Source organism: Argopecten irradians, chromosome 1 (assembly GCF_041381155.1).
Source record: "Argopecten irradians isolate NY chromosome 1, Ai_NY, whole genome shotgun sequence".
NCBI classification, from domain to species: Eukaryota; Metazoa; Mollusca; class Bivalvia; order Pectinida; family Pectinidae; genus Argopecten; species Argopecten irradians.
Window position 1 is genome coordinate 45,395,888 of NC_091134.1, and position 205,585 is coordinate 45,601,472.

The window sequence follows — 205,585 nt, forward strand, 5'->3', positions numbered from 1 at the left end:
TCCTATATAGAAAGTGTATGTCACATTATTATAAAATATGCATTGGTGATGACAACATCACCGGGACATCATTGCTTATAATTTTACACAAATGACATGAAATACTACTTAATAACATTAGACTTGCTGCAAACATTTGTTCTGTCCATTTAAGATTCGTCAGTAATAACAAGGGCCAAGGGATTTAAATTTACATTATGCTAAGAGTTAAAGCTAGCAATGCAAGTTAAAACCGTTTTTATGTCAACATAAAAGTTTCTAAAATGAATTGTGAACTTGACTTTACGTTGTGTAAGAGTGAAGTATGTTTTGGGAGGCTGTAGTATATTCTTGTTACGTCTACTTATAAAAGTACACCCGACCAGGTCACGTTATCCTAACATACGTAGTATTGTTAATTAGTGTATGCAATATTTCGCTTCTATGTCAATTCCAACATGTCCGCGAAGACATAAACTCCCAATTAAAGTTTCAAACTGACAATCGTACATTTATGTACGTTTTATACTCTAATTCGCGAAACATTTTAATTCATGTTATACATCTATCGAGAAATGACGCAAAAAATTGTATCTCGCGAACATTAATCAGGTAACAGTTTACAAAAGTGCTACAAAAGTTAAGATTGACCAAAATTTGAGCTGTCAAGGGGATGTTTCAATGTGTCGCATGTTCACCTATATGTATTGCAGTCTGAAATTACATTGAGCTACAGAAGAGAAGGGAAATGATTAAATCTGACAGCCCACGGGAAAAATGCAGAATCAACATGATGAACTACAATTTATCAATCTATGTAACATAGCATTGTTTGGAATTATCAGAGAGAATATTTCGGCTGTATTTTATATCTTTGTATCAATAGCAATGTATAGCACTTTTTTTACTTTTGAAATGGAGCTCCGAAGAACTCGACGTCAATAAAAAAGAATCTTCATCCTGAATCTGAGAGTAAGACCTATATATATCTTCAGATTAAAGGAATACATAATCCAGTCCAATCGGCTGGACGATTTGTCTTTCGGGGAAATCATTGAAGGCATTCTGTGAAAACCGTCTAGGATATTTCTGATAATGGTGAGCTAAGCATTAAGCAATATATGTGTATGTGTCTATACGCAAAGGTATTTGTCTGCTTGCAGTGAAAGTTCGCATCTTTGATGGTCGAATTCACGACTGGTCAGAATAGAAACTAGTATGACAAATAATCATATAAGATTGGATTTACACAAAATGTATATTTTCTTTTACCCTTTTTCAGATCTCAGTCGTCTAATCATTTAAGGTTCTGATAAAATCTCCTAAAAGGAATTCCTAAAATTTATCCGTTTTTGTTCTTTGTTTAAGCATTGATGTCACTTTTTTTAACTTCATCGGGGTATAAAAGAAATTTTGTTTGCAAACTGTGTGAATCCGCGTAGCGTATTCTCGCAAGTTTGCAAACAAATTTTTTTTCATAACCCGATGAAGTTAACAAATACTGACATTAATGCTTATAATCAATTTTTCAGACTACTTGATCGACGTCTCTATTTTGACGTCATGGTAACGTCGAATTTTCGCGCCATTCTCGGATTTTTTTCTTCATAGTATATGAAGAAAAATATCTGCCAATCAGAAAGTCGGATTTACTATGAAAACAAATAAAAATTAATTATATTCCAAAGAAGATATAAGAACCTGATCAAAATCAGTGCCTCGATTCCGTGTAACTCTTACTTTTCCATCATCTCGCATATTACGTATTCTCTAGTAAATACATAAGTTTACATACTGCTCATGAAAAAAAATATCCCCGTACAAAACTTCGATACAGGACTCGTTCATTAGTTTCCCTCCTACTTAATACAAAATAGTGAAAGAAGGAAAGGTTAAAACTATGTAGTAGTTAATTAACTTGAAGTTTAAAATTCATGTATGGCTTTCAGCAGTAACTACTTTTTTTAGTTCATTAGTGATTTTTATATGGTAAACCTTGATATTGATTCACATTTATATCATTATTACTAGTAGTAAAAAGGAAAAGTAAACACGAAAGGATATAGATTTTATTACCGGTCTCAATCAGGCCAACACAAGATATCACAGCTTGTTGTATTCTCGACGTATTAGGTCACGATAGATCTACATAAACTAGTAGCCCTAGCACCCCGTTGCCAACCTTTCTAGGAGTTCCGTGCGGGCATTCCTTTCCGTGGTACAACGTTACTGTAACATAGACGTTGTGTATACAATTCTACATAAACCTACATACTGTTTCTGAATATGTGTATATGGACTTATATCATTGGTAGAATTTTGTAACTGATTTTCTCAATATTATTGTTTCCCTGTGTTGTTTTATAGGAATGTTTTTTTCGCTCTTTTTCTGTCTTGTGCATAGTACAATTTCTAATTATTTCAACATCGCCAGCATAAAGACTTCCTGCAAAGGTACTTTTTGGTGGAATTAAATCTTAAAGAAGTTAAAGTAATGATGAATTCGCGCAGTTACCATAATGGCTATGTAAACGATAGACAGAAATAAAATTACCGTATTCACATGTTATCGCTTTCTGAGCGCTAATTTAATATCAATGCAAATATACGTGTATAGTATTCTATTTGACGTATCTATTAAAATAGAAAATAATGGTTTATTTACAGTCTAATGTTTGCCTATGTTTCTGTTGCAAACTTCCCATAGGACTTCAGCAGCCCCGGGCATAATTTCATCTGCACCTTTATATGGTTTTATTGTCCCAAATGGTGTAAATACGCGATTAATAATCCAGTTCAAAAGCAGTAAGTCAACTAACATCTGGGTCATTCGTACTTTAGAGAATTGTTGAAGTTATCAATCGATTGGCTTTTTACACTAACTTGTACCGCCTTATGTTTGAACAAACGTCTGTTGTAAACGTATTTATGTTTTCAATATCGCTAAAATGATGAATACCGACGTTAACTGCAAAACTGCAAAGCAACTCAAAGTTATATACATCCTAAAAAACATCATATTCAAAATTTCCTCTATGTAATAAGATCTCATTCCGCGCGTATCAAATATAGTCATATCGTGATATCGCCCACAAGTGGCCATCGATAACACTATATAACATCAAATGTTCGAATGTCCATTTTTTCATTTCAAAATATGTTTGTCAATAAAAATCAATCTATTATTTATACAAAAGGAAGTAGATTATATTTTAAAATTGGATTAGACAATATGCTAGGCCCATACTAGTCATTTCCACTTCCTTTTGTTTTTTTTGTGGTCTTCAAGTAATTTCGCGAATAGAAATGGCACGGGGATTACAGTGACACACTCGTAGTTTGAATAATAAAAGGTTTCTACATCACCAAAAGTTAATGTTTTACAATATATATTTGGTATTGTCAAAACTGGAGATTTTCTCCCAGATAAAACTAATGCTGATGGTCACTGATGGTCAAAGCCATGGTGGTAAGTACCCAGACATCAACTCGATTTATATTCATACCCAATAACCTTATCATAAATGACCCTCCTTTTGATAACATCTCCCTCTGTTCCGATCGATATCGTATTTGTCAGCCAATTAATGTTTATACGCGTGGTCTGTCCTGTATCAATACTAAACCAGTTTATTGCACCGGTACACCTGGTAACAAAACATTACTTGTCCTTTATAAACATGACCTTATACTATCAATCGACAATTATCACGTTATACATAATCTTAATAATTTTATCATTGACGCATATGGATGATGGAAGAGAAAAAGTATTAGTGGATATTAATTCAATTGAAAGCGCGAGTAAAGTGGCATAATAGACATATATGTATTGTTGTAGCTGTCACGGCTATCTACATTTGTAAGCAATAATAAAAGTTAGGGGTTCAAAAATATATTTGCAATTTCACATGAATTTATCGAGAGACGGTGTTGAAGACGATATATAAATATAATTATATGATATGGACGCAATAGTCAATTAAACGCAGAGGAAAGCAAAAATCCGCGGCCGTGACTGAAGCGGAGAGATATTAATTCATTATTTTGATTGTTAATGCATATGATTGCATAATTTGGAATTTCATATTCAACTGCCGAGGCATGCTTCATGAAATGATATTTTACAGCAAAAGTAACGTTGTTACTCACATACATACGGAATCTAATCTTATACCGGTAAAATAAACAAACAAATTATTGTTCAAAGGTAACGAATGTTTCATACGGGTTAATTTCTTTCAAATGTGAAATTGGACACATGCCATTAAATGTACCTCATTAACATACAATATCAGTATATAAATGTACATTTCTCCTGGAATAAGTGACTGTAATCAGTCGTTCTGTCCTGAGGAGTCATTACCGTAGAAAGCTGGTCACGTTTTCATTTTCATCTTATAAAGTCGCTTTAAGAAAACACGTTTTTCATGAAAATATCATACATATTTCCCCATTCCTGGACTGTGTATCAGTATGATGGCATGCTCCCACTACCTAGACGTTTCGTATGTGTCTACCTTGTCTGTGACGGAAATCATATTTCTATCCATGTAAATATTATGCATAAACTCCAAGACATATGTTTTAAACTCTTGTAAGTCATTTAAAATAGAAATATTGTTTGTTCGGTTAGGTGTAAATTATCGACATTTGGACCATTATATACATCTTGGAGTGCCTAAAGTTATACATTCACATATAGGCCTTATTGATTTAATGTACACAACTGTATAGAAAACAATGATCAATACCGGTATAGAGGGATATTCTAATCTTACCTGTGCACAGCTAAACGGAGAAAATCAAATATTAAAATCCAAAATATATTCTATCTTTGGAAAGAATAAGTAGCATAACTATATATTTGAGAACTACCCCGGCAGCACCTTACCTTCCGATTCCGGAGACGATCGGGTATCAGTGAGTGGAATCCCAGACTGAAGTGATCGGACATTCAGCGAGTTACTATCTCTCTGCCCAATTGGTTTTCCGGAGCTGGTTCGTTACAAGTGTAACGGCAAATGAAGCACATACCAATCAATATATCTACTGATTCCTCATTTGGCCAATAAACGTTCATTTCGGGCGGTAAATGTACATTTCTCCTGGAATAAGTGACTGTAATCAGTCGTTCTGCCCCGAGGAGTCATTACCGTAGAAAGCTGGTCACGTTTTCATTTTCATCTTATAAAGTCGCTTTAAGAAAACACGTTTTTCATGAAAAAATCTTCTACGGATAATTCCAGCAAGGTTAATGATCTGGAGCACGAAGATGCTAAAATGTTTAGCAAGCCATGATGGTGTAAGTAAATCACAAATGATAGAGGCATCCGTGTAATGATAGCAAGAGGGAAGGATACCCTGGTCTCGTAGCTTGTCTATTGATCTCAACGCGCTCCTCTATAAAATTTTTGGACCGAAATATCAGGAAAGTTGGGACCCATAAAGGTCGCGAATCAATCTTATTTTAAGCGATATAAACATCTAGCCCATCAAGCGGTTATTGCATTCCATCTTAACGAGAGGCAATCCATCAGAAATAAAATTATTGCTGCAATATATACTAAGCTGTAGGAGCAGGCGAAGTGATCAAGTGATTTTCGGTAAAATGCTATATAATGCTGGTTGTAGTCTGAATATCAAAGTCTAGACTCTAGTTTAATTCACCTGTGTCATGTGATGTCGGGCAAATTCAATACGTTTGATTTATCTCATACTTACGGCTGTAATACTGGTTTGTCCCATTTAATACAACCTTATGACGTCACTACGTCAATAAAATTACTACATTTTTTTTTTGTGTTTGTGTTGTGTAAAATGTTAACGTTATTTTCCCACACTATACTGGTTTTACTAAAGAAAACAATCAACCGGTTTTCTTGTTTCAAAATGGCGGAATATCATAATTGTAAAATTGTGATAAAAACGTCGATGTGTGAAAGAAAAATGCTCTTCCATATGTGGATTTGAAAGATACGGACTATCCTTTATATCCACATATGGAAAAGTCTTATAATATTACCTGGCCCAGCTTTGACCCAGATTTGTATGCTGGGTGTCGTTTGCTTAATCTGAGATAGATTACTTTTAATCTCTTAAAATATCATTCTTATAAGTTAACATGTATGAAATAAGCAAAATATTTGTAAAAGATACGACATTTGAGGACAAATGTTTTTTTTTCATAATGGGTATTATGTAAATGTTTTAGTATTTATTGCATTTGCTGAAGGTCGAATGTTGAGCAAAAATAATATTATTCCTTTTTGTCTATCGGACAATAGTATTACTGGTCGTATATTTAAAAAAAAAAAAAAAAAAAAAAAACATTTTACCAAACGCATGGCTTTTATGTTGTTTTTTTTACATTATTAATATACTATCTATACGAAATGATTGTCGGATAGGAAAGTTTCAAGATACATCTTTTTTAAAACTTTACCAAACAGGCTATAATCGGTATTGGTTCAGAGACATCGAAGATATAAAAAAAAACTTGAATATAAGCAATATCATCAGGTGTTCGACTTAAAGGCAAGATACGGAGGTCTAGGTTTAGAACTTGAAGAAAACAACAGTGTCGCCCCTGGAATATAGCAATATCAGAACACAGTTAATCCAATCGTCATATGTTTTCCTTTATCATCATCATATATAGTTACTGTTTGTAATTTCTTTGTGATTTTTTTTTTCATTTTTTTTATATCTAATTTGAAGACAAACCATACAAAGATGTAGCTGCTACTCAAATATGTATCAAACTTCTCGTCTGCTCACTCACCGTGCGTCTTTATTTTTTTTTTGTCAATAAAACAGCGCCGTCCATTTTCATCAGAGACCATAATGTGTCAGGAGCCTTCATTGATCACCATAAATAATTTTGACGTAATGAGAATTTCAAGAAATCAAGATGAACCAGATCAATTCGATACAGTTTATCAATTAGAGTTGTATGTTGGTATGCATACTGCATTGCACTGACAATCATAATGGGTGACTTATAAAACATACAACATGCTTGTCTTGATCAAAGTTTGGTTGGGACCTCTTTTACCGCGCCGTTTGCATTTTAACTTTTCCTTCTTTTATAAAAAAAAAATAGAGATTGAAATATGCTCATATAAAAGCAAGTTCGCATTACGAGAAAGGTGTAAATGGTATTGCATGGGCACAGGTACGACATATAATTATATCAGAGAGAGATATCAGTGTGTGTAAATGATTCACCATGATATTAATATGAAATGTTATTTGACGTGTACGAAATTTCATTTCCCTTTTGCACAGAAAGACAATTTTACTCATTTAAGCTTATTATCATCGTTTGAGAAAGATACTATTCAAACTAAATAAATATTGGATGGAGATCATGTGTCAATCATGGCAGCCAATCATGGTACATCAAATCGGATCCACCAGTCGTACAACATTTTAAATCATAATGTTGCTATAGAAAGCTAAAACCCCATTGTAAAATATTCATTTAAGAATGTTCGCTTGTGTTCTCTGCAAATATTATTCATAGCATAACATCAATTATAGATGTATACATATTTACAGATTAATATCAATCATTTGTAATACCATCAAACGCCAATGTATCACCATCAAGAGCTACTTTCCGACAAAGCAGCTCACAGGTAACTTGGGGAGTAATATCTATTTTGAAATAAACAATATGCATTCAAATTCGATCACCAACTGCACGGATATAACTCGAAACACAATCTGATCTCGCAGAAAGTTACGGGCATATGTATAGAGTATGATCTTAATATGGTGTATCCGCTTTTGTCTGTTATTACATTATTGAGTTAGGTTATTGCCCTCATTACGAAATTATGTGCTTAATTTGTGTTTTTGTGTGTGTTTTTATCTGAGTCTAACACGAGGTTGTTGCTATAAAATGAAGAAAAAACCTGAATAACATGATGCTACCATGTGAAACAGGTTACCATTGTTATCTCATCACTGTAAATAAAACTGGTGAAGCGAATGTAACTACGGGTTTGGTGAGAGTTATCGCTCTTTTAGTGAATTGAAATCGAATCAGAATGATATAGAACGAAAGCAATCAATGTTAAACACATCCAATTAAATGTTGGTTACTTTAATACGAAATATGTGTCATACCAGAATCCGTCTCTGTTATAATTTAAATTAATGAACATAAAAATAATCATTTTGCAGTTGCATATCACACCATTGGTTTGCTAAGAATGTCATCAGCTCTACAGATCATTCCAATTGTCCAAGTCAGGATATATGTAATCACGTTTATCAAAATTATGTACTGTAAATGTTAAAAACTGACTAGATTTTTGTACAATAGACAGCTATCTGTAGATCCTAGCGTCACGAAAATATTGAAATTACATTATGGAAATATAAAGTGTCTTAATTTAGACGAACAGATTCATTAGGTTTTGCGTCTAGTGGTTTTAAATTAGTCAGTAATATCCATACATATACATTGTACGTTGTAAAGTCTTTAAAGCGAAGTCAATGTTTCATTATCTGCAGATCATGTTGATTCTATATCGCACCTATAACTTATAGACTGAATTGCCTTCTTGTCTTTTCGTAGCATTTCAACATGTCATTGAATTTATACACTAGGTACAGTGTATTTATAATACTATGTTATATATTTAAAATGTGAAGAAAATTTATCGAATCCATAAATCTAATTCGTTAGATATGTAGTTTATATTCCAACATTTGAATCAATTGAATTTAATTGCTAGAAAATTTGTCTGTATCGTTGAAGAAGAGACTAAAACATAAACGGCACGATTTGTCGAACAAGAAAAAAATGTTGACATTGATGGCATTTTTAAATGTTCTTATTATACAACCGATTCTTTATACTTTGTTTATTATTATCACTATCTATTGACTTCTGGTCACCTATCTCCGTCAGATCAAACTTGATGTAGGGAAACAAATCCTCACCACATTTTAAAACAATCATTCTTGTGAGTGTAATTGTTATAAATCCGTGTAGCGTTAGTTTAGAAAATTAAGAATGCGTTACAATTTCTTCATATTCATAATGATCAGTCAAATAAATAAATAAAAATTTGTTTTGTTTGTTTGATTTATTAACGTCCTATTAACAGCTATGGTCATGTAAGGACGGCCTCCCATGTATGCGGTGTGTTGCGTGTATGTTGGGCGAGGTGAGTGTACTGGGAGACTGCGGTATGTTTGTGTTGTGACTTCTTGTATAGTGGATCTGTTGCCCTTTTTATAGTGCTATATCACTGAAGCATGCCGCCGAAGACACCAAGCAACACACCCCACCCGGTCACATTATACTGACAACGGGCGAACCAGTCGTCCCACTCCCTGTATGCTGAACGCTAAGCAGGAGCAGAAACTACCACTTTTATAGACTTTGGTGTGTCTCGGCCAGGGGACAGAACCCAGAGCCTTCCTAACAGGGGCGAACGCTCAACTCAAGGCCAAAAGTGAGGCGGTGCCAAGGGAGGCATTAGGAAAGATAAAGTCAGTTAGGAAGAAGAGAAAAGATAAGATCCTAAATTTAGTCGCCTTTTACGATCATGCAATAGGGGCAGCAGGTACAATTCTAACGCCCTACCTGCAGGGCCAAATAAATAAAAAGAAACAACTACAAATAGGATTGTTTTATAGTTTCCTTTCTGCGATTTTCTTGGTATCATATTCAGAATTCTTTGAAAATTCCATCAATGCTGAAAATTCTGAAACAAAGGATTACATTATTACCAAATGTTGTACATCTGTACTTTGACATTTTATAAATATTAAAACAACATTCGACCAACCATGTCAATATACTCCTCAGCGTCAAACTGGTAACAATTATATTTTACATATTCTTATACCGGTATTATATCAAAATAGTTTGATGAAATAAGCAATCTGATTGAAATACAGATCCTTATAACCACTCCGTTCAATAGAGGATCTGAGAAAATCCGATTAAGGGTCATGTTCGGATGACCTTTATACCACGTGTAATTCAGATTAAATGCATTTTCTGCACGTTGCTCTGTCAATTGACAACGCCATTTCGCCCCAACATATAAATACGATTAGCTTTATTGTGCTCTTTGGGCGAGATGACTACGTACACGAAAATAATTCTGACAGATTTTCAAACTATTTCGTCCCCTGAAATTCACTGTCAAAATTTTGCCAGCAGCAATTTGATTGGCCATTTACAAAGGTCACCTGGACATGACCCCTAATGGGATTTTCTCAGATCCTCTTATCTAACGTAGTATTAATAAGGATCTGTATTTTAATCAGATTGATGAAATAAGCAAACATTTTTATCAATGTAATAGAAGGTAATGGATCTAAAAGGAAATGAACAATGATGTTACTAAGAAGTGTAAGTTTGGTGTACTTATATCACTTGATAACTTACTGTTAGCCTGCGTGTGTACAGTGACAAAATCCACTGACACAGTGTGCATCGTAGATACCATAATCACAGCCAATATCCAAACAATCCACTCTGTCGACGCAAACTAGAAAATAATCAAAAATTAAAAGTCTAGCTAGTAGGTCACATAATGTATCACACAAAACAGTTTTAATTTATCTATGAAATGCATAGCAAAACACTATAATTGAGATACAGAAATTATTTTAAAAATATGAAAGGACTCAAGATTTGCATCAAGTTTCCAAAAGGAGCACAAAACAGAACGTGAACATCTTATTGCAATCATCTGTTGGCGTCCACCTTTTGAATAGAAGCGCCTTTCTTCGAATTGGATATCCCAATATTTCCACGAAGACTTGCATTTATGAAGCAGTCAGTGCAGATTTTCGTAAGTCATAACCTGAATACAATCCGAATTTAAGAAGACCAATTCAAATATAAGTCCAGTCAATCAGTGAGAATATACACCTAACTATAATAATTGAAATACAATTTCTTTTTCTTTTTGGGATTACTACTTTTACAGGGTAATGCAAGTCTCATTAGTAACACTGAGGGTAAAAAATACCTGTATGGCGAGTCTTACATGAGTATATATAGTATTGTAAACAAGAGGCCCATGGGCCTTAATGGTCATCTGACTATTAGCACAACACAATGTAGTCGTTTAAAGATTTTAGCATATTTGACCTCTGTGACCTTGAATGAAGATCAAGGTCATTCATTTGAACAAACTTGGTAGCCCTTCATCCCAGCATGTCACAGGCCCAATATCAGGTCTCTAGGCCTCCTAGTTATTCTCAAGACGTTGTTTAAAGATTTTAACCTTTTTGGCCCCTGTGACCTTGAATGGAGATCAAGGTCATTCATTTTAACAAACTTGGTAGTCCTTCATCCCAGCGTGCTGCAGGCCTAATATGAGTATCCTGGGCCTTTTGGTTCTTGAGAAGAAGTCGTTTAAAGATTTCAGCCTTTTTGACCCCTGTGACCTTCAATGAAGATCAAGGTCAATCATTTGAACAAACTTGATAACCCTTCATCCCAGCATGTCAAAGGCTCAATAACAGGTCTCTAGACCTCCTACTTATTCTATAGAAGTTGTTTAAAATATTTTAGCCAATTTGACCCCTGTGACCTTGCATGAAGGTCAAGGACATTCATTTTATCAAACTTGGTAGCCCTTTATCCAAGCATGCTGCAAGCCCAATATGAGTATCCTGGGGCTTTTCGTTCTTGAGAAGAAGTCGTTTAAAGATTTAAGCCTATTTCACCTCTGTGACCTCGAATGAAGATCAAGGTCATTCATTTGAACAAACTCTATAGCCCTTCATCCCAGCATGCTACATGCCCAATATGACTATCCTGGGTCATTTGGTTCTTGAGAAGAAGTCGTTTAAAGATTTCAGCCTTTTTGACCCCTGTGACCTTGAATGAAGATCAAGGTCAATCATTTGAACAAACTTGATAGCCCTTTATCCTAGCATGTCACAGGCCCAATAACAGGTCTCTAGGCCTCTTAGTTATTCACAAGAAGTTGTTTAAAGGATTTTAGCCTATTTGACCGTGTGACCTTGAATGAAGGTCAAGGTCATTTATTTTAACAAACTTGGTAGCCCTTCATCCCAGCGTGCTGCAGGCCTAATATGAGTATCCTGGGCCTTTTGGTTCTTGAGAAGAAGTCGTTTAAAGATTTCAGCCTTTTTGACCCCTGTGACCTTCAATGAAGATCAAGGTCAATCATTTGAACAAACTTGATAGCCCTTCATCCCAGCATGTCAAAGGCTCAATAACAGGTCTCTAGACCTCCTACTTATTCTATAGAAGTTGTTTAAGATATTTTAGCCAATTTGACCCCTGTGACCTTGCATGAAGGTCAAGGTCATTCATTTTATCAAACTTGGTAGCCCTTCATCCAAGCATGCTGCAAGCCCAATATGAGTATCCTGGGGCTTTTCGTTCTTGAGAAGAAGTCGTTTAAAGATTTAAGCCTATTTCACCTCTGTGACCTCGAATGAAGATCAAGGTCATTCATTTGAACAAACTCTATAGCCCTTCATCCCAGCATGCTACATGCCCAATATGACTATCCTGGGTCATTTGGTTCTTGAGAAGAAGTCGTTTAAAGATTTCAGCCTTTTTGACCCCTGTGACCTTGAATGAAGATCAAGGTCATTCATTTGAACAAACTTGATAGCCCTTTATCCTAGCATGTCACAGGCCCAATAACAGGTCTCTAGGCCTCTTAGTTATTCACAAGAAGTTGTTTAAAGGATTTTTAGCCTATTTGACCGTGTGACCTTGAATGAAGGTCAATGTCATTTATTTTAACAAAATTAGTAGCACTTCATCCCAGCATGCTGCAGGCCCAATATGAATATCCTGGGCCTTTCTGTTCTTGAGAAGACGTCGTTTAAAGATTTTAGCCTATTTGACCCCTGTGACCTTGAATGAAGGTCAAGGTCATTCATTTTATCAAACTTGGTAGCCCTTCATCCCAGCATACTACATGCCCGATATAAGTACCCTGGGCCTACTGGTTCTTGAGCCAAATATCAGTACCCTGAGGCTTTCGGTTATTGAGAATAAGTCGTTTGAATGAAAAGTTTACGCACGGCGCACGACGACGGACGGTGCATGATGACAATAGGTCATTCTGACCCTTCTTTTGAAATATGACATACAAAAATCACTAATGTATGACCCTATAGTAAACAGAATTATTTTGTAATTCAATTCTTTGAACATTATCTTATTGATTAATTTCATATTTTGACACATAGAACATAATTTGGACTTGTTGATCAATTGAGCACAACTTCGAAATAACCAAATTTCCCATTTTTGAAATATTTTTTTTCGGTAGTATCAATATATAGCTCGTATAATCTTTATGAAAAACCTAAAATAAATTATATTACAATTAGTTAGACCAATTTTGGACGGAAAGGACAGACAGACAAATTGAAGGTTAAACTACACTATTTTATTTTTTTACAAAGGTAACATTTTGCAAAACCAACCTCTTGAATGTCCAAAAAGATGGTGGATTACTTACAGTGACCAGTGTTCGTTAAGAAGCTGACACACACACAGTCGGAATGAGCACATTCCAATGTACTGCCGATTGGGCAACTCGTCGAATGGCATTCAGAAATCTTGCCCGAAGTACAGTGATCAGAAACAAGAAAACCTTGAACCAAAAATTATTTAAAAGAAGAAATCATCCAGTGAGATAGCACTATAAAAGGGCAAAAGTTCAAATATCACAAGGAGGCACTACACAGATATACTGCAGCCTCCCAAAACATAGATACAAAAAAAATGTATTCACAAACACAACACATTGCATACAATGTTCTGTATTTTGAAGGTCCATAAACAACAACAAAAAATAGGGTACATCTAATACAAAAAATTATTAACTTTCCCCTTATTTCACTCCAAAAATGACTCGATTTCAAAATTTTTTTTATTATTAAAAGTTCGATATCCACAGTGTTTGAATATTTATACCGAGCCATTATAAATCAACATATCCTAGTTGTTATCAATCAAGCAGTCAAGTGGGGTATCATGTGCTTCATATAGCCTTCTCCCTGGTGGTCATATATAGTCAAGGCCAAAGTTGAGCAGTTACGAAGTTCTAATTATAGGTCAACTCCCCCCCTCCCACCCTAATGTTCCATAAATCATTGACATTATAAATCATTGACATACCTGCACATATCGGTAGCACAGCTATCACTATAAGTGTCTTCATTGTTGTCCAGAGTATCAATTAATGTGGGTCAAATAGGCGTTTTTATACGAGAAACAAGGAAGTAAATACAAGATCTGGTGTTTTCACACGACATTGATAAGAACTTTTGTAATGTCTGCCTTAAATGATCAGTTTTAAATCAAACAGAAGTAGATAATAAAAGTAATTTGGTCCAAAACTATACTTCATAAAAGCAGAGATTTAGATAGTATACCTGTCTAAACTCTGATAAAAGAAAGTAAATGTTGACATTAATGGTATTTTAATAAGGGCGCGGGCACGAAGGGCACGAAGTACGAAGCACTTCTAAGGTAACAGATGCACGAAAATATAAGAAAAACACAATCTCCAAATTCAATCCTACACACTGACAGCTTCATTTTGCCATTTTTTTATAATGTGGTAGCAGACCAGAGAAGAACAGCCTGGCCCCTATATTTTTATTTAGTGGGGAGCCCCTGCTTTGAGCCATGCATAAAAAAAATAAAAATCAAATATATTCTGGAATTGGTACATCCAATATTGAGGGTTTGATTTAAGTTTCAATTTTTTCTAAAATAAACATAACAAAAATGGGTTAGAGATTACAATTCTGGGCTCCTCCGGAAGTGCGTCTTGGCCGGAAATGCTAGCTTTACTTGAAGGGAAATTCATGGCGCGGGTTTAGGCAAAAATATTGACCTATTCATAAATTAGCTTATTTTCACATTGTGATAGAAGTGCTGAATTTAAAGCAGGTCTTAAGAAAAAAATTGCGTACAATTTTCTGCAATTTTGGGCTAAAAATAATGATATTTTGCAATTTTTCAGGTATTTTTTTTGTTGTTACCATGTATTCGCATGCATGAATAAGCGCAAAATATGGCCAAATCTGTATCAAAATATCAAATTGTAATTGCAAAAGTTGTGCTGATTGATTATATATATACTTTTGTACAGGTATGTTTTACAGTTAAATGACTATATCTATATTTCTAAGTCATGCGCCTTATTTTAATATATTGTCCAAATCTACTGTTTTCTGCTACCTATGGGGAAGTTGTGCGTTGCTTCGGTACTGCGCTCCCCAGTAAATATATATTTAACTAATGCAAATGCATAACAGGAGTAAGTAAACATTTTTTAATTATTATTTTTTAAATAATAATAATAACACTTTGAAAATTAAAAGCTAGAGAATGCAGTCAAAATATCAGCCAAGGCGAAGACGAGCACAAGGAATCATGACGTCACATACAGATTGTAACGTCAAAAAATGGCGCGAAATCATAGGATCTTTGAGTTCATTTCTTTGAGTTTATGCTAGACAATGTATTTCATCATATACTTCTATAGTTTAAAGTGCGTCCTTTTATTTCTAAATTATGTTTTCTACATGAAATAGAAAATAAAATAAACAAGTAGAGCTTCGCTCTTCCTATGCCGTGCATGATTCATATTAAAACATCTGCCTTCAGTCATATTATTAATATAATTTTAGGCAAAGCCTATCTGAGAGCGCAGCAGTTAATCCATTCTTTCGTTTTTTTTAATGTTTAACTAAATAGAAATATGCCAGGTAGATCTAAATAAAGGTTTTCCAACGGCGAAAGAGTACTCTCCCCTGACCCATCAGTCTTATCGATATTGATATATGTGTTTTGTTTTTATAGCTTATTGGGTGCGCTGAATAACTGTACTGCTAGAAACCATTTATAGAATTATTAATTATTAGAATGATAGGTTTGCTGAATTACTGGCATTGAGTTTATCACAAGAAAAACAATATTGAACATAGGGCACTTCTACTTTCACTTTCTGCAAAAATACGTGACTGCGGCTACAAATTATATCTCAACGTCATTCTCCGTTGCCAGGCGGAAAATTCCGAAGCAACTGCTCACGTAAAACGGATTTTAAGTTAAGACTCAGGAAAAAATGTAATTATTAGATTCAGGTAAGAATCAATTGGAAGGTTTATCTTTTCACTAATGTTTTCATTTTGAATTTTTCCAAGCGTTACTTGTTTGTAATCACGCGAGAGTGTGATTTTGTAATCACGCGAGAGTGTGACTTTTGATACTGTGGTAGCAGTGTACAGTAGATTTGAAAAATTCAGCAAAATAATGTGCAGGCTTTAATCATGTACACACAGTTTTTTAACCTTAAACAACACCTATATAAAAGTATATATATTTTTAATCTACACAACATTTGCAATTGTCATGCAGAGTTCATTTTTGGAGAGGTCTGCATTTTGTTGTTTTGTGAGCCTGTAAAAACCATGGTAACCAAATTTTTTTCTTTGAAAAATTGCAAAAAATTGGCATTTTCAACCCAAAATTACACCCCCTCTACTAGAATTTTTTTCTTGAATACAGTTTTAAAACCAAGCATCACTGTCGTGATAGCGGAACTGAGCCTTTTTCGACATAGGTATATTATTAAACTTTTGAGCAATCTTACCTCGTACCGTGGCTATCAATTTCTGCTGCTACAGAATTGAGTTTTTCCGTCTTAGACGCACATGCGGATACCCCCTAAACCATTAATCTCGAACCCGTTTTGTTGAATTTCTTTATGCAAATGTGAAGCCTGCATATAAGTCTCTAGATTGAATTCACCAATTTTAGCACATATACATTTTTTAATTTTTCATGCATATAATAAAACAGGGGCTTTCTGCTTAATAAAAATCTCACCCATGGCCATTCGGTCTAACTGTACACTGCTACCTGTCTTGCGCGATGCTGGATCTTGTGTTGACTTCCTGTTTCCGGTTTTTGAGAAAGTTTTCCAACTCTACATATATTGAATGATTTACATAGAATAACGTTAATGAGACCAGAAACATATATACATAGAGATTGGCAACTTCGCCATTTTTACGATAGGCAGATGTACCTCTGTATGTCCCTAGGGGCTTTTAGATAAACTCTTAAATAGTTAAATACAGCAGAATAACTTTGATGTGTTATAAAAGTTAAGTAATTTTCAGATGGTTTGAGTACGATTTTGGAAAGAAAAAATAATACTTTAACTTACATATTAATAAAACAAAATGCACTTCCGGTTTTGAATGCCTGATTTTCGAAAAACCAGGTAAAATTGCTCATTTTCATACTTTCATAACTCATATTAAATAACATCAATTGGGGAAACTGATCACATCAAACCATGATATAATGTTTAAACTTTGTGTTGATGCAAAAATATCATGTTTAAAAGAATACACTTAAAAGTAGTTAGCAAAGGGAAAATGCATATAAACTGGAGGTCCCTCTGCTTGTCAACATAGACAAAGAAGGAGTTTCCAATCTCTATGTATATATGTTTCTGATGAGACACCTCATTCACAAGAGTTCGCTTCGCGAACGGGCCTTCGGCCCGTTCGCTGCGCTCTCTATTACAATACCGTAAAACGTTTCAACATGTGGTAGAAAGAATTTATTTTTTATTATTATAAAAGATCTAAATATTGAGATATTAAGCAAAACAAACTATTTTTTCAGACCGTGCGGTCGCTTTCAATTTCCAATCGATATACGAGTAGATACTCCGATATAGATATATAATTAGCCATGCCTTTGGTTTGGTGGTTATGTAATTGATTAACCTGGACCAGGATGTTGTGTTACCTGTACACTACGCCATTCATCGATTTCACATGCAATTTGCTATTCGGTGGACTATATCGGGTATTTGCTATTGTGTTTCTGTCAATCAGGTTAGGACATCCGTTAATTGGATTGTGATTTGAATTATGGAAACCCATATATCTATATACAGTACATCTATGTTCTAGGTTTTTTATTTTGTCGCCTCCATTTTTTAAAATGAAGATGTAAAAGCAAATGGAAATAAAATATCCCTGATCATACCTAGGAATATATATTACATATATACATGTACATGTATATGTGTGGTACACAGGCAAAACAATAATGGAAGTTGACTTATTCAGAAACAAAAATGGTTCTAAGACTTATTTCAACTAAAGATTTAACCTTAAAAAATATTCCAGTCTAGTACTGTAATTACGGAATCGTGGAATATAGCAATCTTCCGTAATTTCTAAGGTATTAGTAAAAATTCTAAGCATGTATTTTCATCGTTTCGAATCTACATGTATATTCATACAAGAAGGGTTACAGCATTATACACTAAATATACTTATATAAATATCACTAAGTATATTTTTGAAAAGGTGCACGATATTATATTTATTTATAATGCCTGTATACAAGTAATTTCATTTTTCATTTGAACACTATATGTGGTTACTTTTTGGATTATACGATAAATGTTCATATATCATACTATTAAATCTCGGTATGATATACAAAAGGATCGACAATGAATATACTTTTTTAAGGATTTGGTATAATTTTGGAATAATGAATTTAAATCTACACTTCTACTGTAATTTAGAAGCATATATCATAAATATCATTGAAGTATTTCTGCTTTTTTATGTAAACGTTATGGATAAAGTTTCAAAGGCAACAATATAGATATACATATTATTTTCGGTATTAGTTCGGTACTGTTACTCCAATATCACATAACTGATAACCGTCCATATTTTATTATTACTCAAAAACTGTGTCGTGTTTGCATCGTTATGGCAGAAGTTTGAAATAAAAAACACGGATTCTAGATATATTCATGCTAAATTGATACGTGTAAAATTTAATTTAAATTATTGACTGGAAATATGGTATTCAGCTTTCATTCTATATGTGACTGGTTTGAATTTACCGACGATTCAAAAGTACCGCCATTTTGAAACCAATCATGGGAGTCATTTATTTTCAGAATGATTTCTCTGACCGTCGAACTAAAATAGGTAGGTGAACTTTTCATCTTACACTGTACAAAATGGTCTAATTTTGCTCGTGAAAATATAAAATTACCATAATAACTCAATTACTAATATAACATAAACCCATTAATCTTGCACCCAAAAATATCCTTTTTATGTATGATTTTTATTAAAAAGCATACTGCTCATTCAGCAATAAAATTTGACTGTTTATCAAAAAATAAACAGTCAATATTTTCATTTTGGAAATATACTATAGATCTATCCATTTATTCCAAAACCCAAATAATCAAATTAGAAACAACGCAAATGAAATCTAATCGTAATTAATATGGTATCAAAATGGTAATCTATAACGTTAATTTATTTGTGTACTGTAAAGAATGTACATTTGTGACTGCTTTAGACTGTTTGTAGAAAAACAATGTATATTGACACCTTAAAAAGTGTTACAAGCTTAAAATTTTCATACTTTCAACTAACTCATTAAATAACATCAATGGGAAAACTGATTACATACATAACAAAATCTTGTATAATATGTAGCGATAAAAAGTTTGTTTTTGATTAAAAATAATATTTTAAGACAGTACATAATTAACTTATAAACTTTTATCAAATCTATTTATATATAACATAAATCCCCATCTTTTAAAATGTATTGACACTTTCAAAGATTTTTACAATCTCTATGTATATATGTTATCTGTCCAGTACACCTTTTTAATATTCAGAGTATCGCTTCGCATGGCTGCGACCATTTTGTTTGGTGGTTATGTAATTGATTAACCTGGACCAGGGTGTTGTGTTACCTGTACACTACGCCATTCATCGATTTCACATGCAATTTGCTATTCGGTGGACTATATCGGGTATTTGCTATTGTGTTTCTGTCAATCAGGTTAGGACATCCGTTAAAGTGAACAGTCGGGCAAGGATGGCTAAAGTCGGTAAAAATGGTGTGAATGTATCCAGTATAATTTCTTATGAAATGGAAAAATAAAATCTCTCGTCAAAATCTGTCTGCGTACGAAGAAATTAATTTAAAGTATGGAAATTCTAAAACGTCCTCCCGGCTCACTATGTCCGTGGTTACATTTCCACGCAGCCTCGCTTTCAATGCTTTCAACTTTTCTTTACTTTAATGGTCAGAACTGGGAAACTAAGCAGAACTTGGCCGTCGTATTAATATGTGAGAACTTTTGGAAGGCCAATGAACGCATTTAGACTGGTTTTCTTTGCCCGACTATTCACTTTAATTGGATTGTGATTTGAATTATGGAAACCCGTATATCTATATACATCTCTGTTCTAGGTTTTTTATTGTTACCTCCATTTTTTAAAATGAAGATGTAAAAGCAAATGGAAATAAAAGATCCCTGATCATACCTAGGAATATATATTACATATATACATGTACATGTATATGTGTGGTACACAGGCAAAACAATAATGGAAGTTGACTTATTCAGAAACAAAAATGGTTCTAAGACTTATTTCAACTAAAGATTTAACCTTGAAAAATATTCCAGTCTAGTACTGTAATAACGGAATCGTGGCATACCCGTAATTTCTAAGGTATTAGTAAAAATTCTAAGCATGTATTTTCACCGTTTCGAATCTACATGTATAGTCATACAAGAAGGGTTACGACATTATCAATCTAAATATACTTATCTAAATATCACTTAGTATATTTTATGAAAGGTACAAGATATTATATCTATTTATAAATCCTGTATAAAGGTAATTTCAATTTTCATTTGAACACTTAATGTGGTTACTTTTTGGATTATACGATAAATGTTCATATATCATACTATTAAATCTCGGTATGATATACAAAACGGTCGACAATGAATATACTATTTTAAGGATTAAGTATAATTTTGGAATAATGAATTTAAATCTACACTTCTACTGTAATTTAGAAGCATATATCATAAATATCATTGAAGTATTTCTGCTTTTTTAGTAAACGTTATGGATAAAGTTTCAAAGGCAACAATATAGATATACATATTATTTTCGGTATTAGTTCGGTACTGTTACTCCAATATCACATAACTGATAACCGTCCACATTTTATTATTACTCAAAAACTGTGCCGTGTTTGCAACGTTATGGCAGAAGTTTGAAATAAAAACACGGATTCTAGATATATTCATGCTAAATTTTGGTATTTTACTCGTAAAAAGATAGTGTTACATTATACTGTTTTTTTATTATACAAAATTTTACATAATATGCCATCTAAACCTCAGTCCAGACTGATCAGATCATTATTTTGATTTCGCTATCAAATTGGACTGATCATCTAATCTAAAGTTAAATATATGCTTGTTTGAATGTTTGAAATGGTGTAAATGGAATGTTTTGAAACTGAAAATATCAACATCATAAAGCTAGAATAACCATTTAATCGAAAAACTCAAATTGTAGATCTAACGTGTACGTGTATGTGCTGTAAAGATGTATATAGTACTAGCTATAGGCTTGCCTTGTGTAGCCGCGGACTACTGTGACATCACAAGACCACGTGACCGCCTAGCTCATTATCTCTGAACCGTACACGTAGTCGACACTACTCTCTGAACCGTACACGTAGTCGACACTACCCGTAAATCACGACCAAAACCAACCGATAGCGCTAAAAGCTAGGCGATTCGTTGGATGGGACTTAATTTTTAATTCATCCAAACCAATATCCTGACGTTTTATCAAAAAATAGTTTGACTGCACAAATCCTTTAAGAACAATCAACCCCGAAACGTTCTAATAGAACTTTACAAACAAAAGTAAACCTCTGTCCATACGATCTGTGCCGATAGACTCTAGTAGGAGATGCATGCAATAAGACTGTGATTTAACTGGCCATAATACTCTTTAAAGGTCCAACTGATTAACGCATATGGATCTGGTAATAAGTTATGTGAATATATATATATTTTTTTTTTTTTTTTAATTTTTACTTACATATGTACATGTAGCCAAGGTTTCAAGGAAGAAAGAAATCATATTCAAAGTGAGTCTACAATACAAAAAAACACTGACGTTACATATTAGGCAAACGAAAAATGTCTGTTTAGGGTTACCCGACCGACCCTATTTTTTTTTACCCCCGACCCTAATTTCCCCCCACTTTTCTACGAAAAATATCAAAAGTCGGGATTTGGATCTCAGACTCCGGTTCCGGGCATTGATTTAGAGTGAAAGACACTACAATTTTTTTTTTTTTTTAAATTTTCCCGACCTAACAACACTATTGTTTTTGCCAATGTAACCTAAACAGACATATTTTTTTTTATTTGGCCTTATCTCAAAACTGATATCATCATCACTTGGGTTTCATGAAATCAAGACGTAATTCTTACAAAAAATTACCCGAGTTTGAGATTCAATTTGATCGAATGGAAAAAATGGAAAGGCTACATGCATGAAATGTTCCCATCAGGAAATCAGCTTGCATGGCTGATTTCGTGTAACAGAATTCCGATTTTTTTAAGCTTACATGTATATATCTACTCTGTATTTTATTATTATTTTTTATTATATTTTTTCAAATATTTTATGTATGTAAGGGTCCTCTTTTATACAACATTCAGAGATAAAAATTAAATATATATATATATATATAAATAAAAAAATAATATAAAAACATCTGTTCCTATGGAGAGTCGAACCCTTTTAATACCTTTATCACGCGATAGGCACTCTTTCGTAACGTGAGGTAGAAAAGTCTTCCAAGTTCAAGGTCGATCAAGTGGCCGACTGATGCTGCTGCTTGGGAGGAAGTGACATTTATCTCGTCGATGTTGATGTAACAACAAAAACTTTACTTATTCAATGTAAGTTTAGTTATCTTGTAAATAAGTGAATCGAATGTTTACATAGTTTGTTTGCAAATATTTATTAAGGCTCAGTAGACACGGTTGCGCCTATCGTACTAGACAGTCAGCCTGTTGTTTTTGTTTACATTTTTGGGGGGAAGGTTTTGAATACAGTATACAGATATTTAGATGCGTATTTTCCAGTGCAAAGCATCATACTGCAAATCAACATTAAAACGTCATTGGTGTTGTTTCGTTATGCTTTTATAACGTTATAAAAACAGACAATTAAGTTGGAGAAATCCGTCATGCAATGATATTATGATATTCAGCTGATGATCACATGTACAGGTGCTCCCCGATAGATTGTGTAAGTTTTATGTATGTATATGGTACGTATTGATATAAAAAATATTTTTTTTTTCAATATCAATGCCAGACAGATATATAGGCTAGCCCCTCTATTAATTGATTATAAACCAACATTATTTATTATGCAATTTCAATTTTAAAAGAAATGCACAGAGATAAAAATATGAAGTTATTAGCAAAAGTAAATCGCTTGCGAAAGAAAGTGGGTTTTCAGCACCTGAGTAAGCATTTATTATGTACAAGTGAATAGATGTAATATTTGGATCGAGTCGCTTGCCAGCAACCATGCAGGTACTCATTGGTAGAGCATTCTGTTTAGTTTTTGGCTGTGCATTTTCTGCTCCTATTACATTTGATGCAATTGATCAAACCCTGCTTCAAGCATTGTTTATACGCTTATTAGCTAGAGAATATCTTAGGGGACAGTCATGCATTATCCCTACATGTATGTGTATATACATGTACATTGTAAGTGCACTGGATGTGGCCAAAAGACGTTTTCAGAGCCCTACCGTACCATATAAACTAAAGATTAATTACTGTAGAGGTCAGGACATGCAGAAGACTTCATATTTGACTCTTGGGTTTGAAGCACATGTACATGCACATATCTATTTGTCATATGTTTTCACTCTTCAGATTTCTGGGAGTTGCAATTAATGATTTGACTTCTATTTCTAGTAAAAGTCAAAGGATCTACTAGCTGGATCCTCTGACTGCACATGTATGTATGTGTTACATAATCAAATGTGTGGTTATGATTGTGGTCATATATACCCGGTACATATATATGTATCTGTAGTGTATTATCTTACAATACAAGGTTTATTTTGGTGCGAGACTTAGGAAAGCCGAGATGACGAGGCTTTGCCGAGTCATCTCGGCTTTCCGCGTCGAGCACCAAAATAAAACTTGTATTGTAAGATACTTACCGTGTATTCTGTTTATCCTGCAACCATTATGGCATTCAAAACGAAAGCAAATTGACAGTTCCTTACTTTGTTTCGCTCGAAGCGAGACGCTTCTTTGATGCGGAGGTAAAGATTCATTCACTTAACCGAATGAGAGTGTACTCCTTTTTACTGCCGTGGGAAATAAATAAGCGCATTCACAAACAGTAACCGTAATTCTATTCAGGGTGATATATCACTGAAAGGAAATGAAAATACTCAAATAACAACCAATACCCATTAAAGAATTACTTAACAATACATACCTTTGTCATGAGCCAAGAAAAAGACGACACCGCCATACGAGATTTTCGATATCGTAAAAATGACGTCATTTCGATGAATGTGACGTCACGTTTTAGCGGGACTGAATGACGTTTCATTCGCCGGAAGGTTCAAGTTCTGGGTCAAGTTAGAAAAAGTTCCGTCAGATATGGAACAAATTCACGTGATCGTATTGACGGATAAAGCATATCGTATTGACGGATAAAGCACAAGTTTATCCGGCAGTAGTTATCGGTCAGTATGTGGTCATATATACCCGGTACATATATATGTATCTGTAGTGTATTATCTGATTGGTAATATATTTGTCATTTTATACTATAGTAGAACCCATATTTGACTCTTGAGTTTGAAGTACATTTCTACTGGTATTAGTCTTAGGTTTTGACTCTTCAGATTTCTTAGAATGAATTATTTGACTCAGCTGAATCTACTAAAAGACAAAAAGTCAACTGGTTCCTCTGACTGTACATATATGTAGATATGTATTGGTCATTATATTGCCATATAATTCAAGTTCTAGCTTAATTGCATCATGTAATATTATTTTAAGTTATTTCATGGATCTTGATTAATTTGTGATTTATTTGGTTTAAAAATTTCAGAATGCATAGTGTCCAACAGAGGAAACTAGAAAATATTTAGTGTTCATAATCGTAGATCTTGTGTTGTTGCAGACTGCACTGAAAAATGTAGAGAAATATGGGTATTACCAACAATTTAGAAATTAGAAGGTCGATGATATTATTCTTACATGTATATTAAAATTTGGACAGTGTTAAGACTTATTACTGTACATATTTTTGTATTCCATACATACAAAATTAATTATATGTCATAAGGGAAATAACTCTTGTTGTAATTAATCTCAGCATAAAGTATTAATTACCTGTACTAGCATTGACCTAAATTGACCTTAGGTGTATTAAATACAGCAAAACAACATCTACCCAGTACTGTTCATATAATGTATCTGTGTGACTCACATTTGTAATATAGAAGTGTTTATCAACAAGGTCAAGGCTAACATGCCTTTAAATCCCAGATCTCCAGTCTACCTGTATGATCTCGGTTATCTCTCTGAATGCATTATCAGGACACAGTTGTCCTAATGGGAAAACATTGTGTTCATGTACCACACATATTTATAATTACGGTAGGTACTATACATACCACACATATTTATAATTATGGTAGGTCAAACACATGGTACATATTTATAATTACAGTAGGTACGTACTACACATACCACACATATTTATAATTACGGTTGGTACTACACATAAAACACATATTTATAATGGTAGGTACTAAAGAAAGCATTGCTGTTCACTATTTGTGTTTGTTATTAGCTAAAATATGTTCAATTAACAAAACCTGTATTATATGTATTTTGTGAAACAACCTGCTAAGTTTTAGATATATATATTATTGTTAGAATATTATCTTTTTTATTTTTGCATTTAAAAAAAAAAAAAAAAAATGTTTTGAATTTTAATAATATATTTGATAGAGTAAATAACAAGGTATATATATGTAAACTCAAGTTGTTAAATTTGCATTAGCCTCATCTATAAGAAATATTTTATTAAGGTACAACGTACCATATATTTCATTTGTGTGGTATATAATGATGCTTATAATTTTAGTTGCTGTAATGTATTAGACATATTTCTCCCAACTTTGGTGATAATGTGATATAAAGTTGGGGTAACATACATTTTATAAATACATGTAGGATATTAAACATTTTAAACAAATAAAGTAGCAAAGATACTGTAGCATATGTTTGTTTTGTGTTGTTCATGTGATCTATATGACACTTTTCAGTTAATCATATTATAATATGGGGTTATACATATACATGTATATACATGCATGCAGACCTGTCATAACACATACAAGTTTTGTTGTGTGTTAAATTTTTTATTGACTTTATGAATGCAGGAATCCATAAATATAAATTGAAAATACATGACCATGAGATACTGTATATCCTAGTGATTCATACTATTGGACATGCAACCATGCAAATGCATGATCATAAAAATCACTGCCATGATTCAAGCAACAAAAAGTAAACAACAACATTTTTGGCTGTACAGTAGTAATATATCAAATTCATCTCATTAAAGGTGGTTAAATCAATTAACAAGAGCAAATGTTAGCTGTTTGGTTTGTTTCATTTGAGTAAGATTTCTCTGTTATTTGTATGTTTCAGATCACATGATGAAGCCAGTACTGCTGCCACACAAGTAGGCAACACTTTGCCTCCAGTAGTTGATCAGGTCTTGAAGCCCTGATCCACATACAGGATTTGAAGTCATCCGTAGGTATGGCGTCCTTCCTGGACTTCACATACGACTGCCTTTACCACCTGAACCAGTACTTTAAGGCATCTTGGCCTGTCAGACTACTGTTTGGGGCTCATCTAAAGCCTCCCTCTCGTGAAACAGAGCTCAAAGTGCTGAGAGTGATTGACCTCCTGAAGCACAAGAAGGACCCACAGGAATCGACCATTGGCAAACTGGTCAAGGCTCTTCCAACAGATGAAAATATTCTCTGTGTTAAAGACCAATTGAATGGGTACAATCTGCTTCAACTTGCTGTCATTAATGGTCGTAAGGATATCATCGTTCTTCTCGCCAAGAGCAAGGTGATTCGTTATCATACAAAGTGTAGTCCCCCTCTTCACCTAGCTGCACACCTGGGATATGAAGGAATACTGGAGATTCTCCTGAAGAATGGAGTGGATGTGTGTGAAATTGGAGGTCTTTGTTACCCCGGCCAGCATCAGCCAGTGGAATATGCCAAATGGATGGGAATGCTGGATCGGCCCGTCTTTGCTTGCCAAAAAGAACCATCAATACCGGTGTTTAGTGCAATAGCTGAAAACAATATCTCTTGTGTGAAGCTGATCATGTCTCAGATGATAGAGCAAGGAACGCCTTTGCCACTACCGTCAGTTTTTCTCCATTTCTCCTGTCGTAAGGGTTCTGCGGATTGTATCCAGTATTTCTGTAAGAAATACCCGGATAAAGTTAATTCATTAGACAGTGAGAAGGACACTCCTCTACTGGCGGCAGTTGGTTGGGGACAGAAGTGTGTGAGGATTCTCATCGAACACGGAGCTGATGCCAGAGGTGTTTCTAGGATGGGGGAAACAGCACTTCACAGACTCTACAGGAATGATATTGATGGACTTTTCACAATCTATGAAACAACAAAATTTCTCCTGACAACAGGATTGGAGCAGATGGTGAATGAATTGAACAATGACAGCGAAACTCCACTACATGTTCTGGTTACACATGTGGGTTACATTGGCGGCCATCTTCTCCATAAGCAAGACTATGAACGCTATGTGTCCCGAGGGGAGATGCAAACGGACTACCAGGAGCAGGTCATCGGTACATTGGAAATGCTACTTCAGTTCAATGCTGACCCTCACTTTGAAAACCGTCTATACCTTACACCTATAAATAAGCTTCTACACATTGCTCTCAAATCTGCCTGCTTTCAGCCGGAAGCGGCACCCTCCTGTGTTCGAGACTCCATTGACACACAGTATACATACAAGAATGACTTTGGCTATGTGAAACAGGCAGTTGATGTTCTACTAAAGCACGGATCAAATCCGAATTCACAATGTCCTGTTGGGCACACACCTCTCATACTTCTTCTACAATGTCTGGCAGAAATGGACATTGAAGACATCTGTCTTGAGCAGAAAGGTATTCTGGAAACTATGGAGTCCCTTTTGTGTCATGGTGCTGAGACTAACTTCATGTATGGTGAACATGGTACATGTTCCACTCTGCTATCAGAGATTGCCAGTCGCTACTTTGGCGGCCAGAGATATTTACCACCGATACAAGACAACACCTTGGAATCATATGCTGGTTTTGTGAATAGTGTGCTGGAACTCTTGTTGAAATATGGGATGAATCCAAATTGTGCATTCAAAAGAAAGTGTAAGCACTTACAAGGTGGTTCAGGAAATGCATTGATTGACTTTGTTCGATTGGCACAACAGGCAAACACGACTTCGGACTTCGCTGTGATAAGACAGTGGCTGATAACCTTGTTCCAGTGGGGAGCAGATCCAGACTTGGAACCCTATGCTTCTGAACCTATCATTTGTCATTCACAAAGTTCCATATTCCTGAAACACCAAGGTACACAGGCTCTCAACCACTACATCTACGAAGTGAAGGAATTTGACAGTCTGTTTGACGATGGACATGCACAGGACCTGCTACTACTCTTCTACAACACCATGAGTCATAATGTGCTGTACAACTGTCTCAACAATGCCAGATTCATGGCCCGGTTCCATCCCCTGGGTGCCACCGGATATGACTTTGTTAGGCTGCTCACAAAACTCAGTGAAAACCCGAGAAGTCTGAGGGAAATCGCCCGCGTCTCTATCTATACTGCACTACAAAGAGACTTGGCTAGGAAAGTGTCTGAGTTACCGTTACCAAACCCAATGAAATCTTACCTGTTAGAAATCCAGTAGAAACTATAGAGAATTGATAAAATAAAAGCAGATTAAGTGCTTCTCCATTGCGTTTATGCTAATAGAAGGTCCCTTAATTACCATTTGCATTATAATTAACAAACATGGGATTGTTTATTTTGGTTAGATAACATATGGTAATATTTTACCCATCATTTATACGAATTGCCATTTTTGGTAAAACTTTTTTTACATGTTTTTATTAAGTCAGTAATGTGCTTTCATTTATTTTCCTTTCAAAGTTATTTTTTAACATCATGCACACCCATGTACAACAGTCATGTTTTCATCAATTTGTGATTTTGGAATTCAATACATTGTTTTTCTTCTTTGTATGGAATCGCTGTTTCTTCGTTGTACCTGTCAGAATTATCTGCTCTTGGGGGTATAGGTATTGATATGGTTATATTTGTACCAAAATAACGTCATTTTCTAAGTGAAATATGTCATTAAGCTCACAAGACATACATAAGACTCAATATGGATATATATATACAATCTGCAGGGGTAGATATTATATAAGCTTTGTAATGTGCAAATGCAGAATAATTTCTTTTGTACCACTAAAGATCAAGATGAAGTTAGCTACCATCTCAAGTATTGATAGTAAGCAAAGGTATAGTTATAATTGTTTGAATAAAATAATTATGATAAGTAGTAAACAAACACACAGTATGAGAGTTTATAATTAGAGAAAAATATTTTTCATGACTTTAATTATTTGTTAACTTTTTTAAGCTCCAGAATTGCCATATTGAAATGACATTCCTATATAAAAATGCTGATATGGTGATACATATTTTTATATAATACACTTTTATCAGTAGTACTCAGAGGTTTCAATATCAGGCAGTACCGGATACTTTTTGCTGGTTTAACCAAGCTGGTGGTACCGCCTGATCTGGGGCAAAATTATATTAGATAGCATAAAGATTAGTATAGAAATGTACCCCCTGAAATTGCAATTGAACCGCCTCTCCTGAAAGATAATGAAACCTCTGAGTATTTAGGATTCACTTATGCCTATAAAGAGTGTTAAGAATATTTCCTTTTTCATTTTGATGAGTTGCATGGTAGAAAGAAATCCAGATCATATACATTTATAAAGTATATTCTTGTTATGTTTGTTATAATGCATGTTAAACAAATACCCTTTGTATTACAAGTGCTGTGTGTATATTTTGTTGTACTGTCTCGCTAATTGGTATAATTAATAATGGTATAATTAATAAGGGATTAAAAACAAAATGTTCATTATTTATTTGTACATAATATTGCTACTACTGCAATTGATCTGTTTAACAGTTCAGAATGTTGATACAAAACATTCATTAAAAGCCCGAGGATTCCATGAATCACTTAATGATGTGAACATTCTAAAATAAACTATCAACCTTTTCCTGTTGTTTGATGTTTTCACTTCTTTTTCCTTGTAAAAAGAGCCATGCAGTGTTACGTCATGTGAGGTTGTGTGGCTTAGTGGTAAAGTCCTTGCTTTTCCCCAAGACCTCCTGGCCCCAAATGAGCAAGAAAAAATTATGAGCACCAGCTCAAATCATGTCCAGGAGGACTCATCCAGTATCAGCAGTAATATTAGATATAAATTGATTAATATATACATCTCTGATATAGCTACCGGTAGAGTTTTTTGACTGAAACAACATATCTCTTCTGGAAAATGTAACAGGATTCAAGAGTAACCATTGAGGGATGAACTGCAATTTAGTACTTGTAGATCATATTACATTATTTATTGATTGAATTATTCAAATGTTTTTTGTTGTTTGTTTTTTTAAACATTTTTATTACAAATTTCCTTCTTTTTAATATCGATATTATTTAATCAGTTATTAAATATTGTCTTTTTTAAATTCCATTTCTTTATCTATTCTTAAAATTGTATATACTTACCCGGGTGAATTCATATTTGGCAATCTTACAGAAATAGCAAAAAATGAAAACAACAAAAAATCAAAATGAAACTGGTTTTTAATTTTAAAAAGTAAGACATACATTCTGAACCATCTATAACAGACATATCGTAGTCATTCTTGTAACAATTTAACAAATGAAATTGCTATTCAGTTTTTGCGTATTAAAGAGTTACCTCCCTTGCAGGAATGTATTAATTGTGAGCAAATCTGGCAGCATGATTATGCCAAAAAATATTACATTACGCTCACAAACATATGATGTTGAAAATTAATACCTACCTGCAAGGGCAGATAACTCTTTAATATGCCAAGAAGGAATAGTAAAAGACATTCACAACTGATAAATGAAGGTTACACTCAAAAGGTCCTTTTAATTCAGTAATATCCTTTTGTTTGTATTTCTCTTGAATTGTGTAAAATTAATGAAAATATAAGAATTTTTAAAATTAAAGAATATACCATGATACTGTCGTTCTATGTTTATTAGGCTAAAATTCCAAAAAGCTGTAAAAATCTGTCGTGATTGTTTTGATTTATAAAGTCTATGTTATTTACAAAGCACATGAAATAGTTGAGAATTTAGCCACAAACACTGCACCACACATATGGCACATATTTGTAAAATAATGGAATGCATAAATGGAAATAAGTCAACATTAAATAAGAGTTGTCTCCCCTCTAACACTCCCTCTTCAATCAGCTTCATCAGCGTTATAGTCAATCTTAAAACAGTATCTAACATACACACCTCAATTTCATCACTGAAAAGATAACTTACACACGAATAGTATGCAGCATTCAAAGTTATATAATTATATGCCTCATTCAACCCAATAAGTACCCAACAGCAATGAGAAAGTTGAGACAGGACCAGAAAGATGTATCTTTCACAAAAATATTGCACAAAATATGTAATTCACAAAACAATTGAAAAATGGAAATATAAGTAGCAATATAGTATCCATATTTTCCCATTGTATATTTAATTTTGATTTTAAGATTGAATTCAATGTATCTTTATCCATGCATTGTATATTAATAAACTTGAGGTCTGGAAAGGGATCGAGGATTGAGTCTTGTAGGGTTGGGGGGTACTTGTTAGGTGGAATATGCGGTAATAAATTTATATGGATGTCTTCATACTTATATACTATAACATTTAATTCATGCTATCTTCTTCAGTTATTTATCAATTAGAAAATCAATACAAACAAGTAATGATTGTAATGGAGGACCATTACAGATGTCCCCCAAACGAACTGTGCAGTAGGAAATGACCACAAAGATCAGGTTGTGTGATATATGAACTAATAAGATTTTATTGCAATGAAAACTTTCGATTGCTGTCAGAGCAAATCTTTTCAAAGATAGCAGCTTAATCTTCCTGATATTCAGCTCAATCTGTAAGCTTTAAAATTTTGAGCAATCCTACGCATCCATTTCGTTACAATGGTAATTATAAAGAGCTTAGCAACACAGCTATTTAAAAATGATGCCATGTTATTCATCATAACTCATAACCATTGTGTGTTCAGCTTAACCTAACAAAATCTAATTTCAAACAATCAGATGCCTCCATTAGGTAACCATGACAGCACAGCTTTTTCAAACTGATTCCATGATGATAAGCATACCTCAAAACCTCCATGTACCAATTTTCAGCTTATTCTGACAACATCTAAATTTCGACCAATCAGAGGACTTTATTTCGTTACCATAGCAACTGAACTTTTCGAAAACGCTGCCAAGTTATTCGGCATACCCTTTAACCCCCGTGTACTAATTTTTAGCTTAATCGGACAAAATGTAAATTTCAACCAATCAGAGGCCTCAAATTAGGTAACCATGACAACACAGCTTTTCAAACCTGTTGCCATGTCGATAAGCATACCTCACAATCCCTTTGTACCAATTTTAAGCTGATTCTGACAATATCTAAATTTCTGACCAATCAGAGGCCTTTATTACCATGGCAACTGAGCTTTTCGAAAATGCTGCCATGTTATTTGGTGTCCCAAATAACCACTATATACTGATTTTTATCGAAATCCAACTCCAAAATTTCAAAACCGGAAATGGGCTCTTGCGGCCATCTTCGACTTCAGATTGGGGAAAAAAACCTTTATGCACAATCCCACACCCTAATGAGTATGTATGTGAAGTTTCGTGATAATCGGCCCAGTAGTTTTTGAGGAAAGCTGCGGAAACCCACGCGGCGGAAGAAAGTGGAAGAAATAAGAATAAAAATAATAATAATAATAAGAAACGGAGCAAAAACAATATGTCCCCCCAACTTCGTTAGGGGGACATAATGATCAAAAGAACACTGAACTTAATCAATTGCATTCTTGTATTGATGTATGTGAAACAGAATTAATAAATAATGAATACTATTCACTATTTCATAGGGTTTTTACAAAATGGAACATGATGGGTAATTAAACTTTCACTCTAAAATCCAGAAGTATCTAAATTTCTCTAGTACCATGACTCTACATTATATACATATAGACACTCTGTTATCCAAATGAACACACTCATACCTCTGACATCCAAGCACACTATACATTTGATCACAGATCCTTGATACTCTTTAGTCACATTAACAGTAAGAGAGGATACAGTGACCTACATATTGTATTTGACCTAATAAGGACGTGGGTAATTAACCATGGCAGCATCCTCAATGAGATTTATTTTTCATTATTTTAAGAAACAGGCTTTACTCTTAGGTATTTGAATTGAAGTAACCTACATTATATAATTCAAGAATCAATAATTGATGAATCTTGAACACTTTTAAGCAGCAAAAATGTTTACATGAATTTCTTCTAATGATGAATGAAGATAACTTTCATATCAGAACCCAAGATATTTTAATGGAAAAAGGTAGGAGCATGCTTTGAAGGTCATATACAATATGTAGATATAAGTTGAGAAATAATTTGGGAATATATTTTTATATCACATATAAAATCTATAAACTGAAAATTGTTTTGATGGACAATTAATTATAACAGGATACCTCATTAAATCATGAATTAATGAATGAATGACCCGGCTAGCAACAAAGAAATTGATTCATCCAACATGATTATCCCGTTAATACAATGATTGTACAGACACTAGCTATAAAACGGCGTCAAATCTTGGCTATCATGATCTCACTTTCACCTAAGTTCAACTCTTGCATAAGATGATAAGATGAACGTTTTTGATGTGTCCTAAAGTTGGGAATTGTATCCATTTCAAACTGAACATGAGGTTCCTCGTTGTTGTAGCCCTTTTTATTGTCAATAGCGGTTACAACGATTTCCTTCTCCTCCACCTCGGGGCATTTTTTATTATTAGCTATCTTTTTTGGTGTATTTTCCACTGAGCTAACAGTATTTGAAACATTATCACTTTTATTAGAATTTTCAAAGTTTTCTTTTATTATCGGATTGTCTTTGTAGTCAATATCTGTAAAAGGTTTAGAAGATACAAATGATGTTGTAAGCATGGTAGTAGAGCGACCAGGGTTCGGACTCTGTTCCAAACTTCGTATGTGCGGAGAAACCCAGTGAGTTTGTTCGTTCCTTTGAGCCTCTTTTTTCTCGATGTAGAGTTTCATGCGACGTTGTCGTTTGAAGCAATAGACAATCAGTACTATAGTAGCCACTATGAGGATACAGGGCAGGACAGCGTACATGGTGATCCACAGAACCTTACTGAGGCCTGAAACACAAATCATTGTTTACAGAGACGTCTGTTAACCTACAAACTAATCAGATGAAACATAAAGTTTGAGTGAATGCCATATATATATATATAAAAAGTCAGAGGATGACAGTTGAGTTTCCAACTCTTTCTGCACAGTGACCGTGACTTTCCCTTCGGTAATTTAATCCCTGCAAACTTCTATTCCACTGTTACACCTTGTATTATTTTAAGCACTCTCTATACATGGCTACCTTTCACAACCTTCACAAGGTCACATCTCAAACGTGACATCAGAATTTTGAAAAGGTCACCATGTTACTATACAAGCCCTCCACCTCAGGGCTGAAAGTTCAAATCCCATGTGGGGCAGTAATGCCATGTACTGTCCGCCATGCAGTTAGCGGTTTTTCTGAGGATACTATTGGCTTTCCTCCACCATCTAAACCAGGCATATGTCCTTAAATAACCTTTAAATGGACTTAACTTAAACATGCTCCACGGCTGAAAAATGGTATTTTTTCACTATCAAAAACAGGAGCAGACGATTTAGTTTTTTTCTTCAGTTACAAAAGTTATTTACTTTACACCATTTCCACCATTGAAAACTTTCAGCTTCTAATTTTACTTCAAATTGAAAATATGAAAAATAATTAATTGCATCCTGAAAAAATTCCATGGCACTATATCTTATATGGAATGAAGTAATGATTGCGCATGCACCAAAGGCGAAATGAATGATTTTATCTTATTTTTTGTGTTAATTAGGCATATATATACATGTACATGATTAAACACAAATTATTGTTCAAATGATTAATATCATTTATGTTCTGTCAGTGGTAGAGCATCTTCATAACAAAACATCCTTTTGTGAAGGTCACTGTAGTCTGCTGAGACTATCATTAATTAGAAACACTAAATCTACATAAAACGGTCCTTAATGAATGTTTATACAATTTTTTGACTATAATGAGATACGTACACTTGTCTTCGTCGCTGGTGTCCACTTCTCCACAATTAGGGTTACCATCACACCTCAGTGACTGGTCAATACAGTACTTCCTACAGGATGACCGGTCAGAACACTTGTCATTCCCAGAACACATAAACCCTGGACACTCGCCTGCTAAAATTAAATTCGAGTCAATGTCAAGTCATTGTTGTGTCAAGCTTTTGTTGTTAATAAACAATTTTGCAAAAAAACATTTAAATACAACACAATGTTTCTGATATTGATACTGGTATTTTATCTGTAATGATATCATTTAGAATCATGATTTTTTGGACATAGTCCGCTAAACCTGCCTACCGGTATATAATTAGGATCTAACAAAAAAAAAAAATCATTTTTTTTGTCTTATATAGAGACTATATATTAGGAGAATTTTTTTTCAAAAAGCCTAATAATAAAGGCAGGTTTAAATGACTAATTTGGCCAGTGGTGGCCGAGTAGTTAAGTTGTCCCGACATATTACCACAAGCCCTCCAACTTTTGGTCACAAGTTAAAATCCCATGTGAGGCAGATTCCATGTACTACGAGTGGTCAGTGATTTTTCTTGGTGCACTCCATCTTTCCTACAGCATCTAAACCTAGCTACCACATCCTTATATGACCTTGTAAATATGATGCTTTAAAACTATATAATTGAAGCAAACTTCACTATGAAAAGTCTTACACAGATGTTACCTCTAAAACAAAATATGTTGAACACATATTTTTCAAAATACATGTAAAACAGATGTAATGTAGTCCATTTTTCTTTCTAAGATCTCTTTTAAACAAAATACATTTTTTTACAGATTTAAAACATGGCTCCGGGCTGCGATTGATCATTATCTTGACTAATCTAGTTTTCGGTGTTTCTCCTATAATACAGTAGCTAATGAACTGACCTGGCTTGACTAGAGACACTGCTGTCCATACCAACTTAAACCCGGTTTTCCTTGCTGAAGCTGAAGGTCCAGACTCAAACCTAGAAATAGGTACAATGTATAACAAAACTGATATCAACCAATTCCTATATTTCAACCATTGCAGACAACCAATATCAATGGTTTGACTCTTGAATAGGGTGGTGAATGGTTAAGGTATCTGTATTCTACCTGCAGTTGCTATAGCCCTATAATACCTTTAAAGACAGGTGGCAAAAATGTTAATGAGTCGGGTATTCTGTATCTAGCCATAGTATTTATTAATTACCACCTTTGTTTTGAGGTGAATGATTGGGTAAATAACTTTGCTCTTTTTGATTTTATTAAGGAACAACACAATGGCTTTCCTCTACAAAGAAATAGCTTGTTTATGCAGAAGTGCAGTTTTCACTCACTGAAGTTTTAATAGTTAAAAAATCTGAAGAGAAATTTCTTAACAATTGTGACAGACCTACTCCCTCTGTACTTTATTGGAAAGCAAGATATTGCTGTGAAACTTCCAACACTTCCAGCAAATACTGGTACCATGTACTTCTGTTTGTAAACTGAAAGCTTCTCTAATTTGCTCAGTCAGCTTTTAAGACAAATGACACATAAAGCTTTACTTTTACAAGTTTGAATGTCGCAACACAAACTCTTAAAAACCATTTTTTTTTCATTTTCAAATCAATAAAAAGCTATACAATTAAAAAACAAACCTGCTATATAATCCTAATGCATTCACCAAAATCAGTGTCAGTAAAATGTTTACAATGGATGCTATTAATGGTAATATCAGATCTAACCGTCCTCATCTGCCATTCCGCATATTGCCTTTTTATCCAGGTTGAAGTCCTGAATTTCCATAGCAGAACATTAGGTAGACGTACAGTGCTAACCCAAAGCTTTTAGTAACCAAGGCTTACTGTCACCAACTTCTATGGCATTACTTCATAGACAACAAAAAAGGTGACAATGCAACCATTCAATCTGGTGACTACATTTTTAATAGCGTAGATAATGCTCTAAAATAAATCTGATTTCCAACTTTTATAATGGTATGAGAAAGTGGATTGTAAGGTTCCAACCATGGCCATAATATTAAACATTCACAAGTCCAATTGGTTTTTATATCAGATCTTTAACCTATGCAATTAGTCTAACATGTGTCTTTACTCAAGTCCCATAGTATTTTATAATGGTCAGTCTAACATGCATCTTTACCCGAGTCCAATAGTATTTTATAATGGTCAGTCTAACATGTGTCTTTACTCAAGTCCCATAGTATTTTATAATGGTCAGTCTAACATGCATCTTTACCCGAGTCCAATAGTATTTCATAATGGTCAGTCTAACATGGGTCCTTACCCTAGTCCCATAGTATTTTATAATGGTCAGTCTAACATGGGTCTTTACCCAAGTCCCATAGTATTTTATAATGGTCAGTCTAACATGGGTCTTTACCCAAGTCCCACAGTATTTTATAATGGTCAGTCTCTAAACATGTGTCTATATCCAAGTCCCATAGTATTTTATAATGGTCAGTCTAACATGGGTCTTTACCCAAGTCCCATAGTATTTTATATTGGCCAGTCTAACATGGCCTCCCCGGTCGTTACCCAAGTTCCATAGTATTTTATAATGGTCAGTCTAACATGGGTCCTTACCCTAGTCCCATAGTATTTTATAATGGTCAGTCTAACATGGGTCTTTACACAAGTCCCATAGTATTTCATAATGGTCAGTCTAACATGGGTCTATATCCAAGTCCCATAGTATTTTATAATGGCCAGTCTAACATGGCCTCCCGGGTCGTTTCCCAAGTCCCATAGTATTTTATAATGGTCAGTCTAACATGCATCTTTACCCGAGTCCAATAGTATTTCATAATGGTCAGTCTAACATGGATCTATATCCAAGTACCATAGTATTTTATAATGGTCAGTCAAACATGTGTCTTTACCAAAGTCCCATAGTATTTTATAATGGTCAGTCTAACATGGGTCCTTACCCTAGTCCCATAGTATTTTATAATGGTCAGTCTAACATGAGCCTTTATGCTAGGTTTACACTATGTTCCCGGTGACCACGGTAGCCCCGTTTGCCCGAAACATGGTGTGCCGTGGAATTTTGGCTATTTTTGTCTCTGTATTCAAGTTGAGCTAGGTCTTGTAAAGTTTTGCCACGGTCTTTTACAGATTACGTGGTGGATCGTGGATATAGGGGAAAGTGCTGTTCTCGGAGGTTAAAGGTACACTACGGTTTTAGCACGGTCTATCAAGGATTACCACTACGTTCTCTCTAGGCCTGTTACGATCTGATGAGGTCTGCTACGTTTTACAAGTTTTGATCAAGCTCAGATACATTTTTCACGGTCCGCCCAGGCTTACTAGGGATGAAAGTCTGATGCTGGACTTTTTAGGAGCAAATGAAACAATTAATTATTGCCGAAAATGTCATTTCAAACATGTTTTAATTAGAAAATGTGTTAAATGAGAAGAAAACCTGAACTACATGTATATTTGGTGTCGAGGTCACCACGTTTTGTCCACGGTGGCCTGAAACGGGGCTGCCGTGGCTGCCGGGAACAAAGTGTTAACCTAGCATTACCCAAGTTGCATAGTATTTTATAATGGTCGGTCTAACATGGGTCTTTACCCAAGTCCCATAGTATTTTATAATGTTCAGTCTAATATGTGTCTTTACCAAAGTCCCATAGTATTTTATAATGGTCAGTCTAACATGTATCTTTACCAAAGTCCCATAGTATTTTATAATAGTCAGTCTAGCATGGGTTTTTACCCAAGTCCCATCATATTTTATAATGATCTTCTAACATGGCCCCCTGGGTCTTTACCCAAGTCCCATAGTATTTCATAAGGGTCAGTCTAACATGTATCTTTACCAAAGTCCCATAGTATTTCATAATGGTCAGTCTAACATGTAATGTTCACCAAAGTCCCATCATATTTTATAATGGTCTTCTAACCATGCAGTACCATGAATTTTATAATTTATGCTCCCTCATTTGAGTGCTTTTTTAATTCTCACAGTGAAAATTCCCCAGAAGAGAAATATCAATTTTATATTATCATAATTAATTACAAGTAGTCAACTTGATTATGATATTATCTGGAGCCTCACCTGATCACAACCCTGGAGGAGGTTGATAGAAACTCTCGTTTAAGCACTGGTACGTTTTCCAGACTGTCACAGAACCGTTCCTCTGGGTACATTCCCGGGATGGCGAAACCATTGAAGAACAAGAGGAACGCATCGGTACAGGAACCTAGTAACAACAAATCTGTAGAGTCAATGACTGGGTTCTATCTACCACCTGTAGTTTGACACACAAGGTCAAGGTTTATAGGTGGAGGTTCGGTGAAGGTTAGGTCAAAGTTAGGTACTAATATAAAATATTTATTTCTTTATTGCTATCCACATCTTGAATAAGGTGTAATGTAACCCAACAGCTCTCAAGGTGACTTTGACTGAACGGTACCCAAAAATCTCATTTATATAATCTTGCATTATTGATATGTTGTGTAAATCATTATAGGATCATCAAACTTCTAGCATATGTAACTCGGCGATATATATGTTGGTGAACAGCACAGTAAATCAGCCACTTTAATTTAATTTTGAGAGTAATGATTTACAAAAATGTCAAGACAGCAGAGTTTTATCCTTCTCTTATTCTTTGGAGTTTCAATTAATCATATTTTGATTCATTATACCTTAGGAACGTTATCATACATGGCCTAATAAAATATATACTTGTGGGTTTTGAAGAAGTAAAATTCTGTCCCTTATGATTGAAAGAACATGAAATAACCGGCATCCAGGCAAAACTAAAAACTCTAGTTTGTGAAATATTATACACTTGAGTTCTCTCAGAGGAATTTTTCCAGACTGCTGAAATAATAATATTCAGAAACATGATCTCTTGAACAAGGGACAAAATCCTATATATACTGACATACCATATTTCCCATGGAACATCAGCACACAGAGGCACCAGGACATATATATTTAATCCACATAAATGATCCTTGAAAACCATCAAATTGGTTATTTAAATTATTATAAGTTTCTGAGAAAATTGCATTCCATGACATTGGAAAACATTACTTCATGCCAAATGATGACTGACAGAAAAAGAAAATATTTTCATATGACCTTGTAAAAAAATATCATCACTTGACATTGAAGAAACATTTTTTCATCATATCACTTTACAAATGAGAACATTTTATCACACAGTTTTGAAATCATAGATATCTTATCATATATGACTTTGGGAACAAGGATATAATTTATCACATGACCTTCGAGGACAAGGATTTATGACCTTGGGAAAGAATATTTTATCACATATGACAGTGAAAACAAGGATTCAGGATTCTTGTTTTAGGGTGCACACCACAAAAATATCATGAAGAACACAATTTACTTTTTAAAATGATTCCTAATTTAACACGTAATTTTGATAAAATGAAATTGACTATAGCGTGGTCGATCAGATTTTTTTGTCTGGAATTGTGAAAAATCCTTAATATTTGCCTATTGGGCAGTGTTTGAAAAGGTACCTATTAATCCGAAAGCAAAATTATGGCAATTGTGAAAATCTGCAAGAGTGGAAATACAATGAAGTAAGAAAATAGTGAAAACAAGAATTCCATGAAAGTGGATGTGTTGTCTGCACAGCAGCACAAAAAATAGTTATTTACAGACGAAAATATTGTTAATAATTAAGTGAAGTTATCAAGTCCCATAACTCTTGCTAATGCATAGACGGATTTTGACCAGAATCATACTCTTCTGAGATCTCATTGATATAAAGCAATATACCAAGTTTGGTTGAAATCGGACTATAAATACTTAAGTTATCGCACAGAAACCGTTTTCCAGACGCCGCAGCTACCACCAACATGGTGATACCTATATGTCACACTTGTATTGCAGGCGACACAAAAATGACCATATAAAAGCTAGTTCAAACTATAAAGCCTTGATTGTCCTTTAAATGAACTGAATATACAAGTAGTGCATCATGGAACATCATCACATTCCAGATTATAAAATAAAACTTAAGACCAGTTCTCTATTATGTGCAGATAAAAATTTCTGTCATAATCATTTTCATCTTAACGTCAGTTTCTAAGCAATCTTTGATAATGGACATGCTTTAAATTTAGAATTATTCAGGACATGCAAAAAATACCAAATAATTATAACAATAAAGGTAGTACTATAACTTGAGATTCATCATAAAGGTTTGTTTAATTTGTATTGTTTTCTAAAAAAATAAACTCTAAAAATCAATACAATACTTAATTGGTAAGTCAAACAGATATATAAACAATCTCTTAATGGTACATATTTCTATATATGATAAGTATTGCCAGAGTAACTCTCAGATTGTAATTTCTTAATTTGTCTTGATGGTTCAAGCACTATATATAAGTACAGCTAATGTACCGCAATGACATACTAACATTGACATTGAACTTAACAAGAATCCTCACGTCACATATCTTCAAATAGAACATTTTCTTTTTTAAATTGACTAAAAATTTCTAAAAATACACACAAACGCCAAAACCAGAAAAGGCATTAGCCACCAATGTCCCAAACATAAAATGTCAGGTACCAAAATGAAAAGACCAGAAGAAGCTGATAGTGTCTTTAAAGCAAGGCGACTATATGTGGTTCATTTAATTGGATTCACACAGTAATGTATTCCCCAATCATGAGGTTTAGATTTCGACACTGTAACATACGCCATGTATTAATGAAATGACACATACATGCAATAGGCGTATGGCAGCATGCGTTTCGGCATAAGCGATACGCATATTAGAACTCAGAAGCTTATAATCAACACACTTTCCCAACATTTCAAAGTGACAGAAGTTTTAAAGAGTCAGATTCAGTACACTTACTAAATGGATATGCTGAAATACAACAAAGACTCTTATTACCAGCAGATACTAAATTTGTAGTCACTTTGAGACAAATTCAGGCACCACATGCAACAATTACAGTTAACAATAGCATAAGTTCCCTATACACAATGTACTATTGCAATATATATGGTTTACATAAAAAGCCTTACTTCAGCAATGCAGAAGCACTTTAGTTACATTAAGTTTTTTGTTACCATGGCAACAATTAGCTATTTTGTCACTAAGATAAATATAGATGCTATTGTATCACATTACATTTAAGCAACATGTGCTGTAATCCTTATGTGTATATACACTTTTCATTTCATTTCATTTTAATCTACAAGTAAATTATATCAATGTTATGATGTCATCATCTTTTTAAAAGTTGAACTGCTTTTGAGTGGTTAGTTACATGGTCATGGAACGATCAATGCCAACTAAACAAAAGTCAATTTGCACTTGAGCACTTTATGTTTGCTTTGTCTATAGGATGGTCCAGTTGGCTTTCATCATCCATATTACTGTGGTTCATCATTCATAACTGCCATCTGAAAGGAGTGCAATGCTTATACTATTATTTCAATTACTGAATGTAGTTATTGTCAAGGCGAATAATATCCTTTCTAACAGCCATCTTTGAAGTGTTTGGCAGTTATGAGTTTGTGACGTAACCAACTGAATTAGGAAAGCTTTCATGGTTACATAGCGGCCCTCTGTAAAAAGGTATTGGGATTTAGGGATTTATCAGTATGCATTTTTGTATTAGTATATTAAATCCCTAGTAGCTCTTGTCAGCCTGTTGTTGGATCAACAACAGCTAACATTGATGAAGCATTATGCAAAGTAAAATAATCTGTCGAAAGAAAATAACAACACAAGTGAACCTACTACTACTGGAGATCTCCATGTCGACGATCTGGAGCAAGATCTTCTGGGTGTCCTTCACCTTGATGATCCATGAGCAGCGACTCAGAGTCGGAAAAAGTGCAGGATAGTGTGGTGAAAGGATGAGTCCTCCACTTCCTGTTAGATAGCCAGGTCCACATCCTATGGTTGAGGGGCCAAATGGCTGCCAATCTGAAACAAGGTTATATAAAGGGTTAAGGGTCCAAATCCTATGGTTGAAGGGCCGAATGGCTGCCAATCTGAAACAATGTTATATAAAGGGTTAAGGGTCCACATCCTATGGTTGAAGGGCCGAATGGCTGCCAATCTAAAACAATGTTATATAAAGGGTTAAATAGCGGGTCCACATCCTATGGTTGAAGGGCCGAATGGCTGCCAATCTGAAACAATGTTATATAAAGGGTTAAATAGTTGGGTCCACATCCTATGGTTGAGGGGCCGAATGGCTGCCAATCTGAAACAATGTTATATAAAGGGTTAAATAGCCCGGTCCACATCCTATGGTTGAGGGGCCGAATGGCTGCCAATCTGAAACAAGTTTATATATAGGGTTAAATAGTTGGGTCCATGCACATCCCATGGTTGAAGAGCCGGATGGCTGCCAATCTGAAACAAGGTTATATAAAGGGTTAAATAGCTGGGTCCACATCCCATGGTTAAAGGGCCGAATGGCTGCCAATCTGAAGCAATAGTCAAAGTCCATAGCCTGTTCAGAATCGAAAATAGAGCAGCCATCTAGTTATATATAGGTCCATTTAGTTTGAAACTTCAAAAATCTAGTTACTATGACTAAGAGCGTCTGTGAACCGTTCTAGTGTAGTGGTCAGAGACTTGTAATTTAGAATTTTGGCTAGAGTTCAGAGATCAATATCAGAGTTTTGGATTGCTCCAATGCAGTCTGAATGAAACACAGGCCCTTCTTCTCACTCAATTTTATAGAGATCTGACAACATTCCTTTAGAGGTCACATATCAGTGACCATTATGCTTTCTGCACTTACCCGAGAGTAATGCAAATGAGTATTTTACATCAACTGAAAACAACATTTTGTCAACAGCATGTTACCACATTTATGCAATTTGAGAGGAGGGGGGAGAGACAAGAGGCATGAAAACGAATCATCATACTCTGCAAATAATCTTAATAATCTTCAAGATTCTGGTTGGACAAACCTAAAGGTTGCCAGAATCTGACCTCTAATTGTATGTATAGTTAGATCCTTAAAGATGCACTGCATGCAATATGATACAAATGGTGTTCCTCTATAAATCTCCAAACTCAAAGAAGTATTATGTGTGTTCTTCTAAGAGAAAGACAAACCCAGTCAGAGGTTGAAAGTTTGTTATATGTTCGCCATAGTGCTTAAATATGGGTTGTGGTCAATATATACCAGGCTAAGTTAGACCCCTGGATATAGTGGTCAATCGGTCAGAATGAGTGCGTTGAGAGCCAAGTCATTGATCGCATCAATTTATCTCGCCCCACATCTTTTCTCCGGACGATCAACATCCAAAAGCCATTTACAAAATGGAGGTCAGTAAGGATTTCATTGAAACAACAATTACCCACCCAAGCAGAAAAAGACTTACACGGACAGCCGTTAAATTACATCGTTAACAAACAATTTTGGTAGACGTTCCTTAATCAAAACTAGTTTCTGTTGATATCCACACTGATAAACAGTACACTGTAAATTTAATCTTTTCTTTCTCTGGATGCATATGTTTGTTACTTGTAAATCTGCACTCATCCAATATCAATCTACAATTAGCTATTTTTCCCCCAAATCAATTACTTTATAGGCCTAGGTAGGGACAAACATATTTTCTTTTTTTTTCTACCATACAGTCATCAACCTTTAGATTAGGAGATTGAAGCCTTTGTGGGGAACATTCCAGGTAAAGGCAATGACCATATAGGATTATGCTTTTTTCTCAGGACTACTCTCGCCTTTCTCTATCACTAGAGTGCAGAATATAAGCATTAACCGACTTGTAAAGGCAAAGACCATCTACAACACTATTCCCCATTTGATTTTTCTGATAAAGGTGACAGATGTAGACATATTGTGTTCTCCATTTTAAAGGAATTTGATAGAAAACCAGCTGTACTTTATGCATACTTACTATCGCCAAGAAACTCATAGTGTGCAATAAAACCGTTTTGTTCCTTGGTAGAATCAGACTTGAACACAATTTCCATTTTCGGCTGGAGTGACACAAACTCTTCAGGTGTATCACTGCCACAAAACCTGCCCACCTCTGATTTGAAGCCCTCATCATTGACATAGTGGATCTCTATGAAATCAAACTGGCATCTACAAAAGCAGACAGTTCTACATTAATATACAACAAAACAGTAAGACAACAAAACAAATAGTGAAAATAATGTATAACTATGTACAACAAAACAGTAAGACAACAAAACAAATAGTGAAAATAATGTATAACTATATACAACACAGTTTGTTTTACAATGTACAGCACAACAGGTTCTTAATATACACTGTAATTAGATATGTTCGACAAAGAACATTAATGAACTACAATATCAGACATCAAGAAGGTAAGACCTCTATGTTTTAGTGGACCTAGAACAGAATGGACAACTCACAATCCAGACAAAATGGCACGGAACAGGATTTGATTTTTGATTAAGTAAAAAGTAACTAACTGAAATTCCGGAACTTTGCAAATCTGAACGGTTTATTGGTTACATATTATCCACTGTTCCTCTACATGTAGTTGCAAAATCATAAGCCTTTCAATCATGTTAATTGCAAAACGTATTGTACTCCACTTTGTATATTTAAATTAGACCTTAGTCAAAGTACAATGTGCATTTACGACACAATCATGTTGGAGAGAGAACGCTTATAGCGACATAGGTACTTATTGAGTTCAATATAGCTGTCTATCTATATATCAGGCCTTCTATCAACCATTCCAGACATACCATCTGTATATATCACAACAATAAATTTTACAGAACACACCATTACAGTTGGATTAAAAAATTTCAATGCCCAACAGACACACATACCATATTTCTTTAAGCAGACGTTATAGTCCTAAAAAGATAAACATATATTGCAAATTGTATTCTGCATCCACTTTATTGGACAGGTATAAATATGGCTCTTAAGAACTGTTTGATTCTTGTATGGGCGCACTAAATGGCAGCGATACTTTTCCCCTGTTTTTCACATTTTCAATAAGTTTTTGTACTTGGATACTTATAATTTCTACAGCATATACCCTGCCATGAAAGTAAAATTCCTGGAAAAGACAATACATTAAAGCTGTAATATAAGTAAGATATAGGTATTGACAGAACTCTACATGTGCTCAGGCTGCTACTGTCAGCTTTGAGACCAGTCCTCCCAGCATGCATTCCAAATGACTGGCAGCCATATTGTCCACATCGCCGATCATGTCAAAGTCAGCCGACAAACCTTAATTCTTGTCAAGGACTTGAGAAATGCTTCGGAAATTGGCTAGAAGAGTTTTAATGGGTTCTAACACTTTGTGCACTAGCATGTGCCCCTATTTTTGACAGTTCATACCAGAGGTTTTGTTGCTAGCTGTAATTGTAATTCTTAGATCACTTTACAACTTATCTTTTTCTGCATGAGGAAATTAAGAGGTGTAATTGAAATCGTATGACCATATCATCATCTGACATTGATAGATGGAATAATACTAATATCACTAATAAAAATAAATGCATAATTGACATTCAATAATTAAGAGTGAGAATCAGATAACGCGTTGATTTATCATGCAGTTTTTTAGTACAATACAATTATTTTGAAGTTAATGCAGTATTTTCCGAGAACCAAATGCACCTACACCAGACCTTCGGCCATCCATTATCACAATGTTGCTCAGTCACTAATAAACCTGTACTTTTACTTGGTTCAAAAATATTGATTTTTTCACAAGAAGAAGTTTCTCTAATGTTACACCTTTTTGTCAAGTTAACACATTTTTAACAGTGCAACAAGAGGAGTTTTTTCCATCATTGGAGATTGTGTTAGAAACACAACAGGATACAATGGTGAACGCTGAAGGAGGAGGTTCCCTATCATTGCGTAACAGAAACATACATAACAAAGATGTCAGCTTGGAAATGATCAGAATCAGATAAGTAGCCATATTCTTCAATTTTTATGCATTCCTAAATGGACTATCATTGCTAAATACCATTTGAAAGTTTCTGTCACTGCACATCTTATGCCTTTACGCATTTCGATGTAATCTGCTCTTGAAGACAGGCGCGCATTTAATTGTTATATGATTTATTTGTGGGGAAAATATGTCATCTTTTTAAGAGAAATAGTGCATTTTTCTCAAATTAAGAAGCGATACAATACCATCAGTTTCTTCTCCCAACAGAATTCTTCATTATAATAAATGTGTTTTAGAATGCTGCTGACTTGCTGGCCAACCTTCTATTAAATCCAATACATGTCCCTTAATAGGGTTTTTTGATAAATTATAAAGCTTAAAACAAATTCCGACAAGTATTTTTCATTTTAGAAACAAATATAAAAGACAATGAATTTCACAAGATATTAATACATTTAGTGGATAGCCACGTGACCTAGAGATGTTTATACACTTAGACTGGATAATCTAATGACAAATTGTCTTACTATTATTATCCATGAAAAAGTCTCAAGTCAGGAGAAAATGAATCCTTACAGAGTAAGAGAACCCTTCCTGACAAGATTACAGACAAAACTAATACAGAACTGTAGAACAGAGCTAGATCATATTACTGTAGTCTAGCTGTAAGCAAGAGTGATCAACTCCCAGGAGTATGGCCAGTTAGTGCCATCGGTCAATGAACAACACTGACCGACACATTAAAGCCCCTGATAAATATTAACACCATGCTTTTTTTGCTTCATCATCCAGAGGTGAAAATATTTCCAAGAATGTAATAAAATCGTTGTAAATCGGCATCCATCTTTATTTAAACAAACTTAGCTGGTGCTAATTCGAGTCCCGTGACAGACACGTGAGTGTCCAGTTTCTGATTATAGACACTGTCCTCGAGATCAATGTGTCTCCGATGAGATGTCTCCACACCCGATTCTCTCCAACCTGTCACACAACGTCACCATGGCTGTCTATTCTACACCGCACATTAGCAGCAAATTGTGTTGGTTTATATAAATATTGCCCGAGAAAAAACATGTTTATATTTGGACATAATCGTCCAAACAAACATGTTTATATTTGGATACAATTGTCCCACACAAACATGTTTATATTTGGACACAATTGTCCCACACAAACATGTTTATATTTGGACACAATTGTCCCAACAAACATGTTTATATTTGGACACAATCATCCCAACAAACATGTTTATATTTGGACACAATCGTCCCACACAAACATGTTTATATTTGAAAACAATTGTTCCACACAAACATGTTTATATTTGGACACAATCGTCCCACACAAACATGTTTGTATTTGGACACAATCGTCCCAAAAAACATGTTTATATTTGGACAAAGGGAATTGTCCCAAACAAATTTCAGACTTAAAAGAAAAATAAACATATCACTAATGACATTCCCTTTTGTATATATGGAGTCATTAAGAAATATAAGAAAGAAAGGTTGAGAAAAACTGGAAAACAGAAAAACCATCAAACTTCAATCAGGCCCTTAATGGGTCTCCCAACTCAGTATTATTTAAATCTTTTTTTTTTCTCCCTTAAAAAAGGGTTGGGTGGGGAGTGGAGTGGGGGGGTGGATGATGGAAATATATCACTCGTCTAGAGAAAACTTCTCTTTAACTCAATTGGTTGAGCGTCAGGCTAGTAATCCAGAGGTCCTGAGTTTGATCCCTAGCAGAGGCAGGTATTAAATTTATTGTAAATCCTTTACCTGTTACATTGGCACCCATGTAGGGACTGGGGAAAGACACTTCACGATACCTGTGAAGGAATCGTTGCGATCCCTAAAAAAATCAAGGAAAAGTTGATTCATGGAGGGGGAGTATCTAACCCCGGTCAATACTAGCTGCAATATATCGCTCGGCTAGAGAGAACTTCTCTTTAGCTCGATTAGTTGAACGTCAGACTAGTAATCCAGAGGTCCCGAGTTTGATCCCTGGCAGAGGCAGGTATTGAATTTATTATAAATCCTGCACCCTATTACATCAGTCTGATGTTTTCCACATCTATTTTTTACTTGACTTGCTGGACACATGTTTTGTAGTATTTCCTCCAGCGTGGACTAGAGAGACATTGATTATAAGCTCATAAACACATGACTGGCTGACTGAATCTATTAGATTAAAGAACATGCCACTCTGAGAAGGATGCAGTTAACAGTAGGTTTGGCCATGGGACTTCTCCCACTCACCAAATGTCTGTATAGCATGAATGGGCTAATTAACTAATGTCTGGATAACACTTTTGGACGGATTTTATCAGGGGACATTACCCATGTCTTAAAGCATCACAAAATGTATTTTATTGTCAAGGGACATAACCAATTTTATACATGTCTCGCAATAATTAACAGCATCTTATAATCAAGGGACATAAATTATGGCATAAATGCATCACTTTTAAGGCATGCATCATCAAGGGAAAATCAGCCCTTGGTATAAACATCTCTGTACCACAAAACACATTTGTAATCAAGGGGCACAATCAATGGTATATAGGAGAAAATGTGGCGGCCAGACCAGAATTCGAACCCAGGACTTCCAAACACTAACTTCTGGCTAAATGAAGGTTGAGGTGTCAATATGACATAACCCAGTAACCAAACAGAAGCTTACATAAGCTCATGTGTATACATGTGAGGCTGATTTGATCTCAATTATTTGATAAAAGAATGCTATTACTTATTGTAATTACTAAGCACTTATTAAAGATACAGATGTTTAGTCAAGGGATAAAATTTGCTAATTAATTAGGTTAAGTTAGCTGACATTTCTATTTGGTCAGAAGACATGATTTATTGCACCATTTTTCTCTACACTGTCTGAGGTTTTCAGACTATCTGTTTTGATGAAGATATAGAATGTCAGCTTTTATTGTGGAGGATGTCAAAATTTTATGGAAAGTTGTTTTAATTATGTTGTAGAGTACAGAGTGCCCAAAAAACGTCCATCATTCTTGAGTTGTTAAGGTGACCTTCTAGCTACTACCACCATAGTCATCAACCTCCTGATGCTGGTGTGTTCAAGGTCCATGGATGCCAACTGGCTGCAGGTCGATGAACTCCATTTGAAATTTGTTTAAACCAATTCATTGACCTTCCATAGTGAATGGGACCCAAAATATTAACAAAACAAACTCTTTCTTGCAGGCAATGGGAACCTTACATAAATGCAAACCAATTATAAATGATACTCTTCTTTCACCATTAACTAGCATAAGTACATATATGGTCATACATGTTTGCATTTTACCATCATTCAAGTCTTCACAATTTCAAATGGAAATTCCTGCCTCAGAAAATTCCATTTTGTTTATAGATCTCTTTGTGGTTGTGAGTTGTAGTCTAAATGTCTTTTGCCATTGTTCCAGTGGAGCCAGAGTCCCTAGAGAAGAATATTAACAAACCCTTATACATACTGCAGTCAATAAAATAGGTATTACAATATGCAAATTCTGTGTGTATTATCAAGTGGTTTTCAATACACATTCAAAGTAAAAAAAAAAAGAGCTTAGTACCAAAACACAAGGCATCTGTATCTGGTATTGAGTTCTAAAGAGAGTACATTGTGCCTGATGGTATTTAATTATGTTCTTATCAGAATAAAAAAATCTGCAAACAGTTTATATAACAGGTAGCTTATAAAATAAACAAAATGCTCAAACTGTCCTTATTTTACATCTGCATTTTTTCATTTTCATGTTTTGTGTTCTCAATGCAACATTTGTAATCAAAGACAATGTCAGCTTAGCAACGACAAATCTTGACTTTTCGTTTTCTTGAAATAAAAATTATATAACCTTCATTTTTTAATTAACAATGTATACTTTGATGTTTTAACTAGTGTTAAAGTTTGACTTTTGTAATAAAAAAAACGTTTGCAGAAGTTGAATACAAATTAGATAATAATTACTTTTTACCCAAATTTACAATATATATACATAAGTAAATCCACATCAAAATAATACTGTTCATCACATTCTAATTATATGATAAGACTACTAATACATAAGGTAGCTCATCATTGTTGTGAATTAATGATTAATCAGACTCTTCATTATAAGACAATTTAACTCCATGATTCTTAGGGTTTAACCTTAAGTTTGCCACTATTGTGGTACACGACAAAGCCATCAGTTTGTCATTATCATTGTTAGGGTTTAACCCTAAGTTTGCCACTATTGTGGTACATGACAAAGCCATCAGTTTGTCATTATCATTGTTAGGGTTTAACCTTAAGTTTGCCACTATTGTGGTACATGACAAAGCCATCAGTTTGTCATTATCATTGTTAGGGTTTAACCTTAAGTTTGCCACTATTGTGGTACATGACAAAGCCATCAGTTTGTCATTATCATTGTTAGGGTTTAACCTTAAGTTTGCCACTATTGTGGTACATGACAAAGCCATCAGTTTGTCATTATCATTGTTAGGGTTTAACCTTAAGTTTGCCACTATTGTGGTACATGACAAAGCCATCAGTTTGTCATTATCATTGTTAGGGTTTAACCTTAAGTTTGCCACTATTGTGGTACATGACAAAGCCATCAGATCGGTCATTATCATTGTTAGGGTTTAACCCTAAGTTTGCCACTATTGTGGTACATGACAAAGCCATCAGTTTGTCATTATCATTGTTAGGGTTTAACCTTAAGTTTGCCACTATTGTGGTACATGACAAAGCCATCAGTTTGTCATTATCATTGTTAGGGTTTAACCCTAAGTTTGCCACTATTGTGGTACATGACAAAGCCATCAGTTTGTCATTATCATTGTTAGGGTTTAACCTTAAGTTTGCCACTATTGTGGTACATGACAAAGCCATCAGTTTGTCATTATCATTGTTAGGGTTTAACCCTAAGTTTGCCACTATTGTGGTACATGACAAAGCCATCAGTTTGTCATTATCATTGTTAGGGTTTAACCCTAAGTTTGCCACTATTGTGGTACATGACAAAGCCATCAGTTTGTCATTATCATTGTTAGGGTTTAACCCTAAGTTTGCCACTATTGTGGTACATGACAAAGCCATCAGTTTGTCATTATCATTGTTAGGGTTTAACCTTAAGTTTGCCACTATTGTGGTACATGACAAAGCCATCAGTTTGTCATTATCATTGTTAGGGTTTAACCCTAAGTTTGCCACTATTGTGGTACATGACAAAGCCATCAGTTTGTCATTATCATTGTTAGGGTTTAACCTTAAGTTTGCCACTATTGTGGTACATGACAAAGCCATCAGTTTGTCATTATCATTGTTAGGGTTTAACCCTAAGTTTGCCACTATTGTGGTACATGACAAAGCCATCAGTTTGTCATTATCATTGTTAGGGTTTAACCCTAAGTTTGCCACTATTGTGGTACATGACAAAGCCATCAGTTTGTCATTATCATTGTTAGGGTTTAACCTTAAGTTTGCCACTATTGTGGTACATGACAAAGCCATCAGTTTGTCATTATCATTGTTAGGGTTTAACCTTAAGTTTGCCACTATTGTGGTACATGACAAAGCCATCAGTTTGTCATTATATCATTGTTAGGGTTTAACCCTAAGTTTGCCACTATTGTGGTACATGACAAAGCCATCAGTTTGTCATTATCATTGTTAGGGTTAAATCCTAAGTTTGCCACTATTGTGGTACATGACAAAGCCATAGTTTGTCATTATCATTGTTAGGGTTTCCTAGTTTGCACTATTGTGTACATGACAAAGCCATCAGTTTGTCATTATCATTGTTAGGGTTTAACCCTAAGTTTGCCACTATTGTGGTACATGACAAAGCCATCAGTTTGTCATTATCATTGTTAGGGTTTAACCCTAAGTTTGCCACTATTGTGGTACATGACAAAGCCATCAGTTTGTCATTATCATTGTTAGGGTTTAACATTAAGTTTGCCACTATTGTGGTACATGACAAAGCCATCAGTTTGTCATTATCATTGTTAGGGTTTAACCTTAAGTTTGCCACTATTGTGGTACATGACAAAGCCATCAGTTTGTCATTATCATTGTTAGGGTTTAACCCTAAGTTTGCCACTATTGTGGTACATGACAAAGCCATCAGTTTGTCATTATCATTGTTAGGGTTTAACCTTAAGTTTGCCACTATTGTGGTACATGACAAAGCCATCAGTTTGTCATTATCATTGTTAGGGTTTAACCCTAAGTTTGCCACTATTGTGGTACATGACAAAGCCATCAGTTTGTCATTATCATTGTTAGGGTTTAACCCTAAGTTTGCCACTATTGTGGTACATGACAAAGCCATCAGTTTGTCATTATCATTGTTAGGGTTTAACCCTAAGTTTGCCACTATTGTGGTACATGACAAAGCCATCAGTTTGTCATTATCATTGTTAGGGTTTAACCCTAAGTTTGCCACTATTGTGGTACATGACAAAGCCATCAGTTTGTCATTATCATTGTTAGGGTTTAACCCTAAGTTTGCCACTATTGTGGTACATGACAAAGCCATCAGTTTGTCATTATCATTGTTAGGGTTTAACCCTAAGTTTGCCACTATTGTGGTACATGACAAAGCCATCAGTTTGTCATTATCATTGTTAGGGTTTAACCCTAAGTTTGCCACTATTGTGGTACATGACAAAGCCATCAGTTTGTCATTATCATTGTTAGGGTTTAACCCTAAGTTTGCCACTATTGTGGTACATGACAAAGCCATCAGTTTGTCATTATCATTGTTAGGGTTTAACCTTAAGTTTGCCACTATTGTGGTACATGACAAAGCCATCAGTTTGTCATTATCATTGTTAGGGTTTAACCCTAAGTTTGCCACTATTGTGGTACATGACAAAGCCATCAGTTTGTCATTATCATTGTTAGGGTTTAACCCTAAGTTTGCCACTATTGTGGTACATGACAAAGCCATCAGTTTGTCATTATCATTGTTAGGGTTTAACCCTAAGTTTGCCACTATTGTGGTACATGACAAAGCCATCAGTTTGTCATTATCATTGTTAGGGTTTAACCCTAAGTTTGCCACTATTGTGGTACATGACAAAGCCATCAGTTTGTCATTATCATTGTTAGGGTTTAACCCTAAGTTTGCCACTATTGTGGTACATGACAAAGCCATCAGTTTGTCATTATCATTGTTAGGGTTTAACCCTAAGTTTGCCACTATTGTGGTACATGACAAAGCCATCAGTTTGTCATTATCATTGTTAGGGTTTAACCCTAAGTTTGCCACTATTGTGGTACATGACAAAGCCATCAGTTTGTCATTATCATTGTTAGGGTTTAACCCTAAGTTTGCCGCTATTGTAGTACATGACAAAGCCATCAGTTTGTCATTATCATTGTTAGGGTTTAACCCTAAGTTTGCCACTATTGTGGTACATGACAAAGCCATCAGTTTGTCATTATCATTGTTAGGGTTTAACCCTAAGTTTGCCACTATTGTGGTACATGACAAAGCCATCAGTTTGTCATTATCATTGTTAGGGTTTAACCCTAAGTTTGCCACTATTGTGGTACATGACAAAGCCATCAGTTTGTCATTATCATTGTTAGGGTTTAACCCTAAGTTTGCCACTATTGTGGTATATGACAAAGCCATCAGTTTGGTCATTATCATTGTAAGAATATAACCCTATATTTGCCACGGTTATGGTGTTAATGACAAAGTCATTAGTTTGTTGTTATTGTTACATTTTAGGATCAGCTGTTACTTTGGTAAAATAAAAACATTTGCAGAAAAAAATAGAATCCCCCAATGAAGCATATGGGATAAAACAGTCTGTATAATACATTAGGTGATTGAAGGAGACATGGTCTTATATGTGACACATTATCTCCAGATAGAAACTGACTTTGATATGAAGCTTGAACATTTATAAAATTACTAGTAAAGGAATTCCTGCTAACTCTCTTATAAGCCTGATCTAAAACTGACTTTCATCGGGCTTCATATTTGACATTAAGATTTTATTTAGTCTTCAGGGCCTCCGTTCCATGCAATGTTTTTTTCAAGACCCATCAGATTAGCACCACGTAATCCAGAGTTCTCATTAGCCCTTCAACTGGAAAACAGCAACAGAATAGAACATTACCACAAGTTTCATCTGTCATGCCTTCGTGGAATAGATTTTTACATCAAGAGGCACAAAAAATAAAATGACATTAAAGATCCATTCAATCAGCACAATGCAGCAATATAAAACCAGAGCTTGATGTTATAATAATGAATTCTTGAAAAGCGGCGAGAAATTAAATATGGTCATTGAGTAGGCCTAACTTTCTCAAGTTAGAGAGAGATTTCAATTTGTGTAAAAGGTAGAAGTGTTTGCTCTGAAAACAGCTATAGCACCCAATTTGATATTACTTAATTACCTTAAAGATTAATCATTTAACTCAAAATTTAGGAAAGCATAGCAGAAGTTAAGTTTCAAGGTTTTATTCTTTACTTCTTTAATGTTTTCCTACTGAGAATTTGAATTTAATGTAAGTATTTTCCTTAAGTCAAGGAATATTTGTGAAACTGGGGTCAGGAGGTCACTGCATGGTTCCAATGACCATCCAATTAAGTAAAATTCAAAACCGTTACCTCTGACCAATAAAGACACCATTTGTTGTTGTCTACAGGAATCAAAGCTTTAAGAGTACACATGTCAATCACTAATCTTTTGCATATTCCTATAAGGTCATTCGAATTTGATTTCTTGATCTTTGTATTGTGGAATTTTTAAATCAGGAGCGAGCAAGCAGATTTTGTTTTAGCGAGCGAATATTTTCACAAGATTTTTATTAGATGTTTATGTTAATTTCATGAAATCACACTTAATAAGTAAGGTTTTATGTTTATAGGAGTTTTGCTGTTTTCTTATTGTTTTCAACATTCACAACTGTATCACGCCATGTAAAAAAGAAGTCTAATTAATTGATATTAAGGTGATTGTTTAATTACAATACTTATTTTGTTGCTTTTATACTAAATCCGGCTTTCTAATTGGCTGATTCTTTTTCTTCATACCTCTATGAATACTTGTACAGAACAGTAAAATGGATATGGAAGTATGGCTATATGGTAATGATCCTTATGATAGCTATAGCACTGCCATATGGCTGAAATTGTTGGAAATGTTTCCATAATTTTATACTCCAAGAGAATTTCCAGGAAATCTATTTGAAACGTCAGGGTTCAAGACTAAATAACTACATATAGATTTATAGAGAGAATTTTATTTACAGCTGACAGAACAGTAAAGCTAGGTTAGTGCTGCGACCTCCCTATCAGATGGAGACTATATATACTTTATTATAGGATTTACTTAGTACCCCGAGCAGACTACTAAAGCTACCAAGTCCCTAATTTGTTTATAGTAGCAAGCTTCCATGACCAGAAAGATACAAATATTGATTGTATACATCTAATGCTATGGTCCAGATCCACAGGGACAGAACATTCAAAGTTGTACTCTAGACATTCAAATTGGCTGAGAAATAAGATCATATCACTGCCACATCTTGGTGGACATGCTTATAGCTTTTCATTGCTTAAGGAAGCAAACATCAACATCAAGTTTTGCAATAGTCTCCTCTGTGCATCATTTTTCACCGATCAAGTTCCAGTAATTAACATATATTACCCCTCCCCCACAAAACCATAAACAATCCTAAAACATGGTGTTTTATTGAATTGTTTGAATCATTTTCCAGTCCAGATAACAATGCACCTTAATGCTTAATAACTAACAATACAGGGCAGCTAGGCTACAACAGAAGCAAAAGTACCTTTCAGTTGAAGCAGTGAATGCTTTATATCTGATTGTTAAATGTCTACCGTCCTTTACATCAGGGTACACTTTCTGTTGTATACAGTGCTGCATCCTAGCTTTGTGTCCATAGGGTGCTCTGTGAACTCTCACACACATATTAGCCTGCCCCATCAAACTCTGTATCCCACACACCCACACTAACTTGTATGTATATATAGTCCTCATGAGAACTCTGTGAAAGGATGGCGGGGATTCAAGAGACCCTCAGCAATCAACTCAAACTTTTATATCAAACACTTATTACAGCTATACAAAGACCAGAGCACATCTCTTTTATGTATGACCAAGTTCAAAAAGGATATGTTCTGTAAATTGGTGCAGCTGGATACTACTCAAACAAAAAAAGTATTTTCTGCAGATTGGAGCTCAAATAAAAAGGTTATACTTTCCTACAGATTGGAGCTCAAATAAAAAGGTTATACTTTCCTGCAGATTGGAGCTCAAATAAAAAGGTTATACTTTCCTGCAGATTGGAGCTCAAATAAAAAGGTTATACTTTCCTGCAGATTGGAGCTCAAATAAAAAGGTTATACTTTCCTGCAGATTGGAGTTCAAATAAAAAGGTTATACTTTCCTGCAGATTGGAGCTCAACAAAAATAGGTTACTTTTTCAGAAATTAAGTGAATTTTCATCGATAAGTAAAAACTCAAGGTCAATAAAGGTCATTCATTATCAGGAAATTATCTTCCCATTCACACTTAATTTTTCTATATTGCACTTCTATTCAAACTTCAATGCTGTAATGTTTGCTAGTTAAATTGGTCAGTAATTTGTATACAATATCTCAATCATCATTAGTTTTACAAATTCAATTTACATTATCTAGAGATAGATTTCAGTCTGTCATTTTTGTGTGGAATCAACAACTTTATAGATTGATGTACTCCGATGGGTTGTCTGCAAAATAAGACCCCTTACCACATTTGACCTTTGTTTCTTCTCTAGGTAGAGGTTGACCCCAAATACGCTAATAGACATAGTGAAAAATTTACAAAACAGCCACTTAACATTCAATCTACCTAGCTAGGGGTTGATTATCTGTAGTTTTATTGAATTTCAGGACAACATTATTTAGTAACTGTATGTCTGATAATCCTAACACAATTTGCAGATTTTAGTTTAATTTTCCTTAAAGCCTGGTTAAATCTTCAACTATGATGACTTAATATGGAATGTGTTCTTGAGAATAAAGCGACATTAAAGGAAGAGCTATGAAGGGGAGACTGTACCTTCTGTGTGTGGATTGATGGTAGGCTGTTTGATATACTGAGGAGTCGGGCTATTTTAGATCTCGGCATCATTTCTGCTTTTACACCAATCAATAAACCTGATAACTCCATCACCAGTTCCTTAATGCCATGTCGACAGAACAGCAGTTTTACTAATTGAACTTGTTTTTGTTCTTCTCTAATATTTGGTTCTATATAGCTTCACAAAATATCAGATACCTGCGTCTTATTTCATAAGGCAAATAATTTTTATAAACATTTAATTGATCCCAGGGACTCAACCTTGAATGAAGGTCAAGTTCATAAATTCATTCATAAATTTGCTGAACAAGCATTTTTCAAAAGGAAAATCTGCATGAAGTTGGAGGAAAGGAACAATTAGGAAACCAAAGCTATAATAACAATGCCTTTGCCAATTTACTGCCATTGATGCCAAAGGTGATACCAATATGTAACACATTAAATCACATTATCTTTCAAACACTTTGTCTTGAACTAGAGTATATTAAGCCTAACTGTTAAAAAGGATAGCCTGTAGTTGTACATACCCCTTATCTGAACGCACCTCCAGGTTGAAGTAGTCAAAACTGATCTTTATACGGCCCTCCGGGGTGGCATGGAAGAAGTAGCTACACTCCACTCCTGAGGGTACTTATTGGGGAAGCCGGGGGACATGAAGGTTCCCTTCTGTTGCATCTTAAAGGAGAACTTGTGATCACAGTTGGCTGCCTTATCTGTTTGTTCTTCTCATAATATTTGGTTCTATATAGCTTCACAAAATATCAGATACCTGCGTTTATTTCATAAGGCAAATAATTTTTATAAACATTTAATTGATCCCAGGGACTCAACCTTGAATGAAGGTCAAGTTCATAAATTCATTCATAAATTTGCTGAACAAGCATTTTTCAAAAGGAAAATCTGCATGAAGTTGGAGGAAAGGAACAATTAGGAAACCAAAGCTATAATAACAATGCCTTTGCCAATTTACTGCCATTGATGCCAAAGGTGATACCAATATGTAACACATTAAATCACATTATCTTTCAAACACTTTGTCTTGAACTAGAGTATATTAAGCTAACTGTTAAAAAGGATAGCCTGTAGTTGTACATACCCCTTATCTGAACGCACCTCCAGGTTGAAGTAGTCAAAACTGATCTTTATACGGCCCTCCGGGGTGGCATGGAAGAAGTAGCTACACTCCACCTCCTGAGGGTACTTATTGGGGAAGCCGGGGGACATGAAGGTTCCCTTCTGTTGCATCTTAAAGGAGAACTTGTGATCACAGTTGGCTGCCTTATCTGTAAATTAGAAGCGAAATAATATTAAAGTCACTTAACCTTAAACTTACTATTTAAAGCTGCATAAGTCATTACCATTGTAATCTGTCATAATGCAGAGTAAGCTCCCTTTTAAAATTGATCATCATTTTTCAGTCATTTGATGTTGCTCTAAAAATGGGCTTTGTGTATAGACAAGCAATTATTTACTTGTAAAAGCAATTATTTACAACCTTGTAAAGTCTTTTATAACTTTGACACTATAGTACTGCATACAAATCCTGGTCTAAAAATCAAAAATAGCTATTGTCTCATAAAACATAATACCAAGCTTCTATATTTACATTTTCACTGCAGTCCCACTATGTAACCTTACCAAGCCCAATTTGCATTCATATAGTCTATGAACTTCAAGAGCTTATTATGACGTACATCATTATCATTGTGACATCACAATTGCCGTGCCAGCGATCACAGAAAAGGGGTGTTAAATGGCAGTTCCATCCATGATCCCTTGGGATTTCATCATAAAATTGTAACCAAATGTAAAGATGCTAGCGCGCTTCATGGAATTTGCTTCTGTCAAGTTGGCATTCATATTGGCTATGAATGTAAGAAGTTCAATGCTTAAGTGACTACAAGAATACAATATGGCGAATAAAAATACAAAGAACTGATTCTTTGTGGATGACAAAAACAGACAAATAATTAATATTAAGAACTTGGCTCAAAACAGCTGTAAAAAAAACAAAATGTCTGAGACCTCATTGACCATGTTTATAGCTTTAGCATGCAATGTACTTTTCTTACAAGTCCAGCTAATTCCCAACGCTAAACCACACACACCCTGAAAACATTCGTGTTAGGGGTAATTTTTCTGGTTCCTAGGCCAGATCAGACCATTAATCTTGCTCGGCCTCTCCTGGCCTAATGTGGACAGGACTAAAGATAAATATCTGGTATTAATGGATCCTATAGAAGATGATGTGTCACAGTTTCATCCTTCATCAGCTACACATTGCTTTCCGCGTAATAAAGTTAATGAAAAACTTCAACAGGACACCACAGAAATTTATCAGCCAAAATATAAAGAGCATGATAAGAAACTCCACACGCAACAAGATTAAACAAAATATATCTGCATGAGCTCAATATGACAAAGTAGCCAAATAAGATAAAGCAGCCCAATATGAAAAAGTACCCCAATATGATAACAAGAGATCCCAGAGGGATCTTGGCTGCCCACCAAAGAATGATCTATATCTGACAAAGGAAAGATGGATCTTTTCTCTACTTTTTAAACTTTTTCAAACATACTATGGTACATATGAAATTTGAGACAGATCGCTTCAGTATCTTTTGAGAAATAGCGGTAACAAACTTCAACTATCAAAAGCCAAGGTGACTCCTTGGCGGCCATCTTGTTGATCAATCGGTCCCAAATCACAATATGCACAACTAGGGCCCTAGGGGAACCTACATGTGAAATTTGAGAAAGATCCATTCAATACTTTCTGAGAAATAGCGATAACAAACTTTGAATATAAAAATCCAAGATGGCTGCCTGGCAGCAATCTTGTTGACCGATCGGTCCCAAATCACAATATGCACAACTAGGGCCCTAGGGGAACCTACATATGAATTTTGAGACAGATCCCTTCAGTACTTTCTGAAAAATAGCGGTAACAAACTTCAACTATCAAAATCCAAGATGGCCGGCGGCCATCTTGTTGACCGATCAGTCCCAAAATGCATTATGCACAACTAGGTCCCTAGGGGAACCTACATATGAAATTTGAGACAGATCCCTTCAGTACTATCTGAGAAATAGCCATAACAAACTTTAACTATCAAAATCCAAGATGGCGGCGTGGCGGCCATCTTATTCATCGATTGGTCCAAAAATGCAATATGCACAACAAAAATTAAGGGCCCTAGGGGAACCTACATATTAAATTTGAGAAAGATCTTTTTGAGAAATAGGGATATCAAACCTTAACTATCAAAATCCAAGATGGCCGCCTGGTGGCCATCTTGTTTTTCCTATCAGCCTCAAAATCTGTATGGCATAAATAGGGACCAAGGGTAACCTCCATGTGAAGTTTGAACAAAATCCCTTCAGTAGTTCTCAAGAAATATCGATAACAAACTTCATCTGCCAAAATCAAAGATGGCTGCCTGGCGGCCATCATGTTTTTCCGATCAGTCTCAAAATCTGTATGGCACAAATATGGACCAAGGGGACCCTCCATGTGAAGTTTGAACAAAATCCCTGCAGCAGTTTTTAAGAAATAATGATAACAAGCATTGTTTACGAACGGACGACGGACGAAGGACCACGGACCACGGACGCAGGGCGATTTGAATAGCCCACCATCTGATGATGGTGGGCTAAAATAGTAGCTCAGAATATGACAAAGCAGTCCAATATGACAAAGAATCTGAATTAATGACAAAGCAGCTCAATGACATCACAGCCGAATATGACAAATTAATACAAGAACCCTTTTAAAACAAGGAGCCGCAAAGCTTGGCATTATCCCCCGCGCCCAGTTGTGTATGAAAGCTCAAACATAAAATAAATGAAGCTCATTGTAACTAAGAGTTTAAATCTTGATATTGTCATCCATGTAGGTTTAACTATTTGAACAGAGCTTAGTATTGTCCTTGAATAAATTCATACAACAATATATAGCCCGGAATAGAAAGGAAACTTTAATAATATGGTATTTTTGAATAAGTTTCCATGGTAACAGAAAAAGTATCGAAAATGAAAGGTTCCCATTAGCAAAAGGCACAACTAGAGCACTAGCCTAACATGTACAGAAAGTTTCGTGTAGCCAAGTTGAACGGTTTTCGAGTTATAGCCCGGAATAGAAAGGAAACTTTAATAATATGGTATTTTTTAATAAGATTCCATGGTAACAGAAAAAGTATTGAAAATGGAAGGTTCCCATTAGAAAAAGGCACAACTAGAGCACTAGCCTAACATGTACAGAAAGTTTCGTGTAGCCAAGTTGAACGGTTTAGGAGTTATAGCCCGGAAACGATACTCGGACGGACGGACGGAGGCACGGACGCACGGACGCACGGACGGACAGAGCCCAAATCAATAACCCCCGCAAACGCGTTTCGCGGGGGATAATTATAAAACGTAATACAGTTAGGAAAGCATACATAAATCAGGTTCATGATGGCTATTTTAACAATTAAAGTGTCATTAGTATAAATATTTCAACAATTGAAAATTATAGTTTAAATGAATAAATTGATAAAAAATGTAGACAAAATGAAACAGGAATGTACTTTCCAGACATTGTAAGAAATTGCTTCAATTTATTTTCATATGTGGTAAATTTCATAACTAAGAAAAAAAGACAATGCATAAACGAAACCATATATTTAAACTTTCTGGCAAACATTACATTAGCTGAATCTATTGTTGTATATGATTCTATTACAGACAGTGAGGTAGGTAAAAAAAAAAATTTCCCACTTCTTCAAATAGTAGGCACTAACATCCCTAGTTTGTGCTTCCTACCACAAACTAACTGGCAGCACGCTCTGAGCTGATAAGCCAATCAGAAGTAATCAAATATATACGGGGAGGCGGTAAATTTGAATCGTATTCAAGGAGGCCTTAAATTTGAATCGTGTAAAAAATCGTCTATTGCATAGACTCTTTATTTTTCTTTCTAAAATTCAATTTTTTCTTATTCTTTCCCCTTTACTGAACGACTCCCTGATCAGCAATATGTCTGCCAAAGTTTGATGATGGCTCTGATAAATATCAGTCACACGTTAACGCTTAAACAAGAAGGATGTTTTTCTTTTGGCCAAGATGATACGATCAGTTAATATTTGTCATAAGTCTGGAATGCTACAGTGTTAGCTATTCTGAACACCCCTCTGGTAGGTATTAACCTAATAATAAAACAAAATAAAGATGAGAATTTATTAAGCTCAAAATCAGATGAACAACACATTTATTAGCCAGAGGTCTGGGTTGGATCCCCAATGGAGGCCATGAGATAAATGTAATTTGTCATGACCTTTGTTTACTGTAGTGTGGTCAGAGATGGTCAACATCAAGCACTGAACTCTTCCTCAAGTGGTCCAGTACTGTAAACTAAGGGACCATAGAATTTAGGAAATTCTAGCAGTCACGTTAAAAAACAATCACCATCAACGTTGTTAAAGACTTAGTAGGAAAAGGAATGCAATCTAAGTGTCTATAGGGACTAAACTAGGGTCATGTACAGTCTACCCACCAACAAACAGTAGAAAGTCACCTGCAGTATTACCAGGTAGAGATTTGGCAATCCTGTTTCAGCCCCATCAGAATATGTATTGGTAATAAGTGCTCTTGTTCAGGTAAAATAATCAATTCTGATCAAGTGTCAAGTTTTGTTCTATTATTGATAAAGTGCTAAATAAAGGTGCATTTTTTGTACTGCGAAATATCTCAACATCATGTAATCAGAAAAAATTATTGTTGATGCAAAATGACTTGCAGTCTCCAAACAATTAATGATGAATACCAGGAAATTTTAGTTTTCAGTGCATCAATTGGAATTATAGATTGAAATGAAACTGTTTAATTAAATTGCATTGAAACAATCAAAACTAGAATTTGTATGAACTTTTATTTTTAGCTTTTAGAATCAAACATACAATAATCATAGAGAGCAAAACAAAACAAAAATCCACAATGTGGCTATCCATCTTTGTTAGGAAGTAAAGTTGATCTGGTCTACTAAGACCTGGAAGGGAGGCATGCCGCATCACATACATCATACAAGATGGATCACTCCCATAGCTGTGACATGTATACTTATCAAACTAATCTCGATTCTTTATCAAGATCAAATGCTAGGAATTAAAACGTAATCTGACAAACCTCTTCATAGAACGCATAATTTCATTTAAAGAATGTTGATCAGAATTCCCATTTCGATTCTAGATAAGTATTGGTTATGCAGATAAAAATGTGACATTCAAAGAAGATGAATTGGTGAGAAAGAAAGTAAATGACTTGAAGCTGGGTTGATAGGTAGGGACTAGCCCCATAACTTAAATTGAACATAAACACATGACTGATAGAATATAATGACTTTAGTTTTAACTATTTTTCAAAGAGATATGGCCTTGACCTTTGACACACAACTGATCTAGTATGACTTTGACATTAAAGAATTGTTCAATGAATGTAGCCTTGCAATGACTTTGGCATTACAATTGTTTAAAGAGGGTGACCTTGCCATTGGCACATAACCAATGGGATATGACCTTGACATAATAAATGTTTGAAAGAGACTGGCCTTGACATATTGTCATATGATCTAGGACAGGAATCATGCAAATGATGGTGTTTATCTTGGCATTAAACAACATGTCCGTAATACATTGATATACCGTATGGGAGATAAAGAGTAGAATTTTCTCTAGAGAGTTGGCAACTCAGTTATACCACTACATGTGAACACTAGAAACGTGTTTACTATATAAAGGATCCAGTATATGTAATTAACGGAAAGGATACCACAACTAAATGGAAACCCACACCACACCATATCACCGTGTCTTTTTAGGTGGAAACAAGTTTAGTGTAATCTAGTCTCCCTACACAAGGGAATTCTAAAATAGCCAAGACTCACGTGGATATCTTCTTTGGCAGCCATTAGAGCAAATTTGACTTGTACAATGATCATGCTTGATTAAAGGAAATGTCACCTGATATGTTCTATCAGGAGTTTCTCATACAAATATATAATGGCATCATTCTTCAATTTCATGTTTTGTTTAGAAGCATCAAAACTGATGTAGTTTTGCGTCATGGATCTGAATGGATATCCTAGCTGTCAGAATCTATAGAAATTAGAAAATATGTGTGTTGGTTTTTTTGGTTGCTGTTTTTTTCTCTTGCTGAAATTGTTTATGAGTTTTGTTAAAGTTAAGAGAAAAATTTATAATTAATGAAGAGGGAATGAGTGCAATAAAAGGCCATTCTGAGAACTTTCTGAGAAAATTTTGAAGTTCTTAATGTATTAGTAACCTCAAATATTCTGCTTTGAATGAGCCACATTCCTTGTAACCCTTGACAACAAATCTATTGTTTTATGTACGGCTAGAACACCGGCACTTTATAGACAAATGTTATTAACTTAATACAAGGGGCCCCAAATGGATTGGACTTCCCTCCATAATGGATTCCATTAAGTTACAGGTTCTAGCTCCAGTATCAGGGATCCATTAAAACTTCAGGTAACAAGACAGGTTTGAGGATTCTCACATGAATCGGAGTGCTAACAGTATCAGCGAAACTTGATTTTCTAGGGAACACAATGCCAACTAGTACCCACTCACCTTTAAATGTGGAAGTCGGAAGTCTGGGAGTGCCAACAGATATTAAGAGAAAAGATTTAATGTTTTTCACTGTTTGAGTGACAAAATATTGAGATGGACCTCCTGCCTTTGACAGCCATGCAGTCTCTACCTGCCATACCTCAGAAACAGTTTATCATGGGTGAAGCACCATAAGGCTAAGGAGAATGGCAAGATCACTTTAAATAGAATATGGATTCGCTATGTTTTAACCACTTTTGTCTTTGCTAGGAAACTCAAATTTGATGTTACATAGTGTGGGGGTTCTAAGTCTTCCCGCAGCCTGTCTGTTCACAATAGTCCTCAGGGAGAACATGCAGTACAGTCGAACAAGGAATCAAATTATATACAGTATGACATGTTGTACATCATATACGTACTAACTGAATATGTGAAAAAAAACCTATAAAGATTCCGGATTAAATCAGATTAAAGTGACTACACATGCACTGTAAGAATATGACTTTAAAGCTTTAATCAGTGAGACGAACACCAGGAAATAAGTCATGTCAATACCTAGATCCCAAGGGGCCACACTCTCAATAGTTATACCATTCACTCAACTGTTCAGTATTCCAGATATTCCTGAAATCCCTATAGGTTGTAGTTATGAGAGAGCAGTTATTGAATCTGGCCCCAGTATTATTATCAACACTCTTAACATTAAGGAATTCTTTAATTTAAGATTTTCTATGGGAAAGCATTATGAAAGTTAAGGAAGGTTCCTTTACTTTAGATTTGTGTCTGAACTTCTGTATTGCTTTTCTTTGGATAATTTTAAGTTGAAGATGCTCCACCACTGACAAATGGTCATTTTTCACTATCAAAATTAGGAGAAGACGATTTAGTATTTTTCTTCAGTTACAAAAGTTACTTACTTTACACCATTACCAACATTGAAAAGTTTGAGCTTCTACTTTTACTTCAAGTTAAAAATATGAAAAATGATTAATTGCATCCCGAAAAAATTCCGAGGCACTATATCCTATATGGAATGAAGTAGTGATTGCAGATGCACCAAAGGCAAAATAAATTATTTCATATATTTTTTTTTTTTGTGTTAATAAACATATATATACACGATAATACACCAATCATTGTTCAAATATTGAATATCATTTATGCTCTGTCGGCGGTGGAGCATCTTTAACAAAGAGTATCTAATATCATCCTTTAATATATATAAATTATGGAACTTTGTTGATGTTCATATGGTTTTATACCACCTTGATATGCCCTTGGTCATTATTTTAGATTCTACCAATGTGGTAAAACACCATTTTTACATTAGATATGTTGTTCCTATTATTAGAAGATCAATGGCTATAGAACGTCACCCTGAAGAGCTCAACATTTGGGTAATAATGTCACAGAAGGAATATGACTCAACGTTTTTGACAATGGAAACACCGAGTGAAATAGAATATTCTATTATTTATAAAACCTCCTGTGTCAATGTTTCTATAACCAATGGAAATAGAGACAAATCAGTTCATATCGAATATATGTTTTTATGGGCAAGGAAGGTTTATCGATGTTATAGTGCAACATATTCTTATGAGTAGTAATGTAAGCAATGTTAAAAGAGGCAGAAACATTCTGTATTCTTAAACTTGCCTCCCATTCAATGTTGTTAAATGATAGCTGCCAGCCAATCACTGGTAGACAGTAACTCTCTCTCTCTCTATATATATAGTGTAAGCAGTATAACTAGCCAATCAACATCGATTGCAAGAAGTTGTCACTCCTTGGGAAACACTTGTGCAAAAATATTTCTCAACATTGTGATTTTATACAATCTATGCTACCCAGGCCCAGTGGGCCTCTTGTTGTCCATTTTAGTGTCAATGTCACTTCAGGGAGAATTCCTGACAGATGCTGAATTGTGCATGACATTGGTGATACAGTGTTAAGTTACCTCACTTTATACCATTTCACTTTTAATCTCAAAATCAATGAAAAAACATTTAATTTGAAATAACTTTTTATCAGATCCCTATAACTTTCCTGATGATTACTGAACTGGAGTTTTCATCACCAATCGTGACACCTTGGTGGTGTATATCTATGATACACATAAATTCACACTGCCTGATGATGCTTCACAAGCATTGCCCCTTGGCACAAAGTTTGAAATTCTAACAAAGAGCTTCGAAATACAGGCAAACCAGCAGACAACATGATGTTCACATTAAGTTGACTTGGGAATACAAACTGAAAGTGTAGACAATAGGTTTTGACACTTCAATTTGTAACAAATTTAGATAAGTTTTTCCCAATCTGGTGAAATACGAAATGTGCAGATTTCCTTTGCGGCATTCGTTTGAGATTGATCCTGGGAACAGCGAGGCTAATGAGCCCCTACAATGACACCAGAAAATAGATATTTATTGTGAGCTCCCAGTCATCATGATCATGTTCCATCACTTCCAACTGGGGCAGCTAGGATGCGACGGCATATAAAAACAATCAGCTATTTTATTCATCCTGAATTCATAAAAAATTAGAGGTCTTATAACTAACAACTGAATGCTCATTCAAAAAGAAAACAATTCTGTTTTTTAATAGATGATACAATCTAAAAGTATTATTTATTTCTGAATTATCTCCATGACAAACCATCTCTCCAAATAGGATGTGAAATTTAGCAGATGGAGGCGATATGTCAATTTCAAAATACCAAAACAATTGGGTAAAGTACTAATTACCGTTGATAAGTCCTACCTTATAATCAGTGATTGTGACATCATACTTTGACAAAATTTTTGTGATGTCATAATCAGTGGAAGGTGATCCAGGGACTAATCGCGGTAAATCATACTTAATCCACATAAGTTTGGTATCTCAAAACCCCTGTATTGGTAAAATGTCAGACACCTTGACCATTCCACCTAGTCCAGTGCTATAGTGCTATCAGCAGAATATAGAAAATCTTGACCATTTTCCTCCTCTGCTCAGAGGAAGAGACTTAGCTGTAGAATTTCAATGCGTCCACTTACAATAATAAGAAAGACTTATTCCATAAAATCTTGTATAATATGGACAATCATGTAATTATTATGCCTAAACGTGTCTCTTTAATTTTGCCTCTAATGTCATTCAGGCCAAGATAAGACTATAACTAGTCAATGTTGTGTTATAGACGGACTGTTCTGGCTTAGAAGCAATGGAAGGAAAGTCATTCAGAACTCCGTTCAGCTCCCATCAGCCTTGGCTGCTGGTCTAGACGAAGCAGAATGATTACGATACTTTAATCCGTTACCAAAGGCCATTAAACAGGAATTGATTTGAATGTGTCCTAAAAAGTGTAGCCTGTATGGTTGTATCCCACAAGTGTTGATGGTTCTAACTCTGATTAACTCACCACTTCATCCGGCATTGAGTGGGCGTAAATGTTGTTTTCAAATAATCTTTCTACCATCTGAAATCTATAAGTATTTACAAATAGTGATTTCTCTCGAGTTAAACAGTTTCTAACATGTCTACCAGCTAGTGTTCAAGTTTATCTCTGTATCATCGCTAACCTCTTTTTGATTGCTTTTTACATTTCATTTCCTTGTAACAGCTACATGTAGCTAGCATCCATTCTGTGGCTTTGTTGATTGCGGTTTCAAATATTCTACCATGAGACCAATTCCTTTCTTGAAAGGAGAGACATTGAGTTTAAAACATATGTGAGACAGTTGCAAAGGAGTTTTTACTGACTAAAGGTTGATGTTTTTTTCTCTAGGTCCTCTGTCTTTATATTGAAACTATATGGATCACTCTATTTTCAGAGCAGGTATTTACTGTTCCTCATCTCTATCTGACTGTGGTGGTGACTATACAAGTGTTTGCCATTACTGTCATCTGTCCCTAATGATCTGTAGGCTAACTAATACATTTGTGTCAATAATCAGGTGATGCAATCTAGGTACTCACTATACTCTTTTTATCACATAACTGGCCCTTCCAGCCATGTCATACAGCCATGTCATAAATATTGTAATACACATGTGTAATATCACTACTATGACTTCACATGTTATTTTGACCTCATAATCTATGTATGGCATTGTTTGAGTGTCTCCGAAGACGGAAACGTCACTTCAGAGCCAGATTTCCACTGTTTTATAAAGTGAGAAAATTGAAAGTTTTACTTTATATACTATATTTCTATTAATAAAAGTTATGTGATAAATAGAATCTTACACTCGTGACACTGCCTAAAGGCTCATGGAATATCAAATTATTGAATTTGTTAGATAAATTTCATATCATAAAGCCACTCATGTAAGATCCTCTATTGATTGTAGTTTAATAACATATTTCCAAAGCAAATTAAAAAATAGAATTATCAAGGACTGGTTAAGAGTGTTAAGTTTCTAATTAAGAACGAAGTTATCTAAACTTGTGTCAGTAACCCTTGTGATGATTTACCTATAATCATGATACTTCTATACTGTAATACACTGTACCTTATGTAATTACCCACAAGTATTGATCTTTTTTTGATACATGTAACTCTTATTATAGAGCATTTTTAGCCCCAAATAGTACCTGCGAAAATTTACACTGGTGCAAACTTTATACAAGTTTTTACAGTATCTATCTGTTTTGATACAAAATGTACCACTAATTACAGTATACAGTAAAAGGGTAGATAATTACTACTCCATTAAGATACTTAATATAATATACAGTTATCTATCCTTATGAAGTACTAGTTATAATCATACAGATGATTGATGTTTGATGGAGGGGACTCAAATGCTGTAACATTGACCAATTATCAGACTTTAGGCAGTGTGTATCCATGCCTTTAAGTGCAGTGGTCACAAATACATGACTGTGTATCTATTTAATGTCAGCAAGTTTTTATTATGTCGTAGTATACAGAATACAAACAGCAAAGTCACATGCAGTATCCGTTTGATTGACAGACAGTGATCCATAAATTATAAACTTGCATCAAGATTAAAACATGAAATATGAAATGGACATGATTATTCTGGACAATACTATATGTCTGAGATACACATGTAAAGTGCTGGATGGATAATGGTCTAATGCAATTTTGTGTCAAGGTATACATGGTTTTTTTCTTCTTTGCGTTTCTATAGTACATTAGATTTACACAATCTAATTACAGTGTCTATAAGCCACCGTTAGGTAATTCAGTATAGAAGTAAGAATGCTGGTACTCCTACCAATGGTGTATGCTGGTACAGAGTATTAGAGAAATAACGTTTTCTTCATCCTCTGATAACCTTAACTTAAACATTCATCTATAATCAAATGCTTCTACTAACAATAATGCTTGACATTTACATTTATTTATGTTAACGTAGACTGGTACACACAATTTTTTATCTGTGGTTCACTTTAATTAAAGCTTATATAAATTTATACTATAACTATTTATTTAAAATTCAAATTAAAAAGCAATATTTCTTTCATGTTTAAAAAGAAAAAACACAACTTAGGAACAAGAATAACTTACCCTACTCAAATCTTAGCATATAACCAAACTTGTTACTATAAAACCTGCCTTTATAGTGACTACTTCTGCATAAAGACCACAACCTGCTTCACAATAGTGACTACTTCTGCATAAAGAACCACAACCTACTTCACAATAGTGACTACTTCTGCATAAAGACCACCTGCTTCACAATAGTGACTACGTCTGCATAAAGACCACAACCTGCTTCACAATAGTGACTACGTCTGCATAAAGACCACAACCTGCTTCACAATAGTGACTACGTCTGCATAAAGACCACAACCTGCTTCACAATAGTGACTACGTCTGCATAAAGACCACCTGCTTCACAATAGTGACTACGTATGCATAAAGACCACAACCTACTTCACAATAGTGACTACTTCTGCATAAAGACCACCTGCTTCACAATAGTGACTACGTCTGCATAAAGACCACAACCTGCTTCACAATAGTGACTACGTCTGCATAAAGACCACCTGCTTCACAATAGTGACTACGTCTGCATAAAGACCACAACCTGCTTCACAATAGTGACTACGTCTGCATAAAGACCACCTGCTTCACAATAGTGACTACGTCTGCATAAAGACCACAACCTGCTTCACAATAGTGACTACTTCTGCATAAAGACCACAACCTACTTCACAATAGTGACTACTTCTGCATAAAGACCACCTGCTTCACAATAGTGACTACGTCTGCATAAAGACCACAACCTGCTTCACAATAGTGACTACGTCTGCATAAAGACCACAACCTGCTTCACAATAGTGACTACTTCTGCATAAAGACCACAACCTGCTTCACAATAGTGACTACGTCTGCATAAAGACCAACCTGCTTCACAATAGTGACTACGTCTGCATAAAGACCACAACCTGCTTCACAATAGTGACTACTTCTGCATAAAGACCACAACCTACTTCACAATAGTGACTACGTCTGCATAAAGACCACCTGCTTCACAATAGTGACTACTTCTGCATAAAGACCACAACCTGCTTCACAATAGTGACTACGTCTGCATAAAGACCACAACCTGCTTCACAATAGTGACTACGTCTGCATAAAGAGACGTTCACATATGAACCTGCTTCACAATAGTGACTACTTCTGCATAAAGACCAACCTGCTTCACAATAGTGACTACTTCTGCATAAAGACCACAACCTGCTTCACAATAGTGACTACTTCTGCATAAAGACCACCTGCTTCACAATAGTGACTACTTCTGCATAAAGACCACAACCTGCTTCACAATAGTGACTACGTCTGCATAAAGACCACCTGCTTCACAATAGTGACTACTTCTGCATAAAGACCACAACCTGCTTCACAATAGTGACTACTTCTGCATAAAGACCACCTGCTTCACAATAGTGACTACTTCTGCATAAAGACCACAACCTGCTTCACAATAGTGACTACTTCTCCATAAAGACCACAACCTGCTTCACAATAGTGACTACTTCTGCATAAAGACCACAACCTGCTTCACAATAGTGACTACTTCTGCATAAAGACCCACCTGCTTCACAATAGTGACTACTTCTGCATAAAGACCACCTGCTTCACAATAGTGACTACGTCTGCATAAAGACCACCTGCTTCACAATAGTGACTACTTCTGCATAAAGACCACAACCTGCTTCACAATAGTGACTACTTCTGCATAAAGACCACCTGCTTCACAATAGTGACTACTTCTGCATAAAGACCACAACCTGCTTCACAATAGTGACTACTTCTGCATAAAGACCACAACCTGCTTCACAATAGTGACTACTTCTGCATAAAGACCACAACCTGCTTCACAATAGTGACTACTTCTGCATAAAGACCACAACCTGCTTCACAATAGTGACTACTTCTGCATAAAGACCACCTGCTTCACAATAGTGACTACTTCTCATAAAGACCACAACCTGCTTCACAATAGTGACTACTTCTGCATAAAGACCACAACCTACTTCACAATAGTGACTACTTCTGCATAAAGACCACAACCTGCTTCACAATAGTGACTACTTCTGCATAAAGACCACAACCTGCTTCACAATAGTGACTACTTCTGCATAAAGACCACAACCTGCTTCACAATAGTGACTACTTCTCCATAAAGACCACAACCTACTTCACAATAGTGACTACTTCTCCATAAAGACCACAACCTGCTTCACAATAGTGACTACTTCTGCATAAAGACCACAACCTGCTTCACAATAGTGACTACTTCTGCATAAAGACCACAACCTACTTCACAATAGTGACTACTTCTCCATAAAGACCACAACCTGCTTCACAAAAGTGACTACTTCTGCATAAAGACCACCTACTTCACAATAGTGACTACTTCTCCATAAAGACCACAACCTGCTTCACAATAGTGACTACTTCTCCATAAAGACCACAACCTACTTCACAATAGTGACTACTTCTCCATAAAGACCACCTACTTCACAATAGTGACTACTTCTGCATAAAGACCACCTGCTTCACAATAGTGACTACTTCTCCATAAAGACCACAACCTGCTTCACAATAGTGACTACTTCTGCATAAAGACCACAACCTGCTTCACAATAGTGACTACTTCTCCATAAAGACCACAACCTGCTTCACAATAGTGACTACTTCTGCATAAAGACCACCTGCTTCACAATAGTGACTACTTCTGCATAAAGACCACAACCTGCTTCACAATAGTGACTACTTCTGCATAAAGACCACAACCTGCTTCACAATAGTGACTACTTCTGCATAAAGACCACCTGCTTCACAATAGTGACTACTTCTGCATAAAGACCACCTACTTCACAATAGTGACTACGTCTGCATAAAGACCACAACCTGCTTCACAATAGTGACTACTTCTGCATAAAGACCACAACCTGCTTCACAATAGTGACTACTTCTGCATAAAGACCACCTGCTTCACAATAGTGACTACGTCTGCATAAAGACCCAACCTACTTCACAATAGTGACTACTTCTGCATAAAGACCACAACCTGCTTCACAATAGTGACTACACTCTGCATAAAGACCACAACCTGCTTCACAATAGTGACTACTTCTGCCATAAAGACCACAACCTGCTTCACAATAGTGACTACTTCTGCATAAAGACCACAACCTACTTCACAATAGTGACTACGTCTGCATAAAGACCACAACCTGCTTCACAATAGTGACTACTTCTGCATAAAGACCACAACCTGCTTCACAATAGTGACTACTTCTGCATAAAGACCACAACCTGCTTCACAATAGTGACTACTTCTGCATAAAGACCACAACCTGCTTCACAATAGTGACTACTTCTGCATAAAGACCACAACCTACTTCACAATAGTGACTACGTCTGCATAAAGACCACCTGCTTCACAATAGTGACTACTTCTCCCATAAAGACCACACCTACTTCACAATAGTGACTACTTCTCCATAAAGACCACAACCTGCTTCACAATAGTGACTACTTCTGCATAAAGACCACAACCTACTTCACAATAGTGACTACTTCTGCATAAAGACCACAACCTGCTTCACAATAGTGACTACTTCTCCATAAAGACCACACCTACTTCACAATAGTGACTACTTCTGCATAAAGACCACAACCTACTTCACAATAGTGACTACTCTGCATAAAGACCACAACCTACTTCACAATAGTGACTACGTCTGCATAAAGACCACAACCTACTTCACAATAGTGACTACTTCTCCATAAAGACCACAACCTACTTCACAATAGTGACTACTTCTGCATAAAGACCACAACCTGCTTCACAAAGTGACTACTTCCATAAAGACCACCTGCTTCACAATAGTGACTACTTCTGCATAAAGACCACCTGCTTCACACAATAGTGACTACTTCTGCATAAAGACCACAACCTACTTCACAATAGTGACTACTTCTCCATAAAGACCACAACCTACTTCACAATAGTGACTACTTCTCCATAAAGACCACAACCTGCTTCACAATAGTGACTACTTCTCCATAAAGACCACCTACTTCACAATAGTGACTACTTCTCCATAAAGACCACAACCTACTTCACAATAGTGACTACTTCTCATAAAGACAACCTACTTCACAATAGTGACTACTTCTGCATAAAGACCACAACCTACTTCACAATAGTGACTACTTCTCCATAAAGACCACAACCTGCTTCACAATAGTGACTACTTCTGCATAAAGACCACAACCTGCTTCACAATAGTGACTACTTCTGCATAAAGACCACAACCTCTTCACAATAGTGACTACTTCTCCATAAAGACAACCTACTTCACAATAGTGACTACTTCTGCATAAAGACCACAACCTACTTCACAATAGTGACTACTTCTCCATAAAGACCACAACCGCTTCACAATAGTGACTACTTCTGCATAAAGACCACAACCTGCTTCACAATAGTGACTACTTCTGCATAAAGACCACCTGCTTCACAATAGTGACTACTTCTCCATAAAGACCACCTACTTCACAATAGTGACTACTTCTCCATAAAGACCACAACCTGCTTCACAATAGTGACTACTTCTCCATAAAGACCACCTACTTCACAATAGTGACTACTTCTCCATAAAGACCACAACCTGCTTCACAATAGTGACTACTTCTCCATAAAGACCACAACCTGCTTCACAATAGTGACTACTTCTCCATAAAGACCACCTGCTTCCAAGACCTCTTTCTTGGGCTCCCAAACGACCCATTTTATAACAATTTCACCTAGTACATCAAGACCAATATAGAGTATAAAACCATATATTTTCTTTGTACACTGGTCTCCTATAGGCATGTTTGTCTGTACCTATTCCACTGTGATTGCTGCGTATACAATTAAATATAGACTAATAAAGATCAAAATCAAAAGAAACACTGCTGAGATGAATATCATTACAATCTTTCATCAAACTTCTGTTTTACCAGAAAGGTTTCACGGGGTACATCCAATAAGCTATCATTTGCAAGCAGGTCTTCCTTGACTCTATTGCATGTTTATTCGTTAATTCTTAATGTGGCTGGTTCCTGATTTAGGAAGATTACATAGAAAATAAACTCAATATCTGCCATGTAACTAGGATTCCGGAAGGTCATTGGCCTCATCTTGCAATCTATATGTACATGTACTTCAAAGAGAGTCTGCAACAGTGTTATAACATTGTCTTTGTATATCCTTTTATAACAGTTGAAGAGTTGAATGTGTGTTAAATATTGCATGATGTAACACTTGTAATCACTTAAGCATTCATAAACAGTCAAACCTGTCTTAGCAACAACCTCTGTATAAAGACCACCTGTTTAATAAGACCATTTTCTCTGGGTCAAAAATGGTGAATATCAAAAGAATTTGACCTGTGTATAAAGACCTGCACTTGGCTATGAAAATCATTTTTGTGTTGGGTGGTCTTTATAGACAGACTTGACTGTACCTTGCCTACATTTATCATTGTAGCCAAACAAGGATTTCAGAGTTATCCTATTCCTATCTCCCAACTGTCACTCGTTGATTGCAATGAATCCTAGTTAACAGAGTGACCTCCCTTTATCTATAATCTTGATGGAGTAACATTAGGGTGACTAAGGTATAAGAAGGATAGGCATAAAGTTAGGGTATATATAACATCATTGACTAAACCTAGCTGTCTTTCAGCACTTTTAAGTGATGGAGTTATAAAACTAGGCCGGATCAGTGTGAGTGTCTGGACCAAATCAGAAAAAGGACATGATAATATTGACAGAGGGAAAGCATGCAATCATTGGCCATGTTACCATCAGGTTATCTCACTATTGAGTGTTCAGACAAGAATCTTTTTGGTCATTTCCCAGGACCAAATTAAAGTCTGCTGGACATCATTATTTTCACCATCGATGTATGTCAACACGTGACTGGTGTATTGAAGTGATTGAGATGTAAAGGATGGGTAGAGTGACAGTCAGGCAGTGACTAGGATAAGATCAAGTCAAGATGGAGTAAAAAGAAGATACAAATAGGAAAAGAATAGAGAAGAGGAAGGATGAGAAGATAATCAAGTGAGGTTGAGGAAGGTAAGATGAGTGAAGATAAGGAAATGAAGATAATGAGAGGATGTGAATAGTTAACGTCTTAATTATTATTATCAATACTTGAACATCAAGCTATTACCAATCTGCCATACGAGCTGTTACAACAATGACAGGACATTAAAAAATCCAAGATGGCGATCTCATGGATCCATGTGATCAGGCGGGTTGTCCGCAAATAGGACTCCCCACCACTTTTTACCTTTATTCCCTCTCTGGGAGGGGGGGTCCTAAAATGGTAAGAAGGCCAAGATAGAGGATGAAAAAGGGAGGAAAGGAGGATACACAAGATTGATGAAGATCAAAAGATAAAGATGAGGATATGAGAATAAGATATAGATGAGGCCACAAAGTGGATTTTGTGAGAATGTGAAAACACAGAGATGCATGAAAAGGAAGATAAAAGTTGAAATGGAGGTGAAGATTGCAGAGATGAACTAACATTGAATCAGCTAAGTACATGTACTCACAATCAGGATGATGATACAAAAGTTGAGAAGAAAATGCATTAAAATAAAATCAGAATAGAGTGAGATAATTTAATTCAATAAATGAATACCAAAAACAAAACTAATTTAATGCTTACAGCACAAAATCATTACAGTCCTCATGCAGAGACCAACAAACTGAGTCTCTCTTAGATAATCTATCACATTGTGTGTGTAGCTTTAAAACAAGCACTATCCCCTATAAACTATAAATCTGTGCAAATAGCTATACCGACCTGGCATTATGCTTAAATCTGTAATCCCGTGAAAGGTAGTACCGGATGATGAATTTATGTTTGAGGCTATAATGAATATCACCAGACTGGAATTTTTTGTCTCAAAGAAAAGAACAGGATTAATACTTACGGAAGAGTTGACAACAAGATTTTATGTCCTAGCAAATGGTAACTACCTCATACATCAGGATCTGATAATAAATCAAACTGAGAACGACCATCTTCCCAATGTTGTACTCTTCATTTTGGAGGAAAATAAAGGTAATAAAGATATAATCCTAGAAAAAATATTAACCGCAGATATGTGTCATCGGAAGTCAATATTATCTTTTCTTGGGTCAGTAAGTTCAGGTGTCAACAAGGTACCAGGTCACTAGTAATGATATTGCTGAAGCAGTGCAATGGTCTCCGACAGTTCCTTGCAGCGTCTAAAGATGGAGTGATTTATGAAATGATCTAAAGGGAAAGAACAAGGAGTAATCCCAAACTAACAACCATAAAACAAGAATTTGTCCATTAGGTTTGAAGATTATTGACACAATGAAGCCAAGGGAATGCTGATGATGGTATTATAGAAATAGCATGATCTGAGTGACCTTGACCTTGATCTGATAACCCTGAAACTCCAACTTCATGGTTACCTGATGAACCCAGGAGTCTTGTCCCACTTTTTGTATCCTTCACTGCGACATTTGGTCAATCAAGACATGTCTTGATTAACAATTTAAGAAATCAACCCAACAACTAAGGTGATGTTTGTTGAGCTTAAGGTGATACATACATCAAGACAAGAAATACAATAAGAATTTATATAGGCATCTGTTCCTTTTAGTTAGCACTCAGTTTTATTATTCCGTCTTTGCATATTACAGAGTTAGCTCTCTTGCGGGTAGGTATCGATTGTTACGTCATTATTTTGTGAGCGCAATTCGCATCGTTTTCTCCGAAACATATGACGTCGCGCTCCCAAACACATGACGTCACAATCAATACCTACCCGCAAGTGCAGATAACTCTGTAGTATGCAAATTCGGAAAAAGAGTGGATTGGTAACCTTATAGATAAAAAAAAGAAACCCTTTAGTGTTATAAGTTCAGAACAATATCTTCTGTTATCATTTATATGTCAATTTATTACAAATTATGTTACCTCGGTATGATGTCTTTGACAGTCTCCAGAGTCCTATCATTGAGAAAGTTTGTTCCTGAGTTTCCCACCATTTCAATCTGCCATGCAGTACTATATATATATATTGCATTGTCAGTATAATGCTGTTTCAGCAGATTCACTTTTTTTTTTTAAATTTATCTCTGAGCTGATCCAAAATAAAGTTTTGATGGTGTTTTCCTAAGTCCTTATGGATTAATCCTTCAGCGACAATCGTCTAAACCTAGCGTCAAACTTCGCCATTAATGGACATTACAAAGAGAGATTTATTAACTTATCTGACAGTTGCAGCATCCCTGAGTCCCCTGTTTACAGTTGTGAGAAGGGTATAGGACCTGTCAGCCTGGTGGTGTGTCAAGTCTGTGTTAGATACAACCATAAAGCTTACCTGCTTAACCCATGGTTTATAATAATTGTTGGTCTGACTTCCAAAAGAAGGCATTTCTTGGTATGTTTTAATTATATCAGAAAAACAAATTTCATATTTGACAGTCATATACCTTATAGTCGATTAAAGACACCATGCACCAAAATTGAAACAGCAATATAGTGCATGATCTGACACTGTTCTTTATTGATATACATGTCACTCTGTCTTTTGTAACATGTTAAATAGATACATAACTACTTAACTTTCAAATGTATAATGTGACAATCAGAAGGCAATGGATTTGTGGCTAATCTAAGGTAGAGGAATGTCCTAAACAGTAGCAAAATCTAGTAAATATCTGCTCTACTTCACCTAACAGATATAAGTACATGTAGGTCAAAATACAGGTCACAATGACCTACTTTCAGTTGCATTTATACACACAGTCTTAAATGTGCCCTAGGTGAGTACATAACCAAGACATTATATGATTTTGGTAGTATGTAACTATAGTGTATATTATACAAGATAGAATCCAGACGAAATAATGCTCAGAAGGGGCAGACAAAATGAAATATTCAAGTCAGTCCCATTGCCACCCAAAACCACTTATCCTATGGTTCAATAGAGGACACGAGAGGGGGGAGGGGGGAGGGGGAGGGGGGAGGGGTGGGGAGGGGGGGAGTGGTGGGGAGGGGAGGGTTGGGGAGGGGAGGGAGGGGGAGGGGGAGTGATAACATCCATATTGAAGCATATGTACTGAGCCTCCTTATAGTGTATCCATTTAGTCATCACCTTATATATATATATGTAGTAACATGAAAAGGACTTCCTTCATCAAACTTCAGGCCAGACATCCCTTACTTAACAAATTTATCTTCATGAAAAATAATTGCCATCGTAAGCCAGGAACACGTTGCCTGATTACGGAGCCTCTCACCTCTAATCCGATTTTATAATGGTATACAGGAAAATGACGGAAGTGTTGGATATGTGTTCGTGTCTGTTAGGCCAGACTGTCTCCTACTGACATCCTGTGTTTGTTGGAAATTCCACAGCCATCCACTAGCAACAACTTAAGCTCAAAAATGACACTGAGATTGCATAAACTTCCAGATCAGCACAGCTCTTGCATCCTGCTGTGACAGAAATGGTGGCTCTGTGATTTACAGTGTACATGCCTAAGTCTGATGATGAAAAATGATTGTCTGCATCATTATATTAACTACTTTGGTACATATTACTCATTTTAGGTAATATTTTGGAGATTAGGTTTCACTTATAGTAGACACACAAATTATTAATATGAACACATTTACCTTCCATGACAACGCATTAAACCATATGTACTATAATGTATTTTAGCATTAATGTGTTGGGAGAAAAAAAGTCTTCAATAAAGCAGCCTTCAATGACGGAAATTGAAGATGGCCAATAGAGTGTTAGCCATTTTGTTTTGCCATAATGTATGGTCTACAAACTGAATGGGTACTGTGTTAAAAACCACGGAAAACCTTAGTGCATGATTTTAAAATTAGAACAATCTCTCTAATTAGATAAAACAAGACAGCTGAACAATGGTTATTAATTCAATAAGCACAGGAAGACCTGAAGGTGAATTTAGTGGATCATCGTAAACAAGAGATCCCAAAGGGATCTTGGCGCCCACCAAAGAATGACCTACGTCTGACAATGGAAAGAGGGATCTTTTCTCTGCTTTTCAAACTTTTACTACATATTACTATTGAAATTTGAGAAAGATCCTTTCAATTCTTTCTGAGATATATAACAGTTACAAACTTCAATTATTAAAATCAAAAATGTCTACCTGTTGGCCATCTTGTTCACTGATCAGTACCAAAATGCAATATGAACAATTAAGGTCCTTAGGGAACATAAATATAAAATTTGAGATAGATTTCGCTTCAGAGCTTTCTAAGAAAAAGCAGTAACAAACTTCAATTAACAAAATCTAAGATGGTGGCCTGTAGGTCATCTTGTTGAGTGATTGGTCCCAAAATGCAATATACACAACTAGAACCCCTATATAGTAGTAACAAACTCAAACTTTAAGTATCAAAATCCAAGATGGCACCCTGTCGTCCATCTTGTTCATCGATCAGTCCCAAAATGCAATATATGCACAACTTGAGCTGTAGGGGAACCTACATGTGAAATTTGAGAAGGGTCACTTCAGTACTTTCTGAGAAATAGCGGTAACAAACTTTAACTATCAAAATCCAAGATGGTGGCCTGGTGGCCATCTTGTTGACTTATTGGTCCCAAAATGCAATATGCACAACTATGGATGTAGGGGAACCTACATGTGAAATTTGAGAAGGATCCTTTCAGCACTTTCTGAGAAATAACGGTAACAAACTATCAAAATCCAAGATGGCGGCCTGTTGGCCATCTTGTTCACCAATTGGTCCCAAAATGCAATATACAAAACTAGGGCCATATAGGAACCTACATGTGAAATTTGAGAGAGATCCCTTCCGTACATTCTGAGAAAAAGTGGAACCAAACTTCAACTATCAAAATCCAAGATGGCTGCCTGGTGGCCATCTTGTCGACCGATTGGTCCCAAAATGCAATATGCACAACTAGAGCCTTAGGGGAACATACATAGAAAATTTGAGAAAGATACCTTCTGTCCTTTCTGAGAAATAGGGGTAACAAGAAATGTTAAGGGACGGAAGGATGGAAGGACAGAAGGATCGACGTAGGGACAGACAACGGACTGATGATGGTGGGCTAATAAAGCTAAATTTTGTCCTTAAAGATGCTCCACCGCCGACAGAGCATTAATGATACCCATCATTTGAGCAATAATTGGTGATTAATCGTGTATATATATGTCTAATTAACACAAAAAAGCAATTTAAAATAATTTATTTTGCTTTCAGTGCATGTGCAATCAGTACTGCATTCCATATAGGACATAATGCCATGGAATATTTTTGATATTTTTATCTTGAAGTAAAATTAGAAGCTCAAACTTTTCAATGGTGTTCATGGTGTAAAGAGAGTAACTTTGTAATGTGAAGAAAAATACTAAATCATCTGCTCCTCAGTTTTTGATAGAGAAAAATTACCATTTGTCAGCAGTGAAGCATCTTTAATAGATTTGGTTAAATTTTCACTTAATCTAGATTGAATTCATGAAAAAGTCCCGGTAGGTTTGATCAGAGGCCATTACTCAAAGTGCTCCTCTAGGAAGTAAAATCTCCACAGAAGACCTTCAGCTTAAAGATGGAAGAGCTTCCAAAAGCAGAAGAGCAACAAATCGGGTGATCTGAAGTTTAAAATATTTTTTTTTAGATGGAAGAAGAGCTAGGACAAATCGGCTCAGAAGTGTTGACAGTATCACAATTCATCTTGGACATACTTATCTCCATTTAATGCTGACTTCAATTTTATCTTTGATACAAATATCAACATCATTAAACTTGACAACAGGATGAGACTTCAAGAGGACCATCAGTTAGGCCCATCAGTTACAGGATCAAGCAGAATAAATTGAAGTTGAAATCTCTGTCATACAAACACTACAGTTTATAGAAATTCAGAAAAAGACAAAGATTTCATTGTCTGAATCAAAACATGAAGAAAGGATTAGATTTAAATTTAGGTTTGTCTTGTGTGACTGACATACTGACTGCTTGATGGTGAAACATTCATGGCATATTATCAGACATTCTGTCCACAACTTTTACAGAAAAATCTGCACAAAGCTCTCTTTCGGACTGACATTTGGAAAATATCAAAAGTTTGGAAAAATTCCAAATGTTGTCAAAAGAAAAATTCAACAATTTGACAATCAAAGTTGACTCAGAAACAAAGACATTTCATGCATATATTCATGATTTTCAATTCAAGTCAGTCTATTTTTTTTCATTCTATTTTGATGGAGCTTGCTGTTTTTCAGTTGCCAAAGCAGCAATACTAAATTCATATATTTTTTTAAAGTTAATGTTCCATGTTCTTTCAGTTAAAAAATTACACCAATTAAAAAAGCATTATGTTTTATTGGTCAGAAACAGGAAAATGTTTCTTAAATCTAATCTAATGAATACAATGTAGATTCTTTTCAAGTTCATTTCTATTGAAGTTTATTCAAGAAGGTCTTGTCTGATCATTGATATACAAATCTTATGTAATACAGACACAACTTAAGACAATTCCTCACTCAAGACTAAGATAAAACATATATATTTTTTTTTATATTGGCTGCATTGTCACAACAAAAAGTGTTCTTTTAAGACATATTTCATACGATCACATTTCAAAAGCATACAATATCTCCTGATATTGTCTTTTGACAGCTAGAATATCAACAGGAATGTTTATCATCATCTGAGAGGAGAGAGGTAGTAAAACTTATGGATTTTTGTAACGCTATACTTTGAACTGCTATTGCATGCAGACTGAGAATGGTCACCAAGACAACAGCTCTAGATAGCTGGGGTTTTGTTTGTACACAACTCCTATTTCAATTATTCTAAAACCCAATATTACATCATGTTTTGAATACACTAAGGACATGCAGTAAAACCTGCCTTAGTGCATGACCACCTCTGTATATAGACCAACTGTTCAATACTATCATTTTTGTTGAGTCCCAAGTTTCCAATAGTCATCACAATTTGATCTGTGTTTGAAGAATATTTCTTCCTAGTTTCTATTTGGAGGCCACTTTTCTATGTCCCTTTGGTGGTCTTTATAGACAGGTTTGTCCCTGGGGTGGTCTTTATAGACAGGTTTGTCCCTGGGGTGATCTTTATAGACAATGTTGTCCCTGGGGTGGTCTTTATAGACAGGTTTGTCCCTGGGGTGATCTTTATAGACAATGTTGTCCCTGGGGTGATCTTTATAGACAGGTTTGTCCCTGAGGTGGTCTTTATAGACAATGTTGTCCCTGGGGTGGTCTTTATAGACAGGTTTGTCCCTGGGGTGGTCTTTATAGACAGGTTTGTCCCTGGGGTGGTCTTTATAGACAGGTTTGTCCCTGGGGTGGTCTTTATAGACAATGTTGTCCCTGGGGTGATCTTTATAGACAGGTTTGTCCCTGGGGTGGTCTTTATAGACAGGTTTGTCCCTGGGGTGATCTTTATAGACAGGTTTGTCCCTGGGGTGGTCTTTATAGACAATGTTGTCCCTGGGGTGGTCTTTATAGACAATGTTGTCCCTGGGGTGGTCTTTATAGACAGGTTTGTCCCTGGGGTGGTCTTTATAGACAGGTTTGTCCCTGGGGTGGTCTTTATAGACAATGTTGTCCCTGGGGTGATCTTTATAGACAGGTTTGTCCCTGGGGTGGTCTTTATAGACAGGTTTGTCCCTGGGGTGGTCTTTATAGACAATGTTGTCCCTGGGGTGGTCTTTATAGACAGGTTTGTCCCTGGGGTGGTCTTTATAGACAGGTTTGTCCCTGGGGTGGTCTTTATAGACAATGTTGTCCCTGGGGTGGTCCTTTATAGACAATGTTGTCCCTGGGGTGGTCTTTATAGACAGGTTTGTCCCTGGGGTGGTCTTTATAGACAGGTTTGTCCCTGGGGTGGTCTTTATAGACAATGTTGTCCCTGGGGTGATCTTTATAGACAGGTTTGTCCCTGGGGTGGTCTTTATAGACAGGTTTGTCCCTGGGGTGGTCTTTATAGACAGGTTTGTCCCTGGGGTGGTCTTTATAGACAGGTTTGTCCCTGGGGTGGTCTTTATAGACAGGTTTGTCCCTGGGGTGGTCTTTATAGACAGGTTTGTCCCTGGGGTGGTCTTTATAGACAGGTTTGTCCCTGGGGTGGTCTTTATAGACAATGTTGTCCCTGGGGTGGTCTTTATAGACAGGTTTGTCCCTGGGGTGGTCTTTATAGACAGGTTTGTCCCTGGGGTGGTCTTTATAGACAGGTTTGTCCCTGGGGTGGTCTTTATAGACAGGTTTGTCCCTGGGGTGGTCTTTATAGACAGGTTTGTCCATGGGGTGGTCTTTATAGACAATGTTTGTCCCTGGGGTGGTCTTTATAGACAGGTTTGTCCCTGGGGTGGTCTTTATAGACAATGTTGTCCCTGGGGTGGTCTTTTAGACAGGTTTGTCCCTGGGGTGGTCTTTATAGACAGGTTTGTCCCTGGGGTGGTCTTTATAGACAATGTTGTCCCTGGGGTGATCTTTCTTTATAGACAATGTTGTCCCTGGGGTGGTCTTTATAGACAGGTTTGTCCCTGGGGTGGTCTTTATAGACAATGTTGTCCCTGGGGTGGTCTTTATACACAATGTTGTCCCTGGGGTGATCTTTATAGACAAAGTTGTCCCTGGAGTGATCTTTATAAGACAGGTTTGTCCCTGGGGTGATCTTTATAGACAGGTTTGTCCCTGGGGTGATCTTTATAGACAGGTCAGAGGTCAGTATAAGTCTGATGTTGACTTTGGGACACTGTATATATTGTGGTGTTATGGGTGATTTGATAGTTAGTCAGAGGATGTACCATGAACCAATTTATCTTGATGCATGATTACTGTAAACTTTTTTTTTGCCGTTACTATATTTTGTGATTTCCATTTCAGTTTTCAAAGAATAACATTGTGACACATTAACACAAAGTGATAATTCCTATCAATATAAAGGCTGCTGATATAAATTTGTAGAGACAAAATTACATGAAATTATTTGCATAAAGAAAGTAAATCATGCGAAAGACAGTTGGTTAAGTAATTCTGTGAATTTCAAGATCAAAGTGAAATCGCTAAAATACATTACACAAATTTGAACCCTAAGAAAAACAAGTAAATCTCAATCACTCAAAACTAGTGGAATTTATTGCTGTATAACTGTAATTCGTACCAAAGTTAATTTGCCACTGAAATTAGTTGATCTACAGAGTAATATTTTAATACACTCTCACAACAGGAATACAAATCACATAACAATAAGTTTTTTTGCAACAGAAATTAAGATTTAAATTAAAAAAGATAATTATAATTAGGTTGCTAGTGGATACATTTTTTATTTTGAGTTTTATACAATACAGATAACCCATTAAGATCATTATTCCTTTGAAATTTTCCAGGCAGTTATTTAATGGTGAGCCTACCATACATTTAGCAGTAATTTCAAGCAGAACATCAGAGAGAGGAGCTATACTGCATGTTGCTCAATAAAACCCATAGCAGCTAACATCAGCACAATAAAATATTCTGATATGAAAGGAAACCTCAACATTTTAAATAAAAGTAACACTTCTTTTTGATTACTACAGTATAGATAATTACAGAGCTATAAATGCTCTCACTTTGAAACTTTTATTGTGACATATATTGCACACTGTAGATCTTTAATTTACGCACTCTAAGAGAAGAATAAGATCTCTTAGATACATCTATATCTTTGCTGCAATAAAGTATAAATTGAAAACACTAAATATTTGATCAGAAATAATTGCTAGTAGGTGGAAACAATATACACCTCATCAGAAATAATAGCTTAAGTCTGTTTGAATTATAGGATAAAGAATTTAAATGAACTGTGTGGGTATGATAAGAATTAATTCTTTAACAAAAGGATCAATAGGCTTTCTATTGAAGGTGGGGTGGGGTGGAGTCGGGGTACTACTGTACAAGCCCTCCACCTCTGGGTCGGGGTTTGAATCCCATGTGAGGCAGTTGCCACTGATACTGAGTGCTGCAGATTGGTGGTTTTTCTCTGGGTTTTCTGGGTTTCCTCCACCAACAAACCTGGCACATCCTTACATGACCCTGGCTGTTAATAATGAGGACGTTAAACTAATAGAATGAAATCATTCAAACCAAACATCAAGAAATTGTAAAAACTCTAACTAGAAATGTCTGCAAGACATATAAATAGCCTCCAGCTTCCATATGAAATTTTAAATCTGCAGACAGGACATTACAGGATAAGACACACATCAGGAACCACTGTGCCCTCTCTTACCAAGGAAAACAAATGTGACAGGAGGGGGCTTAAATAGAGCAAGGAAAATGACTGGTACGTAAAGGTGTTCTTTTAAAATCTTTATCAGACAATTGCAACAGAAATAAATTAAAATGTTACGATTCTTCAATGTTTATCAAGAGATGCAGTAAAACTGGAATACCGGTAAAATCCTGTGAGTTAGTAGTGGAGAAAGGTCTTCCTGAGTAGTAACTTGTCTGTGATAGACACCATTCAAACTAATATCACTCAAAAAAGCCGTAACCTGTATGCACTGCAATTATTACCTCAACATTTCCAGTTCCAATAACCATTCTGCTGTCATGTCCTAAAGGTCTACACTTAAAGTCTGTACTGAAACTGACCATTTAAAGCTCAATTTTACTGAGTCTGAACAGCACTGAGATGTGAAGTGTACTCTTTATTGCCTGAGGATATAAAGCTGCTGGAGATCTAAACGTGGAACCATTTCCTGGTAAGGCGCTATAGATAAAAAGATGGCAGCATCGGGTGATAGCCAGGGAGTCTTGGCGACATAACAGAACCTAGACTTTACATCAGTACGTGTCCTAAACCAAGTTAATGACAGAAACGCTAGCTAAATAACCTCAGTGACACAGACACTGAACTTTACAGTCTGCATTTTAGAGTTGAAAACAATAAAATACTTAGACCGTTGTACTTCTTTTTTCACCCGAACACCACATCTTTGAATTGGTTAAGTGATGCCTGAGCTAAGGGGTTCAATGTTCTAAGAAAGCTCAAATCTCAAGATGCAAACTCTTCTGATGCAGTGTCCATATTATATAACCATTTTGGTGGGCTATAGTTTGATCATGTTGTTACCATTATGGCAATTTTTATCCCAACCTAGGACCAAAAAAATGCTAGATAAAGTTTTATGTTGTATATTAACATTGAAAACTGTCATTTTCTAAGAAAAAGTCATTTTCAATTCAAACATTGTGGGGTTGTTTAATCTTCAGTCCTATGTGTACAAGCCTGCCCTGTCTGAAGTTCAGTGAAGTTGTTGCATAACCAAAAATAAGTTAGATGGCATTTCTCTTGATACTTCAACCATCACTCACTTCTAATTATAAGTTGTCTCAATGATCTCAATGACTACTTGATATTCCAAATGAATAAATGATTCAATAAATAAAACCTGCCTGAACCAACCATCTCTGTAATAAGATCACCTGCTTAATAAGACCAGTATATAACACCATTTAACCTGTGTATAAAGACCACTTGGCTATAAAGACTCTTTTTGGTGGTCTTTATAGATAGTGTTGACTTATCTCACTTCAAAAAACCTTTCACCATGGATGCGGTTTGGCATATTTAATAACCTTTAGTGAAAGTTAAAAAAAAAAAAAACCAAGACAGATTTCTTTCTATTGAGCATAATTATTTTCCAATAGAAAAGAATGACCTTTACAATGGTTTTTTTCTAATGTAATTTAGATTTAAAAGCAGGCTATAATGGAACAGTTTTTAAACAGTTTCTCCACCTGGTAATGACAGCAATGAGGTTAGTTTTCCTTAAAAAAGACATGGGCCTATAAAACCAAATTAAAGATAGAAGCAAAGAACTTGATGCACTCAGAATGCGATAAGAATAGAGGTGACCTTTGATAGGATGTTACACACCACCCATACTCCAGCATATCACCTATTTAGCTGACTGTCTCTATAAATCTCTATACCAGTGTCTGTTACAACATCCGAGAATATCCCCACCCCAGGGAGAACTTACAACTCAAAGTCACTTTTAATGAAAATTAAAACCTTTGCTGCCACGGTTGTTCTTTATAGGGCCAATGTGTAGTTGTATAGGTTTGTTAAACCTCTGAAGATTGTTGAGAAAATATTTTTAAACGTCCTTTAATCCTCATCTTCTATGTAACTCGATCCTCCTTTAGGGAAAAGTGATCACTCAGTCATCGGAATACATTGTAATTTCAGTGTGGAAATGGAAAATAATATGAAAACGCGATATGTATATGAAAAGGCAAATTTTCAAGAACTGTCCCGAAAACTTAACATAGACTGGCAAAATAGTTTTTTGGATTGTAAAGATGATGTGGAACAGCTGTGGTCAAAATTTAAAGAGATACTTGAAAACTCAATCAGGGACACAGTTCCAGTACAACAAATAAAACCATCGCGCAAATTAAGTAACCACAAAAGTTGTCTAGATAAAAAGACATTGTCTAAAATCAAAAATAAGGCCAGATTATGGAACAGATATATGTCCACTCGGGATCAAGAAGTCTACGCAGAATATTGTAAAGTAAGGAATCAAGTAAGGTCACTCACAAGGAAGGCGGTAAAATTACGTGAGAAACAAATAGCACAACAAGTAAAGGACAATCCTAAAAAGTTCTGGAGATACGCGAAATCTAAGACAACAACTAAATCCAATATTTCAAATCTGTACAAAAATAATAACAAAGAGGATATCACTACAACAGATGATGAAAAAGCAAATGTACTAGCTAATTTTTTCCAGACAGTGTTTACCCAAGATAAAGATAAATCACTACCTGATATTGAAAAGATTGATGTGGAACCGATCACTCAACTAAATATTTCACCAGAAGTCGTGCAGAAGAAGCTAATGAAGTTGAAAATTTCAAAATCACCTGGACCGGATATGATCCATCCTAGAGTTCTTAAAGAGACACGCGATATTATATGCCATCCTCTAACATTAATATTTCAAACATCAATCGACACTGGGAAATTACCTGCGGACTGGAAATGCGCTAATATAACGGCAATATTTAAGAAAGGAGATCGGAAGGAGGCTTCAAACTACAGACCAGTAAGCCTGACCAGTGTTGTTTGTAAATTATTAGAATCAATAATAAGGGATGAAATAATGAGTCACATGAAAAGAAATAAGCTATTTAGTAACGCTCAGTTTGGTTTTTATAGACAGTAGATCCACGGTTCTTCAACTTATCAATGTCATGGATAAATGGACAGATATTTTGGATAAAGGAGCATGCGTGGATATAATATACTGTGACTTTATGAAGGCTTTCGACAAAGTACCTCATGGCCGACTAGTACATAAACTCGCAAAATATGGCATCGGTGGTCAGTTTTCAATCTGGATCCAAGCCTTTCTGTTTGGAAGAAAACAAAGAGTTGTAGTGAATGGCAAAACGTCGGAGTGGAATCCAGTTTTAAGCGGGATACCACAAGGATCTGTGTTGGGACCACTTCTCTTTGTTCTCTATATAAATGATATGCCCGATGTAACAAGTACTGGGACAGACACCTATCTGTATGCGGATGATACGAAAGCTTTTAGATCAATAAAAAATGAAGAGGATTGCAAAATATTACAACATGATATATATTCATTAAGCCAATGGTCAGATATTTGGAAACTCTGCTTCCACCCAGACAAATGTAAAATGATGCGATTAGGATATTCAAATACAACTAAATATGGATACAGACTGAAGGAAAATGCCCAATTTTTAAAATTTGTTGACTCGGAGAAGGATATTGGTGTCACCATAGATGATAAACTTACCTTTGACAAACATATATGTGAAAAGGTCAACAAAGCAAATTCAATCATGGGAGTGTTTTTAATCCTCATCTTCTATGTAACAGAGTTTAACTAAAACAATAAGTATGCAGGCATCACTGAATGAAGAACATGGCAAAAAGTGCAGCTTCCAATGAGCTGATCAAGCTTCAAGAGTGTTGATCATTGTTGAGAACTTTGTAACAAATATAGGAACTAACAATGTTTTGTGGTTGGTTGGTTGACTGGTCCTATTAATAGATATAAAGCTCATTTGAGGATGACCTCCACCCTTGCATGCAATGTGTTGTGTGTGTGGATATCTGCATGTTCTGGGAGGCTGCAGTATATTTGTGTTATATGTTTCTTTGTAATAGTGAAACTCTTGCCCTTTTTATAGTGCTACCTCACTGAAGCATTCCGCCAAATACACAAAACAAACACACTCTATATGGTCTCATTCTACTGGCAACATGCAAACCTGAGTCATATATCCCACTTTTTTAAGCTGAGCTAGACCCTGAGCAGAGACTACTACTTAAACTATATGGTGTCTCAGTCAAGGACAGAACCCTTTACAATCATGCATTGGAGGAAGTAGATTTTTGTAAAGGAGGAAACCAAATTTCAATTTTTAGTTAAAGTGACCTTGATCTTTGACATTTGGAGAAGAAAAGCAATCCCCAGTGAGTACATTTTCTGAAGAAAGTGTCCATGACGTTTGTGCTTGATCATGTTATAAGGACGCTTGTTTACTGATGACACAGCCATATCACAAAGCGATTAGCTATACATATTTAAGCAATAAACTGTTACCAGATTGGACATACAGTTGATATGAAGCCCATCCGTCAGAAAGATAAATATTAATTCATAGCGCCCTAACAGTTTATTACTTATATTTCCATTACGATCATTCAAAATGAAAACTTAATACATATATCTTTTGAATTTCCCGTTCAATAAACGGAACAGCCATAGCATCTGCTTCTGAATAGACTTCAAACAAAACGGTTTGAAACAAGCGAACAAATGAAAACTATGCGATGACATTTTTCAATACATGCTATTTTGTAAACCTGATAATACTATTGGATTTCAAAGACCGCACAACTTAAAAACAACTTTTTAAATTATTTGACCGTTATGTATATATGTAAGTATACATTGTAGATATTGTTAGTGACGTGGCGGAAACGTAAAATATCCATATGCTTGACCAGATTGGAGTTCATAGCTTGATATTACCCATCTGGTTTAACAATTAGATCAAACAGGAAATTTATAGTAGAATTGAAATATTGCCTTTTGGTTGCAGACAGATTACCATAATATGGTCAATAATTACATGTAGAAACTACCACTTGTGACACATTGTTCTCAAAATCATGACGAAGAGGTGAAGAACTTTGTTGAGAAATGTCAGAAAAAGTTTGTTGTTAAAAGCTTAATGGAGGCATGGAAGCTCTCATACAATACTTTAAGAACAATTTCTCTCATGTTAGCTTGAAGAGAAAATTCTTTTGGCCCTGTGACATTATATAAAAAAATATAGAAGTTTGTTGACTTCTTTACAACGTTCAGTAAGTAAACTGCTGAGTATATAGAACGTTTAAGTAGGCATATAAATGGGACATTGCATTTTAGCCTTAAAGATGTTAATACCGGGAACTTTACTGCCAGGAAATGACTGCACTTAGTCGAATTTCCGCAACATATAGATGTACACGGATAAACAGCAGCCATTATCTCCGAAGGCAATGAGAAGGGTAATTTCAATGACATTCCTCTGAGAATTCCTTACAGTACTTTTGGATTAGTGGTCCAATCAGCTTCCGTCTGCAAATGGCTACACTGAATTCAGGCCTATATAAATGGCTACACTCTGAATTCAGGCCTATATAAATGAGGCTTTATCAGTAAATCAAGTTGGAGAATTGTTGTAAGTTTTAATTAACAAGAGTGATACTTGGCAGAACATTACATACACCCATCAAATTTGATGTATAGTCTTTAATAATCCTTAATCTAAGTTTCGTGTTTTAATTAAGGAAAGATTTGTATCCTTGGTAGTTCAAGTATATATACATGTATAAGTAAACTCAACCTCCAAATTAACGTTGTGCCGATAAGCTCTTTAAGGCCTTATTTTAGAAAAGATATCATAGAAATCTCCCCAAAACTGTCTACCATTTACTTCTACAATCTTGTGGGTGTTCAAAAGATAATTTGCTTTTTAAAAAGTGAAAAAAAATGGTCAATCGACTTCCTTAAAACATTATTCAAGTAGATTGTTTTCATTGTTTTATGGAAAAATTCATTTCAAAATCTCTAATTAAATTCATATTCATGAGGAGTTTGTTCTGCAACCACTAGTTTCATTGACTAAGTCACATGACAAGAGTATTTTAGGACTTAAATTATCCTATCAGTAGAGTTTGGTCACCATTATTGACCTTACCAGCAAATGAAAATATAAAACATCTATTAAGACAAATAAAAAACCTTGGCATTAAACTTGATCAAAATGGTATTATATGGATACAGTACAATTTGTCTCCAGGAGGCAATTGTTTGGTTATCTTGTCTTTTTTATCAGAAGCTGCCATTATGATACAGCAGACATTTGTCAGGCTGGTACCATTATAGGAAACTGGCTACTGACATTTGAAAAAAAAATCCACTGTAGTTTTTATGATAAATGGTGTGAATAATATTCATTGTTCTTAATGCCAACATGCCATCACAAACAATAAAAACATGGAGACATGCAGTAAGTCAAATGATGGTGAAGATTTTTTATAAGTAAAGAGTACATTTGAACTGTTCTCCATTCTAAGGACTAGAATAGATCGTCTAAGCTTTAATCTCTTTACTGTTATGAAACTGGATACAAGGACTAATAATTGGACAAGGAGTTTTAAGCTATATGTAATAAACAACTTACACACAATATTTATACAGGTGCACACAGCTGGCTCAATGCTGACAGAACAGATTTATAAACACTTCAGATCATATACACAGTTATTATCCTAGAAAGTATAGAACCATGGAGCCTAAAAATGAGTTTCAAGATGGCTGAAAAAAGCAATAGGTGAAAAATGTTGTCAATAAGTTATAATTCAAATGTTTTGAAACTAAATATTTCCATTGTAATATCATTAATGTTATTAAAATGATCTATGATTTATTTGATAAGAAATTCAGAATGAAAAGAAAACCTTCAAAGAAAGTAGAAAAGTATGCGTAACAGGCAAAGAGGCGTAAATTTGGGCAAATACGGTGATAACTTTCCTGCAATTTAAAGTATTCCCCATCTCTGAAATTTGATTTCTGTGGCATCTCATATATGTCGGTGAAAAATCCGCAAAGTTTATCCCTTCAACAACATAAATCTTTTCCTGATTTTCTACACGGAACACTTGATTTTATTATAGCGGTTTTTTCCCATCGGTAATTCTGATATGCTATATATTGCTGTGTCACTAAAGCCGTAATTGCCATTCATTATTTCTACTAATGATGCCAATTTGTTCACACATGATCCAGTCAATCTACTGTAGGATCAGTAAGCACGCAGTAATTCAGCGATATAGAAAATCAGCATCGCTAACACGGCAGGTTTAATTTCTCTGATCAGTTCAGTTGTCAGCTAATCACAGGTTTAGTATTGACATCAGTTTCTGTGAATGGGGCCGTACTAAAACGAGTGTCATTCCTGACTTTGATTTGAAGTAGCTATAAGTCAACTGTCATGGATGAAAATTATGTTAAGGCTCATGTTAAAGTGAAAACTGTGTCAGATGGACACTTCAGATGATATTCTACGGGGAGCACAATAATTTAATGGAGACGACTATATGGTGACCTAAGTTCATTGTCATAATTAAAATCTGACCTTGGACAATTTAGTGGCCAATATATAATAGGCTGTTTGTTTTTCTTCAGTTTATTGCTTTAGTTTGTCCTGCATGCTATATAAAGGTCAAAAAGGTTGCTAAATTTCCAATTGAACAATTGTAAGTTACCATTTATATGACAGTGCATGTTATTAATTAGAACTATAGGTGAGTCACTGTTTAGTTTTTAGAATTTACTTAGCTAGAAATATTGTGTTAACTGTTTGTCTGAACCATTATAATTTTCACTTTATATCAAAGAAAATTTTGCTTGAAAAACTAGTATAGTTTTACTATCTGGGTGCACCAACTTTGATTCATCTGTAATTGTTTCTGAGTTGTTGTTTTGTTTTTTTGGTTTTTTTTGCATCAGTCAAACCACTATTGGTATATGTAGAACAAAGCTTAATTTTGATAGGGATTTGTGTTTCATGTCCTTGGGTCATTTATGGATGACTGCCAGGAAACAGTTCTTGGAGAAAAAACACTGACTAGGAACCTTAATTTGGCTTCCATTTGCCCTACTAATCTCAAACAATATGTACTAGACTAGAGTTTACTACACGGCTTAAAGTCAGGCACGGTTACTTTCAAAATGAACATCAAAACTGTACTTGAAAAAGGTGTATCTGGGAGACAGCTATCAAGTAAATGTCTAGAATGTCACAGAATGTCAATACAACAAGACCTTGATATTTACAAAGACATGAAGCAAAATGTGAAAGCTTATAATATTTCTGTGCTTGCATCCATACACCAAACATCACAAAACTCAAATATCCTTGGTTTTTATAATGAACTGATCCATCTTTGTTTTAGAAGAGTCCAAATGTGTTTTCATGGATGAACAATTAACAAAAATCAACATATAGCTACAATGTCATTACAACAAGTTGACAGACGTTTTCTCAAAACAGTCATCTAACTTAAGTTAAAAAATTTATTACAAATAGATAAGTGAGATGAAACTATACGGACAATAAATGTCATGCTTGAGGTGTGAGTGAATTGCTACATGCCCTAGTGTGTTAGGTATGACATGCATTACGACCAAGAAGCCATGCCTGTAGTACCTTGTGGTCTCTCTACTCCGCCATCCACCTTCCCTTTCTTTACATAAAACCCCAGTGGCTCTACCCTGTGCTTCCCCTTGGGACCTTTCTCTGAAAGAAATTCATGTAATTGTCAGTCAAATCTTCAATTCTCTGGGACTATATCAAATGGTCCTGATTAATGCAATTCTCCAGTGCAATATCAAAAGGTTCTAATTAATGCAAAATTTCAATATGGTATCTTTTATATATAAGTGTACAATATGTCATATTTGAAACTTTATCTTGGAAACACTTGATCTATTCTGTACACTATAGAACAAGATACTTAATCAGGTTGCTCTAGAAATAGCAACATAAATTCACAAATTTTTCAGAAAAGCACAGAAAATGAATATTGATAGTACAAAATTGCTGTTGGAAAATGTCCTTAACGGAATACAAAACGTTGGTATCGATCATGAAAATTCTGTATGTGGGGTATCTAAGCTGAAGAAAATTGGTCGGCCAAGCATTGGGCTGAAATAGTTATTCTCAACTATTAGCTCTGCTTGATGTGACATGCTACCACCACAAGGTGTATTCTCAGCATCAACTGCAAATCTCTTCAAGTAATTACACTAATCAAGTTATTCCCTCCGAAGAAAAAAAATGATAGTGCTATGATAGAAATCCAAAAATTCACAGGAAAGGAAATACTTTCATTTGTGGGTTTGCGATATATACTGTTAAAAGATTTCAGAAGAAACCCTGATCTTGTAAAGTAAATGCCACGTGTTCCATGACTTGGTGGTAATTCAAATTGATACCAATATCCAAGTTGTCAACAGTTAAATTAGAATCCTTATCACTGACTGTAGTTGCTCCAATGTCGACTGAGGGGGGGAGATTAATTTTACAGAAGGAAATCTTTGTAGAGCCTTGAACTGATTCGGTAACATTTCTAGACTGCCACGATCAATACTCTGACTTGTTGTAAAAGGAGGCACGACTTTCAAAATGGTATCGTGTTTGCAAAGTATAATATTTCCTCCAATATTGACAGTAAAACCTGTTATAGCAGCCACCACTGCTTTATAAGACCACACTCTTAGAGTCCCAAATTTTCAATTTCATCATAATTTAAGCTGTGTATAAAGAACTCTTCCATGGCTATTAATTAAAGACAATTTTCTCTCTTTGTCCATTGAGTGACCATAATGTTTGTTTCTCTTTTTATCGTTTCTAAGCAACTTTAATTATTTAAGAATATTGGTGCCTGCCCTGAGGAAACAGGTAAGTAGATTTCCATGAGAAAAATCTATGACCCAAGTGCAACATTAGGTTGTAGTTCAACTTTTTTTTTATTTTACCGATTTTACGACTATGTCCTTTTTACAGCCAGGATTCTTTAAGGATATGCCAGGTTTGGATGGTGGAGGAAAGCCAGAGTACCCCCAGAAAAAACCATTGATCAGAATTAGGTAAGTCAGTAGCAGCTGACTCAAATGCCCCACATTGGATTCAAACTAGCAATCTGAGCTGGAGTACTTAAGTATGCTAATTATTGTAAGGGTATCTTATTCACTTGGCAACCATGGCCTCGTTGGGCTTTGAGCTAAGTCCACGAGGAATATATCTCATTACAATTTCAAAGATATATTTTATGAGTATACAAATTCACATAATACAAAAAAATATATTAGTGGCTTAACTACATACTGAAATTTTTATGATCTATCATAGATTATTAATTTTATAAGTAAATAGTACATGACCAATTTGATACAAATGTTCAATTTCATGCTCCGAGCTTGCATTCATAATATGATAATTAAGTTAATGTTATCAATTCATCAGCTAACAACATTTCTCTGATCCGATAACAATATTGATCAACCTGTATTATATTGCTCAATCAAATGACATGTTTTAGCTACTAGTCCATTATCATGTTGTTTTACTTGCCCCTCTTCAACCTTTATGTGATTTTTGAAATCTTTTTCAAAAGTCTCATTTTTCTGTTTTATTCACATATAAGCCGCAGCAGAAAAACACTGGAAATAAGGTACTGAGATCACTTTCTTGGGGTCACGTAACAGCTAGTTGTAACTCTATCGGAACCATTATTTCTTTGTCCTTTATCATGTCTTTATCGATATGTTTTACTGCAGTTTGATCATAAAAAAAATATTAGTTATAACATATATACTATTTGATCAGCTACTAGTCACATGTAATTTCATAGGTTAACAACTAATTTGATAAGTTACCACATGTAAATGAGGGTTCTCAAACTGTCCATTAAACTGCCCAGGCACATGACTTTACATTTAGTACCGTGTATGCTACGACATTTGCTCCAACATTGAATGGAAACCTGTGAATGTGCGGGCAGGAACGTGGCTACATTATACTGCCTGGGGATCAGTCAATTAGTTATGACCAGAGAGGCTTGATAATTGTTACAGATGATTTGGCCAGTTTAACTACTGAATTAGCTGTTAGTTTTACTGGTAATTCTATCAATTTAAAGTGACTAAATAATAAAATTCTGATGCTATTGGCTGTTATTACTTGATCAAATATTTGATGGATTGGCTTTCGACTTCAACATTTAGGAACCCTTGATCTGCTTGGGAAAAAAATATGAAAGCCTCCTTCTCCTTAATATTATCAAATATCATTATCTATTACATCAACATGAAATTTGTGAGCCTCAAATCAACAATTATCTCTCATTTCCGTTGAATGCACACGTGCATGTCATACGCATCTAGGAGCCGTAAGGCTTTTATAATACACAAATCTGGTGTGAGCTATAGCGATCAGAATCACTCTGTTGTATTCAGCTTTAGATATTAGAGAACCATTTCTCAGATGCCAATCTGTAACAGCTCTTATACATGTAAAAATTGGGTAAAAAATCATGATTAAAGAAGCTAATCTGATCATGGCACCAAAAATACACATACAGAAGTCACTTAGTGTCAGAGCTAAACATTGGCACAAGACAAACTATTTCTCATTCTGACATAGATCAATACTCACTGACGCGCTTTCTTATAGATTCCTAGATTTTGTCAAAATGTTTGCTGCAGTATGCTTCAAGTGTTTAATCTCCAAGATATTGTCAGTAGGGTGCTCCATGTCGTATTAGGTTGTGTGATGTAATTCTTCTCTCCTCTACTGTCCAATAATGGAGAGAGGTTGGATCTCATATAGATGGAGGATGTTTAATGTACTTCTTCCCTCTTGTACCTAGGCAACGGTGGCTGAGTGGTTAAGGTGTCCTGACAAATAACCTTTAGCCCTTAATCTCTAGGAAGCAAGTTTGAAAGTATTGTCACTCTTTGCGTGATGCATTGTTACAGCACATTGTTTCAATGTCACTCTTCACTTGATATCAGCCACCATACTCTAGACTATTAATAGGACATAAAAAAAACTTCTCCCCTATCTCATTTGGAAGACCTTGAATTGGTAATGATTTAATTCTTATATGTGACAATATGTCCTAGTATTTCATAGATTTAGGGTTTATTGAGAGATTCTATACTCCATCAGAACCTAGACCTGTGTGAGTACATTACTACCTCTGAGGTATTCTAATCCCTGCCTGGTTATATTAAGTCCCTGAGTTATTGACTTCTGTTTTACATGATTTATTTATCACATCAAATTTTATTAAAGTTGTGTAAATATAATTATGTCTGCCATATTGATTTTTGCTTCAGATGAGATATAAAACTTGTTGATTTATTCTCAAATGTCAAAATAGACACCCAACAGAATGTATTTCTTAATTCTGGAATACTGAAAATCATAGCAGGTTGGAAGGCAGTTTCTATATATATCAAAGTCCATAACAACAAAAAAAGGTTATATGTTGTGATATTGGATGCTTGATGAATACCTCATAATTAGATCTTTATGTTTATTACACAACATTACAAGTTTATGCAATGATTTGCATGCTTAATGTGGATATTCACCACTAGTCTGAATTACCTAACCTAAACCATCCAAACTATTATAATCATAGGCTGTCATCTTTAAAAACTCTAAATAAGCCATGTGAAATGACATTTTCAGCTTCATGTTCTCATTTATGAAATAAAATGTATCGACAGAACATAATCCTTGGGTAAAGGCTTACAATCAAAATAGAAATTCAAAACCTAGAATCCCCTAAAGATTATCTTTGGATCATCTTCTAAAAAAAATGTCAGGACTTTTAAAAGATCGTTTTTGAATAAAGAGAAAATGATAGAAAAAAGATGTTTTCACTGAGAGGAAACCGGAAATATTGTCATGAATTTAGCAGAATCAAGGCGACCAGATGAAAAGAGGTCAAAGTTTGTTTTTGCAGAGCAGAAATTTTAGAGTTGATTCTCACAACATCCTTTAAATCACAACTACAATAAAAGCGGTAATTTTCAGAATTATGCAATCTTCATCATAAAATTCTTCAACTTGGAGCAGATCCTGGAAGTAAAGGTAGTGTGACTGGATTTTATGACAGCTTCAACTGCGTGACCAAAGACCTTTAATTTTGTACATTACAATGTGTAGACGATAAAACAAAGCCTGTTAATTGACATATGGTAATTTGAGGATGAAACCTTCTGTTTTGTAGCGAGAATTAATTCTGAGATCTGAAGGTTCCTTTACAATTACAGACAAGCCTTTATAAAATGTTGAGTCTACAGTTTAATGGTTTATGTTGAGTCTATAGTTTTATGGCAGTATTTTCACTTTACCGTATCAACAATTTCCTTTACAACACCTGAAATCACATGCAATGATATTCAGGAAATTGCCGGCGAGAACTGTAATGGTAATTGAATTCTCCCAAAAGACACATTCAAGAAACCCTATTAAAACTCTATGCAATTTTCAATAATCAAAATATATTGGCTTTTCGCTAAAACTCATTATACAAGAGTTGACTTAGTCTTACATGAACAATGGTGTGAAGCACATCTTTGCATCAAATATGCTTAATTTCTGTTATCTTTGCACATAAAATTTAATATAAAATCAGCTTTTTATACGGGTAACACAAAAACAACTCTTCTGAAAAATCAATTTTTTTTTTACAGTTATAATATAGTAAAAAATGTCCCTGCCTCTAACAGTTAAATGCACACTTAATCATTAGATATTCATTTGAGCAAGTCTCATTGAGTTTGTCCACAATATGCTATAAATAAATCAAAAGATATAAGAATTTTAATCTTTGAGAATATGAATGATGATTGATCTACAAAGTCATGATTTATAGCTGAAACAAAAACCATAAATTATATATTCCATGCAAATTTCAGAAAGAATTGATCTCAACTAAATAGGCCAATTTATATAAAATATTAGAAAATATAGACCTCATGATTTTTCATGTGAGAAATATTTATTCTTCGATATCCTACTTATAAAAATAATACATTTTTGGCAGGAATAGAAGTATAAATAATTACAAACACCAGACAAATGCCAGGAGATTGGGGGAAAATGATATGGATCATCGATACAAGCGTTTAGGTTGGTCATGTGATGTATTAATACGGCTATAGAGAAAGGCTCGGTATATATAGCAATGAATGCAAAATGTTACAAAAGGCCATGATTTTATTGTAATAAAATTCCGATAGTGCTACCATTTACATTAATATTACACATTATACAGTTTTATACCAGGATTATACTGCCTCAGTAGGCCATCAGCTGGTTATGTCAGATCTATCCTATATTGTAGTACATTTTTACAAGACATGTATAAATTAGGCTAAATAACAGAGTTCTATCTTAGTTTTAGTAATGGTTTGGTATGCTTTTGTTTTGTATCCTATTAATCTCCAAGGTCATTATTTTAAGGATATTGTGCCAAGAATTGAGGAAAGCCAGAGTACCTGGAGAAACATCATAGCCCAGCTGAGTCGGTAACTGACATATGTTCAACATGGGTTTTGAGCTTGATACCCATAGTTGTAGGGTATGTAGTATATTTATACCAAATTTGCAACCCCTTGTAAGCAATATGGATATTTTTGTATATTTAGGAGGTGATACTATAAATGATAAAACAATAGATAAAGTAAGTGATTTGTGATAATGATATCAATGATCTCAACACAAGGATTATCTCAAGGGTTGAATCCCTTAAAGGTACAAAACAGCCAGAGTTTTCCCCCAACTCTCACACCTCTAACTGACTACACTCAATAAAAGCTATGTTGAATCAAACCCCATGGGATATGGGATGGAATACGACAGGACAGAAATAGAAAACACAACATGCCCACCCCCAATTTATTACAAGAACATTTTAAACAGCAAAAAACACCAGCCAATGATTGGTTAAATATTCAACACAGCTAATTTACAGCATTCATGCATTATCCGTTTTCCTGTTTCAGTCTATTCTATTAGATACATTTTTGCAATGCATGAAGTTCATCAATTTGGAAGTCTTTTGTTAATTAGTCCCTTTCTGTCATGCTATTTATAGACGTGTAATATGTCGACCAGGTCGAGACTTCCTGGTTTTCTAGGTTCACTTTCTCAGCACTGTCGTCTGCACTTTCATCAGATGAATAACAGGGATCCTACAGATATCATTTCTATTCAGCATTCAGATGAACATCAGTATACTGCATCATCAAGATCTATTTGTTACAATAAGACAATTTGATCTGTACCAATTACATGGATGAAAAACATTCTAGAATACACGAGAATGATTTGGATGAAAGTTTGCTGAGATAAGAGAGATCTCTATGGGAGATACCAAACATTGACTATCAACAGGGTGGAATGCTATTATCTCTAGACTTACACAATCGTCACATGATTAATTCATGTATAACGTCTTGTTCTTGTGATTGTAGACATCGATAGCAGGCTCTAATACACTAAGGTTTTCACAGTAAGACTTCACCAATTGCTAGTCATTAATCTCACTTATGGTATACTTATAACAGCAGAATCCAAAGGCATATATATATATAGTATGATCTTCACAGGATCAGCCTGGCACAAGGTAATTTATCTGTAGTTTTATACTTATAGCATTCATAAAAAATTACAAGACAAGATCATTTTTGCTATGATAAAGATTGATAAACCAGCATACTGTGCATTTCAAATCGTATAGTGTATTATTAAATTCATGCCAGTAAATAAGCCCAGACAATTGTCTCAGACTTGAGACTTGAGACTTACAATGCACACACAAATACAAAAAAAACACCTCTTTTCATCTTTATGATCTATAAATGAAGAACATTAAAACTAAAGACAAGGAAATCATTAGATGTCATTTTCCAACAGATTTCCCAGCAGTTTTCATGACAGCCATACTGTATATCATACAAAAACCTGTTGTACACTATCCAGACCAATAAGGATACATGCACGATGAATCTTTTTACAGTCAAACCTGTCTATAATGACCACTGAAGGGGAGACAGAAAAATGGTCACTATAGACAGGTTGCCTTTATAGACAGGTTGGGGCTTTCATGCCAACCAACGAGCCAGTAAATAAAACAGAATTGTATTAATACAAAACAGACCTGCTACTGGATGTTTATATATTTATTGCCATGCATTATTTAAGAAATAATTGTGTCAATATATTTCCGTGATTTGTGTTCGTTTTATTTCAATGCAATCCGAAGTTTCGATTAGGGCCTATAACAAAATCAACTCGTTTTGATACATAGTAGATTTTTTTCAGCTATGAACATAATCATTACCTAATTACTGACTTCACATGGCCTGGGATTATCTGTGAACGATTATTTTCAGACAATGTATGCGTGTAATATTTTTTTACAACACATTCTCGCTGGCAAGTTGTAACGTTATGTAATGTTGCCTTGTAACCAGTTTTGACGGATTAATATCGGAACATGAAAGATCGATTTGGAGGCGTTTTCTCACAATATACAGCTTCAAAACTATTAAAATCACAATGCATGTACACATATTAACTTTCAGTAACATTTCTACCAAGAAATGGGTCTGTATTTTATTTATAAACACATCGAGAATACCCGGGTTACATCGGGCGATAATCCGACCGACTCTAATCGTAAAGAAGAACGTAAATTTATAGGCCTAATTAGAAATACATAATCCCGCAAATTCACTAACTTTGGTCGTCCGCTTCTCGGCCTGTTTTCCACTGAACCACATGTACAAAATTTGTTAACAATGTCAATAACTGTGGACTTCGGTATTTTTAACATCATACCTATCTTTCGTCGTGAATATCCACTCCTAAACATCCCTACGATCATATTTTTAACGCCCATTGATAGTTCTTTTCCTTTTCGGCCCATCTTGGCAATACACGTCCACGGGAAAAAACAGAAAGCAGACGACAACACAAAAATTGTGTGACGTAACATGACGTCATACGCAAACCTAAAAATGATGACGTCATCATCAGTGACGTTTACAATGAATGCCAAGGCCATTTTCAGCGATGTTATTGACACGACGTTAACACGCCGCCATTGTGACCAAATACTTTTGGCACGGCACTGTAGCTTAAGTACAGGCCATTTCTTAATAATAAAACCGTGCTCAATATCGACAATGAATAACGGAACATGTTAAATAAATCGGTATGTTTTATTTTGCCTACCGTATCATCCGAGTTGTGGCTTCAAAATCACGCTTTACGAGTGATTTTTCGTGCACATGGCATTCGCGACAAAACATAATTTCAGTCTTTGATAGGCATAAACGGTCGTTAAAACTTCCATCCTTAAGTAGGAAACCATATTTGTATCTCAAATGTTACGACCGCTAGGTTATAAACCAAACAGTACTGTATAAACAATTCATAATTTGGGCTTTTTACAAAGGGAGTTAATTACCGGAAGTAGGTCGAAGGGACGCTACTACACACACACACTGTACTCGGTACTCGAAAAGTCGATCTCAGCGACCGGTCGTTATACAACTTTGACGGGGCTAAAACGACAGGTCGTTAGCCACATTAGACAGGTGGTCATTATGCACAGTGCCATTATATAGTAAAAATGCACAGTGAGTCTAAAAACCGGTCGTTATAGACAGGCGGTTGTTATATACAGGTGGTCGTTAGAGCAGGTTTGACTGTAATTAGAAAATAAACACATCAGCAAAGACTATCCTGTTTCTCCTGCATTAGAATATATAACCTAACTCTTCTTAGCATGTCATTTAGATTAATTCTAAGATTAAAGGATTGTGAATATAACTTTTTCTTCTGAAATTTGATAAAGGAACAATTTTGAAGCTGAGCTTTGCCTGACATTTTAAATAACTAGCCCTTCACCTACAGATTGAGAGTTTAAGGCCCATGTTGACGGTTGCAAAGTATTTGCAATTGTTTTTCAAGTAGGCTAAATTACCTCTGCTACTTACATAGCGAGTTATTTTCGTAATTTTGAGGGTCATTGACTGATTCATGAAATTTTGATCTGTGACATGATAAGAATCTGTTGAATTATATGTAAACATTTCATTTAATTTTCTAGTATTAGGTCCAAGTTTGTGAAAATTTTGGACCTAAAACTATGACCGACTACACACTCTGAATATGGGTTATCGTGGATGTGTACTGCTACATGAAAGTTAGTGGTGAAAACCCTAAAACAATATACAATATTGAAATGACGACATGGATTTCACCCTCTAAATGGAAGAAACTATAATAAGTTTTTGAAACCATCAGTTTTCCTTTGGAGTTATTTCTTTAAACATTTATTCACCCACAATGTCACAAGCTGATCCACTGAAATTCATCAACCAACATAAGTATTTCACAAACAGTAATATATTATTTGTATGATCTACTCTGCTCAATAAATTCATTCTGTCAAAACCTGAAACTCTAAGGCTACGTCAAGTTTTTGCTTCAGACCATTTATATATCAATGTCAAAAACCATTATCTCTTGATGGGCAAATAGTTCAAAGAAAATCCCTGGCTTTTACTTAAAATTTAAGTTGCAAATTCTGTAGAATTTGTTAAAAATCAATAATTTTAAACAAAAACAATATAAATAGCTGGGAAAAATCCATAGTAGCGCTTTACTATATTGACGGAAGTTTTGGAAATAAATCATCATCTTGTTTATCCTATTTTTGTTTTAATCAAAGCTGTACTTTCTAAAATATTCCTCACGCACATACATCTCTTTTAAAGTCTACCTACTTTATAGGCATAGAGGCTGTATTACCCATATAACATTTGTCATCCAAATGTTACAGATTTTTGATGTCTTATTAACTTATTTGAATAATGACAGGACTTAATATATATTAAACTTTTAGCAAATTGTGCATAGACTATTTAATGCCATTTATCAAAATGAGTTTATATTTCAAAATTTTAAGAAATGCCCTGGACTTTGTTGGAGTAGTTGTTAAATGCATTTGCACACATTGCACACAATATATCTTCTGTATGGTTTTTCATATTCATATATTCAGGAAGGAATCAGCTGGCTACAAAAGTACAGAATAATACCTCTCAAAATGGTCTTGGTAATAATCCCTGCTGGGATATCCATATACTACTAAATAATATATTTTATGAATACATAATTTATTAGTATTTAAAACAGCAATATAACTCAGGCAATTTCACAGCTTATTGATAAAAAGTACAGATTTTTATAAAGACAAATCAAAACTGAATTGTTGCGATAATGACATTGGGTAGAAAACAAGCCTTGCTTGTTTATCTTGAAGTGTGTCTTATAGTGTAGTATTGACATCCCTAACAGTGAGAACACTTCCTCAGAGATATCAGCAGAGAAGCGATACAGATTGGATGCAGTCTAGGATTGATGAAGTTCAGTCTCACAGGACAAATATACTAATTTTCTGGTATTGAAAGTAAATAATTCTCAGAGGTCCTCACAACTACAGAATTGATACAGTGTCGTCTATCAACTGTTAGAGTGCAATGTGATACGTCCACATCCCTTCAGTCAGACAAAATGGAAGGTGTCAGCATAGCACCACAGACAATATCTAACATTAAAACAAAAGCAAGATATTAATCCCTTCCTAATCCACAACTATTCTGTCTCTCCAAAGCAATCATTCATCCAAAAACATTTGTAATGTCATTACAGCAAACAGGTATGTCATATTGCCTCTAAATCAAAGACCTGTCATGTGGCCATTGCAAAGGTCTGTCATGTGACCAAAGCGAAGGTCTGCCATGTGGCCATTACAAAGATATGTCATGTGACCATTGCAAAGGTCTATCATAAGACCATTGCGAAGGTCTATCATGTGACCATTGCAAAAGTCTATTATGTGACCATAGCAAAGGTCTGCCATGTGGCCATTAGAAAGATATGTCATGTGACCATTGCAAAGGTTTATCATGTGATCATCGCAAATGTCTACCATGTGGCCATTGCAAAGACATGTCATGTGACAATTGCAAAGATATGTCAGGTGGCCATTGCAAAGATATGTCATGTGGCCATTGCAAAGGTCTGTCATGTGACCATTGCAAAGATGTGTCATGTGACCATTGCAAAGGTCTGTCATGTGACCATTGCAAAGATATGTCATGTGACCATTTCAAAGGTATGTCATGTGACCATTGAAAAGGTCTGTCATGTGGCCATCGCAAAGGTTGGTCATGTGACCATTGCATAGGTCTGCCATTTGACCATTACAAAGATATTTCATGTGACCATTGCAAAGATATGTTATGTGACTATTGCAAAGGCCTGTCATGTGACCATTGAAAAGGAGTGTCATGTGGCTGTTGCAAAGGTTGGTCATGTGACCATTGCAAAGGTCTGTCATGTGACCATTACAAAGATTTTTCATGTGACCATTGCAAAGGTCTGCTATTTGACCATTGCAAAGATATGTCATGTGACCATTGCAAAGGTCTATCATGTGGCCATTGCAAAGATATGTCATGTGACCATTGCAAAGGTCTGTCATGTGACCATTGCAAAGGTTTGTAATGTTACCATTGCATAGGTCTGTAATGTGACCATTACAAAGGTCTGTCATGTGACCAGAGCAAATGTTTGCTCTAAACATAGTTCTGCCATGCTGTCATAATAAAAGTAAATTTTTAAAAGCAACATGTTTATGAAGTTACTTAACCAAATTATCAGTCTATGTGCCTCTGTGTAAACAACATCTTAAAGATAACTTATCTATTGAATTCCTTCAAAGAGTGACCTTTACTTGTCTAACTTAAGAGCCAGACAATGAATCTTTGCCTCCAGTTTCCAAAGCTTTCTATTATCTTCTAGGTGTTTTTTGTAGTTTTCTTACGCTACACACTATGTGATGCCTTCAGTCATAAAATAAGGTTTAAATTCCTCATGCAATGTGATTGTAATATGCCTCATCATAATCTGACACTGATATTGATGGTCAAAGTAAAAGATATAGCATAACTTCACTTGATTTAAGTATATTTCTCTAAGACTTAGTCTTATAGCTTAGACTAGTTCACCACTAAAACTTTAATTTTGTTTGATATGTACTTTAGTTTAATAGCTTTAATTAAATGTATGTCCTATTCTATTAACAAACAAAAACAAATTTCTTTGTCCTGAATGTAAATGCAACAGCAAATCATAACAAGTACTACTTATAATGGAGGTCTCCAAATGCATGTGCAGTCATTTTGTGTTTAGCATCCCTCACCCCAAAAAAAGGGCATCATCCAAACCCAACATACCAGTTTTTATCACAATTGGATGATATCTAAGTGTCCATCAATCAGAAGCCTCTTTTTCTCTTCCATGGCAATAGACATTTTAAAAAGTGCACAGTATCATTAGCTATGGTATCCCTGAAAACATATGTTCTTTCCACAACAGTAAATCATCTCATCAACAGGGAAACCAGTGAGAGGCAATGAGGGTTGCTGAGGGTTGCTTAGGGGCCATGATTGAGGGTTGCTGAAATTTAGAGCAATGAATTGCTATAGGGTGGATTTCTAACACATCGACCCATCCCCAACACAATGTTGAGTGGGTCAGATGTTGAGAATGTGCCAGCATTAATGTGTTTTGATATACTCTATTACAATATATTTAAACACTCCACAAAGAAAATTTCCATTAGTAAGAAGAGTTTTGCACTGGCTGTGATAAGATGTATAGACATACGTTAGCTGCTATATATATATATTGGTGTAGAGTACAGGGTTACCTATGTAAGGCTCTTCATCAACTCGCCCTGGTACAGCCAGCACAGTCAGCACTGGTGTGAAGACAAACATGTTTATTTTACATGCTCAATAGGCCACAATATCTCCTACATGGGACCACAGAGGTAGCACTCCTACAGACTAAAAGTCTGTCTACATAGAAGAAAGGATTGTTCAGCTCAGTGAACCTCTGACCCTTATGATATGTAGTCACAAACTAAATCTATAAATCACACACTGTCTTGGTCTGGGACACAACTCTGGTCAAATCTAGTCTGGACCTGCAGAATGTGTAACACATTTGCAATCCATACTGGGTTGTTCTGGTTTACATTTTAAGGGCCCACTTAAAAATGACTGAGTGGTTAAGGTGTCTGATCTACCATCATCCATCCACCTCTAAACTGAAAGAAGTGGAGGGTAAATAGAAGAATGTTGAGCACATTGACCACTAGCACTAGCAGTCACATACAGTCAAACCTCGATGTATCGAAGTTCAAGGGACCGTCAGAAAAACTTCGAAACATCGAGACTTCGAATTATTCGTGGTTGAAATTAAACAGATGTTGTTTTTTTTACCATGACCAACTGTGGTAGTTGTGTACATGTCGTCTCCGTTCTGTAAACTTTATAATCATTGTACCACAAGCAAAACAAAATAAAAACAAGTATGCATTTAATCACATGTATTGCTATCGTTAGCAATACATACATATATCATAAACAAGACTTACATGTACTAGGCCTAACCCATGTACAAGTGTTCGTTTGGTGACTATTTAAGCGATGGTAAATATTACGGAATGAATATAGAAACGAAAACACATGTGTACGTTGTAAAAACGAAACTAAAAAGGAGGAACCGAAAGCACTACAACACCTACAAAATACTTCGATTTAGAATGATCGATTTGCTCCAGTATTTATGCCAAATTTGTGCAATGTAACAGTTTTGAGTATGAGTTACTCATAATGTGGCTCGCTATCTACCGTTCCGTAAATTCTACAAACTGCTTCCAATGGCGGCGGCGAACATAAAAAACGACTAACTGTATATTCGCCGTACTAATGATTTAATAACGCAGCTTGTAAAAACAAAGCACCGGGTATCGGCCTGATTAATGATATTAATTATCTTGATGATATCAAGCTAGCAACATAAGCTGTCATAATCCCTATTGTCCGGCGAAGGGCCGTCGCGAGACAGCAAGGTGTGACAGCATGCCGCGGGGTATCGGCGAACACCTGATCTGTACAGGTAAATTTTTATTTGAATCATCGAGTGTCAGTTACCTATGATTCTATAACAAATGGTCCAAGAAAAAAGTTCGATACATCGAGAACTTCGATTCATAAAACTTCGATTCATACATGGGTTAGTTAGTAATGTTATATAGTGAAGAAATTCGGGACCAGACAAAAAGTTCGATACAACGAGAAATTTGATTCATCGAAGTTCGAATCATCGAGGTTTGACTGTATCTATATAAACCTATACTGAACCTTTTTTTTCTTTAAAGATCATTGTGGTCAAAGGGTTAAGATGTTTTGACATATTAACACAGCAATATAACCTTCCACGTCTGGGTTGCAATCAAATTTAAAACCTACATTGCCAGGAACTGAGTCTGTAGGTCGGTGGTTTTTCTATGGTTACTCTGTTTTTTCTTCAACCTTCTTTACCTGGCACATCCATAAATGACCCTGGCTAATGCAACATTGATTTCTTTCTTCTTCAAACCTTTTGTTTAAGCGTGAATCAAATGCATCTGTCGTAAATAAAAGTTGACATCCCTACAGTAACTGTATCTAGCCTGATACATTAACACCCAACGTCAGTAAGTTTGAAGTTTTTTGTAAGTGTGAATGATACATGTAGGAACACAGCCAGGCTGTGCAGTAAGGCCATCCTTCGTGTGTCTTTAAAGTATATCAAAGTTCACACTAAAGATCTATAGACTATTTTCGTGTGTTCCCAGTATTGATTATTAAACATTTGTGCTGAGCCTTCCTCTGAGCCAATTTAGTTTGAATTCAGTAACTTAGATATCACTCTATATTACTTACTAGGGTACAGAAAAACCTTCTCAATACCAGTATTTGCTCTTTTTTAAATGACATTTCAACATCAGAAATGGTAGCTGACTTGTGATCTCTTTATGCTATAACCTGTCATGAACCATAAGATACACAGACTGCATGCTGGTATAGTTCTACAAAATAACTATAAGATGGTGCTCCACCATCTCTAACTTTGATCATTTATATCAACTGACAATCTACATTTTACTTGACCATCTCTTGCTTGCCATTAACATTTTTTTTTCTTTTTTCCTTGACTACTGTATCCCCTGATCACCTCTTTACCTTTACCATGTGTATCCCCTGATCACCTCTATCTTTTTTCCTTGACTACTGTATCCCCTGATCACCTCTTTACCTTTACCATGTGTATCCCCTGATCACCTCTATCTTTTTTCCTTGACCATCTGTATCCCCTGATCACCTCTATCTTTTTTCCTTGACTACTGTATCCCCTGATCACCTCTATCTTTTTTCCTTGACCATCTGTATCCCCTGATCACCTCTATCTTTTTTCCTTGACCATCTGTATCCCCTGATCACCTCTTTACCTTTACCATGTGTATCCCCTGATCACCTCTTTACTTTTACCATGTGTATCCCCTGATCACCTCTTTTCCTTGACCATCTGTATCCCCTGATCACCTCTTTACCTTTACCATGTGTATCCCCTGATCACCTCTATCTTTTTTCCTTGACTACTGTATCCCCTGATCACCTCTATCTTTTTTCCTTGACTACTGTATCCCCTGATCACCTCTATCTTTTTTCCTTGACCATCTGTATCCCCTGATCACCTCTATCTTTTTTCCTTGACCATCTGTATCCCCTGATCATCTCTTTTCCTCGGCTATCTGTATCCCCTGATCATCTCCTTTCCTTTATCATCTGTATCCCCCGATCACCTCGTTACCTTGACCATCTGTATCCCCTGATCACCTCTTTTCCTTGACCATCTGTATCCCCCGATCAACTCTTTACTTTTACCATCTATATCCCCCGTTCACCTCTTTACCTTGACTATCTGTATCCCCTGATCACCTTTTTACCTTGACCATCTGTATCGCCTGAACACCATTTTTCCTTGACCATCAGTATCACCCAATCATCTCCTTTCCTTGACCATCTGTATCCCCTGATCATGTCCTTTCCTTAACCATCTGTATCCCCCGATCACCTCTTTTCCTTGACCATCTGTATACCCTGACGACCTCTTTTCCTTGGCCATCTGTATCCCCTGATCACCTCCCTTGATCACCTCTTTTCCTTGACCATCTGTATACCCTGATCACCTCTTTACCTTTACAATCATATGTATCCCCTGATCACCTCTTTACCTTTACCATGTGTATCCCATGATCATCTCTTTTCCTAGACCATCTGTATCTCCTTATTACCTCTTAACTTTACCACATGTATCCCCTGATCACCTCTTTACCTTTACCATCTGTATCCCCTGAACACCTCCTTTCCTTGACCATCTGGATCCCCTGATCACCTCTTTACCTTGACCATCTGTATTCCCTGATCACCTCTTTTCCTTGGCCATCTGTATCCCCCGATCAACTCTTTTTTTTGACCATCTGTATCCCCTGATCACTTCTTTACCTTTACCATCTGTATCCCCTGATCACCTCTGGTCCTTGACCATCTGTATCCCCCGATCATCTCCTTTCCTTGACCATCTGTATCCCCTGATCATCTCCTTTCCTTGACCATCTGTATCCCCTGATCACCTCTTTTCCTTGACCATCTGTATCCCCCGATCATCTCCTTTCCTTGGCCATCTGTATCCCCTTATAACCTCTTTTCCTTGGCCATCTGTATCCCCTTATAACCTCTTTTCCTTGGCCATTTGTATCCCCTGATCACCTACCCTGCTCACCTCTTTTCTTTTACCACTGTATCCCCTGATCACTCCTTTACCTTGACCATCTGTATCCTCTGATCATCTCCTTTCCTTGACCATCTGTATCCCCTGATCACCTCGTTTCCTTGATCATCTGTATCTCTTTATTACCTCTTTACCTTGACCATGTGTATCCCCTGATCACCTCTTTTCCTTGACCATCTGTATCCCCTGATCACCTCGTTTCCTTGATCATCTGTATCTCTTTATTACCTCTTTACCTTGACCATGTGTATCCCCTGATCACCTCTTTTCCTTGACCATCTGTATCCCCTGATCACCTCTTTTCCTTGACCATCTGTATCCCCGGATCATCTCTTTACCTTGACCATCTGTATCCCCCGATCAACTCTTTTCTTTGACTATCTGTATTCCCTGATCACCTCTTTACCTTTACCATCTGTATCCCCGATTAACTCTTTACCTTGACCATCTGTATCCCCTGAACACCTCTTTTCCTTGACCATCTGTATCTTCCGATCATTTCCTTTCCTTGACCATCTGTTTTCCCCTGATCATCTCCTTCCCTTGGCCATCTGTATCCCTAGATCACCTCTTTTCCTTGACCATCTATACCCCCTGATCACATCTTTTCCTTGACCATCTGTATCCCCTGATCACCTATTTCACTTGGCCGTCTGTATCCCCTGATCACCTCTTTTCCTTGACCATGTTTTCCCTTGACTATCTCTTTCCCTTGATCATTTTTTTCTTTTGACCATCTGTATTCCCTGATCACCTCTTTTCCTTGACTATCTGTATCCCCAGATCACCTCTTTTCCTTGACCATCTGTATTCCCTGATCACCTCTTTTCCTTGACTATCGGTATCCCCTGATCAACTCTTTACCTTGACCATCTGTATCCCCCGATCACCTCTTTTCCTTGACCATCCCCTTATCACCTCTTTCCTTGACCATCTTCATCAACTGACAATTGCTTTTTACCCTTGACTATATTTTCTCTTGACCATTTCTTTTGTTTGACCATCTGTATCCCCTGATCACCTCTTTTCCTTGACCATCTGTATCCCCTGATCACCTCTTTTCCTTGACCATCCTTGACCATCTGTACCCCCTGATCACCTCTTTTCCCTGACCATCTGTTTCCCCTGATCACCTTTTTTCCTTGGCCATCTGTATCCCCCGATCAACTCTTTTCTTTGACCATCTGTATTCCCTGATCACCTCTTTACCTTTACCATATGTATCCCCCGATTAACTCTTTACCTTGACCATCTGTATCCCCTGAACACCTCTTTTACTTGACCATCTGTATCCCCCGATCATTTCCTTTCCTTGACCATCTGTTTTCCCCTGATCATCTCCTTCCCTTGGCCATCTGTATCCCCCGATCATCTCCTTTACTTGACCATCTGTATCCCCCATCACCTCTTTTCCTTGACGATCTGTATCCCCTGATCACCTCTTTTCCTCGGCTATCTGTACCCCCTGATCATCTCATTACCTTGACCATCTGTATCCCCTGATCACCTCTTTACCTTTACCATGTGTATCCCCTGATCACCTCTTTACCTTTACCATCTGTATCCCCCGATCAACTCATTACCTTGACCATCTGTATCCCCTGAACACCTCTTTTCCTTGACCATCTGTATCCCCCGATCATCTCCTTTCCTTGACCATCCATATTCCCTGATCACCTCTTTACCTTTACCATCTGTATCCCCCGATCAACTCATTACCTTGACCATCTGTATCCCCTGAACACCTCTTTTCCTTGACCATCTGTATCCCCCGATCATCTCCTTTACTTGACCATCTGTATCCCCTGATCACCTCTTTTACTTGGCCATCTGTATCCCCTGATCACCATTTTTTGACCATCTGTATCCCCTGATCAACTCTTTTACTTGGCCATCTGTATCCCCTGATCACCTCTTTTACTTGGCCGTCTGTATCCCCTGATCACCTCTTTTCCTTGACCATTTTTTTCCTTGACTATCTCTTTCCCTTGACCATTTTTTTTCTTTTGACCATCTGTATTCCCTGATCACTTCTTTTCCTTGACTATCTGTATCCCCTGATCACCTCTTTTCCTTGACGATCTGTATCCCCTGATCACCTCTTTTCCTTGACTATTTGTATCCCCTGATCACCTCTTTACCTTGACCTTCGGCATCCCCCGATCACCTCTTTTCCTTGACCATCCCCTTACCACCTCTTTCCTTGACCATCTTCATCAATTGACAATCGCTTTTTCTTGATTATGTTTAACCCTTGACTACATTTTCTCTTGACCATTTCTTTGTTTGACCATCTGTATCCCCTGATCACCTCTTTTCCTTGACCATTGGTATCCCCTGATCACCTCTTTTCCTTGACCAATTGTATCCCCTGATCACGTCTTATCCTTGACCATCTGTATCCCCTGATCACCTCTTTTCCTTGACCATCTGTATCCCCTGATCACCTCTTTTCCTTGACCATCTGTATCCCCTGATCACCTCTTTAACTTGGCCATCTGTATCCCCTGATCACCTCTTTTCCTTGACCATCTGTACCCCCTGATCACCTCTTTTCCTTGACCATCTGTATCCCCTGATCACCTCTTTTCCTTGACCATCTGTACCCCCTGATCACCTCTTTTCCTTGACCATCTGTACCCCCTGATCACCTCTTTTCCTTGACCATCTGTATCCCCCTGATCACCTCTTTTACTTGGCCATCTGTATCCCCTGATCACCTCTTTTCCTTGACCATCTGTACCCCCTGATCACCTCTTTACCTTGACCATCTGTATCCCCTGATCACCTCTTTTCCTTGACCATCTGTATCCCCTGATCACCTCTTTTACTTGGCCATCTGTATCCCCTGATCACCATTTTTTGACCATCTGTATCCCCCGATCACCTCTTTTACTTGACCATTTGTATCCCTAGATCACCTCTTTTCCTTGACCATCTGTATCCCCTGATCACCTCTTTTCCTTGACCATCTGTATCCCCTTATCACCTCTTTCCCTTGACCATCTGTATCCCCTGATCACCTCTTTTCCTTGACCATCTGTATCCCCTGATCACCTCTTTACCTTGACCATCTGTATCCCCTGATCACCTCTTTACCTTTACCATGTGTATCCCCCGATCACCTCTTTTCCTTGCCCATCTGTATCCCCTGATCACCTCTTTTCCTTGACCATCTGTATCCCCTGATCACCTCTTTACCTTGACCATCTGTATCCCCTGATCACCTCTTTACCTTGACCATCTGTATCCCCTGATTACCTCTTTTCCTTGACCATCTGTATCCCCTCATCACCTCTGGTCCTTGACAATATGTATCCCCCGATCACCTCTGGTCCTTGACCATCTGTATCCCCTGATCACCTCTTTTCCTTGACCATCTGTATCCCCTGATCACCTCTTTACCTTGGCCATCTGTATCCCTAGATCACCTCTTTTCCTTGACCATCTGTATCCCCTGATCACCTCTTTTCCTTGACCATCTGTACCCTCATCTCACCTCTTTTCCTTGACCATCTGTACCCCCTGATCACCTATTTTACTTGGCCGTCTGTATCCCCCGATCACCTCTTTTCCTTGACCATTTTTTTCCTTGACTATCGCTTTCCCTTGACCATTTTTTTCTTTTGACCATCTGTATTCCCTGATCATCTCCATTTTTTTCTTTTGACCATCTGTATTCCCTGATCATCTCTTTTCCTTGACCATCTGTATCCCCTGATCACCTCTTTTCCTTGACTATTTGTATCCCCTGATCACCTCTTTACCTTGACCTTCGGTATCCCCCGATCACCTCTTTTCCTTGACCATCCCCTTACCACCTCTTTCCTTGACCATCTTCATCAATTGACAATCGCTTTTTCTTGATTATGTTTAACCCTTGACTACATTTTCTCTTGACCATTTCTTTTGTTTGACCATCTGTATCCCCTGATCACCTCTTTACCTTGACATCTGTATCCCCTGATCACCTTTTTTCCTTGACCATCTGTATCCCCTGACCACCTCTTTTCCTTGACCATCTGTATCCCCCGATCACCTCTTTACCTTGACCATCTGTATCCCCTGATTACCTCTTTTCCTTGACCATCTGTACCCCCTGATCACCTATTTTACTTGACCATCTGTACCTCCATCACCTCTTTTCCTTGACCATCTGTATCCCTAGATCACCTCTTTTCCTTGGCCATCTGTATCCCCTGACTACCTCTTTTACTTGGCCATCTGTATCCCCTGATCACCTCTTTTCCTTGACCATCTGTACCCCCTGATCACCTATTTTCCTTGACCATCTGTACCCCCTGATTACTTCTTTTCCTTGACCATCTGTATCCCCTGATCACCTATTTTACTTGGCCGTCTGTATCCCCTGATCACCTCTTTTCCTTGACCATGTTTTCCCTTGACTATCTCTTTCCCTTGACCATTTTTTTCTTTTGACATCTGTATTCCCTGATCACCTCTTTTCCTTGGTCAGCTTTATCCCATGATAATCTCTTTCACATATTTCACTTAACCATGTAGTAACCCAGAAAAATTGTTGACCATTATTTTCTCAAGGCCTATTTTATACTGCTTTGCGTCATTTTTTTTTATCATGACCCTGGCTATCTGTTGGCCTTGGCCATCTCTTAAATTGAACTGTCTCTTTACTCAACCATCTTTGACCTTGGATGACTATTTGCTGACCTGGTCTTTTTATCTTTGTTCTTCAGATGGAATTGAGATAAAATCTTCAATAAGGTATCTACGTGATACCTTTAGGAGGAGTGAGAAATTGAGCATGTGGCCTGGTTGCTGCCAATCCACTAGGTTGTCATTTAAGGCTATAAAAGACTCAACAACTCATAGCCAAGATTTGGGTATCTCCCACTAAAGCATTTAGCCACAGCCAGATAGTCATCCAAGGGTTCAAATACAGGAACTTTTTGACAAATGCTTTATGGATTAATCTAAATAACTAGCCAGCAAACTAAGAGTTCAAACCCCAGACTCACATAAATCTCAACAGATACTTTACCAAATGAGCTAAATGGCCAGCAAGCTACAGCCAGCCAGAGGTTTAAAACTGATATTCTCTGAATTTTTGACAGGATATTTGAAAAATAAGCTGCAGTGTATAGTTTTACAGATATTGTACCATCAATGTATGTTAGAGCAGAGATATGCTATTGGTCACCAACATTCAACCAAGTCAAGATCCAGTAAATTATAATTGATTGAAAGAATATACAGTGTAAAACAATGCCACACAATTCAAAAGCACCAGTATTATTAATAATGATAATGAACAGATTTCCATACCACAGACCCTGAGTTGGTATCACAAGTCTCGCATTCCAATATCCTAACAAGGTAATCTACATATCACGACTCTATCACAGTCTGCTGCCATTGTTAGAAACACAATGCATTCCCAAACCAAAATGGAAGCTGTATGTTTTGATGGAAACATTAATCCAGGATTGATAACAAAATCAGTGCTAGACACATCAGCAGACAATTACTAGTGGAGCATTATGTCATTGTGGACGATTCAATCTAGGGACATCACCTGTGGATCTCCACAGACTGACAAATGATGGGCGGGACACGATTCAGACACGGGGGAGAACTTAGGACTTTTAATCAGAATAGAAAGGCATTCAGTCATCTACCTGACAGATCGTTCTGCTCTGTGACAGAGATTGCTATACATTTTCCTTCCTTTAATATAGTCCTTTTAATTAAAACAAACAAGGCTCTGGTTCAAATTCAAGACCCTCTTACTCTTAGCCATTGCCATTTCCAATTAAGTGTTTTCACCACCAAGTGAATGGCAATTAAAGTTTTGCTCTTGATTAAGATATTGAACATATTTGCCTTTGAAAACAAACAAGACACATCCACCACAATTTGGGAACATCACAGGAGAAAATGGATCCAGCTAATAACCAGACAAGGGTTTGAACCAAAGACCTACCATGAAATTTTAAACAGATTCACAGCCTATAATGGAGCTTCCTGGGTGTTGATGACTGGCCAAGTTTGTCTCCCACTACTTTAACTGCATGCTTTTTATTAAGTCCTATTAACAGCCATGGTCATTTAAAGAATTACCAAATTCAGGAGATACAGAAAAGCTGGATTACCTAGAGAAAAATCCACCCACCGATAGTAGGTACCTGGAAACTGCCACATTTCAAATTGCTCAGCTTGGTTACACTCTGATTCTTCAGTGGGTTTCAAATTATCTACCTCTAGGCAGAGAGCTATACATTTAAATGTCTCCACCACTGCAGTGTCCATTAATTTACTTCTGAATCCAAGAAACCTTTGAAGGTTAAAACAATCCTTTACTCTAACATAAACAGTTTAAATCCATCATATAAAGTCATCAGAAACATTTTAATGTCACTACACCTGAACGCTTCAAGTGCAGTTTCTACTCGGGATTAACACATCTGTTTCAAGATGTCCTGTCGTAATGTTTTTAAAACCGGTATTTTCACAGATAAATGATTGCATTTCCATAGTGTGTGTTCTATCAGGCAATCTCCCCCGACATCAGGAGCTGCACATCTCACAAAGGTTTCATATTGATTTGTAAAAGGACATGGGCTATCAATGCAAATCTGCCCTCCACAACAGATACCACGATCATAATCATTCACCAACGAAATTTCCCCACATCGTCAGGGATAATTTGTAGAGACACATTATAATAGATATATTAACATTAATGTTATCATCAGGCTACATTAACTTCAAATTTACATCGCGGTAATCATTCCATATATTGCTGGCTCATTTACGGTCGCGCACTACAACGTTAGCGGTCGAAGGTTCGACTCCCAGAGGAGAATTCTCATAAGATCCAGACGCCTCACTTACAGAATCAATTCCGGTCGGTGAGTGTAACTTCAGGATCCTACGAGCTTCACAAAATGTCAAAAAAACACCCCAGTAAGTTTTCTGAGGAATGTCATGTTTTAGTAAAAGCATTGTTAACAAAACAGTTTAACAAATTTTAGCCCTCTACTGAATGTTCAATTAAGTCTGGATCAGCTTCTTTTCTGTAGATCAAATGTCTGATTTTATACACTAGGGCACAACTACAGATCTAATTTTGGTATATATCAAGGTTATTTTTTTTGTTTTTGTTTTTTTAGCTGTTTATTTTTTAAACGGAGCTTCAGCAAAACAGTAAAACATTATTTTTTTTGCAGCTTATAAATTTCGCAATTTTGACTTCAAACTGTAAAATTTCAATGCTCTTAAATCTAGAATTTGTAACTTGTCTTAAGCAGGTATATATTAATCATGTTTCATTATTTTATCATTCATATTCACCTTCAATGTCAAGTGCGAAACTTCAAAAGTATCACTTCCAGTTCTATACATATCTGACAAAATTTTCTTGGAAACTGATCTTCTAAACACAACTAGAATTCATGAAGGAAAGCAACTCTTGAAAAGTGTTCTTATAATGGCATATGTCATTTGTTTTGAAAACCAACCATTGTAGTTTGTATAAGTCTTAGAGATACAATGTGCTCTGCTGAATGCCAGGAACTATCTCAGATGAAGTGTTCTTCTTGTAGATACTCAAGGTCATGAGAAACAGACATTAATGAAAGCTTGAGAAGGCACAATATCTGATACCAGACACAACGATGATGGATTATCTTATAAGTATGAAATAAGTAGCAAAGTCATTCAGCATAAATTCAATATAAAATACTTTTATCTTAGCCTCTTAAGATTGTCTACAATGAACCTTGGCATCTTCAACAATTGTTAAGGAATCTATGCATGACTAAATATGCAGTCAATGAAAAATAAATCAATATATCAGTTGCATTTTTTGAACAGATCTTTCTAAGCATCCTGGAAGAAATACATGAAATTCAATTGTAACCCTGGTAAAATAGCGGCAATATCTTACCTCTTGGATACTTCTTTAGTTTGATTGGTTGACTAGTAATCCAGAGGCCCCGAGTTTGATCCCTTTCAGAGGCAGCCATTATGTGGCAGTAATACTGTGCTCTTTTACACATTAAATTGGCAGAACATTTTTGACATATCTGGATAGCTAAATGATAAAGTTAGTTTTGTCCATTGAGTACCTGTAATCCACAAGGTGTCTGTTGACAGTGAGAGCACTATGTCAGATGACATTGTACGATTGTAATGCTGTTATTTCAGAGCTAACATTAATCTTATCTAATATGATATAAGCAGTCAGAGTCATTTAATTAACTCATTCACTCCTGTCTAGAAGACAAATTTGAACTCTTCTTATTCAAAGACCAGAACAGCTTATATCGAATGAGTTTATCAGGAGCCAATATGTTTGGTTTTAGCAATCTATTAAAGAAGTTTAGCTTAAGTAATGAGAAAAACACTGACCTATAGCTTAAAGTAAATGGTCAGTAACACACTGACCTATAGCTTATAGTAAATGGTCAGTAAAACACTGACCTACAGCTTATAGTTAATGGTCAGTAAAACACTGACCTTTAGCTTATATAGTTAATGGTCAGTAAAAACTCGAGCAAACATATCAAAGATTTTTTTACATTTGTTTGGTTTTAGCAATCTATTAAAGAAGTTTAGCTTAAGTAATGAGAAAAACACTGACCTACAGCTTATAGTTAATGGTCAGTAAGTGACCTTTAGCTTATATAGTTAATGGTCAGTAAAAACTCAAGCAAACATATCAAAGATTTTTTACATATGTTTGGTTTTAGCAATCTATTAAAGAAGTTTAGCTTAAGTAATGAGAAAAACACTGACCTATAGCTTAAAGTAAATGGTCAGTAACACACTGACCTATAGCTTATAGTAAATGGTCAGTAAAACACTGACCTACAGCTTATAGTTAATGGTCAGTAAAACACTGACCTATAGCTTATAGTTAATGGTCAGTAAAAACTCTGACCTATAGCTTATAGTTGATGGTCAGTAAAACACTGACCTATAGCTTATAGTTCATTGTCAGTAAAATCACTGACCTATAGCTTATAGTAAATGGTTAGTAAAACACTTACCTACAGCTTATAGTTAATGGTCAGTAAAACACTGACCTATAGCTTATAGTTAATGGTCAGTAAAAACTCTGACCTATAGCTTATAGTTAATGGTCAGTAAAAACTCTGACCTATAGCTTATAGTTAATGGTCAGTTAAAAAAACTGACCTATAACTTATAGTTAATGGTCAGTAAAACACTGACCTATAGCTTATAGTTAATGGTCAGTAAAACACTGACCTATTGCTTATATAGTAAATGGTCAGTAAAACTCTGACCTATAGCTTATAGTTAATGGTCAGTAAAACACTGCCTATAGCTTATAGTAAATGGTCAGTAAAACTCTGACCTATAGCTTATAGTTAATGGTCAGTAAAACACTGACCTTATAGTTAATGGTCAGTAAAACACTGACCTATAGCTTATAGTTAATGGTCAGTAAAAACACTGACCTATAGCTTATAGTTAATGGTAAGTATAAACACTGACCTATAACTTATAGTTAATGGTCAGTAAAACACTGACCTATAGCTTATAGTTAATGGTCAGTAAAACACTGACCTATGGCTTATATAGTAAATGGTCAGTAAAACTCTGACCTATAGCTTATAGTTAATGGTCAGTAAAACACTGACCTTATAGTTAATGGTCAGTAAAACACTGACCTATAGCTTATAGTTAATGGTCAGTAAAACACTGACCTATAGCTTATAGTTAATGGTCAGTAAAACACTGACCTATAGCTTATAGTTAATGGTCAGTAAAACACTGACGTATAGCTTATAGTAAATGGTCAGTAAAACTCTGACCTATAGCTTATAGTTAATGGTCAGTAAAACACTGGCCTTATAGTTAATGGTCAGTAAAACACTGACCTATAGCTTATAGTTAATGGTCGGTAAAAACACTGACCTATAGCTTATAGTTAATGGTCAGTTAAACACTGACCTATAGCTTATAGTTAATGGTCAGTAAAACACTGACCTATTGCTTATAGTTAATGGTCAGTAAAACACTGACCTATAGCTTAAAGTTAATGTTGAGTAAAACACTGACCTATAGCCTATAGTTAATGGTCAGTAAAACACTGACCTATGGCTTATATAGTAAATGGTCAGTAAAACTCTGACCTATAGCTTATAGTTAATGGTCAGTAAAACACTGACCTTATAGTTAATGGTCAGTAAAACACTGACCTATAGCTTATAGTTAATGGTCAGTAAAAACACTGACCTATAGCTTATAGTTAATGGTCAGTAAAACACTGACCTATAACTTATAGTTAATGGTCAGTAAAACACTGACCTATAGCTTATAGTTAATGGTCAGTAAAACACTGACCTATGGCTTATATAGTAAATGGTCAGTAAAACTCTGAACTATAGCTTATAGTTAATGGTCAGTAAAACACTGACTATATAATTAATGGTCAGTAAAACACTGACCTATAGCTTATAGTTAATGGTCAGTAAAAACACTGACCTATAGCTTATAGTTAATGGTCAGTTAAACACTGACCTATAGCTTATAGTTAATGGTCAGTAAAACACTGACCTATTGCTTATAATTAATGGTCAGTAAAACAATGACCTATGGCTTATATAGTTAATGGTCAGTAAAACACTGACCTATGGCTTATATAGTAAATGGTCAGTAAAACTCTGACCTATAGCTTATAGTTAATGGTCAGTAAAACACTGACCTTATAGTTAATGGTCAGTAAAACACTGACCTATAGCTTATAGTTAATGGTCAGTAAAACACTGACCTATAGCTTATAGTTAATGGTCAGTAAAACACTGACCTATAGCTTATAGTTAATGGTCAGTAAAAACACTGACCTATAGCTTATAGTTAATGGTCAGTAAAAACACTGACCTATAGCTTATAGTTAATGGTCAGTAAAACACTGACCTATAGCTTATAGTTAATGGTCAGTAAAAACACTGACCTATAGCTTATAGTTAATGGTCAGTAAAAACTCTGACCTATAGCTTATAGTTAATGGTCAGTAAAAACACTGACCTATAGCTTATAGTTAATGGTCAGTAAAACACTGACCTATAGCTTATAGTTAATGGTCAGTAAAAACACTTACCTATAGCTTATAGTTAATGGTCAGTAAAACTGACCTATAGCTTATAGTCAATGGTCAGTAAAACACTGACCTATAGCTTATAGTTAATGGTCAGTAAAAACACTGACCTATAGCTTATAGTTAATGGTCAGTTAAACACTGACCTATAGCTTATAGTTAATGGTCAGTAAAACACTGACCTATTGCTTATAGTTAATGGTCAGTAAAACACTGACCTATAGCTTATAGTTAATGGTCAGTAAAACACTGACCTATGGCTTATATAGTAAATGGTCAGTAAAACTCTGACCTATAGCTTATAGTTAATGGTCAGTAAAACACTGACCTTATAGTTAATGGTCAGTAAAACACTGACCTATAGCTTATAGTTAATGGTCAGTAACATACTGACCTATTGCATATAGTTAATGGTCAGTAAAACACTGACCTATAGCTTAAAGTTAATGGTCAGTAAAACACTGACCTATAGCTTATAGTTAATGGTCAGTAAAAACACTGAAACATATCAAATACTATGTTTGGTTTTAGCAATCTATTAAAGAAGTTTAGCTTAAGTCATGAGAAAAACACTGACCTATAGCTTAAAGTAAATGGTCAGTAACACACTGACCTATAGCTTATAGTTAATGGTCAGTAAAAACACTGACCTATAGCTTATAGTTAATGGTCACTTAAACACTGGCCTATAGCTTATAGTTAATGGTCAGTAAAAACACTGACCTATAGCTTATAGTTAATGGTCAGTAAAAACACTGACCTATAGCTTATAGTTAATGGTCAGTAAAAACACTGACCTATAGCTTATAGTTAATGGTCAGTAAAACACTGACCTATAGCTTATAGTTAATGGTCAGTAAAACACTGACCTATAGCTTATAGTTAATGGTCAGTAAAAACACTGACCTATAGCTTATAGTTCATTGTCAGTAAAAACACTGACCTATAGCTTATAGTTAATGGTCAGTAAAACACTGACCTATAGCTTATAGTTAATGGTCAGTAAAACACTGACCTATAGCTTATAGTTAATGGTCAGTAAAAACACTGACCTATAGCTTATAGTTAATGGTCAGTAAAACACTGACCTATAGCTTATAGTTAATGGTCAGTAAAAACACTGACCTATAGCTTATAGTTAATGGTCAGTAAAAACACTGACCTATAGCTTATAGTTAATGGTCAGTAAAACACTGACCTATAGCTTATAGTTAATGGTCAGTAAAACACTGACCTATAGCTTATAGTTAATGGTCAGTAAAAACACTGACCTATAGCTTATAGTTAATGGTCAGTTAAAACACTGACCTATAGCTTATAGTTCATTGTCAGTAAAATCACTGACCTATAGCTTATAGTTAATGGTCAGTAAAACTCTGACCTATTGCTTATAGTTAATGGTCAGTAAAAACACTGACCTATAGCCTATAGTTAAGTTAATGGTCAGTAAAACACTGACCTATAGCTTATAGTTAATGGTCAGTTAAACACTGACCTATAGCTTATAGTTAATGGTCAGTAAAACCTCTGACCTATAGCTTATAGTTAATGGTCAGTAAAAACACTGACCTATAGCTTATAGTTAATGGTCAGTAAAAACACTGACCTATAGCTTATAGTTAATGGTCAGTAAAAACACTGACCTATAGCTTATAGTTAATGGTCAGTAAAAACACTGACCTATAGCTTATAGTTAATGGTCGGTAAAAACACTGACCTATAGCTTATAGTTAATGGTCAGTAAAACACTGACCTATAGCTTATAGTTAATGGTCGGTAAAAACACTGACCTATAGCTTATAGTTAATGGTCAGTAAAACACTGACCTATAGCTTATAGTTAATGGTCAGTAAAAACACTGACCTATAGCTTATAGTTAATGGTCAGTAAAACACTGACCTATAGCTTATAGTTAATGGTCAGTAAAACACTGACTATATAATTAATGGTCAGTAAAACACTGACCTATAGCTTATAGTTAATGGTCAGTAAAAACACTGACCTATAGCTTATAGTTAATGGTCAGTAAAAACACTGACCTATAGCTTATAGTTAATGGTCAGTAAAAACACTTACCTATAGCTTATAGTTAATGGTCAGTAAAACACTGACCTATTGGTAATAGTTAATGGCCAGTAAAAAACACTGACTTATAGCTTATAGTTAATGGCCAGTATTTACTAACTCCTTCATGCGGGTTTCAAATGACTAAAGTTATAGAGAGCTTTCATTGCAGAATTTTGGACAATGTTAAATCAGCAATGGCCCAACTGTGTTTGGAAATCTTTCAATGCAACATATTGGTAACTGAAAAAAGTTAGATTCTGAGTTTAGATACTTGAAGTTGAAGCATGCCACTCATTGATAAGGATATGTAGCAGGAACTTGACATATACATGCCCAGAAGAAATATTCTACCCTTGGGTCCTTCTCCAAAATATGCCATTTAAAATGAATTTGGAATTTGATGCATAGACTATAGATATTTCATTCCTGGTCCTTAGAACCAGTCAGATCCTGTGGGACACATATTCTTCAACAAACCGTCAATAGCGCAACACACTTAAGGAAAGTGCCAAAAGAGAAATGTCACGCATGCAAACATTTCCTCCAAGGTCAAAGAAATGTCTCAGGAAAAGGAAATACATATGCCATTTATTACCGAGCATGCTGTTTCAGGAGTGACAGACTAGGGAAATGTTGGGATATTGAACAGAGAATGAGGTAACAATAGATTAGGGAGGTGGTACATATCTGACAGGAGTATGGAGTAAAAACAACATGATCCATACACGGTCATATTGATAGCAGACTTCTGGCCAGAGTCCATCATAGCCAAAGCAGACTAAGTGGAATCTAATAGGTCTGTTTTCTACTAAGAAATTAAATTGTCAATCCCTTGACTGCAGGAACCAACTTTCACTGGATCCTATCATAAAGGTTCTTAAAATAGTCAAACCTGTCTGTAAAGACCTCCCTAAGGACAATGGGAAATGTCTTTACAAGACAAGTGTTTTATATACACAGGGTAAATTTTAATGTCATTAGTACAATTATTAAAGGATATTTACACTCTCATGGTAACAAGCTTAATTTTTAACTGAGCATTCAAAGAAATATAATAATGATTCTCCACTGATATATCAGTAAGTTTTGTACAACATTCACTTGTAGCAATTGTATATAATATATCAGCTGTTGGTTAAGGGTTTAACACTCTGTTTACAGCCAGGTGCCAAATATTACATAAGAGGATGAAGAAAGCCTGAGAACCTGCTGGAAAACCACCAGCCTGTGGTCTGCATGCAGTGCTTGTATGACAACTGGCAATTTGAACCTGCCAGTTTGTTCATCTCAGAACTCAAATCTAAGAATAAGAGGGCCAGTAGTAATGTCTTGTAAACATCTGAAAAACACACAACTATCATTGTTGCTTGCAAAGTCAGAGCAACATTTAGTTTTGCTTGGTTGTATTACTTCATGACTATCATGAATTTTTCGCTTCTTAAATTTCCAAAACACCAATTTGATAAAACAGGTAGTACCTTAGAGCTAATCGTGTAGGAGGACTGAACACACATTAGTGTAGAAAAATGGCGAGGTGCCGTAGGAATGAGTGATCCAATTAGTAGATGACAGAGCAGGATATGGAAACCAGTGTCTTATCACATGCTCGTTAATTCTGCCGAGATCTACTGCACTTTAAGGGGAACTATCTTATACTCTGTTAGCTGATTAAGTGAGCAAGTTGTCCAAACTTCTAGCTCAATGCCTTCATTACACATAACCGCACTACGACACTGCTCTTTGGCTTTCTTCAATAATCCTATTGATTTCTTAGGAACTTTTTCATGGAAGTGCCTGCAGTAGTAATATTTCCTGAAATCTTTAAAAAAATCTATTTGAGGAATTCATTTTCAAAATATGTTTTTCAATTATTTTACACTGACCATGAAGACTTCAAAATATGTGATACTTAAATAATAGACTTTTCATGCCTTTGCTTTTCATTTAATTTTCCCTTATAAAATCTTGTACCCATGCATCCCACTTTCTTTCAAAAAAACCCTATAATTATTGTAACCTGTAGAAGGTTTGCCTAATTTAACGGAAGTAAAATCCGCAAGAGAGCGTCAAAGATAATCATGATGGAGAAATATTCACAACAGGGGCAATTTGACGCCCCCAGCTAAATTCATCCGTCTGCGTCACTTAACCATTACCCCAAAATTAGCTTTCCTTTTCGTTCCTGGTATTTTACAATTTAAAATGAATCATAACAAATTGGACCATGTCAAACGAATATGGCCTGAATTTTTGTAAGTGAAATCCATTGTGTAGCGAACCGTTAGAAATTGACATGGGTAACTAATGAGAGTAATCATGGAGTCCAGGAAAGCTCTCAGCGATGAGACAAGCGGACTGAAATTTAATTGGGATATTTTTTGGTGCTCTCAGTAACATTAGGTTTGTCACCAGATATGGGAACGGAGATGTAGGAGGCAGAAGATCCTTCATGGTGGGGCCTAATTACACTGTAGGTGATGAAGTAAAGATGCCCTACCCTCCTGGCTGTAGTGACGTGTAGGGCCAACCAGGCTCAATCCTGCTATCGATTCTGTTGTTTGGGTACCACAGCCTCTGCTTCATATCTCTCGGGAATTTACCACGCTAAGTATCAACTAATTAACAGATTACTCAAGCTAATTTTCCAGTTTAGCTGCAGCCTCTTCTAGTTCACATCAATACTGATAGACAAGTGTTAATAATTAGTTGAAGTTATAATACCTGTCACTCTTGTAAATATTGACAGATTTTGACCAGTATCAAAACCATCCTCGATCAAATTGATATTAAGCAAAATACAAAATTTGGTTAAAATTGGATAATAAATATTAAAGTTATCACACAGAAACCAAGAAATTATCTGTTTCGCCATCACACATAAGTCAAGAAATTGTCTGTTTCACCAATTTTAAAGTCCCGTAACTCTTGAAAATATTGACAGATTTTATTGAGTATCACACCAATCCTTGATCTCATTGATATAAAGCAATACACACAATTTGGTTGAAATCAGACAATAAATGCTTAAGTTATCGAGTGGAAACCATAGATTAATCTGTTTTGACAATTTTAATGTCCCATAACTCTTGATAATATTGATGGATTTTGACCAGTATAGAACTCATCCATGATCTCATTAATATAAAGCAATATATCAAAAGGAGGTGTTTCATATAGATTGAAAATCCACTCGTGATAAATTTTTGATTTTTGAATCAGGTGAGTATTTCGTCCAAACCTTGAAATTATCATCATAAACTGATATTTATAATGTTTTTCGGAAATTATATTTTTCCCTTTTTAAAGAGTGGGACATCAAATGCTGAGAATTGTGATTTAACATAATAAATGCCATGTTGCATTCCAGAAACTGTATAAGCATTAAGGTAATGTCAGGATCGAATATGACAGTATGTGTCCTTTGCCCATTGTGACAGGGAACCATCAACATTGTCATCATCTCAGGTAGGGTGTTAGAATTGCAAATGCTATCCCCATTGTATGATATTAAAAGGCGACTAAATTTGGTGCGTATCTATTTCGCTGGCCTCAATCAGACGAGGCACTTATAATGTCTAATTTTAGCTTAAGTAACCTAGGGGTCGGGAATAATACCACGAAAGAGTTTGCCAGGTACTGATAACATAAGTTAGAAGTTTTTTTCTCATCCAACATCCTTCATGAAAGTGTATCCTTCAATGGCCATTACTTTCTAGCCGTTTCATTTTGCTAGATATTTTGGTCTTACTTCTTAGAACAAAAGAAGATGGAAATATCAAAATATCAATTAGTTTAAATTGGAACTGGTAGGTCAATCAATGTTTATATTACTATTTTCAAGAAAATACTATTGTTACTAAATTGATTCTGGAAAGATTTCTCTGACGAAGGCTTTTAGTTCTGTCCTTTGGTCACCATAGAATATGGCATACACAGGCTACCATCCTGATACAGCTTTAGAAGGACGATAGTAAAATAGCAAAGAAGGACGATAGAAGGAGATAGTAAAATCAACTTAACAAATTCAACATTTACTTTTGTGACAAAGGGACCAGTAGACAAATTCCTGCAGTCATCGAGACTCTATAGAAAAAATGTTTTCATAGTTTTACTTTTGTTTGTTTGATTGAGTGAATATACGTCCTATTACACAGCCAGGGTCATGTAAGGACAGCCATGTATGCAGTGTCCTGCTTGTATGAAGTGCATGGTGTGTGTAATGGGAGACCTGTATATTCATATTGCATCTTCTTGTATAGTTGAATTCTTGCTCTTTTGATAGTGCTATATCACTGAAGCAGGCTCACACTGAAAACACCAAGCAACACAATCCACCCGCTCACATTATACGTCTCAGTATTCTCAGTACTTTGACATTGGGTAAGAAATAAAGGGGGTAGATGTAAAAAGTGCTAAAAAGTGGTATTATCCAGTGATTCATCGACACAATATTTTCATAAGTCAATAGATGATATATGAAGATATTTTTGATAGCTAAAATTTAAGGGTACTCGGGGTTTGTCATAGTTACCTAAGGAATTAATCAAATACTGATGAAATGATATTGCTCCTTTTTCATGAAAAAATAAGAGCAAAACTGGAAATTGCAAGAAAACCCAACAGATATGATGAATCATTGTACATCGTTAAAAAGATAATACAAATTTCTTTGTAAATACACCAAATATTTTATCTTTGGCTTTTGTACGCCTTCATATAATACATTAATGGCACACAAGTTGGAATCAGATGTAAAAACTTTAAATTTGATCATGGGCGGCCATGCAACACCTTCTTTGGAATTGGACAATAAATACTAAAGTTATCACACGGAAACCTTTTCCCTGAAGCTGACGCTGATATAGTGATACCTATGTGTCGCCCATGCGAAGCAGGCAACACAAAAATACAACTATGTTTCCTTATCTTTTAATCAAGTTTTCATTAAATACAAATTAATTGCATCACCATGTATTAAAACAATTAGATATAGATAAGCATTACCGGAGTGTTCTGTGAATTTCAGACATATTTGGTCAGGTAATGAAAAGTTAAAAAAAAAAATGGAGCACATTCAATGACAGATGGAAATTTCTTCCATATTTTCTAATTAAAGACAGGGTCTGGCAGGTAAATGTACCTAACTATGGGAGGTCAATGTACCTATCTATGGGAGGTCAATGTACCTATCTATGGGAGGTCAATGTACCTATCTATGGAAGGTCAATGTACCTATCTATGGGAGGTCAATGTACCTATCTATGGGAGGTCAATGTACCTATCTAAGGGAGGTCAATGTACCTATCTATGGGAGGTCAATGTACCTATCTAAGGGAGGTCAATGTACCTATCTAAGGGAGGTAAATGTACCTATCTAAGGGAGGTCAATGTACCTATCTAAGGAGATAATTTAAGGAGGTCAATGTACCTGTCTAAGTGAGGTATGTACCGGTCTATTCGGAGGTCAAATGTACCTATCTAAGGGAGGTCAATGTACCTATCTAAGGGAGGTAAATGTATCTATCTAAGGGAGAAAAATGTACCTATCTAAGGGAGGTCAATGTACCTATCTAAGGGAGGTCAATGTACCTATCTATGGGAGGTCAATGTACCTATCTAAGGGAGGTCAATGTACCTATCTAAGGGAGGTCAATGTACCTATCTAAGGGAGGTCAATGTACCTATCTAAGGGAGGTCAATGTACCTATCTAAGGGAGGTAAATGTACCATCTAAGGGAGGTCAATGTAATCCTATCTAAGGGATGTCAAATATGTACCTATCTAAGGGAGGTCAATGTACCTATCTAAGGGAGGTCAATGTACCTATCTAAGGGAGGTAAATGTACCTATCTATGGGAGGTAAATGTACCTATCTATGGGAGGTAAATGTACCTATCTAAGGGAGGTAAATGTACCTATCTAAGGGAGGTAAATGTACCTATCTAAGGGAGGTCAATGTACCTATCTAAAGGGAGTTCAATGTACCTATCTAAGGGAGTCAATGTATAACTAAGGGAGGTATCCAATGTAACCTATCTAATGGGAGGTTCAATGTACCTATTCTAAGGGAGGTCAATGTATCCTATCTATAGGAGGTCAATGTACCTATCTAAGGGAGGTCAATGATACCAATCTAAAGGGAGGTCAATGTACCTATCTAAGGGGAGGGTCAATGTATTCTATGGAGGTCTATTCCATGGTAAGGAGGTCAATTAATGCTAAATGACTATTCAGGGAGGTTCAATGTACCTAGGGTCAATAGGAGGAAATGTACCTATCGAAGGGAGGTCAATGTAACCTATCTAAGGGAGGTCAATGTACTAATCTAATGAACCTATCTAAGGGGAGGTCAATGTACCTATATATGGAAGGTCCAATTGTATGTACCTATGTCTAGTGGGAGGTAAATGTACCTATCTAGGGGAGGGAGGTAAATGTACCTATCTAAGGGAGGTCAATTGTACCTATCTAAGGGAGGTAGGTCAATGTACTAAGGTAGGTCTATCTAAGGGAGGTTCAATGTACCTATCTAAGGGAGGTCAATGTACTAAGTCTAGTAAATAGTACCTATCTAAGGAGGGAGGTTCAAGTGTACCATATCTAAGGGGAGTCAATGTTTCCTATCTATGGGGATGTCTATCAATTGTACCCCTATCTAAGGGAGGTCAATGTACCTATCTAAGGGGAGGTCAATGTCACCTATCTAAGGAGATCAAAGGGAGAGTCTGTATGTGTGATGGTCAATGTACCTATCTAAGGGAGGTCAATGTACCTATCTATGGGAGGTCAAAATGTAACCTAATCTAGAGGGAGGTTCAATGTACCTATCTAAGGGAGGTCAATTGTACCTATCTACAGGGAGGTCAATGTACCCTATCTATGGAGGTCAATTGTACCTATCTAAGGGAGGTAAATGAACCTATCTATGGGAGGTAAATGTACCTATCTAAGGGAGGTAAATGTACCTATCTAAGGGAGGTCAATGTACCTATCTAAGTGGAGGTCAATGTACCTATCTAAGGGAGGTCAATGTACCTATCTCAAGGGAGGTTCAATGTACCTAATCTAAGGGAGGTCAATGGTACCTATCTATGGGAGGTAAAATGTACCTATCTAAGTGGAGGTCAATGAAACACTATCTAAGGGAGGTCAATGTACCTATCTAAGGAGGTCAATTGTAACTATCGTAAGGGAGGTCAATGTACCTATCTAGGGAGGATGTCAATGTAACATATCCTAAGGTAGGTCAATGTACCTGTCGCAAGGGTGATTAATATGTACCTATCAAAGGAAGGTCAATGTACCTATCTTATGGAAGGTAAAAGTAACCTATCTAAGGGCGGTAAATGTACCTATCAAAAGGAAGGTTATTGCATGTATCTAAGGAGGTCAATCTACCGTGACTAAGTGAGGTCAATGTACCTGACTAAGGGAGGTCATGTAACCTATCTAAGAGGTGCAATGTAGCCTATCTATGGGAGGTCAATGTACCTATCAAAGGGAGGTCAAGTACCATATTTAAGCGAGGTCGATGAACCTGTCCTAACAGAGGAGGTCAATGTACCTGTCTATGGGAGGTCTATGTACCTAACTATGGGAGGTCAATGTACCAAACCAAGGGAGGTAAATGTAGCCCATCTAAGGTGAGCTCAATTGTACCTAACTAAGGGAGGTCAATGTACCTATCTAAGGGAGGTCAATGTACCTATCTAAGGGAGGTCATTGTTGTACCTATCTAAGGGTACCTTATCTAAGGTAAATGTACCTATCTATCTATGGGAGGTTCAATGTACCAATCCCTTAGTGGGTCAATGTACCTATCAAAGGGATACAATGTATGTACTATCTAAGGGAGGTCAATGTACCTATCTAAGGGAGTGGTCAGTTTCTATCTATGGGAGGTCAATGTACCTAAATGTTAATTGTACCACCTATCTAAGGAGGTAGAAATGAACCTAACTATGGGAGGTCAATGTACCATTCTAAGGTGAGGTCAATGTACCTATCTAAGGGAGGTCAATGTACCTATTAAGGGAGGGGTCATGTACCCTATCTACAGGAGGAACAAATGTACCTATCTAAGGGAGGTCAAACCTATCTATGGGAGGTAAAAGTTACCTATTTAAGGGAGTTAATTTGTACCTATCAATGGAAGGTCCATGTACCTATCTATGGGAGGTAAATGTATCCTATCTAAGGGAGGTAAATGTACCTATCTTTGGGAGGTAAATGTACCTATCTAAGGGAGAAAAATGTACCTATCTAAGGGAGGTCAATGTACCTATCTAAGGGAGGTCAATGTACCTATCTATGGGAGGTCAATGTACCTATCTAAAGGGAGGTCAATGTACCTATCTAAGGGAGGTCAATGTACCTATCTATGGGAGGTCAATAAGGGAGTTAATTGTACCTATCCTATTAAGGGTAGGTCCAATGTACCTGTCTAAGGGAGGTCAATGTTACCTATCTATGGGAGGTCAATAGTACCAATCTAAAAGGAGGTCAATGTCTGTACCTATCTAAAGGGAGGTACCTAACTATGGGAGGTAATGTACCTATCTAAGGGAGGATCGCAATGTACCTATTTAAGTGGTGTGTCAATTGTACTATCAAAGGAAGGTCTATGTACTACTATCTAAGGGAAATGTATCTAAATGTAAATGTACTATCTAAGGTAATTGTACTTCATGGTAGGAAGGTCAGATGTACCTATCTATTAGGAGGTAAATGTACCGTCTAAGGGACCTATCAATGTACGGGGGGTGGGGGAGGACAATGTACCTATCTACGGGAGGTCGATTGTCTATCTAAAATGTCAATGTATAATCAACAGGGCCTAAATGTACCTATCAAAGGAAACTCAATGTACCTATCTAGGAAGGTAAATTTTATAGACAGGGAGGTTGTTACCTATCAAAGGGAGGTAAAAATTATCTAAGAAATGGCGGCTAACCAAGGCAATGTACCTTGCTATACCGAGAGCAATGTACGGAAAGGGAGATCGATGTACCTGTCTAAGTGACGTCATGTACTGTCTAAAAGTCAATGTACCTATCTAAGGGAGGTCAATGTAACTATTGAGGGAGGTCATGTACCCTTTTAGGGAGTTAATTGTACCTATCTAAGGGAAATGAGCGGTTACCTAACTATCGGGGGTCAAGTGTGTTAACGGACGCTCAATGTAATCCTAAGGGAGTCAACGTGACCTTTTCTAAAGGAGGTCAATGTACCTGTCAAGGGGAGGTCATGTTCCTAAACTATGGAGGTAAATGTACCTATCTAAGGAGGTCAATGTACCTATTTTAAGGGAACTATTGACCAATCGAAAGTAAGGTCAATGTACCACTATCTCTGGGAGGTTAAATGTACACTACTAAGGGAGTTAATAACCAATCTGAAGGGGAGGCCTCCCAATTCGATGATGTACCAGTCTAATATAGTGTAAATGTACCTGACTTAAAGATTAATGAGTACCCATCTAAGGGAGGAAGTTCAATATCTAAGCGAGCAAAATTGTAACTATTGAGAGAGATTCACTGTACCACTCTAACGGAAGTCATTATGTACACATGCCTCACTAACCAATGTCAATGATCCCCATCATTTGGATATCATATAGTACTGATCTATGGGAGGTAAAGATGTTAAAACAACATAAGGGAGGTACATGTACCTATAACTAAGGAGTCAAACTACCATCTATAGGAAGATTTATGTGCCAATCTAAAAAGGGCATATGTAATATTTCTCTAAGGGAGTCACATGTTCCTATCTCTCGGAGGATTCAATGTAACCTTTCCATGGGAGGTCATTGTACCTATCTATGGGATAAATGTACCTTCTAAGGGAGATCCCTTGTTGAAAGTTTTTTTGACGACAATTGGATCTAAGGGGGTATGTATAACTAAAGGGATTTACCTATTGTACCCAGGGTCCCCACCAGAACTTCAGGTCAACTGCACCTACAAGGGACGCTGTCACTATTATATTTCTTTTCTTTTCATAATGTTGATGGGTCATAATGATATAAGGGGGTCAATGTAAGAAAATGTCAAACCTATCCTAACCCATAAATCTCTTCCTCTCCGCCAACATGCTACACAACCAGACCACGTACATGGACTTCCCGCATAGGTTCAGACTATCTAAGGGTGAGTCATGACGACCAAGGTCCACTAAGGGAGGACAAGGTCAAATGAGGTCGCACCGCTAAGGATACTAAATGTAAGCGATTGTACCTTCTGTGACTTGACACTTTCAAAGGGAGGTAATGTTACCGTATTCATTCAGAAAGAATGTTATCGTGAAATGTGACAGGGACAAATATCCTAAGGGAGGTCAACCTTGAGGTGGAACCACTTACAGTAAAACGCAGACATTAAAAAAAATATGGGGTCTAAACATAATCTTTAGGAGTACCCAAACGAAATTTTATGTCCTATTGTAATCATGTGCACTACAACTGATTTTATAGGGATCTTAAAACACATTTTTTTTTTGGTGCAGTTTTTTTTTTTATAATGTTCCTTTTTGCATGTCATAAGTCCGTTTGGATTAAGTATTCGGAGGTAAAGGAAAGCTAGAGTACAGATCGTCTCACTAAGGTTACAGCTGGTAATGATATATAAATCGCCATGGTTATAGCTTACCAAGGAAAGGTTACTAACAATACAGCTTATACCAAAGTTACAGCTCACTAAGGTTAAAGCTGTAATGTATATTATAAATCGCCAATGGTTATAGCTTACCAAGGAAAGGATACTAACAATACAGCTACCCAAAGTTACAGCTCACTAAGGTTACAACTGTAATGATATATAAATCGCCATGGTTATAGCTTACCAAGGAAGGTTACTAACAATACAGCTTACCAAAGTTACAGCTCACTAAGGTTACAGCTGTAATGATATAAATCACCATGGTTATAGCTTACCAAGGAAAGGTTACTAACAATACAGCTTACCAAAGTTACAGCTCAGTAAGGTTACAGCTGTAATGATATTAAATCACCATGGTTATAGCTTACCAAGGAAAGGTTACTAACAATACAGCTTACCAAAGTTACAGCTCAGTAAGGTTACAGCTGTAATGATATAAATCACCATGGTTATAGCTTACCAAGGGTCTACAATACAGGTTACTAACAATACAGCGTAATGATTACCAAAGTTACAGCTCACTAAGGTTACAGCTGTAATGATATATAAATCACCATGGTTATAGTCTTACCAAGGAAAGGTTACTAACAATACAGCTTACCAAAGTTACAGCTCATAAGGTTACAGCTGTAAATGATATAAATCACCATGGTTATAGCTTACCAAGGAAAGGTTACTAACAATACAGCTTACCAAAGTTACAGCTCAGTAAGGTTACAGCTGTAATGATATAAATCACCATGGTTATAGCTTACCAAGGAAAGGTTACTAACAATACAGCTTACCAAAGTTACAGCTCAGTAAGGTTACAGCTGTAATGATATAAATCACCATGGTTATAGCTTACCAAGGAAAGGTTACTAACAATACAGCTTAGCAAAGTTACAGCTCACTAAGGTTACAGCTGTAATGATACAAATCGCCATGGTTATGGCTTACCAAGGAAAGGTTACTAACAATACAGCTTACCAAAGTTACAGCTCACTAAGGTTACAGCTGTAATGACATAAATCACTGTGGTTATAGCTTACCAAGGAAAGGTTACTAACAATACAGCTTACCAAAGTTACAGCTCACTAAGGTTACAGCTGTAATGATATAAATCACCATGGTTATAGCTTACCAAGGAAAGGTTACTAACAATACAGCTTACCAAAGTTACAGCTCACTAAGGTTACAGCTGTAATGATATAAATCACCATGGTTATAGCTTACCAAGGAAAGGTTACTAACAATATAGCTTACCAAAGTTACAGCTCACTAAGGTTACAGCTATAATGATACAAATCACCATGGTTATAGCTTACAAAGGAAAGGTTACTTACTTAATCGAAGGTGCAGAAAATATTCTTTTTGATTTTTTTGTCATCTGGAAATGGTCTTTACATTACTGTTCTTATACATAAACACATATAAGCTTTTCTCACCAATACTGTTGTCCTAAAATAAAATAAATTTGTATTCAACACATTTTTCTTTTTGTCAAATTGATAAACCAATTATTGCATTTTTGTATAAATTCAAAATTGTGCTAACCGAAAAGATTGTTTGTGCAGTGCCAAAATATCTCTCCATATACATGTTTTGGTAGTTTATGTTTCTAAAGTACAAACAACACATAAAAATATTTGATAATCTCATCCTCATGAACATCTTCACGAAGAGGGTTTTCCAATATTCTTCCATTACTTTGGAGTTTACCTGTACTAAAAGACATGACGGTAACACGGATGGAACATTACAAGAACTATAACAACCTAGACGCATCTGATAATGTTTATGGAGTGTTGAGAATTTAATAACATGTGTAGGTCATATGATATCAACATGGGCGATAATTAAATTTTGTGGATCTGACCCGCAGCAAATTCTGGGTTTATTCCATAAAATACAGGATTTAACAGAGGAGAATTTATCAGCAGTAACTTTAATGCAACTATTTTTATAAGGATTTTTGAAATTCCTTGAAGTAAATTGACATTAGTTTTCAGATCATCTCAGTGGAAAATTTTTATCATGCAACAAATATCAGGAAATTTGGCAACTGTTAGACTAAGATTTTCATAAAAAAATGAAATCTTTGAATAGGTTCACATTTGAAATAGAATAATTTGCATAAGATTTGTGTAAGATTATATTTGTAGCTCCCAGGATCTGTTTGTTCCATCAGAATGCCGTACCAGCTAATTCAATCAGAAGATTTCTCTGACAGTTTAATTGCATTTGCATTGCTGTGATGGTCGCAAACTAAAATTTTGAATAGTAAGATCAATACTTCTCAACACAATATAATTAGTTTCCAAACTGGAACGTCTAGAAAATCATCAATCTTATCAATTGATATTGATGGCATTTCTTTTTGAAAGTTTGAAGGATTCAAATTCTAGAATTTCAAGAGAAAGCTATAAATGGCATTACCTCGCTCTCCATTCCACCAAACATGTAGAAACTGATAGTTAGAACAAAAGATAGCGTTACAAATATCATATGTGTTGTTTTATAATTCCATCAAGCTAAATGTCATCACCATCTTCCAATTAACCATCATCATTACATTTTTTTTTTATCCCTGGTTCTTCCATTCAAGTTTCTACTTCACTTTGGAAGCCAGTTGTACCTCTTTCCTAGCCTGCAAATTTTTTTCCCCACGTCGTACAGTTTACCTCCCTTCTGGCGTCCAGTATAATACCTTAAATTCATTTGGAACCTTCAGTTCCTTTTATCTCCCTTTGGGAGACCAAGTCATTCCATCCTTTTTTCTTTCCCTAGACCCCTTGTTACGTTGTCATTTCACCTGTCTGGACACTTTTTTGGAAACTATTTTCCTTCTCTTCGAATAACTGTTCTTATCCTTCTTTCCAATTTCCCTCCCTTGTAGACCCTCTTTCCCTCATGGTATACTTTCTCTGTCCTAAGCTCGTATAATCCCTGCAACCATTTATTTCTTCACGGAAAACTAAATCTCTTGGGTGTGATGTAAATCAAATTGAGTTAGAATGTGTGAAACAAAATGGATTTTTAAAAGATTTATCCTTATCTAAAATTAAGTTAAGGCTGTTGAGTCACTTTTAAAAGAGTTGTTATCTAAAGAGCTTGCAGTGAATTTGCAGATTAACCTTCTTCGTATGGCCATAGTCATTTACCATACCAGTTATATTCATAATCTTAATACAGTTGGTATTTCAAAAGATAATAAATCACCAACATTAAAGCTGATTTTTTAACCAGGTTAGTTAAGAAGTATAAGATTGGATAACTAACTTAATAAGGTAATGATTTACCGCCTACACGACTAATGCTAGGTTTGTGTCACCCTTTATTATGTCATTGTTCTGTCACTGTGGAATTGACCTTTTTTAAGGTATTATACAGCCAGGGATATCTAAGGATGTGCTAGGATTAGGAAGTACAAGAAAATCAAGATTCTCATAGAAAACAAATCACTGACCAGCGCAGTCAGTATGCGGCAACTAACACCTTAACAACTAAGCCACCATTGCCATGGAATCGCCCATAGTGAATACAATTCAGAAGAGACATTTTCACAACCCTGTATATAGACTTGAGTGGAATACAGTCAGCATCAATCTGCCTTATGGCCAGTGACATTCACTGCAGCGTTTTATGAGAGTTCAAACACAAACATGGAAAGACTCGAGCAGGAAGTGTCAGCTTTGATAGGTTATCCAAGACAATGGTAACAACCAAGATCAAACTGAAATATTCATAGTACCAACCAAGTCAAAAAACTTCAGATTTGGCACATCCTGTAAAGTTCAACGTCCACAAAAAGAATCCTGGTGTGTAAATTTTGTGTATATTTTAAGTTGAGTAAAATATAATCTGATTGACAGAAAATATCAAGTTCAGATAGTGCTTCATGTCCTTTGTGGTACATACATCCCATTCCTACAACTTCCTAATCACTTTCAAATCTATTTTAGATGCACATTTGTGCTACATTTCTTTAATATCATGTATAATTCACCATTATAAAACATGATATTTTTTCCTAAAGTAACTTCTGAAAGATAAATGAAATTAAGGTCATCTGAAATCCATAAAAAGCAATCATGTGGTTAGACTTCAGAAAAAAGCCCACGGAAATGTCAAACAAATTGTAACTAGTATCTTAAACATGACACTTAGTGCTACAGTGAAGTAATATCAATTGAGGAAAAAAATTCTAAATGACATTGAATTTTTTTTTTTTAATCTTTGAGAGAACTATACAATGAATGCCAATAGTAATACTATATTAATCACATCACGGTACTCATGGTCAAATAAAATATTCAAAAGCTGAAATCTAAAATCTGACTCATGATCAAAAACACTTAAGTACTCCATTGCAGTTGCTTCTTCGGGCACAAGGTATTATGATTTTCCTTCTAATAAATGCCCTATACTACAGTAGAATAAATTTCCCTTGTATTTATTGTTTTTCCCCATACATTTATTACTCAAATACATTTTGTAAATGTCTTTCTTTTCCATATCTATGGTAGACAACCTGGATGTGCAGTGGGGGTGGGGGAAGATGAGAGTGATGCACATTTGAGCTCCATGCAACTATGCAACATAGATATATAAGACAATTATATAGAGTAGTGTTACTCGGGTCGTACAAGGTGATCAAGAGTGCATGGACTCTCAGACGAAGATCACCAACTGTATGTTTATCTTAAGAAAACATAAGTGGGAAAAACACCTCGCCCCAGCGCCATTAGACCACCAGCGAGCTGCCCTGTGAAGCCATATAAGTCTGCATGCTTCAAAACACCAGACATTATGGCCAAGTTCTGGACTACAATCTAATACAACAGACAGTAAATCCATATTTTACCAAACATTTTTCCTGCGATATAACTGAATTATCTGTTGAATGTTTGCACCAATGGTACAGCAGGTTATTTTCACACTACTAAATATCCATAAACTGGTGTCCAATCAAATTTAGGCTGTATTTATGTGTTCATAACGCTATTCAGAGAGATGCCCAGATATGACTTAAAGACATCAATATTTGCTCTTTTGACGATCATTAAATTCAGTGAGCATATATTATAGATCAAAATAAAAAATACAAATACAAAAATACATTGGAAATATCCAACATTAGTAGGTTTAAGCAGAAAGCACGGAAACCTGAAGGCGTCGTTCTGACAACGTTTATCTCATATTGCTTTTCACATGCAATCACATTAAACCAGCAGACATGAACACATCATAAAGTTGCTACAGAGGTGGTCTCCAGCTAGGAATCCACTGTAGACCTACAGGTCATCTTAGATAATGGCTGATCCTAAAGTTCACCAGTCATCAAACACAAAGTAGTACAGCACAGCACGCACATACAAACCCACACGCACACCCACAAATGTGTCCGACTACAATAGCTCTTTACAAAATTGGAATTGGAGTGACACATATTAGGAGATATAACTGCTTTTCAATTGTAGTATATGTCAGATTAAAGTGCTGTGATCTGTGATCAATGACAATCATTAAATTGCGGGAGTTTGAGGTAATTGTGAGTGTTGTGAATACAGTGGTCTTCCCTAGCTTTGAGACTGTAAGGGTATTGAACTGAGGGGTACTGGTTTAATCCATGGCAGAATTACATTAGACTCTTATTTTTAATTTTTTTCTAGAGCCATGCTGTGTGTGATTGAGAAGCCTTGATGGAGAGTTAACCTTATTTGATATGTTTAGGGAGAAATGATTGAGTATTGTTTTAAGTAATTAATTGTACATAGTGTAATAGATGATTACAAGCCAATTACAGGATTAAGTAAGAGAGATTCTATATCAATAATGATTCAGCAGAAATGATCTCAAATGTCCTTTAAAATTAGATCCCCCTCCCCCGATACAATCAGTGTTTGAATCTGTTGGCAAAGCTAATTTCAAAGACAATAATGATTTGCATCATTAATGCAAGATGGTATCATATGTCAAGAAAACAAAGACCGTGTCTGGTATTTAAATGTTTGCCCACCATTATGAACAATAACAATGAAAAGTGAAAGTTGTTTAAACAATTCAGGTATTCATACTCATTTTCCTCCTTGAAATGTGTCAATGGCATTGGTTGTTAGATTCAAAATATTTGTTTTACCCTTCCGAGGCCACTTATTGAACTCTTCTGTTTACACAGAAGGTTGCTGATAAAATTTCAGAGGACTGTATCAATCATCTCTAAAGAGTCTGAAACACCTGTAACGAGCTTACCTGTAAAGTTCAGCACAAGAGGATCATCACTACTGAGAGTGTTCTGTGCCACTTGTACACGACAGATATACACCGTTAAAATCCAAAGTAACACTCTCATGTTGGCAAATCATCCTCCGGTACGAATCCTCATCCTCTTTGTATCCGTTAATCACAGGTATCCCACACAACGCCTCATACTATCACGGTCCCATGGTCTATCTATCACGGCAGTTGGATGCTCCTATACTCACGATATTTATTGTTTTATTCCTTCATTCAATCCCATCAATAATATCAACAAACCACTAATTGCCTTGTTACACTGTCACACAAGTAAACCAACAGATTTTATACAGAACACAGGATTAGTTCCATTGCAGCAATACTTCTGTAATTATTCTTGTGAATTGATATTCCCTACGTAGCTGTAATTACACTCATCCTGTTTTCAAAGCAAATATTCAAAGTTTTATGACAGGAACACAAAACATGATGGTTTTGGATATTTTTTTTTCGTTGCTTCAAGAACAAAAACTTGGAGCATTGGGAGAACTGTAATAACGTATCTTCTGTTAGCAAATTAGCATGAGTTCTGCTTGACTGCCTGTGCTGCATGCATTGTCTATATTCCAGCAGGCTTCCATGGTGTCAATGTCACTTCCAGGCAGACATCCAAGTCCTGTCAATGCTGCACTCATCCTTGTTCCTACGCTTCCCTCTGCAACATCAAACAATTTGTTTTCTATCTTAGTTATATCTTTATTTCCCTCCAGTCTATCACATAAATGAGTAACAAGCAAAAATGTGTATCATTATATACCTCATTATCACAGAATTCCTCTACCTATTTACACAGCGCTCTACTGAAGCAGAGCTGATCACCGTCAAACTGTAAACAAGAAACCAAAGCTAAGATGGATGCCAGATATATTATGTCATGTATAAGTATCAAATAAACTATTTTTCTCTGTAATAAAGTCAAAAACAAAAGAAGGTTAATTGAAACAATATTGACATAAATAATAAAAACAAAATCAATGTACCAACATGTATGTCAAGTTTCGATTGTTCTTAAAGACTCGTGGGGCCTGTTTTACTCCACTATTATTTATGATGTTGGCGAAAGCTATTAAACCAGAACTGGTATAATCAGTCAACCAAATGTTACAGTCTTGTTGTGAATAATACATTAAATTTGCAGGGCTTTTCACACCTATAGTTATTAGTTAAATTACAGACTAAATATAGGATTTTTCTGGGCCGAGTTTTACAAAAGAATTTCGGTGTAAGGCTTTTAGATTCAATACTCCTAGCCACTTACACTACCAAACAGGTAACAGTCTTTTTTTAAGTTTTTTTAAGAGGGGAAGGCCACTAGAGGAGGGGCTCTTAAGTTCATTTTTGACTGCCATAGTAGTAAGAGGTTCAAGACATCTACTAGTTTAAAGTCAGACATCGTTACAACTTTGGAAACATCCTCATTTTTTGCATGTCAAGTTTAGGAGGTGGAGAAAAGCTGGAGTACTCTAAGAAAAACCACCAACTTACAGTCATGACCAGGCGACATGGTTCTACAGCCCAGAGGTAAAAGGTTAGATCAATGTGTCAGTGTGGTCCTGGCTGTACAAGGAGCAGTGAGTTCATTACAGATCTTGGACAATATAGCAGGTTAATAAGTGCAATGTTCAAATTGTATTATTGTATCACACATGGAGAAAATTAAGGAATAGTAAGTTAAATTAAAATGAGATTTACTTAAAAAAGGAAAACTGATAAAGGTTCAATTAGGATGTGACGTCAGTGCATCAAAATTTATGCTCGGGGTGAAAGTTTTATATATTGAGGCCACATAATTCTCAATAGAGTACAAACATTAAAATTTTATTGGTGATATATAGAAATAAAATTGTCATACATTTCAGACAGTTCATGTTTCAATACCTACATCAAAGCCCAGCGCATATGAAAGGAAAGGGGTACATATCATAACAAATATGGTATAATCTTCATACTTTAAGACAATTTTCTTAAGCAGTTAAATAATATTGATAGATCTCTTATTTAAACACTACACAGCCAAGTATATAAATCTTTCCGATCTGAGCCATTATTATCTATAGTTCTTTTACTTAACTTGAAAATGGGGAGGGTGCCATGTATATAATGGGAGGGGTGAAAGTAGTGGTAAATATGGTAACCATGTATATAATGGGAGGGGTGAAAGTAGTGGTAAATATGGTAACCTTGTATATAATGGGAGGGGTGAAAGTAGTGGTAAATATGGTAACCATGTATATAATGGGAGGGGTGAAAGTAGTGGTAAATATGGTAACCATGTATATAATGGGAGGGGTGAAAGTAGTGGTAAATATGGTAACCTTGTATATAATGGGAGGGGTGAAGTAGTGGTAAATATGGTAACCTGTATATAATGGGAGGGGTGAAAGTAGTGGTAAATATGGTAACCATGTATATAATGGGAGGGGTGAAAAAATAGTGGTAAATATGGTAACCATGTATATAATGGGAGGGGTGAAAGTAGTGGTAAATATGGTAACCATGTATATAATGGGAGGGGTGAAAGTAGTGGTAAATATGGTAACCTTTATATAATGGGGATGGTAACTGTATATAATGGGAGGGTGAAAAGTGATGTGGTATGATGGTAAAGTACCTGTATATAATGGGAGGGGTGAAAGTAGTGGTAAATATGGTAACCATGTATATAATGGGAGGGGTGAAAGTAGTGGTAAATATGGTAACCTGTATATAATGGAGGAGTGAAAGTAGTGGTAAATATGGTAACCATGTATATAATGGGAGGGGTGAAAGTAGTGGTAAATATGGTAACCATGTATATAATGGGAGGGGTGAAAGTAGTGGTAAATATGGTAACCTGTATATAATGGGAGGGTGAAAGTAGTGGTAAATATGGTAACCTGTATATAATGGGAGGGGTGAAAGTAGTGGTAAATATGTAACCTGTATATAATGGGAGGGGTGAAAGTAGTGGTAAATATGGTAACCTTAATGGTAAAGTATGTAAATATGGTAACCTGTATATAATGGGAGGGGTGAAAGTAGTGGTAAATATGGTAACCATATGGGAGGGGTGTATATAATGGGAGGGGGGTGAAAGTAGTGGTAAATATGGTAACCTTGTATATAATGGGAGGGGTGAAAGTAGTGGTAAATATGGTAACCATGTATATAATGGGAGGGGTGAAAGTAGTGGTAAATATGGTAACCTTGTATATAATGGGAGGGGTGAAAGTAGTGGTAAATATGGTAACCTTGTATATAATGGGAGGGGTGAAAGTAGTGGTAAATATGGTAACCATGTATATAATGGGAGGGGTGAAAGTAGTGGTAAATATGGTAACCTTGTATATAATGGGAGGGGTGAAAGTGGTAAATATGGTAACCTGTATAATATAATGGTAACCTGTATATAATGGGAGGGGTGAAAGTATGGAAATATGGTAACTGTAAATATGGTAAATATGGTAACCTTGTATATAATGGGAGGAGTGTAAATGTATGTTAATGGAGGGTGAAAGTATGGTAAATATGGTAACCTTGTATATAATGGGAGGGGTGAAAGAGTATAGTGGTAAATATGGTAACCATGTGTATAATGGGAGGGGTGAAAGTAGTGGTAAATATGGTAACCTTGTATATAATGGGAGGGGTGAAAGTAGTGGTAAATATGGTAACCTTGTGTATATAATGGGAGGGGTGAAAGTAGTGGTAAATATGGTAACCTTGTATATAATGGGAGGGGTGAAAGTAGTGGTAAATATGGTAACCATGTATATAATGGGAGGGGTGAAAGTAGTGGTAAATATGGTAACCTTGTATATAATGGGAGGGGTGAAAGTAGTGGTAAATAGTGGTAAATATGGTAACCGATATATGATAATAGTAAAATGGAGGGTGAAAGTAGTGGTAAATATGGTAACCTTGTATATAATGGGAGGGGTGAAAGTAGTGGTAAATATGGTAACCTTGTATATAATGGGAGGGGTGAAAGTAGTGGTAAATATGGTAACCTTATATGTAATGGGAGGGGTGAAAGTAGTGGTAAATATGGTAACCATGTATATAATGGGAAGGGTGAAAGTAGTAGTAAATATTGTAACCTTGAGCTTTGGTTGTTTAGGAGATCTGTTGATAGGTCTCTTATTTAACATTACACAGGCCAAGTAAAGAGTAAGAATACCTCTTCTGAAGTAGGAGCGTCACTTAACTCGCCCAAGTGTATCCTCAAGGATGCTTCTGTAACATAAGTGACTTAAATTGTCTAACATGAAGGACCAAAGGTTTTACAGAACCATGCTATACGAGTCACCTGTGGTTCAAAACACTTCCATGTTCAACGGTATAAGTATATATATATATGTGTAAACAAGTTTCAAGAACACTCACAAGAATCCGTGATGGGATATAAAAACACAAAACATCATTAGCATCATGGTTTGGTATGTGGATTATGAAGAGCAGACTTTTTAGAGTCATTCCTAGGCTGTATAACCCTAATAGAAAGATTACATTAAACTAAGGTGATAAAGTCCAAGATCTGTGTTGAGTCATTTTAGTTGAAACATCAGTATAGTTTATATACATACTATACCGTCAATAGCAAACCTACACCAGCTGCTGCTACACTTAGTATACACCTGAGATCAAATATATCAATATGTACTAAACACAGGTGTTAATTACTATAGATTATGCTTCTCCAAATTTACATATGGCATTTTCTATGTACATCTTATATCCCCCAATTAATTAGTAGACAGAATAAACAGAGTAATCCTAAAAAGTACACAGTACATGCAGTAAAGCACAGTTATAATGAACACTCTTACGACAAGTTCATTGCTATGACATAGTAATTTTTGAACCCTGTCAAGATTGCTATAATATGTTTATATAAATATCATATAACGACTTATGCTTATAACGAAGCAATTTCATTGGTCCCCAGCGATTCTTTATTAACATGTTTTACTGTACCCTGAAAGACATGACTCTGCTTTTTGTTAATTTTTATGTTAATTTTTTTACTTTTTGTTGGATGACATATTGCCTAAGAAATACCAGTGCAGTTATTTGGGAGAATTAAGGTAGTGCTTGAACAACATTTTCCTTTGATGTAGGTCAAGAATGAAAATGTAGGTCAAATATGAAAATATAGTTCAAAGTGATGAGAAGTCAAAGAGAAGTTTATAAAATAAATAGTATCTATATATGTAGTCTGAACTGATATAATATTTATAAAGGCAAATCTGAACAGACAAACAAAATAAAAGACTAATAACATTACTATGCAATAGCTTGTTATATACAACCTTAAAAGTAACTTTGAATTGTAGATTAATCTATTTGAGTGTTCAGGTAACTTGTACAAGACTTTTATTCAATATTTATTTTCTTTATTTTTCACATTTTTAGAGGCTTTCAAGACTTCTATTGTTGCATAAAGAATCATTAAAAACATGTATACAGTGGACCTGCGATAATCCGGACGCCGATAGTCCGGAAAACTCACAATCCGGACGGAAATGTCAGGGAACGTATTTCCGTAACGGTATTTATACTCACTAGTCCGGAAATTCGTATTCCGAATCCGGAACTCCATTTTGGGAACGTAATGTAATTTTCGTTAATAAATTCCCGCAATAATCCGGACAATTTGTTGACGCGACGTGCCGAGAAAATCCAAGGCCAGCTACAATCATGTGTACAATACAAACTATCACTTGTCACTGACTGTGTTGTCATAACGACGGCTGCCAGGTCATAGCCACGGGCGTTTACCTGAACACCTTTCCCACACGGGTACATGCAGTCATGTAACGGTTCATTAGTTTTCTATAGGAGATCAAACTTCAGTGTTGTAATTGAGATACGCAATATATTTTTAGCCACACGCTTTTTTAACATGCAGTTTGAGTTTGGGTACGGGTATGTATGTAGTAGATACCTTACTTGTTTCACATGCAGAATATATCGCTATGAGTATCGGATACAATAAAGTGAGATAATACTCACAAAATTAATAATAATTTTAAATGTATGCGAATCTATTCGAATTCATCGTCTGTGGTATAAGATATAAAGGCTATGGCATATGCCATTTACACGTGTGTGATATTGTGCACGAAGTTAGACATGAACGGGCGCGTGGTTGTTACACACGTCTGTAAGTCAGAAAGCAAAGACTTGTGGAAATGGTGATTAAAAACACACATTATACAAAATAACAATTATTTAAGTTCATAAAATGTTCACAACTATTTGTTATCATAGTTTTTTTTTATGCCAAGAACGTAGATGATATTGATCCTTGGTTAGGCAATTTGCCGCACGACAGATCAAGAGTGGGATAGGTAGTTATATGCATATATACATAGTGCACAATTAACGACGTCACGGCCTTATGTTTCGTATTTTGAAAAAGAAATATGTTTATTTAATATTCTTAACGTAATGATATAAGAATACCTATAAAACATAAGAAACGAAGTATTAATTATAATACACGTATGTTACATAAAAGCCTATCATCGATTATAAGGTCAAGGGGAGTAACTCGTACGTGACAATTTAATTGACTAAGAACACGGAATTCGTCAGTCCGGAAAACTCGTAATCCGGACGGTTTAGGCTGGGAACCAAGGTGTCCGGATTATTGAGGGTCCACTGTACATATTCTGAAATGAGAGCTGATAAAGTACAGGGCAAAAAACCTTCACATGTCACTATTTATGAGTTAGGATAAGAAGATAATTTATGGCAGAGTTAACAATCAAAGTTCAGATAAATTTAAATCAAAGAAAAAGAAAAGAACAGACAAAAAAGCAGCAGTAGAATTTTAAAAGTGAAGTAGAATGAGAGAAACAGCCAATTGTTCAGTTGTACTGTTCAGATTTGTTCTGACTATCGCTGATCAATGCACAACTTGATTTGATATCCCTAAGAAACAGTGCCTTGGCAATTTCTGGGGAAAATAGGATACATTTGCTTATACATTCACCCAGACAGTTTTGTATCCATGACAAATTCTAACACAGTCTACATTCTAATACCATGGTAATTAAATCTAGGGCTACTAGTATAGTGCTCAAGCAATTGTAACCAACACCCTGGTAGTGTTAGAAATGGCTAGATGGCAAACTGCTGGGAAACAATAAAAAATTAATATAGGCTAAACATATCACTGCTCTTGTGCCTTTATACCCTTCAATATAACGCCTGTGATATTATGGAATAATACCAACTACTGTTACAAGTCTTCCTTGCTGTTATATATGATAGTGTTTTTTTGGGTTTCAAATTGTAAATCAGAATATAAAATGTGCACATGATCTGCATAAATCATCTAGTCTTGTGTTAGTCTAGATATACATGGCTTATATAATACTTCTCAAAGTACAACATAGATATGAATGGATTCTAATAGTACACCAAGCCTAATGCCAAAAAGGGGTGACGCTATAGTAGTCATCCAGGAGACCAACTTTTTCCTGCCCCATCCAACCCATCCCTTTTTTGTAATAAAGGGGCATAACTCAGGCAGTGGTATCTTATTCAGATATTGATTACACACATCTGTACCATAAAAGTATTATTGTCGCAATGTTTCGTAGCCATTTTATCACTTCCTAATAAAGGGGCATAACTCTGAAAAAGGTGGAGGTATTTTGTTCTGATACAATTTACACACATTTATAATGTATAAGGATTATCATTACAAAGTTTTGCTGAAATCCCTCCAGTAGTTAAGAAGTAGTCAATCAACTAGTTTTGTAACAAAGGGGCATAACTCCAAAACAGTAAAGGTATCTTGTTCTGATATAGATCAAGCACATCTACAGCAGTAGTTTAGGAGGAGTAGTTTGTCAATCGTGTCTACAGACAGCCAGCATCCTGAATCCAGTAGTTGCGAGAGGAAGGGGTTAAAGGTTAAAGTTAACTAAATCATAGAAGCTAGGTAAAAATTGAAATATTACAAATGTGATAATATGGAAATTAATTATAGTCTTAAGTGCCAATGAATTCAGCATTAAAATTATCAATAAACTAAAAATCCATAGCTCCTACAGTTATTTACTTAATGTTTCATCCTAGCTTTAACTATTAGATAATTTCAATTCATTTTGCAATCTATCCAAGGGTTTAATCAGATATGCTGCAGAATAAAACAGAAAATCTGAGAATATAATTGTTACATATAATAGTGCACCTACTGGATCGGAAACTGAAAAGCCTCAATAATCAGAGCTTGCCAAGTTTATACAATTAATTCAATTGGATTTAAAATTAATATGTTACGTAAATCAGTAAAGAAATGAAGCCATTATAGTAATGATGTTAAAATGTTTGACTTGGATTATTATTTTGGTGCTGTGCCAAATCAAGGACGTATATGAGAAGGATAAGTCACACTGGGTTTTGGGGAAGTCCAAGGCAGGCGCTTTTGTGTTTGTGCACTGACCGTGACGTTGGGCGACGACTGATTTTCCTTTGATATCCGCCGGCGCAGCCTTTGATGTAGCTTGCGGGTGCGATGGTTACCGTCTTACTTTCTGAAGCGGGGCCGTCATTTCATGAGCTGTCGATCTTTTTTAACGAAAATTTAAGACATATCCTCTAAATATTCCGTCTTTAAAGCAAGTAATATACGTCGTGAAATTTAATAAACTTTACAATGGTGTTTCGTTTTACTCGATAAGACAAGTATTTGTTGAGAAAAACAGTTTTTATTCCCGGTTCATAGGCGTCTCGCGTGGTGTTTAGTAATGTAAAGAGACAGTCACGAATCCTTCTCACTTATAAATCCTTGGCCAAATAAAAAACAAGTTACCCTAACAAATCTCACGGAACCTGTCACACAATTCATGGGTTTTGGCCATGCATGACAGTTCTAAAAGTACATGTATATATCCAACCTTGGACCAATTCCTAGGCTTTATGATCCAGCATGACAATTCTACAGGTATTTATGTCCCTATACTACTTGACAATTTATGTCCCTGTCAGACAATTCTATATACATAGGACTCCACATAATCGAAAAACGGTTATTTGAATATTTCAGTTATTTGCATAAAATACTGCGGTCCTGATTTTTTCCTTCTTTATCTGTGTTTTTCAACTCCGTGTATTTGAATAGACTTTTACATGACCTCCGGTTATTCGAATAAAATATTTGGGAAATTCTAAAAATAAAATCGAATATTTTTCAATTTTGCAATATATTTTTAGCGAAATTTGCTGATATATGTTTCAAGATACTTCGATTTTACTAAAAATCATCATGGTGACAGATTAACATTATTGTATGGCTTGTTATTTTATGCATGAATCTGCAAAGGTATTCAACGCTGTTACGATTTGCAACAGCAACGTTAGATTATTACTTTAGTATAATCACTGACTCAAACATCTAATTAAAGCATTTGCACTTTCAAATTTGTTTATTTATTAACGTAACGTACCTTAGTTCGCGATCGGTTGGCTAAACCATGCCTTACAACAATCGCCATTCATGAGTAGTCTCGTTCTAACAAAGTCTTGTTGACTATGACAGACGTGTGCGTATCAAGCGTCTCGTTGAACGAGACATAAAAGCATGCAAAGTCGGCGTGCAATGACTACCGCATGTTTCATACAGTATGTAGGATACAAAAGATACTTGCTACGTTGTTTCATTGCTACTTGAATATGCATTAATTTCTGAAATGTTATCAAGCTATTCGCCGTATAGATCATCAATACAGGGAGAATTCTCGAAACACATTTAGCATGGCTTCATCACCTGCCGCCATTTTCGAAGTCATACACATATAATCAATTTTTCTTTGTTTTCATACCAAATCTGGCTTTCTGATTGGCCAATATTTTTTTTGCATACCACTATGAAAAAAATCTGAGAATGGCGCGAAACCCCGACGTTATCGTGACATCACAATAGAGACATTGACTTTGCGTATTGATTCGGAAAAAAGAATCCTTTGAAAAAACCACTATAATGTTACATTTAAACATACTTCATTTTATCAAATAGAGTATGAAATTAATTATAAGTATTGATGTCACTATTTTTTAATTTTATCAGGTTTTACGCGTATTCACACAATTTGCAAACAATTTTTTTTCTCATACCTCGATAGAATTAAAAAATAGTGACATCAATGTTTAAGTGTAAAATCAACACGGCACTTTGAAGTTAAATCACGATCGTAAGTTCATTTTGCCAGGCAAATGTACGTAAATTTGTTTATTATTTAGGTTCAGAATTGTAGACACAAATTCAATCCTGTTTAGTTATTGCATTTGATATCGATCGTTTAGCTGTTTCTCAAAGATTCATGTGTCAATCTAATGTAAACAAGAATCTAATATTGGAATATTTTTTGTTATTAAACAATTAAAATCAATTTACAACTTCGAAAATAATTACTTGTTGTTCGTTTTAAGTGTAAATAATTTACGTATTTATCAAGTAAACGAAACGATATCTATTTGCCTGTTAACATAGTCATACATATGTGTGGGGTCAAACGAAGGTGCAAAATGTCATCTCCGCCTATTCGAATACTCCGGTTATTTGCATATTTTCTTCTGGAAAATGACTTATTCAAATAAGCGGAATCCTCTGTATATTAATTCATCTGACTCCATAGAATTGTGATATGATACAGAATACTAACAACAAGGAGCTCTGTCCATAGTGCTAGTACAGCCCAATACTTACCCCGAGGCCAGGCAAGAAAGCCTCTCAATTACTTGGATCTGTAACACGAAAATTGGATTGCATTCTCTGACCTGCACTTTCCATCCAGAATTTATATCAGTTACCATTACTATTGGTAAATATGTGTCTTAAGTTAGTGTTATGTTGTGGCAATGAGCGATTGGGAAATAGCGATATTTTAGCGCTTAGTCTTAACAGCTGTCAGCCAAAGGCATCAATGAACACTACACTACATGGATGCACTCTGTCAGCTGTGATGGTTAAATACAAACTCACAGACAACATTACATACACCGATTACTTATCGTATCCAACTCACAATATTGATATTTCTACAATAAAACACAGAGGGATATATTCTCCACTATAAATTATGACGGTAGTGGAATCTATGTTTTTCACTTGGTAATCAATCTTGTTATGAGATCTTTTAAATGTATTTTGGTACACATCCAAAGATGTATTTTTGGTCTCAGAGCCCTGGTGTTTCTGAGATGGTGAACATATAAACAGGAGTTCCTCTAAGTCATCACATAAAAAAGTGTTGATTTGATTCTATTGAGGACAGCATAAGCATTTTAATGTGTCTGATATAAAACTTAGGCTTATACACATATTTATCCTGATGCAACCCAGCACATGTATGTATTTGTATCTATACAAAAGTGTTATTACACTTGAGTATATCAAAACACACTACTAGTATACCATCATATATATCATTTAGGTAAAACAATCATCAATGTTTCAAAACCACTAATGCCACCATCATCACTTGTATGACCTAATTCCCCCTAACGCCTCTATCTAACTTCATCAATGAATTAAGCTATGTATAACTTCCATCAGATATACCATCACTGACTTTACTTATAACTTTATCTGGTGCCATAGTTAATTACTACAGAAAGATTTTGAATAAAAAAGAATTCTGGAAAAATAATAACAATTTGACCAGAGCTATGTTGCCACCATACTAGCTAACACAACCATCATTGTTGCTCAACTGATGACATTTGTCTATCTCACAGTAAAACATTGATGGTGCCATCATTAAGCCTCTGAACTAATGACATTTGACTATCTCACAGCAATACATTGATGGTGCCATCATTAAGCCTCTGAACTGATGACATTTGACTATCTCACAGTAAAACATTAATGGTGCCATCATTAAGCCTCTGAACTGATGACATTTGACTATCTCACAGCAATACATTGATGGTGCCATCATTAAGCCTCTGAACTGATGACATTTGACTATCTCACAGTAATACATTGATGGTGCCATCATTAAGCCTCTGAACTGATGACATTTGACTATCTCACAGTAATACATTGATGGTGCCATCATTAAGCCTCTGAACTGATGACATTTGACTATCTCACAGTAATACATTGATGGTGCCATCATTAAGCCTCTGAACTGATGACATTTGACTATCTCACGGTAATACATTGATGGTGCCATCATTAAGCCTCTTAACTGATGACATTTGACTATCTCACAGTAATACATTAATGGTGCCATCATGAAATCTTCACTACTTGTACTGTCACCACCAGATGCTTTACCAGTTTAGCCACCATCTATATCAACTCTGCCAGCAATACCGCCAACAACATCATGGGAGTAATCACCATTAAAACTGCAACAAGAGGCCCATGGGCCTTAATGGTCACCTTAGATGGTATGTCCCTTCATTCTAGAATGCTTTAAGACAACAATTCAGGTATATAGGACCCACCTTTGTCAAGAAGACCTTGATTAAAAAATACTTTGTACATTTCACAATATTAAATTCAATTGAACCGATTTGATAGCCCTTCATTCCAGCATACTACAAGCCAAATATCAGGTCTCTAATCAACCTACATCACCATCAGTTGTAGGTACACTAAGTAACACCAACATCACCATCAGCTGTAGGTACACTAAGTAACACCTACATCACCACCAGTTGTAGGTACACTAAGTAACACCTACATCACCATCGGTTGTAGGTACACTAAGTAACACCAACATCACCACCAGTTGTAGGTACACTAAGTAACACCAACATCACCACCAGTTGTAGGTACACTAAGTAACACCTACATCACCACCAGTTGTAGGTACACTAAGTAACACCTACATCACCACCAGTTGTAGATACACTAAGTAACACCAACATCACCACCAGTTGTAGGTACACTAAGTAACACCAACATCACCACCAGTTGTAGGTACACTAAGTAACACCAACATCACCACCAGTTGTAGATACACTAAGTAACACCTACATCACCACCAGTTGTAGATACACTAAGTAACACCAACATCACCACCAGTTGTAGGTACACTAAGTAACACCAACATCACCACCAGTTGTAGATACACTAAGTAACACCTACATCACCACCAGTTGTAGGTACACTAAGTAACACCAACATCACCACCAGTTGTAGGTACACTAAGTAACACCTACATCACCACCAGTTGTAGGTACACTAAGTAACACCTACATCACCACCAGTTGTAGATACACTAAGTAACACCAACATCACCACCAGTTGTAGGTACACTAAGTAACACCTACATCACCACCAGTTGTAGGTACACTAAGTAACACCAACATCACCACCAGTTGTAGGTACACTAAGTAACACCTACATCACCACCAGTTGTAGGTACACTAAGTAACACCTACATCACCACCAGTTGTAGGTACACTAAGTAACACCAACATCACCATCAGTTGTAGGTACACTAAGTAACACCAACATCACCATCATTTGTAGGTAAACTAAGTAACACCAACATCACCATCATTTGTAGGTACACTAAGTAACACCAACATCACCACCAGTTGTAGGTACACTAAGTAACACCTACATCACCACCAGTTGTAGGTACACTAAGTAACACCTACATCACCACCAGTTGTAGGTACACTAAGTAACACCAACATCACCATCAGTTGTAGGTACACTAAGTTACACCATCATCACCACCAGTTGTAGGTACACTAAGTAACACCAACATCACCACCAGTTGTAGGTACACTAAGTAACACCTACATCACCACCATTTGTAGGTACACTAAGTAACACCTACATCACCACCAGTTGTAGGAACACTAAGTAACACCATCATCACCATCAGTTGTAGGTACACTAAGTAACACCAACATCATCACCAGTTGTAGGTACACTAAGTAACACCTACATCACCATCAGTTGTAGGTACACTAAGTTACACCATCATCATCACCAGTTGTAGGTACACTAAGTTACACCATCATCACCATCAGTTGTAGGTACACTAAGTAACACCTACATCACCACCATTTGTAGGTACACTAAGTAACACCTACATCACCACCAGTTGTAGGAACACTAAGTAACACCATCATCACCACCAGTTGTAGATACACTAAGTAACACCAACATCACCACCAGTTGTAGGTACACTAAGTAACACCAACATCACCACCAGTTGTAGGTACACTAAGTTACACCATCATCATCACCAGTTGTAGGTACACTAAGTTACACCATCATCACCAGTTGTAGGTACACTAAGTAACACCAACATCACCACCAGTTGTAGGTACACTAAGTAACACCATCATCACCACCAGTTGTAGGTACACTAAGTAACACCAACATCACCACCAGTTGTAGGTACACTAAGTAACACCAACATCACCACCAGTTGTAGGTACACTAAGTAACACCAACATCACCATCAGTTGTAGGTACACTAAGTAACACCAACATCACCACCAGTTGTAGGTACACTAAGTTACACCATCATCATCACCAGTTGTAGGTACACTAAGTTACACACATCATCATCACCAGTTGTAGGTACACTAAGTAACACCAACATCACCACCAGTTGTAGGTACACTAAGTAACACCATCATCACCACCAGTTGTAGGTACACTAAGTAACACCAACATCACCACCAGTTGTAGGTACACTAAGTAACACCAACATCACCACCAGTTGTAGGTACACTAAGTAACGCCAACATCACCATCAGTTGTAGGTACACTAAGTAACACCAACATCACCACCAGTTGTAGGTACACTAAGTAACACCAACATCACCACCAGTTGTAGGTACACTAAGTTACACCATCATCATCACCAGTTGTAGGTACACTAAGTTACACCATCATCACCAGTTGTAGGTACACTAAGTAACACCAACATCACCACCAGTTGTAGGTACACTAAGTAACACCATCATCACCACCAGTTGTAGGTACACTAAGTAACACCAACATCACCACCAGTTGTAGGTACACTAAGTAACACCAACATCACCACCAGTTGTAGGTACACTAAGTAACACCAACATCACCATCAGTTGTAGGTACACTAAGTAACACAAACATCACCACCAGTTGTAGGTACACTAAGTAACACCAACATCACCATCAGTTGTAGGTACACTAAGTAACACCAACATCACCACCAGTTGTAGGTACACTAAGTAACACCTACATCACCATCAGTTGTAGATACACTAAGTAGCACCAACATCACCATCATTTGTAGGTAAACTAAGTAACACCAACATCACCATCATTTGTAGGTAAACTTAGTAACACCAACATCACCATCATTTGTAGGTAAACTAAGTAACACCAACATCACCATCAGTTGTAGGTACACTAAGTAACACATACATCACCACCAGTTGTAGGTACACTAAGTAACACCATCATCACCATCAGTTGTAGGTACACTAAGTAACACCTACATCACCACCAGTTGTAGGTACACTAAGTAACACATACATCACCATCAGTTGTAGGTACACTAAGTAACACATACATCACCACCAGTTGTAGATACACTAAGTAACAACATCATCACCATCATTTGTAGATACACTAAGTAACACCAACATCACCACCAGTTGTAGGTACACTAAGTAACACCATCATCACCATCAGTTGTAGGTACACTAAGTAACACATACATCACCACCAGTTGTAGGTAAACTAAGTAACACCAACATCACCATCATTTGTAGGTACACTAAGTAACACATACATCACCACCAGTTGTAGGTAAACTAAGTAACACCAACATCACCACCAGTTGTAGGTACACTAAGTAACACCATCATCACCATCAGTTGTAGGTACACTAAGTAACACATACATCACCACCAGTTGTAGGTACACTAAGTAACACCTACATCACCACCAGTTGTAGGTACACTAAGTAACACTTACATTACCACCATACAGACAAAATCAGTACTACATTTATAAACAGTAATTATTGTAATGTAACACATCAATTAACACACCTATTGTCAATACAACACTGTTTCTATGTCTGCAGTTTGATGAGGACATAAGCTGACAAAAAGTCAGACAACTTGACAGTATGAATTGACGATTGATTTAAGATAGGACTACATATAGCTTTGATTACCATACAAGGGCAAACCAAATCAATTATGTACCGTTACTGATCTCAAATCTCTCTGCTGATACTACAAACCCAGAAACAAACTGAAAGTGATATAAAAATAATCAATTAACTGCCATCCTCTTGAAAATTTAATTTTGATGTTAGAAGAAATACTGTGATAGTCTGACTACAGTCTAACCACTGGAGGGTAGGACTCACCTATTGGAGTGATCTCGCAACGTAAGGAATAATCAAACTTTGAAAAAAAACTCAATGAAAATTGGGATTAGATATAAGAGATTGTAATGAAGTTATAATTACCTTTGATTTGACCCGTTTTAATTCTGCGCTGTAAACATTATCCAAAATTGCAATACAAATATATCCATGTTTGAAGAAGAAATTGACGCTAAGTCCTAACTTTCACACAGAACATCCATCTTATCGTGTCACTTGGAGTCTGGGTCTTGGTCGGCCAGGCATAGCCTTTTATTCCAGCAGACAACAGCCAAATATTTGTCAATGTTTGAACAAGACAGCCAGGAATGGACAAAATGGTATTAAAGTTGTAGGTGGAGTGTCGAGGGCCAGTGTTGGGAACAAGCACTACCTCTACCACGAAAGTCGGCAAGCATGTGTCTCTCTGTATGCTTATGAATCAAGCTTTGAATACTGCCCAGGATCAATATCAGTAAATCGTACACAATGCTATCTCGTTTTGCTAAGAGCGAAGACAGTACTACATATAGGATCACCCTCCAAACACTGGTGGGCAGCATCACAGGAGTAGTGGAGGGTCATCTTACAGCTAAAGGGATTCAATTAAACACCTTCTATAGCACAGCAGCATCTTATGATGTCATTATAGCAAGTTAATTATCTGCAACACAGGAAGGATGCAAAACAGACAATTCAAATGCTGTTTGGATTATAATTATATCGCGCTTCCATTTCAATTTGAAATTATCTAATGTTACCAAAGTTGATATTTGAATAACTAAATTGACCTCCTTCAATGTGAATTATTTTGGTATTTGCCAGGTGCCGTCAGGGCACCACATACTGTGCATAATGTGGGCTGTCTCCACATGTGGTAACGCATACATGCCTTTCAAGCTAACTGCAATATCATTCCCTTCCTATGGAGCTCAATGCTGAAAAAAATTACTCCAGTGCCAATAACACTGTCTTCATGAAAAGATATTTGAACTTTGTTTTTGATAAAATGATTCTATTTTTAACTTGTTACTTCAACGTTTGAGAGAGCTTACACATTGTAAGAATTTGAAGCTGACCAAAACTATAAATATAAACATACGACATGTACTGACGAGGTTTATCAAAATCTTATTCATCAAACAGCTACAGAACCTATACACTTGTAAGTTTTGGACGAGCTTCAAAACCTTGTAAGAGGGGATAACTGCGCCGCGGGGAGACAGTAAAGCACGTGGTTTGTTAAATGGCTTTACATAATTGGAATGTCTAGGTTTGTCCTTCTCATCCTACTGTTTTATTTATACCGTGTACCATGTGTAGCCGATTCTAACATAAGTGGTTCAGGATACCTTGTATAATTAAGGCTAACAAATTGCAAGAATAAGAAATATATAGATTTAGTAAAGTTACAATACCGGCATAGCATAGCAAAAATTGACATCAATCTTCTGGTTGAATCATAATTTTTTTTCTGTTATTTGTCAACTTTCAATTTTGTATACTGGTATTTACAACATACTGATTTTAACTTTCCAACAATGGAATGATTAATTATAAACAATTTATAATGCTATAACTGCCAAGGAAAAAATGGAAACAAATGCAATTTCAGGAACATTAAACAGTTCATGTACTGCAACACTTGGTAACTGAACAACATGGATTTGGAACAGGCAACACACACGGTGTAATAGAATGTTGACAGCTACCACCTCTCCCATCCAACACCTCACTCACCCTGAGCATAAAATATTGTTAAGTCTGCATCTACAATAATATCTGTTCATAAAAAAATCTATCTTGATTTTCTAGATCAAGAAAAAAAAATTGCCAAACTTGTATGGTCAACAACAAAATACTTCACAGTAAACCAGGCAATAGTTACACCACAGCTATACCAGTGGAGGTAGTTATGCTGAAACTGTATTGGATATTTGTGTGTGGAGCAAAATATCCCAATTCATACATAACAAAACATTTATTGCATCCAATTTACAAAATGTTCTCAATGACTTTATCTGGCCATTTGGAGCAGCCTGTTTACGAGGGCAGGCTATTTCCCTTCCCTCCGAGTGTGACCCTCCACAGAAGTTATTACATCCTCCCCATATAAAATACCTTCCACTGTAACTACAATTATGCCCGACTTCCACCGGCCGCTCTGTTGCTGTTTTTTCCCTCGGTCATATGAACCAACCGAAGCTACTCAAAAGCAATTCCGATGACCAATTTACCATGGAAACAGTGATATGGTCTTTTTATGGTACAGTTTAGTGTTTCCCAGTAAAAATGTAATTTTCTTCATCAGTAGCCCATGGTAGGCTCAATTTTCTGTTCCAAACAAACAGAGTCTAATATTTCCAATACCAGAATTAATGTTGGCCCATAATACTGACTAGCCTTCGTATCACCTCCTTTTAATATTACTTTAATGGCTGTTCTACAACTAGTTGTAATTAAAGACAAAATATCAACTCCAAAAGACTCTTTTTAAATACATTAATCCCAATGCCATATTAGTGTCGGCCTCAAATTCTCAACTCGGACCAAAAGAATATTAATCAGTTAACTCTTTATGTAACATTTTGAGACTTAGTGTGGCTCTGGTTTATGTTTAATGCTAGGCTTTAAATAAAAACCCCAAAACTGTCTCTGAAACAGACTCAATGTCAATACCAAAAGGCTGGCTTTTCATTCAGCCCATGATGTCAACTCCAGAGACTCTCTAATATAAATACCATTTCAATGTAATTTCAAGAAACTGGCCCCCTATATACAGCTTCAGTGTCCACTTTAGAAGACTAGGCCTAATTACAGCCTCAATGAGACTGTCCATAGACTGCAGCTCTTTATACATCATCTTCAATACTATAGTTAGCCTACTCCCACACACTATAGCTCCACATATATACATACAACTATCAAGGTTCCAACTCCAGAAACTCCATCTAAATAGGATCTTAATTTCGTATTCAAAAGACATTTTTAAGTTCTACAAAAACTTCAGAGTCAACTATGAAATAACAACTCAACGTTAGTAACCCAGCATTAACCATTAGTATAGATCCAAATATATAGCATAAATGACAGCAGACACAATTTCAGGATTCATATGGAAATCCATGAGCCAGATTAGGTTCCAATCCATCACTTTTGGTTAAAATTTACTGATAGACTAAATTTAAACATTTTAAGGAAATTTAATGGCATTCAAAAAAATATACCGCATAGACAGGTTGCTCAGCAATCAGGCCCCCTTGGTACTAATCATGACACTCAATACCAATCTGAGGCCCCTCAAAACCAATCAGCCCCCTCAAAACCAATCAGGCCTTATGGTACCAATAATGACCCTCAATACCAATCTGAGGCCCCCCAAAACCAATCAGCCCCCTCAAAACCAAGCAGGCCTTATGGTACCAATCAGGACCCTCAAAACCAATCTGAGGCCCCGCAGCACCCATCATGACCCCTGGCGCCAATCAGGGCCAGCCAATTGGCACTAATCAGGACCCTTTAGGTACCAATCAGGGCCCTTAAAACTAATCAGGACCCTTGGTACCAGTCAGGACCCTCAAAACGAATCAGGACCCTTGGTACCAGTCAGGGCCCTCAAAACCAATCAGGACCCTTGGTACCAGTCAGGGCCCTCAAAACCAATCAGGACCCTTGATACCAGTAAGGACCCTCAAAACCAATCAGGACCCTTGGTACCAGTCAGGGCCCTCAAAACTAATCAGGACCCTTGGTACCAGTAAGGACCCTCAAAACCAATCAGGACCCTTGGTACCAGTCAGGGCCCTCAAAACCAATCAGGACCCTTGGTACCAGTCAGGGCCCTCAAAACCAATCAGGACCCTTGGTACCAGTCAGGGCCTCCAAAACCAATCAGGACCCTTGGTACCAGTCAGGGCCCTCAAAACCAATCAGGACCCTTGGTACCAGTCAGGGCCTCCAAAACCAATCAGGACCCTTGGTACCAGTCAGGGCCCTCAAAACCAATCAGGACCCTTGGTACCAATCAAGCCCCTTGTTATCAATCAGGGCCCATGGCACACAAGGTATTTTAGAAAGTGACATATTATGCACATACAGCTGCCTTTGTCACTGTTGATTATATTTTTCTGGATTAAACCCTCCAAAGAGATGTCACACACAATTCTTGTCAGAGCATGTTAAGCCTACTAATTATAATTTCATTCTGTAGTCTCAGGGGAGATAATTTGTCACACATCAAATTTTTTGCTCTTAGCATGCTTAAATTGACAGAAACATTTTTAAATGCACATAAACTCAACAGAATTGCAGTGAGAACCCTCAGAGATAAAGTCACAAAATGTTGGTCAGGCCATTTAACAAATGGTATTATGTAGGTAATCAATTAATTAATATCAAATTTCCTCTGCAAAATAAAAATAACTCAAGTGTAATATAATGTTGCCTTAGATACAGCCAGATAAAAGCTATGCAAGCCAAAACTTAACTTGTCAAGGATTTAAAACTGACCATAGGAGTTATATGGTAAATGGATACACCGAGTTAGAAAAAATGAAACCAAAGACTTGCATAGTTAGTAGCTTATTTGTTAGTTTAACATCCTATTGACAGTCAGGGTTTTATGTGTCATGTTATGGAGGTGGAGAAATGCTGATACCTGGAGAAAAACCACAGACATGCCATTGCCAGTACCTGGGGCTGCCCCACATGGAATTCACGTTCATGACACAGAGAGGGACTGCTTAAGAGACAAACTTAACCACATGAAAACCAGACAGCCAGATTTATAATATGCCTTTTTGCACCAGTTTCATGGTATATGATTTTCTGAGATATCATGTGTACTTACTCTTAATTGGAAGAATAAGTTTCAGTGAGGTTGGACTTTGAAACATGAAATTAAAACAGTTGGCGCCACTACAAGAAGACACAACATTCAATTCATCAACATCCCCCTAAAAAACATTGCGCAAAAATGGCCCAGTATAAGAAATGCCATCTTTAAATGTTTATACATCTGAATTAATCACACCTTCCCCGACTCCTCTCCTATGTTCAAATCAAAAAGCTCTAATTAACAAGTTTATTAAGGTAAATGCCAACTCCAGTCATCAATTTCAATGCTTATGGTATTTCATAACATGGATCTGCTAAACAAATGGATCAAAGAAATTAAACCATGAAACTACATTCATCTTAAGTAGACAATTATCATCTGTATCAGTCATAGAATACTCTAACACTAGGAGAGCCAAGTCTTTAACGACCAACATTATCTATAAAAGCCAATTGACTGTGACATTGTTTCTTAATCTATTGATCTGATAGCATAATCTTTCGTTTTACAAATTGCCATCTTGTTTTTCCGATCATCTGGGGATGCTCACTATAGAAGCTTTCATTCTTTGCATGTCAGCTGGCCTTGGCAACACAGAAAAGTTTTACAATATTCTTCTGTCAGTTTGTAGCCTTGGAGAATTCTACCCCATGAAATATCTGCTAACATCTTGAATCTTCAATCACTTGAGAGTTGTATTTGACTACAATTTATGCATTGTTTCCTGTATCTTTCGTCTATGTATGCATTATTCTGAAATAAAATGGCCTTTACAAGATTAGACAGAACACATGTTGATAGACAGAACAGATCAGTCAGGCACTGCCTTCACAGGCCGTACAGAGACACAATGCCGAAACACTGACCTTCAAGATGCACCGCTTCATCTCTTTATTCCTAACCAAAATCTGCTGTAACTTGAAGTTTGTGTCTCAGCCCGACTGTACACAGAAACCTGATCAGCAGCCATTAGGTTGTGGGTAATATTCTGTAGCTCTGTGTATAACCTGTGTCAGTTATTGATACATCAACGATGTCACTGTCACAATCGTTTATATGCATGAAACATCAAAGTCCACAATCAATCAATAAAATACAGAATATTTTAATAATCTACCCTTTCAATCAACATAAATTCCATTATATTTTTTCATAATTTATGCATTGTATTTATACAGAATTTAAATCAAGAACACTTTGATGACTTCAAGGAAGGCTTCAGAATTAATTACTACTATTTTTTAATTATTAATTTTTTAGGAGGCAGCTTTGAATTTTGATAGAAAAACTGAAAAAAAGTCTATTGATACTATGACCTGGCTGTGACATTAAACTAAAGAGTGAACTAATTGTTTCAATTCTTTGTTGCCATACCAATGGTTTCTGTCATGTAAAGTCTCCACTATGTGATAAGTGATCAATAACTATAGTGCTGCCTCAACGTAATATACAATAGAAAACTGGACCAGCAGAATGAATAATTCCACAACCATATAATATATTCTGCTTTGCATATATATTAAAAAGTTATTTGCCATTATTGTGATGGCATGTGTTTGCAAGTATAATACCATATTTTTTCAGAGAAAACACAACACAAGATTCACTATCAAAATAATGAGTCACCGTTGATACCTTCATGTAAAGGAGATCACTGTAATATGCAAATGCTATTTCTTCGCTACTATACTATCAGTATTTAAAATTAATTTGTTGGTTTATTACAAATACCACATAGAAGTAATTTGCTTTATTATATAGAGAGCACAGGAATTGTCTGGAAAGCAATTGTCAAGCTAAAGGTATTCAGAAATTCTACCTATAAGCCCTTCACATCTGGGTCACTGTTTTCAATGCCACTTGGGGCAGTTGAAAAGTACTGATTGTTGGTTGGTAATTTTTCTTCAAGTACTCTGACTATTCTTCACCATCAAAAATATATTGACAGTTTGCAGAGTCTAGATGTTAGGGTAAACAGAACAAATGAGTCCAAATTAGACAGGGTTTGTGGAAGGGAGAGATTTACAGGGTTTGTGGAAGGGAAGAGATTTGCAGGGTTTGTGGAAGGGAAGAGATTTATAGGGTTTATGGAAGGGAAGAGATTTACAGGGTTTACAGGAGGTAAGAATTTTGCAGGGTTTGTAGAAGGGAAGAGATTTACAAGGTCTGTGCAAGATGGAAAGAGATTTAAAGGGTTTACAGAAGGGAAGAGATTTTTAGGGTTTGTGCAAGATGGAAAGATTTTTAAAGGGTTTACAGAAGGGAAGAGATTTGCAGGGTTTATGGAAGGGAAGAGATTTACAGGGTTTGTGCAAGATGGAAAGATTTTTAAAGGGTTTACAGAAGGGAAGAGATTTGCAGGGTTTATGGAAGGGAAGAGATTTACAGGGTTTGTGGAGGGAAGAGATTTACAGGGTTTGTGCAAGGGAAGAGATTTACAGGGTTTGTGCAAAGGAAGAGATTTACAGGGTTTGTGGAAGGGAAGAGATTTACAGAGTTCTGTACAAGAGCATCTCATAACAGAAGCCTGATTCCCATGGTAAATGTATCGTTTGAATTACACCTATTAAGAAATAATTAATCCCATGGTACTTCAACAACGAGACAATAAATTTTGATTTTCAATTTATGGTTGTTTTTTGTACATCACATTGTGTGAAAAATGTTCTTAAGCAATTGTATAACTTCATTAAATTCTATTGCAGTGCTAGAGTAGCGTTTCAGTGTTTAAATGACAAGGAGTCTGGAAAATGATTCGATAAATCTAAGCAAGTCCAATCGAGACAGGATTCTAACGACAGAAATGTCGATGTAATGTGATCTGGCTAATTTGGTAAAGATATACAAGACAATCTGGTTTAAAAGCAATAAAAACATCCAGTTTTTGGTGATAATCATGTATTGGTCTGTACCAGCTGTTAGATAAATGGAAGCTCATTACGTAGATAAAATAAGTATAGAGAATTGGTTATATAGACCAATTACTCTGAGGTCACTCTATATCCATTGGTTGATTTACTAGTCCCCAAACATATATTTTGCATTTCATTTTTTAGTTGTACATGGGATAAGTAATAAAGATGGATTTTACTATCTCTTCCCAAACTAATTAAAACTTGAAGAAAAGATCCCGTTGATAGCACCCCTTGCTGTCTGCTGGGTAAGTAAACCAGCATGTTGAGTGGGAGAAACAAAAATTGAATTCTGTGGACAATATACACTCTACATTGCTCTTTATTTGTATTATGTAATTATACAGTACAGGGATTTTTTTCGAACTAATTATGTATATATTCAAAGTATTATAAGTTATCATGTATAATAGGCAGAGCAAGCAGCTGAACTATCCATTTAAAGTCCAGCTAGTTACATGTGACCTTGAGAAAGTCAAAAATGAACTTGAGTTAATTTCCTCTAATCTAAAACTAATTACTTTAATTCAGCCTGGAATGATAATTTCAGCTTGTGGCTATTAAATAGTATCTGTGGCCATTGCTAAGGTCACGTAGCTAAGGGAAGTGACCTTGATGCACTAAGGGTCTTTAGGACTTATGACCTTGGCCTTGTTGCCATTGTAGTCAAATTTAAATTCTTGGTAACCATCAGCTTGATGTAAATTAATGAAATTTTAGAAACTAAATTACAAGACTGAAAAAAATTCTCCTACCACTTTAAACCAACAAATTGAGCATCAATGAAGTATTTATTTAAGGAAAGTATCTCTAATTGTAGAGCTGGATCTAATTGTAGCTAGACCACCTCATGAATTGTAGAATAGGATATTTAACTCCCAAACACTTGTATATCTGTACACAAAATCAGTGAATAAGACTGACAGTATACAGATATGTCATAATACATCTCAGGACACTAACATGGAAGATTTTATTATGTCGGCCCTATAGCTGAATAATTAAGGTGTCTGTGATTATACATCTGAGGCCTAGTCAGTGTCACACTAATCAGTTATAATACTCAAAAAGAAAACACTAAGGACAGTTAATATCATTTGGCACTTATGGGAGGGGGAGAGGGGGAGTTTCTATATGTCTGATAGCATCTGCTAACTGAATCAAATGAATTAGGCTACAGATAGATTCTATCTTTATATTTCAATCTTTAACACAAAAATCCAGCTCTGCAGCCTGTTATTCCTTGACATATATAGTCAATAAACGTCCTTTTCACTCTCTACTTTTAGGTCATTCTGATCAATTAATTGCTATTAACAGGATAAACTAATGCTCAATCCTTTTAAGTGGAGTATCTAAATAGGCCGGAAATTATTCTGATCTAACAGGAATCTGTTGGAAATATTCCAATAGATAACCAATTTGTTCAATTACCTTTGCATATGTACTGGCTATAACAAGCAAGTGTGAAATATTCCACACTCTTGGGAGAGAAATAGAGGATCTTACACGAGAAGGCTCGTGGCATATCAAATTATTGAACAAGTTTGATAAAATTCAAATCACATAGTCATGAGTGTAAGATTCTATTTATCACATAACTTTTATTAATATAAATAAAAGCAAAAATTTGAATTTGTCTCTATATAAACAGTAAATATCGGCCTTGGATGTGACATTTCTGTCTACTGAAACAATAATGCGACGTCATACAGATATTGTGACGTCAAATCTATATGTAACTTCATCATTATTACGTGTTATTATACACGTTATTACATGACAATTGGCTGGACAGGCCAGTTATGTGATACACTGGTTTTAATGATAATGTATAATGGTTTGATAAATATTTAAGAAAGAACTATATAAACAAACAAACAATATCAAATTTTGTAGAATCCCAGTAGGAGTGACTATTGACAAAAAATTTTAACTATTGAAATAGTATTGCTATCGAGGGAAACATTATTGCGATAGTTTAACTATTGCAGAATACAATTGCAATAGTATTGTGATAGTATTTCACTCTGAATACGATTACAATCCGGTCGATGAATTGACTGCCATGACATACATCTAATGCAGTATTGGTTTAGAGTTACTTCCGTTTACCTGCTAGCGTCAGTACCAACTCAAACGCAATGAAGATCGTGACTGAGAACATTGTCGGTGTTTGCGTTTGGATTGAAAGCATGGAAAAGTGACATTTTATTGTGACTGTTAGTCTTAAACAAAGACTCGTCTATAAACCAAATAGTCATCCAGGACTTTTATGGAACTTTTTGACAAAAATAACAAAAATGTCATCTGACATGAGTCGATGACATTGAAGTATGACGCAAAGGACATGTAAAGCTCATGAGAATATCATTCTGTGACCATCATAAGTTAATTAGGTTTCTCTGTATCAAGTTGGCTGCTTAAGACAAAATACATTTGCAGTTCATTCATTGAAAAACTCTCACATGTATTTCAAAGCTAGTAAATATGTATCAACTATTCTTCCCCTATCATGGGCAAATCAGACACCCTCAGACTCCCCCACCCTCTTGAGGGTTCTAATCTACCATTTTAAAACAAACTTGATTTCTCCTTCATTGGAGAGTTTCTGCCAGGAACTAATTAATACTACCTTATAAAAGCTTATTTTCCATAATCATTCTGTCATATTGTATTTTTACTAGAATTAAAAATCCTCATCAGAAAAAAAAAATAATGATTTCCAAAATGGGAAGTTAACTTTCCTAGAGAACCTGTTTAAACTATAGTCGGAGAGCATGCAACTCCAAGCAGGTTTTCTACATCTGGCCTGTTGCCATATTTGGTAATTGACATTGTAAGTGGTTTCAAGCCACAAGACTCTGCCTAACTGTTCCTTCAATATTTGCAGGAGTCTTACGCATAACAACACTTTTGTGGTGTTTTAGAGCTAAGAATAACACATTTAATGGTCTTTACAGTAGCATATAGGCCTAATGGGTACATCTACTTATGAATATGTCATATACCATGCATAGGACATTTCCACAAAGTGTCAATTACAAGTAAAATTTGCTATCTCCAGCATGCAATAGCTAGAAGAACCTATCTACATTGAAATTTTATACTGATTCTGTCCTTTCCCTTTATGTTAGCAGACAAAGATTATTCCTTTCCTGATAAAGATTTCTCATTAGCACACAACTTGCAGTTGGAGTCATCTTGACAGCAATCAGATGGTTACCCAACTATACAGCAGTTGGAGTTGTCTTGACAACTAATCAGATGGTTACCCAACTATACAGCAGTTGGAGTTGTCTTGACAGCCAATCAGAAGGTTAACCAACTATACAGCAGTTGGAGTTGTCTTGACAACCAATCAGATGGTTAACCAACTATACAGCAGTTGAAGTCTCCTTGACAGCCAATCAGATGGTCACCCAACTATACAGCAGTTGAAGTCATCTTGACAGCCAATCAGAAGGTTAACCAACTATACAGCAGTTGGAGTCGTCTTGACAGCCAATCAGATGGTTACTAAACTAAACAGCAGTTTGAGTCTCCATGACAACCAATCAGATGGTTACCAAACTATACAGCAGTTGGAGTCGTCTTGACAACCGATCAGATGGTTACCAAACTGTACAGCAGTTGGGAGTTGTCTTGACAACCAATCAGATGGTTACCCAAGATGGTTACCCAACTATACAGCAGATGGAGTTGTCTTGACAGCCAATCAGAATGTTAACCAACTATACAGCAGTTGGAGTCATCTTGACAGCCAATCAGATGGTTACCAAACTATACAACAGTTGGAGTCATCTTGACAACCAATCAGATGGTTTCCCAACTATACAGCAGTTGGAGTTGTCTTGACAGCCAATCAGATGGTTTCCCAGCTACACAGCAGTTGGAGTCATCTTGACAGCCAATCAGATGGTTACCAAACTATACAACAGTTGGAGTCATCTTGACAGCCAATCAGAAGGTTATCCAACTATACAGAAGTTGGAGTCTTCTTGGCAGCCAATCAGATGGTTACCCAACAATACAGCAGTTTGAGTCTTCTTGACAGCCAATCAGATGGTTACCCAAATACAAAGTAGTTAGAGTCATCTTGACAGCCAATCAGATGGTTAATCAACTATACAGCAATTGGAGTCGTCTTGACAGCCAACCATATGGTTACCCAAAGTTAGAAGTTGTGTCCTCTTGATATCTGCCCAGATGTTTATTTAACTTACAGCAGATGTTTAATACAGTTGATATGTCCCTGATACAACCTGTTGTATCTTGCAGTTCGTATAAATGACAAAAACTATAGTCAAAACAGATAAGACTTATAATCTTTAAAACAAAAAATAAAACGTAACTGTTGGTAGTAAAGCTCAACTCCATTTTTATTTGATATCCTTTAATGGTTCACTTTCCAAAATTCTTTAAAATATGAAATGTTCACAAACACCTTTCCACCATTCCCTCAATATGTCTTGCCTTGTGTAACACATAGATCTGAATACCAATACATTACCAATTCATAATTCTCTACCCCCTTCTCCCGCAGACAGCCACAGTTAACCATATCAGAAATTGCGGTGAAAGGCGTCAATCTGTATTACTATTCCAAGACCAGAACTATATATTTTACTTACTTCAATTCCGAAAGGTGTTCCTAAATTCCACCCCCAGGAACTAACTTTGCCACAAAATTCAAATTGTTATGCAAACAGCATTAACCACTCTAACTACTCAATGTTATAGGAAAACACACCAGCATATCAATACAGGACCAGGCATCATAGCAACAGAATATAGGAAATCATTAGCACTAGTTGTCACTGATATAAGGCAATTATCAGAGACAGAATGCTGGTATTGGACCGGTTTTATTCAAAGCATAGATAATTAGGCAATTAAAGTCCCTTCTAGAGATTTATCTGGACAAGAAAGTAGAAACATGGTAACTATCTGGACCAGTCATTAGTATATATGTGATAACTATCTAGACAAGAAAGTAGAAACATGGTAACTATCTGGACCAGTCATTAGTATATATGTGATAACTATCTAGACAAGAAAGTAGAAACATGGTAACTATCTGGACCAGTCATTAGTATATATGTGATAACTATCTAGACAAGAAAGTAGAAACATGGTAACTATCTGGACCAGTCATTAGTACATATGTGATAACTATCTGGACCAGTCAGTAGTTACAGGGTAATTATCTGGACCAGTCAGTAATTGCAGGATAATTATCTGGACCAGCCAGTATATATAGTTACAGGATAACTATCTGGACCAGTCAGTAGTTACAGGGTAATTTTCTGGACCAGTCAGTAATTACAGGATAATTATCTGGACCAGCCAGTATATTTAGTTACAGGGTAATTATCTGGACCAGCCAGTATAGTAGTTACAGGGTAATTATCTGGACCACTCAGTAGTTATAGGGTAATTTTCTGAACCAGTCAGAAGTTAAAGGGTAATTTTCTGGACCAGTCAGTAGTTATATGGTATTTTTCTGGACCAGTCAGTAGTAATAAGGTAATTTTCTGGACCAGTCAGTAGTTATGTGGTAACTATCTGAACCATTCAGAAGTTACAGGGTAATTTTCTGAACCAGTCAGTAGTTACAGGGTAATTATCTGGACCAGTCAGTAGTTACAGGGTAATTATCTGGACCAGTCAGTAGTTATAGGGTAATTATCTGGACCAGTCAGTAGTTATAGGGTAATTATCTGGACCAGTCAGTAGTTATATGGTATTTTTCTTGACCAGTCAGTAGTTATGTGGTAATTATCTGAACCAGTCATTAGTTATGTGGTAACTATCTGAACCAGTCAGAAGTTACAGGGTAATTTTCTGAACCAGTCAGTAGTTACAGGTTATTTATCTGGACCAGTCAGTAATTACAGGATAATTATCTGGACCAGCCAGTATATATAGTTACAGGATAATTATCTGGACCAGTCAGTAGTTACAGGATAATTACTTGGACCAGTCAGTAGTTACAGGGTTATTATCTGGACCAGTCAGTAGTTACAGGGTTATTATCTGGACCAGTCAGTAGTTACAGGGTTATTATCTGGACCAGCCAGTAGTTATAGGGTAATTTTCTGAACCAGTCAGAAGTTAAAGGGTAATTATCTGGACCAGTCAGTAGTTATAGGGTAATTATCTGAACCAGTCAGAAGTTACAGGGTAATTTTCTGAACCAGTCAGTAGTTACAGGTTATTTATCTGGACCAGTCAGTAATTACAGGATAATTATCTGGACCAGCCAGTATATATAGTTACAGGATAATTATCTGGACCAGTCAGTAGTTACAGGGTAATTATCTGGACCAGTCAGTAGTTACAGGGTTATTATCTGGACCAGTCAGTAGTTACAGGGTTATTATCTGGACCAGTCAGTAGTTACAGGGTTATTATCTGGACCAGTAAGAAGTTACAGGGTAATTATCTGGACCAGTCAGTAGTTACAGGGTAATTTTCTGGACCAGTCAGTAGTTAAAGGGTAATTTTTTGGACCAGTCAGTAGTTATGTGGTAACTATCTGAACCAGTAACAAGTTACAGGGTAATTATTATCTGGACCAGTAAGTAGTTACAGGGTTATTATCTGGACCAGTCAGTAGTTACAGGGTAATTATCTGGACCAGTCAGTAGTTACAGGGTAATTATCTGGACCAGTCAGTAGTTACAGGGTAATTATCTGGACCAGTCAGTAGTTACAGGGTAATTATCTGGACCAGTCAGTAGTTACAGGGTAATTATCTGGACCAGTCAGTAGTTACAGGGTTATTATCTGGACCAGTCAGTAGTTATACGGTAATTATCTAAACCAGTCAGTAGTTACAGGGTGATTATCTGGACCAGTCAGTAGTTACAGGGTGATTATCTGGACCATTCTGTAGTAATTGGGTAATTATCTGGACCAGTCAGTAATTATAGGCTATTATCTTGACAAGTCAGTAGTTGTAGGGTAATTATCTGAACCAGTCAGTAGTTACAGGGTGATTATCTGGACCATTCTGTAGTAATTGGGTAATTATCTGGACCAGTCAGTAATTATAGGCTAATTATCTTGACAAGTCAGTAGTTGTAGGGTAGTTATCTGAACCAGTCAGTACTTAAAGGCTAATTATCTTTTTTATATTAGGTATCCTGGATAATCATGTTTTGGATTGTAGTTATCAATTCTTGGCATTGAGTTTTAGTTTTTGGAAAATTAACTGAGGCCAAATTAATATCACTTAATAGGACGTTCTTAAATATCGCCGTTTCATTTTTATCACACAGATTTGTAGTCACCTGATGTATCTGCTGTCACTTAACAGAGAATTCCTATTTGTAGATTGTCTAGTGCCTAAAGCACATGTCGACTCTAAAAGTACATTTTTTATCTCTATGACTTTTTTTTGATGATTGACGTCCTCAGCTTAGAATAGATTATCTAGGTGAAAAATTCACTATACCTTCTGAGAACATGATATTTCATGTTCTTTTGAAATCAAAATATCTACTATAGAAAACAAAACAAACAAAAAATACAAAAATATATATACTCCTATAACCATTTCTGCACTAATTTTGTTAAGGATTATTTCTCATTTCTTAAAGTTGTGCTTGAACTCAGAAACCTTTGGTCAATGTAACATAGAGCATAGAATTGAAACCTTTGGTCCATGTAGCGTAAAGCATAGAATAAAACCTTTGGTCCATGTAACGTAGAGCATAAAATCGAAACCTTTGTTCGAATGTAACGTAGAGTATAGAATCGAAACCTTTGGTCCATGTAACGTAGAGCATAGAATCAAAACCTTTGGTCCAAGTAAGGTAGAGCATAAAATCGAAACCTTCGGTCAATGTAATGTAGAGTATAGAATCGAAACCTTTGGTCCAAGAAAGGTAGAGCATAAAATCGAAACCTTTGGTCCAAGTAAGGTAGAGCATAAAATCGAAACCTTTGGTCAATGTAATGTAGAGTATAGAATCGAAACCTTTGGTCCAAGTAGGGTAGAGCATAAAATCGAAACCTTTGGTCCAAGTAAGGTAGAGCATAAAATCGAAACCTTTGGTCAATGTAATGTAGAGCATAGAATCAAAACCTTTGGTCCAAGTGAGGTAGAGCATAAAATCAAAACCTTTGTTCGAATGTAACGTAGAGTATAGAATCGAAACCTTTGGTCCATGTGTCCATGTAACGTAGAGCATAGAATCAAAACCTTTGGTCCAAGTAAGGTAGAGCATAAAATCGAAACCTTTGGTCAATGTAATGTAGAGCATAGAATCAAAACCTTTGATCCATGTAACGTAGAGCATAAAATCGAAACCTTTGTTCGAATGTAACGTAGAGTATAGAATCGAAACCTTTGGTCCATGTAACGTAGAGCATAGAATCAAAACCTTTGGTCCAAGTAAGGTAGAGCATAAAATCGAAACCTTTGGTCAATGTAAGGTAGAGCATAAAATCGAAACCTTTGGTCCAAGTAAGGTAGAGCATAAAATCGAAACCTTTGGTCAATGTAATGTAGAGTATAGAATCGAAACCTTTGGTCCAAGTAGGGTAGAGCATAAAATCAAAACCTTTGGTCCAAGTAAGGTAGAGCATAAAATCGAAACCTTTGGTCAATGTAATGTAGAGCATAGAATCAAAACCTTTGGTCCAAGTAAGGTAGAGCATAAAATCGAAACCTTCGGTCAATGTAATGTAGAGTATAGAATCGAAACCTTTGGTCCAAGAAAGGTAGAGCATAAAATCGAAACCTTTGGTCCAAGTAAGGTAGAGCATAAAATCGAAACCTTTGGTCAATGTAATGTAGAGTATAGAATCGAAACCTTTGGTCCAAGTAGGGTAGAGCATAAAATCGAAACCTTTGGTCCAAGTAAGGTAGAGCATAAAATCGAAACCTTTGGTCAATGTAATGTAGAGCATAGAATCAAAACCTTTGGTCCAAGTGAGGTAGAGCATAAAATCAAAACCTTTGTTCGAATGTAACGTAGAGTATAGAATCGAAACCTTTGGTCCATGTGTCCATGTAACGTAGAGCATAGAATCAAAACCCTTGGTCCAAGTAAGGTAGAGCATAAAATCGAAACCTTTGGTCAATGTAATGTAGAGCATAGAATCAAAACCTTTGATCCATGTAACGTAGAGCATAAAATCGAAACCTTTGTTCGAATGTAACGTAGAGTATAGAATCGAAACCTTTGGTCCATGTAACGTAGAGCATAGAATCAAAACCTTTGGTCCAAGTAAGGTAGAGCATAAAATCGAAACCTTTGGTCCAAGTAAGGTAGAGCATAAAATCGAAACCTTTGGTCCAAGTAAGGTAGAGCATAAAATCGAAACCTTTGGTCAATGTAATGTAGAGTATAGAATCGAAACCTTTGGTCCAAGTAGGGTAGAGCATAAAATCAAAACCTTTGGTCCAAGTAAGGTAGAGCATAAAATCGAAACCTTTGGTCAATGTAATGTAGAGCATAGAATCAAAACCTTTGGTCCAAGTAAGGTAGAGCATAAAATCAAAACCTTTGTTCGAATGTAACGTAGAGTATAGAATCGAAACCTTTGGTCCATGTGTCCATGTAACGTAGAGCATAGAATCAAAACCTTTGGTCCAAGTAAGGTAGAGCATAAAATCGAAACCTTTGGTCAATGTTATGTAGAGCATAGAATCAAAACCTTTGGTCCAAGTAAGGTAGAGCATAAAATAGAAACCTTTGGTCAATGTAATGTAGAGCATAGAATCAAAACCTTTGGTCCAAGTAAGGTAGAGCATAAAATCGAAACCTTTGGTCAATGTAATGTAGAGCATAGAATCAAAACCTTTGATCCATGTAACCTAGAGCATAGAATCTTTGACAAATCCTGGAAAGTCATAAAATTCATAGTTTTGAAACAAATAGAATTTTACAATACTACTCAAATAAAGATCATCATGGCTCACTACAAACTGGATAATCAATTGCCTTACATTGATCTTTATCAGTAATCTTCTCTTTTACACTTTTCACACTATAAAAGTTAAACAAAACATGACTGATAAGTGAGATGTTCTAAATTCACACAACAAAGTCCTAAAAACCATTTACTATTGACTTCATCAAATCAAAGCTTGTTTGGTGCGATACAGATAAGGATACAGAATATGACAGATGCTCCTAGATGACAGATAGATAGACAATTACATGTATTTTTTTTTATTGAAATTGTAATTTAACTATTATTCTATCAGTTTACACCAAACTCTTCTTTCATCAGTCACATCGAAAGAAATATCATCTTTACAAACGGTAAGAGAAGAATTGAGGAGGCAGAATTTGAGATTTTAGTTAACACATATATGGTACTCAGCGTACGATTACAGTAGAATTCCCAGTGTTCCTCAGCCTTGCCGACAGCATTAACCATACTAAGAGTAGAACTAAAATTTAACTTGACTTTGTACGTGGAAAGCAAGGACATTAACTGTTGGATAGGCTATAAATTTTGTTATCAGTATCCACATAGGAACAACGAAATCAGTCAAACACACAAAGCCCATTCCTCGGTCGCATTTTACTGTTACAGTCAATATCTATCATTGTAAAATTACAGCAGCTAGCGCACACATACACACCACATTTCCATACATCGCTAAGAATTCGGGAAAATCAAGGATGAATTGCTACAAGTTGGACATAACTGGTTCATTTTTAGACAATTATTGTAAAATCTCTCGACTACACTAAATTGTATTTAAACAAAAGATTCAGATTTCATGATCAGAAAATGTTAACTTTTTAAAAAATAAACACTGTTCGATATCAATCTCTGATATCGGGTCACCAACCACAATATATATTTTAAAACTAATGTTAAATATTTTACATAGTACAACATCCTGAATGCATTTAGATCCACAACTTTAAGTCAAAATGATATCACTATATAGTTCAATGACAAACACTTTAAAACAAAAAATATACAGAATTTATACACGTTTCCTAAAATGTGTCATTAACTCTGAAACAATTGTGCTGAGAGGCCTTATACGAGAAATAAACTGAATTCAAAGTTGTGTTATGTAATAAGCTAAGCCCACCATGAGAGTTCAACCTAACAGACAAAGCCAGCAGACTGAAGCTATTCTTGTGAGCTAAATACCTAAAGGCTGTGCTGCAATGTCAAAAAATCATTTTTGATATAAAACAGTGGCATCTGCTAAAGGATGGGTAATCCTCTTTTAGTGAAATTAAATTTTTATTTCGCATACAAACATAAAGATAAATTGTGCTGCAGACATGCAATAATCCGTGTGTTCCATTATGATAAGGCTCTGATCTGAAGGCCAACAAAATGACTTAATGGTTTCCTGGCTACGCACAGATGCTCCAAGCCACTGATGGAAGAATGCTGGCTAAGCTTTCAGGCCATGTTTAACACATTATTATCTAAAAAAATTTGGCAGGTTTTGGTGGTAGAGGAAAGTTATAAATATCTACTCTCTACTGACCAAAGGCTATATATAGTGACTGGCTGACCAAAACAGCCTGTAACTCCTAACACACAAGTACATACGTGTGGTAGCATATGTTGTTTCAATATAACCTGTAATTAGGCCATCACTCTAACTTCATAAGTGGACGACTATTGTAGAACGTTCCTAAAGGGAAAAAAAACCTTTAAATTGGGCTATAGATCTCATAACCCAGAAGTTGAGGGACAGAGCAACAGAATAACTCTACACCATGACCCATAAGTGGACAATTGATGTTGGAATATATGCAACAACATTTCCAGTCAGTCACAGCTCGGTCCTAAGACAAGATTTTTTTTTTTACATCAAAGCAGTTGCAAATATTTTCAAATGAGACAGACATTGCAGCCAGGGCAATGTAAATCTTTATGCATGTATAAACAAATTAAAGCACAATAGGATATTTGGCCATACCCTGTCCTTCACAGAATGTGCTGAATTACTTTTCATATGACACTTGGCTGAATCGCCAGGAAGGGGTCAGCAACTGTTCATAGGTTAATAAGACTGTCTGGTTCCTAAATCCTCATGATCATAGGCACGTTCTATTTAGAGTGTATATGCTTCGTAACTTTGTTACATGTATATAAAGCGGTAAGATTTGGACATCGGAGGTGTGAAGTAATCGGTGGCCCGTCACCCTGCATCAGACAGATCCTCGCAGATTAAGACTCGGACATGTGACACATTACACATAGATAGTGTCACAATTTCAATTAGACAGCCACAAACCTACAGATGACCTCAATTATGTCTGGCTGATCACCAATTTTCCACACTCTTTTGCCAATTTTCGCAAATCATGAAAGCAGAAGACTATCCACAAATTCCATTACAAGCAGTATTTAAAATCTCTGGTGTTTCAGAAAGCTCTCGTAATTGTGATGATTATTTCTCAGTAAAGATAAAGCATCTCAAGCAATATTTAACCAGTTAGGTTTGTAAATGAAGAGACAATTTTTGGAGGAAATATTTCATTGCATATAACTATCTGTAGGGTAAGATATAGACTGTGAATTACCATGGAGACAAATCGGTCAAATAACGAATTATTGATTCTAGAGAATTTATGATCAGGCATTACGGAGGGATTAATGAAATGAATTAGGTTTTTTATCAGTTGTCAGAAATTTTTAGTTCTAAGGTTAGTCAGCAAAAGCCAGGAGAAGGAAAATACTCAATCATTTTTTAGGGATCGCTATTCTTTTCTTGGAGGGATGGGAGTGGGGAACTTATAATATGTCTATCAAACCATTAAAATCTCATTTAGCTTGCAAACTCATGTAAATGGTTCGAGTGACACGTTTTCATTTTCCATCATTTAGATGAACAAATTTCCTTATACTCTGTGAAGTGTGGGCAAAAGCTACATCTGTCTCGTGTCTACAGACCATAAGGAATCACACGCATTTCCTACAGCAAACATCACTGTAGATAATTCTGTAACATATATCTTACATCTACAGACAGAAAATTTACTGAACACACAATGCGTGTCAGGAAGTTAATGAAGCTTTTCACACCTACAGAAAATATAATTAACCACATTACTGAAAGCGATGCCGTCTTATACTTTCTATAATCCATTGCGTTATGCTTGCTGAGGGTACATGTTGTTTGAGTTTAGAGGAGAAACATCCAAAATGTGTTTTGAAAATCAATAGCTCATCAGCCTTTGTGCATATTTCAGGAATGATCTTGTAGATTGTACTTTACAGGTAAAGAAAATACAGAAAACTCATTTCTGCCAAGAGCCGCAACAGGAATCCAGCGCCAAAGAAGCATATATATATGTTCCTTGAGTCGAGTGATAGTCTTTCTTTTACACAACAGAAAACCATAACAATCTGTTTTTTATAATGGCCATGTCACAGTTAAATATGAGGTATATACATGTTCTACTGCCAGAAATTTATTTAAAGTTGATTCGCATTAAATTTTGATACATGAGATGAAAACTGGTACCATCAAGGGACTTAATCCATGCGAAGGGAGACCACCCAATGTATAATTCTGTATACCACAAGGGATTAAATCTGTTGGAAGGAAGGCAACCAAATGTTATAATTTTGTAACCATCCTTAATTTATTCTTCTTGAAAGTCTGAGGTTATCTTTTCCTTTCAAACGTCTGCTTTTGTTGTTGTTCTACCCTGAACCTACAGTAAGTCATAAAGATACACCCTCCTCCATGTATATCATCAAAAATAAGTTATCTAGTTATAGGTGCACATAAATCTTATAGATTTGATCTTATCGATGACATTCTCCCGTCTGCATATTTATATCCATATTGTGTATTGTGACAAATTATGGATTTTTAGAAGGTGAATAAACAAGATCTTTATACTACTGAGATGTGCGACGATTAACAGCTGGTTTCTGTCCGTACCACAGGTCAGACTCACCCATACAGTCCTGTTTATCTGTAGTTCTTTCCTCAGATTGTGATGGTCTGTGGACTTTCCTGGAAATATTTCCTGGACCAGCCTGATAAGACCTACACCTTACGGAGATGTCCACGCTACAAGTCAGTCTGTACCCCTATCTTCTGTCTGTATGGCCCCCTCTGGACCCAGGGTATGACCTCTGTATCAGCTGATAAATGACAACATGTGGTCTTTACTACAATACACTTAACAGTTATTCCATATCTCAGTGGGGCAGATGTATATATTAACTGCATTCCTTCAAATGTGTGAGCACATTCATATGATAAAACATGTTGTGCACCGACTCACAGGTCATACAAATCCTCTCAAACAAGGAGGACGTAGTTTTGTTTTTGTATCCAGATGGCCAGTTGGGAATTACAGATCGCCTTAATCAAAGTTCTGGGTCAGACATCAAAGTTGTCATCGTGATTATCATTATTTTATTCCTCTATAGAGCGGAAAGAAGTCATAATTTGGGTTAACTTATAACAAAGATACATATCACATAGCTACTATTAATAAATCTCTCTTATTTCTCTAGTAATACCATTATCTATAATTGATGTATTCCCTGATAACATAAATCTGTCATCCTTAAATTAGAAGATCATTTGTTCTGGTTTTTTATTTGCTGGGTACTAATTACCCTGAACTTAAGTTTAATGGATGATGGCACACATCTTTATGGCATTATATGTGAGAGATTCCTATTTATTAAAGTTAGGTGATGGATTAATGGAATCTATGTTGTGTAACCGTAAATCAAAAGCTAAGAAATGAAAATGAACACAACTCTCATATCTGTATGTTCTGATTACTAATGATTATGGAAAATTTTAACTTTGATTTAATTCTTATTCATGCTCCAAACACGAAGATCTATCTAAATATATATATTAGCTTAAAATTACACCTGAATTATACATTTCTTCTTCAAATTATACATTGAAAGTACTTCTTTATATACTTGTGCACTCTCTGGAGATATCTAAAAAAAAAAAAAAAAAAAAGTTAGCCTGATGCCTATCAAGCATGAATAGTGATTCTGCTGTATATGGACTCTGGCGTGGGATGCTAAAGGCTAGTCTGCCGAGATTTATTCTTGTCCTCAAATACTTTTATTGCTTCAATTTAAAATTTCAGTAAGAGGAGTGATGAATTCTTTGTAACAAATGATGTAACCTTTCCAATGACTTAATATTCACATTAACCACTGATGGGCTATACATTCTTGTCTGTAAAATGTGAAAACCAATGTTTGGATTTGATTTGAACCTGTATAAAGCTGTATGTATTCAGACGAGATCAATCCCTAGACAGATTGATCAGAACATGTCTCTATTGTCCTTGACAAAACAAATGTTGACTGTTTCCTATCAATCTCCACTCTAACAGCCACTTTTTCAGTGAACCATATGACCTTCCTAGTCAAAGGTCACACATCTTTCTATTCCGTCAGCGACATCATTAATTGTGGCTTTATAAGTATGTGGTCGTCAATCTTACCTACCACCTTCTTTCTTAGTTGAGCTATTGACAACAGCATAGTCCAAGGTTACTCTTCTAATTCTCAACAAGCCATGACCTTCAGGTGGTCCAAGTCATGTAAAAGACAGTCGTACTTTACCTTGACCTTAACCAAAGTCTGCACATTTACCAATGAACTTGGCTGTCCATGATCACTTTTCCAAGGTCGATTATACTTCCCAATGACCTTGACAGACCATCATCATCTATCCAAGGCCATTTGTACTTTTCAAAGTCACCTTCATCAAGGTCACTTTCAGATTTGAATGACCTTGTAGCACAAGGTCACTTGTCTAAAACCAAAGGGATTGGTAGTTCAGCTACTTCACAAGGTCACTTCTAAATATATTTGGGTTAACAGAGACCTTGGAAGCTGAAGGTTACTCCTGCTTATTAAGTTTTATTTGCTTGGTTTATGTTCCAGCTATTGTTATTTTTTTTTCTTAAATCATTAATGATAGCATTTTATTAATTTATTTTACAGCTTTCAAACTACCAGTTAAACTTTAAAACAAAACATAAGTTTGCTATTGTCCTCAGTCACACATAGTTATAAAGACTTACATACATGATAACATCCCTACGGAAGCCAGTGCACCATAATGTACACAAATTCCTGTATAGATTAATACATACATTTCGATTGAGGCAGAATTGACAAGCAGACGTGTCTACTGAAGCAGCTGTTAGTTCTTCTATAAGGGATCAGGGGCACCAATATGTTAACGGTCTAGAAAACCCTTACAAACACAATGCATCAATACCACACAAATGTACACTCTATGTTTACAATAGGGGGCAATACATTTCCATAAATACACACAAGCAGTTGAGGCATTCCTACTTTATTGATCGGTTTAATCGATGGATTTGATGGTTTTGGAGGCTGGACCACAAATATTGACCATTAGCTGTCACTAAGAATGCTACCCTCTCAGATTATAGGCCATACAGCTTGAAATATATTTCTCCTTATTTATATTTCTAAACAAATTTATTGAGCACCAGCAATGGGTCATGCCCTGTTAAATAGTGTACTTTCATTTCAGCATCACCCTTTCAGGAGTAATAGTGTCTATATCATACAATATTGTATAAAGTTAAAGTTAATTGACAGAAAGATGAGCTAATGGACCAATCAACTTAATTACTATCAATTTTGTTCCTAAAATAATCCCAAAGATTTACTGGTGAAAGAAAGTCAGACTTCCCAAAGAAAAAACATCAACATGCAATAACAGTTCTGTAGTGGTCTCAATCTTGTGGCCCATGAGGTAGAATTTTAGACAGGTTAGCTATACTCAGCCACTGTAACAAAGATGTTGAAGATGTGTCCAAAAGCCAAATGCATTAACCTCTCAGCCACTATTCCTCAGGGATTCAACTAAATTATGCAATCCAAAACACATTAAACGCTGCACCATTGTGACCCAGAAGGCATAAGGGTCAACTCAATGACCCCTTACCCCTTAAAATTCATAATGGACTCTTCTAGCCTTTGAATTATAAGAGTTCAAATGTGTTTTCAGGGATGAATGAATTAATGACAGAATGTTGAACATGTTAACCACTGAGCCACCCTATCCCAGACTTACAAAGCTATTAAAGGTATCAGAAAAACATTAACCAATAATATTAGGTCACTACAGCCCTTGAGTTGAGGTCAATCAAAGCTGTCAAAGTGTTTGAAAGAGTTTGGAAATGCCTGGTTGGTATGAACCATATAAATTGGACAGAATGAGCTGGGGTATATAAATGAACAAAAAAGATGGAAGGGACCTTACTTTAATACAGTACAAGTAATCTCTGGCTATATTTATATGACAGTGACACTTTTTATTTTTATCTTTATTGATTTTTTCAATACTTTTACATCATTGATCCATGCAGCAAAGTTGGTTAAAAAACTACACAATTTTGAAAAGGAATTGTTTTCCAGGAATACATAGGATGCTGTTGCAGGTACAATGCAGTCCAAACAAAAACAATGGGTTTAATACATTATTATAGTTACAACACATTTTCTTACCCAAAGTAAGATGTGTATGGTTCCATTTGATCATATAGTTAATTCACTGTGTAAATACCCAACCCCTGGCCCGCCCCCAAAACCCCACCCACGTTCCCAAACTCCCATAAAAAGACACTAACATTGTATAGACAAGTGTGTTGATTCTAAATCTGAAAGCTTCACTATTTCATTTTATTGCCAAGAAGGCTTCATCATATGCCTACATACAGATGGTAAGACTGTAGGTCACTTGGGTATTGAGAAAAAGATGACACCAGGTGGTCAACAGTTTATAATGTCAAAATACTCATACTTTATATATAAGATTTCAGATCCAGTTTGTGTGGTGCCATTAAAATACCTTCTCTGACAACTATCAAGCACTGTAAATATCAAAATATTACTTCTTCATATCAGTGCTATAAGTTTATATGTTCACCAGTTGTGTCCTCATGTGGAGATCAGAACAGAATCTTATTGTTAGTAATGTATCATTATAACAAGTAGCTGTGAGTTAATTATGGCTTAAAAACAAAATAATGGGCTATTATAACAGTACATCCTACTCAGTGAATTCACCTATGTAACATTTTTAAAATGTCACATTACAATTGTGATGTTATGATGTGGATATGTTTTCATTTCCTTCTCACTATTTTGAAACTTCTACCCATTAGAACAATATCATCAATAAATTCCCATTTGGACCATTTTTCTGTAATGAAAAGACCAAAGCCCCAAACTGTCAATGCTAGTATTAACCAAACACTTGATGAAACCTCTAAACAACAATATATTTATTCACTGAGGTTCCCACGCCAAGTCAACTTAACCAAGACCACTATACACTGAGGTGACATCAAGGTGTTCCCACCCCTAGTCAACTTAACCAAAACCACTGAGGTACGTGACATCAAGGTGTCCCCATGCCTAGTCAACTTAACCAAAACCACTGTACACTGAGGTGACATCAAGGTGATCCCACACAAAGTCAACTTAACCAAAACCACTATACACTGAGGTGACATCAAGGTTATCCCACACCTAGTCAACTTAACCAAGACCACTATACATTGAGATGACATCCAGATGTTCTCACGCCTAGTCAACTTAACCAAGACCACTATACACTGAGGTGACATCCAGATGTTCCCACACCTAGTCAACTTAACCAGGACCACTATACATTGAGGTGACATCGAGATGTTCCCACACCTAGTCAACTTAACCAAGACCACTATATACTGAGATGACATCCAGATGTTCCCACACCTAGTCAACTTAACCAAGACCACTATACACTGAGGTGACATCAAGATGTTCCCCCACCTAGTCAACTTAACCAAAACCACTGAGGTATGTGACATCAAGATGTCCCCACGCCTAGTCAACTTAACTAAGAACACTATAAACTGAGTTGACATCAATGTGTCTCCACGCCTAGTCAACTTTACCAAGACCACTATACACTGAGTTGACATCAATGTGTCCCCACGCCTAGTCAACTTAACCAAGAACACTATACACTGAGGTGACATCAAGGTAATCCCACACCTAGTCAACTTAACCAAAACCACTATACACTGAACTGACATCAAGGTGTCTCCACGCCTAGTCAACTTAACCAAGACCACTATACACTGAGGTGACATCCAGATGTTCCCACACCTAGTCAACTTAACCAAGACCACTATACACTGAGGTGACATCAAGGTGTTCCCATGCCAAGTCAACTTAACCAAGACCACTATACACTGAGGTGACATCAAGGTGTCCCCACACATAGTCAACTTAACCAAGACCACTATACACTGAGGTGACATCAAGATGTTCCCCCACCTAGTCAACTTAACCAAAACCACTGAGGTATGTGACATCAAGATGTCCCCACGCCTAGTCAACTTAACTAAGAACACTATAAACTGAGTTGACATCAATGTGTCTCCACGCCTAGTCAACTTTACCAAGACCACTATACACTGAGTTGACATCAATGTGTCCCCACGCCTAGTCAACTTAACCAAGAACACTATACACTGAGGTGACATCAAGGTAATCCCACACCTAGTCAACTTAACCAAAACCACTATACACTGAGGTGACATCAAGGTGTTCTCCACGCCTAGTCAACTTAACCAAGACCACTATACACTGAGATGACATCAAGATGTTCTCACGCCTAGTCAACTTAACCAAGACCACTATACACTGAGTTGACATCAAGATGTTCCCACACCTAGTCAACTTAACCAAGACCACTATACAATGAGGTGATATCAAGGTGTTCCCATGCCAAGTCAACTTAACCAAGAACACTATACACTGAGGTGACATCAAGGTGTCCCCACACATAGTCAACTAAACCAAGACTATTTTACACTGAGATGACATCAATGTGTCCCCACGCCTAGTCAACTTAACCAAAACCACTGAGGTATGTGACATCAAGATGTCCCCACCCCTAGTCAACTAAACCAAGACCACTATACACTGAGGTGACATCAAGATGTTCTCACACCTAGTCAACTTAACCAAGACCACTATACACTGAGTTGACATCAAGATGTCCCCATGCCTAGTCAACTTAACCCAGAACACTATACACTGAGTTGACATCAATGTGTCTCCATGCCTAGTCAACTTAACCCAGAACACTATACACTGAGTTGACATCAATGTGTCTCCATGCCTAGTCAACTTAACCAAGAACACTATACACTGAGTTGACATCAATGTGTCTCCATGCCTAGTCAACTTAACCTAGAACACTATACACTGAGTTGACATCAATGTGTCTCCACGCCTAGTCAACTTAACCAAGACCACTATACACTGAGATGACATCCAGATGTTCTCACGCCAAGTCAACTTAACCAAAACCACTATACACTGAGGTGACATCAAGGTGTTCCCATGCCTAGTCAACTTAACCAAGAACACTATACACTGAGTTGACATCAAGGTGTCCCACGCCTTGTCAACTTAACCAAGAACACTATACACTGAGTTGACATCAATGTGTCTCCATGCCTAGTCAACTTAACCAAGAACACTATACACTGAGTTGACATCAATGTGTCTCCACGCCTAGTCAACTTAACCAAGAACACTATACACTGTGTTGACATCAATGTGTCTCCATGCCTAGTCAACTTAACCAAGAACACTATACACTGAGTTGACATCAATGTGTCTCCATGCCTAGTCAACTTAACCAAGAACACTATACACTGAGTTGACATCAATGTGTCTCCACGCCTAGTCAACTTAACCAAGACCACTATACACTGAGATGACATCCAGATGTTCTCACGCCTAGTCAACTTAACCAAGACCACTATACACTGAGATGACATCCAGATGTTCTCACGCCTAGTCAACTTAACCAAGACCACTATACACTGAGGTGACATCAAGATGTTCTCAAGCCTAGTCAACTTAACCAAGAACACTATACACTGAGGTGACATCAATGTGTCTCCACGCCTAGTCAACTTAACCAAGAACACTATACACTGAGTTGACATCAATGTGTCCCCACGCCTAGTCAACTTAACCAAGAACACTATACACTGAGTTGACATCAATGTGTCTCCATGCCTAGTCAACTTAACCAAGAACACTATACACTGAGTTGACATCAATGTGTCTCCATGCCTAGTCAACTTAACCAAGAACACTATACACTGAGTTGACATCAATGTGTCTCCACGCCTAGTCAACTTAACCAAGACCACTATACACTGAGTTGACATCAATGTGTCTCCACGCCTAGTCAACTTAACCAAGACCACTATACACTGAGATGACATCCAGATGTTCTCACGCCTAGTCAACTTAACCAAGACCACTATACACTGAGGTGACATCAAGATGTTCTCAAGCCTAGTCAACTTAACCAAGAACACTATACACTGAGGTGACATCAATGTGTCTCTCAAGCCTAGTCAACTTAACCAAGAACACTATACACTGAGTTGACATCAATGTGTCTCCAGCTAGTCACTAACCAGACCTATAGTGTGTCCCAGCCTAGTCAACTTAACCAAGACCACTTGAATATCATGAGTTGACATCAATGATGTCCCCACGCCTAGTCAACTTAACCAAGACCACTATACACTGAGGTGACATCAAGATGTCTCCACCCTAGTCAACTTAACCAAGACCACTATACACTGAGATGACATCCAGATGTTCCACGCCTAGTCAACTTAACCAAGACCACTATACACTGAGTGACATCAGATGTCCACGCCTAGTCAACTTAACCAAGACCACTATGCACTGAGGTGACATCAAGATGTTCTCAAGCCTAGTCAACTTAACCAAAACACTATACACTGAGGTGACATCAAGGTGTCCCCACGCCTAGTCAACTTAACAAAGACCACTATAAACTGAGGTGACATCAAGATGTTCCCATGCCTAGTCAACTTTACCAAGACCATTATATACTAAACTATAAACACTGAGGTGACATCAAGGTGTCCCCAAGCCTAGTCAACTTTACCAAGACTACTTTACACTGAACTGACATCAAGGTGTCCCACGCCTAGTCAACTTAACAAAGACCACTATAAACTGAGGTGACATCAAGATGTTCCCATGCCTAGTCAACTTAACCAAGACCATTATATAAACTGAGGTGACATCAAGGTGTTCCCAAGCCCAGTCAACTAAATCACAGCCATTAGACATTTACAAAATAGATTGTAGATTTACTACAAAATCGAGGTACCATTACATCTGGTCAACAAAACAATAAACTTTATGTTCTGAGGTTATATATAGATAATGACAAGTCGCATCAAAGTTTACTGTAGCAAGGAGTCCCCAAATCTTGTCAAGTTTACCAAAACCATTCCTTATTTTGGTAATCAATATCCAGTAGAAAATAACATAAACTACATCATTGAAAAGTTCTCAATATCTAAATTTAACCATGACTATTATCAAAAAGTATTGTCATCTTCACAAGTCAATTGTCATCATGGAATTTGCAGCCTCCTGAATTATCAAGAATGGCAATCCTCTAATTAAATGTTATTTGATACAGAAAGATAAATAACAAACCTAGCTTCAGTAGTTATTGGTGTTTCCAGATACTTTGTAAACAGTTCTGCTGCCTGTGTTCAGCCCTAACACTGCTATGTGATGTTTGAACATTTATCGGAAAGTAATGTTCATTAATGGAATATAGTAAAATAGATGAGGCAGGGATAGCTATGAAGCCATCTACTATTGTAAAAGTAATTACCGCGGGTAATCTGCTCCGACAGTTTTAGTAGTGTTAGATCTATTAGGGACCCACAAATAGCAAGAGGGTGGGCTGGCAAAGAAGAAATATTACCTGTAACTTATTTATTACTTGACAGATTAATTTGGCATTTAAAAAAGGATACATAAAGCTAAATGTACTGCCAGTGCAAAATCATTTGGATCCTCTTTAGCTCACTCAAGCATTTGTAAAATGAGAAGATATATCAGAATTTTATTTATACAACAGCTTAATTTTCTATCAAATTTCAGACTTGCAAATCATAGAGAAGTGAATTCTTTCAAAGTCTAATCCTTTTTTGTTTTAATAAATCACTTTGGTGAAGGCTGATTGTTAGAAACTTAAGTCATAATTCCAATCGTATCTACAAATATTGATAAAATTAAAAGTATAGTTAATTCCACATATAACAAGATCTATACATAATCAGGTATACCTTCGAAAGAAAATGAAATCCAACATATTGTCTTGATATATGATTAATGATAGTTCAATTGCCTATAACCAAGCCTTGATTTCATTATATGTGGAGTTTAGTTTTATTAGTTTAACATCAGGGTCATTTAAGGATGTGCAAGTTTTGTTGGAGGAGGAAAACCGGAGTATCCAGAAAAAACCACCGACTAGCAGTCGCACCTGGTAACTATCCCACATGGGATTTGAACTCGCAACCCAGAGGTGATAAGGGCATGTGGTAATATGTCGGGACATCTTATCACTCGTCCATTTCGGACCCACATGTGAAGTTCACTGTAGGTTACAAAGAAACAACATGTATTTATCAAAAAGCAGATATTTTTACCCCCAAACTTACTTATTTCTGTAAGAAAAAATAGCTTGCATAAATTCATGATGTACAACTTGTAAACAAATCATACAGAATTAGAGTTACCTGCTAGTGAAAAACAGAAAAATGCACAGTCAAACAAATTCATAGAATTTCTTTATTCATCCGACAAGAGAGGATAAAATTTAATCACATGGGCACCTAAATATCTTCAACATTTTTTCCAGCTGATCAAATACACCACAGAGGTTATCTTTTCCCGAAGGTCATCAGAGGTGGGCCATCCATACCACCACCACAATCATTGCCTCAACACATCCAAATTACCACGTGTAAGTGTGTTTATTATCTATCCTAATAGCTAGAACCACTTCACCAGAAAATGTTCATCTAATTTCCTGTTCTGAGCTAAATTAATGCATTATATTTGTTCTTAGTATCTAGAACTGTTCCAAAAAACGTTTAACGATAAATGTGAAATGTGACAGGGAAGGACTCTAATGACAGTTGAGTGTAATATGTACTGTCAGGCTGGGAGCTGCAGCACCAAATCAAATCTTGACTGTCACCAACCTAGTCATCCATGTGATTACACATCAACAGTTACCAATGGAAACAGAGGATCTGTATGTCAAACACTGACATTACAAGAAACAAATATTAAACTGCTGTCAAATATACAGGGTGTGACAAACCAAGGTTATGTTCAACATGAGTTCCAAAGGACCCACGTATTTCAAGCAGATCTGTTCTGTATTTGCATATTACAGAGTTATCTGCCCTTGCGTGTAGGTACTGATTGTGATGTAATGAGTTTAAGAGCGTATTGTCATACTTTTAGAAGAAAACCATGTGAATTACCCTCATAAAATAATGAAGTCACGAGGAATACATACCAGCAAGGGAACAAACTCTGTAATACTCAAAGGGACCAAACTCTGTAATACTCAAAGACAGAATAGACGACTGTAACTGACAAAAATTACTATGTATATCACGTCGGAATATTTTTTCTAGAAATGAAGAGAACACTATATAATTTACAAGATCGAGACACATGATACAGATATCTACTGTCCAAACTACCTACCATCATATTTTTAATTTTTTGTTTACCTACCCTTGGGGCCAGGAAAAATATGAACTTATTACACAACTTGCAGAAATTATCATTTTCCAAAAATAGATTACATTACTTTCACAGAACCATCATATTGATCAATGCCTACTCAGAAGGCAGATATGCAACATTATAAAAAAAATAAATATCATCCCTATGGTGAATGACACTATCACCTACCTGGTTCAATGAACTTCATTACAGTTTTTAATGTGTCGATAATTATCAGATGATACTGGTAATTAACAGAAACAATTACACCAATCTTACCCCATGGACTTAATTATCAACTAACATTATTGTTGAAATTGTCAAGTGATTCAAGAATAGAAAATATTAAAAAAAGAAAAAGAAAATATGACCTTGTTTCTTTATCACTACATTTCACCTTGTCATTGAGTAAAAACCAGAAAGCCAATGTTCTTATGTAATCCTAATGCTTTCCTTGCTGTAAATGGCTTCTCTGAAATTCTAAGACAACAGCCCTAAACATTCAAACTAACATAAAGATACAATTCACTGCTGACTAAAGCAATGAAAAGCTAGCAGTTGTATTTTCATCGCTTCATAAATCTTCTTACACAAAAATCTTGCTCAAAACAGGAAGATTCTGTAGAAAGCAAGGGCAAGTAACTCTTTCTTGCCTTCAACACAAATGTGGATCACATCAATGTTAATCTGATAATAACAATAAAATTACGAGCCTGACCCATAACCATGGCCATCCAAGTCCCTTCTGATGTTTTGATATTTATAAGGGCTAAGGAATGAATTAGCATCTTTCTGTTCCTATAAACAGCTCCTCTACTTAAGTCAGTGATAGGGGTGCTCATGCAGTTAATTATATTTAAAATTTCTCTCTCTGAGAAATGTTAGTCCACTAAAGGGCAATAACTCTAGTTTTACTATCACCCATATGGCCCACACCAGCTGAGTACATTAATCTTTTAATGACCACAATTACCAAATTGACATCTATGATTATGATAAGTTCTTCTTGCAAAATATGTTAGCATTGATCAGAGAGTTCATTCCAGAAAAAGTGTTGCATATACAGTGTGTAGTTGACTTTTTCATTCTTTATTTTCACTTACAGATTCTAGCTATGGGTTTAAATCAGTGCTATATATATTTTCTTCCCTTCCTGTTCCAGGAAGAGTTTGCTTTAGTCCTAGTATAACTAAGCTGTTAAAAGAACATTAAACAGAATTCAAACCAAATCAAATCATTTCTACGTTATATTCAACACAAGTGTCACTCTTCCAGGCAAAGGCAATTTGAAAGAATACCAATTTGGTTTTTTTGCTTTGAGTATCCAACATCCAACATTTGAATGAGAATGTTCACAAAAATATTGAGGGATCTGCAAGCTGAATGAATACCCTATATTTGTAAATAGTCATTAATTGCTGCAAATAATTACACCCCGATAGCAGTATAATATTAACAAAGCCTCATCTTATCTAAATCAAATCTGACAGCGCCTATAAAAATCCCAAATAAAATCCAGAAATTTCAGACTCCGTTGAGTATGATCCGGGCCATATGTGGGTATTTATTGATGATAATCTAGTACACTTTCACACAAACAAACATAAAATGCCACACCTATTTCTGTGGTACTTCACTGATAAACGACATTATCTTACAAAGACTAAAACAATACAAAATCATGGCATATAAAACTTAATCAATTACTGTAAATATACACATTTATGTTGGCTTATATTTTGCCATCAAACTAAATTTTATAATAAAGCGCAGGAATATTATGATAAAACTAATAGCTGTTTAAAACTAGACCTGAAAATCTGCTTTTCAAATGCAAAAATATCTGAAATATGATAGCTGCTTAACTATATCCAGTTTTACAGCTTATTGTTTTGAAGGTGTATTGTGCAAATGTTTAAGGCATCAAAAGATACACTTAATCATGCATCACCATGGTAATACAAATATTTTTATTAAGGATTGATTTGTTTACATTATACAGTGGCTATAAAAACTTATATAAGTTTGTAAGAAGTTTATTACGTTTTATCCTCCACACACACTATTGTGATACTTTGTTTTCTGAGGAGATTACCCCATTCATCTCCTTGTAGGTTATGTACAATGTATAATATCTTGATTTTAGTGTGCAATCTTCATACCTCAAAACTAAAATGAATTAGGCAAAACCTGGACACTTATTAACAAAACAAAGACATTTAACATTATAATGCTTTTTTCCTGAATATCATCTATTCTAAGGCGAATCAAGTAATTAAAAAAACAACTTAACTGTTTAATGATCAATCAAAAATGTTGAAACAAAAACCGTTCTCAGCAATTTAGACAAAGTCCTAGTTCACCAAGACATGCAGCCATCATCATCACTCACACAAGTACGGGGCAAAACATTTGAATATTTCCAATAATTCAGCTGTCTGTGCCGAACTCTGTTGGAAACCTAAATTTTGATCAGAAAATCTGTGAATCCATTTAATATCAGAATCTTCAATAAGCTTCTATTCTCTGTGGATTTAACTAGATTTAATTTTCTTCAATTCAATAGTGAATTGACTTGCAGATGAAATGTCCTGGTGCAATTTTGTTATGCAGAATAGCAGAATATGACGTAAACAGTGGGAGGCATTTTGTACTCCTCTGATAAAACCTCTATTCCAATGGCAAAAACTCAAATCCACGGCATTTAAATGATGTGCCATGTTAAAGTGGTGGTACCTGAAGTTCACAGACAACAAGAGGCCCATGGGCCTTAATGGTCATCTGACTATTGATACAATGAATCACAGTACCGGTAGAAGTATACTGTAGCAAAAAAAAAAAAAAAAATTAAAATGCTCACCTTTCTTTTCAACTAACAGTCAAGATAGCTAATGTATACATATACTAAAGAAGATCAAATTGTTTCTGATGTACTTGACAAATAGGTCATGGTCATACAAGCGAACAAACTTGAAGTGCTTCATTCAGTATATTGGTTATATGTCCAATGTCCTGTAGATATCTAACCCATTTAGTTATTGACAAGAAGCCTATATGACCCCTGTGACCTTGAATGAAGGTCTAGGTTATTCTTTGAACAATCTCTGTAGCCCTTCATCCTACATGCTACAGGCCAATAACAGGTATCTAGGCCTCTTAGTTATTGTCATTAAATTGTTGAAAGATTTTAGTGTGTATGACCCCTTTATCCTTGAATGAAGGTCAAGGTTATTTATTAAAAAAAATTGGTAGCTCTGTATTCCAACATGTTACAGGCCCAATATCAGGTCTCTAGCCCTATTAGTTATTCACCAAAAGTTAAATTTAGATATTTAGCATACTTGACCTCTGTGTCCTTGAATGAAGGTAAGTAGGTCATGGTCAATCATTTGAACAAATTTTGCAGCCCTTCATCCTGCGAGCATGCTATAAGCCCATCATTGGCTATACATTCAGGTCAGATGATCTAAAATCACCAGTCTACGGGCACTGAGGTCCCTTAAAGCACTTAATTATTCTCTAGATGGCCCCTAAAAGGTGGAGGGCTTATGTAGAATTTCAGAGAACTTAAACTACATTATTTAAACAGGGGTATCGCAGGATGTTGGACATCCTTATCCCCCAACAATTTGAAAAAAATTGGTTTCTATTATTTTACATCCTTATAAAACCCAGGATAATTAAGAACAGTCAAAGGTGGAGGAAAGCTGGAGTACCCGAAGAAATTCCACTAACTTACAGTCAATACCTGGCAACAGCCTCAAATTCTTTGATAAACATAAATTTATCAAGTTCATTTTAAAATGCATATTGCATAAACATCAGAACACAGACACTGCGAAGGCTGTATTATTCTGTTTTATAATCAACAGTTCTGTCTGCTTGATAGGGTGAAGTGTCTTCTGTACATACTAATTCAGTTGTGCCGCTTTAACACGCCTCTCAAACTTGGTTAAGAATGATCAATGAAAATCTAACTTGTTACAATATATTAAAAGTTAAGGTGACAGCACTATAGAGTTTTAGCTTTGATTGTTAAGTTGATTTGATAATTGATTTGACTTTGTATGACATTATTGCTGTTTACCACAATCTACTGCTATCAGACCAGATGAATCTGTCAATCTATAAATCACAGCAACAGCAGGGTCTCACCTGTACTAATGTACCACGGTGATTTTGTTAATGTATATAAAAGAGTTCCACATCAGACTATTGTCTCATGTCGACCTGATATCACTGGATCAAAGCTCCCATCCTATAATGTAGAATCCATTGTCAAGCCTATCTATCAACTCAACCATTGCTGCAATGAGTTCAAGTGTACCTCAGTCTCCAAACTAATCAAAGCAATGAAACATTTTACAAATCCTTTGCATGGAAATAAATGGATGAATTCAAAGTTCAAATGCCTGATGAGAATCGTTTTATTAAATTGCTAAAGGAAACAATTAAAGTTTCCTAAACATTTACAATCCATACATTATGGCTATTACCTAATGAGTTACGATGTACTCCATCAGATTATTAACAAAAACAAAACATTACTGGATTTTTAATTAAGATTCTAAAAAATTGTATGTCAAAACAGACAATTTTGTCATTTTTCATTCTTGTGCACCAAATAACAGCAATTTATTTTTGTTCTCAGGATATTTCATAATTAAACACACACCTCTAATGAAGGCAGAAAATCTTTGCTGCCTAAAGGACATTGTGTCTTACATCCATTCCGGTTTTTTTATCCACTAGAGACTTAAGTCAGAGAAACCTGCAACTCAACTCTTCCAGATCCTGTGTTGGATTTACTTTTTGTAAATTGTATATTCATCAAGAAAAAAAATGCAAAACAACCCCAAAAATAATCAACTATAAAAAAAAAATTCTTGCAATAAGTTAAGAGAAACAACTATATATGTAACAACGGTTTATTTGGTGTTTCTTGTTCAAATGAGTAAATCAAATCATCACGATTGTTCAACACACTAATTGGTGTAATCAAACCTACTAGTGTCTGCAAATCTCACATTGAAATCGTGGATATCTGGGTTATGCGTCCAATGAAGATGCTTAAATCTGTAAACAATCCTCTGCCTCTGCTATCATTGTATGCCTGGAGGCAAAGATTCCGCTAACTGTCTAGATGGTTACAGCAGAAAGAAAATCAATTCAATACGATAGAGACAAAATCAAGAGCCCTAATAAAAAGCTGTCGAAAAAATAACCAAGTGCTTTTCAAAATTTCATATAACGTTTAGTCTTCTGTGTCAACCATATTATTAATACTATTAATACTATCATGTACCAGGTAATTATCGAAGGTAGAGATATTGGTAAATTATAATGTGCTAGTCGACCATGCTGCCGAACCGCTTTAAGACTTCATTCACTCATTTATGAGAAGAGGGAGCAATATTTCAAAAGGTCACTTTGATCTTTGACTTACATCAATGAAGATGATTATCCAGACTTTTAACCCCAAAACCACTTGTCACTGGAACCATGCAATTTATTTGGATCTTAGCAAAACCGTATATGGCTGCCCTGTAGGTAGGGCACTAGAATTGTACCTTCTCTCCTCATTGCTTGATTGTAAAAGGTGACTAAATTTAAAATCTTATCTTTTCTATTTTTCCTAGCTTATTTAATCTTCTTCCTAAAGTCTCTCTTCAAACTGCCTTACTCTTGGCCTTGAGCAGAGCACTCACCCCAGTGAGGAAGGCTCTGGATTCTATTCCCTGGCCAAGACACATCAAAGTCTACAAAAGTGGTAGTTTCTGCTCCTACTTAGCGTTTGGTAAATAGAATGGGACGACTGGTTTGCCGATTGTCAGTATAATGTAGGGTGGAGTTTGCCCATTGTCATTATAATGTAGGGTGGAGTTTGCCCATTGTCAGTATAATGTAGGGTGGAGTTTGCCCATTGTCATTATAATGTAGGGTGGAGTTTGCCCATTGTCATTATAATGTAGGGTGGAGTTTGCCCATTGTCATTATAATGTAGGGTGGAGTTTGTTTTGTGTGTCTGGCAGCATGCATAATGACATAGCGCTATAAACAGGGTAGGAGCCTGTTACATTATACAAAGAGAACCACTCCTTAAAGATGCTCCACCGCCGACAGAGCATAAATGATATTCATCATTTGAACAATAATTGGTAATTAATCGTGTGTATATATGTCTAATTAACTGAAAAAATAATGTAAAATAATTTATTTCACCTTTGGTGCATGCGCAATTCATTTCATATAGGATATAGTGACACAGAATTTTTTCGGGATGCAATCAATTATTTTTCATATTTTGAACTTAAAGTAAAAATAGAAGCTCAAACTTTTCAATGGTGGTAATGGTATTAAGTAAGTAACTTTTGTAACCGAAGAAAAATATTAAATCGTCTTCTCCTGTTTTTCATGGTGAAAAATATACCATTTGTCAGCGGTGGAGCATCTTTAAATGTCTCTGGCTATTAATAGCAGGTTAGTCAAACCTACTATAGTAACTCATTTTTTTCCAAAGGACTAGGTATGGTAAGGGTTATTTCTGGCCCCTTAATTACCTGACATATTTGATAGTGCTATTAGGTAAGATGTGAATCTTGCATTTCAAATATTAATTACCTGACATATTTGATAGTGCTATTAGGTAATATAGCAGTTCTAGTTGCCATGGCAACCATTTATATTATACATAAATTATGCAAAATGTGAATATTTCATCGAAATTGGCCTTTTTTATGCAGTTTTTCATCTAGTTAACATAGAGAGCATTCTAGAACAAACTTTATATTTCTCAAAATGATGTATTCTTTGTGTCTGCTAATTCCCTTAAAATATAAAGTTTGTTCTAGGTTGCGCTCTATTACTTTTAAAAGAAAAACTATCAAAAAATATGCCAAAATTGACCAAATTTTCAAATTTGCATAATTTATGCAAAGTTACCATGGTTACATAGCAAAAACAAACTTTCTGTCAACAAAAATATCATAAAGTTTTTGTCAGGGGCATATTCAATATTTCAAACGCAGCAACTTAATTTCTAAATACTTAATTTGAAATTTGGTAGATTGAGGGGCCAAAAAGAGCCATTACCATATCTTGTCCTTTGACCTCTATATAGCAAACGAATAATGATTACCTGGCAGAAATTTTTACTGCCAGCTGGGGTACAGGAATTCATGACATCGTCTTTTTTCAAACACCAAGTACACATTCATGTTAGTTTTATAGCTAAAGATTTATTTGACAGAAATTCATTCATATTTTTGCAATGTCTGACAAAAATGTTACGTTTTTAAATCAGAAAGATTACACAGTAATGTAATTGAAGGGTTGACAAAGTTATAGCTTGTTTTCCATTAGAATATCTGATAATTTCTGCAGTAATTATGATTCAAGTATCACAAGAATTTCGGTAGGGATATTGTCTGTCTTGTGATGTAATTACGATTAGAAGAGCGACTGTAGGCCTTTGGTGAGGTCCCATTACTTAGGCATTAGAGACTCAATTCCGGACATGAAAACACTATAAAACCAAACGCTAATACACGCAAACTACATGTTTAATCAATATGGAGGCATCACGTTTCTTGCTTTGCATGATGGCATTTATACAAACTCTATATAAATTGCACAAATAGCAATATTTCAATCAACAATACTGGTAATTAAGTTTCAAGATCTTCATTTTACGAAATAATTCTACTACTTTCTGTGAGAGATTAGATGTTTATAGAGAAAGGAAAGCTCTGTTTTTAGGGAAATTTGAATACATCGAGCAGTGTCTTGCCATCCCTATGATAATTTGTCTCGTATATATATGAATGTCTCACGAAGAGTAACATTTTGGCTGCTAAAGAAGACATAAATATGACCATAGATTACATAAACAGTCATACCATTCTTAAGTTCTGTATTTTTCCTCAGATTCAGGCTGGTTTTTTGGCATTGAACTTTTATAGAGGAGGTAATTTCCATTGTATTAATAATAAATGAACACTGTAGCCATCATCCAATTGCTATTTATTATTATCTACTGTATCAACTGTTCCTTCCAAATGGCCTAAAATGTTCTTGAAGAAGTCATTCCTTGGTACTGATGCCATGAAAGTCAACAAACTGCATGGAATTAAAGTTAAGAAAATCAACATCAATGTAATTATATAATGGCTAATGGAACCATTCGAAGGTTTTAGTACCAAAGTAGGTAACAGTATCTGACATTCTACAACTTGCTGTTGTTGTTTTTTTGATCTTTTTTTCTTCTTCTTCTTGGGTGGTTTAAAGATGTCTGACGTTCTATAACTGGACACCAAACTTAAAAAAAAACTTATTTTGTATTTCAAAGTTTGAAGGCCAAGGACTATGAAAAGTCAAAGATACTTTGTTGGTGTTCCTTAAAGTACCTATATGATGTACCGGGTAATGCCAAAAAGAAAAAAACCAACATTATCTGAGATTATTTTGTTTCATACTAGATCTTGGCACAGATGTAAACTGTATGTGAAACCCTGATTGTCTGAACAGTGACCTTGCTATGACATTGGTATATAGCCACTAAGTAGGGTTAGTCACCACTTGTAGTTTAATAAGAAGGTTCGATATCGAAGGATATAGAAGGATTTATAGACACGGAGGATAAATTAAAGTGTCTGGTTCTGCGTAATGTTTTGAAGTATACAATATCACTAATCCTCTGGGTTGTATTGATGTATCCGAGAAATAGCGTTTGGGAGTATTCTTTAGTGTTCTCTCTCATGTCAGATCTTTTCTAATGAGTTCATAATAATATCAATTTTTTTTTGTTCAAAGAGTTTTGTCTTTCATATTTTTTTTTTACTTTTTTAATCTCTAAACTTTTGAATAGGAAAATTTAGTTATTAGTTATACATAGTGACCATTATATTTCCTGATGATTTTATTATTTAGTCATTGGCATTTCAATTCTGGTTTTTTTAACGTTCATGTCAATGTCAATTGAGCTTTAAAGAACAGCTTCTTAAAACAGCATACTTCAGTGAGAAAACTATAAAAGGGCAAGATGTTTTGTATTACAAGAAGACACCTCACACATATACCACAGCCTCAGGGTAACACATAGTATACAGGTGAGGCTGTCCTTATTATTCAATGACTTTGGCTTTTAATGGGATGTTCAGCCAAATTCACCGATCAACCAAAATATTTTACTGAATTGCATGTTTGTATGATACATCACTTAAAAGATATTATCTTTAATCTATATCATTAATAAGCTTATAGTTTCTTATTTGATTTCCTTCTTATACTGATTTCCTACCATCGATTTAACACCATTTTGGAGAGAGGTCACTAGGTTTTTTTGGACTTGAACTGGGAGTGACAAAACGTTACTTTTTTAGACAAATTATGCTTCCCTAACAACTGCAGAGCTGTTATGCTGAAATTAAGATATTTTTAGTAAAAATAATGACTTATCTTTATCTAACCTAGATTTGTATTGCACACCTGCAGATAAAGCAGATAATAAATAATAAGATCTTGCTTGCATGGCCTGTCAAGTGGACAAGGGTTTCTCCCATATATACTTGACAGGGTTATCCCGCGGTTGCTAGGGAAAAGATAACTTTGTCTTTTACCGGGGTAGGGAAAAGACAGCTCACACGCGCTAGACAGTGACGTCATCAGTACGTGCTGCGACCATTTTTACGCACAGCAACATTCATTTCACCATTTCTCGTTAACGTATGGGAGAAAAAGAATCGAACATGGGCCTGTCAGGTGAACAGGGATATCTCAACCCTCTTGAAAGGTTTTGACCATCAACCTCGGCAAGCCTCGGGTTGATTAGCTAAAACCTTTCACTCTGGTTGAGATATCAAGATAGCAAGATTCTATTATTCTCCCATACTGCACAGGGATATCCCATGGTTACTAGGGAAAATATAACTTTGTCTTACATAAGAGGGTGTAAGACAGCTCACACGCTCTAGACAATTACATTACGTCATCTATATACATGCATAACCGCAGCATGCATTTTTGATGACGTTATAAATTTTGATGCATAACAACATTCCTGTGATAATGTCATTTTGAACACACTGGAAGGCAACAGAAATTTCATATTTTTTTTCTATAAAGTATTGGAGAAAAAGAATTTAAGACGGATCTGTCAAGTGGACAGGGATATCTCAATCCTCATGAAAGATTTTGGCTGTCAACCCTCGGTAAGCCTCTGTTTGACATGCTTAAATCTTTTTGTTGGGTTGAGATCTACCTGTCCACTAGGCAGACCCATGTAAAATTCTATTAATCTCACCCCTAGGTAAGATTTTATAGGTACCTTGTATTCCTTAACCATCAAAACATTTACTTGAGGGTTATGTTATTTTCATAACTTCTATAAATATTGGAAATGGTGAATTGAGATGGTGAAATGATGGTATAACTAATGGATTCAAACAAAGGCTAGTAGAACTTCATGAATCTACTTTGAATCATTTAGTGCCGAGTACTATATTTAATTGTTACCTGCATGTTTAACTTCCTTCCCTGTTACTATAATATACAAGGGAAATAATGTATCTAGCTTTAGACTGTCTAAGAAGGCCAGAAGCTAAGCACTCTAACAAGTTTATCCTTCTCTTTTCATGAGCATCTTTTGTGGATGCAAAATTAAAAATAAACCGCACTTGCAAAGACCAACTCAGCAGGCAATATCATTTACCATTTGTTACGAAAGTAAAAACTTACTGTCAGATAATAAAACTCCTACCTCATGTGGAAACTTAATTTCCTTCTCATAACATAAAATTTTACAGCAGAGTTTAACAGCTTTAAACTAGACCATAAAAGTTAAGCAAACAAATTATATTGCAATGCCGGCTGCTGCCTACATATTTTTTTAAGATATTTACAAAGCTGCATGAGAAAACTGTATACTGCAAGACCTAACTCAATGTCCAACATAGAAATAAGTTGTGGATACTTCATTCTATTGATTACCATATCACCATCAATTTGTTTTTATCAGGTTATTTCGAGATGGTTGAATTTTTTTAGCAGTTATTGCATGGAAAACTAGGTATAGTGACAGATAAAATAATAGACAAATATCAAAACAAATCAAACTAAAAGTCCGTATTTTGGAGCAGTAGTGTATTGACAGAAGTGAATCATTTCACGAGATTGGGAGAAAAAACAACTTGAAAAGCAATTCTGGCTTAAAAATTTAATTTCCTGAAACCAACTCCCACGACAATAGATCATCACCATAAAATAGCCTACACAATCTCATTTAGGCTGCCACTAATATGTTAATAGGTTTATTTGCAACAAGAGGCACAGAGAACCTGTATGAACCACCAGAAATATTCTAGTAAATTTGACAAAACTTTTCTACTTAAACTTAATAAAACAAGAAACAATAGGTTTAATATCTTGATTAAATTTCATCATGAAGATTTTAGATAAAATAAAATAGTTTGAGAACTTTGGAAAAACCTGCTGCCTTTGACCGTAAAAAAAAAGTATCAGAATTAAACCAGACAAAATAATGACAGCAAGGATATCAAATAAATCACAAACAAGAGGCCCAGAGGGCCTGTATCGCTCACCTGGTTTGTAATGCCAAGTAATGTTCTGAATACAGGTTCATTGTTTCTTTTCTGAAGGAATTTTAAGATTAACCTCTAAATCCCCTATTGGGCCCCACCCCTCCTGCCCCCTGAGGGTCAGAGCCAAAATTTATACAAGTTCTGTTCCCCTTCTCCCAAGGATGTTTGTGGCCAAATTTGGTTACAATCCATGTAGAACTCTATGACTAGTAGCGATTTAAAGATTTACCTCTATTTCCCCTATTGGGCCCCCCCTCCTGCCCCGGGGGACCAGAGCCAAAATTTATACAAGTTATGTTCCCTTCCCCCAAGGATGTTTGTGGCCAAATTTGGTTACATTCCATTCAAACTCTATGACTAGTAGCGATTTAAAGATTTACATCTATTTCCCTATTGGCCCCCCCAATCCTGCCCCGGTGGCCAGAGCCAAAATTTATACAAGTTCTGTTCCCCTTTCCCAAGAATTTTGTGGACAAATTTTACAATCCATGTAGAACTCTATGACTAGTAGTATTTAAAGGATTTACCTCTATTTCCCCCCCTTATTGGGGCCCCGCCCCTCCTGCCCCCAAGGGGCCAGAGCCAAAATTTATAAAAGTTCTGTTCCCTTCCCCCAAGGATGTTTGTGGCCAAATTTGGTTACAATCCATGTAAAACTCTATGACTAGTAGCGATTTAAAGGATTTACCTCTATTTCCCCTATTGGGCCCCGCCCCTCCTGCCCCCAGGGGGTCAGAGCCAAAATTTATACAAGTTCTGTTCCCCTTCCCCCAAGGATGTTTGTGGCCAAATTTGGTTACAATCCATGTAGAACTCTATGACTAGTAGCGATTTATAGGATTTACCTCTATTTCCCCTATTGGGCCCCGCCCCTCCTGCCCCCGGGGGGTCAGAGCCAAAATTTATACAAGTTCTGTTCCCCTTCCCCCAAGGATGTTTGTGGCCAAATTTGGTTACAATCCATGTAGAACTCTATGACTAGTAGCGATTTAAAGGATTTACCTCTATTTCCCCTATTGGGCCCTGCCCCTCCTGCCCCCAGGGGGTCAGAGCCAAAATTTATACAAGTTCTGTTCCCCCTCCCCCAAGGATGTTTGTGGCCAAATTTGGTTACAATCCATGCAGAACTCTATGACTAGTAGCGATTTAAAGGAAATGTTGACGGACAGACGGACGACGACGGACGCCCTGCCATGACATAAGCTCACCGGCCCTTCTGGCCAGGTGAGCTAATAAAAAAAGTGATTGACGTTGGGTTTATTTTTATTTAACCACCATTCACATAGATTTTTATAAAGCAAACTACAGTAATTATGGACATTGAAATGTTTTACCTGGAGGTAGAGGTAAACAAATCAGCACATATGATCTGCTGTAGTAGTTTTCAAATCAATGGTTTCGCCCAATGAAATATAAAGTACTAAGGTACGAAATTGAAATTTAT

The 205,585-nt window shown here is 36.0% G+C and overlaps 2 protein-coding genes and 1 long non-coding RNA gene across 4 annotated transcripts; 1 reads left to right on the forward strand and 2 right to left on the reverse strand.

The window, feature by feature from the left end:
* Positions 1-9,617: 9,617 nt before the first annotated feature.
* LOC138310630 (uncharacterized) lies at positions 9,618-14,203 on the reverse strand. The gene is made up of 3 exons (XR_011206461.1): positions 14,138-14,203; positions 13,476-13,610; positions 9,618-10,502 (listed from the first exon to the last, which is right to left on the reverse strand). It is a non-coding gene; the product is annotated as an uncharacterized lncRNA (long non-coding RNA).
* An 8,475-nt stretch (positions 14,204-22,678) lies between these two features.
* On the forward strand, positions 22,679-30,341 carry LOC138329866 (poly [ADP-ribose] polymerase tankyrase-like). 2 transcript variants are annotated; one of them, XM_069277159.1, is made up of 2 exons: positions 22,679-22,832; positions 26,643-30,341. In XM_069277159.1, the coding sequence occupies exon 2, from the start codon at positions 26,757-26,759 to the stop codon at positions 28,941-28,943; it is 2,187 nt and encodes a 728-aa protein (XP_069133260.1). In that variant the 5' UTR covers positions 22,679-22,832; positions 26,643-26,756; the 3' UTR covers positions 28,944-30,341. The 2 variants fall into 2 exon arrangements, with proteins under 2 accessions (XP_069133260.1, XP_069133267.1); XM_069277166.1 differs by lacking the exon at positions 22,679-22,832 and adding an exon at positions 25,461-25,577.
* Positions 30,342-30,914: 573 nt separating this feature from the next.
* On the reverse strand, positions 30,915-160,670 carry LOC138329883 (neuropilin and tolloid-like protein 1). Its single transcript, XM_069277176.1, has 10 exons — positions 160,241-160,670; positions 143,751-144,450; positions 96,546-96,635; positions 59,689-59,875; positions 45,475-45,665; positions 43,331-43,519; positions 39,636-39,780; positions 36,474-36,553; positions 35,562-35,705; positions 30,915-34,594 (listed from the first exon to the last, which is right to left on the reverse strand). The coding sequence occupies exons 2-10, from the start codon at positions 143,848-143,850 to the stop codon at positions 34,020-34,022; spliced, it is 1,701 nt and encodes a 566-aa protein (XP_069133277.1). The 5' UTR covers positions 143,851-144,450; positions 160,241-160,670; the 3' UTR covers positions 30,915-34,019.
* Between the last annotated feature and the right edge of the window lie 44,915 nt (positions 160,671-205,585).

Bases quoted from the DNA above. Each gene is read 5' to 3' on its own strand.
- LOC138329866 (XM_069277159.1), top strand. From the start codon at position 26,757: ATGGCGTCCTTCCTGGACTTCACATACGACTGCCTTTACCACCTGAAC.
- LOC138329883 (XM_069277176.1), bottom strand. From the start codon at position 143,850: ATGAGAGTGTTACTTTGGATTTTAACGGTGTATATCTGTCGTGTACAA. The intron at 43,520-45,474 runs GTAAGTATGCAT...ACCTTGTTTCAG, and splicing joins CTATGAGTTTCTTGGCGATA to ATTGGCAGCCATTTGGCCCC. The intron at 39,781-43,330 runs GTAGGTTCACTT...TGTTGTTACTAG, and splicing joins CATGGAGATCTCCAGTAGTA to GTTCCTGTACCGATGCGTTC.